The sequence below is a fragment of the Labrus bergylta genome, chromosome 14 (genome assembly GCF_963930695.1).
Source record: "Labrus bergylta chromosome 14, fLabBer1.1, whole genome shotgun sequence".
In the NCBI taxonomy this organism is placed as follows: domain Eukaryota; kingdom Metazoa; phylum Chordata; class Actinopteri; order Labriformes; family Labridae; genus Labrus; species Labrus bergylta.
This window is the reverse complement of record NC_089208.1, coordinates 25,655,063-25,927,562: the sequence shown is the minus strand read 5'-3', so window position 1 is coordinate 25,927,562 and position 272,500 is coordinate 25,655,063. Positions and strand designations below refer to the sequence as shown.

The 272,500-nt window shown below is 40.1% G+C and overlaps 10 protein-coding genes and 4 long non-coding RNA genes across 19 annotated transcripts; 11 read left to right on the top strand and 3 right to left on the bottom strand.

Moving 5' to 3' along the window:
• The first annotated feature begins 8,119 nt into the window (after nt 1-8,119).
• kptn (kaptin (actin binding protein)) lies at nt 8,120-19,398 on the top strand. Its single transcript, XM_020629265.3, has 12 exons — nt 8,120-8,572; nt 9,766-9,848; nt 9,949-10,033; nt 11,376-11,430; nt 11,775-11,853; nt 13,133-13,206; nt 13,381-13,487; nt 14,224-14,328; nt 14,447-14,510; nt 14,645-14,780; nt 17,022-17,195; nt 18,975-19,398. Exons 1-12 carry the CDS (start codon nt 8,371-8,373, stop codon nt 19,137-19,139), a joined length of 1,329 nt encoding a protein of 442 aa, XP_020484921.1. The 5' UTR covers nt 8,120-8,370; the 3' UTR covers nt 19,140-19,398.
• Nucleotides 19,399-19,536: 138 nt separating this feature from the next.
• On the top strand, nt 19,537-58,788 carry nova1 (NOVA alternative splicing regulator 1). Of its 2 annotated transcripts, none has more exons than XM_020629282.3 (4): nt 19,537-22,971; nt 32,172-32,315; nt 48,907-49,073; nt 50,148-58,788. In XM_020629282.3, the coding sequence occupies exons 1-4, from the start codon at nt 22,797-22,799 to the stop codon at nt 51,165-51,167; spliced, it is 1,506 nt and encodes a 501-aa protein (XP_020484938.1). In that variant the 5' UTR covers nt 19,537-22,796; the 3' UTR covers nt 51,168-58,788. The 2 variants fall into 2 exon arrangements, with proteins under 2 accessions (XP_020484938.1, XP_065818825.1); XM_065962753.1 differs by lacking the exon at nt 19,537-22,971 and adding an exon at nt 28,685-29,711.
• A 10,203-nt stretch (nt 58,789-68,991) lies between these two features.
• capns1a (calpain, small subunit 1 a) lies at nt 68,992-78,995 on the top strand. Of its 2 annotated transcripts, none has more exons than XM_029276503.2 (11): nt 68,992-69,312; nt 70,859-70,915; nt 71,014-71,050; nt 71,141-71,233; nt 71,641-71,698; nt 72,243-72,307; nt 73,291-73,359; nt 74,224-74,302; nt 75,050-75,166; nt 76,678-76,736; nt 76,874-78,995. In XM_029276503.2, the coding sequence occupies exons 2-11, from the start codon at nt 70,869-70,871 to the stop codon at nt 76,898-76,900; spliced, it is 651 nt and encodes a 216-aa protein (XP_029132336.1). In that variant the 5' UTR covers nt 68,992-69,312; nt 70,859-70,868; the 3' UTR covers nt 76,901-78,995. The 2 variants fall into 2 exon arrangements, with proteins under 2 accessions (XP_029132336.1, XP_020484942.1); XM_020629286.3 differs by having other exon boundaries at nt 68,994-69,233.
• A 2,020-nt stretch (nt 78,996-81,015) lies between these two features.
• zgc:153990 (uncharacterized protein LOC768125 homolog) lies at nt 81,016-87,316 on the top strand. The gene is made up of 5 exons (XM_020629290.3): nt 81,016-81,325; nt 81,984-82,198; nt 82,963-83,382; nt 83,663-83,716; nt 86,012-87,316. The coding sequence occupies exons 2-5, from the start codon at nt 82,072-82,074 to the stop codon at nt 86,446-86,448; spliced, it is 1,038 nt and encodes a 345-aa protein (XP_020484946.1). The 5' UTR covers nt 81,016-81,325; nt 81,984-82,071; the 3' UTR covers nt 86,449-87,316.
• Nucleotides 87,317-99,237: 11,921 nt separating this feature from the next.
• Nucleotides 99,238-104,192, top strand: dlb (deltaB). Its single transcript, XM_020629296.3, has 7 exons — nt 99,238-99,469; nt 99,559-99,798; nt 100,035-100,092; nt 100,193-100,450; nt 101,461-101,822; nt 102,336-102,552; nt 102,657-104,192. Exons 1-7 carry the CDS (start codon nt 99,419-99,421, stop codon nt 103,373-103,375), a joined length of 1,905 nt encoding a protein of 634 aa, XP_020484952.1. The 5' UTR covers nt 99,238-99,418; the 3' UTR covers nt 103,376-104,192.
• A 5,700-nt stretch (nt 104,193-109,892) lies between these two features.
• On the bottom strand, nt 109,893-114,926 carry LOC136182440 (uncharacterized). The gene is made up of 3 exons (XR_010668698.1): nt 113,866-114,926; nt 112,779-112,990; nt 109,893-110,376 (listed from the first exon to the last, which is right to left on the bottom strand). It is a non-coding gene; the product is annotated as an uncharacterized lncRNA (long non-coding RNA).
• A 1,029-nt stretch (nt 114,927-115,955) lies between these two features.
• LOC136182423 (uncharacterized) lies at nt 115,956-118,789 on the top strand. The gene is made up of 2 exons (XR_010668685.1): nt 115,956-117,602; nt 118,319-118,789. It is a non-coding gene; the product is annotated as an uncharacterized lncRNA (long non-coding RNA).
• A 6,124-nt stretch (nt 118,790-124,913) lies between these two features.
• Nucleotides 124,914-142,205, top strand: LOC136182443 (uncharacterized). 2 transcript variants are annotated; one of them, XR_010668704.1, is made up of 4 exons: nt 124,914-129,127; nt 130,006-130,217; nt 136,087-136,157; nt 141,930-142,205. It is a non-coding gene; the product is annotated as an uncharacterized lncRNA (long non-coding RNA). The 2 variants fall into 2 exon arrangements; XR_010668705.1 differs by lacking the exons at nt 136,087-136,157; nt 141,930-142,205 and adding an exon at nt 132,186-132,432 and having other exon boundaries at nt 125,236-129,127.
• Nucleotides 132,571-136,151, bottom strand: LOC136182444 (uncharacterized). The gene is made up of 2 exons (XR_010668706.1): nt 135,808-136,151; nt 132,571-135,091 (listed from the first exon to the last, which is right to left on the bottom strand). It is a non-coding gene; the product is annotated as an uncharacterized lncRNA (long non-coding RNA).
• Nucleotides 142,206-148,258: 6,053 nt separating the features above from the next.
• On the top strand, nt 148,259-160,084 carry ppp1r14aa (protein phosphatase 1, regulatory (inhibitor) subunit 14Aa). The gene is made up of 4 exons (XM_020629297.3): nt 148,259-148,503; nt 152,576-152,656; nt 153,433-153,465; nt 157,443-160,084. The coding sequence occupies exons 1-4, from the start codon at nt 148,285-148,287 to the stop codon at nt 157,617-157,619; spliced, it is 510 nt and encodes a 169-aa protein (XP_020484953.1). The 5' UTR covers nt 148,259-148,284; the 3' UTR covers nt 157,620-160,084.
• Nucleotides 160,085-162,419: 2,335 nt separating this feature from the next.
• exoc3l2a (exocyst complex component 3-like 2a) lies at nt 162,420-177,650 on the top strand. Its single transcript, XM_020629261.3, has 13 exons — nt 162,420-162,600; nt 165,586-166,155; nt 167,099-167,313; nt 168,590-169,340; nt 169,449-169,563; nt 170,233-170,343; nt 170,425-170,525; nt 170,741-170,851; nt 170,962-171,097; nt 171,389-171,511; nt 172,050-172,205; nt 174,076-174,197; nt 175,497-177,650. The coding sequence occupies exons 2-13, from the start codon at nt 165,611-165,613 to the stop codon at nt 175,816-175,818; spliced, it is 2,808 nt and encodes a 935-aa protein (XP_020484917.1). The 5' UTR covers nt 162,420-162,600; nt 165,586-165,610; the 3' UTR covers nt 175,819-177,650.
• A 19,038-nt stretch (nt 177,651-196,688) lies between these two features.
• mark4a (MAP/microtubule affinity-regulating kinase 4a) lies at nt 196,689-236,128 on the top strand. 3 transcript variants are annotated; one of them, XM_065962716.1, is made up of 18 exons: nt 196,689-198,440; nt 202,914-203,111; nt 204,708-204,761; nt 211,793-211,841; nt 212,029-212,094; nt 216,104-216,174; nt 216,272-216,328; nt 216,868-217,104; nt 219,695-219,814; nt 219,906-220,005; nt 220,408-220,517; nt 220,878-221,064; nt 221,355-221,566; nt 223,987-224,090; nt 225,301-225,585; nt 228,108-228,202; nt 229,835-229,879; nt 231,279-231,482. In XM_065962716.1, exons 1-18 carry the CDS (start codon nt 198,387-198,389, stop codon nt 231,341-231,343), a joined length of 2,109 nt encoding a protein of 702 aa, XP_065818788.1. In that variant the 5' UTR covers nt 196,689-198,386; the 3' UTR covers nt 231,344-231,482. The 3 variants fall into 3 exon arrangements, with proteins under 3 accessions (XP_065818788.1, XP_020484926.2, XP_020484923.2); XM_020629270.3 differs by having other exon boundaries at nt 196,693-198,440; nt 228,120-228,202; XM_020629267.3 differs by lacking the exon at nt 228,108-228,202 and having other exon boundaries at nt 196,695-198,440; nt 231,279-236,128.
• A 2,514-nt stretch (nt 236,129-238,642) lies between these two features.
• ckma (creatine kinase, muscle a) lies at nt 238,643-242,390 on the bottom strand. Its single transcript, XM_020629303.2, has 8 exons — nt 242,234-242,390; nt 240,813-241,020; nt 240,537-240,691; nt 239,876-240,008; nt 239,594-239,765; nt 239,374-239,497; nt 239,097-239,286; nt 238,643-239,002 (listed from the first exon to the last, which is right to left on the bottom strand). Exons 2-8 carry the CDS (start codon nt 241,003-241,005, stop codon nt 238,824-238,826), a joined length of 1,146 nt encoding a protein of 381 aa, XP_020484959.1. The 5' UTR covers nt 241,006-241,020; nt 242,234-242,390; the 3' UTR covers nt 238,643-238,823.
• A 24,195-nt stretch (nt 242,391-266,585) lies between these two features.
• Nucleotides 266,586-272,500, top strand: nccrp1 (P1, F-box associated domain containing; the record flags this gene model as incomplete). The annotated part of the gene is given in 6 exon segments (XM_020629262.3): nt 266,586-266,830; nt 267,884-267,964; nt 268,057-268,153; nt 269,017-269,112; nt 270,604-270,742; nt 272,294-272,500. Coding segments are annotated over 6 exon segments (771 nt in total). The 5' UTR covers nt 266,586-266,619.

Below are 272,500 nucleotides of genomic sequence, written 5' to 3'. Positions count from 1 at the left end.
TTTAAGAAAAAGCTAAAGACCCAGCTCTTTCATGAATACCTACTAACTTAATGATGATGGTCTCCATATTACTGATGATGATGATGGTAATGACGATGGTTTTTGTTTGATAACGACGACTTATAAGATGGTTTCTATACTGATTAGAGCTCTCAAGAACTGCCCTCAATGTTGTGCTTTGCCTCTGGTCACTTCCTGTCAGCACCTCATGTCACTTCCTGTCAGCACCTCATGTCACTTCCTGTCAGCACCTCTGGTCACTTCCTGTCAGCACCTGTGTGTCCAATCAGACTCAAAGCTGATCGTTTGCTCTTACTCACATTGTTCTCTTTTTTCTAGATCCTTACTTGTGTTGTTCTTACTCTCTGATGTACGACGCTTTGAATAAAAGCGTCTGCTAAGTGAACTGTAGAATTGTAGAATTGTAAAGTTACTTTAGGCTTATTCACAGCACAACGTTTGCTTTCTGCTAAAGTTCAATAAATCAACCCAAACAAGAATTATTGTTCCAAGGTTTAAACAACCCATCAAAGTGCAGTTTACATCCATCAGTGTTACCTGCACATGAACAAATTAACAACGGCTGAGAGAGGATAAGGTTATATATCAAAAATATTTAGAGAGTGTTTTAGAACACAAAACTCGGTCGATCGATTACAGGAGGAACAAAAAGCCGTAGAACTGAAAACAACAATCTGATAAAGATGTCAGCATGTTTAAACAGTTGTACTCAGCTTCAAACCTTTTTAATGATTCTTCTTATCATTTAACTTTTTTTTTCTTTATACTGAAGCTGTCTTCCCATGTTCGATGACTACATGGATACATCCCTCATGTCTGTTAAATCTAAAGCTACACAGGTCAACCTAATAAAGCAAATACAATAGTAAAATAAAACAGGTCAACTTGTTCAGTCCAAAGATAGAGAAATTCACCTAACATCACCTCCTAAGCTCACTTAGTAAAGCGTTATATCATGTTTGTTTAATCCGAGGAGCTATGAACAGGACGGCTTGTTTTCCTCCTGCTAACAGTCTTGATGTTGTCTTGATAAGGTAACTTGCTGCTCGCTATAAAATCTGTCTGATTTTCTCATTTAGTTCAGCACGTACATGTAAAGTCTTTCTTAAAATGTAAAACTATTCCTTTAAGGTTTTCGAAACATTTTCTAAGGGACAAAATAAATGATGTTTCTGATTTTTCACCGTAAAGTGAAGCAGATTTTGATGTAAGTCTCGACTGACAGCATCGCATGAAAAAAGACTCACAACGTTTATTTTGACCAGAGGATCGTTTTTAATTCAACCTCAACGAAATCAGTTCATTTAGACATTACATTTAATCCACTGCTGATATTTAACTTTAGAACCACAGGATTAATGTCCAACATAAGAGAGTTTCACTTCTAAGTGAAGGTTTAAACTTCAGTTAAATAGCTGTATTATTTCTTTCAACCTGTTTTTATTCATGTAAATATTCATTCTTCAGAATAAAGACAATATTCTCATAAACATTATACTTGAAATATCATATTTAGATTATTATCATCATGCTCTGTGTAGGTGGGTTTGTACATCAGATGGAATAAACTGTTTTAAATGACAGTCCACACAGAGTCAAACTTCAGAGATGCACCTTGATCTATTTATTAGGATGAGCCTTAAATAATGTAGTAGCATGATATTAAAGAGGAGAACGACTGTCATGGTCAGCGGAGTCCTAACTCTATATGATATAACTACACCAAGTTAAACAGCAGGGTAATGAATCGTAGGGGTAAAAGCTAGCGTCAGGTATATGTGTCAGTGTGCTGTTTTTTTCCCTCTATTTAGTCATGACTGTGGATGGAGCTGGGAATCAGAGAGAGAGAAAGAGAGAAAGAGGAATTCATGCAGGAAAGGAGCCACAGGCTGGACTTGAACCCAGGTCAGCACTTCGAGGACTCTAGGCTCTGTACATGGGGCGTGCAATATAACCACTAGGCCACCGGCACCCCAATTCATTTATTTCTTTTGTATTATTTGGATAAGTCAGACCTAATTTGTTTTCAGCTCCTCAGTTACGTAGTGAGGATTTAAGTTGGAGCAATAGGATGTCTGGTGTATCTTTGTGTTGATATCTGAAGGTTTCTGTGGCTCGTCGTTCAGGAGGCCCCTTTGAACATCTTTCTGTGAGTCACCAGAGGGTTCACCACTGTCTCTGCTGGATATCTGGATATATATATGTTATCCTCTCACCTGGATCTAGTTCTGCTACTCTTTACACTGCAGCCACGAGCCACATGAGCTAATTAGCTAACAGAAACAGGAAAGCAATCTGTCCATAAGGAACCTCCATAAAGCAGAGTGTTCATGCAGAGCCAATGAAGAAATGAAGACAATATTTAATCCATAAAATATAAACAGCGATCTTATGACAGTTTGTCTGCATGGCTCAGCGGAGCTTCACATCATTACTTACTTTTAGCAATAAGTTTGTGAACAATGAAGTTATTTGTCAACAACTGTTTGGTGAACAGTGTCCTAATCAACATCTTTAGGAAATGACTCATGAATATAAAATATTAAATAAAAGTTACATTTTTGTGGGGCCTTAACGCTGTCTAATTTACTTTAGTGTTTCCTACAGCAGCTGTTTCAAACAGTCAACAAACGTATTCAATTTGTTTGTTATGTTATCCCTTTTACCCCAACCTCATCATAGATGCAGCATCAAAACGCAGTCTTAAAACTCATTTATTCAGTCTGGCTTTTATATAGTGTTTTATCAATTCAAATCTTAACATTACTGTATTTTTTTTTATCCTACGACAATTTTAAATATTTTCCTCTCATGTATTTATTTTAATATCTTGTTGCTTTTATGTGTCGTATTTTCTTTTCTTTTCTTTTTATACATATTTTTTCATTCTTATTGGTGTGCATTAGTCTCTCAATGAGTTTATCAATGATTTTATAAACTACTTTTTGTCAACAACTTTTCTGCACTCTTGTTAAGCACTTTGAACTGCAATTTAATTTGTCTGTAATAAATGAAGTTTAATTGATTGATTGATAGGAATGTAAAAAGCTTTGTTTTTGTACATAAAGAGGACACAACGGTAAGTCTTGACAATCTTTAGGTTGATGTTTTCTGCAGATAATGCACACATTGGAGTATAAAAAAAGAATCTAATTGTGTTATAATCTGTGCTTTTGTGTTCCAGATTTGCACCATTTCAGTATCAGATCCTGTAAACACAAAGCTAAATGAATATCATGCGGGGTCACAAAAAAATGGCACATAAAATTTCAACAGAACACAAGAAAACATAAGTTTGACGATAAACAGGAAATGTTTTTCTTGATCTTTCTTTTTGTGTTTACAGCGATGTTTCAAATGTTGTCAGAACTCAAAAATCTGTGCATGAAGGTGATGCACAAATCAAATCTTTATTATTCTTGAATGATCATTCACCCGACTAACATCGCCACAGTTAACTTCTTTTGTTGTGTGTGTGTGTGTGTGTGTGTGTGTGTGTGTGTGTGTGTGTGTACTGAGTCAGGAGTGTGAGATGTGTCAGTCCTGAGGATGAGTGATTACAGTGGACAGTAATCCTGCAGATGGATTAGCAGGTGGTATTAGGAGAAGTGGGGGTGAAGCACACAGCCACCTCTGAAATGTCACAATATGGAGCAGCAGCTCGCTGGGCCTCACCTCCGTCTGCTCCACACCAGAGACACACACACACACACACACACACACACACACACACACACACACACACATCTGATGAACTGGTTATCCTAAAGTGTTTTTTTAAACATTCCCAGAGGAAACACTGACTGCTCATATCCTGCTCCTCTACACCTCCAGATGATCTCCACCAGGAGAAATAACTGAGACTGTAGAACAGGAGCCTCTTTAGTGACTTAGAGGAGCGGTATTGTCTCATTGTCTTCTCAAAAGGAGAAAACAATAATGAGACGCACAAAAAGAGAGAAACACCTCTGTGTATAATCACAACATCTAGCCTTCAAAGTAAACTTAATCAACAATGGATTCAAAAAGAAACTGACACTTCCAATGCAGACACAAAATAAACTGTAAGGTAAGTAAAACAGTGTTTAATATAAAACGCTGCATCATTTCAATATCAATGCGCTAATTGCCTTATTTGAAAACATCTACAGATTATTCAAGATTCAAAGATTTAAAGATTACATTTTTTTATTGTTTATCAAATAATGAGAATATTAGCTTTGATTGAGGTGCAGTAACATAAAAACATTCAGACCAATAACACTCACACAAAGTCAGACAATCATAAAGAAGTCCTATAAATATGTAAAAACACATGAACAGCACGTTTTTCTGGCCTTGTTTAAAATGTGTATTGCAGTTGGAATAAAAGAGTTGCTGTAAGTTTTCTTTGTAGCTAATGGTACTCTGAAACCTCTGCCTGAGGGGAGTAGATGAAGTGAGTGGTGAAGGGGGCTTGAAGGGTCCTCAGTGATGCAGACCGCTTTCCTTTCTGCTGCTCACATGTAAAGTTCTGACAGTTGGATCTGGGTGGTGCTGGTGATTATAGCTGCATGTTTAATGATTCCAGTGAGTTTGTTTTGCTTTTTTCTGTGAGAAATTTATTCGAGGATATGATGATATACGGAGCTTCAGGTGATCTCTTTTACTTAAAAAAAGTAACTTAAAATGAGACGAAGTTGAGACTCTGTGCTCCTTTTTTTCCCCTGGAGACACAAATGAAAAGCAGGAGAAATAAACCATAGCCTCATTTTGCTTTCACACAAATCTCAAAGTTGTCTCTTGAGAAACAAATAAAACATTTTGGTGATCTCTTTTCTAAATGTATTTTTCTCTGGGTTGTTTCTTCTTCTTCTGTATATATCCACAGAGTAAGTTCTTTAATTTAACTGAATAAGGACCAGGCTTTTTAGAGTTCATTGTCTAGTTTTTTTTTTTAGAAACCAGGGGTGACTTTAAAACATCACCATGTTCATACTGCAGCCATTTCTGATCTTGGTTCAAGGATTAAATGCTGTCATAATGTTGGACTGGTGTGTTTCTGATTCATACTCGAAAAAAAAGGGTGATTTTAGGTTCAGAACTTTAAAGTTGTTCAGCTCTTAATGAGATTGTTACATGAAGATCTGTTCAAGTGTTTAATGCTAAAACACTAATTTCACTGTAAAGCAAGAGATACTTTTCTTTATATATGATTATTGCTAACTACAATAAGAAACAAGTAATTTGTTTTTAGGAAAATATTAAATGGACTTTAGCTTGTATAACGCTTTTTTGGTCTTCTGACTTCTGAAAGTGTTTTACATCGCAGGTCACACCTACACATTCACACCCTGATAGTAGAGGCTTCTATAAGTGACCATCAGAGGTAACTAATCACATTCATATAGATTCATACGCCGGCAATGAAGCAGCAGGAGCAGTTTAGGGTCAAGTGTCTTACCAAAGGACACATCGGACATGTAGCTGCAGTAATAACTTGTAAAAAAACAAAACAACAACATTTCACTTAATTTAGTGTAACCATTTGATTATCGCTCTTCCTAATCATATCATGTAACTTATGATTAATCTGTTATGTTACCCGGGAGGTATTCAATCACATATGTTGTTTGGCTAAAACTTTATGCAATAGAATGTTAAAAATCAGTAAATAAAAGTAAAGGAAAAAGGTAAATAATAATAATGAAAAAATAATGAATGCAAGCAGAAAACAATGAGAGAGCTTGTGACTGCAGTAAAATATTCTCAGACACCTGCGTTGATAAGATAATGGGAAACACAATGATTATTTAAATAGTATTATATAACTTAAATTGAAACAAAGCTCTCCCACCGTATATCACACACACATCATTCCCTGTTTGAAATCTTTCTAAGAGAGTCTAAGAGAAAAAGTATAAAAAGAAATCAGACGTGTAATCTGCTGGGATGTCATTTACTGTCCTCTGTTGTAAACACATTGAGGGGAAAACAACGGGTTCAAAGTCTGTGATGAAACAAATGTTTATGGTGAAGGATTTTTGGGGAAGGACTGGGGCGTATTAAACCTCCAGTACTTTATTCCAACTTTGTTGTTAACCTCTTTGTTTCTATTTTCTTTTAAAGACGATTGTTTATTTTGTGACTATCAGATAAATTTGAATCCCCTCAGGGATCATCAATCCATGGCCCTCCTGTCGATGCTTCAGTGAAATATTATATTTCAGAGTATTGGATAGTTTTTAAAGTGTGTTTACTTACTTAGTAAAGTCTGAGAGAGCACACCAAATGTATTGATGACATTCAAATTCAAAGGAGTGACATATGAGCAATTAAATGTCTAACCAATCAAATGTTTTTTTAAGGAAGAGACAGTGTTTCTTTTTCCTGGTTTCCGGCTCTGAACACTGTCCTTAAAGTGTTTTTGTTGTTGTTTTTTTGGTGTCTCCGTCGGCTAATTCCATTAAAAGTGAGTGACGACAGTTCAGGGAGGAACAGGTTCACCATGTGCTCCTTTTTGCACTTTAAAACACACAGACTTTGGAGGTAGTGCTCCATGCTGTTTAAACACAACCACACAACCTGTTGTTCTACAGAGAACTCACAATGCATTGTGTTGACTCTGGTGTGACTGAGGATGTGAGAGCAGGTTTGTCACATTTCAGTAAAGGAGTGTGAACCACTGGCTGGTTAGGCGGCCATTGGGTCACGTTTAGGCTAAGCCAGGAACATACTGATCCCTATGTTGGCAAATGACCTGGTTAAAAAAACAACACCGGAAGAAAAGACATTTAGATGAACTCTCTTCTTTGTAATGAAAGGTGAAGGATTTGTTTTATCTCTCAGTTAAAGCCACCATATGAATACAAGTTTGTGATATTTGAGGTTAAGTAGAGTCAACATGTTGGGTTGAATCTATCCGCTGCTATGAACCAAATCATTTTAAGGTCAATTTTCTTTGGACCAGATATAAAATATTGTCTTTGATGTTAGCATCCTTATTCCTGGGTTGCTGTAGGCCCTCGGCCTTTGTGCAAGCCGTGGTCTTGTTTGATGTAAAACAGAACAGCTGGAGGGCAGCGTACAGCTTTCCTCCAGAATCACTTTTATAACTTGATGGTTGAGTTTTGCTGACATCTAGTGGACAAACAATAACTGGCCTTAATGTGTGTGGTTGAAGATGTACTGTAAATGTTTTGCCTAATATGGGGGAGCAATAAAAACAATCTCATCATATTCCTTCAAGTATATAGACTTTTAAAAGGGTTTTAGGATTATGTCAATCAAACACAAAAGTATTTGACTTAATTGAAATTAATAATTGAACACCAATACTGTTTTTTTTCGTTGAAAATTTCTGTACAATTATGTTTGACTCTTGTATCTGAAAGGTTTATCTTTGGTGTCTGCTAACTACATAAATATTTGACATCACCTTAGACATGTCACTTTTTTTATTGCATTGACTGCAGGGTAATAAAATGACTTTCTGATATTTAAAAAGTGCTAAAGAAAAAGAGCATAGATTAATTCCCCAAGTAAGAAGACGTTCAAAAATAATTTCGTTTCATGACAGAATCTCCTCATAAAAGAAAATAAAAAGTCAGTGCCTACTGCCTACTACATTTCAGCTGAAACTGATATAACCGCTAGATGGCAGCATAATAAATACCATGCGTCGAATCTGTCATTCATTTCCAACATGAAGTAGAGCAGTCAGGTGCTGCCTTTCAGAGCATCGGAGAAATTCTAACTAAGGCGACAAAAAAAGTCAAACTAAATGGACAAAGTAGGTGTATATTTTTACTTTTTAATTGTCCATAAAAGTCACTGTCTCATAGCGTGGATAACCTTTTATTTAAAAGGATATCTGTAGAGAGCTATGTTTCATCATCGGGATTTTTAAATGTACATTAAACAGAACATAATATATTTTAAACGATACAAATATAGAAACAGTACAGGAAATCAGAAATCGGCTTCATATAGAGGAATTGCCTGCCTCAGTTTTAAGTTTGACGTGAAAACCCTATATCCCTTCGCTTGATAGTTTAAGAGCATTCAGGGCTTAAAAGAAATCCGACAGACTTGAACGCATCTCGTCCCAAACCCGGATGTTTTGTTTCACAATAGTTTTCTCAAGCTTTTAACAATGAGCCAGAGGAACAGAGACCATTTTAAAGATTCCCCTTTTATCGTATAAATGACTGTTTCTAGTAATTGTCAGCTTTTTAAACCAATAACCTAAAATATATTGCTAATTGGAGCAAACATGTCGCTATAAATGGAGTTTGAAACGAAGCTTTAGCCGCATTATGAGCATTGTTAGTTAGTTTCTTCTCTGAGGTTAATTTAGTTTTCTTCAGGATGCTCAGAGAGTTGTATCCCTTCGTGGAGGACAGCTTCAGTCGCTTCCCGTCGCAGAGTAACATTTACGGCCTGTGTCAGGCGGGAGAGCAGCAGCTGTTAGCGGCCACTCTCAAAGGGAAGGTGGTGTGTTTCAGGTACCAGGAGCTGCAGCACAAAACCAGACCTGTAGCCAAAGAGGTCCAGTTCACCTACATACCAGGTACTGACCGGGACACCTGCTGCACACAGTCACAACGATTTAAAGGACATTACATTATAATACATTGTGTAAGGGTTAAAGGATACAGACTCAGGCAGTATGACTATAAAGTATCAGATTTATAATAATTACAGATTTTTTCCCTCAACTGTTTATATGTTCTTGTTTAAATGTCACATATGTTTTATCCCTGTACGGGTTATGGACATTTCTTGTATAAGTCTATTTTTAATTGCACAGTTTGATTCATCTAGAGGTATTCTTTAAATCTTTCTTCAGGTTATTATATATGTATGTGAGGGGGAGGTGTCAGTTTTGTGGTTTAATTTGTAACAAATGTTTCATGTCATGTCTTTGTAACCTGCTACTGGATGATTTGAATTTCCCTCGGGATCAATAAAGTATCTATCTATCTATCTATCTATCTATCTATCTATCTATCTATCTATCTATCTATCTATCTAATAAGACAAACGATTATAAAATAATTTCTAAACAATGTTTAAGAATTAAGAAGTGTCCATCATTTTACTAACTTGTACAACTGTGGTATCTAATCCAATCTGATTTAATCATATTTAGACCTCACATTTTAAATCATAACAGTACTAATAATTCATTTTAAACCTGCTCACAGCTCAGTGAGACTCCTTCTGACGCAGCACTAACATGAATATCTTCTGTCCTCCTTCTGAAGTATAACCCTGTTTACAACTGCAGCAGTCCCTAGTTTGTTAAAAAACTCAGAGATAATGTGTATGAAGGAATATGGAAGGTGAAGTTATCTAAATGTCATAATGGTTATTGAAAACAGTTTTATTTCTATTTAAATAAAGGGGTTTCAGTGTTTTAAAAATGTTCACATCCTGTTTTATTTACATTTAACACAGCGTTCAAACTTTTTGGGACATGAGATTGTACTTCATAGTCATTACAACATGTTTATTTTATACACACACACACACACACACACACACACACACACACACACACTGCTATTATTAAAAACAATTATCAATCAACTCTCTTTTAAATAATGGAAAAACAACTATTCATGGTGCTATAACTGTGTAGCATAGCAAAGTGTTCAATCAGAGTTTCTGTTTGTAATTGAGAGTTAATAAAAGTAACTGTGTTGTCTTCTGTATAAGTTGGTTGATGCTTTAAAAATTAATTGTGTCTTCTTTCTCTAGTTGATGCAGAAATAGTTTCAATTGATTCCTTCAACAAGTCACCGCCCAACAGAGGTCTGGTGGTGGGCATCACATTTGTAAAGGTATTTGTATTTAACCCCAGAGGTCATGTGTATACTTCTATGTAATGCTCTCTTTAATTCATTTATTGAAAGTTTGTTAAATATATCTAAACTCCTGCAGGACTCTGGTGACAAAGCAACACCGTTCCTGAATATCTACTGTGACTACGAGCCGGGGTCGGAGTTCAACCTGGAGTCCATCGCACGTGAGTGAACTAAGAGTCCTGTGGCCCGTTGAACCATCTGTGTGAGATCTGTCTACAGTTGGGGTAAAGCTGACACTGAACACTATGATGAAACAAGTTAGTTAAGTTGTGTCGTTGTTTAGTTACACGGCGGGGATGTAAGGTTCATCTTAACGATCTGGTGGAGTGTGACGTCCAAAACTCCAAACTTACCAAAATATCATCTTAGAAATGATGTTTGAACTTTTTGTGAGCAGTCAGTGAAAAACAATTAGTGCAGTATTTGTTACAGTGATTCGTCTTGTGCCTCCTTCAAATGATGACAATCTACAAACAGAAACAAAAATGTTTGAAAATATGACAAAGCATGAGGTGATAACCAAAGATACACAGGTAATCTACAGCCAGTGTAAAATAACAACAGTGACATCGGGCGGTGAACTCGTCAACTACAGATAAGGCAAGGCAAGTTTATTTCTATAGCACATTTCAACAACAAGGCAATTCAAAGTGCTTCACACAAGACATTAAAAAGCATCATGACAGAGGAAAGAAAAGAAACATTAAAATAGAACATTTAAAAATCACTGAAATTATTACACCTGAAAATATGTTCAAATAAAAATAATTCAAATGAAATTAATTTAAATAAAAAAAGAAAAGAAAAGAAATTAAAAGAATAAAAAAAAAACAATAATTACAGTGCAGAGTAAAAGTTTAAAATCTTTAAAACTGTTTAATGAAAGGCAGCTGTAAACAGATGTGTCTTCAACCTGGATTTAAAAGAGCTAAGAGTTTCAGCAGACCTGCAGTTTTCTGGGAGATAAGCTACATTTCATGGTGCTGTATTCAGACAAAATCATCTCCACTCATGAAAAACCAAAGTGAAACCAAAGTCATCCAACATTGTTAAAGGACCCCCCCCAATTAGAAATGATGTTCCAGTTTGGTTACATTTGAACTTATGCACAGCTGGTGCAACCCAGTGCTTATGTTTACAGTGCTCCCTCTAACACAGGGATGGGCAACTTTGGTCACAGCGAGGGCCACATTCATTTCATTCTGACTACCAGAGGGCCAAATTGTAGGATACAAAAATGATTCCTATCAATTATGTCTCAAATTTAACTCAACATATTCCAGTGATCAAATATTATTATGGACATATTTCTGGGTTTTATGATTTCATGGCAGATTTTGTCATGTTTTCTTCATGTTTCCAATTAATTGATGTGTAAAAATTGACCTGAGGGCCACGTTGAGGGTTGATGGGGGCCGCATGTGGCCCCCGGGCCGCCAGTTGCCCATCCCTGCTCTAACACACGTGTTTAAAATACTGATGTATGTTTTTGTTTCTGAACAGAGAGCTGCCTCAATCTGGAGCTGCAGTTCACACCCTTCCAGCTCTACCACACAGAGTGAGTGCTTTCATTAGTAAACTTCAGGGGTTCACCTTTTAGGTTTAGTGTCTGTTAGAGAAAGCTCCAGTTACCAACATGGACAGTGTGGAAGACATAAGCAGAGACACTGTGACATCAGCCATTGGTTTGTGATTTTATCTCACAGCAGGTATTTGTAATATGAGGTTCTCTTGTTTGATATGCTCCTCTAAATCTATGTTGAAGCTGTTTCTACTACTTAAGGCTTTATGGGAGTTTTTCCTGAATGTGTGTTAGTGTTTCAGATTCTCAGTCAGAAGCTTCTGTACGGACAGAAAACATAACACAGTGTGAATATGAGCGACCTGTTCTCTCTCTGTCAGAGTTCAGTGTGACGATGGAGGCAGGGAGACGGTGTTTCTGCTCAGTGGACACGACCAGAGGATCCACCTGTACAAGGAGGTCAGATTAGTGTGTGTGTCTGTGTGTGTCTGTGTGTGTCTGTGTGTGTCTGTGTGTGTCTGTCTGTCTGTGTGTGTGTCTGTGTGTCTGTGTGTGTGTCTGTGAATTTCATCCTTTCCCCTGTTCCTGGTTTGAATCCTCTGTGTAGAGTTTGCATGTTCTCCCTGTGGGTTCTCTCCGGGTGCTCTGGCTTCCTCCCACAGTCAAGGTTAACTGGTCACTCTAAATTGCTTGTAATGTGAGTGTGGCTGCTTGTCTGTCTCTATATGTCAGCCCTGTGATTAAATGGCGACTAGTACAGACCAATACCCCGCCTCTCGCCCAGCTGGGATCAGCTTCAGCCCCGCGACCCCGCACAGGAAAAGTGGTTTAGATAATGGATGGATGGATCCTTTCCCCTTATTTATCTGTATATGCAAATGGTAGCATATAAATTAATGAATAATCAACGAGTGTATGTGCATATTTATATTTTGTTTCCACTACATTTTCAGAGTTGTATTATGTATTTCATGCAAGTTACTCTTTCCATTATGTGTTTTAATTTCACCTATTCGTTTGTACTGTTTGAAAATATTTGCTCCTTAAATATGTCGTCTTTTTTCTGTTATAGAAATTGACAGTTAACAGTAAATATACCAACATGTAAAGTAAACTAGTAAATCTGTGTTTTCTTCTCTGTCATTTGTTGTTGAAGGATTTCTGTAAAAGTTTATTAAGAGGACAACACAAACCTGTTTTTATAACAAAAAACAATCTTAACTTAATTTAATCGATGTTCAGGAGCACTCCAAGATTCTTTCATTTTGTCAAATATTCATTTTGACCTTTTTAAAAAAAAAACAACAACAACATAGTGCTGACTCTGAGCAGGACTTCTGTCACTGATGGTTTAAAAGTTCAAAGCTATAAAGAGCGCCGGTAGTCTAGTGGTTAGTGCTTGTGGCCCATGTATGGAGGCTCTAGTTCTCCAAGTGGGCGACCCGGGTTCAAATCCAACCTGTGGCTCCTTTCCTGCATATCATCCACCACTCTCTCTCTCTCTCCCTGATTTCTCACTCTTCCCTCTGTCCTATCTCTAAAGAAAGGCATAAAAAGCCCCCCTAAAAAAACCTTTTAAAAAAAGTTCAAAGCTACAGGAAAGTTTTTTTTTTTTTTTTTTTTAGCAGGAGAGTTCAAATATGCTGGTAATAACTTTTTCATACCTGTGTTTGAAGGAGATTTTCTCTTTGATGTAACCTCAGAGCATTATTCAGCCTGACTCTCTTGTTTCTGACAGAACGCCTCCCTGCACCAGTTTGAAGAGCAGCCCGTGGAGAGACTCTTCCCTGAACTACAAGAGCTGCCCAGCAAGTTCGTCTGACTCCCTTTGACCTTGTTGTCTCTTTCCTATTCTATCTCATATAAGAAGTAAATGTGTGGTAAACAAGTCTCAGGACTCTTCTGCTTCTTATAATGTTCTTTATTGTCACATCTCGAGTCACACATTCAACCAGTAAATCTGGTACATGCCCTCCCTCTCTGCAGTGTGCTGTGGCTGGATGTGTTGAGTATACCTAGCGGTCGACGACTCTCTGCGTTCGGCTGTCAGAACGGCTGCGTTGGACTGGCGCTGGTCGACCAGACAGGACCAGGTGAGGGGAAAGAATAAACACAGAGCGGGTTGTCTCTTGGTGTTTTGATGCATAACATAATCTTAGAAATGTCATTAAAATAGAAAGAAAGTTTGCAGCAGGAATCCAACATTGAAGGAGCTTTTGTAATCTTGAAACATTAAAAAAGCAGAGAAATTATGGACGATACATTTACATATGCAGAAGTTAACAGTAAGAAATATAAAGAAATGTCAAATGTACAGGGTTGCACACTGGTGCTTGCTGTTGCCTCACAGGGAGAAGGTTCCTGGTTTGAATCCTTGGTTGAACAGAGGCCTGTCTGTGTGGAGTCTGTTTGTTCTCCCCTTGTAGCCTGTCTTCTCTCCAGGTACACTGGTTTCTTCCCACAGTCCAAAGTCATGCTCATTAGGTTAATTAGTGGCTCTAAATTTCCCATAGGTGTAATTGTGAGTGTGTAGGGTTGTTTGTCTATAAGTCAGCTCTGTGATGGACCGCCTGGCGTCCAGGGCTGACCCCACCTGTTACTCCATGACAGCTGGGGTTGGCTGCCCCCAGAATGAGATAAGCAGTATAGATAATTTATGGATACATGTACAATTTACAGAGATACAAATCCAGATTATGTGCATCAATGAATCACATAAAAGTCAGACTCAGCATCGATGTGATATTTCTAGGGCCTTATTGATGCTGGCAGAAAGGAAAATATGACTTCTGGTTGTGATTGAAGGATGTTTTGTGTTTTTGTTATCAGAGGTTCTGCAAAGCTGGAGGTTCCAGTTTGACAGTCCGATCTCTTCAGTGCTGCTGTTCCCTCTGAGCTGCCAAACTGAGCCAGGCCAGTCCAGCAGAGAGAACAGTAGGTTATTGGTATCTCTGTTAGATTTCATTTTGTCTTCTTTTGGATGTGCAGCATAGCTACTGTTTTGCCATGATTTGGATTTGGACTGATTGTCTGTTTCTTTTATTTTTTTAAGGTGTGGAGCTGAAGAGCTACAACCTTCTGGTAACAAGTGCTATCGAGATGGCCGTCGTCTACAGGTCAGAACCAGAGACAAGTCTATAAAGATAACGGTGAAATGATCCTTTGGTTTGGTGTATTTTCATTCAGACCTTCTCTCTGTGGTTGAGAAAATGCCTGCTCTCAGTGTGGTGTGTTTTTTGTGTTTGCTCAGAGACGTGCAGGATCGAGGTTTGTCGCGTCCCGTATGCCTCTCAGAGAGCGATCAGTGGGACGCCGTGCTCTGTGCTCTGGTCATCGATCTGGATTTTGATGGTCAGAAGGAGGTGCTGTTGGGAACATACGGGCAGGTCAGAGCTCCTCCTTACTGCAACACTTTATTCATATAAACCAAAACATACAGCTGCTGATCCTATACTTAGATAAATCTAGACAATATGTCATTATGCTCTCGATTCTCTGTTATTGGTCAAAATATCTCTCTCTCCCTCTCTCCCTCTCTCTCTCTCTCTTTCTCTCTCTCCCTCTCTCTCTCTTTCTCTCTCTCTCTTTCTCTCTCCCTCTCTTTCTCCCTCTCTCTCTCTCTTTCTTTCTTTCTCTCTCTCTCTCTCTCTCTCTCTCTGTCAATTCAAAAGAGCTTTATTGGCATGATAGATCAGCAATTCATGTTGCCAAAGCAGTAAAGAAAAATTATGATCAACAAATTATTACTCAAATATATACAATATGAAAATACAATAAACAACATTAACAATAACGATGGGTCATTTTTAGGGTGTAATTACTGAGAAACATTAAGTGTAGTTTGTCTTCATTTGTGACAAACATCAACGTGTTTTGCAGCTCGTACTGCACACAGACTTTTCTCCCCACATAGAGAGGGGAGCTCCTGTGGATCAAGGAGATGGCTAAACTCTGGATATATAGCATTAATCTGATCAAAGAAAGCCTCTCTCAAATATATATATCTGTTACAGTATAGTAGAGAGTGTGATTCTGTCTCGTCTTGTCCTTGACATCTCACTGATGTCATCAGGATGAGATTGATGACATCCTGATCTCTCTCTCTCTCTCTCTCTCTCTCTCTCTCTCTCTCTTTTTAAAGACTCAGTCATTTTCTTCTGGACATGAATGTTGTACTCTTTGTCACACCACTCAAACAGGAAGAAACAGCAGATTTGTAAAGAAGCTTCATATTGTTTTACTGATGAATATTTATTATAAAAGAGTCCCATGACAGGGGCTTGACAAATCAGGTTTAAACAAAGCATGTGTGTTCTTGTTTCTAAAAGTTTATAACGATTCAAACTGAAACAAGGTCTGCAGTGTTTTAATATTCTCAGGTTAATGGACTCTCAAAGGGGAGTGGTGCGGTTTCTGGGTGTAAACATACAGAAACTTATCTAATTCAAAACGTCCACCTATTGATTGATTGATTTTATTATTGTGTCATGCATAAAGAATATGCCCAGTCCAAAACAGACTTACAGGACACCATTATTAATACACAGAGACCAAAAGAAGAAACTTATTAATAATAATATTAACAGAAGAAAACATCCAGATGTTTCTTCCACGCTCCAGAGACAAACATGGCCAACTTATAAACATTGAGATCTTTGTCAATTACATCATCATCATTGATCCAGAACATTTCATTAATCAAATGAGTTCTTAAGTCATCATTAAAAACACAGTACAAAGAAAATGAGATGCATTCTCCACTTCTCCTAAACCACACAGTTCACACAGACTAAGTTCCTCCGGGATGTTTTTAAATCTGCCAACTTCAAGAGTGAGAGGAGGGATTCCTGTTCTTAACTGAGCGACCAAAGATGTCTGACTTCTTGATAAGTTCGCATTAACATAGGATGTAGTTTTAATCAAGCAGCCACACAGTGAGTGTGAGATTAAAGAAAACATAAAGTAGTGTTTATATCAACGGCAATAAACGGACAAGTCACACAGTTCAACAGTGTGGCTCAATTATGTGGTTTTAATAGTTTGGGGACAACAATGGAGCTCTGTGGCTCTGCACTGCATCACATCTGAGTCTTTAGATTGTGAACATTTAAGAATATCAGCAGACTTTATGAACTAAAACGTTGTTAACAAAGGTACAGAGCAAGAGAATATGATGAAACATAACAAAGACAAACACTGCATTTCAGATCTAAATGGTTTTTCAGTTCATTTTGGTACAGAAGGCACCGCTACAAACTTCTCTCTTTGCAGCCAATAAACATATTGGGAGGTACAACCTTGAAATGTAACCTCCTTACCGATACATCCATCAGAGTCTGTCAGAAAACATTTAAAAAAGCTTTCCTTAGAGATACAAAATACCATCCACCTGCGGCTCACTTCATGTGATGCATCTTCTGCTGCAGAGGATTGTGGGTCAGGATGAACACTAAAGCATGCAGGTTTACCAACTGCAAAATGTGACCAGGTGTTGAAGGGCATCCTGGTATTTCTGTTGTACTGCGTGTTACTGTAAAGAGATATAATGAGTATCTGAAACTGAACTGTGTAGAACTTAATGAAAGAATCTTAATGCTGATATTCTCGCCGTTGTTTCTGCCTTGCAGGAGCTTCTCTGTTATAAATTCCAGCCGGCAGGGAGCAGAGGAGACGGACAGTTTCAGCTGCAGTGGAGGCGGAGCTTCAAGAGTCCTCTGCTGTCCGTCATCTACTTAGACCTGACGGGGGACGGACTGAGGGAGCTGGCTGTCCTTACATTGAAGGGTCTGCACATCTTACAGGTACGTAGCAGGAAGCTATATACGACTGAATTACTATTTCTAATAATAATAAAAGAGAAATGACAGCTTTGTGAGTCAGTTCCGCTCTGCTGTTGATCTTACTGTTGTTCTGTATTTCAGTTCAATAGATGGCTCGTATGCTTTATAATTCAACTCAAAACATCCTCTTTAAGTGGTAAAGGTACTACTACAGAATTATGTTTGTACTGACCTCTACTGGCTACTGGAAAAAAAAAGCAGCAGGATGATTAAACAGATTTTAGAGGCCCTCTGCCTGCTCCCTCTGCTCCCTTTACTGCATCTGTAGTGGCCTGTAACTTTCAGAAACATTTAATTTCACACAAGGACAATATAAGTTTAAGAATTAAAAGAGATCTAGCATCAGATCTAATGACCACATCATGACATACTATAATATGTTTATTTGTTAGTGCAAGTGATTTGTCATTCAAATTCTTTCCACAAAGTTTTTTGGAGACATGTTTTTCAGGTCTAAGGAAGCTTTGACATCCTGGGAGAAAAAAGCATTCTGATGATGAGTTTTCCCGGTCTGATCTGGGTTCTTTTCTCTCCTGTGTTTTTGGCTCAAAACTGAAATGAAGAAATATTGTAGCTGTCAATAATGTGTTTAAGTTGATGCAATCCTCATTTAGACAGCTTAAGTTTAGCACCGCCACATGACAGAGATAGGGCTAAAAGAATTAAAGTTTTCTTCCTGGTGAGTATTTATTTATAAACTCTAAACCAGGGATGTTCTTTGATTACTAAAGTCCTTGTTGGTTAAACAGAAATTTGAATTAAACTAACCGACTAGTCTAAGAAAACACTCAGGAAACAGGGAACATTAAGCACAGTGTATTAACAGTTGTCTGCAGGTAAACAATGTAATTTAGTTTGCTGAGCGGGGCTAACGTTAGCAGTGCTAGCACCGCCAGCCTTCAGTCCTCCCTCAACATTCCCGTTCTTAATGTGGTCACACATTACTCCGGTCGATATGCCACTTTAACTTAACTTTAACTTAAACTTTCTATATCAAATACTGCCAAACCGCGCTGCTCCTATGAGATGTTACCTGTTCACTGTGCTTGTTTACATCCAGGTGATAGAGAGGGGAGAGAAGGCTCGTTAACTGGAGCTACAGGTAGTCTATGGCTACAGCCCTGGATAGCAGGGGGCGGGCAACATTTAAAAACATTAATAATTTGTTTAACAGACTAGTTATTATTCTGACTAGCGAGGGTGATGACGTAACACGTCCTTACTCTTAACACAAGGTATCTACATAATATATTGTGTGTTAGCATGTTATCTGACATTACTGTCATGTCTCTCTTTTTTGTATTCAGTCGAGTTTAAAAAGAAAAGACCTAATGGTAAAGTCATGATAGTATTTTTAGATAATGTGGAGTATATCTAGTATTTATAGGACGAAAAGAGAAACTTATAGGAATTATGAAGAGAAAATAAAGACTTTTTTCTTCCACCTGTTCAATAGACAAAAACAATAAAGTATATTTTAAATAATATGCTGGCAAAAACTTTTTTCTTCTTGTCTGCAAGTCATAAACACAGGAGAGAAAATAACTTGTATCAGACTCAGACAGTTGATCTCTAGATGTCTCCAGACTGAATTCATTATCTGATATTGAAGATTACATCACTTCAGCTTTGTCACCTTTTTTGTCCAATAACACCCCAAAAAAAGACCCAACGAAGACGCCTGCTAAATAATCTCTGAAGTGAAAAGATATGTTCATTTCTTTTGTTCTGACCTTTCAGCACTCGCTCACCATCACGGCTGATTTGGTCCTGGAGCGGCTCGCCTGCAGGTTGTCTGTGCTGACAGTCGGCTCTGAGCAGGACTCGACTAAAGCTGGAGACGCTGAGGAGAAGGACGCTGCAGCGGAGACAGAGACGTGTACAGATCCAACGACGTCTAATTAAGAACGTGATGTTTACATGAGGCGGTCCCAGTGGATCAGACTGAGCTGTTATATCTCCAGGTGTGATGTGAAGGATCGTCTCAGGATGAACACTTGAATGTGATCGTGATGACGGACACTAGTTTTTACACTGAATGTCAGATTGACCTTTGTCATCATGAACACGTGTTCTGTGAAGAGCTCACATGATCCTCTGATGAGCTGTAGATTGTGTTCAGACATTTCTAGAGAAAAACGATAAAAGTTGCTGACTATGCTTATTTTCTTGTTTGTTGTGTATTTACTGTGTTTAACTGAGCTCTTTGTATCATTAGATTTAAAATTGACCTCATATTTATATTCTCCATATAAACAATATTCACTTTATAAATCAACAACAAAAAGACACTAAACACAAAGAATAAAACAAAAAGAAAGATGAAAAAAAGCATGACTTTTAACCCACACACATCAAACCCACCATGCATCGCATATATACATTTTAAAAACTCTATCATGTACACCAAACTTTTCTCTTTCAGCGACTGAACCTCCCCCGACAAAGACATCAGTTAGTTTATTAGTAATGTTCTCTGTGACATTTCTTCCCATCTGTCTTTTCTGCTTGCAAACAAAAATAAGGAGAACAGGAAATATCAAAAGGAAACATGCTGACACAAATATTCTTCAGTATGAAGGGGTGAGGGGAATGTGTAGATTTCCAATGTTTCAAAGAAATGTCTTGATAGCCTCTGATCACCAGAGCTCTATTTCAAAACAAACGTTCTAAGTTTTAAAAGGGCTGCAAAATGTGTGAAAGAGAATCTGTAATTTCACATTTCAAACCATTCCCTCTAAATGATTTCATCGTACTTCTATTTTTCTCTAGAAATATATATTTTTTATATTTTTGTCTTTGATGAAAGTGATGTGTTTGACATCAAACAGTAGAGACTTGTTCACCAGAGTTGGAGGGATGAGCAACCATGGCAACAAGTTAGAGCTGGGGGCAACAGATGCTAATAGTCTTTTTTTTTTTAAGATTTAAAAAGCACTTATCAAACAAAAAGGCAGCACCAAAGAGCTTTAAAGACACACAGGCAAAAGTACAAGAATAAAAAAAGAATTAGAAAAAGCAAACAGGGAGGAGAACACCAACATCAAAACAATGACTTGAGCAATGTAAAGCACAAAGAATATCATGTTTACAATAGTTTATACCAAAGACTGTATATTCAGATGGATGGAGCAAGAGCCGCCTGGGAATTAAGCCAAATGATGTAGAGCTCCCCCTGCTGACTGGCTGCAGTACATGTCATAAACCCCGCCTCCTCCATGATGAGACAAAATGCACGTCAAAATGTTATTTTTCCAAACCCGATGCTGTCATTACAGTCAGTACATTTTATGATTATTTATGTCCAAGTGTTTATTTTTCAAGATTTTACAAACGCTTCTACTTGTATCTTTGCTTTAAGATTTTTAATTTTGGGTCTTTTTATGCATTTATTTGAAAGACAGGGCAGTGGATTGAGTCAATGAGAGAGAGAGTGGGGAATGCCCTGTGGGAAAGAAGCCACAGGTCTGATATGAAGACTACAGCCTCTGTACATGGGTTGCTCGAACTAACCACTAGGCCAATGCAACCCCTTCTAGCGTTTTTAGAACATACATACAGCAGCTCCACCAGTCTTTTATTTCTTAGACTCTCGCTTCTAATGAACAATATTATAGCCCCCACCTCGAGTTTATTTTGTCTTCACTTTTGTACAATGGCAGGAGATGGAAACATGTCGTCCATATCTATATACTTTCAATGGTTTTACCATAGACTCTATAAAACATGAGCGCAGTCTCAGTGACATCACTAACTGGTTTCTAAAGTGGTCAGTGGAGGTCGCCATTGGAAATGCTGTCTCAACCAAACTTTGGGTAAAAGGGAGCGAGATGGAGCTGAGGCGGGCTCTTCACCTGGCAAACAGCTACACCCACCTGTCTGTCAATCAAGCCACGCCCCTAATTATGCATGACTTATCCTACATCATCCAAACAGAGACATTTTTTAATCACCCCCCTCTGTACAGTGAGTGCCAATAAAGAAATAGAAAAATGCAACAACGACACAACCATTTATTTTGATGACTAATTATACATTTACATAAGAAGAACATGAAGTAGATACTGAACACAGGCTTTTCTCATAGCTTTACTCACAACACTTTTACCTGAGGTGTTGATTTGTTTTGCGCCAATTCATAACAGAGGTTATCTCAAGACACTTCACAAAAGAGCAGGTAAAAGATCTTAATCATTGTTATATTCATGAGTTATTTCTGGATGTATCAAACACTTTTGTAGCACACATAATCAGGTCTGTAGTTCTTGTTGAGTTTCCTCTGAATAGATAATGGATCATCAGGTAAAGTCAGGTTATTCTATCATTTATACATTGATGGATATGCATCAAATTAGCTGAATTACCGGGATATTAAACCTTTATCTCAGACCCACGTTAGCTCAGCCTCTCTGAAAGCAGGAGATTATCTTTTGTTATAAAAAAGAAAGAACAAAATGAAATAATAATCCTGTGACATAAATACTTTTCAATAGTGAGATCCAGCTGACTCTATTCATAAAATATTGTATAAAAAGTCAGTTAATGATTACTGAATGACTTACTGTTTTTGCTTTGAAACTTATGAAAGTATAATCACAAAAGTAATAATACAAGCACAATAATACTGTTATATAAATATACTTATATACAATCCTGCTCACTAGAATGATTTAAGTACCTTTCAGTTAATATTCCTCAAATGATGGTCTACAAATCAACTTAAGTCATTTAGAAAAGTGACATTTTCTTCTTCTGATTATTCAATGCTGTAGCCTATACTTCATTGTTTAAAAAAAAAACTTAAGTTAAGTATTGTTATTGGGATACTATTCATGTATTTTTTTAAGTGGAAAATTAAACTAAAACAGAAATGTAAGAAACATTGAGGGAAACGTTTGGGGGTAAAAAAAAAAAAAAAATAGGCAACAATTAAAAAATAAGCTGTTCTTTATTGAGATAATCCTCTTTCTTGTTAAAAGTGCCTCCTCATAGTTAGTTCTCATCAGGTGGATCTTGTCTTGGCCTCGTCTTCGGCCGGTCAGTGGCACTGTGGTCCTCCGTCAGATCTCCAACTATATTTCTGCCCTCTTCACTACAAAGGAACAATAACAACAGCTGCTCCGAGCACACTGAGGACTCTCTGAGACATGACGCGGAGATGACTTTAAAGAAAGCTGTCCTCCCTCTCCTTCCCCTCCGCTGAAGCTGTTGCACTTGTTTTTAATGGCTGATCCTCTCTTTTTTTGCGCGTCAACAATGAGGAGCATGCTGCTGCCGGAGCGACGCTGAAGCGCGTATCACCAGAGCGTTTCACTCAATGGGCTTTTTATATTTAGCTCTGTGAGTGAGCGGAAAGAGGAGACCCTGATCCCGGTGTTGTCTGACATTTTGATCCCTTTGAGACCGTCTCGAGCCCCCCAAAACTTGTCGTCCATCTCGCGGAGCGCGTTATCAGGCTATGTGGTGGTGAGGAGGGCGCTGTGTGTGTGTGTGAGTGTGTGAGTGTGTGTGTGAGAGAGAGGAGGAATAGCGCAAATCTATCTACACCTCCGTGGGAAAAAGATGATGATGGCCGGTGGTGGCGGAGCAGCCGTGGACCATAACGGGATCTACTCAAATCCGAACCTGCTAAACCTGCAGCAGCCCCTCATGGAGGCGGATAATCCAGAAACCCGCAAACGACCGCTGGAAACTCCGGCGGAGGAGGCCGGCTGTACCAAACGCACCAACATTGGAGGTAAGAGACACTCTGAAGACGCAGCACATGCACCCTGTCTCTTCTACATGAAGTCGAAGCTGTTGTTGGAGAAGCCTTTGCATGCGCTCGCTGGAGTATAAAAGCAAATTCACCGCCTTGAGTCCCCCCCCTCAGTTTAATGCAAAGAAAGTCCATGCGGCATGGAGGCAGATTTTGGCTGCACATTAGGCTGTAACACGCAGCACCTGTGCAGTTGGCACTTAGAAACACTGAACGTGTTTATAGCTGTTACTTCATATCCCAGCAGGGAAAGTGACTGAGTGTCTGAGTAAGTGAGAGAGTGGCCTCCTCCGCTCAGGTCAGCTCAGAATTTGACCCATATCACTCGTTTCATCTACATCTGGAGACGTACTATAGTAAGTCAAACGTGGTTTGTTTGCAGATGCTTCAATATAAAAAAAAGGAAAGTGTTCACAGGTCTTATCGGTGTTGTTGTGCTTTAAGTCTGACACAAAAGGATTCCCTGATGCTTCCCCGTGCAGAGGCCAAAGATATATCAGCATCTTTTCCTGAGAAACACTGTGCCAGGGGGGCTCGCTGACAGATAACAGGACAGGGAACCGCAGAAAGGGAGAATATATTATAGAAATATCATTGCGCATATTTTTTGTTAAAGATTGTATCAACATCTTGTGACGATGTTGTAAAAACCAAACATCCAGAGGCTCCTGTTAAGTATGGACCCTGTTGTTCAGGAATCACTGACCAACCCCAGTGACACCTTAATGACCTCATAACCTTAGATGTAAGAGGTGAATACTGACTCTGATTTTAGAGCAGATATATATTGAGCTTTTGGAAATACCTTCTCTATGAGTATTGTGCACAAATGTTTCAATCATTTTGCAAAGCTCATACTTAGTCTCAAATCTGCTTTTAAGGAAGAAACAAACTATATGGTGGCCACTATAGTGATTTAGAAAAATTGAATGAAAATAGACCATCCTTATTTGTATTTTGCTCTGATATGATTGGGCAAACTGTAAAACATGTGTAGTGCAGACTGCCATCTGCTCAGCTGTGATGCTTTGCTACATGTGCTGCAGACAGTGCTGAGAGTATCAACACTCTGCTCTGGACAAACAATGTGATGACATTATTTAATCACTCCAAACTTGCTGCATGTGTTCTGTAAAAGAAATAAAACGTAGACACACGTACCCATTTAACTATGATGGCTTTGTGTTTGCTTGTAATATCATCTTAACAACACATCAGTTAAATACCACCCAGACAAGAAATATCAGAAACATGTGTTTACTGCAGATATATGAAATTCAGTGTCAGGGGTTTAGGATACTTAAGTTAGACATTTCTTGTAATTTGGAGTTAGTACATGTTTTTTTTAAACACATATACAGAGGTGAACGAGTTAGAAATCATACAACTCTGTCTAACAAGTAGGGTACACACTGATCACCACTTGCAGCCTAGATTCCTATCAAAGTGATGTTATTTATAGAGTTCATGGTCAGCCAAATCTCAGCATCTGTTTGGTATTTTTATTTTTTTGTTAGGCGGTCAGGATACCCCCTGTAGCAGCATCTAGAAAGTAATACAATGCAAATTCAAAACACACAATTTCTCAACAGGCAGATCTAGGAGGCAGATGTTTAAATGTTATTATGTTTGATTTGAAAAGTGGTTGTTTCCATCCAGCCCTGCATTTAAACAAAAGTCTAAAGTAAGATTTCAATTGAAGGATTACATTTAGTCACAGACACAAAGCGGACGATCAGGAGGTAAAGAAATACAACTGTGAAACACTGCAGCGCCATTTTATAAATCCCACATTTCTTTGACTGTAAGAAGGATAAGTGGTATCCAGTGATCATGGGAGGTGTGTGAACATTTGCTTTATAGCTCATCAGTGTGCTGTCGGGGTGCAGCAGTGAGGATGACAGCTGATTCAGTGTATCAGCTTCTCTACATCTTATTTCCTGTCATTGTTACGGTCTGCAGCTCAGAGGGACCACTTATTTTGGAGCTTAATGTTAATTAGACGTCCGCAGAGAACACGCCGTTTTCTTCACCATATGCTACTGAAAATTGTCTGTCTTTGTGTCCCAGTCATTCGATGATAGCAGCATCCCATTTCTAATAGCACCAGCGTGTCTCTGCTGCAACTCAGAAAAGTAATTTCAGCAAGACTCATAAGGACCCTTGTGCCACAAGATGATATTTTAGTGCAGATTCAGCCCCCGTATGTCCTCCATTAGCACCCTGTAAACCTCTGAAGAACAGAGATGATGAGAGACCGTTCAGCTGTAGCACAGAGACTTAACTGTTATCATCCCATCCAGCATCCAGGCCATATGAAGGACTAGACAAGTGGAAAATTGCATTGAGAAATCTTAATGAATACTGGAAATCAGAATTTGAACTCAGCCTTTAAGAAAATGTCAATAACTGTTGAGGTCAGCAATTCATGTTTTGAGATCCTCTTTGGTTGTCAAAAACATTTTTGCATCATATTCTACATGCAAAGATTTTATTTTCTTACTCAATCTGATTTTTGTTTTCTATGTGAAAAGTAGTGCCAAGATAATGAGCTCAACAGGGACTGTGATAATCACACATCCAGATCCTGCTGCTCTGATTGAAAAAAAAAAAAAGATTACAAATCTTAATATATGGTTTTGCCTACAGTTGCAGAATTGATCATATATTGATGCTTTACTCTGTATCTGGAATGATATTGTACGTAGGATACTTGCTAATGCACAGCCTTAAATCATTTTACTGCTTGCATCACTGTAATGAATAACATTTTACAAGCTTGACTCCATGTTCTTCTAAGGATACTTCTCGACTACGGGGCCGCACAATTAAATGTGTCCTGATGATGGATTAACTCTGAAGTTCAGGCCTTTTTCTCTCAGAGGCTTCTTTAACAAGATCTTCTCTGTATAGAATACCTGATCACTTCATCACTAAAAATAAAACCCTATGGGCATTACCTGATCCCCTGATGCCTCTTTTATAGAAACTATGTTGTCATATGGAAGTCATGCTCCAGGTTAGGGCTGGGCGATATGACCTCATATCAATATCACGATTAATTGAACATTTTACCTCGATTACGATTAATGAACGATTATTTGTTTTTTGCCCTCATAATTCACTGACCTGATCTCTACTGTAAATATACTCAACTAAAGCTGGGATCTCTGAATGCATATCTGATTAACTATTTTGTGGTTATTTATTGAATATTTCAAACTGAAATCAAAGCATCGCTTGAAATGAAAACAACACATTTTAGTTTTAAAGTAGAAATCAATTTCTCTAAAACAGTAGAAAATAAAGTGTTTACATTCGACTCCTTTTTGTTCGGTGTCGTCTTCCCTAAAGACAAAATGTGTCCAAACGACGGACACTGCTTCCATGTCGCAGATTGGACGTGTTGTCATGTGACTGCCCTGAAAATAGAAACAATCGACATAGTAAACAGCATGTGATTTACTCAACAAACATGAGCATGTAAGGACAAATGTCACGTTAGGAATCATTCTAACGGGACATATACAAGAATATATTAGAATATTTTTGTAGGTTCCTCTTAGAGAAGATGTTTAATTGTTGATAATTTGCAAAGGGAGCAACGTGTTTTTTACTGCTGACCTGAAAGTGTCAAAATGTATGAAAATGCTGCCTCGAAATATCAGAGCAACTATTGCAATCCAAACTAAAGAGCCGACAGTAACTGTTGCTGAACTGATCCAGGCAGCTTCATTCAATTACTAAATTAGTGTTTTTAATGTGTAAACATAATTGAATGTGTAGTCTGACCTGAAGAATTGATCCCAGCAGCTAACATGTTCACTCCTGATGTGTAATTAAACTTTACAGCCGTTTATGTTTCTCCAAAATGACTAAAATGTGTTTAACTTTATGTGAACAGACCTCCGGCCTCCACATCTTTGTCTTATAATCCTGTTTAAAGTCAACTTAATACCACATCAGCTAGAAAACAATATTTAGGAAGTTAAAGTTTCAGGGAGTAAATAAACAGTTTGAAGATATTTTAACAAACTATATGAAATAATCAAAAAATACAAATGTAGGCATTTTATTTCTAATTTCAGATTCAAGTATCAAGACGCTTTTTTCACTCTGCTCGTAAAAATATCTCAAAATATTTTATGTTTCTATATCCGTAATTGTTTAACATATATCACAGATATCACCCATGTGTACAATACTGACACAAAGTGGATCAGATTGAGCCTAATGTGCAAAACTCCTCGAATATCTACACTGTTCAGCACTGCGCATCTATATTTGTAAATTATTCAATTCCCTGTGCTTGTACATAGCTTTTTATTTCTTAGTATACTCTGCGCTTTGGTAGATATTTCTGCTTATTCTATTTCTATTTTATTCAATATATATTTCCATATTTCCTACTTCTATATAAGAGCAAACATAACAACCACATTTTCCCCTCTGATTAATGAAGTATTTCTGATTCTGATAGAAACCTGATTTGTGATTTTAAATGTATGATACACTTTCAACACTTTCATTACATTAAAGCCACATTTATTTGGATTCTGGGTGTATAAAGACTCTTTGAAACTAGACATCCTAATAAGCACAGATACCACAGCATGCTCTGACAGACCCCCTTCTATTGCAGAATCCTAAGGGTTACCGCATTGTATTCCCCGTTCAATGTTACATTTCTATGGTGCGATGTAGCCTACAGCATTGCCTCTAATGTGTTAGCATATGCAGCAGTCATAGAGGTGACATGGCAGTAAACGTTCTGGTCATTCTGATAAGTTCATTGATTTCATAGAAAACGCTGGTTGTTGCAGTTCATTTGGAGCAAAGTCCCGCAGGCTGGGCTACACAAAACAGATGCCTCTGAAATATTGCTATCTCGGCGCTGTATGTAATATATTTTAGCATCACCCCACACCATGTAATCTGCATGCATTAATTGTAACGTTGCAAATTCACAGCCTGTCTAGCGGTGTTGGTAGACAGCCTGATAATCGTCAGCCATCCCTGTAATCAGCAGCCCTCCACCATGTCTGATATTGATCACGTTATTCCTCCAGAACTGATCATTAACGTGACTGGCAGTTACAACAAAGAGAAGAAAGCCTGTGCGCTCTCAAAGCTGAGCCCCCCTCGTTGTGCATTAAGAGCTGTGGACACTGAATGAGGAAAATTACTCTTCTTTTATCACCGCTGCCCCTTCTCTCCTCAAAATGAACATCTTTCATTCATTTTCTCTTTCTAATTACCCAAACTCTGAGCCCATGTTTTCTGGCAAGCATGTGCCTCCCAAAAGGTTGTGAGGCTGAGGGATTAGGTATGATCTCGTAATGTTGCTAATGGAAAGGTTGGCACAGGAATGTGAGCTGTATTTTTTTTTTTAATTTATTTATTTTTGGTGGGAAGGACACAGGTGCCCTTGCAGAGCGGTGTGACGTGAGTGGACTGTGAATTTGCCAGGTGGCAGTGAAAGAGAGAGAACGAGCGATAGAAAACGAAGACAGAGCAAAGCGGGGAGAAGAGGAGAGAGAGAGAGATAGACTGGGAGAGGGAGTGGAGTCTACAGGGAGGCTGTGTCTATAGACCAGAGCATCTCTCGCTGACTGAGACGGGAGAATTTTCTGGATGAAATTCACTCCCACAGACCAAACTGGCCATGATTTTAAGGGTTTGATTTGTGGATGAAACTGATCAGCAGCCAGGAAAGGAAAGTGTCTATTTTTTACAGCTCTATTTAATGATGCTGGACCCCCCTCCTGTCAACACACACAAACACACACACACACACACAATCAGTTTTTACACACACATTGAGTCACTTAAGATACCTCTCGGTGTAAGATTTATAGTCGTAGTGATTGGCTTCATCACCCCCCTCCACCATTCTGCGGCACTGCCATTTGCAATGGTTGATGAGCCCCTCCGCCCTCTCAAACATGGCCGTCTAAGGGATTGGGGGTGGGGGAAAGGAGTAAAAAGGAGGGTGGGTGGCGTAAGGCACGCTGTCTCGGATCACTCCACCTCCTCCATCATCTGCTCATGCTATCCCTACACCGCTTTCAGCCGCCGCTGAAGGTCACTCTTCAAGCTTCCTCGTTCACGTTCTGAATCCCGCTCCCCCAAAGCCTCTTCACCTATGTCACTTTCCGCTAAAAAAAGTGAGTGAATGGGCTCCCATACTTTATAGTGCTGCGTCAAAAGAGGCGGAGTGGAGGAAGAGGATTCAATTTTTTTGGGCCCGGCATCAGGGGGTGGGGACGTGACGCGGTGGAGGGAAGGAGGCCACCCATTGGCCGAGCGAGGCGTCAGTCCTGCGCGCTGCTGCAGACGGACAGGCCACTCGATGAATATGGATGAGAGCAGTGAAAAGGGTGATGCGGCAGGGAAGACCCCCCCCTTCCTTCAAACCGATGCAGGCTTGAACAATGCGTGCCGTCTTTCACTGAAAACACTGAGAGCCTGCATTAGCATTTTCTCAGACAATTGAGGCTCTGGCCAGCTGCAGGCATGGCTCGGATGCTGCGGTGAAATCTATTTCTCCTGCACCCACTGATGAATTAGACCTCGGTGAAAAAAGTCGACCGGCCGCATTCCTCAACACTACCACTGCACCTATGCCGAGGCTAATGTTAAGATCCCCTTTAGAGATTGTGCCCCGGCATTGATGGCGATCTGACAGAGGACTTGAGCAGCAGCAGATCTCAGAATGGGTAAGCCCTCGAAAACTCTTTTTTGTTCTGACTTGTTGAATTTATCCTTCATTCATTTTATCCTCACACACGTACATCTAATTTTTTTGCTCATTTTTTTTGTTCCATCGTCCTTGCCGCCTGTCAGCAGCAGGTTAGTCCATTGAAATGCAGGATGGGTACTCGCAGGGGTAGTGAGAAGGAGGGGAGGACGGTCACAAGGCATTTCTTCCTGACCCACCCCCCTCGAGTGACTTAACTAAACACATTTGGCTCAGCGTCCGTGTCTCTGCTCCAAAGCCATCCCTTCCAGTCTTGGAAGGCAGGGGTTTGAACTAGCACCCCACTGGCTCTGCTTCCCAACGTGCCCCACTGCTCCCGATCCCTGGCGGATTGCAGCAACAGATTGCCATGTTTACTCTACCACATGACGCCATTTAAACCTGTTACTGTGATCTCAGACACTAGGACGGAATTAATTATTGACTAATGACAGCAAACGTGGCTGCGAGGGCCATGAAAGGGATCTTCCTCTTCCCAGTTGGGTTTTTACTCCGGTTCAAGAACGAGCAGAAAGTTACGCAGTGGGTTTTGGCTTGTCCGTCAACAACAGGTCCTTGAATGTTTGGGATTGTGCGGTCATTCAAATTAAAGTCTCCGTGTGGGGCTACGATATCAGATGTTCCGCGATAGAAAACGTGGGCTGAAAAGCTTTTTCGACACTCATGTCAGACATGCATGATCTTTATTTTTCCACCAAGGTCATTTTATTCTGATTCGTTGTGTGGAAAGCAGAGATCTGACTGGGATAAAGCATAAAAATCTAAAGACGGGAGAAAGGTTTAGTGATGGAAAACAGTGGTTACAAGATATCTTTGTAAAGGATTATGTCCTATTGTCTGAAAAATGAGCAGCACCTGACGTATTTACTATCATTATAGTGCTTCCAGGTAAATATTGGTACAGTTCAGCAATATGGGTTTTCTCAATGGTTAATTAATCCAAATTAAAAGTGATTCTCAGTGAGAGTCATGTCATTGTTCATATATATTTGTCAGAGCCATTGCACGCCAAACAAGCATTGTGTCTGCATGGAACATGAGGGGCATATTAATGCAATAAGGAGAGGAGCAAACATCTGGGCTGTGAAATCCCTTAATGTCACAGTGCCATGTTCATTCACATCTGAGTCTAATGAGTGCATTACTGAGGCAACAGGTTGGTCTCAGTGCAGGGCGGTCCACCTCCATCCATCCATCCATACATCCATCCATCCGTCCAATTTTCCTCCACCACCAAACATGCCGGTCAAGCCCCCCCTGCATCGATACCCTCCAAGGACCACAAGATGCAGCAACACAGTGACAGAACATCTGCATCGTTCTCCACTTGTACTAGAAATCCACAAAGATGGACAGTGCTCTTTTTTACATCCCTGTCCGCTGTAGTGACGTCACCTTTTGAGGCAGCTGAAAAGAAATCGAACATGACGTCATTGCATCGATATCAGCATGCAGAGGAGAGCACTACGATTGCACCTGTACGGAGTGTTTACCATTACGTCATCGATACAATATTTGGCATTCAGTGGGGATCCACAGCTGCACCACATTTATAAATACCATATTTTAGTTATTTGATAGTATGCAGGTCCAAGCTCAATATGTGGTTGATTGCTTCTTACTCGATTAGTGCACTCAATGTAATTTACTTGGGCTGATACTTTACCTACTTCTGGACTTATTATAAATTAGCATTGTAGAAAAGGGGACATTTCCAACTCAATGAGGAAACATGTTCGGCTGCAAATTGTTCAAACTGATGTGCTGTCAATCACTTCTTGTTACAAGCCTCTGTAAGCCACAGAAGCCCCTTCCAAAATGGAGGAGATTTAGACTGCCTTGGCAGTGTGGTATCAAACAAATCTGCAGGATTGGTTCCCATATGTTCCCCTCACGGCTGTTCATTAAGAGGGATCAATCTGAAGGAGTGATCATGAACTGCATGTGTTTGCATAAAGTCCTGTGTGTTACTTTTCTTTCCCTGGAAATAAAGGCAGTGTCTTCTTCCAACATGACGGCTGGACCAGCCTTGGTATTCAGTCAGGGGTTTGCTAAAACTCCTTGAAAACAGTTAAAATTAGACCTCTGGAAACTGGAAAGGAGGTCATCATTTACTCTGCGAGAAATCTGGGACAGGACACAGAACATGTCACCAATCTCTGATAAAATGTGAATGCACTTGGAATTAGAAAGAAAGCAACAAAAAGACAAAAACCAAAGGAAATGGGCGCATTCACCACACGACCTTATGTAACTACCTTTCCCCATATATGTCACAGTAACGCATGTATCCCCATTGTGAATTTTTTGCTTGCTCAGGCTATAGGGGGGTGGGGCTCAAGTCTGGTGTATATGATTATGTTGCAGAGCTACTTTACGAGATGTGACCCTTTTCCCACTTTGTGTGTCTCTTCCCCAGAGGAGGGCGAGTACTTCTTGAAGGTGCTGATCCCCAGCTATGCAGCCGGCTCTATAATTGGCAAGGGCGGCCAGACCATCGTACAACTGCAGAAAGAGACGGGTGCCACCATTAAGCTGTCCAAATCCAAAGACTTCTACCCAGGTAAGAATGGACACTTGGTAATTAAAATCGATGCCCATAAAGGCTTATATATATATCTATATATACTGTACATCTATGAGAGGAGTCATATGACTCATAGCGCAGACTGAAGATGGATTCTTGGGTGAAGAGTGCAACTGATACGTTGTCTTCATTTAGCTTTCCTATGAGTTATTGCATCATAAACACTCTGATCTTGATTATCCTTTTGTCCTTGGGTGACTAACATGCATGTGGATGTTACAGACGTAGCATTCAAGGCTGCAGGAAATATCAGCTTCATTTAAGAAGGGATGTGTACTTGAGTATTGAATTCATTTGTACGTCAGCAGTTGTTGAATGAATAGAGCATTGGTATGAATTCATTGAGTCATCAAATGTCTTATTTTTTCGGTCATACGCATGAAATAGAAGATATATACGTACCAATATACCACATTTTTTCTTCCCAGTACAGATTTTGAGTCCTAGACTCAAGCATTTGCTGATACAGAGTCCTCCACTGACACCAGTGCGCCCAGGAGTTAGACCTAATGTTGGAGAACACACTTGTGCTAGAAGCGTACTGCTATTGTCTGTGATCTTCCCATCATGATTCACCAGACAACAGGTCGTTTATGGGGCTCAAGAATAATGCTATCTGTGCGTTGCATTGACTGACAAACTCCTCCCTACCAGGAACCTTATTTAAGGCTATATTCAAGACCAATACTGGTATTGGTATCATAACTACTATATACTGTAAGAGTGATAACTGGAAGTATTTCACAGTGTAAATGAAATGAGATGTGCAGTTAAAGCTATGTAGCATTAAACAGTGCGTATGAAAGAACTACTACCAGCATGTTATACCATTTTTGCGTACAAGCCCAAGGAGGAGAAAAACAGACCTTAGGCTATTTTTCTTCATCTAATTTTATAGCTTGGTTAGCACTTAGCACACCCTCTTTACGCTTATAGACCAAAGAAGATTAGCCACCATGAAACTACAATAGTGATGCAAGATATGCTGATGTTAAGATTTTCGGAACTAGGTGGTTTGGGGCTGGCCGATGGCGTTTGTTGGGCCAGGAAACAGGCTACAATTGTGGTAATAAAAAACTACAAGTGTGGAAAGACGTGTGAGGAAATAGAGGGCTGACATGTGAAGTCCAGATAAGGTAGCTAACTGTCATGACAAGAGCTCTTACTGCGGAGTCAAAAGTAATCATCACTTGCTATTTTTGTTTTGTGAGACCTTGTGTATTCTTTTATAATTTACTGTGAAGTGATGTTACAACCTTCATACCACGTCTGTCCTTTTCTTTTGCATGGATCTGCCGTTTTACCCCCCACCCCCCGCCTGCTCCCAAATGCGAGCAAAAAAATTCAGTGCCGCAGAGGAAACATTGCGTAGTACCTAAAGGGTATGTTTAATTGTGCTGGAGTCCCTCTAAAAAAAGGCAACAGGAGGAGGATGCTGGTGCAGCTCGCTGACCCTTATCACATGGAGGTGAAAGTCGAACCATCCTCTCCTCTAAACGCAAAAGCCGGAGTCGTAGAGGAGTCTCTGTGTTTGTCCTTCATGCCTCAGAGGAGGCTTCAACCTGCTGAAAAATAACAGGTGCTGAGCGTCTCGCTGCTTATTAGCTCCAGATGTTCTCTGTGACAACTGAAGCAAAAATCCCTGTGTAGTAGTAGTATTCCTTTTTACTGTACATAGAATAACGTCTTTAGATAGAAAACAGGTAGTAGTTCACATGGCCTCTGGGATATGGATAGCACAGAATATGTATATGAGAAATATTATAGGTGGGTTCACAGTCAGGTCTCTAGCTGCCTTAAACAACTCAAAGAAATAACTCTGATGCTCTACTCAAATTACTTCACAGTATGGGCTGAACCAAATGTCACAAAATTAGACGATTAAGTTGTCAGCCCTCAAAAATGAACATGTGATGATGCGCAGCAGCAGAAGAAGAAAACTGATGCTTTCAGGTTTAAGTGTGCGACTTCTTTGGTATCAGTCCGTAGCCTGTCGGTACTTTAATTACTTTAAGACTAGAAGTAATGCTAAGTTAAATCCTGGTTGTATATATTTTTTTTAAATATTTTTAGTGCTTATTTACTTTGCATTTAATATGATATTGTGTTTATTTGCTAATATTGTGTGTTTGGATAACCTGCTGCTGTAGCGCCACAATTTCCCAGTTTGGGATCAATAAAGTAATTCTATTCTATTCTATTCTTTTCTATTTTATTTTAAATAATAAAAATATTGCTAAAAAAATACAAGTCACGCAAACAATCTTGCTATAAGGATAATTACAGCATTCCTCAAAGTGGCAGTAAGCAACATATTCAAGAGGAATGCGGCTGACCGTTGTCACAGCAACCTGTCTGCAACCCAAACATTCTCTTCACACAGTGGCTGTGATTGGCTAGTTACACAAGCTAACCCTGATTGGTTGTTTCATTCAGACCTGATGAGAAAAAAAAAAGGAAATACAAAAGAGGGCTCACAGACACAGATCAGACAGTTTCAAGCAGTGGTTCCCAAACTTTTTTGGCTCGTGACCCCACTTAGAATTCACAAAACGCTGGCCATCCCAGACATCCAAAAAACATACAGCTGTTTGCTCGAATTGATTTATTTTCATCATGTTATAGTTTTTCTACTGTGTTGCTAGTGAACATTAATTTTAGAGCACATTTAGGCTTTTCTGTTTTCTGTGTGTTTTATTGTGGACAGAGGAAGAAAGGCTGGGATGACATTTCTGCACAATGGATGACAGACAGACAGAGACTCTGCAGGTTTCTTGTTTTGGCTTTGGCCCACAGTAGCATGTGTTCAAAATATTTTAATATATACGATATAATTTTTATTGATTTATAAATAAAAAATTCAGGCGACCCCGTTTAAATTCCATGTGACCACGAGGTTGGGAAAGCCTGGTTTAAAGGAACATTTCAATATATTTTTGTCAGTGGCATGCAATGATCCAAAAGTGAAAACATTCTGCACACTGCAGCTTTAAGCGACCACCAATATTAACACACAGAGAAACATTGTCCCCCGGATTTATTTCTCCATCATATTGCTGTGGCCTCTGATTAGGGCGAATTGATATGGACTGAAAATAAAATCTAAGATCTTTTTTAAACGACTCTAAATCCCCTGATTTTTATTTGATGGAGCTAACTTGCCTTTCACCACTTGTGTTGTGAAACTGGCAGTACCACACAAATCTCCCACTCGGCTGCATGCATGACTCTGATTTAGATACTGGAATAAATAAGTCGTGCAGTGTTTTTAAGTTGCCACAGACTTATGAGCATTTAAACAGTGCACAGTGGTTTATGAGAGGTCGGGTGCTGACAAACTGAACCCCCTCTCTGATAACTCAGGAGCCTTTTCTGGGGACAAACTCTTAAGTGAGCCCTACTGCATGCTGCCATTTTGCCATACTTACACGTGTAAAGAAGAACTCTCACATTGTCTATACTAGAGTTCATCATTATTACCCTAGTAAAAATAAAATAACTGTATTTCCAGTTTTGAATTCCCTCCCTTACCATAAACTTGAATTAATTGATGAAATTTAGATCTTCCCCAGCTCTTTCTTGACTTCTGCAATTTCAGCTGAAAAAGAGTCTTTGGATCTATTTAAGGCACAGCAGCAGAGTTCACCAGCGTCTTATGCACAGCATGGTTTGAATTTGACCTGTTCTGCTGGGAGTTACTTGTGATATATTGCACTGACTGAACCGTGGCAAAGAATTACAGAGCACTGGGGGGAGAGGAAAAAGAGGGATGTGCTTGCAAATATTTTTCCTGCCCTTTTTTTTTCTTCCACCATGTTTCTGTTAGGCCCGATGACATCACGTGTGTGAGATGTCTTCAAATCCTCCACACACAACTAGGTTTTTTGGGAATGAAATACAGCCACTTTAGGAATAAATGGGAGGAGTGATATGTGTTCTTATTTCTCTTTGTGAGTTGTGGATGTGTTCATGGGCCAGCACCTGCTCTGCCCATCCCCCCCCCCCCACTCATTATCGTGATGAGTGAGAAGAGGAGTTCAGGGAAAGGGTGCTGGCAGGGATTTGATTGGGCGGTTGTTCTGGCCCACACAAGTAAAATAAAACGGCTGCGCCTGCCACTGTACACTGCACAATAGCTAAGGAGTCAGAGGAGACTTCACTCGAGCTGTGTTCAGTTCAGGGAACTTTGTGAAGTTTGTAAGAGGGGCATGTTTCTGGTAATGGAGGATTCAAGCCTTTTTAAACCTTATTCCTATTTTTACTTATTTTGGGTCTAAATTACTTATTTATTCAGAAGATTTTGGAATTGCTGCAGGAGATTTCTTCAGCATGCAAGACCAAGTAATAATACAAGACCAAGTAATAATACAAGACAAAGCAGTAGTAGCTTCAATCTACTCCTGTGGGCCAAATGCAGCCTATAGTATGTGCTTCTTTTTGCAGCTGACAGGCTCAGATTATTATTGAAACTGTCTGACAACATTACAGATATTATCCCTGAAGTTAAATAATAAGATGACTTTTTTCACCAGACTCCATGAACAAAAACAGTGATTTTACATTGCAGAACATTGAGGTGGTCAGCTACCTTTGCCTCCGTTGTTTAATTTGTTATGTGTCATTATTGTAATTTGGTGGTGAAGAGTTACTTTGGATCCAGCACTGTATTTTTTTTAACACACTAATGGAGGCATTAGGAGACAATTAACTCCCATGTTCTGTGTGGGTAAAAATACTGTTTTTTGCCAATGGGGTCTGGTTGTACTGAAAACTCTGAAATACAGGATGTTCCTGGTTTAGTAATATGTCCTTACTGCTATGAAAAAAACATCAATAAAAGTGGGGATCCTTTCTGTGGTGTTGCTGTATTCCTATAATAACAATCTCAGCCTTTTAATTAAAAAAAGCACTTTCAGTGGACGTACTTTGATAAAGCGCATTTCCCCCACAGCATTAAATTACAGCCATCACTTCCTGTTTCCAGAAACTGGCTGAAGCAATGTACTTGAGAGTTTTTTTTTTTACATTTCATTAACTTACAACCCAAATTATACAAACAATTGGGTCCACATTTAAATATACAGAAAATGGTCTTTAATAGGAAATCTTGTCCTGAATTTTATAGGCCAGATATTTGACAAAATAGACTTATCAGCTAGACTATAGATAGCTTTAGCGTTAGCATTTTTCAATCAGCAGTTTAGGCTAATATAGCATGTTAATCCATTACACACAGTCCCTGCCCTCCTCTCCCTCCCCTGCAGCAGCCGCAAACCGCAGCACAATCGCACACTAGAGAATCCGAGGGACAGCAAGCGATGCAGCCATTTCATTCTGTAAGAAATCCTCCCTCCGATGTCTCAGTCTGAGACTCCCCTCCTTACATCTCACATCTGTCAGTGTAAGACATGAGGCCGTGGATTCAAAAGGTCTCGGATGAGGACTGCACAACTGGGCTGTGCTGTGGCGGCCTGAGATGGATGAGCGGAGATAGTGAAGGGTGTGGATGATGCATGATTGTATGTGAGCGTGGGGACAAGGGGGGGCAGGCCCAGAAATAGCCCGTTTCAATCTCTCTCTGTGGACATGACCCCTCTCCCAGCTGTACTCAAGCTGCTCAGACGCACGCCAACTTTCTTGTTCTCTCTGATTCAGTTCCTGGTAGTTGGGAGAGTTCAGTCCAAAGACGATGACCTCATACCTCTCTTAAAATCTTGTTTGCATGCTCTCCTCTTAACACATCAACACTGATAGTTTTTGTTTCTATTATCCAGTTTGAACCCATCTGAACTGTTGCAAGGCTGCATTACCCGAGCCCCCATAAACGCAGCACGCTTCTGCATTCACCCACACACGCACGCTCTCCTCCTCACACCTACTTACACACATCCGCATATTTAAGCAGCTGCAGAGAGAGAGCCGTGGGAGTTCATGATTTGAACACAAACTTAGAAACTAAACTTCAAACCCTTTTCTTGCAGCTGGCCCCCGGCCAACTTCATGTATTAAGTTTCTCTGTGCAGCACAAACACATAAAGCTGTTGTGATGTCATAGGAACAATGGGTGTATGTTTTCTATTATCTGATCATTAAAGTATCAATCACACCATCTGAGCTCATGGTGGAAAACAACGCTGTGAGGAGAACAAGGTGAGGTATTTCCTGCAAAAAGGAGCAGCCCGAGCTGCGACATAAAGACACTCTGTTGTTTTCCAGCCTGATCCAAACATGTAAAACATCTATTAAGCTTCAAATATGACAAAATAACTTATGACCAGGACTTAATCATGGGCAGGGTTTAAACTAATGGAGAGGGCAGCTTTTTCTTTCAAGAGATTTGTGTGTGTGTGTGTGTGTGTGTGTGTGTGTGTGTGTGTGTGTGTGTGTGTGTGTGTGTGTGTGTGTGTGTGTGTGTGTGTGTGTGTGTGTGTGTGTGTGTGTGTGTGTGTGTGTGTGTGTGTGTGTGTGTGTGTGTGTGTGTGTGTGTTCTAGTGTTCCTTTTTGAACAGTTGTTGTTACACTAATCCTGCTCTACACAGCAAAATATACTGAAGTGTCTAGAAAAGAGATTACCAACTCATAACAATATAGAAATCTCAATTCAAGACAATCAACATGTTAAATTTGCTCGCTGCATTAGCAGATATTTTCACCTTTTACAGACTTTATTTTTGCTTTTTAGATCTCAAAATAAGATATTAAACTGCACTTGTCGGTTAAATGAGGCTGATAATAACTCCAATGAGAAATTAGACAAATACACTTGCTAAGATTCGAGTCGTTGCAGGTTGTAGTATTTTGAAGGATGGTAATATGGTACTATAATGGATTTATGGATTTATAATGGATTTTTATGGATTTATAATGGATTTGTTTTTTGCAATATACAACATCCAAACAGCTATTGCAATTTTTTTTTATAATCAGAGGTTAATTGATGGTACGTCTTTGCACATGGATGTCATCCTAATGCAGAGTAGCACTCTATTGAAGGCCTATGCAAACAGCTGTTGATGTTATCAGGATGATCTGAGTTTTGGTCCTGATACTTCAAAGTATTCAGTAAACACCATCATGACAAACTGGAGGGTATTTATGGGCATTCATTAGAACTGGAGGGCCTAATGAAAATACACAGACGACTTACATTGTGGGGAATACATGATCTCAGGTATGGAGAGCTTGATTTCAGTGGAAACTCCCAAACTGGGACCCTTAAGAATACAAAATAGTTCATGCATTCATACATATTTTCTCATTGTAACTTTCAACACAGTGGACATTTTGGTTTCTTTTCAAAGGGTGCTTTATAAATGAAGAGTATCTCTGACAGCTAACCGTTAGCATTTCATCCAAAAGAGCTAGTAGTGTGTTAGCCATTGGCTAGCAGCAACAGCCTTGACAACGTATGGTTTATTGTTTACGTTGTGTTGAGTTAGGTAACGTTAATGGGAGAAAACATGATGTAAACACTAGAAACTAGCATCACTTTGTAAATATTGTAATTATGGTAAAAACTGGGACAAATGTTGTCTTATGTGTTTAAAACTGGGACATAACTGGGGCATGTATTTAGCTGTGATACCCAGCCTGAAACTGGGACAACCCTGAAAGGGGGTCGCCCGCTTACCGTAGCTTGACCGCAAACTAGGGACAAAAAAATAAAAATAAAATCAGCATGTCTGCTTCTAAATTTTGACCATCCTTTATTAAATCTGTCTCTTACACGTCACCAAACATTAAAGAAGTAGAACACTGGATTCTGAAATACTTATTTGAACACAGAAATGAGCATGCCGGCTAACAAGTCTCCTTCAGCAATACAATAGCAATTTTCACTGACAGACCTTATGAAATCAGAGCCTGCGGAAGTTAAAGATTGAAGTGCATTAGAGGCAGCTATGAGGATTTAATAGGTTGAAGTAAAGATGTGTTTTGATATCAGACATTTTCTTTGCAGGCCTTTTAGCAGATGTCAGTTGAGTTTTGTTGGTAGGCTACATACTAAATCACATTTCTGTTAACATGAAATATAACGTTCAGTCACCACTTTAAAAAACTTTGACTCTGGTACCTTAAAGTCAAGGTCACATTTATAAAGTTCATCATTTGAATGGTTTCTTTAATTGTCTACATGAGTAGCCGTTTCTTTTGAAAGTAAAGCTCCTTCATTCATGCTGTACATGACGTCATGCCGCATGGTGTCTGTCAATCAACACTGAACTCCAAAATAAATCCATTACAATCTGTCGACATTTGTCACAGAGAACATTTGTTTTCAGGATCACATTCAGCTGTCTTCTTTTCATAGTGACTGTCAAACCTCCGTTTGATTTATCATTTAATGTGTCTTTCTGATTCACATGTGCCTGATTTAATCGTCTGTTTTTGTTGTTTAAGTTTTGATCATGCAGAGGTCTGGAAAGTTCATTTAATCAGAAGTCAGAAAATGTCATGAAAAGATGAAAACTAATTATGAAATAATCTTATAGAAATGTCAGTGTTCATTTAATGATATTTCTTATACAGCTCCAAATTTGTCCAAATTTCACACAGAATTTGAATTTGTTGAACTATGCTCTCTATGTACAAAAGTACAACATTAAATATCAACAATAAAACACAGAATTAACAAAGACTAATTTGTACAATAGGGCAGTTAAAACTCAAATTATAATCCCATCACTATGCTGTTGCTCTGTTGACATGACCCTTCATTACACTCATAGGAATTTATTTAAAATCTTTTATTTAACCTTGATAATGTGATAATGTCACATTTAATCTTGCTGTAAATCAAACCAGAGCCTTTCAGCACATGACTGGTATCTCCAGTGATTTAGAAATTGACCTCACTTGTCTGTTTTATTTTCTTTGTTCTTTAATTTACCGACATAATCCCCGGATGAGATGTCAAGGCTGCGACTAACATCTGCTTCCTTATGTTATTTTTAATAATATACTGCATAATCATTTTTTGACTGTGTTAAACAATCAAAAAACATTCCTTATCGCATGCTGCCATGCATGTCATCCATCTCATTGTCTTTAAATGACATGGCGAGCCCTGTGTAATAAAGTTGTTATCCTTGAAGCAGGCGGCCGGGGTTCGAGTCCGACCTGTGGCTCGTTTCCTGCATGTCATCATTCCCCACTCTCTCTCTCTCTCCCTGGTTTCTGACTCTATCCTCTGTTTTATCAAATAAAGGCATAAAAGCCCAAAAATAAATCAAAGAAGAAAAAGAAAGACTCCACTCCTCTGATGGATTTGACCTCTCTCGCTCTGTGCTTTGTATTAATGTGATAAGCCTCCTGAATCTGCCACTAAAATTTCCCCTAAAACTTGACACATTATTTCCACTGCAGCCTTCTTACTTCTCATTTAGAAAAAAGAACAACTTCAACACGAGAGCAAAAAATATTGTTAAAAAGACTCCAAGTTTACAGAAATGGAGATTTGCACTGCACTAGAGACGACCTCTGCAGCTATCAGAATGTACCAGAGGAGAGCAGGTATATTTCTGTAGTGTGTTTAATGACACCAAGAGTGTATAAATCCTCTGCTAAAAATAATGAGTGCAAGGCTCTCTCTTTGAGTAAACATGTCATTACCAGTAACTGTATTAGCCTGTTTGGGGAAACAATCAAAACTACAAAATAAACATTAAAATATATATGATTTAGGGGCGCTGGTGGTGCAGTGGTTAGAGTGCGTGCCCCATGTATGGAGGCTGTAGTCCTCCAAACGGGCAGCCCAGGTTCAAATCCGACCTGTGGCCTGTGGCTCCTTTCCCGCACGTCATTCCCACTCTCTCTCTCTCTCTCCCTGATTTCCGATTCTATCCACTGTCCTATCTCTCCATTAAAAGCCCAAAAATAAATCTTTAAAAATATATAATTTAAGTAATTACCAAAAATAATACATTGTTATGTAAAAAAACAAACAACATGGTTGTATTTGTTCACTGTAAGACAGGAGACATCCAGCTACTGAAATTCAGAGAGAACATTTTCTAGATTTAAAGAAAATCAAAGTCTCAATCTTTTTAAATGAGGAGCATCTCTGTGGGACATTTATAATAGTTTTTGAAGAGACAAATGGACTTTGAGATGGGGGTGTTTTATAGAATTAATGAGTGATGGACCAATGTGTTGTTGATTTTTCATAATTTCATAAGAAGCGTTGACTTATATATTATTAAAAATACAGTGTATGGCCGGCCCAATCCTTAAACAACCGTGAAATGAAAGAGTTAGGGCAAAGATTTTCTATTTTGTCGAACAATTGCAAACTTAAGATTCTTTCTTTTTAGGTTGTGCAACGCAAAGATCTGAGAACAACACACACATCACTCTGAAACACTGCAGTCTTTTATTATTTGTTGAAAAGGTCCAACAGTTTGTGTTTCTGCCTAATGACAACTTTACTTCAACAATCTCTCCTTGTCATACGACGTGTAATGAACAAACTTATCTCTAATGAAACTTTTCATTTCAATACAAGAAAAAACTCCATAAATGATGTCTGCATTTTCTCTCTTTTTTTCAAGGATTGCAACAGTGTTTGTTGGGAGCTGGTTGGGCTGTGATGTAATGTCAAAGTTGTCCAGAAAGGCTGTTTCTGATTTGCTGGATGTTAATGGCTTGCTACAGAAATCCCCACATTAGTATTTAGTGTTTATGTTTCTACAAAAAGCTGCCATATGGCAACAACGTGACCACGTGGATTTATCCAACGATACCTTGCTGCTCAGTTGGGCGTGGGAATAGTTTCAAAATGTGCTGACGTGATGATAATAATTGACGGTGACAGTTTATGGGTGGCGTGCTCTGCATAAATCAGACTAAAGTTTGTGCTTGGGGAAAAAAAAAAAAGTCAACAAAACAGTGTAAAGTGTTCAAACTTTCTTGCCTCAGGATCGAGAAGACAGAAGACCTGAGAGTCTGTGGTGTTCTGGGGGGAGCTGAAGGCTGGGAAGTGTCGCTCTCTGGGGCTCTGACACATTTCTCTCTCTCCTCCTGCCAACAAGAGGATGAGATAACTTTTTTAATGCAAACCCAAAAGCAGTACAAGGTTTTTTTATTATGAAATTTTTCACCCTCAGACAAGGCTGGAGCTGATGCAATTTAGGAAGTGAGAGGGTGGAGAACAAAAGTGTAACATTCAGACGGTTTCATGTCCCCTTAATGACGTCCCATCAGATGTGTCTCCAGTGAAAACACACCTGGAAGCAGAGCCGTCGCTCCTCTATGACGAGATGAAGGAGTGTTCAGTTAAAGTTTGAATGTTTGACTCGTGAAAAACAAAAAAAAAAACAACGATCCCTAAAGGCAGACTGTCGGTTAAGGACTGTTGTGTCACTCAAGATGGTTCGGGGTAGAGCAGACTAAAGGGATTGCTCAATCCCCAAAATATTCCAGTAAGCCACACTTTGGGGAAATCTCTGTGTTCCCAGTTAACATCCAGTGCAAGTATGTTTTGCACATTTTTATTTTTATTTTACTTTTTTAAAATATGGTTGTATGATGCCCAAGGTAACAGTGATTGTGGTGAATTGGTAACTTCGATACTAAAGCAAAGGTTCCAGGTAATTGCAGCCATGCAGGTGTGATTTGAAGCATACATGTTCCCGACTGTGTTGGCTTGTCTTTGTGTTGTTTTTGAGTTTGTTGTCTTAGTTGATTTAGTGGCACATTGAGAAGAATCATTGGAGTCCTTATGTCACAGACTTTAAATAAATGGAGTGAGTTGTCCAGATTGAAAAGAACATTAATCACTGGTTTTATTGCTCTGATCAGAAACTAGTCCCAACTGACCCCTCAGTGATTTCTTGACATAATGTTTTTGTAGTCACTACACATTTATTCCAACTGGAGCTGACCAATATACTGGTTGGCTGATCTTATCATGGTGACGTAGGTCTGTCACAGATTATATTATATCGATTTCATTGTTTATGTTTTTCAGATATGCAATATGAACACTCTCAGCGATGTCTGCAGCAAATGTAGCAAAGCATTAAAGTGAATAGGATGGTGAACCCTGCTAGAATTGGTGGATGATGTAGAATTACTTTTTTCGACATGTTTTGTCCAAGAAAGTCTTAAGAGCAGCTTTACAGAGTCTGAAAAGCTGTATTTTTATTCACTTCAAAATAGTAACTATATCAACCACCATGTTGGTAATATGTGATTGTTTCCCCTCTGTTTAACCTTTGGATAGGACAGCTGAAGAGAGACAGGAATTGGGAGTAGAGAGTGGGGGATGACATGCAGTAAAGGTTGGATTCAAACCCACAGTTGCTGCGACGAGGACTCTTGTGAGAGAAAATTCTTCCAAAAATATGAGAATTTCTAGTTCTCTGAAGATGTACAAACATGTTATGAGTCAAAAACCTTTTTTACTACATGCAGCACCAATAGGAATGCAAATTCTTCAAATGCAGTAAGAATATGAAACAGTAGGAAGCCAGCAGGTGATAGGATATCAAAAGGACAGTCAGGAAGTCGTTGATTAAAAGACAGGATGTTTCAAACCTCTGCTCTCAGCTACTCCTGTTACAAAGATTAGTTTTGTCAAAATGCCCTTACACTCCAGCCTCTGTACATGGAGCAGGCATCATAACCACTAGGCTATCCAGCTCCCCATATTTGTTTATTTATATCCTGGCTGCATGTGCAAGAGCAGTTTATAGTATACAAGTGAACAGTCTTTAGAAAGTGCCCCTTCAGTTCCTTTATTATTTCTAACAATTGAAAAGTGTGATTCATGCTTTTATCCCTTCTGTGGATTGTAATGCTGTGTTTAGATGCTGGAGTTAAAACATGATATCAACATTCACCAAACCACTAGAGCAAAACTGTTTCTACCCAGATTTTGATTCTCCTCTACTAAGTTTAACATTTAAAGAGGACATATTATCACCCCTTTTCTACCTTTTCAAACAGTCCTCTGTGGTCTAAATGAAACATCTGTGCTGTGCTTTGGTCAAAATATAACGTGAATCAAGCACCAGAGGAGGTTTGTAACCCTGTATAAACCAGCTCTCTCAGAACGCTCCGTTTTGGTGTGTGTGTCTCTGTAAATGCAATGAGCATCACTCCTTTGCTAGCGAGAATAAAAATGTCGGACCTGCGTAAAAGTTTTGTTCTAGGCTGGGGGTGGAGTCCATGGGTGGAGATATCAGGGGAGGGGAGGGTATTTTTTTTTTTTTTTTTTACCAGAATCCCACTGTGACATCACAAGTTGAGCAAATTTGAAACGGAGCATTTTTCTCTGTGTTGTAAGACTTATGCAGACCACAAACAAAGGACTGGATGGATTTATTTCACATTTTGTGGGTCAGTAGACACTCAGGTTACTCAAATATATGTTCAAAAACATTTTTCATAATATGTCGCCTTTAAGTTTAGTAAAAATAACACTTCACGTTGTCTAATGTTATGTAATGTATGTCTTTTAAATTTACCTTTAATGTTGGAAACTTCAGAAATATACCGTCTTCAGCCAACACTTGAAAGCATGTCGCGTGTGTCGTTAATTTATCGAACTGTGTCTTTTGCCATTTTTAAATGTCTAGTAATGATTTTCAGTGATGAATGCAGGTGCCGACATAAAAATCTACAACAGGTCAAGTGCCTGCAGTCTGTCACTTTGTCACTTTAAGTATGACAGGCAGGTGCAGAGCAATGACACCAAGAGGCGCCAGCTATGCTTCAGTGTGAGGCTCACACACACACGTTTGCATTTCTTTCAGATTTCTATTTAAATTTGTATTATTCTTTGTTTTGGTATCTTGTTGAAATCAACAAATAATGCATTGTTCTGGACCTGTACAGTAGATTTTTCCTGTGCTTTATAAAGCTCTGTGCATCCATTGTAAAGAGCTTTTAACTATAGAAGTAAGGTCAATCAAAGGTCAGGTGCCTTTCCCCATTTTGTCCTATTAGAGTGCTTTTTCTGATTTGCATGAACTGACCTATTGACTTTTAAAATCAATTATTAGACATGTTTGTTGCACAAAGGCAATAGAGTCTGACTTTGACTGATTGTGTTCGTTTGAGCATTTCTGAATGCTGATTAATGGCTAAGAGCAAAGACGAAAATGTTTGTTACCTAATCCTGTAATTTAAGATTTGAGTCAATTAGCAATGGATCCAACGAAGGAGACTTTCTCTTTCACCCTGTTATTAGTCAGCCTGAGAGAAAGAGAGAAAAGAGCAAAAACAATTGGGGAATACTAACAGAAGCATTTATCTGCCAACAGGGCAGGAAACTGTAACGTGCCAACATTTTTAAGAACAAGTAAAAATATCTAGTGCCAAAGAGGCCTCAGATATTTTATCGAAGTGGTGAATCAAGACTGAAAACAAACACACTTCTCTAATAAAAAGACAGTATTAAAGAATGATTTATTAAATAGACTTATATTAGAGAAATATGCAGATATTGTGTTTAGAATAAGGAATCACGCATCACATGTACAATAAATGAGATTGGCCTATTTAAATAATTAATATTATGTAAATAAAGTTATTTGTTTATTTAACAGGGATCAATGCAATGAACATTCCTTATATTAAAAGTAGATACCATTTCATACAGGGTTCTAGCGGTGTCTAATTTGCAACCCCTGTCCCTGGCTGGGCTAGAAACTTTGGAAAATGCATTTCTTTGCTAAATAAAATGTATAAGTTAAATATGATCTTAGGGAAGTAACAGAACTGTCCTATAGTTTAAATAAGTCAGTTCAGCATACATGAAGAGTTTTTTTTCTGTAGGTCTATAGAGCACCACAGGAATGAGTCCTAAAACCCTGAAGTAAGTTAGCATTTGAGCGCCATGGGGTCTAACGTCTAAAAGTCAACGGGGATTTTGAATGGGTTTGTGGTTCGATGCCTGAAATAAGGTCTGTGGTTAACACAAGCTGAAGAGATGTTAGTGTTTTGTTAGACGACATAAACTACGTAAGGTAATACCCCCACTTGTGAATTTTGTAGTTTTTACGCGTCTTTAAAAAGGCGGTCGCTAACAAGTGGCTAAATGTGACTACAGTGGTTGTCGGGGACATTAAACGTCATCAGGCCGGACACAGAGAGCGGGAACTCTCTCACTAGTCGGAGATGTCTCCTGTAGGTTTAATCTTTAGGTTAAGGTGAATATTATGTTAATAAACTATTTATTAAACTACGTGGATTAGTTTATCAGAGATCGTCTGAAGCATAACGCTAGTGACGTCACAATCATCCGACCGTGGTGTAGTTAGCTTGTAGCATAACGTTAGCTTTTTACTTCTGTCAGCTTCATTAACGCTTCAAACATCATAGAAATGGAGTTCATCTGTGAAGATTATCCTGCTGAACAAAACGCCTACGCTTCAGAAACGTGCGTTTCATCAGCATCTTTAAACTTACACATTGCATCTGTAACGTCGTCATATTGGTGTCACATTGTGTGAGTTCACATTGCCTCCTCTCTGTGTGTGTGTGAGCTCCACATACACAAACACTTAGGAATGCACACACACATTGCATTCCTCCGCCCGCTAGCTTTACTCAGTGGCGGTCTGTAAGCGCCAAGTGAGACTTTATCTGTTCTTGATTTAAGGATAAGGATGAAATGCTTTCAATAACAAACTCTGACTTTGAACAGGCGATTCATTACATGTCAGTGTCGATCAAACATATTTATATTGCATTTAGCTACTCAGAAAGAAGAAATGTAATCTCACTGAGAGGCAAAAATCATGTTTGGATTGAAATGAGAAAAGCTTGAAACAAATAAAATGCACCAACAAACAAACTGCCTCGTAAGAAGAGACAGTTTCTTACCATGCCTGGGAAGAAGAATTTAGCATTTTGACTTTATTGTTGATACTTAATCTTGATTCGAGCTGCCCTTACCCATTTTTCTCATTTACTCAATGGGTGAAATATAACATTTATTTTCACAAAGGAATTTTCCTTATTTAGACTGTTGAATCATCTGAGGAAATCTGAAGCTGTTTCACTTTCACTTCATCCATAGATCAGTGGAACGTTAAAGAAAACGAGGCAGGAAGGTTGAGACTAAAGGGAGAGTGTTTTAAAAAAATCGTCTGAGCGAGTATAAAGGACTCGCTGTTGCATCACCTGTTTCCACGGCTCGGCCCCTTCACCATGGCAACGAAATGCCGGCTGGGTCGTCAATGTGGGTGTAGAAAGAAGCTTAGAGGAGGAACAAGTGTGTGTTTAGTCTCTTAGAGCTGCACGGCTCAGAGTTTCAGCAGTGAAAGAGTTACATCATTGAAGAGGAATCCTTCTCCCCTCATGTGGCTCTCTAACCGAGCACAGTTTCTTTCTTTCAGCTGTTTCTCTGTTGGTTGTGTAAATGGAGGAAGCGAGGAATGGCTTAGTAATTGGGTCTCTTTGTAGGATGTCAAGGAACGTTTTTCATTGCCAAGACATCGTAATATAAATGTAGATTTTTTAGTCCAGCCCCGAGCAAATCCCTCAAATCTGCTCGCCAAGTACCCACTCAGAGCACATTACAGGAGCTGATCACTTGTGTTTGTGCGTCTCATTACAGGAACAACAGAACGCGTCTGTCTGATACAGGGTACAGTCGAAGCACTCAATGGCGTCCACAACTTCATCGCAGAGAAAGTCCGGGAGATGCCCCAGAGCGCCCAGAAACCAGAACCAGTCAGCATACTGCAGCCACAGACCACAGTCAATCCCGACCGAGTCAAACAGGTAAGATGATCTGCTGTCGACTGTGCGGCAGGACCTCGATTGGGATCTTGTCTGTTAAAAATCAGAGATTCTAATTGAATTATTTTCTTTAGTTCAGCCTGAATGGGTCTCATGTTTTACAGACAGACAGCAAGTGAAAACCATAACGTTTTAGTTTTTCTTAAAAAGATGTCTGAAGGCTGGGAGACACTTTCCTCTCTGGACATTTTCTTAAAATCTATACATATATATATTTAAAAAAAAGATTTTGGGGCTTTCTCTTCCTTTATTTTAGAGACAGTGGATATAGTTGGAAATTGGGGAGAGAGTGGGGAATGACATGGGGGAAAGGGATTTGAAACAGCGCCACCCGCTTCAAGAGCTGCAGCATCTGCACATAGAGCGTGCAAACTAACCACTCTGCCACCAGTGCCCCATCTGTTAGTTTTTAAATGATTTTAGACCCTTGGCTCCACTTTATATACATTCAAGAATGAACACTGAAGCCCAACTTCAAAACAAGCTAAGCACTTACAAACAAGCATGTGGCAGCTCAGCTGGCAGCCCCTCCCTACATTTTGTGTTTGTCAAAGAAGAGCATTAAAAACATTTTTTTAACATGTCAAACATTAGAATTAATTTTGAGATGTTTAAAGTCGGTCATATAGTTGCTCCTGTATTGCTCTGTGTACAGCAACCCCCGTAAACAAAAAAAACAAAAGTCCATATTTTGGACTGATACAAAGAGTTGACTCAGGGGTGAGGTTAGTTTGTGGTAGGTAATAGTTCACTTCCAGGACACTTTGTTTATTAGTCAACAGTCTTGCTTGTTCTCTGGGCCATGACCCACAGTCTAGAAGGGTCAGGAAAATGTGAGGGTATGTGGTTATTTTTACCTCCAGTCTTTCATAGTGAGACAGAGCCGTGTGGCAGCTGCAGGCTAAACCCCTGGGATTAACAAACCGCTGAGTAAAGAGGGGGCTGGTGTAGTACTCTGACTCAGAGCGAGACATCCCTCTTTCTGTCCGCCATTTACGCTGTTAAATCTTCCTCTTGTTACCTCTCATTGCTACTTCATTTTGTATGTCTCCTCAGGCCAAATTGATCGTGCCCAATAGCACTGCTGGGCTTATCATTGGAAAAGGCGGAGCCACAGTAAAAGCAGTGATGGAGCAGTCAGGCGCGTGGGTGCAGCTCTCCCAGAAGCCAGAGGGCATCAACCTGCAGGAGCGAGTGGTGACCATCAGTGGGGAACCCGAACAGAACCGCAAAGCTGTGGAGATCATAGTACAAAAGATACAGGAGGACCCTCAGAGCAGCAGCTGCCTCAACATCAGCTACTCCAACGTCTCGGGCCCAGTGGCCAACTCAAACCCCACCGGCTCACCCTACGCTAACACGGCAGAGGTAATGCCCAACGCCGCTGCAGCCGCTGCTACTGCCTCCAGCCTCCTGGGCCAGGCCGGCTTGACGGGAATGGGGGCCTTCCCCGCCACCATGTCCAGCTTCTCCGGCAACGACCTGTTGGCCATCACCTCAGCTCTCAACACTCTGGCCAGCTACGGCTACAACACTAACACCCTGGGCCTCGGCCTCAACCCTGCAGCTGCATCTGGGGTCCTCGCTGCAGTAGCAGCTAGTGCTAACCCAGCCGCTGCTGCTGCAGCTAACCTGCTGGCCTCTTATGCTAGCGATGCCTCCAGCGGTGCAGGCCACCCTGCAGCAGGCCTGGGGGGCTTCTCCCTGGGTTCTCTTGCAGCTGCGACAGGGGCTTCCAATGGTTACTTAAATGCTTCTTCCCCACTGATGGCCTCCTCCCTGTTGGCGACAGAGAAGCTGGGAGACGGGGCCAAGGACGTGGTTGAGATCGCTGTGCCCGAGAATCTGGTCGGCGCCATTTTAGGGAAAGGAGGGAAAACGCTGGTAGAGTACCAGGAGCTAACAGGAGCCCGCATCCAGATCTCCAAAAAGGGAGAGTTCATTCCTGGTACTCGGAACCGTAAAGTTACCATAACAGGGTCGCCAGCCGCTACGCAAGCAGCACAGTATCTGATCAGCCAGCGGATCACCTACGAGCAGGGCGTGCGCGCTACCAACCCACAAAAGGTGGGCTAAAAAGAAAAAGAAGAGGAAAGGATGAAGACAGAGATAGAAGGGAATCGAGAGGGTCACGATGAATTGAAAAAAAAAAAAGAAAAGTCCAAATATCTGTTCAATATTTCAGTATCAAATGAGAGAATCACAAAGGAGGAGGTGGGGGAGACAACCAAGATAAGTGTGTGTGATATGTGAATGTGTTTTTAGGACTGATGTCCTGATGTTTTTTAAAAGTTTGTGTCGAGTCCTTTTGACGATGGCGATCAGAGTAAGCTGGACTGGTCCACTGCCAAGCTGCAGATTCAAGGGTGAGGCCGCAGGGCTTCACCCTCCTCCAAAACCTCATAGCTCTTTTGTTTTGTTTTTGATCTGATTGGGTTTTTCTTGGTTTGAATTTCAGTTTGCAAAGCCTCGGCTCCCGGTGAGTTGAGCGTGTCAGAAAAAGTTCCAGCCTGCTGTTTCACAAACCTTTGCTCTTTTTGTACAATGCAGAATGCATTGTTAACAGCAGAGGTTTTACGACAAGCACCTGAGGTCACCTCAGTCCATAAGGGAAGCAATCTTGAGTATAATTTCTTGAGACATCACGTCTATGTTGACATATGTTGAATTCTGGCTCATATCATAATTGACGTTTCTAAATTTGGGTATTTTATACTTCCATCCTTTATTTATTGACATGGTCTCATTTAAACACAAATAGATAATTTAAACCTGTGAATGCAGGTTGATCTGAATGTAAAAACAATATTAGCCTATTGCTATTTTTTATTTACAGGGATCAAATATTGTGTTGCAGTGAACGAATTGTATAACTCTGTAAACCCAGTCTGAACTTGACTGTTGCTGTTCTGCAAGTATAGTTCAGGGGTTAAATAATCAATGTGAGAGGACAGAGGAGACACACAGGAATGTATACATATATTTTACATGAGAACAAACATGCTCCCAGAAAAAAAAAAAACACAAACACTGAAAACATATTTGCATATTCAGTTCCAGCTACAAACACAAATACGATGTTGTTGAACCCTTTTCTTGGTGCTATAGAATTAGATGTAAATCTCCATTCAATCTGAATCTGTCTGGCGACCTTCCTTTTTATTTGAAGCGTCGTCCAGCCGTTAGTAGCCCATTGATTGTGACCCAGCCTCTCACCTAATGAAGCGGATTGATTTCAGCATCGCGAGATGAAAAGCAATCCAGTCTTAATATTTTAACTCCAAGTCCAGGTAACTTTTTTTTTTCTCCATAAAAATTGGCCGCACTCTAGATTTTTTACCTGACGATGATTTTTGCCTTATTCACACACTTTGAGAATCACAAGAACTACATCTAAAGCTACCTTGAAGCAGTGTCTCACCAGTTCAGTTTGCAAAAAGAACAAAGCACTACAAAAAGCATTTTGATAAGAGAAGCTGTATGAACCAATTTCTGTGAACAAAGAAACTATTGCCTTTACATTAAGGGTACCAAATAGTCTAGAGACAAACTCTAATGAAAGGGAAGTAGAATGACACTTGAAAAGAAGGTTTGGACTCACTTTTTTTTTGTCTGTGAGCCATCCTTCCCAATTTGCATCAAGACAAAGAAAAAAAAAAAGTCTGCAGTTCATCCAGGCAGCCTGTTATCGCTCCCAAAACACGTTAACGCTCACTAACTTCGAGTCGGAGCACATAATAAAACATTGTGAAATGTTTTCGGCATCGTTGTCTTTTATGGGCAATTGTTTGTCTAATGCAGGGAGGCTAATTGTCTCCAACATTTCCAAACACTCTGAAGATTACCTTGGCTTCCTTCTGTGCTGCTATCCATGGTGTTCATCCTGAGTACACTGGGTCTCTGAAGACTGCACTGTGAGACATTAAAAACACAACGTAAAGTGTCTGTCCCTGCCGGGGGATGTGAGTATATTTTAATGTGCACATCTATGTCACATAACCCACCAATACTGACAGAAGGGATAAATCTCCACAAGAGCATTTATACTCCCAGCATCTTGTGATGGTTTTGTTTTATCACTTCCTCCAATGCACTTGCGCCCAAAAATTAGCAGACATTTTCAGACCACAAAATTTATCCCTGCCATTTTTCTGTGCACTTATTACATCGCAGAGACATCTTTCAATTGTCCTCCTTCAACCCATGTTCTAAGATTAGCTTCCTGAATACAAGGCTGTGAGAGTTGCTGCTAGAGCTGCGTTAATTAATCAATTCATCATAGGGAAGGAATTTGATTGCCTAAATTGTTTATGTCCATTTTTTCTTTTTCTAAAAGTGTCAAATATTTGCAGGTTCCAGCTTTCTTTGGGTTTAAACTCTCGGTGTTGATGATAGAAAACAATTTGCAGACTTAGTTAAGCGCTCTGAGAAACTGGGATCAGCATCTTTTAAATTTGCATTCAAAGTGGTGAATTGATTTGTCCTGAAAAAATAATTTGCAGATTGATTTATGATATCAAGAAATGTTTTGAGCAGCTCTAGTTGTTGCAGCAAAGTGTCCAGGAAAAAATCAGAGTCACTCCCTCTTCCTGTTGTTTTGGGGACAGAATTGAATGACTACCCTTTTCTCATTCATAATTCATAGTCGAAAGAAACAACTCGTCGTGTGTGAACATTAAATCATGGCAACACTGAAATCTTTTCTTTCACTACGTGTCTGGAAGGCTTCACTGTCATCCATTAACGATAATCTGGCCCAGCATAAGAAAACCTTTTTACTGCCCAAAGTTTGAGCATTATAATAAGATACAAGCACAAAACCAGGGGGATGTATTACCAATGCAACTGGACTGCTCGCCTGCAGAGAGCTCTCCGTCAAAAGCTCTCGATCGCTACATTGTGCCAAATACTATTTCTCTCTCTGCCCCTTCATTAGCTTTCCTCTTTCTCTCGACATTTTGATTCCCCCTGTATGTTGCTGTTTCTCACCCTTCTGTCTCTTATCTCTGTCTGTGCTTCTTCTTCTTCTTCTTCTTCTTCTTCTACCTACACTGTGCTCTCCCCCTCTTTCTCCTTCCTCCTGTCTTGTCCTCTCATGGGCAGTGTGCTGGGTGTGCTGTTGCTGCTGCTGCTGCTGGTTTGTGGTGGTGGGAGTTATGCACTATAGGTCATGAGGGTATAAAAATGTTTTCCCAGGCCGTAGAGTTCACAAGGCTAAATTGCACAGAAAACACCTGCCTCCAAATACTGTGACACCCACAAGACCAGCCAGCAACATTAGCTCAAAGTATCAAATTCCCTCTACACGAAGAACACTTAGAAGAGTTTAGACCGTGAACTATGGCCTTTTTTTCATTCCAGAAGAAGAAGGCAAATCTTGGTTGAATAAATATTCATGTGTCAGCTGAACAAACTGAGCTCGAGTTTCAGCCTCTAAACGAAGCATAGTAAGGAAAAGAACGCATACGATAGCAAGAAGTAAGGTGGGAACTTGTTTGTGACCTCAAGCCGAAACAATGACATCCTTTATGCATATCCTCTTATCTGAAAAATGACTAGATTCATTTCTGTGGAATACAATATGTCATGTCATATGATCTATATGTACTTTATTGTAGCTATTCTAGTTTGTAGTCCAAATGCAGTCCAGCGTTGTCGATACAATGTGAACTATGTTATATTTGTGTGGATGATGAGAGTGCCAACTAAGCCTGATTAAGATTAGCTTCGCGATTTGTTTGTGCATTATGATGACTCATCATCAGCCGGTGGTGTCCATATTTCTGTCATTGATGATTTAGTTTGACAGTAAGAAAATGTAAAGAATATTGGAAGCAATATAGTAGCATGTTGTCCTGTTTTGTGTTTTATGTCTGTTGTATGAACCTTTGAAATTACTAAGATTTTGAATGAATAGGTTTACATGTACTTTTTGTAAGTTATGAAAATGCTGCTATTTGATAAGTAAACTATACAAAAATATTTTAGTTGAAAAGATGTCTGGTCTGTTGATTAGAGATGTGCTCCGAAAGGCCGGAGCATACGACGAGGTGTATAGAAATACTATACAGTATTGGTAAGATAGTAAAAAGTAATAATAGACTCCATAGTACAACCTGTGCCAAACTAGACCTCCGCAGCTTCTGAAATTGTAGATGTGCGATCAAATGTTAGATATCAATAACTTGTTTAGAAGTGCTGATCAAGTGCCAATCAAACACTGTCTTTTAAGTTAAGAAAAGATAATCAAATACATGACTTAAGAAAAACAAAGGACAAAGAACTTTTTGTGCATTGTTTTATCCCATAGGTACATAGATAAGAGTTAAAGATTGTGATTTTTATGGATCCATGTTGTTTTACACTCCATGCATCCCTTGTGTGTTTGTTTGACCTGTGGCTTAAAGTACTGCTGTCTCACAAATGTCTCTCTATAGGCCAGCATGGACTAAAGCATAACATGTTATAAGCATTCATAACATACCATTAACAATCAAAAATGTGTTTGTGGAGTTAGGTGTTATCTTTTTGCACGTCTTCTATTGCATGGTATCAAACGTTTAAAAAAAATTAAATATGGAGGAAAAAAATAAAATGACAAAAACTTTTGCGAGGGTGTCTCGCAACATTCAAAGACATTACGCTGCATGAAGTCAAATGTAAAAGCACTTAAGTTTACTCGCCTCATGTTGGAAAAAAAAAAGAGTTGTTTTTTTATGTCGTGAGTTGGGAGGGAGATCATTATTGTCATGTTGGCCCAAAACACACACCCACACACACACACACACACACACACACACACACACACACACACATACACACATATACACACACAGATCAAATTGTCATCTTCACGTCATCACAGATGGTTTGATTTTTAGGTACAGTGAGGAGTATTACAAATGTGAAACAAGCAAACGTGAAAATGTTACTCAGTGCATTGGCTCTTTGTGTTTCTTTTAAAAATAAAATCAAGCATGCATTTTTTTTTAAACAGGTTGAACCTCATGTAACCTGTCCCATGAAGTTACACGATTCTTTTTGTTTTAATGTCACAGCTTAAAAGCCCAGATCTAATCTATGAATGTACCCATATATTCTTTTTGTATCATTTTGAATTCTGTTGAATGTTACCAGTCTTTAATGTAAATTCAGGGCAGGAATGTCAGATACATGTAGAGTTAATATCTATGTCAATAACAGATTTCAGCTATAGTCAGGTAGGCCTCACACGGCCACAGTCATGAACCAGATATGTTTAAACACAACTTCCGATTCGCTGTCAACATTATCTTGTTTGTTTGGTGTTGCATAAATGCACTTTACTGATCAGTGGGTCATCTTGTGAAATGAAGCAAAACCATGTTGTTCATTTTGTTTCTGTTTGCTGTTGCTCTGATGTTACCATTATTTATTTATTCCCCCGATCCTGTTGGGTCTCATGAGTGATGGAAAGGGCTGGAGTCTCAAACTAAATAGAAAAAAGGTAGCACCTGTTTCCTCACATACCCTTCAGCAGAGGTTTGTGTCAGTCACTGAGTGCTTTGTTTTTTGGGTTTTTTTTACAAACATGTGAAAACCCAGAAGGATCCTAAGACATCGTGCATCCTCCTTTTGCTTAAATTACAAATTCAAAAAACCCTTTTTTATTTCTTCAACTTTGACGAAAGAACCAAGGGATGCAAGTTTAAAAAACTACAAGGTCACTTTTGTGTCTTTATTATGCTTTTATCAGATTTAAGGATTAGACATGCATAGCTGACAAAACTGCAGACTGAAATCAAATTCCGTTAAAGTGAACTTGTGATTAAAGAAACATTAACGCAGATGAAAAAAAGTTTCTTTGCACATCTAAAACTTTTGCTTTTGAATCCAAAATGTTTCAGTAGTTTTTATGGATGTTTTTTTATCATCGCTCAGATTGAGACGTTTCTCAACGTAGTCCTGCCCACAAGATCAGAGTCAATCATTTTTGTATTCAAAAGTAAAAAAAATATTTTGATTACATATCATTGAGAATGTATTTGACTTGCAGTTTAAACATTTTTGATTGCAGTGTGGACATGTTTGTCTCCTCTGTGGGTTAGTTTTGCTTCTGTTTGATTGCATATTAATGAAGACACTAAAAGTTACCTGTTGAAAAGAAGTGAAGGTAGATAACATAATTGGCACCAGCAACATGAAGATCCTCTCTGTAACCTCAACATGTTTTAAAACCAGTGAGGAAACCTTACCGACGTCGAGTGGCCTAGAGATACATGAATGATATTTCTCTCATTATTTTTGAGTTTTCAAACCCCTGTCGTTGCATTTTATCTCACCTCAATGTCAAACCTGTTACAGATTCATTCAAAAGAAGAAGTTTGTTTTGTTTCTCTTTTCACCTCAAACGTGTCCCGGATGTTCATCTGCGTCCATGAAAGCTCTTTCACAAAGAAGGACTGTTTTTTCTGGCTAAGGCTCTCTCACAACCTCTTCTCCTCGAGTCTCACTCTCTCAGCCTACACCACGATTTGTGTTTCATCACACAGTGTCCGCCCTTTGAAACGGATTAAAGTACCTCTGAGCCCCGGAGAAAATACAGGATTCTTTGCCAACCAGATATGAGGCCATTTCTGTTGGTGTCTCTGACCCTCTGAACCTCTCATGAACTTATTTGACCTTCTCCATCCCCCCGAGAACTCATGTATGTGTTGGATATTTTACACTCTGCGAGACTGTTCTGTTGTTTTCTTGTTTCTTTTTTTCTTTTCCTGGACAATTCTGCAGGGTTGCTTAAATGTAAACTGAAGAAAGCATGGCAACACCTTGCAACCATTCTCACATCATTACAGATTGACTTTTTTGGGGGGTATTTGGTTTGACTTTGTTTGACCTCTGTTCTTTACATCTCAGACTAAAATGGGCTGACAGCATAAGATCAAATATTGCAACCTCAGAAAAGTGATGTTTTTTTCTTTTTTAGTTGATTGACGACGGTTCTGTCTTTCATTTGTGACGAGAATAATCTGTGAAAGTCCACAGTGTTTAACTACCTTAAAGGGCTTTCCGGGACAGCATTTGTATGTCTTTAAAAAATGGAAAAAAAGTCCTCTTTGAGTTTATTGAGAAACAAAGAGGAGAAATGTCTTCTTGTGCCATTTGAGACAAGTGTGAAAGCTTTTCATGGCAAATATTATCTGCAACGAGTGCCAAATAATTCTATACTGAGCCAAAAGGCTGCCAGCCTACATGACTAAATGTTAGATCACTGGAATGGTTACGTCCCATTTCCACTCCCCTTGAAAAACATCACCCCTAATTGTACGACGTTCGAGCTCATGCACCATTATTGTTATGCTGCCAGTCTGTTTTCTGCTTTTGTCAGAGAAACATCTCAGAAGCAGGATCTTTTCTAAACGAAACACTGTTGATAAAATGACAACAGCTACTACGGTGAGGGAATGAGAGGATTTTAAAAGTGTCATTGTTTTTCTTCTTCGTTGATTTGAACATTATTCATTAATAGATTTAACGGTAATGACTATTTAATGTAACTGTAGTACTGTGTTTGTAAAAGAAATTCAGTGAGTTGTGTTTTATGACTCGTGGACTACCAGTGAAGTCAGCATTTCAGTGTTAATAAATTGAATTGTTTTTTAAAGATTATTTTTGCGACGGCAACAAAGAGTCATTATAAATGTTCATTTTAACATCACTCGCCTTGTGTTTCTTTTGTTCTGCACTCCAGAGAAAACGTCCAGTGTCTATATGACACGTTAACAGATCTTCAATACGAGCACACTTTAAAGGGAACAATGGCGCTTTATGAACACAAGGCTCACATATGATGAGGGATGAAGGTATGACAATTACATTTTAGAATGAGAATGAATTTACGTAATGTATCTGATGGTTAGTTTGAGTGTTAGATCATTATGTTGTCCACCTTAAAAAGCTAGTTTATTTTTTCTAACCTGATTAAAATTAAGAGGAAAAGTATTTTTTTGTTTTTGGCATGACGAGAATTATACATGGAAGAGGATTAGAGCAAGGCATGAGAAATAATGAGAGAAGGACGTTTTCTTTCATTATGCACTTTAAGAAAAAAGTCAAAGGGTTGAAAAAATATTGTTGGGAAAATAGCAGGGACGTGAAGGATTATTTTGAAAGTGTTGAGAAAAAGGTTGAAAAGTAAAAATGTCGACAAAAAAGGACTAAATCTGTTTCTCTAAATTAGAATTTAACTTTATTATCTGCATTTCGACTTTTTCCTTGAAAGTGCATCACTTCATTATTTATTCCTCATGTTCTCCTCTGTAACTTTTATGCCAAAATGTCAAGATGAAGGGAGTTTTTGATTTGACTTTCTTTCTTTTTATTTAATCACAATTTGACTTTATCCAAAAATGAAAGCAAAAATATGTCGCCAGTTTCTTTACTTTTTAGTTAAATAAGTCACTTTAACTGAAGTATCCACTTTATTCCCATAAATGAACTTCATTCCTCTTATGCAATCAGCATATTAGATTTAGTAAGGCATCCACCTTTAAAGTTTTTGAATCAGTTTTCAGTTAGATGCCTGAAATAAGGTGACACAAGCTAAAGAGATTTTAAAGATTTTTTCTACAACATAAAACATGGAAGTGTCCCACTTGTGGTTTTTGGACTGGGACTTAAGAGTTTGTGGGTAACATTAAACATCATCACACCGAACATGGAAACTCAACTTATTATAAACGTAGTGGTGACGTTGAAGTCAGTCATTGTAATTTCTTTTTAGCCTAACATTAGCTTTTCACTTTCTTTATGAAAGTAGTTTTTATTTGTGAACTTTATCTTGATGAACAAAACGTGAAAGTGTCACCAACTTTTTCTCAGACCTAATTTTTAACAATAATTAAAAAACCATTGTAGGGAAAAAAAAAACTTTTTGTGAAGGGATCCAGCGCGATGCGTCATACGTGCACCGCTCTATAATGACTGTACATAAGAAGTGGGCGTGGCCTCTTCAATCTAAAATATATATGTATTCAAAAATTTAACTCCAAGAAAACACACTTCCTTCTCACTTCTTCTATTCCTTGGTAATCATTATTCTGATGACTCTTTTGAGTCTTCTGCCATCCAGCTCAATGTTTATTTAGTAAATGATGATCCCATGTCGAGTAAAAGAGAAGATAACACAGGACATGCTGCAGGGCATGACTATTTGTGATGGACATGTCACTACCAAACCAACCATTGTTCATCCTCTTGTTATATACATATATTTTCACTTATGGAGATGTAAAACAAAGACAGGGACTGCTAAAAGAATATCACACTTGAGGCCTTTTTTAAAAAGTCTACAAACCTATAGTGATTTCATGGTGCCTTCATGGTCCACTTCTCAAACAGTCTAAAGTCTGAACAACTTTGATTAGCGATCCATCCAGCAGGTGTTGAGATGTTTGGATGTAAGTGGTTGACAATTCGACTCTGCCATCCAAATTCAGACTTTTTCTTCCCTGTAGGTTTTGTCTTTTTTTCCTCTGAATCCACTGAGTGAGCGTTTATTTAGCATGAGGGTAATGAAAACCTTTTTAGTGTTTCAGGCGGCTTATTGCAGGGTGACTCACTTCACTATTCAAAGCCCTGCATCTCTGGGACTGATTAGCCTGGTATTGCTTAATCTAGTTGAATAAATTAGATTTAATGTGAGTATTCTTTGCAGCTGTGGTCAGAGAGGGACCGTTTGTCATATCAAAGGTGGAGAGTACCTTTGACTAACATCTGAGATCAACTGGTACAATATATCTCTCCCAGCCATGCACAGCTGGGAAGTACAAACATTTATCATCCATTCAGTGTTAATTATAGGGGATAATTGGTGCACAAACTGATTAAAAAGTACTCCTAAATCATTTCAAATGTGTCACCATTGAATTCAAAGCATGAGCTCTGAGTTCAGTTATTTCTACACAGACCTGAAGCGAAGTCAGCGGAGAACAATTCAAAGTTCTGCCTCGACTGTCGGTGCCTTGACTTTTATGTAATGTCCTCTATGAGCCATCCGGCACGCAGTCATTCCTCCTACACTGTTTGACCTTGTTCGTTATCCAGCAAATACATCTCTAATCTTCTGAGCTCATCTACACCAGCGAGGAAGCTGACATCACACACTCAAACACAACAGGCTGCGGCAGCTGTACCGTCACATCACAGTGTTTTAAAATAGTTATTAGAAGTATTTCAGAGTGTTAAGAAGCATAATACATGTGAAGATTTAAACATAATATGCAGAGGGGTGTTTCGTCAAAGGTAGGTCAGACTATTTAGGATGGTGAATTTATTTATTAACACTCATAAAGGATGGCATAAAATCATATTATGAGAATATAAAAACATGTCAGGAGAGGTCAAGAAGCCAACAGGCTTATACAAGGGACCTCACCTTTCTTAATAAATAAATAAACACAATTATTAAAATCATTCAAATCTGACCCTCACAAGACTGGGACTGTTTTGAGTGTGAAGATGGCTTTAAGAAGACAACGTGTAGAACAGTGGTTCTCAACTGGTCTTGCCTCAGGACCCCCCAGCAACTCCTCAATGAGAAACTGCGACCCAAGTTTCTGATATTTTTCAAACAGTGAGATTAAGCTAATGACAAATTGTGCAGTTTGGACCTAGGATGGACCAGAACAAAAAGCGCTTCATTTACTTTTTCACAGTTTATTTTCCAGGTACAAATTCATGACCCACTGAAAACGGCTCCACGACCCACTTTTGGGTCCCGACCCACCAGTTGAGAACCACTGATGTAAACCATGCATGCAGGATAAATGCAAATAAATAAAAAATGGACCTTGATACCTCCAGTATGTACACTTCAGTGTTCTGAGATTGATTTGCTATATAAATAACACCCTACAAACACTAACTAACTGCATATATGATTTAATGTAGAAATAAAAACGGATTGATTGATTGATCAGCGTGTGACACAGCACAGCCGCAGTGTTGTCGAGAGGTTCTCATGTGTTTTTGACATGGCACAAAGAACTCAAAAGTCTTCTCTTTGCAAACAGAAGATGCTACATCCACTTCTTATATCCCTGTCTATGCTTCAATCCAAAAACATTTTCTTAATCAATTCAAAATGACTTGCTGCCATCTACGTGTATGACACCAAGAGACATTTTTTATTAGTCTTAAGCTTTTGTTTTTGCCGTCCGATTTCAAACATGAAGCCCAAACACTATGTGGGTGCTATGACGTCTCATAAAAGGATGCATTTCCCCTACTTGTGTGTGTGAAAGGTTTTGACACTTTGAGCACCTTTGCCTTCACTCATGCACAAATGCTTAACGTTGGGAAATACTAGGAAGAAATATAAAAAATGTAATAAAAAAGTAGAGAGGGAAAGAAAGAAAGAAAGAAAGAAAGAATGACAGAATAATCTTAATGGGGTCCTCTTGCTGGCCTGTGTATGGGCTCTTTAAATAATTAATTTGGTTAACAGCAGGTTGTTAAAAAGATCACATGTAAAGGGCCGAAAAAAACAATCTTTTTTAAGGTTTATTTTTGGACTTTTTATGCCTTTATTTTAGAGATGCTTACAGTGGATAGCATCATAAATCGGGAAGAGAGAGAGAGGGAAATATGATGCGGGATGGATCCACTGGTCGGATTCTAACCTGGGCCATCCGTAACATTAGCCTCCGTACATGAGGCGAGCCAACTAACCACTAAGCTACCAGCGCCCCCCATGAAATAAATATTCTCATATTCTGTAAATTTGGAAACAATGTTGCACTCAAGATCTCAGTCCTTCTGAAATCTTCAACCCCATCCTGTATTTATAACAAACAGGACGTCACTTCCACTTCCCCTGAATGCTCTGAGTTTCCTCATACAAAGTTTTATTTGTAATTGGACTGAGATACCTTTGGGAAAAACCATGAATTCCTTCCTTTGTGTTATGCAGTGAACGAGACACGGCAGCAGATGGACATGGCTCGGTGGAAAGCGTGCATGTAGTTTGCATAACAATTAAAAGAATGACTAACTAACTTTGAAATATGGCCAGACAATTAGGCTGTGTGAGGGATTGGAAATAGTAAGCAGCCTGAGGTCAGAGGTATTTAGGGAATAACATGTTGCCAATATGAATTTATGAGCTTCCCTCTGTAATCCCCCACAGTCTCAGTATTCCAATACAGATTTACAAGGAATATTTATATATCTATGAGAAACAACAGCTATTTCTGCTCCATTACCTTTTTATAGAACCACCCATCCGCTGCATTTATCCCACTTTAAAACCAGCCTTTTGTTAAGACTGATCCCTCCCTCCTAACATTGTGCAGACATGAAAATCATCTCATATTGTCCACTCTGCGAGGCGAAAAAAAAACATCATTCAAAATTTTCTGCACATACATCTCACCCCAACCCGAGTCTCATTTTCTATGTTGAATCGAGGTGTAAAAAACCCTGCAGCGGTATAGATTTAAGGCACATTTGGTTCCTGCTGTGAGAGAAGGTAGCAATGGGCTTGAATGATAAAATTGCGTTGTCAAGGTAACAGGTTGTTCTGAAGACTGCAAATATGTCGTATCGGGGATGCTCCCCGTACAATATTTCACTCTGCAGCCTCTGAAGCATTGTGTTTCACTCCCTCAAAGTCAGGCAGGTGCTGCAGATGTAATACGGTTTGCATTTATAATTTAGAGACGTTTAATAGGCGGTCTATCTCCATTAATGTTATTGAACTGATTCACCACAAATCTAATTTTTGCAAAGCAGAGCTGTCGGAAAACCTTGGGGTGGCACAGTGATTTTCTTCAAATGATGAATGAGGAGAAAGGTTCCAGAGAACAGAGATACTCCGAGGCACCCTTTAACATGGCTCCTGATGTAACCATGGATACCTCTATTTCATGGATGGAGTAATTTTAGCTGGAGTGGGATCTGAAGGATACATATCACTGTTTTCTGCACCACACATCATATATTATCACATCTTAGATATCAGCATACACTCCACAAACCTCCAAACACATGCATGCAGGTTTACATGTAGTTTACATGATGTGTGGTGATAATAGGAATCCCTGAGTGGAATGCAGTGCACCAAGAGACGATGACATGCAGGTCGTTTTCTGCACAAACAGTCGTGCATTCACAGAAATAAGGCTGTGATGCAACAGATGAAATTGTTTATAACTCAGTGACCTAATAACAATATCATAAACAACATATGTAAAAGAAAAAACAACAACCTTTTACATAACAACCCCACGTTATTGTTGTCACTAACACAATATAGAATGTGGGACACAATAACTCCAAATGTTATAGATGTTGTTTATGTCTGCATGTAAAAATAAAAGGCAATTAAATTGTAAATCATAAAAAAACCACCGTGTAATGTGACAGGTAATATATAATCCAGCAGGTGAGGAACAATCATAGGATAGGATAGGATAGGATAGTACTTTATTGATCCCCAGAGGGGAAATTCGGGCGTTACAGCAGCACAGACAAGAAAGCTCAAATACACATGAAACAGAATAGATAAGCTACTTAATAAAAGCAAAAAAATAGACGAAAAAAAGAGTCGGAGCTGCTGCAACAGGCTGCCGACTCTCAGCGCCCGTAAGAGGATATCAGTTTAAGGACATTAGCAGAGTAGAGGTTAGGAAGAAAATCTAAATTATAAAGAGATCTCTGTTAAAGCTGTAACTTTCCAGATCTTATATGATATACATTAAATACTTTACATAGCAGCTAAGCTTCCATCTACCTCTCCCAGCATAGTATGTTTATAATGTATAGCTTATTATGTATTATATTATATACGAGTGTAGAGTATAAAATATTATTCTAAGGATATTATACAGATATTTATGTCCCTATAAAAGGATGAGGATAAGTTTTTCTTATATTCTCATTGTTGTATCTTAATTGTTGAAAAATCAAAAAAGACACGCACATCCCTCCGGTGGTGCTGGATCCATTAAACACAAATAGGTAAAGAAAAGCAAACGAGGTTTGCACACCATGAAGCTCCCGTTTGAAGGATTGAGTGATCAGTGACGAGGTGTGAGGATCTTGTTTTGCTTTTCTTTACATATTTGTTTTATGATTGTGAGTAAGCATTCTCCTCTTTAGAATAAACATGACATTAAAAAGGGAAATGAACCCCCCCCCTTCCCCATTGTTATAAACTTTGATTTTTTTTTAGACAAGTGGGAGGATTGTGCACCTTCTCCTCAGCATTAACACCAACATTTATTTAAGTAGAAATGTCATAATGCCAATACAGGGAGTTGGCTCCATCACACTGTTTACAGTATTTTATTGGTAATTTATACATTTTCTGTCTTTTTTTATTGCCACGATTTGAATACTATACTGATACAGTACATTTACTATCTATCTATCTATCTATTTATCTATCTATCTATCTCTATCTATTTATCTATCTATCTATCTCTATCTATATATCTATCTATCTCTATCTATCTATCTATCTATCTATCTATCTATTTATCTATCTATTTATCTATCTATCTATCTATCTATCTATTTATCTATCTATTTATCTATCTATCTATCTATCTATCTATTTATCTATCTATCTATCTATCTCTATCTATCTATCTATCTATCTATCTATCTATCTATCTATCTATCTATCTATCTAAACATTGAGTCATATGTTTTTATTGTAGTGATAGTAGAAAGTGTTGAGGAGAGACTTTCTTCAGTGTCAAGGCAACCATGGGCGCTCCAACCACGGGGGATTACGAGGAGATGTAGCAATGATAAAAACTGAGCAGCACTGACATGACATTCAGCCAGTTTGAAACAAGAGTATACTTCACTGTCACAGGGTAAGATAGTCAGAACATTTTCTAGAAAAATCTACATCTTTGTTTTTGTGGCTTTGACAATCAGTGAAACAAAAATAACTGATTGATGCCGGTATAAGAGGTTAGTCTGTTAATTGTGGTTTATTTGGAGGATCCTCTTTTCCTATGGACTGATATGTGAAATAAGAGTAATTGTAATTCATCATTAGTAATCCTTTCATGCTTAAAATTGCAATTATGGACGCCAACCTCCACATCACGGAGTCAAAAAATAATAATGATTAAACGGACGGACAGCCTCTGAAGGCCTGGCAGTGCAGACAGTGTTTCACATCTTCATTTAGCAGATTGCAGACAGATCAACATTTATGCAAATGACTTGTACCTACAGTGTTTGCATGCTGAATACAGAACATACAGTAGTGTCTACTCTGTCAAATGCTCTCTGGCTCCACCTGCTGGTTTTATTCTGCACCTGCATGCAAACGCATTAAAATCTGCATTTGGGAAGACTTTCAAAAACACTTTTGGAAAAACTTTAGTGACACTTTAGAGACAGCATGTTGAAAAAAAGTTTGTGTCCTTCAGTTGCAGTTCAATGATGACACAGTTAGACCTGAGGGGGGCGCTGTCCTGTGGATGGCCTGTGTGGAGGTGTGGCAAAACAGGCAGCTGAATAAATAGGACATTTGTCTGGGAGCAAATATTCAAATGATTCATCTTTCTAACCCTTTCTATGTATTTAGGTTGTTTTGTAGAAAATCATCATGTAAGGAGTGTGACTGCTCAACTGTTCTGTTTCATCTCCCTGAAAGAGAAAGATGTCAAATGTGACCTTATCCACCTTAATGTCCTCCCTTTGATTTATGATGTGTTGCTATTGCCTCTGAGTTTGGCATTTTGGAAACAACAATGCTGTTATTTTTCAAGGGCCAGAAGTGACCAAATTCAGAGGCGAGAGAAAGAAGCCAGCTCACAAGGCAGCTAGCTTGGTTAGCAAGATGCATCTGTAGCATCCTAAAAATAACGTGAAATTATTTGGGATGCTTAGTTTGGCTGATGGAAATGCAGGCAAACCAAATTATATGACTTCTAAATGAACATTAAAATCCTGAAAACACAGAAAGACATTTTTCAGATAATATTGGGAACATCTTCTCGATCACATGGTGGCCACACCCTAAAACATGGGCTACCTTTCTTTGTAAATTTGACTTTAAATGGGACCATAATTTACTAAACTGACATTTTACTGTACTGAAGAGGACATGAAAGTATGTTTTAGACTTAAACTGTTTAGAATAAAAGTTCTTCTTCATCTCTGGAGAAACCCCAAACATCCTGAACCTGATGGACAAACTGTCACATTTGACAGTCATATATGTGACTACTGCTTTCTCTTCTCCATGTGCAGAAACAAAAGCATTTTTATATCATACTCAACAGTCCTGATCACAGAACAGTAAAAGTCCCGTTGGCAGTTTGGCACAATTCAACTCAAGTATGGAGAAATCACAGCTTTTATGATCCAATTATCTGAGAATAGGATTTTGTCAAAATAATTGAAAACACAATTTTCTCCCAGTTCTCATTAAGCGGTGTTTAATTATTCAAAATGTAGTGCTATCATTTTTAAACAGTCCATTGGCAAATCTTCAGAGGGCTTTACAACAACGCTCCAGTTCCTCTGTCCAATTTTTAAACCGCCACAGAAATATTCTTTTCCAAAGAGATCTTTCATAAAGCAAAGTAAAAGCTGATGTGTGGCAGGGAGGCCATCCTGCCGATGATAGTGGAGCTTTAGCTGTCACTCTGGGTTCAGGGACTGACCCGGGTCAAAGAGGTTGCTAAATGAAGACCAGTGTCATTTCTCTGTGGACGAATGCAGAAAGGGTTAACTGAGTGAGAAAGTAAGTGACCTTCCTGATCAGAGAGCTCATTCTCCCCTGTTGTAGAAACAGATAATGCAAGTCATATTTAAATACTTTCCGTAATGCAAAACCATAATAACATGTGAGAAGCACAGTGGGATGGCATATTGATCAAGATATTTTCAAAGAAAACATGTTGCAATTTACAATTGCCAATATATCAACTTAATTTGTAATGTTTTGTGTATCTCTTTGTTTGTACCTTCTCAGCATAAACTAAGGTTCACTGTTGCCAGTAGACTTTTAAAAAAGAAGACCCCTTAAAAGAGCAGTTTCACTTGTCGTGTGCAATAAATCTGGTTATAGTTTGTTTTTATTTTGTTATTGGTTTAGAGGGGTTAGTGCCCTAAACACATTTTATTATAGCACAGGTAATAACTATCCTTCTCTGTGAGATTATAAGACAACGCAAAGCAAGTTTATTTACAGCACATTTCACACATGAAAAACAGCATGACAAAGGGAAAAGAAACACAAAGCTTTTAAAAATTATAAAATTGTGTGGAATTCAGATAAATTAACGTGCACAGGTAGACATCTGTCACAATACATTGGTGTTTAGGCAGGCCTAAAATCTTTTACATGACTTTTCAATCTGTTTATGGTTTGAACACAAAGTAAAAAGCCTGCTTTGCATCTACTTCATAAGGGGAAAGGGGCAGAACCCCAAAGCATTTTACTGGAAGTTAACTATTTGTGTGGAGGAAATAGGAATAGTAAAATAGTCCTGTATACAAGGGCTACAGTTGAGGGGCTGCAGTTCCTTTTTTGACTAGTTCACACCAGGTGGTGGCAGGAACCAGCTTTACCTGAGTTCACACAAATCTATTAAAAAAGAAAAGATTCGATGATAGCATCGGAAAAGATGATATAGATATCAAGAGGTTGACTTCCTCATGGGACGGTACGTTGAGCTCCCCACTGCTGCATTAAATGTCCGTCGAAAATAAATGATGGAATTGTTTGATGAAATATATTGACTGAACAATACGTGTATACTTTAAACACGTGACGAAATGTTTAATTGTAAAATCTCAACTCCTTATGTTTAAAGTAACCCCGAGATGTGTAGTTTATCACACTGCGCATGCGCGGAACAAACTCTGAAAATTATCCACACACACTTCTTTAATCGCTGACAGAATAAACGCCTCGGCAGTTCCGTTATACAATTAACAACTTCATCATGCTGCATCCATAGACTGTAAAGGCTGCATCACATCGAGATAAACATTTTGTGTCTGAAACACGAAGCCGGAAACAGCAGTTCTTCTCTTGTATCCCCTCCCTCTCTGCAGACTCAGTCGTGTTGTTGACGGACCCTCCTGACAGCTGAACTCAACTTTACACAGCGCTGCGCCCCGACGGTAAATATATCCGTATGATACATGACACAGGGGATCGTTCACAGTAGAAAACAGCGAGGAACTAAACAGGGTTTATCAGGTAGATAATGAGTGTTGTTGAATTTAACTGAGCCTCCCTCACGACCCTTCTAAGTTACCTTACTGTTAGCCTAGCTTAAGCTAAAGTTAGTTAGCTACTCATGCTAACGCCATTGCGCTGCAGCGAAGCTACATCCGTACTGTTAAGTGAATATATTACTATATATATATTAATAATGTATTACATAAAGAAAACGTTTTACAAATATTGTGCAGCAGCAGCTAAAGAGATATATACCACAAACTTACTAGAAATGATGCTAATTATGGAGTTAACAGTCAGCCCTGTCTGATGCGGGTTTCAGGGCTTTTATCTCCTATAAAACTTTAATATGTATTTTACAAACCTTTGTGAACTTTTTACATTTCATCCATACAGATATTAACATATGACGCAGTAAGATAACCTTCTAAATGCGACCTCTTTGCTCTCTGGGTGTGGCATTAGGTTTCTTTCCCAGAACAGGAAATATTTTAAGGGGGGCTGGTTGGTGTGCTGATAATTACAACTGGAGAAGAAAACTGGAGAAGACGTGATTGACAAACCAGCTAAACCAGCGCTACGCTGAGGCTTAACTGGTTTACATTGCACAAACTTCAGCTAATAGTTAACAACGTTAAACCTAGTTATTTACGACAGTAATGGCTACATTCACACTGCTATTAGTTTGTGTGACATCTACTACTGAGGCTTTCCATTCTTACTGATGTTTTACCTATTCAAAATAATCCACTGGGAACTGAATCATACACCAATCAGCCAGAATATTATGGCCACCTATATAATCAATCACAATACAATACAATAGTTATTTCATAAATTCTACTTTAAAGAAGCTTCTACATGTTCACTTTATGTAAACATGGTCAGAAAAGTGATATGGGGGCGGCAGTAGCTCAGTCTGTAGGGACTGGGAACTGGAGGGTCGCCGGTTCAAGTCCCGGTGCGGACCAAATATGGAAGTTGGTCTGGTAGCTGGAGAGGTGCCAGATCGCTTTCTGAGCACTGCCGAGGTGCCCCTGAGCAAGGCACCAAACCCCCTACCCACCACTAGCTCAGCACACCTATGTGTGTGTTGCATGACTACAGAGTGTAAAAACAAAATTTCCCCTTGCGGGATCAATAAAATCCTTCAAAATGAAAATGAAAGTAGAGTTATCACATTTATGACCATGTCAACAAAAGCTGAAATGTATAAGCTTCGTAAAAGTATAATTAATGGTAGATCTAATGTGTATGATTGCTTTAGATGGCATAATGTTGTGTTCAGGCTCATGTCAGTTTGACTTTGACATTTTTGGACAGTTCCAAATAAATGACACGCGTAAGGGTTTGAGAGGAAAAACATTGAAAATCAGGTCAAATTACTTTCTTGAATGTAGTTTGCAACAAAATAATGTTCTACTAATTTTGCACCTGCAGCAGGTGGTCACAGCTCTTTCTACCAACTCCCTGGATGATCACAAATTGAGGAAGTCAACCTGAATTTCTGGACTTGAAATGGGGATTTGCTGTCAAACGTTTGTGCTTTATTTTGTGTTCACAGTTGACAGAAGATGTTTTTTGCCAAACAGTTCCTCAGTGGCGTCATTAATGTTGTCAGGTAAGAATCTGTATGAAGAATCTGTCGAGGCAAAGATAACGTTGTGTAGATAAAGTTGTGTGGTTTAACTTCTTCTTGTCATTGTTTGATCCTTACAGCAACATCGATCCAGCCCAGTTTGTGCCCTCTGAACCTGTGAGTAACCTTTACAGCAAGAGCTCTATATGAAAATAAGAAGTCTTCTTAACATAGGATTGTAATGTGTGTTTTGTGTCTGTCTGACAGCCTCCACCACGCAGACCAGCAGTGTTTGCCGAGGCACATGAGAGCGATGAGGAGAAGCAGTTCCGCAGAGTCTTCCAGCAGCTTGCTGGAGAGGTGAGTCCTAAAATAACATGGATATGGCTTTCATCTTTTTGTCGCTACCTATAATATCTATTTCAGCCAGGAACAGTCTTGTCATAAATGTAGGAAAGCCCCACGGGGGGTGGGGGGGGAAAGGAGGCTGCTGGGGTGGTGCAGGCAAAGTGTTGCCAGCAGCAGAGTGTGTGCAGCAGAGATCAGTGAGACAGAAGTTGTGTTTAAATGGACCGCCTTGATGTGGGAATGAGCTGTGATTGGTGTGTGTGTGATTAGATGCAATGATTCAAGCAGCTGTCTATAGTGAACAAATTCCCCCTTAACCATAAAAAAATAGATATCTACACCTTCTATTTGTCAATGCAGGTTTCCACCTACTGTATGATATTTAAATATTACATGTTTATTGTTTTTTTGTCATATAGGACATGGAAGTGAGCCCAAACGAGCTGATGAACATCCTAAACAGAATCGTCTCAAAGCGTGAGTGTCTGCCTTTTTCTGTTGTCATCAAGTCCTTTTGACAGTTGTACACGTTTCCATGTGTCATGAGAAGAGAGACTACATCTCGAGGACTCAATAAGATACCGTGAAGTCAAAATTATGGAACATGCATCTTTATTTACTTGATGATTTTTTGTCTTTTTCTACATACAAATTGAGACTGAGATTGAATGTCAGAAAGATTTGTAGTGAATAGTGAATTGTCCTGATTTTGTTATATTGTCTACACACTGTATGTCCTGTTTTGCTCTATTTTTATGTTTTCAATGTTTGTATGTCATTTTCAATTGTGTACATTTTCTTACTTTGTTATTTTTACTGTATTTTATTTTAACTTTGTTTAATCTCTTAAGGTGATGTTTTGAGATAAGCCCTCATGGGTTTCTACCTCACCTGCATGTGTTTTATTTTTTATTTGTTTTATTTTTCTGTTTGACTCTTCCTTCAGAAAATGTGTAAATAAACTAAACCAAACTAAGAGAGACTCGACATGATGATGGACTCTCTTCCTTTGTGATTAAAGGTGGAGACCTGAAGACGGATGGTTTCAGCATCGAGTCATGTAGGAGCATGGTGGCAGTCATGGATGTATCCTTTCTATCATGAGGAGACTTTATGGTTTGTGTTTTCTAGGTGACGGTGACCACACAAATACATCACCAGCTGTCTGTAAAGCAGCACTCACACCCACAGCTTATTAGGGCTGCTGACATAAATTAACACATTGAGACCGTATTAGAAAAGACTGTGGTATTGGATAATAGGGATGAATGAACTCTGAATTTGTGAGGCTTTAACCTTGAGACTATGCTAAGATTGTTGGAGAGGCCTGTTTATTCTCCACTGTAAATAACACAGCTGTGACGCACCAGTCCAGTTGTAAGTTTATTCAAACGTGTCGTTTCAGATATCTCTCCACCTGTTCTCTCTCTGCTGTCTTCATTGGTTTTAAGAGTCCCTAGGTCAAATCCAATATGTTGAAAAGGCGATAAAAAAAAAGTCTTTTGAAACGTATTTAGCTAGAAATGGGCAGAAATATTGACACAGCCCAACAAGGCTTGTGTAAGTGAAGACTCAATAATAATGTAATGTAAACTCTTTATTCTTCTTTATTAATCATCTGTTACATATTTAGTAGAAGCAGTAATAATATTGTAAACTGTGTACCTTTGGTAAACAGGAATGATGAGATCCCTGTAATCTGTCATGTAAACCACCACTACAGAGTTTATAACAAGTCCAACAAAAAGTGGATACCTGTTCCCTGCTGTGAATTCTGTACTCTTGAATGAGGAAGGCTCATAAAAACACACCTTGTGCAAACACAGCCTGCTCACAAGAAGCTCAAGCTAAAGCAGAAAAGGTGTTGTCTGTTCTGGAAGGAAGTAAAAAGCCTTTTTTTTTTTTAGATTGCTTTTTTTTAAGGGGGAAATGCTTAAGCATCAACAAACACATGGAACAGTAAAAATAAAATAACACGCCTTCTGTAGTGTTTAAAACTTGCTCAGGTGCACCTTCATCAAACGTAGTTAGAACGCTTCATGCTTTCTGTTTCCTTAATCACATCTCAGAGTGATAGCACTGGGAAACTCGGCTTTCATGAATTCAAACAACTCTGGAACAACATTAAGAAATGGCAGGTAAGTGTCTTTTATTTCCCTGTTTTTGTTTGTGTGCTGCACGGTTCCTTTACTCAGTGCTTATCATGTCTATTTACTGTCGGGACAGAAGACCCTGTATGTGGAATAAATAAACACTCTATCAGCTGTTTCAGGAGGACTTTGGTTTGAACTTCCTGTAGGCCAGAGTCTGATTTTTATCCTCAATGAGCTGCCATGTCTTACATTGACATTAATTATTGGTATAGTATTTATTAAAAGGCACTCATAACTCGGGCCTGACAGATATGGGATTTTTGGGGTCCGATACCGATATCGATATTCAGAGAAAAAAAATCAGATACTGATCTTTCTTGGATCTTTAGAGATAGATAGATTTAGATTTAAACATTTATTGTGTTGATCCTTTAAATGTAGTTATCAAACACTCGTGGAAAAGATATACAATGAAGAAAAGATGGTCACTCAAATCTAAAGTAACAGTGCATGTATGAGCCTCACCTCTTGACACTCTGGAGAGTGATGATGCTTGTTGTAATCCTTAAAGTGCACCCTGCTGGTGAAAAAGAAATGCTAGAGTAATCCAACGATACTCGAATGAAATGATATTTGACTGGTGAATAAAACTTGAAATATTGGCACATATCTGCGATAAAATAAGCCGAAACCGATTACCACTGGATATGCTAATATCAGCCGGCCTCTACTTTTAGTTAGCCAATATTCTTTTCAAATGTGAGTTATTCAACACACATTTGCTTCTGTTTAAATTCGATAGAACATTCAGTTTTTTTACTTTTGCTTGTTTTTCGGTTGTGAATCAGATTTTCTGTGAAGTATGACATTGATCTCAAACTAGAAACGTTTGTTCTTGTTATTGTTCAGGAAATTTACAAATCCTACGACGCTGATGGTTCTGGTGTCATCGGTGCAGATGAGCTTCCTAAGGCTTTCACAGCTGCTGGTGAGGTTTCTTTGTTTTTAATAATTCTCTTCAAACTTTTTCTCAGCTACTAAAAAGGTGCAGCCAAAACGAAAGTGTTAATACCACGACACAGTAAGTAAATAGTAAGTCATGTCTGTGCACGTTTACAACATACCGGTAGATATTATTGGTTTTGAACTGTGAGGCAGAAACCTTTATTTTAAATGGTATTAGTTTCTGTTATTAGTGAACCAAATGTTGAGTTGGTAAGGCAGTGATTTTCTTCTGCGGGGTATCCATAGAGCTCAGCTGGTAGAGCAGGTACCCCATGTAGAGAGGCTTCAGTGAACCAAAGACGCCTACATGAACCTCCCATTGGTCTGAATCCAGATCCTCTGTCGTTCATGTCTGTTCCTGCTCTCTCTCTCTCTCTCTCTCCACACATTTCCTGTCTCTCTACTTCTTTCCTGTCAAACAAAGCCCAAATAATCATCTTTAAAAAAAACAAATTAACTCTTCAGCTAACATCATTTTATTGGATCCAGCGAATACTAGTTAATTAATAAGCTGCTCGGTTAATATTTCAACTCCTTGCATAGATATTGGAGCAGCCAGTCAGATGTTCCTACAAAGAGCATTTTGTTTGGGCTGCTGTAGAAAGCGTTTAATGATTACACTATCTTACCAGTCTGTGAATATATTTATGATAAGCAGTGCAATGTGTCCTTTGTGTGAATGCTGTAAAATATTCATATAAAGTGATGATTTGGCTCCTCTCGTCCTCAGGCTTCCCCCTCAATGACCAGCTGTTCCACATGATCATCCGCAGATACAGCGATGAAGGTGGGAACATGGACTTTGACAACTACATTGGCTGCCTTGTCCGGCTGGATGCCATGTGCCGTAAGTTTTGAAAGATGTAAAATAATTACTAATTAAAGAAGAGAGGGGCGGGGGGGGGACCAAAGCTCTGTAAAGTTCAGTGTTTTGAACGAACACTGGCGTAAAGAAAATATCGCCTGAGGACATCAAAAGCTCCAAACATTGAGGGGCTCCATTCAGTTACACAGTTCAGAAATATTAACAGCTTAATGCTCCAATAAGTTCAACAAGAACAGAGAGAACCTGATGAGACAGTTCTACCTGATGCTATGTAACTATGTAGAAAATAAAGGACATTTAATAGATTTCTCTCTCTGGTAAAAGCTTAAAGAGTGGAAACCTATATGTGATACTTCTTACTTACCACACAACAACAAAATTGTTTCATAAACATTTATTATGCTTTTACAGAAAGTTCACTGAACACAACACGTTTGATACTGTTCATACTGTGCATTAAGATAAAGATTTCCTTAATAAATGATTCATTAGTTCATAAAAAGAAGATTTCCTGTAAAGTAACACTTATAACCCACTGAAAGTGTGTGGTGGGGTCTGGATCTGTTTCCCGTTATACCTAGGCACTTTGTGATAAAGTTCACTGAGATTGTTATTATTTTTTTAACACAGAATGAAGACTAGTATTTAAAGCTTTGATACTTTGATAACCCTTCAGCCAAATGTAGCTCAATGAAAACTTCAAATAAGAACATTTATATTACGTATCTATGTATTCAATTGATTTGGATTTCATCTCAACACACAGGCTTCTTAAAATTAAAGGCGACATATGCTAAATCCATGTTTCTCTAACACTATTATGTGTTCCTAGTCTGTCTAATAAACCCCCCAATTATTAGAAAAGTCCATCCTCTCTATCTTTTGCCTGCTCCACTTTTTAGAAAGTGTGTGCTCAAACAGGCCGTTTGGAGATTTTCCCTTCATGACATCACAAAGGGCAGTAACCCCTCCCCCAGGTGGGTGACACTCCCACAGCTAGGTGTTTGTTCTGCCCTCTGAGTCTGTCTTCTCACCGTAAACAAGGAGCGAGAAAGCCAGAGCCACCCGAGCCCTTCCAGCGTGGTCAGACACCGTTCATTTACATATTTAAAGGTACAGACACAGAAACAGCCTGTTCTGAGCAGGGCTGAAATAGAGGGGTTTATAGACATGATCAAATACAGGATCAGAGTGGATTTACAACAAGAATCTTCACAGATGTGTTTGGGGAGTTCTGAGACTTATTCAAATTGGATGAAAATGAGAATAATATGTGACCGTAAAATGTGCTGGCATTTGATACTTAATCTATAAATAGCAGCAGCTTTGGCTGTATTGTAGTCCCACCCAAAAGGGGTCGCTGTAGGATTCACAAGCCACCAGAAATCAGTCTGTTTGTTGAGTTTGAAGCCCCAAAACGTTTGGATCTTTGTCTGTACTTATAGAAGGAAAGCCCCAAAAGGTTAATCTCCCCATGGCTGTAATAATCTAGTGAAAATTGCTGTTGGCTAAACTGCTCTGCTCTGATTCAGGTGCCTTCAAAACCCTGGATAAAGACAACAATGGGACCATCAAAGTCAACGTTCAGGAGGTAAAGGGATCGCAGTTATTTGAATTTTTATCGGGGTTATACTAGATTGTTTTCTTTTTTCTTAAAAAAAAGCTTGCTTCAGATGAAAAGACATCTGTGTTTAAATAAATGTTTTCTCTGCTCTTGTTTCTCTTCAGTGGCTTCAGCTGACCATGTACTCTTGAGGCCTGACGATTTCTCTCCTGCTTGTCATAGGGAACTTCTTTGTTTGTCTGCACCGTGCCGAATATATTCTTATCCCTACAACTCCCCGTTACTTTGCCAACCGCTTTGTGAGCGCAGGTTTATTCTGAACGCAATGCAAGTCTGTTAGTATGTTCCATCACACTTGCAGGTAAAGTATGATACTGCATTGCTGACCCAGAAAAGCCCAAACCTGCACTTACACCACTTAGATGGATCAAAATGAAATGCCATTGAATACTCTTGAAAAGTATGTAGCCAACAAGATTCAACTTCAGAAAAGATAAAAGTATGTTTGAGTGGAGGGGCTTGTTTGGCTTTTTAAAAAAATCTGCTTAATTCTCACAGTTTAACATGTAATGATGACTATATATATTATAAGATACTTTGCACCTCTCCACAATTTGAGACATCTAAATGTGTGTCTAGTCATGAAACAGAAAAACTCAGATTCACCTGTATTTATGCTAAAATGCTGACATTGGACAGTATACAGTTCATTTGAAACAGTTAGCATAGTGCTCTATTACCTTTCAAATAGAAACGTAGGGAGGGACTTGTCATGAATATTGATTAGCCTTTATATCGCCCTATAGTGCTGAATGTGAGAACATTGAAACACAAAAACACTGTGTCGGGGGGGGGGGGGGGGGGGGGGCTTTTTGGTCATTGTTGGGTTAGATACTGGTGTATGGGTGACAATCAGCTATTAGTAATGTCTGTTTTGCTTTTATAGAAAATAAGGAAAGACCAACATCTGTACCCACCTTATCCTTAGGCTAGCTTAAGCCATTTTACAGTTCAGTGCCACCTCCTGACATAAACAGGAAAAGCCTGGTTCAGTTGTCACTGTCAACAGTCTCCTACTAGGCACAAGTTTTCTGTTAGAGTGAGCGGTGTGAAGCTGTCACTTGGGTTATACATTTTGCTTTGAATTTCCACCTATACTGTAATATCCTCCCACCTTTCTGATCATAGCCTTCACAGATCTGTCAGCATATGAAAACTGCTTCTTTGACATCTTCTCTCTTCTCTTGTTACACCTGTTGGGGTGGAAGTATGTACACCTTCAACGTCCATTGTAGAAGTTTAGTGATGTCCAAATTGCCATAATACCCTCTTATTAGCGTCTACCTAAGCAGAAAACTCCTTTGCAGTCACATGAGTCATTAACAGGTTGGTTGTCCCACCCTAACAGGTGCTACAAGCTAGCAGAACATTGCTTTGTCTTTACCTGCTTTTCCTAGGAAAAGGTTTAATTTGCACAACATGGGTAAAAATGTGTGGGTGGAGCATGTCCCTGCAGAGCCTTTCAGGTATTTGGGAGATTTAGTCTGCATTTTTTTTTTCCATACATCCGAGTTTTAATATTTGTTAAAATACTTTTGATGTGTTTGTGTAACCACGCACAATTCAACTGATTGGATTTTTCTTGTTCACTAAAACATCACAGTTACACAGCTCACCATTTTGGTTAAAAGTGAAATAAAATAAATGTTTATTTGATGTTTAAACTTTGGCACACCTGCAGATCATTGTTTAATAATTAGTACACTCCATTATTTTTGCATCCGAGTTGCACTGTTGTTGTTTATAGCAGTTAGGAATCCTGGTGCTTTCTGCAGCCACTGAATGATCTACACAATTAAGAAACAACATAAACATATTTTTAAAGTGACCTATTGTAAATGTTAGTGTATACTCAGTATATCCGGCTCTATGTCTTTTCCTTATGAGCGAAACTCACATCCCAGGAGAGACTGTGTTCTTGGGGCAGGCTTATATTTTGGGATTTTATGTTCAATGCTGGTTGTGCTGAAACAATCTATGTGTTTGAGTTCACTGATCACATATTAATGTGCACTCTCTGGAATGCCTGCACCAGATAGTGCCAGCACAAAGTGTGATATAATATATAACATATAAGTATGCCACTAATGCATGCAGCCAGTAGCAAAGAAGCAATTATGAAAGTTTTTAACAATGTAGTTGTAGCCAAGATCTTCAAACTGTTACTGAAAATTCTTGGTCAGATAAATTCCTGTGCCATATTTGGAATAAACATCGTATGTTCAATGTTTGACTCTTGTTCTTAATCCACTTGAAATGTTGTTGCTGCCTGCTTTGAGTCATGAGTGGTTTAATATTAGGTTCTCACTTAGAGGCTGAACTGGGATCTACTTTGGACCAAAGGTAAACTATACAAAAACAATTTGAAACATTTGAATCCTAAATAGTAGGTGCAAAATTAATATACATTTTTTGCTTATTTTTAGAAAAACCTTGCATTCAGTTGCTGCTCAAAACTGAGTATGAAGGTTTTCATGAAGGTGCAAAGCTAAGCAATCACAATCTGCTTGAAGGTGAAAATTGGGAAAATTTGTATAATTGCATGATAAGAAGGAATGTTTATTTTAATGAACATGAGGTTTGAACATATGAAATGGATAGTCCACTCTTGAAAATGTTGAACAAAGGTTATTTAAATGTCACATATTATGCAAAATACACTTCACCATGTTTTTCTAATACTAATGTGTCCACTAACCCCCCAATGATGAGAAAAGTTCATCCTCTCCGTCTTTTGCCTGTTCCACTTTTCAGAAAATGTGTGCTCAAACAGGCAGTTTGGAGATTTTACCTTCATGACATCACAAAGGGCAGTAACCCCTCCCCCAGGTGGGTGACACTCCCACAGCTAGGTTTTTGTTCTGCCCTCTGAGTCTGCCTCCTCAACGCAAAGAATTGGACATTGAGTGAGATAGTGTAAAAGCCCTTCCAGAGAGGTACCTCTGAGACTTATTTAAAAAGGAGGGTAATATATGACCTTTAATGACAGTTTGAATAATGGAATAAATAAAACCACTCACATCTATTGGTTAGTCAGATTGTAAACTTCGGTTCCTTTAATTATTCTAACATTCATTCAATATAGTCAAGTAACAGTCATGATTCCAAAGATTTATCTTCAATACTATTTACTTTATTCAGACTTGTTCCATATTCCAACATTTGGTTCTGATAAAGTCATGTGATTGTACAGGGGCAGCCATGAGTGCTGATATAAAGTACAACATCACTGTGACTTTTCACAGTATGTATCACCGTTGTGCTCTGATACCCTTTATTAACATTATACTGGACAAGCTGCTAACTATGACTCACAAAACAGAGTCTTGTGACTTGATGACTATGTCACTGGTGCCATGATACGGTTACTTAAAAACACATGAACATAAAACAAAGTAAAAGTCCAGTTTTGTCCCAGTCCAGTTCTTGGACTACTGGTCGTTGAGTTGGCAGAGCAAGTATTGTTTTTTATAAACATCTGAACATGAAATATATAGACACAGATAAATACACATAGAAAATTCAGAATCAATGTTATCAACAATATAATGAGATACATCTTTCCAAAATCTGTTGATATATAGGGCAGTGCCAGAACAGGTACACCATTGGTGGAGCAAGTAATAATAATCAGCTGTTACTACAAATGTGCTGCTAATAGGGCTGTTGTATAAAAGCAATATTACATTATAGGTCAAGATATTGTTCTGGAAATCAACCTGTTGTTTACCTTCAGCCTCATACCCACGACCGAATCACAGCAATGCCGAAATTCAGAACATCACTCCCTCTCGTGATATTTCTTAGCCTAAATTTTTAATGACTAATTGGTCTTGCCAAAGTTGCCAAGCATCACCTGAGTGGGCCCACGTATCTGATCCAGGTCATGCCAACACTTGGAAAAAAAAGGGGGCCTAATATTAATTCCTACCCTTTATTTACAGGCAGATGTAGTAATCTACTGAAGAACGCACTACAAAATGATAATTAATATTCTCTGATTTAATTGAAATACGTCAGGACAAGTCAGAATATATTGCAGATGTGTAGGATAGTATTGCAATTAATATTTATTACACAGTCCCATTTAATGAATAAGTGGATTCAAAATACACTGAGTGCACAGTGTGTGTGTGTGTGTGTGTGTGTGTGTGTGTGTGTGTGTGGTGTTGAATCAAGTCAGCCTCCATCACCGTCGTTGTGAGCCTTCAAAATAAAAGTTCATCGTCACAAACGGGAAATTTTAAGAAATAACACAATGCTATGTAAATTGTAAAACCAACAGAATAAATCTTGCTCATTGTTAGAAGTTACACGTGAAAACAAACTCTAAAATGTCCTGCAATATTGTCAAACATGTGCCGACATGTGTGTCCACAGCCGCCTCAGTTAGCTCTGGTTAGCATGGTAACCGGTTAGCTCTGGTTAGCATGGTAACCGGACATCTTGTTGTGTAGCATTAGCTTCAGGCAGGTTAGCTTGACGGTTGCTATTTTGTCGATAAGGAAGTTTATCATTACGATTGTGGACTAATTCCCAACTTCTTTGACACGGAGGTATATTCAACATCTATTCAACTGTATTTACCATTAGGATATACATTTTGCAGTGAGGTTAGATGATATAAATGCTTCGTTAGCCATTTCTGACTCTTGCATAGCAAAGCTAACAGCTAACCTAGCGTGTGATGTCGTGTAATGCTACAATAAAGAGCTAACTAGCTAACTGCACGTTTCACGTTATAAGTAAGAAATAAATAAACAAGCTACTCGTTAAAAAGAATGTATTGTAATGTCATTTTGACTGTAAACACTGCTTTGCATAAAGCTAACTAGGCTGTCATAGCATCGTCCATTGTTCATTCACTCTCTGCTCTGACATTATCACACAAACTTAACTCTGTTTTACTTCCACACTTTGTGATAAAACATAAAACTATCCATTCACCGCCTCAGTTAGACGTGTGTAATGTTTATGATTTATTTAGCATAATTAATGAAAAAGGCGTGCTCACACGGTGATTTCCTCAGCTGTCGAGCTTCAATGATTTCATCGATTTCTCTTCATTTGAGCTCTTATGAAGTCAACTTTCTGTGCATAGCCCTCAATCTAAGATTTATATATCAATTTCAATGTAACAAAACATGAGTGAACTGTGGGAGGATTTCACATAAACAATCATGTGCTTTTCTAACTGTGTTGTTTGTTTATCAGGGGACACATCTGACATCCAGCTGCAGAAGTTGAAGCAGATAATTGACAACAAGTTCACCTTGGTAACGACTGACTGTGTGTGTGGAGGATGTCTTCACCATTATACTACAACCCAGACAGTGGTACTCGCTTCAAGAAAAGGAAAGCTCGTTTCTCCTTCAGTGAAGTCCACATACTGCTGGATGAAGTGAGGAAGCATCGTATGATTATAGTTGGTAAGATTTACTTTATTGATCCCGCAAGGGGAAATTTCTGTTTTTTACACTCTGTAAGTCATGCAACACACACAGGCTGAAATATACACACACATGCAGAAACAGGATCCTATGTTCATGCACTAATGGAGAGATGTCAGAGTGATATCAGGGCACTCCTGAGCTGATGGTGGGGAGGGGGTTTGGTGCCTTGCTCAAGGCTACCTCGGCAGTGCTCAGGAAGTGATCTGGCACCTCTCCACTTACCAGCCCAACTTCAAGATTTTGTCCGCACCGGGACTTGAGCCGGCGACCCTCCGGTTCCCAACCCAAGTCCCTACAGACTGAGTTACTGCCGCCTCCCGCCCGTACAATAGAATGACTTAGTAGGCAACATAGGCCGAAATACACACAAACATGCACAAACAGGATCCTATGGAGATGCACTAATGGAGGGATGTCGGAGTGGGGGCACTGCCCACGGTGGGCGCTCCTGGGCTGGTGGGGGGGGTTGGGTGCCTTGCTCCTCAGGAGCTTGCTCGGGGGCGCCTCTGCGGTGCTCAGGGGGTGGAGTGGCACCTCTCCAGCTACCAGGCCAGTTTCCGGGCTTGGTCCGTGCCGGGACTTGAGCCGGGACTTGAGCCGGCGACCCAACCCAAGTCCCTACAGACTGAGCTACACCGCCGCCCGCCTGTATACTAGAATGACCTAACAAAATGTTGGTGGATCACTGTCAATGACATTTAATTTCATGTGCTGAAGTTAATTTTGTTTTCCCCTGACAGGTAAATTCAACCGTGGCGTGCCAACAGACGCAAAAAAGCGAGTGTGGGCAGAGATTACCGCACGAATCAATGAGATTGGGGAGTGCCAACGGGAGGTCATTGAGGTCATCAAGAAATGGTCCGATCTTAAGTGTGACACCAAGCGGAAAGTGGCTGCTATGAGGTCAGGGACAGTTCCCCACAGGGGCCTCAACTCACGTCTTTCCAGGGACCTTAACCAGACAGAGAAAATAGTGCTCCAGATTCTGGAGATGGACGACGAAGACCAGGGCCGGGGAGACTTTGGCCCATTGGGAGATGATGATGATCTTGCAGAGGAGGAAGAAGAAATAGATGAGGAGGATATGATTGGAATGCAGGGTTCTCCCAACGGCGGGTTGGAGATGGGGTCAATGCCCCCACCGACCTCCCACAGCATGAGTAAGAGCAATAGCAATAGTTTCTCCTATGTTTGTTTCTCAGTGTTTACTTACCTTTATATCAGGTAGAGAGATGTTTTTGTGTCTACATGTAACATAACAACTAATTGTGAGAAAATCCAAGTTGTGGTTTTCTCAAAGTATTGTGTTGCAACACAAATGTAAATGGGTGACTACTATGTGATAAGTCACAGTTGACTGTTTGATTAATGGCTTATTTAAAAAGTTCTTGGGGAGAAATGCATTTAAGTAATTACATTTGAATGCTTTGAATGTTGCAGGAGATTCGTCACAACCTTCCTATGATGTGCAGTACGAGATACCTGCGGCAGAAGGTGAGTGGTCACTAATCAGAAAGACCCTGCAGTAAGCTTTCAGTTGGTGTTTCTGATTGTAAAACCAGTATCTGGAATGATAATGAGTAGGCGAGTGCCTATCTGACAGCATAAATATTTGTCCAAAAAGGATTAAACTTGATCCATTGCTCCAAACAGAGTTTGCATGTTCTCCCCGTGTATGTGTTGGTTCTGTGTGGGTTCTCTCTGGCTTCCTCCCACAAAGACATGCTCGTTAGGTTCATTGGTTGTCCGTAGGTGTGAGTGTGGCTGCTTGTCTGTCTCGATATGTGAGCCCTGTGATTGACTGGTGAACAGTCCAGGGTTTAACCCCGCCTCTCGCCCAATGACAGCTGGGATCGGCTCCATTCCCTCACGACCCCAAAGTGGAAAAGCGGTCAAGATAATGGATGAATTACTTTGCTCCATACAGTAGCCTGTTTAGTTTCAAGAAAAGTTTTTTTTTTTTTTTTACTCCAACATTTCTGACTCTACAGAACTCCTGGTATTATCTCTGTTTGTATCTGGATGCTCAGCTTGTTTTAAGTTTAGGATTCCTTCCTGATAAAGTGGAGCTGAATTATCCACAGGCCCCAACCTTTCATAACAGCAGGTAATACAAACCAGTAAACATAGAATAGAGAAGTGTAACTTCATAAATAAACGTCTCTCCAACACGCTCCAACTAACAAGAGGGTGGTGTCAACAAATGTTTTCAATAGAGAATTGTTTTTTATTGCTAGGTTATTTTTTTGTTCTTTGGCTTTTGACAGACCTTCAAACTTGAATATAAAGAAATCTCTGTGGCTCTTATTATCAGTGTTCATCTCTCATGTATTATCAGGGGTTTAACCTGAGCTGGGCACATTGTAAAATGATAGCAATCATATCACATTCATACAAGATGACTAGTAAAGCGCTGTTATTTCAGTGATAAATGAAACCTGTAGTGCACAAGGGGAATTTGCTTAGGGCATAAAAACACAGTTGACAAGAGAAACCAACAACCATACGAGGCAGCACACATTAAACATGAACGAAAATCATTTTAAATAGGGCCTGACTGATACAGGATTTTTAAGGCTGTTACAGGATTTTTAAGGCCGATACCAATATCTCTATTGGAGAGGAAAACAATCAGATACAGATATATCGGCCGATCCCTTTCTTAGAACTGTTGGCTCTGTAGAGATAAATTAAGATGTACACATTTATTCTGTTGATCCCTCAAATGCATTTCAAACTCTTGTGGAAAAGATATACACTATAATGAAAACAAGATGGTCACTCAACAGGAAAAGTAACTGCATGTATGTGCGTCACCGCCGGATACTCTGGAGGTTGATAATGCTTGTTGTAATCCATATAGCGCCCTCTGCTGGTGAAAGAGAACTGCTGGTGTAAAACGATGAAATTAAAATGAAATGCTGTTCGACTGGTGAATAAATCGAGTAATATCGACACATAACTGTGATTAAAAAAAAGCAGATGCACATAGTTACTGGATATGCTAATATTGTCCGATATTATAGGCTGGCCGATTAATTGATCTGGCTCTAATTTTAAAAAGCACATAATTAAAGCATTGTGAAATCACCTGTGAGGGATATCAAGAATCAATTTCCATAAAACGCAGAGTGCCAAGTTCATCCTGTATTATCAGACCTTGTTAAGCAGTCTAAATCAAAAAATGTCACTTCAACTTACTGCACCGCTCACTTTGGGCTCCAGTAGTTCACATCCTCCCCCCTCTGCTCGTTTTCTTCCTACAGTGGCCCCAGGAATGTACCACCCAGCCACAAGTATTTTGCTGAAGTTGCTCTGCCTCATCTGTACCCTGAAACTGCATAGTGTTTTAAAGACAAGTTTACTTCTTGCACTTTAACACCTAAAGAGAAATCCATGTTACTGTATTAATCCTCAAAGGGAAATTCAATATGTCTTTGTTACATTTTGACAAAATAAAAGCAAAACATGATTTTAGTCATTTTATTATGATTTCAATTTTATTTTGAAGACATTTTTTTGGATTCAAATCGTGAATCTTGTCTGGTGTTAAAAAATAAGAGATGTAATATCATGACATATGTCCCAGCCCTATGTTGAATGCTGTCTGGGAGAAAGAATGTGTTCTGCATCCTGGGCACTTGCACTATGGCACTGATCGTGGATCAGCACTTAGTTTCAGCCAATTGAAAAATTCAGGTATCAGGAAACGTTTCAGGAATGGTTTTTAGAACATTTTTGTTTTTTAGCACATGATAAAACCATTTGTCCATTTTTTCTTCACCTAAGATGTTGAAGCTGCATTCAGAGACTCAGACGACGACCAAAGAGATGACACGCTTCCTCCTCCTCCAACGTCTAAACCCACAGATGATCACCAAGGAAACAACGGCATCCAGAAACAACCACAGACATCTTCAGGACCTTCGACATCGACCGCTACGCCTCCAACGCCTGGTCCGCCTTCGCAGAACACGAGAGAAAGCCTGCTGCACAACGCATCGCTGAGCCTCCAGGAGCAGCACGCCACCAACATCCTGCTGGAGACGGTTTCACGCTCCCTGGAGCTGCTGTCTGAGTCGGTGCAGCAGCTGGCAGAGACGCAGCAGGAGTTTGTGCGAGAGTCGCTGCAGCTCCAGCGGGAGACGGTGCAGGTTCTCAGAGACTTCACAGGCGGAGCCATCTCACTCATGCATGACAAACTGAACGGGCGGCCGGCGTTATAGCAACAGAGAGTCACACTGTTGAGTTGTACCACTGACTACATTCATGGCCTTCAGGTGCAGGAACCTTCCCGTTCCTTTGGACTCCACTGCTGGTTACTGTACTTTTTGACAGTACTCTCAGATTTTTTGTGGTTTTTATTTTCCAAATGTATTTGTAGAAACATTGTATTGATGGAATTTCTGTCCGTGAAGTTACATTAAAACAGAGAAAATAACCGAAGTTAGCCATGAGAAAGAACACAGAGGGTTTTTTTTACTACTGAAAGTGAGACTCCTACCACTTTGTTTTTTAAGCAGACACCACATTTAAAGCCTTTCCATTCTTTGATTATTGACTTGCAAAGACGCATTCTTTTATTTCCAAAAGTAAGTTTTTACAGTCTATGGTTTCAACCCATCTGTGTCTCCTTGTATAGGTTGTAGTTGCATCAGTTGTCTGGAGATTATCACGTGTACTGTAATGGTGAGTGGATTTCTGCACCTGACCATTATATGGTCTCTAAGTGTAAAAGCCGTGTTAGATACTTTGAAAATACCTGTACCTGAAAACTTTGTGATTGTCTCATTATAATGTTTTTTTTACATTGCAAATTTGAACCCTTGAAAATGACAGTTTGAATAGTTTCTTTTTAATACGGATAACGCCCTCACTACAGCGCTGACGTCACTCTCGTAGCTGTGACTCTGCGAAAGGTTTGACTCCTTGAAATGACATGAATTGTGTTAAGAGTTAAAACATGTATCCTCATTCATTTGGGAGGTCCAATTCCATCTTTTGACTTCAATTCTATGGCTGTTAATTTATTATAGGCATTCTTATGTATTTTGATTTTCATAAATGCTTAATAAAAAAATCTAATAGCTAGAATTATGGCTTTGCAGTAGTAAACAGTAAAGTTTTACTTAAGTTTACACCCCCCGGTGTTTCCCACCAAATGGCAATGATAAGTGTTGTCATACAGGAGAGGAACTTGTTAATTTAAAGAAGACATTACAGTTAAAAAAATTAGACTCCATTCAACAGAAGAGGTCACATGATCATTTAAAGTAGGGACATCAAATCAAAGACGGTCTCTTTGTGTTTCACTGCAGATCATTTGAGTCTGTAGACTCTTCTCATGACCGCAGGAAAAACCAGGAACATGGTGGGCAGTGAGAGGGGATCATGTAGATATTATAAATATAATATAACCAGAAAAATGATCAACTCTATCAACGACTCTTTATCTGCAACGAAGCAATACAAATTCACACCAGTTCAACATGTTTTGACTTTGTCAACAAATACGATGTGGGACCTAACATGCAAACATGTTTTATCTTTGAATACACACCCCAACATTGCACCAGGTGCTACATGCCTTCATAACAATGAGCAGTGTGGCTGAGACTCAGTACATGAACTCTTTGCAGTACTGGCACACTCACTCACACCAAACATGCTGTAATCTGCTGTTGAAAAAAGTCCCTAACCTTTGCTGGATTTTCTCTTTATTAAATAGCATTTTGTAAACTTAAAGTGCCATTGGGCCTAAGAGGCTATAGAGTCCTTCTAAACATTTAAGAACATTTATAAATCCAATTTTTAATGATTAAAATCTTCACTTGGAAAGAATTGGGTAAGGACCAAGTCCCTCAGTTTAGACAAAACAGCAAAATCAGAAAGCCTTTAGTAATGGACAAACATTGTTGGAAAAACAGAAAAATCAAGGACTTATAATAGTCTATTATAAAGTAAGAACATGCACTTCAATGGATGATCTCAGAAATATAATGACAGTATATTTACACAGAGACAAAGGTCCAACAGGCACAAACATCCAGCTGGTTCTGCACTTTAATTGATACTACAGTAGGGGGCCCTGCTGCACTGTCTGTCTCACTGTTCTGTAATGATCACAACATTAACATGTTCAGTGTCTGTGAACTATGGCCCTAACTCTCAGCTATTCAAAGAGGACTCCTATTTTGTCATTGCACTCCTTTTTGTTCAGCACGTTCTTTAAGAACAGCTTTCATTAGAAGTACGGGGGGAACAGCGTAGTATAGTTTTATTATGAGTGGAAATGTTGTATCCTTACATTCTTAATATACATTGTAACACTTCTAATGCAAATTTGTCTAAAATGTTTTTTATAATGGATTCATAAATACAGTTACTGTTTCAGGCCACTAGATGGCGCTGAGTTTGTTTCTCTGGTCAGTCAGCAGAGCTCTGAAGGTGAGTGGCATGTATTAGTTGAAGGTGGTTAAGTATCTGCCTTCATTTAGTAAAACAGGGTAATAAGAGTTTTTTTAAATAATAAGTTGCATTTTTTTTAAACTTAAATGGTAGGCTACAGTATTAAACCCACATAGACGCACAGTGTGTAGACTATAATACAAGTTCAGTTTGAGCAGTCAGTCTGTCAACTGATTCATACAAGTTTGCAGTTTTTAGATGAACCTCAGTTTGAACCAGCTGACAGATAAATATGATAAAACAGAAACAAAGTTTTCCTTTGAGGGAAAACATTTGCAGTTAATAAAAGGTTAAAAAAAATCCAAATATTTTAAACTGATTATTTAAAATAACACACAATGAGACAGACCATAACAGTGTTGTATTGTGACTGTCTTTATAATATATGTCATCCATCCACTGGTGATTCACACTGTATCTTTAAATCCACAGTTGTTACTCAATAACAACAGAGGCTTAATGTTTCCATCCAGTTTGAAGTTCTCCATTCATTGTAACATTGCTCTAAAAGCCAGAGAATCAGAATCAGAACCACTATACAGTATCTGCTTGAAATGAGATGTTTCCTTCTTTATTGCCTCATCTTTGTGTACAGATGTTTTTCATAATAACACACTCTTTTGATATCAGGGTGTCATCTCTACACATATGTTACTAGACTCAGTTTCTAACAGGCAGGCTCACTGTAGAATCACAGCGTCAATTCATTTCTGCTTAGTATATTTATGTTTTTTAAACCTAAAATATAGGTCTTTTTATGATATATATATATATATATATATATATATATATATATATATATATATATCATATATATTTATGATGAAAATATTGTGTTCTTAATTCATCCTAAAAGGGACAATGTGGAAGAATATATTACTTGTTTTTAGCCTCTCCTAATTGGTGTTACACAACCTGTTATTGTATTTAAATCAGCCATTCATTTTTCAATATGTTCTGTATTGTGTTCACAGTACAAGATAAATAATTTCTATAGATTTACTGAAATTCAACCTCAAAAGCAGCAAAAAGCTCTGAAACCCCATCAGAATTTGAAGTGTATTCAATAAGTTTAAATACTTTTATGAGCATCCAGAATGTTACAATCAGCAAATACAAAATCATCCACGTCATGCCTGTTGCCTGACAAAGTTACAGAACAACAAATGTCAGTGAAAGATATGTATACATTAAACAGGAAACATAATAAGCCCGTTTACTCGACTCAGGTCATTTCCACTTTGTGGATCTCTTTATAGATCTTCTATTATAAAAAAAACAGGGACTAAGTAATGGCCTCGTTTTGTTATTTTCGGTCTGAATCCATGTTCTACATGATTTTCTACAAACATGTTAGCAGCATTAACTCTTTGATGAACATATAAAAACAGACTCCTCTCTTTGCTATAAAGCTGAACACAAGGGCATGTTAGAAATAATGTCGATGTGAGCTTAAGAAGGTGAGCTTGTGACATTACAGGTAGCTGGTAAGGAGTTCATGTTTCATAACTAATGTTGAAAATGATTTAAAAATCAGAGCCAGATAATGTGTAGAGAAACAGACAGTAAATAAAACATGTGACAAAGAGGAACTCTAGTTTTGCACAATGTTTAAGGGGAGGTGGGGGTTCTGACATCTGCAGCAATCAGGGGTCACACTATGAGATAATAAGAGCTTGATCAACGCTCACTTGATTTGTTTTTTTAAATGCAGTATACCACTTAAAATACATAATTGCTGTGTTTTTCTTTCTATTGTTTTTCTTTTGCTGTAAAAAAAAAAGATTCCTAACGTTGGTTTTTTTTCATTGGTGTAACAGTGAAGGACAATGGGACTTGAGGATGGGGGCTGCCTGATTTATGAGGTACAATTCTTCATCTAACACTCGTAAAAAATACACACACACACACACACACACACACACACACACACACACACACACACACACACACACACACACACACACACACACACACACACACACACACACACACAACAGAAAGAGGTTGAGTTAAGTTAGATAGCATTGTTCCCCTTCTGCCTCAAACAGCTGCCGGGGGCCGGTCCCGCGTGCCGCAGCAGGGAGGGGAGGGGGTGAGGAGGGGGGACGATGCAGCAGGAGTTCAACAGTCTGCTGGGACTTCTTCCTCCATCTCAGGGAGGCAGAGGGCAGCATTAATGTCTGTCTGGGGGGGCTGGGGTTCTGAATAGGCAGCTGTATTCACATTATGAGCTGCTCTTATACCTCCACTTCTTTCAGAGCCCTTAAACCTGAGAGTTAAGCCTCTCTGAACGAGCATTATTCACTTTGAGAGCCTATACAACTTTATTGTCAACCCATTCAGAGTAAAATATGACCATAGAGAGCGAGTGTTTACTCTAAACCTGTGATCGAGGACATTTTATTATGACATTCCTTTATAGCTTTCATATTTCCAGATGAATTGTTGCTTTCATGTGTTTGAATCCAAGAGTTGAATTATTTATTTAAACAGCGTAATCTGAATCTAAACTGGTCGACCATTAACACAACTGTGCAATACTGGATAACATTGTTTTATTTTTAATTCATTGAGCCCTATGTGTAATACTGACCTTTACTCTGCAATGTCTGTACTTATTACTGTATTTCTTCTTATTTATATTTCTTATTTTCAAAATCATATCATTGTCATGTTTTATCTTTCTATCTATTGTGGTGCCATTTTCCCCCCAGAGATAAATAAAGTATTTCTGATTTCTCCAAGCCTAATCCTATAGACATTTTTCACGTTTCTGCAGAGTTGCTCGACATCTGGCCAAAGAGAGACGCAGATTTAGAGAGGCACAATGAAAAGGGGAAAAATCTATCCATCGATCGCTCCCTCTGTGAGTCTATATGTAAGTTTCCTCCCCTTTCTATGGCTCCAGTTGACCCCTGCGCCCTTTTTTCCTTTTCTTCAGTTTTCACCCCCACCTGTTCTCATTCCCTCGCTCCCCCCCCCTCGCTCACTCTTTCATCTCCCATCTGCCACTGAAGCTGCTGAGGGACAGAGCTGGTGGTAGGGGGGGAAAGGTAGGATTGAAGGAAGGCAGGTCCGACGCTGAGGTTTTTAGGGATTAAATAATGATTATTCCTCCAAACAAAAGAGTCATTCTGCATCTGCTGTTCAGTCAAAGCACTCTGTTTTATTTACCTCCTCGTATCTGTTGTTTCAGGGAGGATTTGTGATGTGAGCAGTGATTCACTCTGTCAGATTTGTTTGCTCCATATGTTCAGGAAATAATCAGATTGTGTCTAAAAAAAAAAGTGCACCTTCCTGAGAAAGTGTGAGTTTTAAACGTTCTGTTTTTTAGAGCATCTTTAAGAACAAAGAAATCCTGAGGACATGCTATCACTAGATGTTTCATTAACAACACCTACAGTAATTAAACTTTTGGGTAAATAAGTATGGTAAAAGAATAAAAGGAACATATTGAATTCATGTATTTCTACTCTTAATTCAAGTTTAGAAATCACATACAAATGTATTAAATGTTTTTAGTTAACTCTTCTGTCTGTAATGGTTGGAGATAAATGTGAGAGATTAACTTGTGACTAAATATTACAAAAAAAATAGAAGTTTTATCTACTGGTGTATGTGCAATTTAGAAAACAACACGTGTTAAGTCTCCTGAGAAGGATATTCTTTAAAGGTGCACTATGTAGATTTGGAAGTGAAATTTGAAAGTTGGAGAAGTGAAACAATTCTATGCTATATTTTCTGAGCTGAATACACAAATTGGTCCCCGGCTAAAAAGCTACCAGGAGAGTTACGGTTTCACTGTTGCGGGACCACCTCCATAACTTCTCTCTTTTATCTTCAAACAGTGTTACAGGGACCAAATGTTCCTCTGAGGACAGATTGTGTGTAGAGTTCTGAACATATACCACAAAATCTGTACATTTCTTCAACTTTCAAATTTCTTTACTAAAACTACACAGTGCACTTTTAACATAAGGGAGACATTATTAGCTGAATTATCACTGTAACACAAACATTAACAATTTAAAATAAATCAAAATACTATTTTACATTTTTATTTATAGATTAAAATGTTTCTAATGTGTCCTCCGTACCTGATAATTAGCCACTAGCTGAAAAGGTGGAGGCTCTTTTAAAATAAACAACTTTATTGGTTAATAACAATTTACAAATAATCACTGCTCAGGAAGCAGTACATGACGTAAAAAGAACAAGGTGGAAGTGGCTGATGAGGTAACAGTGTATGATGCTATCAGTGCTGATCTATAAAAGTGCTATGTGTATTTTATTTTGACCACAGACTGTAAATAAACGTCAACCATTGGTTTGCGAAGAGCTGTTTTTGTAGCCTAACCGTGGCAGTTGCCATATTGGAAATGCTGAGTACATGGACTGTAAATATTATCGGATGAAGCCTGAGTGACATCACCCGTCTGTTACTGCAGCGGGCTTTGGAGTCCTGTTGATGGCGGCCACCTTGCTGGACATCCTGTCTTCCCCCAACTTTCAGGTTTTTGACAAACCGAGGCATGATCTAATCAGGACTATTTCACTTCTGTAAAAATGTTTATTCCTGCTGTTTGAACTGACTTTTTGAACAGGTGTGTATGTGACTTAAGGTGCTTCTGCATCCAGCCTCAAGTGGACACTCGTGGAACTGCAGGATTTTGCACTTCCACATCGGCTTCATTTTCCAACACTGGATGTTGCCCCTTGGTCTATCAAGCTTTCAAAGATCTGGAGTTGAGGCGGGCATTAAGCCTCCTGTCAAACTGTTACAACATGGCTACTAGCAGTCAAATCGGTCATGCCCCAAATCAAGCAAATTACTCATATTGTTCACAAAATCAAAATGGGTGAATTATTAAAAAAAAAACACCCCTGTCAAGTGTGAGCAGGTGAACACAATAACTAACAATACCAGAACTGCTTTTGAACCAGGCTGTTAACATGTTTATTTCTGCTGTAAAAATGACGGACACTCGAGGAACTGATGTTTTTGGAACTTCAAAATTGGCTTCATTTTTCAACACCTGAGGTCACCTCATGATGTCATCAAAAAATCTGAGAACATATCGGTGAACAGAAAACATAACAGAGCAGTTTCATTACTCACCAGATGTGCTCATAGAGTCTGGTCATGCGCTGGTCACAGGATATTTAACATCATCACTATCTCCTGCTCACTGGTTGTGAATTTTCCTGCATATTTTCTGCTGCGTTCTTAATTTTACTAAGGGGCTGGCAGGAAAAATTACAGGAAGAGTTGAGTGTAAAATGTGTCTGTTTACGTCCACACATGCAGCTTTCAGACACTTTTCAGGAGTTTTGTGCAGTTAAGAAAGCACCATAAGCTGTCTTGTCATCATAGGAGGCCTATAGATTAAGGTACACAGTGCTCACAGATGGCCTGAAGAAAAAATAACAGCTGTAAATGTTTCAAATCACTGACTTTATAACCTGGATCAGACAGTAAGGAAACATTTAAAATACAGTTCTTGTATCTGTCTTATTGTTAGCCTGTAATTTGCCTGATAATGCTCCGCCAGACACCTCACCCCTCTTTGTCTCAACACATAAATTTACCTAATGGGAATGGGCTGTGTGCATTTTTTGGTTCTTTTCAGCATGCAGCATCTTAATTCGAAAGAGCAATCAACCAAATGACTTGCATATATATGAGGCTGTATGTACACACATGCACACAGATCAACACACCAAGCAGACAGCCCTCCACACCTCCTTTTGTCCCTCATTCAGACAGCAGCAGGCCCCGAGCTGCATAGGAGGACACAACAGGCCGACTTCTCCCCCGAGGGCCTGCATGGGTCAGGTCTGCAGCAGCGGCTCCCCCTCTCCTCTCTTCCTCCTCCTCGGGTCCTCGGGGAGAAGATCACCAAGCTGCTGCGGGGGCCGAGGAGGAGGCAGATGCCGAACACTCAAAGTAATGGGAGGTCTGGATGGGGGATGACATGACTCCTCTCTGGTTCCCATGCCCCGTGGCACACTCATGTCACGCTCCTACAAGTCATACAGATGAGGGTGCACTGTCCATCTGTTCTGGTGTCACAAAGACACACACACACAAACACTTGTGTCCAGATAGAGATAGTACTGTCGGTGGACATTTGAGTGTTTCCACCCTTCTTAGAGTGAAAGGAGATGATGTCGGGGCCATGTGTGTGTTTGACATGAGAGATGTAGGTGGTAAGAGATATGATGTACAGGAGCATGTGCCACACACACACACACACACACACACAGTTCAAAGTTACAAGTGTCAAAGTAGTTCCAGGTACTGTATATACAGGCAAAAAAATCCAGAAAAAATAATTTGATATCAGATTTAAAAACAAGCATGATCACCTAACAGCCATGTGAACAGGATCGTGGCTGAGGTGCATACTAAGTATTTGTTTCCTTTTTCAGGAGGGAGTGTAGTCATTTTTTTGAGAACACGAGAGGAGCCTTGACTTTTCACACACCTCATTCATATCTCATTTTATTTCTCCCTTTAATGACTCTTTGGAATCTGGAGTGAATGTATAAAACCATTTGACTGAGCATAAGATTGGACGCCATATCTCCACCTCCTCAAGCTGTGGAAAAGTAAAACAAAACTTCCCATGTGATGAAAGCTGAAATATAACACATTTAGAGTCAGAGTCTGTGAAGCACAGATCAGCCACTGGAGTCTCTGTATGGACATCCCGTCCAGTCCTCAGTCCAAAACACACATTTTACATACTGATGAAACGTCTCAGATCCCTCAGGTGGGCACAGTCCACAGCAGAGCAGATGCTTGTGTTTATGGAAAGTTCAATGACTGCATTGTTAGTTTTCATGAAGTTTTCTCTGGCCTTTCCCCGTCTTTGATAATCTGGTAAATATAAGCAATAAATAAAACTACTCTGTTTTGATTTTATGAAGGATAAGCTATATTCATAATAAGCAGCATAGCTGTATAGGTGGGCGCAATGTAACGGTACATCAAGAAGCTTAAAATCCGCCTCAGCTCCAGCTCTCAGACTGTTGTTAGGTTGACTGAAAGTTAAAGTTAAATGACATTTCTAGTATCTCGACAGCCTCCAGCCTCGATAGGACTCCAAAGCCCCCTGCAGTAACACATGTTATTCAACTATTAATATTTACAGTCTAAGAGTGTAAATGAATTTAAAGAGGACTGTAAACACTGTTGTGTTGTGTAGTGAGACAGTGACAGTAATCAGAATCAGAATCACATACATTTACACATACAAGGAATTTGTCTTGGTGTATTGGTGCAAAAATATGTAACACAAATCAAATATAAGAAGTAATTAAAAATATATATAATAGAGAATAAATATTAAGTTCATCCTGCAAAACAACTTGATGATAAAATGATTCGGATGATCTCACACACATATTTTCAAGCCTGTATGGTCAACTTGATCCGGCACTTAGAAATATTGAGTGAAATGTGAGCTACATATCAAATGTTTGAAAACATTTTAAAACTCCTCTTCACCATGACACTGACATCACACACATTACATCTGTGCAAACACACCAGTAAACTAAAAACCTGAGGTCATCTTTAAGTTGGAGTTAACTTTTTATGTGAATGCATAAAGAATGGGATGAGGCTGAAAACAAGTGATTGAAGGATTTTTCAATTGACTCTCAGTCGACCCAACTTCAACTCAAACTTTCAATATTTGTTTAAACTTTAAATGATTTAGAAAGTGAAATAAGTGTGGAGGTAATCATCTCAGTGTCCGGTGTGTGTGTGTGTGTGTGTGTGTGTGTGTGTGTGTGTGTGTGTGTGTGTGTGTGTGTGTGTGACTGATTGGTCCTGATTGGGTCCAGGTGTGTTCATCTTATATATTCCTTTGAGTTGCAGTTGTTTCTGTGCTGACTTGTTGTATCACCATTGGAGATAATGAGAGCGTCTCTCTTTGTTTCTTTAAAAAGTGTCTGATTCTGCAGAAGCACCACTTGTCTTCTTTACTGTTTCCAGCAGCTCTATGAATGTAATTTGTTGGTGCTTGGAATTTCTGACCCAGCTTATTTGTTTCTTTGTGAACACTGGCCTGGTGGCCTTTGTGTCTCAGCTGAAGAGAGTTTCTTATCAGCTTGGTTTTGTTTCTCCTCGTCTCACGGCTGTATAGAAAAGGGAGTCTATTTGTTTTGGTTGTAACTATTTAGGCCCCCCCCCCCCCCCCCGTTCGATCACTATCGATTTTAGTGGTTATACCTGATAACTTTAAGATACCCAGGGTCCACAATTGCGTCCCACTACCCTGCACCCTTACACATTTAGGACATCGTATTTGAAAAGGGAAGATTTCCTGGAAAACTTTTGCGTGGCTTGAAAGACTAAAGGTCATGAATAAGAAAAGTAGATGCTCACGTTTCCTAATATAGTGGAAATCTTAAGTGAAGTTTGCATTTTAAAACAAGTGAAAGGATGAATTTATGCTGAAGGTATATTTTTGAATAAAGAAACACACTTTCTTTGTAGAGAAGAACAATGTAAATGTTTGCAGCATTCCCAGAACTAGACAGAAAAAGGGCATGCATTCATTACAGAAATCTTTAGTTAAGTCCAACCCCTTAAAAATACAATCAAATGATCATTGATATAACAAAACAGATCATCTCCTCTACCTGTGCAACTCTTCATTAATCATTGAAAATAATACAGACACAGGCCTCATTAAAAAGTATTTGCCTTTTAGGGAGCAGGTTGAAAAAACTGTGGTAACCTTTTCGTCTTTAGGCTATAAGACCCCTTTAAATTCCTGTAGGACCCTGGTTCCAGTTTAACAAGAAGTGTCCTTGACTCAGCGGTTGACATGAAAGTAAACGAGCTGTCGTTCAGAAATCTGTCAACACTGCAGCCATTGTACTAACTTAACATACAACTGTGAAATAAGTTTCCTCCCTCGTTTGTTCTTGTTTTTCTGCAAGGAAGCGTGCCAGGGTGTAGGGGGGGCCACTGCAGGCACGCGTCCTCTCTCCTCATTACAATATGAATTACCCCTCCCCCCAACACACACACACACACACACACACACACACACACACACACACACACACACACAGCCCCGCCCACCTACAGCACCATAAACATGCAGATAAACCGAAGCTCATTTTGTTGAGGACAGTCATAATAATCAACTTCACTCAAGCTTCATACGGTTTCTTTGACTTTCTATGACTTTGAGTCAGTTTTAAAAAAAAGTTTTATCTAGTTTAGTTTTTTATGATCCGTTGATCTCGTTCAGTCTGACTCCAAACGACTTTTTGTGCAGACTTGATCAAGCAGCTGTTTTAATCTCTAAGCAGAGATCACCATAACGAACCCATCACAATCATTTTTTAATCTAGTTATTATTCTTTCATATGACGTCACCTACTTATCTGTGTTTATGTTTCGCGTCTGTGTTAGTGTGTAAATAAAAGTTTGGGTGTGTTTACTTTGCACCACATCCCTGCCTGCCAGCGACAGGTGTTGCAGGCAACCCAGGGTCCTCTGAATCAATAAAGGGGTTAGCAGTTTAGAGGAGCGCGCGCGCTGGGGGTGGACGCCTTGGGGAGACAATAGCCGGGGTGTGCAGCCCCGCACTGTCGACCATGTGCCGTTGATTACCATACAGCTGTTCGCATGAGGTCCAGACAAAGGCAACATGATAGCCCAAACTCTGCAATACCCCCGCCCCCCTCAAACACCACACACATACACACACGAGCGTCACCCCCCACCCCCTTCACGTCTTCTTTCCTCCCCCCGCGTCAGACTGAAGTGCGCACAGAAGAGGTCTGAATAGCAGCCAGACGCACATTGTGGAGCTGCCCTCTCTCATTGTCACCTCACACGCGTCAGAGCAATTACAACGTTGGGTGTAAAGAAAGAAAAGTTCTGCTGCTATTCTTCCCCGCTTCCTTCTGATCTTTGTTCAGTATGCAGGAAAGCTCTATAAGAAAAGAATAAAACTTTCTTAACAATGATCCACAGCCCCCAAGGTTGAAGTTTTTGAAGTCCATGTTTGTGAAAAAGTAGAAAGAGTCTGTCATGGCACGCGCTCATGGACCTCAATCCAAAAGCCTGAAGGCCTATACCATTAAAACCTTTTGAATATCAGGTTTTTAATAGCTAACTCATCATTTCTATCATTTCACCACACTGCTTGTTATAAAATAAATAATAATCCAATCTTGGCATCACTTGAACTTTCAGATTGGACTATATTGGAGATGGTGGTGTGTCACTCCTTTCTTGGTAATTGAGTTTTATCATCCACAGTTGTTTCCACTTTTCCGGTTGGTTTAGATTCATATAAACATATCTACCCTGCACAGATTCTAATGCATATTCCTCTAAGGAAAACAGACCAGGTGTAATGTGGGCAGTGTAAATCCCCAGACAGGCGCTCTGTGTCAGTTTGCTCCCCTGAGGTCAGCTCCGACTCCTCCTCTCGGCCTGTGACGCGCAGCATCAGAGGGTATAAAATCCCCCTCCGCGTCTTTAAGCACCAGAAACAAAACAAGAGGACTATAGGACGGAAGAGAACCCCATCGGGAGAAGAAGGGGACTTAAGGGACAATAACAGGAGCACGGGATCCTAAGTGATGAAACTTTTTTGACTTTTCTCTTCTGTCAACATTTTTTGGGAATATTTTACGCACGACGAATGCGGACATTCACTTAAAGCTGGAAAGCAAACTCTAAGAAAAATGGCACATCTACACCTGAGATACCTCCTGGCTATGGCCTTGGTGCATGTGGTGAGTTGGCTTCTGTTTGCCCTGAAACACAATCTTTAAACTGTTTTTACGCACAGCGGGTCTGATATCCATGTTCTCTGTCTTTTCAGGTTTTGTCCTCCGGAGTGTTTGAGCTGAAGATTCATTCCTTCCACTCGGCGCAGCGGATCTGCAGGAGACACAGGGACTGTCACATATTTTTCAGGATTTGCCTAAAACACCCGGAGGATGTGATCTCTGCTGAGCCTCCATGCACTTTTGGTACCGGACACACCAACGTGATCAGAGCCGATCACACGTCGATATCCAGCAGCGCTCCCATCAGGGTGCCATTTCACTTCAAGTGGCCGGTATGAAGACATTCGTATTTACACAAAAACGATTTGTTGCAGTGATTGAAAATAAAGAGATTTGGATTTCGAGTAAAGCAATTGCACAAATCTTGTCAGTTTCAACCACCATTGCTCAAAAACGTATGGCACCTTCTAGTCATTGTATCAGTGTGCGTAAAACTACCAGCATTGACTTTGTGCATCACTATTATCACATGTACCAGAGACTAAACGCGTCTTTCTTTCTGATCCAGGGAACATTTTCATTAATCATTGAAGCCTGGAACGCTGAATCTCCAACTGAATACACAGGTAGGTGGTCTAAACCTTTTTGTTCTAGATTAAACCTTAAGACGCACGGAGCTTCTTTGCCAGATGAAAGGTGTTTAACAAACTACATTTCCCTCTGCAGACAACCAAAACAACCTGGTGAGCCGCCTTGCAACCCGGAGGAGACTCGCCATCGGGGAGGACTGGTCCCAGGATGTGCACTTCGGCGAGCAGAGCGAGCTGCGTTACTCTTACCACGTCTTTTGTGACGAATACTACTTTGGAGACGGCTGTGCAGAATACTGCAGGCCGAGAGACGACACGCTGGGACACTACACCTGCGACGAGGAGGGGAACCGAATCTGCCTGGAAGGCTGGAAGGGAAACTACTGCTCTGAACGTAAGTATAGATTACTATGAACAATAACCTTAAGTAGAACCATTGACTATCGTGTGAGGCACTTAAATTCTGTTTTAGTGCTAAAGTTTCCGTTCAGTGATGAACCTATGGAGGGAGCAAGTGAGAGTTAACTTCTCTACAAAAAAAAAAGGTTTTGGATGGACTCAACCATCAAAAATGTCTACAGTGCAATATAAAATTGTCATCAGGTAATTAATGTCCTCTATAATATCATAAGTTAGAAATAAATGTATTCAGTGAAGAAGCAGAGCAAAGCTACACTTTTAGACAATAAAGCAATATCTAATCTGAGCCATATTTATGTCGCACCAAAAAAAAAGAGAAGAAATGAAACAATCCAACATTAATAACAACAAATCAGACAATATGTCAAAAATTATACATTTCCAGGAAAAACTGTAGAATTACCAAATATAACTGCAAACGTAGTATTCTTTCATAAAGCCAGTTAAGGACTCATAAGAACAACCTGCATCAGATTAAGAAAAAAAAGTGATAGAAATCATAAAGAAAATTTAGACTCGGATTTGTTTATTTATTTTAAGTATTTTTAAATTCAACCTGAGTTTGATCTCATGCACAGACACTTTGAACAGGAAAACTTTTCACAGCATCAAATAGTTTATTAATCTGAGTGATGTCCTCTCTAGTGTTGTTTTCCTTCATCAAGTCCATCTGTGCTTTTCCATCTGCCTTTTGTTCTTCTATTACAATGAGAGAAAGAGCTGTGGCCCCCCATTACACACACTCATTTTTCAAGGTGATGTGTGTGTGTGTGTGTGTGTGTGTGTGTTAGTGCCTGAAGATAAAAGAAAGCGTTTTCCTCCTGCAGTGTGCCTGCCAGCTGCTTGGCTTAATGCTTAACTAACAGTGAAGTCTGGAGCAGGTCTGGGTCAGACGAGGGGGGTCCTGTGTGTGTGTGCTTGAGTGTGTGATATGTGTTGAAGGCATGCCCATTGTAACCACACACCCTCCCTTCTCCTCCGCAGCCATCTGCTCAGCGGACTGCAGCGAGAAGCACGGTTACTGCGAGGCCCCCGGGGGCTGTACGTGTCGCATGGGCTGGCAGGGCCCCTCCTGCAAGGAATGCGTCCGCTACCCGGGCTGCCTCCACGGGACCTGCAGTCAGCCGTGGCAGTGTAACTGTCAGGAGGGCTGGGGGGGCCTCTTCTGTGACCAGGACCTCAACTACTGCACCAACCACAAACCCTGCGCCAACGGGGCCACCTGCACCAACACCGGGCAGGGCAGCTACACCTGCACCTGCAAGCCTGGCTTTGGAGGAACCAACTGTGAGCTGGAGACCAACGAGTGTGACAGCAACCCCTGCAAGAACGGAGGCAGCTGCAATGTGAGTATACAATGTTTTGTTTATAATTCTGCTGCAATAAAGCCAAAATCCCCTCCTGATGTTACACACAAAAGAACCTGTACAGTCAAAATGATGCATCATTCATCGTATATTATAATAGATGTATTGGGCAATATTTGAAAACTTGCAGATAACCATGCTTTGTATTATCTAGAAATAAACATCATTATATAGTTTGTCCAGCAGGGGGCACTCTGACCCCAAAGCTCACAATTGTGATCTACATTAGAACTGGTGCACAATCTTAATAATGCTAGATATAGTTTAATAAAGTTATTTGTAAAAGGAAGCAGCCTGTTTGAGCTCAATAGAAGCTCATCTTGTTTGCACTGTATGTACTACTGCTGGGTCATGCTGCAGCAGCCTGAGTTCAGTCCTGGCTCGGGCTGTTAGCTGCATGTCATCTTTTTTCTCTCATCCCATCTTCCATGTTTTACTTTGGATATTTCCTCCCTAACACCAGACTTTTTTTTTGCTCCTCTCTCTCTTCAGGACCTTGAGAACGACTACTCCTGCACCTGTCCTCAGGGATTCTACGGTAAAAACTGTGAGATCATCGCCATGACATGCGCAGATGGTCCCTGCTTCAACGGCGGCACCTGTGTGGAGACAATGACCGGAGGCTACACCTGCCGCTGCCCCCCCAGTTACACTGGCTCCAACTGTGAGAAGAAGCTGGACCGCTGCAGCAACAGGCCGTGTCTGAACGGTGAGTCAGAGGCCTCATCGTCACTCCGGTGACACTTTGTCCCTCTTTTAACAAATAGTCCTCCCTGATCTCTTTGATGCTGACCTGAGTTTTTCTCTCTGCAGGAGGCGAATGTTTGGATCTCGGCCAGAGTGTTCTGTGTCGCTGCCAGGCCGGCTTCACCGGCGCCAACTGTCAGGTGAACATCGACGACTGTGCATCCACCCCGTGCCAGAACGCAGGAACTTGCCAGGATGGTGTGAACGACTACACCTGTTCCTGCACCCTCGGCTACACCGGCAAGAACTGCAGCGTGCGCTCGGACGCCTGTGGGGCTCGTCCCTGCCAGAACGGTGGCACCTGCTTCACCCACTTCACCGGGCCTGTGTGCCAGTGTCCAAAAGGCTTTATGGGTCCCAGCTGTGAGTTTACTCTGCAGCCCAGCTTCAAACCAGCTCTACTTCAAACCTCCCAGCCCTCATCTGCCACACTCACTGTCTCCTGTGTCCTCTCCATCCTGGTGCTGGTTCTGGTGGCAGGTATCATCTTTCTGAGGAGGAGGAGGAGGCTGCAGGGGGGGAGGAAGCAGCTTAGTGAAACTGCGGTCTTCAACGACTTTGAGACGGTGAACAACCTGGGAGGAAACGAAAGAGACGCGTTCCTCGTTCCAAACGGCATGTTCAAGATCAGCAACAGCACTGCTCGCCTCAGCCTCTCGCTGTGCCCCGAAGCACACTCCGGGTTCAGACACAACCCGGTGGAGAGCAGTCTGGTCCGGGGGGAGCGTCAGGACTTTATGTGGAGGGACGAAGCAGGGCTGGGCTCCGCACCAGGACTGAGATGAAACAGAGGAAACACTGATCTGGAGGTAGAAGATTATTAGCACTTGATGCTCCTCTCTCTTCATGCACAGTGAAGAACGGAGCAAAAAACATGAACTGAGACCGCTCTGCTCATGCAAACCATTCAAAAAAGAAGACAAAAAATATTTCAAATGAACTATTCTGATGAAGATTTTTAACAAAGATTATTGAAACTGTATGCGGGGCAAAGCTCTTCCATGTTTAAGACCCAAAGAAACAAAAAGAGGATACACTTTTCATAGGACCTACAACACAAACCAAATACAGGACAGAACAAAACTCTGAAAAACTTTGGAAAAACTGCCCAAAAATGTCTTTAATTGTTTTTTTAATGCATTCACTTGGTTTAATGATGTCCCATTTTTTTTACACACAATTTTTGTTTTGCTTTTCAATCTTCCTTTGATCATTATTTCCTGATTGTGCGCACCATCATTTTTTATTATTTATATTATTTATTTATTGTAAAACTTGTGTTTATGGCTCCACTTTGATTGTGACAGATGAAGAGATTTATTTATATGATGCTGAATGAGACCGACCGATGATGTTTTGATAGGTGAAGGCTGCGTGAAATATCCAAAAGAGATTCAGTTCAGGGATATAAAGAAAACAAAAAGTGCTTTATCACAAAGTCAGCCAGTACTGTCATTTATATTTATACTTTATTCACCACTGCTCCTTCACCTGTCATTTTGGGTTCATGCCAAAGTTTGTGTTATGTTTCATTTATTTAATATCATCATGTTGTGCTTGTGTTCCAATAAAGATTTGCTCTGATGCAATTCTGAATGAAAACGTCTGAATCCTGTATCTTTATAGAGATAAAGTCGCTCACAATGAAGGTCTTATTTGAGAGTGAGCTCCCTTTAAGTAGTGCCAACTTATTAACTGTATATGGGATGGTAGAGGTGTTTGGGGGAGTCAACTGTCTTTAGGTCACATAGATTTGCACTTTTAAGGGCTGAGAGATTGTTTTTCTTCCTTTCTCTTCGTGAGCAAATTGTCCCGATCATCTGCGACTTCCCTCGCAGGGTCTCCTCTAGTCGCTCGACACACACACGCTGCAGGACGGACACTGCCGAAACAACTAAATACCCGCAGTATCTCACTCCTTGCCGTCTTTGCGTTTCTCTCGTTGCTTTGTTTTTGACCCTTGGCCGCTGATTGGACAATCAACAAACTGTAAATCAAATACAACAAAGATAAACAGGTGCCGGAAATCTGTCATATGTCACACCAAGGCAGAAAGTGAACTCTTCTAAAAGCATGCACACAACCAAGAGTATTAATCAAAACACAAGGGCAGAAGAATGTGCAATATATTAATATAAAATAAAATATAGAAATGGTAAGCAGACATGAGCTTATATAGCTTCGTGGTCTCAGCACTCAATGTCTGACTTACCCAACCTCACTTATTCATGCAGTAATTGTGTTTTCCCATTCACGCGGATTCACTCGGGCGATGCCGGGTTAAGTGTCTTGCCCAAGGACACAGCGAAGTTTGGCCGAGGTGGGACTCGAACTCTCAACCTTGCGATTGAGGGCCGAACGCCCTACCAGTTGTGCCACATTCGCCCCGGCATTCGATATTATGTCAAACTTATATTTATACCTTTTAATTTATACTTTTACGTTTCGTTTTTTTTTACGTTAAAACGCAAACATTTACATTTAAAGTCGCCAGAAAAAGCATATGTAGATTTAAAAAAACACTTCAGCTGTGAACAAATGCAAATAACCTCAGCATTCATTAGAAATAACTGGTTTTACGTTTCTATGGAAACAGCGATACATAGAGCTAGCATGGCCACAGTTACATTCTAGTTAGCGTTAGGCTACAGCTAACAGCAAGACAGAAGTATAGCTTACTTCAAAGTGAAAACGCTTACTTACGATATTAATTCAGCTCGTTCAGACAGTACTCTTCATCCTCCTCATATCTCCCATATGTATCTCCCACAATATCCACTACGTTAGCAACATCTTCATCGCATGAATGAGCATCAACATCCTCTCCCTCTGTTAACAACAGCCCAGCAGGACTAAAGGGATCCATCGTCCTTTAATTTAAAGAAAGCATTTATTGTGTTTCACAGAATCTACTGGACACTTGTTGTCCTATAAAGCTATTGTTGATTGTTCCATGTTTAATGTCATTTTCTTATCACTCAGAACATTGTTGGGAAAGTCTTTCTCATTATTACATGGAAGGTGGAGAGAATCAGCCGCCTCTAATTACTCAGGTGAAGTGCATCAATCTCTAAGCTGCTCCTTTATTACAATCTGCCACTGTCACAAAACACAATATCTCATATCATATGAAATGTGGAATTTCTAGCATGCCAGAGTTATTAATGCAGAATCTTTGCATGAACCACAACGGATGTGATGTGGGTTGTAAAATGCATGATGTAAAGTGTTTAAGAAAGGTAAGTAGGCTGTTAGAATTTTGGTGTCTGTATTGTTGTAGTTTTTTCAAGAGAAAGTGATTTCAGACACTTAAACCTGCAATTACATTTCAGCTTTCAATTAAAATCTGCTCATAATGAGGACAGTTTTTTGAAAATGTATGTTTGCTGAGATACCGTTCATGTAGTTTGCATCAACAAAAATGCATTTTGAATGGTAAGGGCGCCGTCTACTGGTATTAATTTGAACAGCAACAAAAACACATTTAGTCAAGTCAAGTTTATTTATCTAGCACGTTTAAAACAACTTCAGCTGACCAAAGTGCTTTAGGCTATAGGCAATGCATAAAAACAACACCAACGAAGAAAGACAGAAGGGAAAAGAATAATAGAAAACCATGCACACCGTTATTTTTTATATCTACAGAACAACAATAGAATTAATTAAGATGTGATTACATCAGGCATTATATTGGGGTCTAGAGTGGGGTACTTCTTTGTATAGGCTAGTGGTTGTTTACGAGTTCAACGCCCCCTAAAAAACAAACAATTGTATTATTTGCTGAACTTCTGATCATGATTTTAATTCATCTCACTGTCCTCAAACTGTCAGAGAAAATGTAAAACTTGTGCCCAAGCTGCATTTTTGTGTCCAAGCAGTTGTTCTAAAGTCCAATAGCCTAATATTCATACTATTTTGTGAAACAGAGAAGAGCCTCTTGTGGCTGAAAGTAGTATTACAACAAAAAAAATCCACCTGGTTAGCGGTTTTGATCACCTTCTTTAGCTTAATATTTTTTAACTTATTTAACTTATTTTCAATTTAAAAAAGGTTTACTAGAAGAAAACCAAGAAAATGTTTCTTCCAGCCTGGCAAAACTGTTTCAAAGATGACAAGGTAGGATTTAGGATCATAGTTCAGGCAAATACTTTTATTCCACCAGTGCTTGGTCATAAAACAAAAGAGATAAAAGAATAAAATGATTTAAAAAAAAACTTCATGCACAGTGAAGAACAGAGCAAAAACATGAACTGAGACCGCTCTGCTCATGCAAACCATTCAAAAAAGAAGACAAAAAATATTTCAAATGAACTATTCTGATGAAGATTTTTAACAAAGATTATTGAAACTGTATGCGGGGCAAAGCTCTTCCATGTTTAAGACCCAAAGAAACAAAAAGAGGATACACTTTTCATAGGACCTACAACACAAACCAAATACAGGACAGAACAAAACTCTGAAAAACTTTGGAAAAACTGCCCAAAAATGTCTATAATTGTTTTTTTAATGCATTCACTTGGTTTAATGATGTCCCATTTTTTTTACACACAATTTTTGTTTTGCTTTTCAATCTTCCTTTGATCATTATTTCCTGATCGTGCACACCATCATTTTTTTTTATTTGAAGAGCTCTTTTCCAAAACGCTATAAATCCATTTGAATTGTTTTTAGAAAAATGACATTTATCTACCCAGACCAACATATTTTTACAAATATTAATTTTATTCTGTTAAAACAGTTTATTGGCTCAGTCTAAACATGTTCAACAATAATTGTGAAATCTTACAACAATGTTGTTGATTATAAAACCAAAGTTTATTATATTTTTTTACAAAACGCTATAAATCCAGGCATTACAATTTTTCTCTTTTCTTTTTTAAAACAAAAGAACATGCAGTGGACCTGCAATATCAAAAGCTCATATTTGAAAATACAATAAATAATAAAATAAATCAAATAAATGCTAAATCGAATAAATAATAAGTTAAAATATTCAATGTGCATCTGTGACAGAGTGACCCGTCACTACGGTTGAGTATGCGCTCTGACTGCCACACCAAAGAGTCTGGCTCTTTGGCATGGCGGTAAAGTGGCACGTCTAGTGCTCTGGAGTCCTGGGTTCGAGGCAAAGGGGAACCTCTGGTCTCGAAAAATGAAGCCTATACGGAAGTACAAAAAACTGCAGTTCCTCGAGGTTCCGCTTGAGGCTGGCTGCAGAAGCGCCGGAAGCGCCGGAAGTGCCATAAGCCCACAGCCAAAAAAGCCCGCTTTTACCACAGGAATCAACATGTTTACAGCCTGGTTCAAAAAACGAGATATATCTGATAAGTTGACGGCCCCTTCTCCTCACACTGTGGGGGGGGGGGATTTTTTTTATAATTCATCGGATTTTATTCTATTAAGGAAAACGGCTATGCCCATATAAAGGTTGTGTCAGATTTGATTGACAGCTCTGCGCGCTGCATCTGTCTGTCAGGTCAGCAGGTCAGGAGGCTAACAGCTTGATCCGTCTGATTTCTCCTCTTTCTTACTTCGTTTGGAGAGTTTGTTTAACACATATCTGACAACATACATGGCTTGCTGTGCAGTTAACAGACCATCCAACAAGTTGATGCTTCAGTTTTCTTCGGTAAGTGATATAGTAGTGTTATATTTACTGCATACTCATGTGTCGGTATTTATATTTACGGACCTTTAGCTTGTTTAGCGTTAGCTTGTAAACCAGTCGGCTAACTGTACTCAGTGTAGCCCATTATTTACATTATTTACATTATTTACATTAATTACGGTCAATGGTTTAGAAATGTTTGTTGTTAAGATGTTGTTGTTGAAAATAGTGAGTTTGTGTGATGTTAGAAGCTAAAGGTTCAGCTCGGTGGTTAACCACAGACTGTAAATATGGTTATCTGACGTTATGGTGAATGTTATACTCCACCTAAATGTGGACATTAAAAAACAAACTTTGTGTAGTAATTATCTGTCAGTAACATAAACTGAACTGAACCTAATGTGCTGTGTATGTTATAGAGGATGAGATTAATGTTACATGGTTGATGTAGTGTCTTAAGATTTGTACAAACTGTTAAGAAATTAAAAAAAAAGAAATCACTTTGTAAGAGCATCTGTAACCATTAAGAACTATATTAATAACCATATTAATTTTCACTGAACTCATACACAGAATATAGCTGTAGAAATATAAAATATAAATAACATATGGAACAAAAATAAGATATAAAGCACATAGATATAAAGTATAACAAATAGTTTGAAGAATACAGCCATGTACTGAGCTCATGTTAATAATAAATGAGTTACTGTATGTTCTGTACTGAAGAACAGAGTGTTGGGACCTGTTAATGATTTAAATAATTCAGGTTGTATTTGTTCCATGTTAAGATGAAGTACTATCCACAATAAACTGCTTAATTTTTCCTCACACAAAATCTGAGACAATTTGATGTGGAATATCATTGTGTGAGTGAGAGAGCTGAAAATAGAATGATTACAATAATGTTTATCTTCTTAACTTTGAATAGATGTTGATTACCTGAATACTGTACCTTTGTTGTCTGGGTAGTACACTGTTGAATTTATAAATGTACTCTTACACACACATACAGAAAAATAGATGAGAACAAACAAAATGATTTAATGAATAACTGATATTTTCTCTCTTTCTTTGTCATCCTGAAGACCCCTCACTAAAAGTCCATGTTCTCCTGGATCCATGTCACATGCTCAAGCTTCTTCTGAATGACTTTTCAACAGTCAAAGTTTTGCTGAGAGAAGATGGCCAGCAGATAAGACAGCAGTACATGAAGGAGCTCCACAAGCTTCAGAAGAAGGAGGAGGGTTTGCACCTTAGAAGGCTGTATTCATGCTTCAGCTGTTCAAATAAAAATAGATCTCCTCCAAACAACTTGCAATCAAACTATTTTCTTCCCATTTTAAAACCCTTTGTCCAGTTTAGATGGGAGAAGTTGATATTATGTGAAGTTGATCAGGGAAGACTACATTTCTAAATCATTTTAACTGTTTTTATTCACAAGTTATTGATCTTATTTACTCTCGGTGTATCTTGATTTAAGAGTGGGACTGTGTTTAAGGTCATATTTTTGTAATGACTCTGTTCCATTCCATTTTCAGAAATGAACTACATTAGTATTTGGTTAAAAAAAATGTCAAAAGAATAAGAAGTTGTGTAAAAGTAGACTTCCTTCCCTTAGCTATTGAGTTGAGCATTAATGCACATTTTAGTCTTGTCATTTCAAATCTGAAATGTATACACATAAGTAGACATAAAGGAGTGCATTTATATAGAAATATTCATTTAATCTGAAAAACAACATTAAAAAAAATCTGTTTTTACAGCAGAGATGAACATGTTTACAGCTTGGTACAAAACAAACAAATAGGTGTGATTAGCTCATGTCTCGATGGACACACACTGTACGGGGGGGAATGTTTTGATGACTCATCAGTTTTGATTTGATGAAGAATAAGAGTTATTCACAATAAGGCGTGTAGCTGACCAGCTTGACAGGCGGGTGCGGTGTAACGGTTTGTCAAGAGGCTTAAAACACGCCTCAGCTCTCAGCCTGTGGGTGACATCACTCAGGCCATCCGGGGGAGACCTCCCTCGCAGGGAGTTGTTGAAGAGAAGCAACCGAAGTCCACCCCAGAAGAACCAACAAATGCAGATGTTGAGGCTCAGGTTTCTTCCTCTGTCTCTGCAGCTCTCTGGGCACCTCGACGGACCAGTCACCAATAATCCACACTGTGTCTATAGGAGAAATACAAAGGTGTTCAATTAATACCTCAGACAAGACAAAATGTACAGTTAACTACATGTGACAGCTCAGGCTGTTTTTTTGTTATGAGCCACATCTGCAGGAATAATATTGAACAAGGTAGCTGCAGCTCATCATAATAGATGCCAGTTTTAAACACTATTTTTTCTAATACTTAAAGTTGTTGGTGTGAAGCTGACACTGTCCACAGACTTCATGACTTCACAGGGTTCAATAGAAAACAAATATCTTATAATAAATACTAAATAATTATTTTTCAATTGTCATGTTCACCGTCATCGCTGTTGACATCAGTAAATATAAGACACAGACATTCCTCTTTTTGTCAGAACAGTAACATGAACTGTATGCTTTGTAATATTGATTTCTTCTGGATGTCTCATATTTATTTACAGTCTATGGATAAAACTTTGTTAATGTATTGCTCTGCTAACACTGACAAAGTCTAACTGCTCTGACAAATAACTAATAAACATAGTTGTATATTTAACAAAGTGTAGTTCTAAGACTTTAATTAAATATTTGGGTTGAATATAATTAGTTTTAACTGTGTTGTAGAAAAGTTAAATGTTAACTTGCTGTTTATAGAGTTTTCTCAGGACGAGCAGGAATAGGGGATGATAGCAGCCTAGCTGTTAGCTATGTTGTCAAGTGGACTGCTAACGTCGAGCTGAATGGGCGGAGTTAAGTCCCGCCGGTCCCGCCTTACTGCTGTGGCTAGGTTGATCTGAAGTTAGGTTGAGACTGCAAATCCAATATGGATGCGGCCGTCGATTGGACTCATTTTCTGCCTATGTAACAGACGGGTCAGGGTTCGTCCAGTAATATTTACAGTCTATGGTTCGAGGCCAACCTTGCCCTTCGCTACAAACCTTTGTAGAAAAGGGCAAGGGTGGTACTCTGGCGGCCTCTGGTCTCCAGAGTACTAAACGTGCCACTTGACCACAATGCCAAAGAGCCAGGCTCATACTCAACCATAGTAATGGGTCATTCTGTCACAGCAACCATTAAAAGTATGGCAAAAGGTAACCATTTAAAAGAAACACTGTTTACAATACATACAATAAAGTCATTCAGAGTGAGTGGGCCAGTAATGTTTGCTTTTTACATCAGCAACTGACCTGAAGATGAACATAGGAAGTCCTGAGGAACATGACTTTCCAAGTCAAGAAAACTGTAAACACCACCTGCCACTACAATTTTTTTTTAAATGTAATTCACCACACCACCCTCAAACTCTGAGAAATTTACTCTGGCTCTACATCACCCTGGCATACATTGTCATTAACCTCAGACAATGCATCATTATAAAACGCCCGCACCTCATCAGACACACACATTTCTGTCAAAAGTGCCAACACATCACGCTTCTTTGCATCCTTGACAGTGGTTTGCTTAGGGAGTATGGCAGGTTTCAGGTCAGCCCACAGCTTGCCCCGTTTCAGGGCACTATGGAAACAGTATTCCCCATTGTAAGCTGTTTTGAATCTAATCTTGTTGGTACTCAGTTCAAGCATGCGCGCTTCACTTATTTTAAAGCTTCTCTGAGCCTTCACACACTACTTAGTAGCAGATCGATAATCAAATGCCTCCCAATTTGTGCCATAGATGTACACATTTACAAATGTCTGCAGTAGTGAATGGTACTCGTGAGGTAGTAAGATTGTGTCTATTTTCCGAATCTTCTGCTCAATCCTCCCAAAGACACGGTCAGCCGGGAGATAACTATGTCCCCTTACTGGGAATGTGTACTCAATGGCAAGATTGGAGAAAAACTGGCGAAGTTCCATGAGCATGGATACCATGTTCATATTCTTGTTTTGTCCATAACAAGAGTCACTAAAAAGGCGAAGTGCCCAGGAGCGACGGATTTCCCCCTCAAGGCGAACCTTCAAGCAGTCACTTAGCGCAGATGCAATCATATTGCTGTCCTTACTATTTTCATTTTCCTGCCATACGTAAAGATGGACATCTTTTGTTTGATGACTGTTCTCTCCATGGTGTCGAACAACAGTTACATGTATAACTGGCGAGAGTAATAAGCCTGTAAGCCAATTGGTGTTTTAGGAAGGATCAGGTTTTGCATCATATCAAAACACAAAGTAAAACAATTTTTTAGTGACCCTACCTAGGAGGTCATAGAACACACGAGCTCTGCGACGATGCAAAATTAATGTAGCGGTTTCAATCTGCTTTTCTCTCTCTGTCAAGTCTGGATCTTTAATCCTGACCTTGTGCTTGGCACAAACAGAGCATGCATCAGTAGCTGGATGGCAAAGCCAAGATTAAAATCACTGGCAAACACAGAGTAATAGAGGGAGTAACTGACATGAGCATGGTTTAGAGCTTCAAAGAGCTCATGAATTTTGCGCACATTTAAGTCACTTGGAAGATACTTGCGGCCTGGGGCTCCCCTCCGCCCATAATGGCTGGCACGGCATGTGAAGGACTGTAAGTGCTGAATGATATTTTCTCTTCTCCCTTCGTTGTCCTCTATCTTTCGCGCACCACCTCTTCTCTCTGGACATGCCTCAGCAGTCTTGGCATATTATTGTGCAACCCGGGAGACACGGTCCTTGCTGATGCCTGAAAAATGTAATTATTGAGGTTGTCAGTCATCTACCTTAATTAGATAGGCTACTAACTTTGTTTAAACCAATGTGAGATAAACAGCATTAGGTTCACGTAATAAACTTCATTTACTCTGAACAAACTTAAAATGCCTCTCTTAATAAAAGAGATTACTGTAATAAAACCTTTTCCACCTCTCCAAATTGTACTGGCAGACATTTGTGAATTCATTATAATAAGCTTTAACACTAGGACCACCAACATTTTAGACCCCCCTCCAAGCACTGCAGCCGTCTTTCAGACGGCATATGCAAATGTAATTGTTTGTGCTCAGAAGCACACAAATAATGCATTTTTTTTGATGAAGTTAAATACAACTTACTTTTATCTACAAACGAAATAGGCTACCAGCATAAGGCAGGATCGGTAACCTTTGAAATATTGCATGTCAATTTACAATATCTGTCGGCTTTTTTAGTGCGCCGTTTTTTTCTGCTGCTCCACGTCTCCCGTTGTTAAAACACATTCTACAAAAATGAAACATACCTAACTTTTAGTCTATTTTATTGTTGGATATATTAGGCTACGCATTTTAATAAAAACACTGCAAAAAGAGATAAGAGAGAGATAAAGAGATAAACACCGATGCTCCTCCTCCTCTCTGCAACTGGGTTTGTTTCCCCGACATAGAAGAAATCATTGAACAACACACTCGCGCCAAAAACAACAACAACAACAACAAAAACACGGCTATCTATGGCCATGACAAACTATATAGCCTACAAAAATAACTGCAGAACTCCATAACAGATGCAGCGGCGAACAAACAAACAGATGAACAAATGAACGCTCAGCACCTTGGACAGCACCGCGGCACGTAATGCACATACCTGCGGCAAAAGTGCTCAACCTTTGCGGTGCACTTCCCACTCACAGGGCGCTTGCACCCCTTGCAGGATACAATGGTCATATTTTCCTTGCAGTGCGTGTTTGTCTGACACTGCCTCCTTCTCAGCTCTTGTGGATGCTGTGGATCAGTGGGCACCGACGTCAGACTGGCCTTGACACGCAGGTGTTCCTCTCTCTGTTCCTTTGCCGGCTCAAGAATGAGCATGTATCTATCTGTCTATGGTCTCTATCTATCTATTTGTATATCCTATTGTAGTGTTTCTTACCATATTAACACCAACGATACTGGACCGTTTTCATGCTGCTTTATTACACCTGCTTCCGGTAACATACAGGTTAGGCACTTACCACGTCATCACGTATAACGCCACATGTGACGTACACTACATCCCTCCCCTTCTTGGATGATGACTTACATCACAACTACATAAACAAAACTTAATTACTCAGGTACTCAATTCACTATTCCTGTTGTTGATAAAAACATATAAATCCTGAAGTAACAAATTAAACTTCCCATCTCTGAAAATTTTTCTGAGTATTCACTTACTGTGCCCTGTATATATTAATATTCAGTGCAACTGCATAGTTAACATAAAGCTGGGCTCAAATAGAAATGTAACAAGATAAATGTATACCCAGAAACACATCTGGAGCATTTCCTTCTAGATAATGATAACTACATTTCAATTTAAATAAACTCTCATGTTTTCTCTTCACTTTTGCTTTTAAACCAGAACATAACCTGAATGGCGAGGGGTGGACTACCCTGCCATTAAGACAAATGCCGGGGATTATTCTGCCCCATTATGGCAATGTCTATCTAAATGATAGTCCACAAGATGAGTTGGCACTCTCTTTGCTCTCTGAGGTCTAATGTCCTGTTGAGCAGTTTCAACTGGTGCTGTGCCTCTATCGGGCCACACAGATTGACACAACTGTCTCTAATTCAGGTTGGACCCACCGCTTCACCAGTGACACATGACGTATCATCTCCTTGCCATCTTTTTCAAGAATAACTGTGCATCCTTTTTCGGTTCACAACAGTGTAGGGGTCTGGTTTGAATGGTGTAGAAAGTTTGTTTCGTTTTTGTTGACGGAGCAGGACTTTGTCGCCCTGCTTCACAGTGCCATCTTTTGCTCTTCTAACTCTGTACGCATCTACACGTCCCTTCTCCTTCCTTGCAGCATCAGTCCTGCGAACAACAGCATCCTGGCTTGCAGGGGGCTGCTGGCAGTCCATCAACAGTTCAGGAAGCTTGGTTATGATCTGGCGATGGAATAAGAGCTCTGCTGGACTGCGTCCTGTGACACAGTGGGGGGTGCTGCGGTAAGCCATAAGGAAAACATCGAACTCACTGCGCCAGTCCCTGCCTTCAGCATGAGCTGTGCGTATGGCTTAACAGAGTGTCCTATTCTGTCTTTCAACTTCATTTGCCCGAGGCCAATATGAGATCCAACTTTGAAAACACTGTGGCACCTGTCATGTCCTCCAGTATCTCATCTATGATGGGGATAGGGTGCCTCTCTCGCACTATAGCCTCATTTGCTCTGCGCGTGTCGACACACAATCTCGGCTCTTTCTTACCGTGAACCACAACTAGCGGAGACACCCATGGTGTTGGTCCGCTCACTCTTTCAATGACATCCATCTTCTCAAGTTGTTTTGAGTTTCTCATCCACTTGTTTTCGTAAACTGAATTTTTTCTGCAAACCGGCTGGGCTACTGGCTTTACACTGTTATCCACGTGCAGCTCCAGCTGGAAATCCTTAAGTTTGCCTAAACCTTGAAAACAGTCTTTGTATTTCTCCTGTAGCTCAGCTGTAAAAACTACTGTATCTTTTGGTTCGACAGCGTACACCTGTTCGATAGAGCCAATATGAAGTAGTCCCAACTTAACAGCAGTCTTTCTCCCCAGCACACATATTCGTGCTTCTTTGATCACTTGTGACAGTTTTTGAATCCTCACTTGATTTCAAATCAGCAGAAAAAATCCCTCTTACATGGAGTGGTGTTGTTGAGCCAAATGGATAGACTTGTTTCTCTGGACGCATTTTATAGCTTTTTACAATGAACACAAACAACATGAATCCACAGTTCACTTTTTATGTAAAACTAATTTAACCGTGCCTACCTGGTGTATAATCAAACACACACAATCAGCATTGATATGCAACTGCAAGGACTCACATTTGTATAACACAAAAACACGCACACGTGTTAACTGGTAAGCTAACTAGCATTAGCTCGGCATGTAAACAAACTGAAACTCATAAAATAAAATAAACATTTCAACACATAAATGTCCGAAACTCTAACATTACATTCTAAATGGGTTAATGAACAAAATACATGTTACCTAAAGTTTTTGGAACAGTTTTAAAACATTAAACAGAGACATGTTGGTCGCAGCACTAAACACACACACCCACCTTCAGCTCAGGAGACATTCCTTTGCTGAGGTACGTACGGTGGCCAGCTAGGAGCCCTACAGTTGCGCTATTAGACCACCAGGCGGCAACAAAGTAACATAAATATGACAGACACATTCATTTTGTAGAAATTCAAAAGAGGTTCATTCTAACCCTGTTACACTCAATAAAATATCAAAATGGTTAGTGGACATGAGCTTATATGGTTCATGATTCTCAGTTCTCGATCTCGGTTCTTGGTGTCACACTTCCCCAACCTCACCCATTCATTCAGTGATTGGGACTCTCCCATTCATACTCATTCATTTGGGCGATGCCGGGTTAGGTGTCTGGCCCAAGGACACAGCGAGGTTTGGCCCCGGCATTCTGTCGACTTTATATTTATCATCTACCCTTTTAATTTATACTTTTATATTAAAACGCAAACATTTACATTTAAATCTCATTTAGCTGATAGAGGGTTAACATTCTCAGTCTTTCTATTGTATGTATGTGTCTAAGTGTGTGTGTATGTAGAGGTGTGTTTATACTTAATTTTCTTTTGAAATTGTGTAATTCGATTTAGTTGATTTATTTGTCTCTTAAGAGGTCAGGTCCCTTGTATAAGCTTGTTGGCTTCTTCTACAATTCTACAATTCTACAATTCACTTAGCAGACGCTTTTATCCAAAGCGTCGTACATCAGAGAGTAAATACAACACAAGTAAGGATCTAGAAAAAAGGGAACAATGTGAGTAAGAGCAAACGATCAGCTTTGAGTCTGATTGGACACACAGGTGCTGACAGGAAGTGACCAGAGACAAAGCACAACATTGATGGCAGTTCTTGAGAGCTGTTAATCCTATTTCGATGTATTCTTATATGTGTGCTAATAAATAAATGAAAATAATTGTTGTGGTCATTTTGTGTCTCCTGCACATTTTCTCATCATGTGAGAACATGAACTCTGATGTTTTCGTGCGCTATGATTTGATTGGTGGAGGTCTCCTGTCCGGTCAGACCCTAATCTGATTTCCGGGACAACATGAACACAATGCTACCCTTAAATGTTGTCAATGACTAACAACAAGTGTCCAGTAGATTCTGTGAAACACAATAAATGCTTTCTTTAAATTAAAGGACGATGGATCCCTTTAGTCCTGCTGGGCTGTTGTTAACAGAGGGAGAGGATGTTGATGCTCATTCATGCGATGAAGATGCTGCTAACGTAGTGGATATTGTGGGAGATACATATGGGAGATATGAGGAGGATGAAGAGTACTGTCTGAACGAGCTGAATTAATATCGTAAGTAAGCGTTTTCACTTTGAAGTAAGCTATACTTCTGTCTTGTTGTTAGCTGTAGCCTAACGCTAACTAGAATGTAACTGTGGCCATGCTAGCTCTATGTATCGCTGTTTCCATAGAAACGTAAAACCAGTTATTTCTAATGAATGCTGAGGTTATTTGCATTTGTTCACAGCTGAAGTGTCTTTTTAAATCTACATATGCTTTTTCTGGCGACTTTAAATGTAAATGTTTGCGTTTTAACGTAAAAAAAAACGAAACGTAAAAGTATAAATTAAAAGATATAAATATAAGTTTGACATATTATCGAATGCCGGGGCGAATGTGGCACAACTGGCAGGGCGTTCGGCCCTCAATCGCAAGGTTGAGAGTTCGAGTCCCACCTCGGCCAAACCTCGCTGTGTTCTTGGGCAAGACACTTAACCCGGCATCGCCCGAGTGAATGCGCGTGAATGGGAAAACACAATTACTGCATGAATGAGTGAGGTTGGGTAAGTCAGACATTGAGTGCTGAGACCACAAAGCTATATAAGCTCATGTCTGCTTACCATTTCTATATTTTATTTTATATTAATATATTGCACATTCTTCTGCCCTTGTGTTTTGATTAATACTCTTGGTTGTGTGCATGCTTTTAGAAGAGTTCACTTTCTGCCTTGGTGTGACATATGACAGATTTTCGGCACCTGTTTATCTTTGTTGTATTTGATTTACAGTTTGTTGATTGTCCAATCAGCGGCCAAGGGTCAAAAACAAAGCAACGAGAGAAACGCAAAGACGGCAAGGAGAACACCAGACCAGGAAGAGACGAGAGGCAGATTACGGAAACGAGAGAGCGCTCCACAGAAACGGAAACAATCTCTCAGCCCTTAAAAGTGCAAATCGTAAAAGTAAAAGTATAAATTAAAAGGTATAAATATAAGGTTGACATAATATCAAATGCCGGGGCGAATGTGGCACAACTGGCAGGGTGTTCGGCCCTCAATCGCAAGGTTGAGAGTTCGAGCCCCACCTCCTGCGGCCAAACCTCGCTGTGTCGTTGGGCAAGACACCTAACCCGGCATCGCCCGAGTGAATGAGCGTGAATGGGAGAGTCACAGTTACTGCATGAATGGGTGAGGTTGGGTAAGTCCGATATTGAGTACCGAGATTGAGAGCTGAGACCAAAAAGCTATATAAGCTCATGTCCGTTTACCATTTCTATATTTTATTGAGCATAGGGTTTTTTTTATTATTATTAATATATTGCACATTCTTCTGCCATTGTGTTTTGATTAATACTCTTGATTGTGTGCATGCGTCTAGAAGAGTTCATTTTCTGCCTTGATTTCCGACACCTGTTTGCGCGCAGGCCGGCGCGCATGAGTCGAGGTAAATTATCAGAAAAGGTGTGAAATACATGCTAAGATCTGTGGCTCGAATCCTGCGTCTTACTAACTCGGTGTGATTCTAATATAATGAATGCTGTATATTGATATTTCAAAATCAAATATCCAAACCCTTATGCAAATGAATGATTGCCTAGTGCATCATGAACACAACGACATGTGTTTAGTACCCCGAACTCATACATTTATTTAACAAGAACTAGCTCAGGATATAAATTACATTGTAGCCTTTCAGTTTATGTAACATAATTCTGCACAAACCAATTCACTGTAACAAATCTACAGGAAAAAAAGCAGTAGTAACAGTCGCAGCAATTATAATGGCTATAATAGGCCTTTATAAAAATCAATTAATTTGGGACATTAAACCAGGAAAAAAAGACAAATGTAGGCCTATTTGTATATTACATGTTAGAATGATATTTTTGGGGTTTAATAGGCCTTTCATCATAGTGTGCAACATCTACAACTATTATAATCAGTTATTTGTGAGATTTTTTAAACATTTTAATTGTTAATGCAGGCAAATTGGAAAAAAAGGGATAAAACTTCCCTGTATGCCGAAGAGTATGACATTTTGTTTCAATTATATATTTTCAAAAGTTTGTAGATGTCAGCAGATATGCATGTATGATTGTCTGTGTGCTACTGTTTAAGTGTAATAAAAAAAGAATGAGAAAAATGTGGATCATTTTCATTTATCTGCAGAGGATGAAGACAGAAATGTTTGATCCATTATCTATTTTCTAAAAAGTTCAATTAACAACACAATAATTACAAAAACAATAATCAAGTGTGATGTATAAATTAAAAAAAGACAATAATAATGGCAAACCCCATTAAAAATACAAACCCCAACATCACTCCCACCCTTATAAACACCCACAAACAAACAAAACACACTTAAGAAGCTGAAGGGTTGTCATTTCTTGGCTTTTTTCCCCCCATATCCATATTTTGCCAGCCCAGCCCTCCAACCCTCATACGATTGAGTCTCAGACTCAAAAAGGAAAAATCAGTCTCCTTCTGTCTTTAGTACATTCATTCTGCTGTCATGTGCACCCTCCACCATCATAGTTGGAGACCCATCAGATTCAAAATTTCATAAATTTCACCACCACCAGTGTCTGGAGTTCATGGGGGGATTTATCTTACACTGCTCAGGGCAGATGCCCCTCGATTTCTAAATCTCCATGTAGAGTGTCAAACCTTTATCATCAAATATAATCTGTTAATCTATTTACCTGTAATCAGTAATATAAAGTATTTTTACTTCACCCTTCTGTCTCTCCTGATTGAACTGAAATATGCTAAATGACTCACCATTGTGTGACTGTTGCAGCATTCACTACTGGGAGCTGGATGGTGGTGGCACTCATCGTCTTAGTGTGGCACTGTGCGTTTGAAAAGACTAAATAGTTGCCCTCCTTTAAATGTTTAACTGATTGAAATCTAAACTCTGAAAACATAAGCAAATTATTGTTCCACTTACCTGTATTATTATTTCATCACAGAGTATTTTAAGTGAATGTGCTTCGAATGGGTGATGGTATTCCTGCTAAACTCAGCTTCGTCAGCAGAGGGCGCTCTAAGCTGTACACTTGATTGAGCATCAGTAGCTGACGCCGAGAGAGCAGTAGTAGTAGTCAGGTGATGAATGAGTTTCAATGTGATACAGAGAGAGAGCTTCTGATCAAAACTGTATTTTTTATTTTTCTTACAGGTACGCTGACTGTAATTAACACCCTGGTGATCGACAACAGTAGTATGTTTTAGCAGAGCTTTAGTTCGTCATTGTGACATTAAGAGACAGAATTTGACCGAGGTTAAGAGTGTGTGTTATTGTGTATGTGTGTCTGAGGTGACGGCAGCCGATAGAAACAACTCCGGTTTCTAAATACAAAGCTAGTAACTTTACGAGCGTGAAATAACTGTTTAGAGCCATATGGTTAAGACATCAAGAGGGAGAACAAACTGTGTGAAGCATGAAAAAAACTGAGCAATTGTTTGAGAATGTGAATTAGCTGTTAGTAATGTGGAGCAGGCTAGGCTAATATGCTAGCGCCGCAGCGTTATGTCGTCTCAGTGTCATTTTATCCCGGTCAAGTTTAAAGGAGCATTTCTGTGTAGTTTGATAAAAACAGTGTTCAAGACTCAGTGTTGAAATATGTGAATTAAAAACAAGTTATGTTACATTGAAGTAGTTCATAAGCATAATTCAGAGGTTAAAAAAAACCAGTATAAACAGAGATAAAAAGATAGAGTAACAAGACAGTCATACAGTTTATTCTGAATTAATGTGGACTAATTACTGTTATTTTCATGGTTTTCATGGCATTTGTGTTCATGCAGTACTTACCTGTAATATACTAAAGGAGTACTTTGACAATGGAGTCATAGCTAGTCTTACCTGTATGCCCTGTGAAGGTGTGGTTTATATATGTATTTGAGTAATTAGTCTGGGTATTCTGACTAGGTAAACTGTGAAATGAGGAGCGAGTATGGTACAGTGTTTGACATGTCTATGTTCAGTGTTCATGTGTATTCTAAGATGCAGTATGGTATTAAAGTATTAAAGTAATAGTCAGTACGTGATGAATGAGTTTCAATGTGATACAGAGAGAGAGCTTCTGATCAAAACTGTATTTTTTATATTTCTACAGGAAATAAATGTGTTGCACCGAGAGTGAGTGTTGCTTCATTCTTAAACCTGGAACAGTTGCAGCAGGATCCAGTTGATCAGATTTGTTGAGGTTCCTCAGAGTCACTCAGCCACCGTTTTACATCCATTTAAATGCATTGCTGTGTGTCATGATACTTGCAAACCATTCATTTTGTTTATTTCGTTCATCATCCGGCAGTAAAGGAGTTAACATGTTACTTGTTGAGGTAGCGTCAGCACACCGTTTCAACAAACTTTCCAGATGAGGTATTTTTATTTTTTTTCACAAGTGCTTTTATTTCAGGTATGGGCACTTTTATTTTGTTCAGTGATTTTGGGTTCATGTTGAATCTTTTCGATTTGATTTGCCAAAGCCTTGGCTGAAAGTTTAATTTCTCTCTCTTTCACTCATTTCTTTCTTCAATTTCACGTTTGATTTTATTCCAGTTTTGTGTATTTAAAACACATCCACTTCAAGTTTGCGACAGATTTCCACACAATAAACGAATGAATCCAGCAAACATGATTGATCATTCCACACAGCGGCGGAGCAGAGAGACTTCGCGGAGATTCAGAGCAGTGATTCACAGAGCACTGATTCAGAGCAGTGATTCACAGAGCAGTGATTCACAGAGCACTGATTCAGAGCAGTGATTCACAGAGCACTGATTCACAGAGCACTGATTCAGAGCAGTGATTCACAGAGCACTGATTCACAGAGCACTGATTCACAGAGCGGAGATTCAGAGCAGTGATTCACAGAGCGGAGATTCAGAGCAGTGATTCACAGAGCAGAGATTCAGAGCAGTGATTCACAGAGCAGTGATTCACAGAGCACTGATTCAGAGCAGTGATTCACAGAGCAGAGATTCACAGAGCAGTGATTCACAGAGCAGAGATTCACAGAGCAGTGATTCACAGAGCAGAGATTCACAGAGCAGTGATTCACAGAGCAGTGATTCACAGAGCAGAGATTCACAGAGCAGTGATTCACAGAGCACTGATTCACAGAGCACTGATTCAGAGCAGAGATTCAGAGCACTGATTCACAGAGCACTGATTCACAGAGCAGAGATTCAGAGCACTGATTCACAGAGCAGTGATTCACAGAGCAGTGATTCAGAGCAGTGATTCACAGAGCAGAGATTCAGAGCAGTGATTCACAGAGCAGAGATTCACAGAGCAGTGATTCACAGAGCACTGATTCACAGAGCACTGATTCAGAGCAGTGATTCACAGAGCAGTGATTCACAGAGCAGTGATTCAGAGCAGAGATTCAGAGCAGTGATTCACAGAGCAGAGATTCAGAGCAGAGATTCACAGAGCAGTGATTCACAGAGCGGAGATTCAGAGCAGAGATTCACAGAGCAGAGATTCAGAGCAGAGATTCACAGAGCAGAGATTCACAGAGCAATGATTCAGAGCAGTGATTCACAGAGCAGTGATTCACAGAGCAATGATTCAGAGCAGAGATTCACAGAGCAGTGATTCACAGAGCAATGATTCAGCGCAGTGATTCACAGAGCAGAGATTCAGAGCAGTGATTCACAGAGCAGAGATTCAGAGCAGTGATTCACAGAGCAGAGATTCAGAGCAGTGATTCACAGAGCAGTGATTCACAGAGCAGAGATTCAGAGCAGTGATTCACAGAGCAGTGATTCGCGTTCATTTCACATTAACATCAAGATGATTTGTAACACTGATACAGCCGATGCATAGAGGGATCCAATCGTCAACCAACCATCCGTTCCCATCAATATGTAAACCGAATTCCTTCCAATAATCTTCAGCTCATGCGCACATCCACTCCATTCACAGGTGAGCTTACCTGGCTGTAGTTCGCTCTGACAGCGTCTCCTTTAATGTTACACAGCCAGCTCCTACCTCCGGGATCTATCTCCGATGACCGATTCCTCCGCTTCCTCTTTGTGTCCTCTTGATCCTTTGCGCTGTCTTTTTGTTTACTCTGATACCTTTTTTGTTGACAAAATGTAGCGGCTGTCCTGATGATGAAGCCGCTGAGAGGCTGAGGTTGGGCCTACGCATTAACTCCGACGCATTAACTCATAATCACAGTGAACTAGAAACAATAGCGGTCAACAAAAAATATGGCAACCCAGCTCACCCCTCTTCCATTGAGAATAAAAAGTGAACAGGTGACTTGAATCAACACATCTCCACCCACGTGACCTGATATCCCCTCACTCAACACAATCCTCATAAGTGATATACCGGTAATAATCAATTACCCAAAACAACAATATATAACAGACTACCTTAACTTTAAATAAATACCACAAAGACAATTATATCAATCCATGGCTCCAACACATTATTTATTTATTTATTGTAAAACTTGTGTTTATGGCTCCACTTTGATTGTGACAGATGAAGAGATTTATTTATATGATGCTGAATGAGACCGACCGATGATGTTTTGATAGGTGAAGGCTGCGTGAAATATCCAAAAGAGATTCAGTTCAGGGATATAAAGAAAACAAAAAGTGCTTTATCACAAAGTCAGCCAGTACTGTCATTTATATTTATACTTTATTCACCACTGCTCCTTCACCTGTCATTTTGGGTTCATGCCAAAGTTTGTGTTATGTTTCATTTATTTAATATCATCATGTTGTGCTTGTGTTCCAATAAAGATTTGCTCTGATGCAATTCTGAATGAAAACGTCTGAATCCTGTATCTTTATAGAGATAAAGTCGCTCACAATGAAGGTCTTATTTGAGAGTGAGCTCCCTTTAAGTAGTGCCAACTTATTAACTGTATATGGGATGGTAGAGGTGTTTGGGGGAGTCAACTGTCTTTAGGTCACATAGATTTTTACTTTTAAGGGCTGAGAGATTGTTTTTCTTCCTTTCTCTTCGTGAGCAAATTGTCCCGATCATCTGCGACTTCCCTCGCAGGGTCTCCTCTAGTCGCTCGACACACACACGCTGCAGGACGGACACTGCCGAAACAACTAAATACCCGCAGTATCTCACTCCTTGCCGTCTTTGCGTTTCTCTCGTTGCTTTGTTTTTGACCCTTGGCCGCTGATTGGACAATCAACAAACTGTAAATCAAATACAACAAAGATAAACAGGTGCCGAAAATCTGTCATATGTCACACCAAGGCAGAAAGTGAACTCTTCTAAAAGCATGCACACAACCAAGAGTATTAATCAAAACACAATGGCAGAAGAATGTGCAATATAATAATATATAATAAAAACCCTATGCTCAATAAAATATAGAAATGGTAAGCGGACATGAGCTTATATAGCTTTTTGGTCTTTCAATTTCGGTACTCAATGTCGGATTTACCCAACCTCACTCATTCATGCAGTAATTGTGTTTTCCCATTCACGCGCATTCACTCGGGCGATGCCGGGTTAAGTGTCTTGCCCAAGGACACAGCGAGGTTTGGCCGAGGTGGGACTCGAACTCTCAACCTTGCGATTGAGGGCCGAACGCCCTGCCAGTTGTGCCACATTCGCCCCGGCATTTGATATTATGTCAACCTTATATTTATACCTTTTAATATACTTTAACTTACTTTTATACTTTTACGTTTCGTTTTTTTTTACGTTAAAACGCAAACATTTACATTTAAAGTCGCCAGAAAAAGCATATGTAGATTTAAAAAAACACTTCAGCTGTGAACAAATGCAAATAACCTCAGCATTCATTAGAAATAACTGGTTTTACGTTTCTATGGAAACAGCGATACATAGAGCTAGCATGGCCACAGTTACATTCTAGTTAGCGTTAGGCTACAGCTAACAGCAAGACAGAAGTATAGCTTACTTCAGTACTCTTCATCCTCCTCATATCTCCCATATGTATCTCCCACAATATCCACTACGTTAGCAGCATCTTCATCGCATGAATGAGCATCAACATCCTCTCTCTCTGTTAACAACAGCCCAGCAGGACTAAAGGGATCCATCGTCCTTTAATTTAAAGAAAGCATTTATTGTGTTTCACAGAATCTACTGGACACTTGTTGTTAGTCATTGACAACATTTAAGGGTAGCATTGTGTTCATGTTGTCCCGGAAATCAGATTAGGGTCTGACCGGACAGGAGACCTCCACCAATCAAATCATAGCGCACGAAAACATCAGAGTTCATGTTCTCACATGATGAGAAAATGTGCAGGAGACACAAAATGACCACAACAATTATTTTCATTTATTTATTAGCACACATATAAGAATACATCGAAATAGGATTAACAGCTCTCAAGAACTGCCATCAATGTTGTGCTTTGTCTCTGGTCACTTCCTGTCAGCACCTGTGTGTCCAATCAGACTCAAAGCTGATCGTTTGCTCTTACTCACATTGTTCCCTTTTTTCTAGATCCTTACTTGTGTTGTATTTACTCTCTGATGTACGACGCTTTGGATAAAAGCGTCTGCTAAGTGAATTGTAGAATTGTAGAATTGTAGAAGAAGCCAACAAGCTTATACAAGGGACCTGACCTCTTAAGAGACAAATAAATCAACTAAATCGAATTACACAATTTCAAAAGAAAATTAAGTATAAACACACCTCTACATACACACACACTTAGACACATACATACAATAGAAAGACTGAGAATGTTAACCCTCTATCAGCTAAATGAGATTTAAATGTAAATGTTTGCGTTTTAATATAAAAGTATAAATTAAAAGGGTAGATGATAAATATAAAGTCGACAGAATGCCGGGGCCAAACCTCGCTGTGTCCTTGGGCCAGACACCTAACCCGGCATCGCCCAAATGAATGAGTATGAATGGGAGAGTCCCAATCACTGAATGAATGGGTGAGGTTGGGGAAGTGTGACACCAAGAACCGAGATCGAGAACTGAGAATCATGAACCATATAAGCTCATGTCCACTAACCATTTTGATATTTTATTGAGTGTAACAGGGTTAGAATGAACCTCTTTTGAATTTCTACAAAATGAATGTGTCTGTCATATTTATGTTACTTTGTTGCCGCCTGGTGGTCTAATAGCGCAACTGTAGGGCTCCTAGCTGGCCACCGTACGTACCTCAGCAAAGGAATGTCTCCTGAGCTGAAGGTGGGTGTGTGTGTTTAGTGCTGCGACCAACATGTCTCTGTTTAATGTTTTAAAACTGTTCCAAAAACTTTAGGTAACATGTATTTTGTTCATTAACCCATTTAGAATGTAATGTTAGAGTTTCGGACATTTATGTGTTGAAATGTTTATTTTATGAGTTTCAGTTTGTTTACATGCCGAGCTAATGCTAGTTAGCTTACCAGTTAACACGTGTGCGTGTTTTTGTGTTATACAAATGTGAGTCCTTGCAGTTGCATATCAATGCTGATTGTGTGTGTTTGATTATACACCAGGTAGGCACTGTTAAATTAGTTTTACATAAAAAGTGAACTGTGGATTCATGTTGTTTGTGTTCATTGTAAAAAGCTATAAAATGCGTCCAGAGAAACAAGTCTATCCATTTGGCTCAACAACACCACTCCATGTAAGAGGGATTTTTTCTGCTGATTTGAAATCAAGTGAGGATTCAAAAACTGTCACAAGTGATCAAAGAAGCACGAATATGTGTGCTGGGGAGAAAGACTGCTGTTAAGTTGGGACTACTTCATATTGGCTCTATCGAACAGGTGTACGCTGTCGAACCAAAAGATACAGTAGTTTTTACAGCTGAGCTACAGGAGAAATACAAAGACTGTTTTCAAGGTTTAGGCAAACTTAAGGATTTCCAGCTGGAGCTGCACGTGGATAACAGTGTAAAGCCAGTAGCCCAGCCGGTTCGCAGAAAAAATTCAGTTTACGAAAACAAGTGGATGAGAAACTCAAAACAACTTGAGAAGATGGATGTCATTGAAAGAGTGAGCGGACCAACACCATGGGTGTCTCCGCTAGTTGTGGTTCACGGTAAGAAAGAGCCGAGATTGTGTGTCGACACGCGCAGAGCAAATGAGGCTATAGTGCGAGAGAGGCACCCTATCCCCATCATAGATGAGATACTGGAGGACATGACAGGTGCCACAGTGTTTTCAAAGTTGGATCTCATATTGGCCTCGGGCAAATGAAGTTGAAAGACAGAATAGGACACTCTGTTAAGCCATACGCACAGCTCATGCTGAAGGCAGGGACTGGCGCAGTGAGTTCGATGTTTTCCTTATGGCTTACCGCAGCACCCCCCACTGTGTCACAGGACGCAGTCCAGCAGAGCTCTTATTCCATCGCCAGATCATAACCAAGCTTCCTGAACTGTTGATGGACTGCCAGCAGCCCCCTGCAAGCCAGGATGCTGTTGTTCGCAGGACTGATGCTGCAAGGAAGGAGAAGGGACGTGTAGATGCGGACAGAGTTAGAAGAGCAAAAGATGGCACTGTGAAGCAGGGCGACAAAGTCCTGCTCCGTCAACAAAAACGAAACAAACTTTCTACACCATTCAAACCAGACCCCTACACTGTTGTGAACCGAAAAAGGATGCTCAGTTATTCTTGAAAAAGATGGCAAGGAGATGATACGTCATGTGTCACTGGTGAAGCGGTGGGTCCAACCTGAATTAGAGACAGTTGTGTCAATCTGTGTGGCCCGATAGAGGCACAGCACCAGTTGAAACTGCTCAACAGGACATTAGACCTCAGAGAGCAAAGAGAGTGCCAACTCATCTTGTGGACTATCATTTAGATAGACATTGCCATAATGGGGCAGAATAATCCCCGGCATTTGTCTTAATGGCAGGGTAGTTCACCCCTCGCCATTCAGGTTATGTTCTGGTTTAAAAGCAAAAGTGAAGAGAAAACATGAGAGTTTATTTAAATTGAAATGTAGTTATCATTATCTAGAAGGAAATGCTCCAGATGTGTTTCTGCGTATAAATTTATCTTGTTATATTTCTATTTGAGCCCAGCTTTATGTTAACTATGCAGTTGCGCTGAATATTAATATATACAGGGCACAGTAAGTGAATACATATAATATTTATATGTTTTTATCAACAACAGGAATAGTGAATTGAGTACCTGAGTAATTAAGTTTTGTTTATGTAGTTGTGATGTAAGTCATCATCCAAGAAGGGGAGGGATGTAGTGTACGTCACGTGTGGCGTTATACGTGATGACGTGGTAAGTGCCTAACCTGTATGTTACCGGAAGCAGGTGTAATAAAGCAGCATGAAAACGGTCCAGTATCGTTGGTGTTAATATGGTAAGAAACACTACAATAGGATATACAAATAGATAGATAGAGACCATAGACAGATAGATACATGCTCATTCTTGAGCCGGCAAAGGAACAGAGAGAGGAACACCTGCGTGTCAAGGCCAGTCTGACGTCGGTGCCCACTGATCCACAGCATCCACAAGAGCTGAGAAGGAGGCAGTGTCAGACAAACACGCACTGCAAGGAAAATATGACCATTGTATCCTGCAAGGGGTGCAAGCGCCCTGTGAGTGGGAAGTGCACCGCAAAGGTTGAGCACTTTTGCCGCAGGTATGTGCATTACGTGCCGCGGTGCTGTCCAAGGTGCTGAGCGTTCATTTGTTCATCTGTTTGTTTGTTCGCCGCTGCATCTGTTATGGAGTTCTGCAGTTATTTTTGTAGGCTATATAGTTTGTCATGGCCATAGATAGCCGTGTTTTTGTTGTTGTTGTTGTTGTTGTTTTTGGCGCGAGTGTGTTGTTCAATGATTTCTTCTATGTCGGGGAAACAAACCCAGTTGCAGAGAGGAGGAGGAGCATCGGTGTTTATCTCTTTATCTCTCTCTTATCTCTTTTTGCAGTGTTTTTATTAAAATGCGTAGCCTAATATATCCAACAATAAAATAGACTAAAAGTTAGGTATGTTTCATTTTTGTAGAATGTGTTTTAACAACGGGAGACGTGGAGCAGCAGAAAAAAACGGCGCACTAAAAAAGCCGACAGATATTGTAAATTGACATGCAATATTTCAAAGGTTACCGATCCTGCCTTATGCTGGTAGCCTATTTCGTTTGTAGATAAAAGTAAGTTGTATTTAACTTCATCAAAAAAAATGCATTATTTGTGTGCTTCTGAGCACAAACAATTACATTTGCATATGCCGTCTGAAAGACGGCTGCAGTGCTTGGAGGGGGGTCTAAAATGTTGGTGGTCCTAGTGTTAAAGCTTATTATAATGAATTCACAAATGTCTGCCAGTACAATTTGGAGAGGTGGAAAAGGTTTTATTACAGTAATCTCTTTTATTAAGAGAGGCATTTTAAGTTTGTTCAGAGTAAATGAAGTTTATTACGTGAACCTAATGCTGTTTATCTCACATTGGTTTAAACAAAGTTAGTAGCCTATCTAATTAAGGTAGATGACTGACAACCTCAATAATTACATTTTTCAGGCATCAGCAAGGACCGTGTCTCCCGGGTTGCACAATAATATGCCAAGACTGCTGAGGCATGTCCAGAGAGAAGAGGTGGTGCGCGAAAGATAGAGGACAACGAAGGGAGAAGAGAAAATATCATTCAGCACTTACAGTCCTTCACATGCCGTGCCAGCCATTATGGGCGGAGGGGAGCCCCAGGCCGCAAGTATCTTCCAAGTGACTTAAATGTGCGCAAAATTCATGAGCTCTTTGAAGCTCTAAACCATGCTCATGTCAGTTACTCCCTCTATTACTCTGTGTTTGCCAGTGATTTTAATCTTGGCTTTGCCATCCAGCTACTGATGCATGCTCTGTTTGTGCCAAGCACAAGGTCAGGATTAAAGATCCAGACTTGACAGAGAGAGAAAAGCAGATTGAAACCGCTACATTAATTTTGCATCGTCGCAGAGCTCGTGTGTTCTATGACCTCCTAGGTAGGGTCACTAAAAAATTGTTTTACTTTGTGTTTTGATATGATGCAAAACCTGATCCTTCCTAAAACACCAATTGGCTTACAGGCTTATTACTCTCGCCAGTTATACATGTAACTGTTGTTCGACACCATGGAGAGAACAGTCATCAAACAAAAGATGTCCATCTTTACGTATGGCAGGAAAATGAAAATAGTAAGGACAGCAATATGATTGCATCTGCGCTAAGTGACTGCTTGAAGGTTCGCCTTGAGGGGGAAATCCGTCGCTCCTGGGCACTTCGCCTTTTTAGTGACTCTTGTTATGGACAAAACAAGAATATGAACATGGTATCCATGCTCATGGAACTTCGCCAGTTTTTCTCCAATCTTGCCATTGAGTACACATTCCCAGTAAGGGGACATAGTTATCTCCCGGCTGACCGTGTCTTTGGGAGGATTGAGCAGAAGATTCGGAAAATAGACACAATCTTACTACCTCACGAGTACCATTCACTACTGCAGACATTTGTAAATGTGTACATCTATGGCACAAATTGGGAGGCATTTGATTATCGATCTGCTACTAAGTAGTGTGTGAAGGCTCAGAGAAGCTTTAAAATAAGTGAAGCGCGCATGCTTGAACTGAGTACCAACAAGATTAGATTCAAAACAGCTTACAATGGGGAATACTGTTTCCATAGTGCCCTGAAACGGGGCAAGCTGTGGGCTGACCTGAAACCTGCCATACTCCCTAAGCAAACCACTGTCAAGGATGCAAAGAAGCGTGATGTGTTGGCACTTTTGACAGAAATGTGTGTGTCTGATGAGGTGCGGGCGTTTTATAATGATGCATTGTCTGAGGTTAATGACAATGTATGCCAGGGTGATGTAGAGCCAGAGTAAATTTCTCAGAGTTTGAGGGTGGTGTGGTGAATTACATTTAAAAAAAAATTGTAGTGGCAGGTGGTGTTTACAGTTTTCTTGACTTGGAAAGTCATGTTCCTCAGGACTTCCTATGTTCATCTTCAGTAAGTAAGCGTTTTCACTTTGAAGTAAGCTATACTTCTGTCTTGCTGTTAGCTGTAGCCTAACGCTAACTAGAATGTAACTGTGGCCATGCTAGCTCTATGTATCGCTGTTTCCATAGAAACGTAAAACCAGTTATTTCTAATGAATGCTGAGGTTATTTGCATTTGTTCACAGCTGAAGTGTTTTTTTAAATCTACATATGCTTTTTCTGGCGACTTTAAATGTAAATGTTTGCGTTTTAACGTAAAAAAAAACGAAACGTAAAAGTATAAATTAAAAGGTATAAATATAAGGTTGACATAATATCAAATGCCGGGGCGAATGTGGCACAACTGGCAGGGCGTTCGGCCCTCAATCGCAAGGTTGAGAGTTCGAGTCCCACCTTGGCCAAACCTCGCTGTGTCCTTGGGCAAGACACTTAACCCGGCATCGCCCGAGTGAATGCGCGTGAATGGGAAAACACAATTACTGCATGAATGAGTGAGGTTGGGTAAGTCAGACATTGAGTGCTGAGACCACAAAGCTATATAAGCTCATGTCTGCTTACCATTTCTATATTTTATTTTATATTATTATATTGCACATTCTTCTGCCCTTGTGTTTTGATTAATACTCTTGGTTGTGTGCATGCTTTTAGAAGAGTTCACTTTCTGCCTTGGTGTGACATATGACAGATTTCCGGCACCTGTTTATCTTTGTTGTATTTGATTTACAGTTTGTTGATTGTCCAATCAGCGGCCAAGGGTCAAAAACAAAGCAACGAGAGAAACGCAAAGACGGCAAGGAGTGAGATACTGCGGGTATTTAGTTGTTTCGGCAGTGTCCGTCCTGCAGCGTGTGTGTGTCGAGCGACTAGAGGAGACCCTGCGAGGGAAGTCGCAGATGATCGGGACAATTTGCTCACGAAGAGAAAGGAAGAAAAACAATCTCTCAGCCCTTAAAAGTAAAAATCTATGTGACCTAAAGACAGTTGACTCCCCCAAACACCTCTACCATCCCATATACAGTTAATAAGTTGGCACTACTTAAAGGGAGCTCACTCTCAAATAAGACCTTCATTGTGAGCGACTTTATCTCTATAAAGATACAGGATTCAGACGTTTTCATTCAGAATTGCATCAGAGCAAATCTTTATTGGAACACAAGCACAACATGATGATATTAAATAAATGAAACATAACACAAACTTTGGCATGAACCCAAAATGACAGGTGAAGGAGCAGTGGTGAATAAAGTATAAATATAAATGACAGTACTGGCTGACTTTGTGATAAAGCACTTTTTGTTTTCTTTATATCCCTGAACTGAATCTCTTTTGGATATTTCACGCAGCCTTCACCTATCAAAACATCATCGGTCGGTCTCATTCAGCATCATATAAATAAATCTCTTCATCTGTCACAATCAAAGTGGAGCCATAAACACAAGTTTTACAATAAATAAATAAATAATGTGTTGGAGCCATGGATTGATATAATTGTCTTTGTGGTATTTATTTAAAGTTAAGGTAGTCTGTTATATATTGTTGTTTTGGGTAATTGATTATTACCGGTATATCACTTATGAGGATTGTGTTGAGTGAGGGGATATCAGGTCACGTGGGTGGAGATGTGTTGATTCAAGTCACCTGTTCACTTTTTATTCTCAGTGGAAGAGGGGTGAGCTGGGTTGCCATATTTTTTGTTGACCGCTATTGTTTCTAGTTCACTGTGATTATGAGTTAATGCGTCAGAGTTAATGCGTAGGCCCAACCTCAGCCTCTCAGCGGCTTCATCATCAGGACAGCCGCTACATTTTGTCAACAAAAAAGGTATCAGAGTAAACAAAAAGACAGCGCAAAGGATCAAGAGGACACAAAGAGGAAGCGGAGGAATCGGTCATCGGAGATAGATCTCTGCTCTGTGAATCACTGCTCTGAATCACTGCTCTGTGAATCACTGCTCTGAATCTCCGCTCTGTGAATCACTGCTCTGAATCACTGCTCTGAATCTCTGCTCTGTGAATCTCTGCTCTGTGAATCACTGCTCTGTGAATCACTGCTCTGTGAATCACTGCTCTGAATCTCCGCGAGATTCACTTAAGTGTGTTTTGTTTGTTTGTGGGCATCTAGTTTATAAGGGTGGGAGTGATGTTGGGGTTTGTATTTTTAATGGGGTTTGCCATTATTATTGTCTTTTTTTAATTTATACATCACACTTGATTATTGTTTTTGTAATTATTGTGTTGTTAATTGAACTTTTTTAGAAAATAGATAATGGATCAAACATTTCTGTCTTCATCCTCTGCAGATAAATGAAAATGATCCACATTTTTCTCATTCTTTTTTTATTACACTTAAACAGTAGCACACAGACAATCATACATGCATATCTGCTGACATCTACAAACTTTTGAAAATATATAATTGAAACAAAATGTCATACTCTTTGGCATACAGGGAATGTTTTATCCCTTTTTTTCCAATTTGCCTGCATTAACAATTAAAATGTTTAAAAAATCTCACAAATAACTGATTATAATAGTTGTAGATGTTGCACACTATGATGAAAGGCCTATTAAACCCCAAAAATATCATTCTAACATGTAATATACAAATAGGCCTACATTTGTCTTTTTTTCCTGGTTTAATGTCCCAAATTAATTGATTTTTATAAAGGCCTATTATAGCCATTATAATTGCTGCGACTGTTACTACTGCTTTTTTTCCTGTAGATTTGTTACAGTGAATTGGTTTGTGCAGAATTATGTTACATAAACTGAAAGGCTACAATGTAATTTATATCCTGAGCTAGTTCTTGTTAAATAAATGTATGAGTTCGGGGTACTAAACACATGTCGTTGTGTTCATGATGCACTAGGCAATCATTCATTTGCATAAGGGTTTGGATATTTGATTTTGAAATATCAATATACAGCATTCATTATATTAGAATCACACCGAGTTAGTAAGACGCAGGATTCGAGCCACAGATCTTAGCATGTATTTCACACCTTTTCTGATAATTTACCTCGACTCATGCGCGCCGGCCTGCGCGCAAACAGGTGTCGGAAATCAAGGCAGAAAATGAACTCTTCTAGACGCATGCACACAACCAAGAGTATTAATCAAAACACAATGGCAGAAGAATGTGCAATATATTAATAATAAGAAAAACCCTATGCTCAATAAAATATAGAAATGGTAAACATGAGCTTATATAGTTTTTTGGTCTCAGCTCTCAATCTCGGTACTCAATATCGGAGTTACCCAACCTCACCCATTCATGCAGTAACTGTGACTCTCCCATTCACGCTCATTCACTCGGGCGATGCCGGGTTAGGTGTCTTGCCCAAGGACACAGCGAGGTTTGGCCGCAGGAGGTGGGGCTCGAACTCTCAACCTTGCGATTGAGGGCCGAACGCCCTGCCAGTTTTGCCACATTCGCCCCGGCATTTGATATTATGTCAACCTTATATTTTATATTTATAGGGCTGAGAGATTGTTTCCGTTTCTGTGGAGCGCTCTCTCGTTTCCGTAATCTGCCTCTCGTCTCTTCCTGGTCTGGTGTTCTCCTTGCCGTCTTTGCGTTTCTCTCGTTGCTTTGTTTTTGACCCTTGGCCGCTGATTGGACAATCAACAAACTGTAAATCAAATACAACAAAGATAAACAGGTGCCGGAAATCTGTCATATGTCACACCAAGGCAGAAAGTGAACTCTTCTAAAAGCATGCACACAACCAAGAGTATTAATCAAAACACAAGGGCAGAAGAATGTGCAATATATTAATATAAAATAAAATATAGAAATGGTAAGCAGACATGAGCTTATATAGCTTTGTGGTCTCAGCACTCAATGTCTGACTTACCCAACCTCACTCATTCATGCAGTAATTGTGTTTTCCCATTCACGCGCATTCACTCGGGCGATGCCGGGTTAAGTGTCTTGCCCAAGGACACAGCGAGGTTTGGCCAAGGTGGGACTCGAACTCTCAACCTTGCGATTGAGGGCCGAACGCCCTGCCAGTTGTGCCACATTCGCCCCGGCATTTGATATTATGTCAACCTTATATTTATACCTTTTAATTTATACTTTTACGTTTCGTTTTTTTTTACGTTAAAACGCAAACATTTACATTTAAAGTCGCCAGAAAAAGCATATGTAGATTTAAAAAAACACTTCAGCTGTGAACAAATGCAAATAACCTCAGCATTCATTAGAAATAACTGGTTTTACGTTTCTATGGAAACAGCGATACATAGAGCTAGCATGGCCACAGTTACATTCTAGTTAGCGTTAGGCTACAGCTAACAGCAAGACAGAAGTATAGCTTACTTCAAAGTGAAAACGCTTACTTACGATATTAATTCAGCTCGTTCAGACAGTACTCTTCATCCTCCTCATATCTCCCATATGTATCTCCCACAATATCCACTACGTTAGCAGCATCTTCATCGCATGAATGAGCATCAACATCCTCTCCCTCTGTTAACAACAGCCCAGCAGGACTAAAGGGATCCATCGTCCTTTAATTTAAAGAAAGCATTTATTGTGTTTCACAGAATCTACTGGACACTTGTTGTCCTATAAAGCTATTGTTGATTGTTCCATGTTTAATGTCATTTTCTTATCACTCAGAACATTGTTGGGAAAGTCTTTCTCATTATTACATGGAAGGTGGAGAGAATCAGCCGCCTCTAATTACTCAGGTGAAGTGCATCAATCTCTAAGCTGCTCCTTTATTACAATCTGCCACTGTCACAAAACACAATATCTCATATCATATGAAATGTGGAATTTCTAGCATGCCAGAGTTATTAATGCAGAATCTTTGCATGAACCACAACGGATGTGATGTGGGTTGTAAAATGCATGATGTAAAGTGTTTAAGAAAGGTAAGTAGGCTGTTAGAATTTTGGTGTCTGTATTGTTGTAGTTTTTTCAAGAGAAAGTGATTTCAGACACTTAAACCTGCAATTACATTTCAGCTTTCAATTAAAATCTGCTCATAATGAGGACAGTTTTTTGAAAATGTATGTTTGCTGAGATACCGTTCATGTAGTTTGCATCAACAAAAATGCATTTTGAATGGTAAGGGCGCCGTCTACTGGTATTAATTTGAACAGCAACAAAAACACATTTAGTCAAGTCAAGTTTATTTATCTAGCACGTTTAAAACAGCTTCAGCTGACCAAAGTGCTTTAGGCTATAGGCAATGCATAAAAACAACACCAACAAAGAAAGACAGAAGGGAAAAGAATAATAGAAAACCATGCACACTGTTATTTTTTATATCTACAGAACAACAATAGAATTAATTAAGATGTGATTACATCAGGCATTATATTGGGGTCTAGAGTGGGGTACTTCTTTGTATAGGCTAGTGGTTGTTTACGAGTTCAACGCCCCCTAAAAAACAAACAATTGTAATGGAGCTCAGCGTAAGTTCAGACAGGAAGACTTGTTATATTCTTCCACTCATTCATTCATCCTTTCACTTCAACCTAAACCACTCCCCCTACTACTTCCTCTGTCTCCCTTCTCTGGTGATCAGCGGATAATGGGCGTTTATTCCTTCAGTAATTAACCAACCAGATTCGGGCACATCATCTCTTGACCAATCATCCTGCTGCGGCAAAATGCTAAAACAGTTCTCTCTCTCCCACAGTCATTTCAGGGCAACCGCTGCAAACACACACTTACCGATACGTTTATTCGGGCAGTGGTAGCTATAGCTTAGCGCTGAGTCAGCTCAAAAAGGAGAAAGTCATCTCCACTCGTTCACGTTGTCAGCCTCACGGGCTCGCCAGGTCACGCCGGTGCAGGAAGTAGCCTGTTCATCTAGGCTATCTGCAGTCTCTGTTCATCTGCAAGCTGTCTGTCACAGTCTCCGCCCTCCAATTAATATCCTCGTCTCATCATCAGCATCCCTCACGAATCACGATTGCAGACAGGTTGCAGTCTGCGTCAGGTTCATTTTACAGTCAAGCCACATAGCTTCTAGTCTCCGCTGCTTGGCAGCACAGGTGAGCATACGTCATCGCTTGTTACCTGCGGTCTCAGGTAAATAAAAGGGGAAACTCCCCGATACCTTTACTTGCACGATAGAAAGGCTATCACTATGTTTGGCACTGACTAAGTAGGTTATTATTTCTAATGAACTAGGGGATTAGGATCAAAACATATATTTATAGCCTTTATCAGCGTTTTGTTTATCTCATCACCGTGGTTAAATAATTTAACTGTTTTGCATAATTGGTTTCAATCACTGCCTGGCTCGGAGGAGCAAATCACCTGTCCCTGCCATGACACACCTCGCAGGTGATCAGCTGCATACTCCGGAGAGTCAACCGGTTAACGAGCTGCAGCCGCGGCGCATGGCCTTCAGTCATAGGTTATCCTCCACAGTTTGAGAAAGACTCTGTTATTTTCATCTTACTTTTCACACTGTGTGTTCCGTCACATGATCCAGTATATCATGTTTAATACAAATCAGCTAGATGGGCTGATCATTCAATCTGAATCTTTCAGTCATTTTCTCAGCGTCACGTGCACGCGTCGGGGATCGTGGCGTCAATATCAATGCATTTTCTCTCTTCTTTTACCCGATTTACAAGAATTATTTAAATCAACAGGGGGAATAGTCAACAAGTGGCAATAAAGCGGTAGAAATCAGCATACCAGCTCTGCTAAATAATAATAACATGAATCAGACCGCTCAATTTCATGCTCCGATTTTTTAAAGGTAGCCTAGAGAAATTTATAACAACAAAAGTCCACTCTTCTTAATATCTCATGAGGAAGGTTTGAGTAATCCACATTTACTCGAGTACCAATAAATAAAGAACCTTAATTCAAAGCTTTAGTAAGTTACTTCGAATCATTGTACAACAGGCATAATTTGACTGTATCAGGAGTTTAAGACTTTCACGTTCACTCAGGGTAGTTCTATGTATTTTCTTCATTTTAACCAGGAAAACGTCAGCCAGTCATTCTAATAATAGTTATTTTCCAGCATGTACGGCTCATTAGCTAATTCCTCTGCTGGTTTCTTGCTCTACAAATGTGCCTTGCAATCTCTGTTCAACAGAGGGTAGTCATGTTAATGTTGCACAACTAATTGAACTGTTCCTAATATGAGGTTTGGCCATAATCATATTATGAAAGTCTGAAATTATTTAAAAATTAATTAATAAAAAGTAATATGTTGTTTAACAAACAGTATTCTTACTGGGCACGCTCACATGTTAACTTGATTGTCATTGAGTTAAAATCACCACTCTGTTATAAAATGTTCTTCAAATAGATAAGCTGAAGCCAGATCAAACTAAAAGCAGTGCTTGACAATTCATGCAAACAAGATCATCACTTAGAAATAGATTATTTTAAGTGATTAAATACCTGGAAACGTCAATGTAGACAAAGAACTTGACAGACTGGAAGTGATTTGCTCATTTTAAACCATGTAACAGCCAGAATATCACTGTAATTCAAAAGTTTTGGTTTTAATGACAGGACGTTGTTGCTCTCTGACAGCCATCTTGCAGGCATGTAAGACGGGAGAACACTCAAATTCAGCGATGAGTTTGTGCAAGGCAAGTCTTTATTTCTGCCAAAGTATAAGCAAATTTAGCACCCGGAAACCTGCCATGGCATTGAGCTGGGTATTGTCCACAACCTCACGATTCGATTTCGATTTCGATTCTTTGGGTCAAGATTCAATATTGATCATTATGCTTTGATATCGATTCAACATTACACATAGGTGTGAGAAATACTGAGATAACTACTCACAGTACCTTCTTGCATTCGTTAAATAATTAGGGCCCAAAGCACTGACAAGTGCGTAGGACCCTCTTGAAATCCAAGGATTATTATTTTTCTTCTTCCTCCACTTTAAACGTGATTTTGAGGGCCTAAACATGCGCAAAAACTTACCAAACTTTCCACGGTAATCAGGTCTCGTTATGTTTATATTTGTTTAAAACAAACTCACTCAAAAAATTGAATTTATATTTGCATTACTCTAGAATAAAACATGAAAGTACAGTATGATCTAAAGTGCAAAGATGTGCCTGACTTGAATTCACAGTGCCCCTGTGGAGGGGGTGGTATTACATTCACTGTACTCGCAGTGTCCCAAGTGGAGAGGGGTGTCATTATAATGAAAAGAAAAAACAAAACAAAAAAAACTGCAATGCATTGATGGATCAAGTTTCTTAACCAGCTCTACGTGGTATGGTGATGTTAATATTGTAGGTTAAAAAAAGCCATGTGGAATTCCCACTAGGTTGTCGATGCTAACCAGATATCTAGGACTTCTGCTTAATGCCCCTCAACCTGTACCAGCAACTCTACGTCCAACAGCATCACAGTTTTAATAAGAGTGCTAGTGAGAACTGTAGGTTACGGTTCTATCAAGTCAAATCACTATGCTGTAGATATGATCAGAAACCGATGATCAATCACAATACAGTTTCATTTAGGAGCTAAGATTTAAATTCCAGCAGTTGTAACAACAGTTTCATAAAGTTTCAATGCTAAGCCGATCATTATATTTTCTCAGGGATGTAGACATCCCTAGGTTTTGGGGGGAACTGCACTTCCAGATAGTCAGGGCAGACTACAATCCAAGCATTTAATGCGAAGCGGATAAGTGAAACATGACCAGATAAGTCTTCCGTAAAATGTAATTCTGCCGTCAGTGAATTCCTCCAGGCTACCGTATGGCCTGCTTATTGTACCCTGGCATTCATTCCAGGTAAATAACACCCAGTGATGAACTCGGCTTTGGTCAAGAGTCGGTATAAGACCAATTAATTTATATGCTTTTTAAACATCATCCAACTTGGTCATACATACGGGCAAGTGTCAAGGTTGAGACTTGCAGTTTAATGCAGCTTGTACTACACAATTGCTACATCACCAATGTGGTTACATTAATGCTCACGATCATTGTGTATGGCTGTAAGATTTTGCAGCAATTGCTTCACGCATGTCCCATGTTAAGTGCTTTGGAAAATAATTTTCTGTCCTATGCCGCCTTGATCAGGAAATCCTTGTCAGTGGGCACACATCAGTTGATTTATCCACAAAGGTCAATCAGACCCATGTCATGCTGGCGACATGACAGGCCAAGCCACAGCCGCAACTTCAGTCATACATGGGCCATTTGTCAGGTCACGGATCCTAGACAAGCCGAGGCATATGACATCATTCAGGGCATTCATTTAGTATAGGCGCTGCACAACGGCAGCGGTTCAAGGCATCACGTCCTCTTCTCTCAACAACTCGGGTGATGGTCTACCCTGCCTTCAAGTCCTTTATTTTCCAGATATCAGTATGAGTTTGTGAAACCAAAGATCCCTTAAACCCTAACTACTGGTAAGAAACTCATATAACTGGTGGTGGTGAATATCGCTGTCATTTAATAGGTGACTGGTCGTAGTTTTCTTCTAAAATCACTGGTGTCTCTATTCGGGTGCTTCAGTTGTCACAGTCAGGCTGGCCACGTGTCAGGTCAAACAGACCTCTGATACGCCGGGCCAGATGACTATATGTCAGTCTACAGACTAGTCATGCCGGGCCACACGTCAGAGGTCGACAGACCTCACGTGCCGGGCCACATGACTTTAGGGCAGCTTAGCGTCATGCATGCCACATGTCAAGCGGTCAACGGACCCCAACATGCCGGGCACATGACTTTAGGGCTTATCAATCGTCATGAGGAGCCACTTGTTAGGGCAGCAGACCCATACATGCAGGCCTCATGACTATAGCTCATTAGCAGTCGTGCCGGACCACACGTTAGGTGGTCGACGGACCGAAACGTGCCGGGCCACACGACTACAGGGCAGTTTAGCGGGTCATGCGAGCCATTGTCAGGTCAAATACCTAGACATACCGGGCATCATGACCCAGTAAATCACTATCTGCACAAAGTGTATGCCTATTCATGTCATATCAATAAATGATCATGGTTATATTACTCCATCTAACTGTAATTTCCCACACAGATATCCATACAGCCAATAAGGTAAGGCCTATGGGAATGGTGCTTTCTTTCTCACTTTTATTTTGGGGGGGTCTCCTAACCTGCTGTCGGCTTCATTACCTTCCGAGCGTGAAGTCGTCACGATGGAGTCTAATCCCCCAAAGACTTTGCACATTCAAAATTAAATTGTTGCACATTTATTTTAAATAAATAATTGTTCATTCTCAATTAAGTCTCTCCTGATTGAAATGGAGCTCAGCACAAGTTCAGACAGGAAGACTTGTTATATTCTTCCACTCATTCATTCATCCTTTCACTTCAACCTAAACCACTCCCCCTACTACTTCCTCTGTCTCCCTTCTCTGGTGATCAGCGGATAATGGGCGTTTAGTCCTTCAGTAATTAACCAACCAGATTCGGGCACATCATCTCTTGACCAATCATCCTGCTGCGGCAAAATGCTAAAACAGTTCTCTCTCTTCCACAGTCATTCTGTCATTTCAGGGCAACCGCTGCAACCCACCACCGCCCCAGTCACCTCCATTCCAGCTCAGCGGAGTCCAGATCCAGGCTCATCATAGCCTCCATCCTCTTCACCACCACCAGTGTCTAGACTCCATAGGGGGGTCTCCTAACCTGCTGTCGGCTTCATTACCTTCCGAGCGTGAAGTCATCACGATGGAGTCTAATCCCCCAAAGACTTTGCACATTCAAAATTAAATTGTTGCACATTTATTGTAAATAAATAATTGTTCATTCTCAATTAAGTCTCTCCTGATTGAATTATTTGCTGAACTTCTGATCATTATTTTAAATCATCTCACTGTCAGAGAAAATGTAAAACTTGTGCCCAAGCTGCATTTTTGTGTCCAAGCAGTTGTTCTAAAGTCCAATAGCCTAATATTCATACTATTTTGTGAAACAGAGAAAAACAGAAAATCTTCAAATCTGAGGGGCTTCAATAGATGAACTTTGACTTAAACTGTTTTAATAAGCTCAAGTTTCGCTGATATGAACAAACATTATTTTAGTTAAGACATGACATTATGTAGGCTAGTTGTTATTTTATCTTTCTTTAAGCCCTCATTGTCTGACTGTAACCATGGTATCATACAGGCAGGGCGGATCACTGTGAACACTGAAGAGATCAAAGCAGTTTTGTAATGTTTAAAATAATTCATAAATGTAAAAAATCTGAGTCAAATCATGATGAATTAGATTTAACACCCAGACAGATGTAAAAACCTTCTTTGGAATGGAAATTGATTTCTCTTCTGTCTAGTGACTTAGCTGATTTTTAAAGTAAAAAAAAAAAGAAGCTGAATAGGCCCTATCTGAATTTTTGAATGTAGGCCCATAGCTGACAGAGACAAAAACACAGCATACAGTATTTACACATAAATTGAATTAAATATCAGGTGGAAGAAAACGAAAATCAATCAATCAATTTTTATTTGTATAGCGTCAACTCATAACAAGTGTTATCTTGAGACACTTCACAAAAAACAGGTAAAATACCTTACTCTTTGTCTGTAAACATTACAAAAGAGCAGGTAAAAAGACCTTACTCATTGTTTTGTTACAAAAAGCAGGTAAAAGACCTTACTTCTTGTTATGTTACAAAGATCCGGCCTATCCATCATGAGCACTTCTAGCAAAGCAGCAAAAGTTACAGTGGTAAGAAAAAACTACCTTATTAAAAGGCAGAAATCTTCGGCCGAATCCCCGGCTCATGACGAAACAGCCTTCACAGGCCTAGACTGCGCCGGGTTTGGAAAGGGATAGGGGGAGAGATGGGATAAGATGCAGGAAGAGGGATAGGGAGCAAGGGGGTGGGGGGTGGGGGGAGGCAGACCGTTCATCAACAATCTGGTGGGGAGGGGGTGTGTGTGTGAGGGGGGGGCTGTTCTGGCAGGCCGTCAACCAACGATCCGGTGGGGAGGGGGTGGGGGTTGTTCTGGCAGGCCATCAACCAACGATCTCGAGGAGCCTAAGAGAGCTCAAGAGCTCCCAGGAAAGTAGGTGGTTAGTGACTGAGATTTACAGATAGATACATGCAGTAATATGATGTACTGTAAATGCACAGAGAGAGACAGAGAGAGAGAGAGAGGAGCTCAAGGTGCCAGTTCCCCCGGTAGTCTAAGCCTATAGCAGCATAACTAAGAGCTGGTCTACACCAGCACCAGCCCTAACTATAAGATTTATCAAAAAGGAAAGTTTTAAGTCTATTCTTAAAAATACAGACTGTGTCTGCTTCCCGGCCCCCGGCTGGAAGACGATTCCAGAGGAGAGGAGCCCGATAACTGAAGGCTTTACCTCCCATAGTACACTTAGAGACTGTAGGTACCACTAGCAGGCCTGCATTCTGGGACCGTAATGTTCTCGAGGGGCAGTACGGCACTAGTAGCTCCTTAAGATAAGATGGTGCCTGGCCATTTAGAGCTTTGTAAGTGAGAAGAAGGATCTTGAATTCTATTCTAGACTGTATAGGGAGCCAGTGCAGAGAAGCCAACACAGGAGTAATGTGGTCCCTTTTCCGAGTTCTAGTCAGTACACGAGCTGCAGCGTTCTGGACTAGTTGAAGAGTCTTTAGAGACTTACCAGAGCACCCTGACAAAAGAGAGTTACAATAATCCAATCTGGAGGTAACAAATGAATGAACTGTTTTTTCTGCATCATTTTGCAACAGGATATTCCTGATCTTGGATATATTACTAAGGTGAAAATAGGCTGTTCTTGAAATTTGCCTAATGTGAGAGCTAAAGGACATATCTTGATCAAATAGAACTCCTAGATTCCTAACAGTGGTGCTAGATGCCATGCTGATTTCATTAAGGACAGTCAAATCACTAGAAAAAGTCTCTCTGAGGTTTTTAGGGCCTAGCACAATAACTTTAGTCTTGTCTGAGTTAAGTAGCAAAAATGTTTTGGTCATCCAGGTCCTAACGTCCTTAAGGCACGTTTCTAGCTGACATAACTGACTGGTGCCATCAGGCTTCATTGATACATAAAGCTGAGTATCATCTGCATAACAATGAAACTGTATGGAGTGTTTTTTCATAATATTTCCCAGAGGAAGCATATATAATGTAAAAAGAATTGGTCCAAGCACTGAACCTTGTGGGACTCCATGGCAAACTTCGGTGTGCATATAGGACTCATCATTAACATGTACAAACTGAGATCGGTCTGATAAGTAGGATTCAAACCAACTTAAAGCAGTCCCTGTAATTCCAAGTAAATGTTCTAGTCTGTATAATAGGATCTGATGGTAAATGGTGTCAAAAGCAGCACTAAGATCTAACAAGACGAGCACAGAGAGAAGTCCCCTGTCTGAAGCTAGAAGTGAATCGTTTGTAACTTTAACTAGTGCAGTCTCAGTGCTATGGTGGACTCTAAATCCTGACTGAAACTCCTCAAATAAACTGTTGTCATGGAGGAAGTCACACAGCTGATTAGCTACCACTTTCTTCAGGATCTTCGAGATAAAGGGAAGGTTGGATATAGGCCTATAATTAGATAGAGTTCCTGAATCTAGAGTAGGCTTTTTAAGTAGAGGTTTGATTACCGCTACTTTAAATGCCTGTGGTACATAGCCTGCCAGTAAAGACAAATTGATCATATCTAATATGGAGTTGCTAACTAAGGGAAAGACTTCCTTAAACAGCTTGGTTGGGATTGGGTCTAAAAGACAGGTTGACGGCTTCGACGCAAAAAAAATGGAATATAGCTCTGAAAGGTCGATTGGAGAAAAACAGTCTAAACTAACATCTGGTCCTGGAACTGTCCCTGCCGTATCAGTCGTATCTGCACCAGGTAAGGGCAGGAGATTACTAATTTTGTCTCTGATGTCTAGAATTTTGTTGTTGAAAAAGCTCAGGAAATCATTACTGCTGAGGGCTAAAGGAATACAAGGCTCAATGGAGCCATGACTCTCTGTCAGCCTGGCTACAGTGCTGAAAAGGTATCTAGAATTGCCTTTGTTTTCCTCGATTAGAGAGGAGTAGTAGGCAGCTTGAGCGTAACGTAGAGCCTTCATATATTTTCTATGACTATCCTGCCAGAATAAACGGGATTCTACCGTTTTGGTCGAGCGCCATATTCTTTCAAAATTCTGCGATGATTGTTTTAGAGTACGGATTTCTGAGTTGAACCATAGAGCTCTTCTCCGCCGCTTGACAACCCTCCGTTCCAGGGGAGCAATCGAATCAAAAGTAACTCTCAGCAAATCCACTGCACTATCAACAATCTGATCTAGCTGAGAGGGACTAAAGCTATCATAAGAGTTTCCTACTGGGTTGAAACACGGTACTGAATCAAAAGCAGCTGAAATAGCTTCCTTAAATCTAGCTACAGCACTATCAGATAAACTTCTAGAGAGCACATTTTTATTAAGCAGAGATAATTCTGGTAGGACAAAATCGAAAGTAATAAGGAAATGGTCTGACAGAAGAGGATTTTCTAGAAAAACTGTAAGGTTATGGATTTCAATGCCATAAGCTAAAACAAGATCCAGGGTATGGTTGAAACGATGAGTAGGTTCATTTACACCCTGGGTGAAACCAATAGAGTCTAACAGTGACATGAAAGCTGTGCTAAGGCTATCATTATCAACATCCACATGGATATTGAAGTCACCTACAACAATTATTCTATCACTGCTAAGGACTAAATCTGATAAAAATTCTGCAAATTCAGATAGAAACTCAGTGTCTCGAGGTACATGAGTACTAAAATGACTGGGAGGAGTGGATTCATTCAAACTAACATATTCATCTTGACACAGCCAGGTTTCAGTCAAAAAAAGTAAATCAATATGCTGATCTGATATCAGATCATTCACTAAAAGAGACTTGGATGCTAAGGACCTAATGTTCAAAAGTCCGCAGTGAATCTTCTGATCTTTTAGCAAAATTGTATTCGTAGTTTTGATTCTAATGAGATTTCGACGATTTACGCCTTTTTTTTCTACGTTCGGATGACTTATAAAAATGGGTCTGGGCCGGGGGAAAGACACAGTACCTATAGTATAACTACAGTTAGTTTCAGAATTACAGCTGTAGTGACTGGGAGACAGATCTAAGGGAGGTGCAGAGAAGTGTGTAAGACTGCAGCTCTGCCTCCTGGTCTGAACTCTGAGTTGTTGTCAAGGTTTTGGACTAATAACCTCTGCTATTTTTCTAGATAATAGAGTCTTAAAGGCTTTCAGCTGTAGGCCTACTGTGATGCTCTGCTGGGATGATTCAGTTTTGGTTCACAGCAGCCTCTTATGGCTGAAAGTAGTATTACAACAAAAAAATCCACCTGGTCAGCGATTTTGATCACCTTCTTTAGCTTAATATTTTTTTTTAACTTATTTAACTTATTTTCAATTTAAAAAAGGTTTACTTGAAGAAAACCAAGAAACTTTTTCTTCCAGCCTGGCAAAACTGTTTCAAAGATGACAAGGTAGGATTTAGGATCATAGTTCAGGCAAATACTTTTATTCCACCAGTGCTTGATAATAAAACAAAAGAGATTAAAAAAAAGATCAGAGACAGAAACTTGATTCCCAGAACTTTTGCTCTGGACCTTAGTAAAATAAAAAATCAGGGATCTCCTAAAGAAGAGTTTTCCACCAGCAGAGATTAAGTTTTCTCAAACTGTTTCTACAGGACTAAAGCTGTTTACGTGATGTGAGGAGAATGTGGGACTGTTGATGGTTTGTCTTAAACAGTTTGTGGCTGTAACATCAGCAGTCGGACAGATCAAATGGAACCATCAGCAGACACACCCTTTGAATTATCCTCTGTTTCCTGTCTAACCTCAGTCTGTCTTATGTTTCCATATTTGGAGCAGCACAATCATTTTATTTTTGCTTGACTTCTAGTTAAATGCAGAAAATGGCACATAAACCTTCCAGTTTTTATTCTTCTGTAACTTCCTTGTTTCTATTTGATTTAAAGAAAATCTGTAACTATTGATATAGACTCTGTAGATATAATGATTCTGTTTCTCAAACTATGGAGTAACAAATGAGGGAGTGTCTGAAAATAAATTAAGAACATCTAACAGAACACATTTCTTTTGTATCTTTACAGACTATCTTTAAGGACTAACATGGTTAAAATAAGGACTTAGTTTCTCAAAAAAGAACCTTAACTTTTTTTGGTAATAAGTAAGTTACCCAAAGTAAAAAGAAAAGTAATCAAACTAAATATCTAAAGAAAAACACAAAACAAAGAGAGAAACTTTCTCAAACTAGTGAACTTTGTCAGAGTGACAGGGATAATGTTGTTTCTGAATATAAAATGTTTAGTTGTCAAAATCAAGATATCAGAAAAATCTAAACACCATAAAAACACGCCTCTTAAAATAAGTTAAAAACGTTGTCAGAATTAAATCTTAGTGTTAATGATAATTATACGTTTTTATCAAATACCCTAATGAGAATGAAGAATACCAAAATAATAAGAAACCATAAAAAATGCGAAAAATAGAAATACGAGAAACTTAGGTTTAAATGTTTTTAGAAATGACCCTTCAGATATTGAGTTGATATCTGAAGAAATCATCTAGTTTTGCATCTTTTTTAAGTTTGTCATTAAAATAATATATTCGCTGCGGGATGTTTTTATTTATCTCAATGTTTTACCCCCGAAGCTCCATGCGTCAAGTTTGAAGCTGTTATTGGAGGATGGTGATGTTTATTTATTTTCGAAAGGAACGAGCACTACCCCCGTGTACACAGCCTAGGAAGGACCCCGTCTCTCTCTCTCTCTCTCTCTCTCTCTCTCTCTCTCTCTCTCTCTCTCTCTCTGCGTAAAAAGACGCGGAACAAGTCAGACCAGTCAAGACTAAAAATGGCTGCAGACCGGACCGGGGCGACGACGCTCGAGGAAGACAACGAGGAGGTTCAGACATCATCAGACTGTGACCCAGAATTGTCTCTGGGTCAAAGGGGTAACATCCCTAAGAGACATGCACGAGTCACCGTGAAGTACAACCGGAAGGAGCTGCAAAAGCGGCTGGACGTGGAGAAGTGGATCGACGAGAGTCTGGACCGGCTGTACCAGGGTCAGGTCAGTCCAAACACCCAGAGATGAATGTTTTAAAGTCCTGACAAAGTAAGACAATAGCCTTTTTAAAAAAACTTTAAACGGCCTGAGGATGCAGCATCTATTAATAGAATACAGATATTAAGATAATAAAATTTGTATTATGTGATCAAGAATGTGATATTTTCTAGAGCAGAGGTCTGCTCTCCTTAGAAGGCCAAGCACCCAGGGGTCCACAGCTGTCCCCCTCTCTTCCAGATCCTGGTCTGTCTTTGGGGTTTTCTGCCTTACATGGGCAGTGTGGGACAAGGGTGAGTGATGAGAAAAGGGAAGAGGGGATGGATGATTACTGAGGAGGGAAAGTGCTGTTGTAGCTCCCAAGAGGTAAACACATCACATCTGGAGGGTAGGGTGTCTCAAGAGGAGGAGAGGAGAGGAGTGCAGGATTTGATTTGTTGTCGTAATATGGACCCTCATGATAACATGCGTCAACAAAGTGATGCCAGTCACACAAAAAGTCGTCTTTAGGTGAAAATGACCAAATATAATTCTGTGAGTTTGAAACGTCAGATACTCAGTTGAAGCTCCTGTGAGGAGGATTTAGCTGGTTATGAAAGAGTCTGAAATAATATTCATGCCTATTTATGAGTTATAAAAGCAAACAAGTCTATCAACACAAAGATTTATTATTACTTAGTTATTTGTAATGTTTGTTATCTAGGAGATTGAAAGCATGCTGCAGATACAGCCTGTTTTTACATTTTTATAGTGACTGATACATTGGAATGCTTAAAGAAAGGAGAGTTTGTGTAAAACACTACTATGTACAGTACAAAATCAGCAAACAGAGGTACCAATTTGCTTTAAAAATTGGAGAAGTGAAACAATTCGATGCTATATTTTCTGAACTGAATACACAAACTTTATTCAAAGGAAAATTGGGTCCCTGGACACTGTTTGGAGCTTAAAAAGCTACCAGGAGAGTTGAGGGCTAACCACCATAAGATTCTCTTGTAGCATTTTATCTCCAAACAGTGTTACAGGGAGCACATTTTCCTCTGAGGACAGATTGTGTATAGAGTTCTGAACATATACCACAGAATCTGTACATTTCTCAAACTTTCAAATTTCTCTACCAAAACTCCATAGTGCACCTTTAAGTTTGGTGAGGGGGACAAAAGCACAGAAGAAGAAAAGCCTTTAGACTTTGGTGACAGAAGTTTAAAGTTTACATAAATGACAAAGTGTTGGTCCAAAGATGGACGTAAAGCTCCACAGACAGGCGTTATTTAGTGTAATAGTCAAGTCTGTTTCTAAAGTGAGAATAACCTGTCTGTATAAGATGAAGTGTGTGCAAATAAAGAAGCTTGGTGACCTGTTTATGTCAGGGTCTGATTAATTACACAGGCATCTCCGAGCAGTGCAGTCTTGTGCGTTCGTGCATGGTGTGGATGTGCCGATGGGTCTCTCCCTTCATTTAGCTGGTACAAAGGCTGTTTGTTCAACCAGAGTAAGCCACTGTTGCAGTGTTTCATGAACATTGTTCCTTTTCTGCCTCCAAATGATGAACATGAAACGTGCACAGGCTGAATACAGACTCTCAAGATGCAGGTTATTAAAGGTCACAACTGATGTTATATCCTCAAGTAGAAATATTTTTGTTATTTTTCATCTCCACAAAGATGTCAACGTTTGCAGGAATTAAATGTGAGAACTCTTTCTGTCAGTTAGTTCAGTAGCTGTGGTTCAAAACATAAACTGCTCTGAATAAGACGTGGATATAACCAATGGGACATCACCCACTGGGTTGTGGACTTGTTTTTTAAGTCTTCAGCTGTCCAATCCAACAAAGACAAAAGTGGCCCACAAAATATCTTTAAAAAAAGGAGATTGTCAACCAAGCACATAAGCAAACCCTGATTAATTATGTTTACTCTAAATGTGACCAAAATGTACAAATGACCCTGGTGCTGAATTGAAGGTTTGTGATTAAGAGTATAAAGTCCTCAGGAAAATGTTTACTGAGCTAATAAACCAAATGAGAAGCAGGGTCTTATATAGTGGACTTACATAAGAGTCCCATTTATTTTTGATACCATTGGAGGATTTCATGAATGATATGAGTTCTTTATAAGGGGCGTGGCTGATCCGACTGACAGGCGTTTGTCAGGAGGCTTTAAGACCCTCCTCAGCTCAACCTCTTCACCTGTTACCATGTTGACAAAAACTAAGTTTGAGACAGGATTTGCAATATGGTGGATGCCACCGATGGGCTTCAAAAGTCCGCTTCAGAAACCAATAGGTGACGCCACTGAGACTGCATCTATGTTTATATAGAGTCTATATGAGGGGCCCTAATGGGGATTTTCTTTTGGAGCTTTTGGTCTCTAGTGGACACTCAAGGAACTGCAGTTTTTTTCAACAACCCTTAGTCAATGCTTTATGGGCTCAGGATGTGGTGTAGGTATCCATAGTGACCATAGGATGTATACTATTTAGTTTACTTATATATACTGTATGTTTGCTCAAAATATCACAACATTTATCAGACGGATTGCTGTTTAATTTGGTACACAAATCAATTGGGTGAGTGAATTTAACTTGATGATGATCACTTCCATCTTGAGACAAGATTTTGCCCAGGAACAGCCTCACAAATATGCCAGACTTTTTTTTCAAATCTCTAGTTAATGACTTTGTGCAGCTGCACTAATAAATCATGTACTCTAAATACAGAATGTATACAATTGGGAGATACTTCATCCTTACCCTGGTCCCCGAACGTTGACCCCGCTGCTCTTACATTCCTCTCAGTCTGTTGCACATCTGTCTGCAGCTGTACGTTTGAGGTATTTTCTGCTGAAGGGGAAAGCTGGCCTGCATAATGCAAAAATAAGACGGGCTGTTGTGCAACATCCTGGTATCTTTGGCGTCCTGTAAAAGGAATTAATGTATCATTGGAACAAATAAAATCTTTTCTGGCACACTAAATATTATAGAAATATGAGAATTGGAATGCAGCCGAGGTCTTTTTTATTCTGAGCATGGCTCAAATGAAAACTCAATGGTAAAACTTAGGTTTTAGTCTTTTTTTTTCTCAATTTTAGAAAATGAGAATATTCAAAAATCATGCAGTGTTAACATCTTAAACCTTTATTTAAAAAACAAACAAAAAAACAAACAAAAAAATCAGAAAACAGGTAGCAAAGGAAATAAATCACGGAAACAGAGAGAAATAGAATCAAGCAGGCAAATGTCTGAAAAAGAGGTGAGGAGAAGAAGGGAACACTTTGGAATTAACAAACTTTACATCATTTCTGTTCATTTTCGTACTGTCATCTATTTAACACAGGTCTGAAATCTGCTTATACTGATAGATTTAATCGTCACAGAAAAATCTAAATATTAATGTTAACATCCTTTATAGATTCAAAAATCTTTGTTAAGTCAGCAGGTAGAAATGTAAATGCGAAAAATATATTTCAACTTCTTATATTCTTAATCAAGTAATTGTTTAAAAAAAGTTATGTTTGCAGGTTGCTGGGCTTGAAATACTTGAAATCAAAGCTCAACCAAATGTTAATATTATTTACACACTACGTTACTCTGTGTGCGTCCTGCCTATAATCTCAACTGCTCGAACCACCACCAAATGCTTCATGACGAATCCCAAGTTGCTGATATTTTTAGCCAATCAGATTTATTTAATAAAAAATGGTGCAATTTGGGCCACAGACAGTACACAGCATGTGACAGAACAAACAAAAATGAACAATACAATCATGACTTGAAAAGTGCTTAATAGTCTCTTTGACACAATTATTTTCCAAGGCATATATTCACGACCCGCTGAAAACGGCTCCGAGGCCCACTTTTGGGTCCCGATCCACCACTTGAGAACCACTGTTTTAAGACTTATACACAGGCTGGGACTCAAGAGTTTCAAAAGTTGTACCAGGTGATAAATGTGTGTTCAGTGTGTGTGTGTGTGTGTGTGTGTGTGTGTGTGTGTGTGTGTGTGTGTGTGTGTGTGTGTGTGTGTGTATGATGACTCGTGTGTGTATTCATTGTGTGTGTCTTTATGTGTGTATTTCAGGAAGCTGATATGCCCGAAGAGGTGAACATAGACGGTTTGATTGATCTGCCTGATGACGAGGAGCGAGTCAAGAAGTTACAGGTGACATGACCTGCAGGATCATACTGATTAGAGGAAGCACCTCTTAGGAGCCTATAGGAAAAGGGATTTTATGGAGATGTATTTCTAAATTGTGCAGCATCATTAAAGATTTTGTAGTCAGTCGTTGCAGATTTACAATTTAGTTCAGTAAATTGTAAATATATTAGCTTTATATGCAATTTTTTTGATCCAGCAGATGTCGCCCTTGAGCACCAGCATGAAACCAAAACAACTTGCGCTGCATTTTTGTGTTAGCATGCTAATGCTAGCGATCTTTATTATGCTCGTATCTTCACACTGCATGTAAATTTACCTGAAATGAGCGTGATCTAGAAACACAGTTAAGCAGTGAGTACATTATGTTATTCTTCTTTTCTCTAGTCCCTCAATTAAACAACTTTTATACACGAGGGGAGGAGTCAGCCGGCTGTCCTGGCGATGTAAACAAACTGAAGATAGGACTCTGAAAACTCTGAAAACATCACAGACAGTGGGACTCGGGTGTTACACCCATTGTAGACAGTCATGACTCACAGAGTTATTTTCAGAGGATATATTTGATTTATATTATATTTAAGTGTGAAAAATCACATATAAAGACTTTAAATTGACGTTTTTGGGAGACTACACATTGTTGTGCAATTCTTATTACTATGTGAGATAAAAATATTTTTTTTTTAGGTTTGAATACTTTCAAATTTATGAAAGAATATTTAAAAAAGATTGTATAACTATGTTGGCCTGTTTGTTACAACATATTCCTCTTTTTCTAACAGGAGCTTCTTCAAAAGTGCAGAAACAACACAGAGGTATGTTTAAACTCATGTTAAGTTTCCAACCTGAGGTTAGGCCTATGGTGCACACTCTAAGCATGCAAATATACATGTAAACCTGAATGCACATACAAATAAACACACACACACACACACACACACACACACACACACACACACACACACATATGCACACACACACACACACACACACACACACACACACACACACACACAGGTCACGTGCAGCTAAAGTGTTGTTAAATCTTCTGACATCTCGTCCCAGAATCACTCCCCACACCACAACAATGTCTCTCTGTGCTCTCCTGCATGTCTCTCCACATTGTTGGGAGCTGGAACAAAGAGTCTTTCTGGACTGAGACGTCGTCCTCGCTGTGGTCTGCTCAGAGATGCAAACACAGGCAAAAGAGCAGGGAGAGTCAGAGTGGCTGCTGCTTTTCTTACTCACTCTTCACGTTCATTAGACTCTGATATCAAGTGTGTTTTGTTCCATTTAAAAAAAAAATTAATATGTTGAGTAGAAAGTCCTTAGCTCTTTTTACCCATGGACAGTCTGCCACTGAAATCTTCCACATGAGCTGCATGTGTGACCGCTAACAGCTACATTTTTCTCTCTGACTTAACCCAGACTTTTTCAAATGTTTCGGGTTGAGCTGATCTGTGAATGCAGCAGGAAATACTCAGAAAGATTCACCGTCAGTGAGGACGAGCAAACAGAAGGGGGGTGGTGATGGTGTTTATATCTCGCAAAAGGCCACACGGGTGTTAGTGTGGCTCTGTCTTATTTCCAAAAAATCCGCACACAAACTGCAGAGCTGGAAACATACGGCTGACGCGTGCTGCATAAAAAACTCCAGTCCAAGTTCTACGTTTCAATTCTTGACTGAAAGTTTTCTCCTGTTTTTTACGGATACCAAAAAATATACAAAAGTACAATCAAACAAAATGTAAAGACCAGTGTGCTACCTTAGCTCCACAGCTTCCCATAAAACAGTCAAGCCAGTACTGGCAGCATGCTGTGAGCTTCAACCAATCAGCAGCCAGAGTTGACTGGATCCTTAATTCCCTTCTATTAATCATGCAGCACTGGCCTGAGCTACTTAACACTGAAGCACACAAAATATATACTACACTTATGTATAAATGGCTCTAACACACTCTAATACACGGGCATAGCCTGTACAGAATGAAACTGCTCCATGATGTTTTCTGTTCGCATGTATGATCTTCTCCGCTCTTCTGTTGATACCCTGAATATGTCGAACTGCAGGCAGCAATGATACTAAGGAAAAACATTTTCATTACAGGTTTGTATAGCTGAATAGAATGACATACACCTGCTGGCTCACTCGTGGTGAATTTTCCTGAATATGTCCTGCTTGTTTACACATCAGCTTAGCCTGACTAAGGGTGTTCACTCATGCAGCTCCCCACGAACATTTCAGGAAGTTTTTCCAAAATGCATAATTCAAATGCAAAAATGTAATCTTGCTGTTTTTTCTTTTTGTTTGGTACGGTTTAAGTGCTTGACAGCTGTTGTTGTACTTAAAGACAATGACCTTGTAAGACTCTCACTTTGTCAATGCAAAGCAGCTGCCGCCTTATTTTATATCAGAATATATTTTTGCAAGATTTAAAAAAAAAGAAAGCTTGTATGCATTATTTCCAGAGAGATTTGAATTTTTTTTTTTTTAAAGCTTCTTACAGCTAACTGCGTTGGGTTTCTAAGAAATCATACCTACTGATGCTGCCAGAGTCCAGACTTCAGCAGCTCTCCTGTTACAAATAAATCTTTATTTTTTGTGAAATAGTGTGAACATGAACAGCCACAGCCAAGACCGGAATTAACTTAAACAACTCATTAGTTTGTGTAAAAGGAAAAGTACAACCCATGATTTCAGGCTACAGCACAAGCTCAGAGGCTGTCATTATTTATTAAAGAGTTGAGCTGGTTGTTTTTGCAACTTCTTCTTCTATTGTTACTACACATTTTTTTTTCTTAGAAGGTCAGACTCACAGTGTTACACAATATGATGTCTGGCATTCAGAGTGTCTGCTGTCTTGTTTTTTGGCACAATTACTGAAGTCAAATATTTCTAGCAGAAACTTAACAGCAGCACATTTACAAAAACAACAGCAGACCGTCGCCACAGTGGGAACTCGAGGACCCCTCTGCTCTCTGAGGTCTTTCTCAATTTATGGAAACACTTGATTGGCCAACAAAAAGAGCTGGAGAATGACTAAAACAACATTTAATGCAAATATTATTTCTACTTATGAGAGAAATTTCTTCCAAAAATATGACAATTTCTAGTTCTCTGAAGAAGTACAAACATGTTGTCATGAGTCAAAAACCTTTTAACTACACGCAGAAAAGAGAGAAGACATTACAGTAGTTCTGTGAAGACAGTCAGGCTCGTACTGCCTTTTAAATACAGAAACCACACCTCAGTATCAACACATCAAACAACAGCAGATCACTATACCAATAGGAATGCAAATTCTTCAAATGTAATCACATCGTAGGAAGCCAGCAGGTGATAGGGTATCAAAATGACAGTCAGGAAGTCATTGATTAAAAGACAGGATGTTTCAAACCTCTGCTCTCAGCTACTCCTGTTACAAAGATTAGTTAAGTCAAAATGCCCTTACAGACTTTACTCCTGATTGTTGTTTGTTTAAAGGTCAGATAAGGTCTGTGTGGAGGGTACTTCAATTATTTCACCTTGCAACATGATTGTAGAAATACAACCCAGCTGATTTTTTTTTGTTTTGTCTTTCTGCTTCATTCATTTCCCATAACATGTGGGGATATGCTTTATGTATAATGTATGTATTCTAAAAGCTCTAAGGTACAATATGCTACATCATAAACATTGAAAATATATCCTAACTAAATAAATTGGTGAGTAATGCCTTTCTAAAAAAAGAATGTACATACCTCTCTCTGGGCTTGTTGTTTATAATGGCTCTGTGTTCATACTTCATGGGATGGTGCTTCCTTTAGTTTGTTTATATTTAGAGGTTTAAACATGAACCCGTCCCTGTAAAGTGGGGGATAAGGGACGCTGTAAGAACAGGCATAATGGTAGAGTTTTGTCGCAAAAGTACAGTTCAAGACGAACCAAGAGAATTTCCAAACCCTAGAAAATACTTATTTTGTTGAAGTATAAAAAAAAAATATCAGTTTTACAAATGTCTGCACTAGGCTGCTACGAACATGGTGGGATGTGGGAGGAGGGGAAACGGTATGCTGAAGGGGACGGCTTTGTTTTGGTCTGAGAGACTGGTGCTGAAGTGCGACATCTACTGGGCATCTCTGAAAGTCGCATATAATTCTGAACAATATGACAACCTCCGGGGGCGTCTCCAAACTAATTTTCCTTATCATATCTACTTAAACTACGAACACTGAAGAAAACAAAAAGCAGACTGCTGAACACTGCCCAATAGTTCATTTTAATACAAGTCCCACCTCTGACAATGGACATAGCCAATCACAGTTCAGGATCCTGATTTGGCGTCAGTGGTGGCCAATCAGATTAAAAGGGACGCCTTTGCCATTTCTGGCCAACCCATCTGGACTAGCCCCTGTCAATCTGTGAAGCAATGGTTCTTAACTCGTCTAGCCTCAGGACCCACCACCAACTCCTCCATGAGAAATCACATCCCAAATCATTGGTATTTTTCAACCAATCAGATTTATTGTTTAGTTTGGACTTCAAATGGCACAAAACATGTGACAGAAGCAAGAAACTGAAAAAAAAAATCAAACAGATAATTACATTTTATATTAGATAATGTAATTAATGACAATAATTACAAATAATGATCCATCAGCTTCTGAAGTTTAGATACAAATAATAATAAGTAAAGGAATAGTATAAATGGTCTGTAATATATTTGATAAGATTTTACTGAAAGATGTAAAAGCTGTTTGAAAGACTCACCTCATACATCCCTGTGACTCTTGTGTTTCTCCTCTTCCTCAGCCCTTCATCAGAGAGCTGGTGGTGAGGCTCGAGGGAGTTCACAAACAGGAGGAGCTGCAGAGCGAGGGCATCGAGCATCCCGTCATCTGCCACAGCCACTACCGCCACGAGCCCTACCACTTTAACAACCCGCACCAACACACACACCAACGCCAAGGACAGAACCAGACCCTCTGACAGAACCCCAGAACAACACACAACAACACACACACACACGCACACGCACTCACAAACACACACACACACACACACACACACACACACACACACACACACACACACACACAATAGAAGGATAAAACACATCAAGGTCAAGAGCTAAACGACAGCTCTCCAGTATCAGGTCAGTACTCTTAACATGAAGCTACTAGCAGTGGGGTCATTTTGCTAGCTAAAGGAAAGAGGAAACAGCTAGCAGGACTGTATAGGAGAGAAACAAAATCAACATACCAGTATTTCTACATCTCAGTCTTTGCTAATTAATGCTCATCCTAATCAGGAATATGACTGCAGGAACATTTGAATGTGTTTGTGTTGGTTTAACGCAAATATAGATTATTTGCATTTCCAGACAAACCAGGATTAGGTGAAAAGAAGCACCTGAAGGTGAACACAGCCTCGATAAATGAAGCTCCTCCTCCAGAAACTGTGCATGGGTTCACTTGTTCTTGATCTGTTAGCAAGGTTAGGCAATGTTTTATTGGATGGACAGCGATTAGTGGCTTTCTGTTTCAGCTGCAGAACACCTGAGCGTGACAGTTTCACCTGATGCTAGCTGTCTGTAAACTGGATAACTACAACATGAAACCAAGATACAAAGATTTAGTTTTTTATCCAGAAGCGAAATATGGGATAAAAGGATGCTGAAATAACTCCATCATTATGCAGATTTGTAAAAATATAGTGCATTGTCAGGTCTGTCTGCAAGAACAGACATGTAAACAACTTTAAAATGTTTGTTTTTGAGTGAAGAGAACATTGATATAAAGAGAACTCAACCCTGAAAGGCTTTCATGAAACAGCATTTTGAAATATCTTGCAATCGTTGAAAATAGTCAAACGCTAAACGACGTGTATTAGCCTGATTCATATCAGATTAATTAGCTTCTTTTTGCATCTTCACATAGACTTTTCTTTATATCTGAGGCCACACTTTATTCACTCTACAGACCTTATAGCTCACTAGGTAACATGTGATGTCTCTGCCTGTTCTCTTGCAACCTCACCAAAATGTCAATAACCAGTAAGTCTTGCAAATGGTCTACAGTGGCCTTGCAGAAAACCTCAACATTTAATTATTTACACCCCCTTTTTTGTACAGATGATGCAAACATGATGACAAAATGTGAAAATAAGTTAGCGATGAAGAGTTGCTGGTATGTAGATTTTGTTTGGAACAGATTCCGGCTGGCTGAGCTCCTAACCCTGTCTCCAGTCATTATGATAAACGTAGCAGTTATTAGCCAACTATTTCTCTAACCACTTTTTAAACAGACACTTGTGTTTGATAACCAGACAAGAAAAACTTATCAAACAGCAAAGGCTTTATTCTCTGGTTTAACACAAATACCTTTTAATCATCAGCATCAAAACACAACTCTGTGTCACTCGATGGGAAAATGCCTGAGGACCCGGCTGGTGCTATAATCAAGCTATCCGGGTACACATCAGTTCTGCAACAATTTCCAAATGAAGTATGTGATGAAAACAGAGGAGTGCACATGATAGAAAAACATAATATACAGTTCATTATTTTAAATGAAAGTCTTGGTATTTATAATAAATCTTAAACGTGCAGACATAACTAGCTCTAAGCTAACTCAGCTGCACAGTGATGTTGTTACAGTACAGCTCACCTTCCACTGAACACATTTTAGCTGCACCACTCTGTAGTGTTGTAGTCAAGACCACACCAACCGAGACCAGGACATACCCGAGACTGGAGTGCTCTGAGACCAAGACAAGAGGGGTCGAGACTGAGTCAAAACCAAGACCAAGGAAGGGCGAGACCTAGATCGAGACAAGACCATAAATATCAATGAAAAATCATCAACTTGTTTGCAGCAGGCTTCCCCTTACTTAGACTGTAGCACAGCAAAGGTTGCAACAATTACCAGGGATAAAAATCTAATTATGTTCTTTTAGAAAGAGGCCGTTTTTCTTCTAATCACAGTGATGACTTGATAAAAAATAGCCTGTCAGTGGTGGTCTGGTCTTGACTGGTTTTGATTTAAAATCTGGAGTCCGCCCAGTCTGAGACCGAGACAAGACCGAGTAAAAATGCTTTCGATTCCGAGACCTTCAGAAAGCAGTCTTGACACCAAGACGGATTTTGAGTTCTACAACACTACCACTCTGTATAACACTGCTAGATTAGAGGCTCATGTAAAACATATTTAACATCTGTTCAACTGTAATGTCATGATGTTTATTTATTGTCATGGTTAAAGGAAATGGAGATTGATCCAATATAACAGCAGCACAATGTAACACTGGAAACTGCTGCATTAAATACACAATAGTGCTTTTTAATATTTCATGTGATGTGTCGTTAATACATTATGAGCTCTTTTCAGTTAGTTTATTTCTGCAAAGAGACACCAGTCCGTTTAACTGCTAATAAACTATTTCTTTCATGGTCAGTGCTTGTTTTGTTTACTGAAGCATGTGGAGGGTTCACAAGGCCAGAAGGATCTTACTTTATGTGGATTATCTGAAAGAGGGGTTGAATACGGTTTAAGAATTTTACATCAAGTCCTCTACATCAACTCAGACAAAAACCTTGAGGGAAGTTTTTCCCCCTGTGGTGTATTTTCTGTTGCAGCATTTTGTCTTTTATTTTGGGAACACGAGTCATTCAAATATCTTCCTTTTGTGTCTGAGCAGTTATAGTTACATGAATGATCCAACATATACAGTCTGCCTCCCGCGCCACTTACAGCTTGCAGCTGAAGAGGCATGCAGCTCAACACGCTGATAAGCGACACTTTTGACAACCGGTTTGGCTGCATGACATTAAAGGGTAGAGCTGACGGAGGAATTTACAGAGGACCCACGACTAGAGAAACAGATCCAGTTTCTAGGATCATTTTTTCTCCATCAGGTCATGTTAGCTTATTAAACATTTAATCAGCAGATCTTAAGAATGCATACTTACTACATACACATACATACTAAACAATTGCTTCATTGATAAAAATGAAACGAACCACAAACCATTTGATTTAGATATATATAGACTTGATTTCTCATTTGTCAAATTTTATTTCTGGACATGTTCATTGTGGATAACTTTACCTTTTATTTAATCTAATAAACCCTCAACACTGACATCAAGTCAAACTAATTTACAGATATCTATAATTTATTTACGACATGTTATCATTCAACATTCAAAACAACCATAAAGTCAGTGAGATTAGTTACTATTTGTATCTTTGATTTCTACGTCCCAGTAATCTTTATTAATATACACAATTCTTTAATCACTACTGGAAATGTCCTTATTATTTATTAATTTCTCACTAGTTTAAATAATCAAAGCATTTACATGTTTACTACAGAACATGTAGCCTATCTTAAATTCTAAATCAAACAAACTATATGTTTAGTAAGAATGTCATTATAATTACAGAATTAATCAGATATCTGCTATCACTACTAGTACAGATAAATTCACACTTTTTTTATACATTTAATATTCCAATGATTACCAATTTACACCACTCACAATTTTATTAAATAAAATGTTGACATGCAGTTTTAAAAATATGTTGTTTTTGTTCTCACTAGTGAAAAAGTAAATACTACATCTGTCTTTTTAAAAGGTTTATTTTCAGCCTTTTTATGCCTTTAGAGATAGTTCAGTGGATAGAGAAACTGGGGAGTGAGAGAGAGTTGGTTATGACATGCTGGATAGGAGCCACAAGTTGGAATGGAAACCCTGGGCCGTCTGCTCGGAGGACCACAGCCTCCGCACCCACGAGGCTACGCCCAACATCTATCATTTGAAATAAGATACTGAAGCTGTAAATCAGTTTTGAATTGTCAAATGTAATTTTTAATAGTCAATCCTACATTTTGATTTATGCAAATGTATTTTCAACTTGTTAATTCTGAACCACAACTAGTCTTCCCTCCTCTCTTCCCTTAGTCTTGCCGTACACTAGACTGTCCATTAGGGGGCAGGCAAAGTCAGACACAGAATACAGGGATGGTAAGAGGATGTTGAACCACAGGGCTCCTCATCTTTTTGACATGTTGCTTTGCTTGGTTAGTTTTTAAAAATTGCATACAGCTCAGAGGTATTTGCACACACACACACACACACACACACACACACACACACACACACACACACACACACACACACACACTCCTCTCATATATCCGTCAGTTGTTTTATTTGTTTGTGTGACATTAGAGTCTTGTCTCAGCTGCAGTGACCTTGACGCTGCTGTAAAGCAAAGACAATAATGCAGCAGCACCAGAGTTCATTGTCATTTTAGCTCTGGTCAAAGCACCTACATTCTTCCGCTGCGGAAAAATCCACTGCTGATGTGTCTGAATGGTATCTGGACCCAAGGCCACAGACACATGATTCATCCCTATAGTTCATTTTCATATGAAATCAGTCACACGCACACACACACACACACACACACACACACACACACACACACACACACACACACACATATGCAAACACAGTGAGGTTACGTAAAAATGATAAAGACATAAAACACAGCAGGGGAAATGCTCTGGTTCTCTCTGTCCTCATACTGTACAGTTATGGCAATTAGTGCAATGACCATGGTCCCCAGAGTGCGGGTGTGTGTGTGTGTGTGTGTGTGTGTTTGTGGGAGGTTTTTTTTGTCTTGGAGGGGGGGGGGGGGGGGGGGGGGTCTGTGGGGTAGGAGTGGGGAGAGAGGACGGGACGGGCCTTTCCTCAGGAAAACATATCACCTTCCACCACAATAGAGCCCGTCAGGAAACCACAGGCAGCCACATTGCTCTCTTGAGTCACCGAGTACTTTCAGACACGCTCTCACACTCATCAGTCACACACACATGCACACACTCTGCAGCCTGGCAGCCCGCACAGACAGCACACTCCAGGATGACATTGTACTGACACACTGCAAGGAAAGCTCATCAGGTAAGTCTCTCTCGTCTGCAGGCACAGAAAGTGTTGGATTAGGATGCTTGAATCTACACCACTCTTAGCCTGACGATGAATGTCTTTAATTTACTCTGCAGAAGTTTCTGTGTTTGGACTTTTTTACCCCCATAAGTGTTCCTTAATTAGCCACACAGAAATTAATGTCTCAACATTATTTTTTTTTTGCTCCTGACATTAGATTTTAAAAAGTTATTGTCATTTAAATACTTTGGAAAAACCTGTTCTATCGTTATATCCAGGGATGTTAGAGTGAAATCAGACTAAAGGTACTGAAGGACATCCTCACCATCCTGTTTTGTAAAAAACCTCTTAATGATGTCTGCTCCCTTCATATCACCCATTGTTTGCTCAAGAAGATGTTTGGCTTTGGAGGGGTCGTAAACTCCTTCTCAGCTGTTTGCAAATGTTTTCCTGTCGTGCACTTTTCTCAGATATTTGATCAACAGTAAAAGTGTTAACAAGTCATTTTCTGCACACAAAGTCTGAGCCCAATGTTCAAACAGAGGGACTGGGAGAAAAGTGAAATATGCAAGACAGCATACAGTACAATATGCTTTCAATATACAGTCTAGAACTGTAAACACTAAGAGATACAATGGGTACATTTCATTGATGCATCTTGCATGAACAAACGACAATAATTGAAGTTTTCTGACGTCCAGTTTTGAAGGGTTTGCTCTTTAATTTACTGCTAAAAAGATGTGAACTTAAACATAAATAGAATCTGTAGAATCAACAAACAATTCAAAGAGAACTTTATGAACTTGGTTCCTTATTATAGATATCAGGGGTCTGGGTCTTACTTTTTTTTTCTACATATGATAATCAGTTTGAATACATTTTCTCTTTTCTAGACATTTCTAGAGACATTCATTTTTTTGCAGGATGTTGAGGCAAGTAGAGTTCACGTTTTCAATCCAGTTTCTTACTTTAAACCAGCGATTGTAATGATCAGGATCTGCTCAGTGGGCAGCAGCAGTCAGAGCACTGTGCTTCAACAAGGAGACACTGAGCTGTTTAAAGGAAACCACAGAAAGAGGAGAACACAACTCTTACTTAAATAAACAAGGAGAAATAGTCCAATTTTAGGAAGGTGAAAAATATATGTTTTTTTGCTTTCAGGAGGCAAAGATGAACAACAGTTTTACATTTTCTTAAATTGGGTTAGTTACTAAAAGAGATTAGATTCTTTCAAACAAATGTACAAAAGTTATATCAATTCAAGATTCAACATCCTTTATATTGTTTTTAATATTAAATGTTTTCTGGTTTGAGAGTGAAGATGTTTTAAAATAAAATCAAAGTAGAAATAATCTGTGGATCGTATACAAGTGTACACACCTTTTATATGAAAAAGACCCTTCACTGCATTTGGCGTGACGTTTCATTTTGAACACTTGGCACTGTTCTCTTTTTGAGCACTCCTGCATATGGTCAGAGCCCACACATACGGAGACCTCGGAGGCAGTGATAGAAAAAAAATGTAAAGACTGCTCTCCAAACAAAGGCATTTGATTCGTCACATAGCTACTTGTGGGAGAAGATAATATCTTTACAAATAATCATAGCAAAATATAAATTATGTTGTAATACTTTAGTTTAATGACACACATTCACATTATCAGGAGATTTTCCTGTTAACAACAATATGTGAGGGGCATTTTGGAATATTATGTCACTGGTCGTGTCCAGTTTTATAGGTAAACATTTCAACTCCTTCTCCTCTGTGTCTCTTTAAGAAGGCTCCCTAACAGTCACATTTAACCCTTAAACAGAGACAGAGATTAAGCCCCAAATATCAGAGACTAATGTGACGCTAGGTTCCCATTGATCAATCCATCCTTGACATTCCCATGTTTCCATCCATACTTGTCACAAAGACATTATTTCTAGCCCAATTAGTTCTTAAATACTTCTTGTGCTTGATTTGGAGTTAATTTTGAGACTCAAGCAGTCCGTGACTTAGTGTAAAACGGCCTCTCCTTGTGTTTCCAGAGGTGTGTTTCCTTTATGAGCTGCAGGGAAGGAAAAGTAACACAACGTTCTTGTTGTCATACACATTAGGAAAACATCTCTGCACACACAGCACTGACAATTACAGCAGATTTTGTTAGAGCAGGAAAAGTTTTACTGCATTTTTGTGCACTTGATTTTTTTTCAAATTCAAATAAATCAGAACCTTTCATTTAAGTTGTAAACTCCAGATTAGAGGATGAATTCCCGATGCGTAGAAGACAATCTAAATCAGCTCTGTCCTGATATGATTACCTTATATTACCAACAACAGGATGAGATTAACTGTGATTCATTGTCATCAAGCCAAAAAGGAAACAAGGCAGCTCTTCTCATCTTTGTGATTGTGAAATATCCACTGGTTTCTTTTACCTGTAAGTCCTTATAGAAAAAAAAGACAAAAAGGGTGACACATCTGGCATGATATGTGGGGGACAATGACAAAATACCCAGAGCTTATTTGATGTGCATTTCTTCTATTTTTGTCTAAAAAAAGATAATTTTACCTTAAAAGTGTCTCACCAGTACATATCTTGTTTCCCTTTTAAATAATTATTCTATATGAAATACATTATTCTACAGCTGTAGCTGTAGCATGTACACACAGCAATATTTTGAATACTCACTTCCTATTTGCTCAGTGAGGTGCGTTGCATAACCATGTGAAAGGATGTTTTAGACTCTGGTTATATAAACTGTCTGGCATGATGTGCCACCAAAAAGAAAACAACCTCTTCCAGATGTCATAAGTTCAGTTTTCAGTCAGACATTGTGGACCCCATGCACACTAGGACTGACTCTTGTATTCTTACATGAGGATTTAACATTTGTTTTCTAAGAAGTCATTCAAAAAAATGCCCTGATAATCATTGGCCCATGATTTTGAAATTCTAAAAACTGTTGTTGGTTGAATTATTTTCTAAAACAGACTTTATCTCTGTATTGCAGTTTGTTAAAAAAATCAATTGCAACCATGCCCATCCTGAAGAAGCTCCCAGGAAGGTCCAAGAGCTGTCACGAGTTCCCCCGAGTCAACGGAGAGCTGATCCTGCCCCGGCTGGACTTGGACCTCAGGGACCTGAATGATCTGAACGATCTGAATGAGCTGAATGACCTGAAGGACCTGAACAAGAGCCTGAACCCGTTTGATGACGTGGATCTGGACGAGGACGAGAGGAACGGAGGGGACATGGGCCTCATCATGGGGGAGGTCAGGGGACACCTCCAGCTCAGGTCCTCGCGTGATGACGAAGAGGAGGAGAACGAGGTGAACGCAGAGAGGCACGGTGCCGGCAATCCTAAAGGGAAGCCTCTCAGGGGGACTCTGGAGCGGCTCTGTGGATCGTCACCCCTAAAAACCCTCGGAAAACTGGGGAAAGGGCTCCGCATATCCGGACGCAATGTGTGGGGGCACAACTCTCCACACTACAGCCCGGGGGACTCGAACACTCTCCCACCCGAGAGGGAGAAAAAGAAAGGACTACGCAGGGGCTCCGAAGGAATTATGACCCTACTGCGGTGAGGACTGGGGAGGTTGAAGAGTTAAAATCTTAAAGCTCCTATGGGGAGTTTTTAACAGGTTATGAAACAGACTAAAATTAATATTGAGGCCTCTTTATGAGGTTTAAACACAAATAATACTATCTGCATAAAGATAAATTCTTAGTATCAAGTTATTTGTAATGCTGTTACCACTGAAGGGGGTAGTGACTAACAGCACTCTCCAGAAACATCCTGTTTGTGCCAAAATCAACACAAACCAAAAGTTCCTCACAGGAGCTTTAAGTAAGCATGGTTGGTTCAAATGCTTTTCTTAATTTCTCTGTTATAATCCATCAACCCAGAAGTAGTACAATGAAATAAAATGGAAGAAAACACTTGAAATAAAAATACAAATAAATCTTCCCAATTTCAAAAAAGCATGTTCTAAGCAGTCATTGTCCAGTGTATGTCTTAAATATGACTACAAACATCCATTATAAACAATTGAAATCAAAAGTTCCCCGATAGGAAACACCAATGGTGTAAGAGTCACAGAAAGATTATTACTCAATTGAGAGAGTGCAGTCTCTGCAGAACAGCTGGGCTCTACAAATGTGAGGAGTTATTTACCAGGTCCCAGAGGGGAACCGACTATAGCGTGTATATTTCCTGCAGAGTTATGTAATAAGCTATAGCAACTTGTTGATGCACGGAACCTCTTTTGTTTGTCGTTGACGTGTTGTGTACTTGTTGAATGGGACTATATTTAACCGAGGCTTGCAGCAGCACAGTTTAACAGATGTGTGAATGTGTGGCATTCCAATGTAGCGGCTAACAAGCCAAACTGTCCAGTACAATACAAACATCATGTCCTATTGTGAGCTATGGACTGTATGCATATCATACATTCTACGTCCATAGTGGATCTTACAGGCTGCAGCCATTCATGCTCTTTCTTTCTTCTCTGGATGCTGTGCAGGTTTACAGGGCGACGTAAGGAGGAGCGCAGAGAGAGCCTGCCCTGCGGGAACCTGAGCACTGACAGCGAGGTGGAGGCATCCAGGCAGCCCTCCTTCCTCAGGATGGTCAATCTGCTGAAGAGGGAGTCAATGTCAGACAAGGCGTCCTCCCAGGAGGCTGAGGAGGATACGATGGAGGAGGAGCCGATAGTGAAAACCAGAGAGCCCCTCTCAGGTAAACGTCACGATGACACCAGTTGTTTAAAGCTCCTGTGAGGAGTTTCTGACAGGTTATTAAACAGACTGAAATTAATATGCCTCTATATGATCTAAAAGAGATAACCAGAGCATCAAAGAGACGGTTGATAATATCTATAAAGTTATATTTAATGCATATCATATAAGTGTCAGACAAGGTGATTTGCAGCAGCAACAGTCTTTTTAAATAATTCCCAAGCCCAATTATCTTCTCCTGTTAAAGTAAAACATCTCTTCCTCTTTTAACTGTCGGATGTACCTCACTTGTTAACCATGGGAAATTTAAATACAGGCTGTTACCTCAGCATGCTGTATAGTTGTCTTGTCAGACACATCCCCCTTTGCAGCAGTTGCAAGCACTAAAGATTACAATAAATGAAAAGTCAATCTAGTCTTGTATGGTTTGGTTTGAATTTTTAGGTTATAAAGAAGCATCACTATTAATTACAGTCTGTTTCAAAAACTAGTTTAAGACTCCACTCAGGGGCTTTAAAGATCAACGAAGGGACAATTGGTCAATTTTAATGACTCTGCTTTTTTTGCAGCGGCCACAAAATTGATACAAGTCAGAAGTTCCTCAAAGGAGCCCTAAAAAGTTATTATCGATCAGACTCATTAATGTTAGAAATCCCTTTTTCTTCAGCTAAATCCTCTTTCTTTGACGGCAGATTTTCTTTGCAACATATGCAACCAATTCTCAAAATTTGATCAGAAAAAGGTGGTTCAGAAAAACCTTAGTTTATAGTGTAAAACGTCCTAATTGTGATTTTAACATTTTTTGTATTTTACAAGAACTTTGAAATACAGTAGATAACTTTGCACGTCCTGGTTAAGCTTCAGCAGTACTTCCTCCCAATCCTAGACAACTCTCTGATGAGGCTAAGAGGTCCCCAGATCCCTGAGTCACTGGGTTCAATCACCACCAGACTGTGAAATCAGGAAATGACTGCACTTCCTCCAGCCCCAGGTTCCTCTAGATAGACGTTCAACCAAGCTACTGTTCACAGACTCCACGGGGAACCTCGCTAGGAATAGAAGAATGAGCAACAATAAACCAGTTTTGGCAAACGCATAATAACTTAATAAGCCTGAGAACAGACACTTCTTTACAGAGCTTCAAGGGGGACAGGGGACATGGACTAAAATTATTTTTAAGGCCGGTCTTTCTTTTGAGCCGGTCTTGTAGTAAAATCATCACTTTTGTGACTGTTGTAAATAAACATTCAGCCCTTTTCTTTACTTGCCCCTAACAGTACTCGAGATCCTGCAGCTGGTCAATAACAGGGACCTTCTTCTGGCCGACACACACATTCAAGAGCTGGAGCGAGAGTGTGAGCTGCTGTCTCTCCTGCCAACCACCTCTTCTCCATGCCTCACTCCCACCCTTTGTCCCAGCCCCACTCCTGGCATGATCCCCTTATCGTCCTTATCCTTAGATGAATCCCTCAGCTCCAATGCAACACTGGATTCAGGCAGGCGGAAAGCTAAAGACGTGGAGCTCCTTTATGAGGCCCTGCAGAGAGAGATGTGGGATGTAGTAAGAGAATCCCTTCGCCAACCAAGTGCTGGTCCCAATCTTGGGCTGGTGGTGCTAGTGATCCAACAGGAGGAACATGCTGATTCCGCCTGGGCTTTTAGAGAGGAGACCAAGCCAGAGCGAGAGGTGCCGCAGATCCAGCCCAGCCAGCGTCCCAGGCGGCTGAAGACGAAGTGGAGGCTGGCTGTGGCAGAGGCCGCAGACTGGAGCTTGCCGCACCAGGTGGACACCCAGGCGGGTCAGCTGGCCTCGTACCTGGAGCGCCTCAGGAGTCGGATGGTGGATGACTTGGATGCAGCGAGGAGGAATGCTGTGTCAATTTACCCAGAGGAGTTTGCTGCCTTCCAGGTGTATGTGGAAAGTTACCATCGAGCCGTGGCCAAACGTCTTCAGACCATTACAAGTGGCCCGCTGCAGATCTCAGACGTCTACTCACTGCTTGACTGGTTCTACAACATCTACAACAGGTGGGGTTTATTATCAGACCAGGATGTGTCCATCCAACTATGATATACCAAATTATACAACAAACTTGGAAGTTAAACTTCTAATGATCTGCATTTTTTTTTTACTAGGGATGTCCTTGGAACGATTGGCGCAACTACCCCTATCACATATTCTCCTCTGGAGCCTATTCTGCCCCAAGACACAGTGGACCGGCTGGAACAAGACTGCATCAGTATAGTCAGGGTGAGAAATCTAATTTCTGCAAGACTGCTCTCTAAGAAATATGCACAATGGACCATAGATTGTATAAAACATAGCCACAGTTCTGTTTGTTTCGTGGATCAAATTTTAAGCCAAAAGTTTGGCATTTTGACTGCGCCATAGGAATTTCTTTTGGATACAGAAGTGAACATATTTGGACAATTGGATGACTGTGCATTGCTATGCATCTATCTCGATTGACAAGTCAATCACAAACTACTTTTCTAGAAGTTAAAAGCCTACTCTAGCCTGTAGTTGTCTGTGTTTTCACTGAAGTATAAAGACCTAGGAAAATTAGCTTGCTAGCATGCAGAGTTTGCACATGAAAATTATTAATGACGCATCAAAGTCCCTAAATTTTCAGAAAGTACTGCCTTCTTTATCAGGACGTTTTGGTTGGCAAATGCTAGTTCTTGGGATTACACCATGTGATAATATGCACTTGGTAGCTTGGTAGCTTAAGTCCTTAGTCCTTAGTCTGAGGGATGTTTCCGTGAAATCAGATGTTTTTTGGCGAGAGCTGCTGGCCATGAGGAGGAATGCAGGTTCAAGGGATTTCTGCAGGTTACATTTTAAAACCAAGAGGTTATGTCAACTTCTTAATACAGCTCATGTAATGGACAGAATATAATTGTATGCTTTGATTTTCAGGAGAAGGTGACAGGAGAGCTGATTCAGGTTCTGGATGAGGAGGAGAGGCGATGGGCCCAGACTCTGCACATAGAAGAGTTTCAATCCCATCTGGCACGCTCAGTCATCCAGGTATGATGTCATTTTCACATTGAAATACTCTGAAACTGGCTTATAAATTAAATTATACACATTTTGTATATATGATTCCAGAGATTAAAGGTGGACTTGGACAGATCTACATCTGTGAACCAGTTTCTCGGGGCAAGAGTGGCTCGCTGTAGCCTCATTGGACTGGCAGACTTTCTCTACAAGTGAGTGGATGCTGATTGTAAGAGGCTTGCAAACAATTTGAAAAAATAAATTGGCTATTAAACAAACAAAATGCACAAAAAAATCTAATCAATTAAATAAATTATGGGATTTGCATGAGGTAAAATCTACTTCAGAGTACTACTGATTGAGGGATACACTTCTGGTCCATGTAGAGGCTGTATTAGCATACAGTCTAATAAACCTCTGTGTCCAGTTTCCAGAGGAAGGCGGAGATGTTTCATGAGACTCAGGCTGAGTTTGGAGATCGAGGGGACGGATATGTTTCCAGGACCATCGCTCTGGTCAACTGTTGCCCTCCTCTCAGGTTGACAAACAATTGATTTTTCCACTGAATAATTCAACATTTCATTTTTTTTTAAAGGATTGCAGTTATTTGTTGAAAGGTTAGCTCAATAACTCATGGGTATCCTATAGATCCTTGGTGGAGCGCTGCAGGCAGTGTGACCCACAGGGCAGCGACGAGACGGCCCAGAGAGCCAACTCGTCCCTGGACAGGATCATCAACCAGTCTGTGAGGGTGCTGTCGGACAGACTGTTTGAGCACATCAGGGTGAGTTCTAGGTCTGATCTCGGTTCATAATGCTGGATTGCTCTAAAGCAATGAGTTTGCTTGGATTGCACATGCCCAGACTGAAAGACCTCAGGCAGTTAATCTTCTTTTCTTTGTTCAGACATGAACTTGCTGTGGATTGTTTTTTTTTATCTCAGCCATGATGTAGATTCAAACAATTAGCTTAGTGTGTCACTTGTGTAATTCTGATGAAGAACAAAGAACAGGTTACTCAACATTACACATACTTATGGTACTTAAATGAATGTACAATGTCCGTTATTGTTGCAGCCTTTCTTTGATAAGCTGATCAAGAGAAAATGGTTGAACAACACAGAGGCGTTTGAGGCCATTGAAGCCAGCATCAAACAACACTTCAAGAAGTTCAGAAGGATGGACGCTCCACCTTATCAGGTACTCCTTACTTGATTTCACACTTGTACTCCTTACCTGATTTCACACTTGTACTCCTTACCTGATTTCACACTTGTACTCTTGAAAATGTGTAGAAGATTTCAGGACAGGCTGCCCCTGAGATGCTTATTTACACAAAGCCCTCACGGAGGTCTCAGGGGCCAGGTCATGACATGAAAACTATGGCGCAGTAATCCAAGATGGCAGACAAAGGGACAGAGTCAGTCTGTAAAGTGACAGTTTTGGCCTTTATATCAAGGTTTCTTGTAATTGGACAACAAACAGGTAAAAAAAGAACGTACTGGCGAGCAGGAAAAAGTATGACGCAGTTTCATTATGCGAACATGCAAGTCATGCGTCTTATGATATTAAAGTCATCACCGTCGGCTCACACACATTTCCTGAATGTTTCCTGCTGCATTCTCAAAACTTCACAGGGAAATTTTACCAGCGGGCTGGTAGAAATAAGTCAGAGATGGTGATTCACATGTCTAAGTATGGGATTTACTGAGTGATTTATTTTGTGATTGGCTGACAGACGCTGGTGGGTGAGGTGCACCGGAGGGTCCTGGTGGAGTACGTCCGAGCTGTCATGCGTGGACGGGTCATCTGCACATCCTCAAAGATGAGGAAGAGGATGGCTATCCGTCTGCAAGATGAGGCCAAACAGCTGAAAGGACTCTTTAAGGATCTGGTAAGTCTCCACTTCTACCAGGCTATGACATTAAAGAAGAAAGCTGCAATCAGACTTTAACATCATAACGTTTTTTATACTAATTACTAATTGCTGATTCTTAAAATCTGGTACAGGGAATGCAGAGTGTGAAGGCTGTGAATAAAGCCTGACCTTCTAACTTCCTAGGTCAGGAATAACTCTGACAGTGTTGATACAGGAGTGAGATCTGAAAAATGGCTGCTGTCAGTGAGATGGAGATGGATGGGCCAAGCTTACGTTAGCACTTGCAGGACGAGGGGATGAGTTTGTTGACCAAAAAAAAAAAAAAAAAAAAACCAGGGCTGACAGTATGGCATTTGCCCCCTTTTTTGTGCTGGAGTTCAAACAAGTGTCCGTCACCTAAGCTGACAACAGGAAGCCGCTGTGTTCAGAAGGATCTTCCTGTTCCTGTCAGCTGGCTGGCTTCGATGTGGCTCTGGGATGGCCTTGATGGCCTCCGCTTTTTTTGCAGAGGAGTGGGAAGAAGTATCTGTGGAAACTGAGGAACTTGTGGGAGGGAGGTGGGTTTGAGGTTTTAATGGCTGTCTAAAAAAGACGTTTATTTTTAGAGAATGCCAGGCCAAAGAATTCAGCTTTCTTATCCGGAGTGTTTGAAGGAACAACAGGACCTAGAAAAACAGAGGTGGGGTTTTGTTTTTCACGGAGTAAATCACCTAAATGTTCGGCCTCTGGCCTTTAGAGGCATTAATCTGTGCTTCCTCTTTGATTGTTTACTGCTCTACTTGGATCATCTTCAAAAGACTCCTTATATCAGAAGACAAAATGATTTGGATGGAGGATGACAGTATCAGTTAAACCAGAGCTTGTTTGTTGTTGGACTTAGCCTCTTGGTTTCAGAAGTGAAGCTTGAGTGTCTTTAATGTGCATTCTTTCTAATGGTCAGCAGGGGGCGACTTGACTGGTTGTATAAAGATATCAGATTACAAATCTACTTCTCAACTGACTTGTTACCTCAGTAGGCATTTTCTTAATGCGTTTATGGTTTCAATCACTACTTTTAAGTCTCAGTCAGACAGTATGAATACAATTTTTTAGGCTTTAAAGTTTATTCACAGGTCAGGTATAGAGAGACAGGTAATCTGGGGAGAGAGAGAGGGGGTTGACTCCACCAAACATCAGGATTGGGAGCCAAACCTGTGACCAATGCAACGAGGACTATAGCCTCAGTACATGATGTTCATTTTTTTTATTGTCCAATCTGGCTGAAATACATCTGATTATAAATATTAATGTTTTTGGACACAGATACATGTCATTGACGTGATGTTACTCAATTGATCCAGCAACCAGGATAACAATGGAGTTGAACCAATGGGTATCTACTCTATGTACAAAACATGGAAACCTCTGGCTCTGAAAGGCAAAAATAGTGATGGTTAGCATGCCAAACATTGGGCCACGGAACAGTCGTGGATTTATTGTTCAGGTACAATGAGGTGCTACTCCATTTCATTGGTAATGTTTTTCTCAGCAGTTACTTTCTGACAGAAGTGTGTCCTTGAACATCTTGAACTGCTAACCAAAAATATGATTACTCTTTCTTTCATGATTTTTTGATCCCTGGAAGTTTCATATTTATAAAAACTGCACTTGGGAACAATAAAATGAAGAAATTCGAGATGTCATCACAATGTACAGCCTTTAGGCTGGGCAAAACAACAGTGGTTTTCAGTGGGCTGTATATCCTCAAAGTTAACTGATATCCAGTTCTTAGTAATACATCCATTGAAGGCCTCATCCATCAATTGTGCAATTTTCCAGAGAAAGACAAATTTGAACAATGATTATTTTTTGCGTCATTTGGATGTTTTTTGTCTTCTTTCTTCAGGAATCCAGTTCATCCTGGTTGGACAGTGTCATCAGCCACCTGGCTGACATCATCCTGCTGGAGGACACTCCCTCCATCCAGATGGAGGTGGCTGTTCTGGTGAAAGAGTTTCCAGATATTCGGTGAGGGCTTTAATAAATTAACTGTGTTTGAACATATTTATTGCGAACAGGAAGTGTCTATGAAAACAGATATTCGCTGCACTGTACCCCCGAAGGTCCCATATTCTTTTTTGCTTACTGCTACACATTCACAGTGCTGTTTTTGGCTGTTAGCCAGAGTGAAGAAAAATGTAAGACATGTTTTTTTTTGTCACAATGGATCAAAACAAGGAAAAAGAAGCACGGAAACATATCTACATTAACTTTGCTATTTTTGGAGAGGAGTGCGGGTCTGTTTTGAGAATGGATGAGGCTGAGAGGCCTCAGGGGGGGAGTCCCAGCCGCTTAGGCTGTTTGTGAACAGATTAAGACTCAGGTGACGGCCGGCAACCTACGACCGCATGTGACGCATTACCCTCAGAGGAGCAGACAGGAAGCTGCTGCCGAGTACTTCCTGATCCTGCCACCCTGCAGGAGACAGACTGGTGCCACACTCTGAATCAAAGGGGGAGAGGTGTAGAGAGGAGAGCAAAACATAGTAGTTCAGACCTGCAGACCTGCTAACTCACTGCTTGGCTCACCCCTTTTGTTTACTGTATGGCATCCCCTGCTGGTATTTTAGGAGATCAAAGGCTGCGGCCCTTCCTTGAGTCCATTCATGCACACTTGACCGCGACAACACACGGACATTCAATCAATCCTTCAAACATGCAGCTCGACCAGTTCTTTGTTTATAAGTATTAAGTCATTTATGGGTGAAAAAAATCAGGTCATGGGAGCCATGTGGAGGGAGTTTTATTCGATCTAGACTTTGTCTCCTGAGGTAGCACTTATTCATCAAGACTAACATCCTCAAATTTAACTCTTGTCTTTCCTACTGGGCCACCAGATTTACACTTTTTGTCCATTATTATATTACCTATTCTGCTGTAGTTTATAATTTCCAAGACTTTTTTCTGAAGACTTCCATGATTTTTACCAACATTTAAAAAAACAAACTCAATTCAAAGAGTTACTTGTCATAATTACAAATTAAAAGTTTAGTCAGATGACCAGAGAAATAAGTAACAAGGAATTTGAATATATTGTTCTTAAAGGCATAAGTACTTTTTATTGACTATTAATACAGAAAATGATAACGAGTTCTGCTTTTTGAGAAATGGAACCAAAATTTCTACCCCTTCCCAGAAAAATATGCAATGACTCAAAGAGCTATGACTCTTACTCGGAGTCATGGCAGCCTTTGACGACACCAAACAGACCTGATTTCCATTAACACCAGTCTGCCCCTCTTCCTCTCTGTATCCTTCCTCCTCACAGGAAAAAGCACATCTCCACCCTGCTCAACATTCGGGGGATGATGCGGCAGGCAGAGCGCCAAGAGATCCTCAACATTGTCAAAGACTTTGAGTGCCGCAATGCCCTCATGTGCCGAGACCACGCCCTCTTTTCTGAGATCCCCATCACCTCGGAGGTTCACTGCATTAGCCTGGGTCTCCTCCGTCTCGCCATGACTGTCTCCAACTGGTTCTCAGAGCACCGCCTGAGGAGAAACCGCAGGAGCAGCGCCAGGAATGCAACAGCTCACCCTGCAGAGGACCAGAATATGGAGGACATGAATAAACTGCACAGAGAAGACTAGCTGTTGGTATTTGGAGTGAAGATACTGATGAAATGTACATGCACCTTGACCAAAGACTGATTGTACCAAATGTTGTTACCAGCCACTTAAAGAGACTTGACCTCAGGTACTGCACGTACTGTACACACTCACTGACTTACAGATAGTTCTCCATCTCCAGATGTGCATTGTTAATGGAAATGTGAAACAGGCTGTGTATTGTATTAGCTCCCCATTAGCTTTAGGATGTTCATGTTGGAAACCTGACATAAACAAGTGGTATCAAATAGGGTTAGGTCAACTGTGCTGTCAATATACCTGGTTTGACTGTCATCGGCTTTGTGACCTGTGCCATCCTGACATATCGGTTCAAAAGCCCAACCCCAGTCCATGGCCTGTTACTGTTCCTTTAATTTTCATGAACCCGTGATTCGCATTTAAAAGTCAAATTATGGCTTATGCTTATCTAGCATGCACAACAATCAGTGCAAATAGATGTTTAAAAAATGTGATTAAAAAACAATTCATTTTGAATTTATGTGTGGTTCCAGTAGATTGTTTGGGCGTGGCAGATCAAGCTTTGATTCACATCTGCTTGTTTCAGCATACACAACAATGGCATAGTGTGGTGCAGCCGAGTGCTACGTTAAGCTGGGATGTTTCCAGAGCTAAAAATGCTAAGCTAAAAGATGGCTTTATAGGGTTAGATGGTTTTATATAATTTTGGCCCAACCTGAACTTCTCAGTTGAAAAGTCAAAACTCTACACATCCAACAATCACAGACAAAGCTTAGCGTTCAGTGTAAACCACTTCTGCTGTGTGACGTTCATACGGAATTAAACACGTAATATCAAACAATTATCACAATTTATGAGGAAAGTTACTAGAAACTTAAGTGTCAGTATTTCATTTTGGATTGACAATAATTAACAATAGTTTTAGATGCTCACTATTATGAAGATAAAACCCTAGAGAACATAGTTAGAAGGCTTTTTTAATTTGGGTTTCCAAACCCAATGTTTAAAAAGTGCTCATGCTTAGTCATAAATTCCCAGTTAATTTTTTGTTTTTCAGATGGCTGGATAGCAGGTTGTATTGTTATTTTTGGGGAGCTTTTTATGCAAGAGAGAGACAGTAAAGTGGACAGAGTAGGAATTGGGGGGAGAGAGAGAGAGAGAGAGAGAGAGAGAGAGAGAGAGAGAGAGTCAGTGTAATAACATGTAGAACAGGAGCTACAGGTCTTGGGTTGCTCGCTTTGAGGACTGTAGCATCAGTACATTGGGCATGCACACTAATTACTAGGCCACTGGTGCCCCATTGCGTTGTAAAGTTACCACCATCTTATTCAAAAAAGTCCTGCCATCTTGACTGAATTGCCATGAGAGTATGACATTGATTGTATTGCACTGCCCTGCCTTGCTGCCCTCCTTCTCCGCGTCCATTTGTGGTCACTTTGAGAAGTGGTTGGCCAACTTTAAAGCCTATCATGTTGATTCTCCTGCCCCGTCCAAAACAATAATATCATCAACCATTGCAAATTAAAAAGCACATTTGGAAGATGTCCCCTAACCCTAGCATCAACTATCCCCAAATGTAACTTTTCAACCTTTATCTCATTCCCTTCATCTTTGCAGAAACGACTGCTCTCACACACAGCTCAATAGGATTTAGGACTTTTTGCATTTTAGAGTGTATTTACCCAATCATATATGCCCATTCTCTGGTATATAGTCTATATGTATGTGAGGATATAATGTCTGGAAATGTAAACGTGTTGAACTGTTACTGTGAATGAAATGGATCTGTTGCTGGAAACGTAATAAAAACCCATTGACTGGGTAGACTGAAAAGATTCAGCCGCTCTGTTATTCTTGTAATAAACACAGTGTTGTGTTTTCTCAGGGTAAAAACTAAATACAGTCACAGGTTATGTCAACTTAGAATATGTTATTGTACAATTGTTGGATGGGTCCTACTTCTAACTTGAGATATTTTGACCTCTGAACCTGGGCGTGTCAGTTAAACAATACATACCTAAAGGCACTTTGACAAACAGACGAAGGCCTGAGGGTCTGACGCAGAACTAATGCTGCAGCTACATATACACACATACATTATGAAGTGGTTGTTTATCTTAAGGATACGGCTGCTTTGTTCAGTAAACTCAGAGCATGAAACATGGGGCTCCAACAGGGCTCCTGTGTGACGCTCTGCAGCCACTCAGCGTGAGGGGTCATACAACCCGAGGCCAACAACGGGATGTTTTTCAGTAAACAAAGATTTCCTGTTGTCCAGCAAGGTGCCAACGGATGCTTTTATTGGAGCCAAGTTTACGTTATGCGGTAGGAGGGAACTTCCCCTTTGCTGTTCACAGTGAAGGTGCAGCAGAAGCGGAGCCTTTTCATGTCCGAGCTACTCGTTGGCTTCCTAAATTAAAGTCAGCCAGCCTCAGCGGGGGTTCATTCTGCCCCCTGAGCTCTCAGAGGCCGTGGATCTGTGTTTGAATGACCAGCTGGCTGCTTCCAAATGCAGAAATAACTTAGAAAAAGCTGTTGTCTTGCCTTGGACTCCAGGGCTGCACAAATGTAGTTGATTCTAGGTCGAAGCAAAGAATAAATACATTTAACAAATCACATATAAACAGAGAATCAGGTAATCTCACACAAGCTCTATTACACGAGATCCTCATAAAGAAAAAGAACACAATATAAGAGAAAATGATAAGAACATATAATCCCTCATCTGAAACCCAACCTGCATCACAAATACAAACAATCTTGTTGGTCAAAACTCATACCCTTCATTTTGTGTTGTGGATACAGATATATAAAACATTAAACAGTGAAACAGAAACTTTCATGCAAAACTGGGAGACGCAAAACAAATCCATATTCTTGTTCATACCAAATATAAGAATTTTAAATTAAAAATGGCCTCCACGTAGAGTATGTTCCATGTCAGTGTTTACCCTATTTTCTAATAAATGCATCCAAACTTTCATGCCAGTTATAGGACATCTGTCCTAATGCTGCTCCTGTCGGCTCTCACTTGTCTCAAGGATCCGTGTTCACAGTTCTTTAACTTTGTAAAAGGATAAAAGAACACTAGTTAAGAGATCTTCCCCTGACCAGCATCATCAAGAGTTTGTCTCTTTACCACGTTTAAGGAAAGGTTATGTTAAATGTCATCGTCACCACACTCATTTCTAAAAGATTTTTGCACCAAGATTCAGTTTTAAATGTATTGATCTTTAGGTCTTGTTACACAAGTTGCAGCCAAAACAATAGAAATAGTACAACCAATAGAATGTTAGTGTGGCTTCTTGGTTGCAAATATCAAGCAAACAAAGAAGTACCTTGAAACTGTTTTTGGTTCTAATGGCCATCAGTTACCTCTTTATTACATTTCTGAATGAGATTGTTCAAAAGAAACAGGATTTCATGTAGTTAATTATGGTTCATAAATGGTCACTGATATAGCTCCAAAAATTCAAGATGGCGACGGTCAAAAGGCTAAATTGAGACCACTTCTTACTTAAGTCTCCAAGGATTCCTTTTGTTTTGGTCTAATTTCCATTTATACAGCTCGATCATAACAAGTTGAATTACCACCTATAGTCTTGTTTCTCTGCCAGTTGTGTATCCAGTCTTCATTGGCTCTCGCTTCATTGCCATTTTCTACCCGTCCACTAGATGCTCTTAGACTGTTCGACCAGCTATTACCCCTTGCCCTGAAGTTACCCCTTTCTCTTCATTCCAATCACCTGACCTTCTCACCTGGACCTCCTTCTCCAATCACCCAATCAGTCCTTCTACCAGCCTCTTTTCTCCACTCAGTGCCAGAATGTCTCGTTTACATCCGCTCCGGCTTTCCAGCCTTTGTTTGCCTGCCTGACCTCCTGCTTGATTCACAGACGTATGATTCTACGCCTGACCTCCTTTGGATATGTTTCAATGGCTTCCTGGTTTTGACCCTTGCATGCCTTTTGATCAGTAAATCAAAACTTGTTTCTTAATGAAACTGCCTTTGTGTTAAAAGGTAAATGGAATGCACTCATGTAGCACCTGGCTAGTGTTTTTACCGCTCAAAGTGCTTTGTACAACATGTAAATGTCACGCTGACCCTTCAGTGATTATCTGATCAGATAAATCTACATTCACACACTAATTGCTATGTTTACTACAGCATTTTTGGGTTCAGTATCTTGTGCAAGGACAAAATACTGAAGGAGCCAAAGCAGACAGCAGCCCTAGCCATAAAAATACCACAAAGTTGTACATCGGATCCTGATTGGCTGCACACAACAAGTAGTATGGTAAGTATACCATTTCCCAGTTGGGGTGGCTTTGGCTCAGTAGTTGAGTGGCATGTCTTTTAATCAAAAAGTTGGTTGTTCTATCTTCAGCTCCTGCAGTTTAAATATCCAAGTATCCTTGGGAAAGAAACTGAACCCCAAGTTGCCTCAAAAAAATTACAGCTGTTAGTGTATGACTGTGTATGAATGTGTTTAGCACTGATGGGCAGTTGGGCACTTTATGTACCATTTTTCCATTTAGCAGTCAGATGAAGCCCCAGCCAACCATCGGCATCTCTCAGACCAATTTGTGTCAGTTACTGCAATGTTAGCCAGTATGAAGGCGAGAAGAGTGAGGAAAATGTGGTTTATGAAAACATACTGAACAGCAGGAAGATACAGTAGTGGAAGTCAGAGCCAATGGGGCAGCTGTGGCTCAGTTGGTAGTCTGATGTGCATCTCTTTGGATAAAAGCATCTGCTAAGTGAATTGTAGAATTGTAGATTTGGTCGTCTCTCAACCGGGAGGTCGTGGGTTGAATCCCCAGCTCCTGCAGCCACATGTCTGATGTGTCCTTGGGCAAGACCCTTAACCTCACGTTGCTTTGTCAGTAGCTTCTGATGGTCACTTTATATTGCAGCCTCTGCCATGTGTGAATGGGTGTAAATGTGTAGGTGTGACCAGCAGTGTAAAAGTGCTTTGAGTAGTTAGAAGACTATAAAAGTGCGATACAAGCTCATGTCCAGGTCATTCTATTTATGCAGTATTGAACAATGTTAATTGCACTTGCAGTTTTTTCTCTAACGATACATGTCTACAGTCCATTTTGAATGAAACATTTTGAATTCAGCAAAAAAAAGACAATATTAGAACTGGAATTCTTGCAATACAATGCAAAGGAAAGGGCCATTTATGTCTGAAAAAAACATCCTAACATTCTTTAGTAATTCTTCGAGCTGTTTATCTGTTGCCAACAATAGATATCTCTGACCCTTGGACTGCACCTTGTTTTTATTTTTAAATTCCAAGAATTTGTGGGACAGAACATGAAGAACATGCGGTGAAGTTGGCATCAGCTGAATCTTAAATGTGGGGAACTTCTGAGTCATATGTATCTGAGTGCACTATGAGACATCCTTTCATAAGTCAGACTGAAGGCGGATGCTGGACCGTTGTTTTCCAGGTAAGCCGGGGGGGGGATTACCATCAGTGACTGAGGAGGCCAGGTAGAAACTAGGGCCAAACTCTTGGAGGTTTCCCTCGATCAAGTTGTTCAAGGTGGAACGGTCTGCAGTATCACAATACAATCCCTGGGAAGCCCTCCCCTGCTTCCTCTCATTAACACAGTGCTGCAATGGAAAATCCATCAGGCTGCATTCGCTGTTTGTTTTCGGAAGCTCGCCGTGCCCTGTCTTTGTTCACACTGACATGCACTTTTCATGATTCTCTCTTTAATGTTTTTGTGCTTCTCATGCAGAGCCCCTTTATATCTGATGGATCTCAATTAAGTGAGAGAGGGTTGTGGAGAGAGGGCACATGTGTCAGGTTACATCTGGGCACTAGGGCTTGTTTAGTCTGGATCGGGCTTCCCATCTGTTTTTTCGTTTTGCTTCAAGTCAAATCATCTAATGTTCCTAACGTGCTCTTCGAGACTCAAAGTACTATGGTACCTAAATCAACCATCAGAAGTCCCTAAAGTCAGGTTGCATGGTGGTGCAGTGATTAGCGCTGTAGCCTCAGATGTTCTGTTCCTTTCTGTGTGGTGTTTGCATGTTTTTTCCCTGTGCATGTGTAGGTTCCCTCTGGGTGCTACGGCTTCCTTCCACTGTCCAAAGACATGCTCGTTAGCTTAATTGGTGACTCTACATCGCCCATATGTGACTCCAGATTTCCACATACTCTGTGCTTGCAGTGGTCTGAGAGCGCCACTCACTAAGCCACCGTTTGCTCCCACTTTAGTCCATGATAGTGTTTTCCACAGCTAGCGTTGCAGTCTGTCCGCCTGACAACAGAAAGCGACCTGAAAGCGACCTGTACAGGAAGTCAGACAAAGAAACAGAGTGTCAATTTCTTAAATAAAAGGGCGGCTGTGGCTCAGTTGGTAGAGTTGTCGCCTCTCTACCAGAAGGTCAAGGGTTCAGTCCCCATCTGAGCAACATGTCCAATGTGTACTTGGACAACACACTTAACCCTGCATTACTCCCACTACTTCAGTTGCGGTGTCTGAATGGATTAGTTTGGTACTTACTCTCTGATGTATGTCACTTTGGGTAAAAGCATCTGCTAAATGAATTGTAACATTGTAAAGTGAAATACACAGACTCAAGATCATATTTTCCATCACTTTATCAATGTCTTTATCAAGGCACCGATTGAACAAAAAAATCCAACACAGAAAGACAAAGCAAAATGTTTGCACGTTTTTTCTCTTTATTCCCAAGTGATCTTGTAGTTCTCAGTTCTCTCGGGAGTGTGTACAGCTGCTCATGGATGCACTCTGCTGCCCTCATGTTCCAGAAACAGAGCCAGTGGGGCAGGGCAAACGCCGGCAGACGGAACGAAATCGTGGCGCTGATGGCGCACGCTGATTGGACGTGAGTGTGAGTGTCGCTGGTTGTCGGCCCTATCAGTTAAAGCTGTAAGGATAATGGATGGATGGAAGTGTAAAAAAACCAGACAGAGATATAACAATACAACAGGTTACTTCATTTTTAGACTTTATATGTGATTTTTCACACTTAAATGTAATAGAAATCAAGTATATCCTCTGAAAATAACTCTGTGAGTCATGACTGTCTATACTCTTGTATAAAAGTTGTTTAATTGAGGGACTAGAGAAAAGAAGAATAACATACTGTACTCACTGCTTAACTGTGTTTCTAGATCACGCTCATTTCAGGTAAATTTACATGCAGTGTGAAGATACCAGCATAATAAAGATCGCTAGCACTAGCATGCTAACACAACAATGCAGCGCAAGTTGTTTTGGTTTCATGCTCGTGCTCAAGGGCGGATCAAAAAATCACATATAAAGCCTTTAACCAAGTTTAACATTTAGACGTTATATTACTGTGGTGCTTGATGCCTAAACGTCTGTAGGCTTTTCTCAGTTTAGATGGCATTGGTCTTCAAGTTTACAATTTGCTCACTATACTTAGTCTCAAACACTCATGAATTCTGAATTCAGTGGAGGGAGTTAAGATATAAAAATACAGACGAGTGAGCTTGGATGTGGTATTTATTATTTTTGTCTTGTTTTGGAGCACATGATGCAAGTTACACACCCCAACAGAAGAGTCCTCGAATTGTTGCCCTTTCAACTCATTATTACACTATATGTGCCTGACTTTGAGACTATTTTATAATTTTAATGTTTCTTCTAGTTGCTAGCAGCATTGCAAGAGATGCATGCTGAAATAATTGGAAATCAACTGTGACTTGGAAGGTGGGAAATGAGTAAAAGCTTTTGCACTTTGGAAAAAGGCAACTTGCAATTAATCTGCTGCTGATACCAAAATGCAGTCCAGTACGCTTCCTTGGTTTTCTCTGGTTAGAGATAAAGGACTTCTGGCTAGGACTTTCTATTTCATGTGTGACCTTTATTTACAACCTGACGAGCAACTTTAAAAGTGAGAGTGAATGAAGTTAGTGTTGAGAAATGAAATCTCAGAAGGGATAGTTAGCTGGTCTAGATCAATCTCCATTGTCCCCAAAGCCACCAAGTTTGTTGTCTGTAAAAAGGAACTGTTTGACTTGTTTGACCATAAAAGGTCCTGTCGGAGGAGTACGTGAAAGCCGAGTTAGTTTAGGGGCTTTTTTTGTTCAAGGTGTGTCCCTGTCAGCCATCACATTGCATAACCACTTATGGACAACCTGTTCTGACATGACCCATCAGGACAGAATAAATAGAGAACCTCCTGTCCTCTCCCATGCCGAGCGTACACCGTCTGTCAGGATGGCTGCCCACTTGGACCGAAACAATGGTGCACTTCGTCACTCCTGATGGGATATCCTGATTTATGTTATCCCCGTTTATCCATCAAGTGGCTCTTTATTTAGCTGAGAGGAGGTGCGTGGCCCTGCATGCCGCTGCCCGCTCCAGACCCGGCCAAGCAGACATGCCAACATGTTTGTTTCGTTATCAACAGTCACATTAAATCATCCTCCCTCAGGCTGCAGTGCAGGAAGTCCACCTTTGTTTAAAGCAGGGACTATTATATCAAATAAACTTTTACACATTCTTAAATCATTAGTCTGTCTTCAGATTCATCAGAAAAACATGCATCCTGAGGCTTTTTTTTAATTGAATGTTATTCTGGGTGGATACACAGATATAAATATTTTTGCTCAGGTCTGTGCTGGCCTGATGCCACTGAGACTGTAAACATCCCAACCTGTGGAGTTATTTGTTTTCCTTTGTTTAAAATATTTTGACGTTTGTATAATAGTGAGAAAAAAACCAGGAGCGGTCTCGTCTGTCCTGAATGTCTGTATTTATGCGAATACATCCCCCTGGCCTCTTCGACCTGGCCACATTACAGCAGAACGCTCAGCATCACCGCCAATCAACCAATGATACAGCTGCAAAGAACAAGATGGAAAATTACTGACCCTCAGGCCTGATCCTGATCATAATGAAAATATAATTTCTGTCTTAAAACTATAGTCAGGTAGCAATAAAAACTTGATCAATGTCATCAAAAAACAATGATTATTTATTTTTTAAAACTCAGGCGATAAACTCATTTATCCTTTTGTTTTCATAGTTTCATTCCACCCTCCCCAGAGAGCACCTGTTTGCTGTTCAGCTTGATCGAGGACCTACGCAGCGCTCCTAACCATTGATGTTTTCTAAGTGTCTAACTGTGTCGTAACACGCTGACAGCAGCACTCTCCTTCATGTTTACAGCCTTTCAGGTTTCCTCACTTCCTGTTTGCTGCAGGAGAAAAAACATCTATTGGTTCAAACTTCACAGTTTGCATCAGCCAAAACTACAACTGTATAATATGACATTTGATTCCATTTAAAAATTTAAAAAAAATAAAAAATATGACATACTATTATCCCCTTTGAAGTCGTTCCTGCAGAACTACACAACAAAGATCATAAAAACCACACAGCTATTATAACATTTCCATACATATACTGTACATAAACACTGTCTGACAGCAGCAACATATTAGCGTATTGCACGACCCCTTGGCACATCCTACATAACCTTCAAAATCTTTTGGAAACAGGCAGAAATAAATGTTTAAAGCAGTTCAGCCTGGTCTGAGGGAGCCTGATTCTTCTCCCAGAGGGAAAAAAGAAAGCAGATCAGATTTATCAACTGAGCAGTGGGCGCCGTAACTCCAGCTAAACAAGACATTGGAAGATTGTTTCCCACAGTAAAACTTCCTGCAAAGCTTTTGGTTTGGAACCAGTATTGCAGTGACACAACATCTAGACAGTGGGTAGTTCATGATGTGTTATCATTCAGTCTTTCCCTTCAGTATTCCCTGTGGATGTAACATTAAGTTCATAATAGCCGAACAAAAGTTAGCATATATTCAGTCTAGCTCAGTCTAAGAAGTGCTTGCTCATTTTGTATTTGTCGATAATATTTTTTAGCTTTTACAGCAGTATTTCTCACACTGACCCCATGCAGAACTCATCCCAATCTTTACATCGTAATGACATCTATACTTCTCAAATCAATGTTTTGTTAGAGGAAATTCTCTCCAGTAAAAAAATAAAATGGATGACATTTTTTACTGATGAGATAGAATCGTCTTTTTATTGTTTGTTTGGAGTTTGAGGCAACCTGTCGACGGGTTTGTCCTTTTTTCCTTGTGTTTTCTTCTGTGTTTCTCCCCTCCTTTCTGTCCCTGTTGTCTCCCTCTGTCTCTCGGCATGGTCATCCTCAGCTCTCACCTGCTCTACCCCTGCCATGCTTCATCCAGCTCAGCTCTCATCAAGTCATCAACCTGCATATATACCCTGGTTCTTCACTCGTTCATAGCCAGATTGTTCAGACTACTTCTGTGCTACAACATTTAGACCAGCTTCTTGTGTAAAAGCGATGCATTTTCCCTGTGTGACATCCTCCTAACCTGTTAGTCTTGTGCTCCAGGATCACCTCTGCTCTGCCACCAACCTGCCAACTTTAGCTCAATGGATCATAGGATCATTGATTCAAGCACTTACCGCCTGCCCACCTCACATTTCTCCACTCAAACCCCAACTAGAAATCAGCAAACTGTGGCTATAATCTATTAATAATGAATTCATTAAACCACTTCAACTGGTTTTGCTGCATCTATATCCTGCATCCTGTATCGTAGAAATGGCACAACAGTCAATCGTTCTACAGACATTTCTTTTCATAAGACTTTTGGATTTGAGTCTTTAAAGAACCACAGCTTGGCTGTTTTGAAAGCCAGGCCGAGAGGCAGCACGGTATCCATGTCTTAATAATGGATTGATGGTATTTCCTCAGCATCCTTTGGGGGGCCTTAAAACTGGTTATATTCCTCAGTTCCTTAAATCTGCACTTAAATCATTCTTCCTCATAAAAGGAGCTCCATCCTTTATATGAATTTGTGCATTGACATTATTCACCATTTAAAATATTGTTATATATGTTTTTTTTCCACCTTAAAGGTGTGACAACAGACCTCACTGCCTCACAAACGAACTTGATGAATGTTGAGAAAAAAGTGTGACTCTTCATTTTGTTGGTGACGCAGGGCTCCCACAGAAAATTCACAAAAACAAGCGTTTAAAAATAGATGAGAGGCAAACAAAAGAGGAGAGAGTGAGTGACTGTGCTGTCAGAACGTTGCATGGAAAAAACAGGGTGGACAAACGGACATCCTTAGAGGCTGTGTATTTGTGAGGGAAGTCCACGGCCTGTCCGCCTGAGAGGCCTCACCTTTACTCTGCGCTGAAGGAAATTCTGTTGTTGTAACCTCAAACACAAACACGGTCACAGCAGCCGCTAACAGACAAAGTGTCAGGAGCTCATCCATGTTATCAATATGGAAAGTGAAAGAGTTTGGATGAGGATGTCGGTCAGTTTGTGATGCGCTCTTCTTTGTTTGGGGGGGGGGGCTGCTGTGTCGGGGACTCAAGAACAAATAGAAGACAAAAGTTTGTTCAATCTTAAAGTGAAGTGAATTTCTAAATCGGGCTGTCTCCCAATTGGAAGGTTGGAGGTTTGATCCCCAGCTCCTGCAGCCACATGTCAGTTGTGTCCTTGGGCAAGACACTTAACCCCAAGTTGCTCCTGCTGCTTCATCAGCAGAGTTTCAATGTGTATGAATGGGAATAATTAATACTGAGGTGACCTGCGGTGTGAAAAGCACTTTGAGTAGTCAGAAGACTAAAAAGCACCATTTATATATCAGCTTACTTACCTGAAAATATATGAATATGGGTGATGCTGTGTTGTGATAGCCTATCAGAGATGTGTCATGGTCCATTTTTGTTTAGTTAGTTTATTCCTTGTTGTTGCTTTGTTGTGATTTCCTGATTTATTTTGTAATTTCTTATTCTTGTGTTTCTCTATGTTCTAGTGTGTGCTGTTGTTCTCTGTGTCTTTAGTGTTTCCTGTTTTATTTTATAGTTCTTGTACCCAGTGTCTCTTGTCTTCCTGCCTCTGTGAGTTTCTCTCATTGTGTCACCTGTGTCGTTTGTCTCACCTATGTTTGATTACCTCTGTGTGTTTAGTCTCTGGGTGTCGACACAATCTGACAGACAGTCCCTTCTATCTGTGCTGTATACTGTTTACTGTTCAGTAGGCAAATATTTGTTCCTACTTCGTCTGATTCATTCAGGGTGGAAGTGGCGTCATTTGAAAGGTGCGTTACCCGAAACCGGCCGCATCCATCCTTGTTTTTTTTGTTTGTTTGTCTTGATTGAAGAAGAGTAATGCACATATACAGCCAGGTAAACAAAAAACAGTATCACAATGTAAATCAAGTAAAACACAGATTAAATAATAAATACAGGAAAGTACAAATGAAAGTAATTATATAAAGTAAATGAAACCAACAAAGACACATACATAAATAAGGAATTCATTATTTAAATAGAGGGGGAAAGCTTTTATAAAAATTAATTCATTTGTTAAATTTTTTGTTATTTAAAAGGAGCTATTTCAGTAGGGACTTTAACTCTAGATTAAAATTTATCCAATTAATCCATGCTCATTTGTTTTAATTTGGAGGCGCAGGTGAAGTGATGTTTTGCATTTAATTTCGCACAGCATTGTGGGTGTTAAAATACAATTCATTTCCTGAATGAATTGTATATGTTTTAGTTTGCCTTTTTGTTTAAATAAATAATTATTTTTATTTTCTGCACATGGTCCTCTTCTTTGTTTATTGATAAACCATGACAGATATGAGTCTATTCTAACTTTTTATTACAAATATAAATAAAGTTCAAAGTCAAAGTCAACTTTATTGTCAATTTCAAAATATGCCAGACATACAGTGGAATCGAAATTTCGTTTGTCTCCGTCCCATCGTGCAATACAACCAAAATAAGGTAAAATAAGATAAGGTAAAAATAGATAAATAAAATGAGGTAAAAATAAGATAAATAATATTTACAGTAATAAATTCTAAATTGTGCAAAGGTATAGTAAAGTTGTTTGCTCCCCCCCATTTATTACAACAAAATAACCAAAAATAAAAAAGTGCTGCAAAAAGCCCAAACAACTGCATTTATAAAAAACACAAAATACAAAAAACCTCAGAAAATAATTGCAAAAGAAAAACCATTCAAACGCAGCCATCTAACCAGGAGTGTCAGTGGAAACATCGTGTTTGCTATTCTGTGAACTCCCTCTGTCTTTTGTGAATGAGCTTTTAATGTTTTTACTCCATCGTCTGGGTCTGAGTTACAGGGTCACCTTATGGTGGGTTATTTGACCACTGTATTCTCGTCTTTTACTGCTAAATGCTGATTTCACACTCTGCTAATTTTTTTTGCCTAATTTTTGCTTGTTTTTTTGTTTTCTGCTTTGTTCTTTGTGGGGAAACTTTGAGTGTTGTTGTCTTTGCTGGGACTCCCTTGTAAAAGAGATGTTTGTATCTCAATGGGAATATTCCTGGTTAAATATTGATTGTTTCATTTATTATTGATGGGAGGAAAGGAGACAGTGAATTTGCGTTCAGACAACATAACAAAATAAAACACTTGAGTGGAGTAGCTTTGAGGACAGTGTAAAAACACAACTTTGCAATTTTGGGGGCTTTTGCACGTTTTTGAATTTGCATTGTTTCTTAATTTAGCCGCGTTCTTCTGAATATAAATCATTTCAGTTGTTGCAGGTCAGTTGTCCTTGTTGGCCATCGTAGAAAACATGTTTGATCGGACTGGGAGAATGGATTCACAGAGATTTTTCTCAGTTGCCTCACAGGGCTCCAATATAATCACACCTCTCTCCACTTAAAAATGTTTAACTTAAACAATGAATTCATGATTCTCTCAATCAAAATGATAAACAAACACTCCTTGTTAATTCCACTTGTACAATGCCCTGAATATTTTCCAGATGACAACATGTTTGTTTTGCCTGTGAACAAAGGTAATGCTCTGTTTGTTCAGCTCCCGTGCTCGTGAAGAAGACTCCCCCACGTTGTTTTGTCACAATCTCTGCAGTGAGTTGACCGTTCCTACCGCTAACAACAAATTTATTGGCTCGGGCCATTTACAAGAACGGAAACTACTTTGCATGGCAAGGAATAAGTCTGCAGCTAAACAATGGTTCCTCTTGTGAAATATGGCAACAGGGTCTCACCTTTGGCTCCTTGTGCCTTCTCCCCCGGCTTATTTACGTAAGCAGGTTGAGTTCTGTACCCCCATCAGGAAGAGGTGTTGCAGGAAACCCAAATCTGAGGTGGGATTTAGAGTAAACTCACCACATTAGACCCCAAAAGAAAGCGTATCTGATCTCTCAGGGAGGTGAAAGAAAGGGTAAACACAAGAGTGACCTGTGCTCCAGAACACACAGGGAGCCAGAGATCCACTGGATGTAAACTCTTGTGTTGTTTTACTTACCTTCAATACAAAACTGCCCATTGCATTTAATGCCAAGAAAAGTTCCAAGAACTATATTTCAGCACCCACAGTTGAGAAAGTGAGTTAAACCATGCAAAGATTATATATATATATATATATTTGGAGAGATCATTGACACCATGTTGGACAATGTGTTTGTACTTTAGAGACTGAAAGTCACAGAGTAAGGTAATAACTGAAAAACTAGAATCTGATCCTTATTGTCGTACATGATGATCAGACACCTGAAGAGGTGTATGAGGGCTTGTGCAGACAGGGGGTCTCATCTCATCTTCTCTTCAGGGACGAGCCAACAACAGTTAACACAACAATCAACACTCAGTATGTTTACATGCAGTTAGAAATAGTTGGTTTATTGTGATAGTCAGACTAAAACTGGACTTTTAAAATGCATACAAACATGTTAGTCTGATTGAAGCGTACAAAATCTAATTTCTCCCAGTCAGACTAGCACACCTAGATGATGCATTTGGGGATCGATGAACTCCTGCATATATATGACTCATATGAACCCACAGCTCCTGCACCAGGCTTTGACCTAGAAGTCGATCAGCATTCGTTTATTTCTGCCTTCAGATTTCAGGGGGTGGGGGGGTGGGCTTTTATATTTTGGTGAAGTGCATCATGTGATAATCTTTGTAAATATATTGATAGTAAGAAAAAAAGGAAACATATTCTTTGTTTATGAACATTTTCTTGTCCCATTAAGCCCATTTGGTTCTGATGATTAGATGGAAAAGATTTTAAAGGTTTTAAACCAATAAGTCATACCTGTTTTTTTAGAAACACGCATTGGAATAGGGAGAGAAATCTTTAATTGCCGACTCTTTGCATGCAAAAGGCAGAAAATGTTCTTTGACTTGCAAACATATAAAGCATTAAAAACACAAGGTGGCACATTAGAAACTATCAAACACACTTAAAACTAAAGAAAATCATAATGGATATAAGCACAGATACAATCGGGCTACATTAGTAAAGGGTACCAGGTTCTTCATTACTGGTCTTCTTCTATTGGACAGTTCAACATTTGATCCTTGTGTCTGATTGGCTCTTAGTGATCATCGCAACATTGAGAGCGGCTTTCTGTGAGCATGAACTAGTTGCCTGATGTGATAAATTCTTTGCTCTAAATAACTCTTTGAGACGAACTTACAGTAAGAATCATTCTTGCCCAGATCTTCTGTGAGATCTTGAGTTTTAAATAAACCTGTGATTCTAAATATAAGGCACAAGTGAAAGACAAAAGGTGGTGATTTAGTACAACAGAAACCCTGCCACCTTCTCCTTACACACCTAATGAGTTAAAATGATTTATTGATGGGAACACAAGATAAAAGGGTTTGTGACTGTATCATGAGGTCTCAGCAGCTTCCCTCACCCCCCCATGAACCCCTATCCATCTTTCATCAGCTCAGACTTGAAGTTTGAGCCTAATGACTCCACATCCTCCCTGCCCTCCTGCTGACGCTGCGCTGCAAACTCGCCCTCTTTGCACTTAACAATCGGTCTGTTTGACCTTTGGCACGCGAAGCTACTCATCATCTTCTTCACGAGCATCAGTTCATCAGTGTGAGCCCCTCACTCTCTGCCCCCTGTTTGTGTTAAAGAACAAGTCACAAACTTTGACTGACAGGGAGCATGAGACCAGCTGAGGGACAGCGGGGACTCCCAAACCAAACCTAGGAGGATTTTTCTGTTCAAAGTTGAGGCTTGTTGGTGACACCTAGTGGGTGAAGAAACATGAGATAGCGACATGATACTGTCTTTATGACACTGTCTATAGGTATTATTCTTACATTGTATTCTGTGCTGCAGCAGCAGAGGGAAACATTTCTCAAATTTGCACTTTAGATAAAAGAAATGTCAAAAAATTAATTAATTAATTTGTGCAATGGCACACCTGGTCCATCAGAAATGTTGTATTTTGTGTGTTTTGAAGATGTTTCCTGTCTGGATTGTGATTGCTAAATGTCTCCAAGTTATATTGAACAAATACAACAATTCAGGCCTCAACATCATGAGAATGAAAAATGTTACATTTGATCTATTCTTTAATTCCTATGTTTATAGATATCTAATAAAATATATCCAGTAGATATCATATTATTAATATGTGTAATTAAGATCTTAATTTAATATTATATGATTACTTTTGTAATATTAGATATAGTGTATATAATTTATTTTAAATCTATCCCTTAAAGCTTCAGATACACTGGACATGATACCAAATTAACCGACTGTGTAATTGATTCCACTTCATGAATGTAAAGTCAATCGATCATTATTATTTGTAAAGTATGTTTAAAGAGTGTTTTTAGCAATAAAATAATGTCCATATTGTTGTATTAACCAAAGTGAATGTATAGTACTCTTGCTCCCTCTTCTAGGACTCATGCCATTCCAACACTAATGCTCTGGGACAAATGTTGCACTCTGCCGCCCTCTAGTGGCTCATGTTGGTGTTTACAAGACAAATAGCTCACCCCTTTACAGACAATGGCTCAGAACTAACCAAGATACAGTAAAAGGCTATTCAAATTCATAGCGATGAAACATTACATGAAGTCCATACTTTAGGTCTAAAAGTACATTTAAAAGAAAAAATGAATAAATAAAAATACAATACAATGGTGTACATTATTTTCCGGGCCACAGCTTCCTGTTTAATGCTCAGGTCGTTGGCCCATTCCCAAATTCAAGCCCGAGGCCTAAGCACTAAACCCGTATTGACCTAATTGACGTCCGGAGTGAAGTGCTTGAGTGTGTGAATCTGTGGCCTGATCCCAACCTCCACACACTCTCTCTCACACACACACACTTACACGCACAGACTGTGTGTTGTTCATTGAGATATAGTGGTGAGGGGAGTAGGTTGTCCAGTCACCCTATGAGATGTAAATCAAGAAAAATGAAAATATATCTATCTGTAAGTAAGTCCCTGTTGTGGTAGTTATGGCACACTTATTGACTAGTTTTTTATTTTTAGCAAAATAATCTGCTTTATTCACAATCATTGCTGTCCTGGCTTTGTTAGTTTGTGGAAATATATAAACACTAGTTAAAAAAAACCATTTAAACAAAATGGGTGTGTGGCTTTCTTTCTTTTTATGTCATGGTGAAGCTGGTTTCCAGATAACATGTGATTCAGTTAGAACGTGTCCAGCTCCTAATTTTACTCCATCAGCCATCATAGACTGAAACATTTACACCTGCACTCGTGACATCAGAAAAGTCTCTGAGGGTTTTCTGCTCGGGCTTCAGGGTGGAGGGATTGGGCGTGAAAAAAAAAAGTTGGAATGGGACACATCAATGTGACATCACATGTTGTTTTGAGAAAGAAAGATAGACAGATATAAATCCAAATCTTATATGGACATCCAGTGTTAATGCATGTGTGTAAGCAAACCATACACAGTCAGGAGAGTGATGTTTGAATTGTTGGACTGAATCAGAAATAAAGTTCAAAAGTGCATCTGGTAACAACAGTAAGAGTCCCTCTCGGGAGATACTTTTCCTCATAGAAAACCTAAAATAAGGTGGTAATTATGCCAACTAATTAATACTAAATCATTCTAGACTTTCACTGGGGCCAAGACTTCATGGACATGTCTTTCAGTATAAGAACTCCTCACTCCACAGTCCTCCACACGAACCCCCCCCAGAACTAAAATCCACACCATGGGAGGCCGGGCCTTCTGCTCCACTGCTTGCAGTCTGTGGAGTGCTCTCCCTGACCACCTGAGGGCACCACAGTCTGCGGACGCTTTTAAAAGGGCCCTTAAAACCAAAACCCACCTCTTTAACAGAGCCTTTTGCTAGTGTTTTTTAGTTCTCAGCTGTTTTTATGAACCATGGTTTTTTATTGATGTAATTGGGCTTTTTTCCAACTCTGTAGCACTTGCCAAAAATGTAAAGTGTGTTATAAATAAAATGTATTATTATTATTACTATTAACCAAACAGCAAGACACTTTTCTGTTGGATATGTGCATGAATGTTTATGTTACATCAAAAGGCACCAGAAAAATAACCACAGCTGTGAGATTAAATGCAGTTAAGCATCACTCTAAGCCTTGTGGTGAAAATGTACACAATGGGTTTGATAAAGATTTAGCCTTACCGTAAAGTTATTCTGCTTTTCTGTACCAAAAAAATCAGGTCCAAAGCTTTTTTGGTAACAATCTGTAAACATGTTTAATGATGTTGTAAAGTTGGACATTTTAACATAGAGCTCTATGGGCATTGACTCGCTTTTGGAGACAGCCTCTAGTGTCCATTCAGAGACGTGCAGGTTTAGGCACCTCTTCTTTTGAACCAGAGGTGACTGCTCTGTTGGCATAGCAATCAGCTTGAAATTAATCTGCATTATGAGATGAATGAAAACTGTTTCATAGGCTCCATATGGTCATATGGTCCCCGGTGGATTAACCCAGCCACTAATCCTAACTCCTGACCAGTATTGTGTTCACAGTCTGTGTGTTACGGACAGCAGAGAAGTTTGGGGAATGTTGTAAAATCAGAAGACACCTCTGATTGTATCTCTCCTCTGTTGATCAGGAAATCCCATAATCTGTTGGGATGTTTCCAGAGGTCATCGTAGAGGTCATCATCGTAGGGACACTTTGATTTTAAGACAACAGAAGTCACCAGTTGAACGCGGTGTACACTGAATAAACTGAAAACATGCAGATCACAGACTCGGCTGCCTCTTGAACTAACGGAAGTCAGAGAGACAGGGGTGAGGAGATCTGCCTGAACTTGTCCACCATTATCAAGATCACAGCAGAGCCATGAGACAGTCAGTGGAAATGAGAGACTCTGGTTTCTTGGGAATGGGTGGAGAGTGTAGGTGGAGGACTGCTGAGAAAAAGTAGGCCAGGCAGCATATAATGTCTGGGTGTCTTTTTCAACAGAGGCCCTGTGCATTCTGTTCAAACACGGAGGAACAGTCAGTTTTAAAGCCTATGAAGCAGACTGAGACTCGTCATACACCTCTTCAACGACAACAAATAAACATCAAGAGAAAGCAGGGTTCAAATGCACACATATGTACCGCTATACAGCTATAATTCTGTAAAAAAAAAAAAATCATAAGTAGGCCTACATCTGAGTCTGTGTAAATGTAGAAGGTAAAATTCAGGGAAATTCACGATGAAAGAGGGAGCGGGGTCGATGGCGTTTAATTTACACAACCAGCGTGCCACCGTCGCTATCTTCTAATATGTAAGGAAGCTGCTTCATACTCTGTTCTGCTAGCGTGTAGTTTCTTTGCTACTCGTTCCAGTCAATGAACCCAACTATACATAGCATTGAAATAAAGGCAACGGTCATCATAGCTCCTCCATCTTTGATTCGACATTATGAACAGGAAGAACGACTACAACAAGCAGTACCTGGGATTCTAGCACAATGCCTCTGCATAGATCTCCATTCATGATCTTACTACACAAAGTGACTGTGATGAGCCATAACAAAGCTATTTGGGACCAAACCATGCTTGATTACATCAACTGTGATGATGGCATCCTTTGTCTCTCAACATGTTCACAGAAAACCTCTGGAAGTCAAAAAAGCTCCTTATATTTGTGCACAACAGGGAGCATGTGGTACACAGAGAGAAGTGCAAAGTATCCATGAAAATATTCTGATTTTAGAGGCTGAAGAAGAGTGAACGAGAAGCAGTAATGCTCTTATAAAAGATCCCCCAAATGTTTGTGTACAAGCTATTTAAAGTGTGCAGAGAAGGTGACAGGGTTAATATAAAAGCTACTGATCAAGTTTTTCTTATTTGTTCACATCATTTGCCCTCCTTCAGCCCAGCCCAGTTGTGTGTAAACCCCATAAACAAAGGGTTTAGAGGTTTATCATGGAGTGATACCTCTATGTTTTCAGTGATTTTAGAAACTTAGGAAAAACCTTTATTGCCTCCTATAGAAGCCATTTCTCCTCTCCTCTCCCTGTGTAGACTATCATTTAGAGATGATCACATAAAAGGAGAAAACAATCACAGATTTGCAGGATGAGACTTAACATCGGCCATCTTTGGAGACTTTATGCAAATTTACGCACAAATCTACGCCGGCAAAACCGGCAGTGGGTTGTGATATGTGTGGACCTGTGAACATCTCTGATGTGGCGCATCTCAGCTGCGTCAAGACCACTGTGGTCAGATAGATCAGACAGGAAGAGAAAAAAAATTGTTTTCTAAATAAAAGTAGAAAAGTTTCCACTGAACAGGCTAACTGGGGCACTGACTCATTCATCCATCCTGCCTGCTGATTTCTTCTCATAAGGGCAGTGATAAGTTAACGCATTGACCAAAGGACGTAATCATGAAATAATTTGTGTATTTTTATTGTAATATTGCTTTTGACTTTTTGCTTTTCTTTCTGAAGTAGCCTATTATCTTTTCAATTCACACATTTATAAAGATTGCTTAACTCTTTGTTCTTTTCAGTTTTGTATCGTTCGTTATCTATCTACTGGAACATATCTTCATCTTTCTTTGTATGTATTTTGGAGGAGCGAAAAGCTTCTGTGTTTATTTGCCTTTGTTTTTTTTTCTTCATACTTAAAGTATTTTCTGTCACCCTGTTCTGTGAATCGTACCTGATTTAAATAGAGGTTTGTTTCTGTAGGTCTCTTTGAAATGAGATTATTTATTAAACGTACACTCATATGAGTCAGGTAACAAAATACAATTAAACACCTGTCAGTATCATTTCAGTTTAGAAAGTTCATCTGCATCCTCTATCCAAGTGGAATAGGAACATAATTGCCTGAACTTTTTTTTTTTTTTTTTTCCTGTTAGGCCTATATTAGACTTAATCTTATCCATGTTTTGTATTTGTTGAGTGAACAGCAGTCACATAATGTCAGCAACAATCCTCCTGTAGTTACCCAGAAACAGAAACAACCACGGATTCTGCAAATAATGTTATTCATTCAAATATTGTGATACCTGTTTTAAATACAGACCTACACCATCACTGCCAAACACAAATCTCTGCTATATAAAAGCATATCACCTACGGTTACCTGCTGAAACGGTTGTCATTTATTCATGAAAGTTTTACTGCTGTAATCATGTCTCTCTGTCTTCAAATGTTACTATTGATGTTGCATATTGGCTAGACTTAAAATTATGTTTCATGTTTTCAGCAATTAAAATAACATACAGTAATACATACAAAAGCATTCACAAACATCCCCATCTCCCTACACTCTGAACATTAGATAGACCATAGACTTATTAAGAAACAAATTAAAAAACAAAAAACAAAAAAACAAAAACAATTCAAGATTAAAAAAACGAATTATTATAGGTTAGTTATATAACTTAATCAATTACATTAAAACCGTTTTCATATAGGCTTAAAGATTAACAACTAATAAAAATGGAGTGTAGACATTGCCTGCCTGTATGTTTAATTATGATGTTAATGTAACCTTAATGTGAGATTCTTGTTTTTGTTTGATTCTGCTTGTCTTTTTACTTCTTCATCCACACAGAGAGAAATATATAAATATAGAGAATCAGGCACTATGTTCATTATAGTAGAATTATTAATCAAACGCGTGCTTTTACTTTGAAATCAAAGACCGGAACTCCTTTCCGTGTGCTCTCGTGCTCACTTGACGTTGGTGCGCATCTCACCGACCGGGAATACCGATTTGTGAACATCTCGGCCTGTTTCCCGCTGCACCGTGAAGCCGTGTTAATGCAGGCGGAGCGGGGAGGTGGTGGTGGCGGGGTTCATGTGACAGATCCTCGGTCAGTGTGATGACAGACGGAGATGGAGATCATCCAGGAGGAGCCGTGTTTGTTTGGTATGGCGATATGAAGCAGGGGGTGGAGAGCCGCCACAGAGACGCTGGGCTCCGGCCAAACATCACCGCATTTTAGCACCTATTCGATGCTCGGGATTTGCATTGAATTGCATTTACTGCATCGCTGATCGGCCTCTTGTTTTCTGCAAGGTGCATGGTGGAAAATGCAGCCCGTTTGAGGACACCCTCCCACCAGATATTCACTGCTGCCATGACAGGCAGAGGTCTCCTCTCGACCGCGGCTCGGCCGGCTGGGGAAGAGGCGGATTGATTCGGAACGGTGGGCTCTCATCTGCGGATGTTATTGTGTCTGTGGAGCCTGAAAACATCATCCGCGCGAACGCACCGTGAATCTTACTCAGGGAAAAAAGGCAAGAAAACAACATGTCCTCTCGATCTGCATTACCGTCTGGAAACGACAGGAGTACTGGAGACCATGTAAGTGCAATTACAGCCTATAGCCTATGTGTGTTTGTGTGCATGCAGAAGGTACATCGTGCATCCCTTATAATAAAACATCCCTCATACGTGTGTGGCCTTCTGCATCCTCCATCCATGTTCACGGTGCATGATGAGGGTGTTTATTTTTCCTCACGGGGTGAAAGGACTCTGGAGGTGATATTGGATGGATGTTTAAGCAGAACAGGCGCTGTCAAAATGGGCTAACCTTGAGTGTCTGCGCAGGGAAAGAGCTGATGGCAGGCAAACAGCCCCGGAATGAGTCCATCCGCATACGATAACACTCGGCGGATATGCGCAGAAAGCCCTGAAAACCAGCCGTCACCTCTGATTATAAGGGCTGTGGAGAGATAGTGATGTCACATTATGCTCCCTGCTGCTGCTGCTGCTGCTGCCGCCGCTGCCGCCTATGTAAATGTGCATGTTTGTGTGCGTGCATTCCACTCACAATTGCATGGGTGGGACGCGCGCAAGGAAGGCCAAAATAAATGTATAGAGAATATCTGGGTTGTCGGTATGAAACGAGGGGGGATTACTGCGTAAAATGATGTGCAGTCCGTTGCTGCGCAGCCTACAAAGCGCCCAACCCCACAGCCAGTGGGTGTCAGACAGCAGCGCCATACATTCAGTACAGAGGCCTGCTGCTGTACAGAGAGGATTCATTCATGTGAGACAGACTGAGAAAAAACACATCTATCTATCGATATCTATATCTATCTATCTATCTATCTATCTATCTCTAGCTAGCTATATATCTATATCTATCTATCTACCTCTATATCTATGTCTATATCTATATCTATATCTATCTATCTATCTATCTATCTATCTATCTAATTAATTATTGCACTGATTGACGTTGCATTATGTCATTTTTCTCCCCTAAACACTTCTGGCAATAGTCCCCCCCCCCCCTCCCTTCCCATCTGTTTGTTAGCAGAGCTTTGAGCACAGAGGGATGGTTAAGCCAGTGCATGTGTGTGTGTTTTGTGTGTTTTGTGTGTGTGTGTGTGTGTGTGTTTAAGAGCTGCACGATTGATTATGAATGCAGATCTTCCATCAGAATGAGTCCGATTGGCTGTCATCACTCCACAATTAAGCGATGGTGACAGACGAGGTGAATTGAGCGGATGAGATGTTGTGTTGCCATGTTGGCACAGGTGAGTCCTTACAGTGTGAGTGTACTTCTCTCCCTCACTGTGGGGAGAGTCGTCTTGGAGGTGTAAGGGGAGGGGAGGGGGGGGGGGGTCTTAACTGTCTCTAGGTGGGGTGTGAGAACAGGGATGGAGGCATGCGACGGAGGGAGTGTCTGAAGGTGGGGCTTTATAGGCTGCGTGGTGTGTGTTTGTATGTGTGTTTGTGAGAGCAGGATGACATGCTGGGGGGATGGAAGTGTGACGCCTCGGGGCCTGAAACCGGCCAGGGACCACTGTGCCGGCATCTGCTCCCTTTTTTTTTTCTTCTTTACTCTTCCTCCTACATCTCTCTCCACTAGTCATCCCTTCTTGTGTTTTTCTGACCCTTTTTCTACCTAACATCATTGGTCCTCCATCTTCTGGTTTTCCCTTTTGTTCCCCCCTCATACCCACCATCTTTCTGTTTCCTCCTGTGCGTGTTTCTTTGGTTTTCACATGACAAGAAGCAGCTTTGGATCAGGGCTGCAATGAACTATACATGTAGTCATCAATTCATCTGCAGATCATTTAGACCAGTAATCAGGTTTCTTTTTTCTATAATGTAGTGAAGAAATGTCATAAAGATGTGTTCAAATCCATAATGCTTCTTCAAACCATTAGTTCAAAACCCAAATATTTACTCTTTCCAAAAAAATGAAAGCAGCACATTTGGAACCAGCTAATGACATTTTATCTTGAATGATCAACAATAGAAACATTGATTGTTGAAGTATTTGGTGATTCATTTGTTACCCTTGATAAATCAGTGCAGCTCTACATATACTCCTGCTTTGTTTGTAATTATCATTTTGGGGATTTTTTTCAAACAAATAGGTCAAACGTTTAGATTCCTGCTTCTATGAAGTGAGGATTTACTGTTTCTAAAGTTTGGAGGAGCAAATTGAAATTGAAATTGAAGATGTCACTGTGGGCTTTTGGATAAAGGAGGTAGTTATACACACATCAGGTAGGAGCAGGGCCGGGGAAAACCAGCAGACTGAGGAAGAAGACAGGCCCGCACACTTGTCCAAACGCCATAAAAAGTTTCAATTCATCACAAACACACTGTCTGGACCCGGGGTCTTCTTAATTATCACCTGAAGAAGACCACTGGTCCAGACGTTGTGGTTGTGAGGAATTTTGTGTTGTTTGGACAAATTTGCGGGCCTTTCTTCTTCCTCAACTGTGGGCTCTTGGAAAATGTAAGAAGCAATAAGATGAATTAAATGATTCATCGATAATCTTAAAATGATCACATTGATGGATAACACAAATGACAGTACCAGACCGGGCTTATTATTTTCATCCAGCAGCAGCACAGCAGCTGGGAAAGCTTTAATGCTCAGTCAGATTGCAGAAACAGAATCATCTTTATGCTGCTGTTATTCTGCATTAGAGATATCTTACAGCAGTCAGGTTCTTCACCTCTAAAGAACAACAATGTGGACCCAACCCAAAATGGAAACAATACGTTCAAGTGTTCTTGTGCTGGACAGCAGCTGTTAACACAGAAACGAGGGGCAGGTACACACATGTAGCTCGAGCCCAGCATCATGACTTTTTGAGTTTATAATACAAACATCTGGCGGTTGGATTATGGTGATGTGGCACTTTCTCTCATTTCACCAAAAGATTAGATATTAAGCTGGGCTGCTTGTTGTTTTGCAAGTTTACCTGTGCAGCTCAATGATAGCATAAATATTGCAAACAGTCAGAACCTTAAAACAGTTTGTTGTTGCCTAAATATCATAGACTGCACATAAGATTTCAAAAAGAGAAGAAAATGTGAAGACGCCTCAAACCTGCCTTCCTTTTAAGGACCTATTATTTATTACATTTACCTGAGTTTATGAGCTTATGGTCTCAATTAGCCCTGACTGTTATGAGGAAACTATGTGATGTGCAAAAACATTTTTCAGTATATTGATATGAATAGTGATAAATAAACAAAATGAAGAGTGCATAAAGCTGTAACTCAGTTTATTTGACTATCTGCTGTTCTTAATATTTTAAATCATACCTGTGTTTGCAACATGCAGCTCCTGAATCCAAAATAAATCCCCAAATGGTTAATTTTCCTCCACTTACCTGGCACTAAAAAAAACAGGCTAACTCTAGCTTCATCTGACTGCATCAAAAACCATTTGAAACCATGAACATTATCCATCCAATAGGTGCAATATACACACACTGAGGGAGAAAGCTACATTAAAGTTTTTATTTATTTATTGCGATAATGTTTGACTTCTGCGATGTTTTTATTGTGAAGGGTCATATCACGATTAATTGCACAGCCTTAGTCTCAATCTTATGTTTTAAGTCTTGTTTAGTTTAGTGTAAAGACAATGAAACCAAACAGGGTGGAAGCCAAAGGAGAGAGAAAAGTCGAGTGACTGTCACTAGTTTATTTATATGGCAGACAGTGAGGTGAGGCAAGTCCAGTCTCAAAACAACCTGACTCCGCCCACCAGGCTACTGTATATGGAGGCCTGCAACAAGACTTATACAGGATGCCCTAAAATATTGGCAAAGACTACAACATCATCCGACATTAGCCGATGAGTTCAAAGAAGGTCAACCAACCAAACACTGCAGTTCTTCCAGTGTCCACTTGAGGCTGGCTGCAAAAAAAACAATGAATCCTCCAAGCTCATTGTTTTGGTAAATTTGTATGTAGTTGATTTTCTTTCTAACTTGTATGTTTTTATTATATTAAAGCTTAGAGTTTTGCATGAACTTCAACAATTCGGGGCGTGGCTCAGTTAACTGACAGGTGGGCGTGTAGTATCTGTTTGCTGGGAGGCTTAAGGCTCACCTTATCTCCGCGGTGTGACTGAAAGTAAGCTAGAGACAGCGTTTCCAATATGGCGACTGCCATCGCTGGGCTTTGTATTGACATGGGGTGACAACACTGAGACTATGTCCATGTTTGATACCGTGAAGGTGTCAACCCATTTTAAAAATATGGTGACTACTGGCTCCAAAGAAATCCACAATGGTGCAACAAAATACGAATACTTGAGGCTGACATCATGTTGGGTTATATCCACTCTACAGTATTCAAGTCAATGCTAAAATCATGATTTTATCAAAGTTTGTTTTGATCCACATATCAAAACATACCAGATTTGATCCCTTTTAAGACTTTCACTAGACCAGACAGTATGCAGTCCTGAAGGTCTTGCACCCTCCTGCTGGTTCACTATATGATATTGGTGTTTGCACAGTTAGTGACCACTCTCCTCTCTTTAACCCCCCCCACCCTTCTTCCTTCCAGCATGTGTCACTGGGGTCCAGCCGGGCAGACAAGGCCACCAGCCAGTCCAGCCGCTCGCTGGGGGCCCGGTGCAGAAACTCCATCGCCTCCTGCTCCGACGAGCAGCCGCACATCGGCAACTACCGCCTGCTCAAGACCATCGGGAAGGGAAACTTCGCCAAGGTCAAGCTGGCCCGCCACGTCCTGACGGGCAAGGAGGTGAGACGTAGGGCAGCAGAATTCCAGGGGGGAGATAGGATGGTTAGGTGGTGAGGTTAAAGGAAAAGTGATATTTGAAGGGTGAGGAGAGGCAGTTCATGTTGCTGGTGTCCTGAAGATAGGACCAGCACATACTTAACAGATTTCCATCTTTTTTTAAGAAACCAATCCTATCCTCACGTGAAGCCTTTCACTTTCCTCTGATGTACATCTCTCAGCTAGTTTCAAATAAGGCTAACAGACTAACTAAAGGGCGGCTGTGGCTAAGTTGGTAGAGTCGTCACCGGAAGGTCGTGGGTTCGATCCCCAGCTGAGCAACATGTCCGATATGTCCTTGGGCAAGACACTTAACCCTGAATTGCTCCCGCTGCTTCAGTGGTGGTGTATGAATGGGATTAGTTACTTCTGATGGATGATACTACATCAGTGTGTGAAAGGGTGTGAATGGGTGGGTGTGACATGCAGTATAAAAGCGCTTTGAGTAGTCGGAAGACTAGAAAAGCGCTATATAAGCTCAAGTCCATTTACCATTTACCATTTACTAATTACAGACCAGATGTAGGGACATCTATGAGGAACCAGGAAGACTGTAAATATCAGAGAAATGATTTCAGTACATTAAGTAAAACACTGATATGTCTCTTAATAAAGCTTTATGGATCCATCAGAAACCATTAAGAACAACCTACAGGATTATAGGTTGTTTTATTGATTGGACAGCATGACCACTTAATGTCTTCTGAATGGATTTTTACAATTTAAAACTCTGTTATTACCAAATGAAAAGAATGAACAATGGAGAAATAAACCTTGCAAATCCTGGCAAACCAAAATGTGTAATTTAAATTAGCGTAGGGAAGAAGAGATATGGATTCTAAAGAGTTGATTTTATAAGGGGAAAAATAAACCAACAACATGGATACTGCAGTGCATTTTTGAGCTAATAGCTAACCTTTATTATCTTGTAGCAATTGTGTAACAGTTTTGCTTCAAAAAGTTAACCCAAGTCAGTCTGCTAGCTACAGCTAGCTAACTTTCTGCCTCTAGCTGGGCTCTTTTCACAAAACATGTAATCACTGGCCAGAGAAGGTAGGCGGTTTTAAGGCAACCCCACACGGCCGTTTTGGATGCCCCTCTGTTTGCCAGATATGAGAGCAGTTATCACAGCAAACAGGTGTTGCAGAGATGGATTTTCTAATAAAACAAGCAGAAGCGTAATCAAACTAGGATGAATACTGGAGATGCTTTTTTTTTTTAAATGTAGAGAGGTTAGAACACAGAAAGGTTTCAAGACAGATGCAGAGCTGGATAAAGACTGAAGCTTTCAAGTCTGTGACATGGCAACCTGTGTGAGCATCGCCTCTAGGGAGGAGGGGGGCGGGGGGAGACTGCAGTACCCATTTTAAACATTACATGTTAGAGTTACACATTGCTCCTTTAAATTGCTATGTAAAAACCCTCATAGGAGATTGAAAGTGCTTTACAACAGAGATGTAGGGTATTAGAAGGCTTCTAAACATCATGTATGATGAACGTAAGAAAGGGTCTTTGGATGATGCTTTTACTCATCAAAAACTTTCTTTTTGTTTCTTCCAGGTTGCAATAAAAATCATTGACAAAACTCAGTTGAACCCAACCAGCCTACAAAAGGTGAGTCTAACCTCTTTATTCTGATGGATTATTCATTGTTCAGCATATCCTCTGGTTCAGCAATCTGAAATATGCAACACCTTTAGATACCATCTACTTCCATAAACAGCAGCAGGGCACCAGAAACGTGGATTATTTGGTCACATTCAACAAAAAGCTGAAATGTTGTTGTGTTGGAGAGGTTCAGGTTCATCCTCAGAGACGTTCAGGACTGAGAGAGAGAGAGAGAGAGAGAGAGAGAGAGAGAGAGAGAGAGAGCAGCTGAGAAAATGAGAGAGAGAGAGAGTTCAGAACTGAGAGAGAGAGAGAGAGAAGAGAGAGCAGCTGATATAATGAGAGAGAGAGGGCTCGTAGGATGTGATGCTGTTTGGCAGGTGCTACAGACTGGATGGGCGAGAGAGGAGACCTCTGCTCCACAGATCATCTCTCGTCTCTCTCTGAGCTAATCTCCGCCCTGAGAGGAGGGTGACTCATCAAACAAACCCAGCTCTAACCAACCCATCGGTTTCTCTCTGTTTGTGTTCTTAATTTATCTTTCCTGAACACACGTTACTGAGCACTACAGGGGGAAAACACAATGATTGTGTGGTCGGTTCCGTTGGGTTTGGTGCCTTTAGGGAAACTCAGGTGTATGTTTGAAGGAGGACGTTTTATGGACTGTCCTTTTCCTGAATGGTGGAGGGTTCTTGCGCATGAAGGTCAGCAGCAGAGTAGGGGAGCAGTACAGATGCTGCCCGTTGACTCAGGAGCTGGAATAGTTCACATCTGGACGTGTAGACACTGAACATGTCTCAACTTGACATCAGGCAGGAGCTTCTTCTGCCCCGTCGCGTGTTTCAGTCTCTCAGTGAAGAAAGAGCAAAAAGACAGACAAAGGACGCAGACAAGCATTCAACCAAGACATATTTTCCCATAATGCTCGTCATGTGCACATGTAGGCCAAAGTGTCTCCCTCATTTAGCACTAATTCTTCCTGCTCCTCCCTCTTTTTATCGCTTTGTACCTCCCTCAGCCTGCGTTAGCTGCTCTGCCTGTGGGCAAGAAGTGAACAGAGCAGAAGGATCAAATCAGGGATGAAATAATTCTTCTTTGTGTGGTGTTTTTTGTGCGATTTAGTTTGCCTGGAAGATGTCTGTATGTCTTGCTACATGAGTTGGGAAGACCAGTGTGTCTTCATGAGATGTAGCAGAGTTTAATTCCTGAGCACCTTTTAAAAGAGGACTCCCCTGAGATATGTCACACATCCTACTGGAAAAATAGTGTGTGACCAGAATCAGCACTATCTGTCAGGCCCAGTTTTTTGCTTCTGTGCTCAATCTCTTCCATGAGTAAGGTGTGTGAATCCTTAAACCTGACATGCAAGTCATCAGTGCAACGACAAGGCCTGACGATGAAACTGTGAAAACTGTGATTTGTTGGCTCTGTAGCATTTCATGAAAACAACAGAGGAATCTGTGCTTGATGCTGTTTTACCAGGATGTTTGTTTCCATACAGTAAGTCTGAGAACAAAACTTCAGACCCTTAGCAGAATAAATGCGATTTGGCAATGCAAGGCAGATTTGTTAGTATAGAACATGTGATACACGGATGCAATTTAAAGTGCTTTGTGGATGAATATTAGAAATGAAAATACACACTTACAATAAAAAAAGAGCAGAAATGAAAGATTATACCATAAAAATGATTTATTAAAATTCATGAAAAGGAAGTGGATAGTTTAAAAAATAATTACGATTTCATTCAATGATGAAGTTGGCATGTAAAAAATCTATATTTTTGCTTCAAGGGGAACCTTTTTTTCCACTTAACCTTTGTGCTCTTTCTAAACTTTTTGCACATTTTTTTTTATATTTCCTTGTAATTCTTCCTGATGCTTGTTTATTTATTTGATGCAAGCTTTGTCACTGAAAAAAATGACCCGTGTCCAAGAGCTACTGTACGTGCGTCACATCATTTATGTTTAGACACATAATATATCAAAACTAATAAACCGGCCGAATGAAGTTACTGACAAACATTTATACCCAAATCTTACAACGCTCACACACACTCTGTTAGCACCAAACTCTACATCGGCAACAGCAGACATTATTTCAGTCAAACTTTTTTTTGGTCCCTCAGTCGTCATGGTCATTGTGTCCTTCACCATGCTGGTGTGGGTGAATGGCTTCTTGTGCTTTGTTAGGATTCACGCCTTTAAAAAAAAAAAAAATCTGGCTTTTTTTGCCTTGATTGGAGAGACAGGACAGTGGATAGAGTCAGAAATCAAGGAGAGAGAGAGAGAGTTTGGAATGACAGGAGCCACGGGTCGGATTTGAACCTGGGCCGCCCGCTTAGAGGACGAGAGCTTCCACATATGGGGGCGCGTGCTCTAATCACTAGGCGCCCCGGGATTTTGCCACTTTTTATTAGGCCTCCATGTTGGCCTTGTTAGTCCGCTGGCAGAACAGTAATTGTGCAAAGAAACTGTGACTTCAGGTGGCGCAGCGCTCCACGTTACTCCTTTAGCTGACTGTAACGCTGGTCCTGCAGATCGAGCACGTACACATGTCCCTCCCTTTTGTAACATAAACTCGCTTTCCTTCTTCCTGTGTAAATAATTAAGTATGTTTTCTGCTTTTTCTTGGCATGGCCACTCCAACATGAATGTGTCTTAACAGGCTTACTAACAGCACTGAACTCATTTTAGCTCAGCTAGCGTGCAGCGTATAACCTGACATGTTGATGGAGGTTGCTGCTAAATTGCTGTGTTTAGATGTCATGAGTATCACCTTGTAATTGGCAGGTGATTGGCCTATCATTATATTTTGTATTTGAGGGGGTGGGACGTCTGTGTACTTGGTCACAAGGCCGTGATCATGAGCCCTATACAAGATGGACCAACCATTCTGACATTGACCCAAAATGTCAGATAATCAGTTTTAGCCATAGACTGTACATATCTGAAACTTGATCGGCTCAGTTTCAGTCACTAGTGGCAAAGAAATGTCTCTAAAAAAACAAGTTTAATTTCCAAACAAAGCAGACACACCAGCGCAACAATGTAAGGCCACTTGTGCGACTGCATCATAGGAAGCACAATCAAAGCGATGACCTTGGATTGTTGCGCTACTATCAAGACTTTCAAACACAAAATCTCATTGTTTTCTTTTCACGTAGCCTACTCTCGCACCTTGTGATCACTGACTTCCTGAAATCCCCGGTACTTTGATTCATCACATTTCTGTTGCTTTTATCAAGACAGAAATGTTCTGTTTCCTTACCTGGCTGGAATATTAGCCTCTGAAGAAAACAAAACAAAACATAATCCCAGTTTGTGTTTTATCCCGTCTTTTTGGCTGCTTTCTTTTCCTGGACCTGACCAGCTTTCTGTTAGAAACAATGGTGCAACATTGAGGACAGGACTGAGGAGAGAGGAGAAGGATTGGCCGCTGATTGGAGAGAATACTCTACAATTGGCCGGGGATGATAGCGAGCTTCTTTACATACCCGTGGGCAAGAGAAAATCCTTAGTATTGAAGACATGAAAGAGCCCATATTAGCATAATCTGGACCGTAATGTATGTAGAGGGGAGAGGGGAGAGAGGGAGATGTATTGTATAGGGTAGGTATAAGAGGGGGAAGTGAAATCACGCATTGAGAACATCAAGCCAAGAGGAGGGATTACTTTATGAGGAAATAACAGATTACACAAGAAGAAGATTTTCAAATAGCTAGACACCTAAAAACCAAAGCAGAGAATATCTGTGTGGATTTTTGTTACCATCTGCTCGGTTTGTTATAAAACCCAGCTGCCCTTTAGCCACAGAGCTTGTGCGTCCATCGGCTTTATCGCAGGATTACTATTCATTCACCACCGATGACCCGGGCGTTAGCTCGTGGGGATTGTTTATTGTTTTGACGGATCTGTTGAGCAGAGAATTAAACGGGACGCCTGCGTGATGAGACGCTCCGGCAGCAGCACTACGTATCCCAAGATTCCCCCCTCTCTCTCTCTCTCGCACAGCTGGAGAAGCTGGGAAAAGAGCCCGGTTCTTAATACCTGGGTCACTATGGCAACAGTGACGTGGTTGAACAGCTCGAGGAGGAATGAATGAAGGAGGAGGGAGGGAGACACACACATCATGAGGAAATGGAAGAGGGGGAGGATGGAGAAAAGAGGATAGAAAGCTTATCGCTCCATCTTTTTTTTTTTTTTTTTTACCAGTTTGAGTTGTTGATGAGGAGGAGGGTCACTGGTTTTCAGCGATGGTGATTTTTTTTTTTTTTTAAAGCAAGTATATGAATGTTATAATATGAAATCAGGGGATCTGGCTCAAACGTAATCCCCTGCTCTGCTCTGACAAAGTGTACAAATATATCCTCCACATGCAGACAGGAGTCAAACGCAGAGAGAGGAAGTTGGCCTGTTTTTGGCTTGTCAAATTTTTGTGTTGGTTTTTGTTTAGTTTTTTCAATGGTGAGGTTTTTTTTTTCTGTTTGTTGGTTGTTTTCTCTTCCACAAATGATTTTATGAAAGACCTAAAAGGGACACATTTGTTAAAGGACACAAGTGTCTGCTCGCACTGCTCCACCCTGATCTCTGACAGCTGTCTAGTTCCATTTTAGTGCTCATTAAAATGCTATAAAGACGAAGCAGCAGGACAGTGAATGTAGCTTTTACACTCACAGAGAGGACTCCTGATGCTGAGCATTAGAACTCTATTGCATTCAAAATATGAAATGTACAATTTAATTGAAAGGGAGGAATTACAAGCCAAACCAACGGTATCAACTCATAAACACTTTGTCTTTCCTTAGTGGGCATGATCTCTTTATTCTCCTCTGAAGATGGTTAAATGATAATGATTACAATAATATTTATTAAGTATAGACAAGGCTTTTATGTGAGTTGTACGTTCAAATTAAGGTTTCATCTTTTATTCCTTTTTTAATTAATTTTTTCTTATCTTTTCAAACATATTTTTAAGCAATGTTGAGGAAAGAGCCGACCCTCAGCCTTTCACTCTGATGTGAAAAATGTTTGCATGTTAAACATTAAGTCAAGTTTATTTGTATAGCACATTTAAAACAGCATCAGCTGACCAAAGTGTCTTACAGACGAGGAATAAGAAAACGAAGTACAAAGACATCTTCAAATGATCGAGATGACACTGAATGAAGTAAACACATGGTTAATGGTAAATATGGAGTATGGACTTGAGCTTGTTTAGTGCTTGTATAGTCTTCCGACTACTCAAAGTGCTTTTACACCGCAGGTCACACCTACACATTCACACACTGATGGTAGAGGCTGCTGTGTGAAGTGACCATCAGAAGTAACTCATCCATTCATACACATTCATACGCCGCCGATGAAGCAGCGGGAGAAATTCACTGTTAGGTGTCTTGCCCAAGGACACATCGGATGTGTTGTTTATGGAGCTGGGGATCGAACCCTCGGCCTCAAGATTGAGAGACGACGACTCCCTGCTGTTTGGTTTTGAAACATGGAGATTGAGGCAGCTGGTTCCACAAAATGGGGGGACTGGAACTGGAACTGGAAAAGCATGGTGACTCTGAATCGTGTGTCGGTGTGGACGTGAGTGTGATGTGAGTGATTGACTGATGAACAGTTCAGGGTGTACCACGCCTCACACCCAATGAAAGCTGGGATCAGATACTGTACATTTATGCTTTATTATAAGTACAAACGGTGTGATTTATCCTGACTGGTTATATCTATTTGACTGTTCATTGAATGGTGTAGACACTGTGAACATACAGACAAGTTCTCCTCTTGTTTTGTCCTCTAGCTTTACATTTTCTGAAAGTAGGAGATGTAGATTTGGGGTCACATCTGTACATGAGGAGTTTGTATTTTTTTCTGTTTCAGAGATTGATTGTTTTCAGATGTTCATCAAAATGAACGGTGTGGATGTTCACCACAGAGCTTGTCTGTGCTGGTGTTGGATCAACAGCTTGGTGTGTCTCGGATTTTTGGCACCGTCTAACTGTGGAGGTGTTGACTTGTTTCATAGGTGCTTTTTCATGACCTCGCACCTACGTGATATACGCTTCAGTGTACTTCAGTTGATCTGCTCATTCATAATATAGAAAATAACCTGCAGGATTCACAAGAAATAAACCTGAACCAAGCAGCAAACTGTGGTGTTGATAAACAAAGCCAAGGAAGGAAGTGCAAATAACTGCAGTTCCTCGAGTGTCCACTTGAAGCTGGCTCCAAAAGGCCCAGAAGTCACATACACACCCTGAATCAAATGAAAGAAATGAACATTTTTACAGCCTGGTTCAAAAAACAACTTTGGTCTTATTATTTAATGTCTTTATCGGCACACACTGATTTTATAACTCACCCATTCTGGTTTCATGAAGGATACAAGTTATGCATAGTTAGGGACTCGACTACAAGCTGTTGCATTGTAGCGGTTTATCAGGGCTAGGTAAGGCTGGGACCGCCTCAGCTCCACCTCTTTGCCTGTTGTTAGGTCGACCAAAAGTTTGATAGAGTAAAGATTTCCAATATGGCAACCACCATGGAAGGGCTTCCAAAACAGCAGTTTAGAAACCAACGGGTGACGTCCCTCAAGCGTCATCCATTTATATTTACAGTCTATGTTCTGAACAAAGAAATCCAGGGCCGCTGCTTTAGCTCAGTTGGTTGTGCAGGCGTCCCATGTACAGAGGCTTCAGTCCTCGTCTCACTGGTTGGACTCCTGATCCTGATGCTGCTCGGTGCATGTCATCCAACACTCCCTCTCCTCATGTCTCTCTGCAGCTTTCCTCTCTAATAAAGACATAAAGGACCTGATCAGGGCTTAGAGAAGAGAAGAAATCCCCCATCTCACTTCCAAAGATGTAAACTGTTCTCAAAAATGTGAATGTATTTCTTTACATGAACGTGTTGTTATCAAAGGGCAGACTTAAGGTTATTCAAAGAGACGCTGGTCAACACTCAGAAGATGAACAGAAGATTTTTATTTTAGTCTGAAATCATCAAAATATTATGTTGTTTTTTTCTTCTGTGCAGCTCTTTCGGGAGGTGAGAATAATGAAAGGCTTGAATCACCCTAACATAGGTAAGACACACACTGTGTGTGTGTGTGTGTGTGTGTGTGTGTGTGTGTGTGTGTGTGTGTGTGTAAGCAGCAGGTTACCTGTATTAAAACAGGCAGGCAGACGGATGTGCAATAATTGATCATGTGAAGAGGATTTGTTGTTCTGTATATCTATTGGATTTTAATCTGCTTGTGTGTTGGCCTACAGTGCAGCTGTTCGAGGTGATTGAGACTGATAAGACCCTTTACCTAATCATGGAGTACGCCAGTGGGGGTGAGTACATTCTCCTGCACATCCAGGGACATCTTTATGTGTGTGTGTGTGTGTGTGTGTGTGTGTGTGTGTGTGTGTGTGTGTGTGTGTGTGTGTGTGTGTGTGTGTGTGTGTGTGTGTGTGTGTGTGTGTGTGTGTGTGTGTGTGTGTGTGTGATCGAAGGATGACAAAATGTTTGGTACTGTGACGCTTCTCAATACCAAGTGTTTTAAACTCAGTTATTTTAATCATAGATAGTAGCCTATGGCTAAAACACGTAATTGTTTGTATTTTAACCCAAAGTTGCCTCGAGCGAAAGACAGAGAACATTGTAAAAACTGCTCAAATACGTTGGCAAACTTTTTGTGTTTGGCAACATATGTGTGCAACTTAGAAAGTGTGTAGGAGTTTGCCTGCAGATTTATTGTAATTTATTGTAAAGACATTACCCAACATTGGGTGCTTAAGACTTCTATTTTTGTTGCTGTGGCAATTGTTGCTGTGGTAACAGGTATCAATATTGTCTGATTTTTGCTGGTATCATGTCCAAGTAAAACAAATGTGGTATCGTAACAACTGAACTTGATCAGTATTTTGATCATTTATTGTATTATGTTCTGTGGTGGATGGACCGGTATGTAAATCTTAGCTTGTTAGTTTGATGTTAACACATCATGGAAATTGCCATTAATGGGTTAACAGAATTAGCATCATGAGCTCAATAATTTAGACGTATCAAATTATCTTTTTTTTTTTTTTTTAAACAATTTCATCTTAGATGGAGTGTTTCTTAAATTAAGAAATGTTAAGTTAGGTTCTTTTCATCTTTGCAGTCTGTACGGCTACAGTTCTGCGATTGGTCAAAAGTCTAAGCTGAATTAATTTAGCTCAAATGGTCAGCAAATGAAGGAGGCGTGCCGTGACACTTGTCACTCATTTACACTCCAGAAGTGAATAGAAGACGGTGCTACAGAGCTACTAGTCTATTTGAGGACTTTTTAAAATCTGAAACATTTATAGAACTAGTTCAGCATTTATTTATTTCTTGCTCAGAGTGACTCGTAAGGATTGATACCACTCTCATGTCAGTGTGCAAAATATTCTGAGAGAGCAGTGAGCTTAGCTAAGCAGAAAAAAATGGAAATAGGGAAAACAGCAGGCCTGGCTTTTTTGACAATATTGAAAGAACAGAATGTACATACTGGACATTGACACATATTGTACAAAATTGGCACATTTTGGGCGTCTGCTTTGGTTTAAAGTTTGTGAGCCCTCAGGAGCCCCCTACTGGTCTCAGGTCCCAAGCAGTTGCCTGTCTTGCTTGTTGACGAGCAGCACCTCTGCTAACAGTTACCAACAGGAAAAGGAAATATAAGATAAGATTTTAGACAAAAACAGAAACAATCTGGATGCAAACAGTAATGTTGAAAACTGTAATGTTATAACATTTGGCTTTGATGATAAGAAAGATAAGCCTGCTCCAAAACAAGAGTAGCAAAGCTGTCAAGAAATAGATAATAGATAAGTAAATACATTTTTGAGATGGATACCAAAGCCCTTTTAAATTGTATAAAATCCCTGATTACAATCATGACATATTGAGCTTTAATGTGAATGATGTTTTGCAGGAGTGTTGCTATTTAACTAAACTCTGAATGCTGCCGTCTTTAATATATAACAGTTAAAGAATAATTATTATTAAAATATTAAACATAATCAACCTGTTTAACTGCAGACTGTAATGGCTGCAGAACAAATAAACCTGATCACACTTTGCTCAGCTCACACTTTGTCTTTAAACAAGCTTCTTCTTTTTGTCACTGCAGACTTAGTTTGTTATTAAGCTGTATGCAATATAGAGAGGGTTGCCATGGAGATGGACTTTTTTTGTCAAGGGAAAACCTTTTTTTTTTTTAAAGAATAATTATGACTTGAAATGGAAACTGCTCTCTTTAAAGTCTCAATGACAACGCCAGCAACTTTTACTTTTACTTTGGGAGAACACATGTTTACATGGGTACCACCGCCTGGTTGGGTGCTTTGTTTCTTTTGGTTTCTGACAAACGATCAGTTTGTATCCTTCCCTAAAAGACAACAACCTGCACAAACACAGCAGAGGTGGTGGTGGACTCGTGGTCTGAATGGTAAACTTTCTCTTACGCTTGTCTTTGGAGTCTTGAGGCTTTGACGAGAGCAGGGTAACCAATGTTTTTGTTTTCAGAATAATTCTCAGGCATCTCGGTCTAAATTTAAAGACTTATTTTAGTAGAGAATCTTCTGTTACGTTGTACTTTTAGCATATCTTACCTTATAAGGAATATGTTTCAGCCTTTATGGTCTGTCGAAAGCTAGTTGTCTACTAGAGTAGTTATAAAGTGTTTATAGTCTATGAGCCTCCAAAATATGAACCCAAAATACATAAATGGAACCAGGTTTCAAAAATATAGGAATTCCCCTTTTTAAAAGTAGGAAAAGCCAATTGAGATGTTTTTATAATCTAAAGAAAGAGTTTAAGTGTGATAGTTCTTCAGTGATCTATTTGCTTTGTTGGCTTTATTTTCCTTTTTACCCATTCACACTTTGAAATAGATGAACTCTGTCATCACCAGGAGATGACTGTAAACTCCTGTATTGTCTGGTTCTACATTCAAACTTAATAGAGCATAGAACCACAACATAAATAACTGAGCGGCCTCAGAGCAGTAATGATGCTGCAGTGCCAGACCTCGATGCATCTAATGCTGCTCTGTGTTCTTTATGTTTCTATTTGTGTCCATTTCATGTCATCAGCCTCTTTTTTTCTGTTTCCAATCTTAAAGTCCCCTTGAAATAAAAAAATACATTTTCCTGGTTTTAATCCAGCGTTCCTGTGTTAACAGTTCTGCCAAATATATTTCAAAAAGGCATTGTCTGAGTATTTTTACATCAAAATAACTTTATGTTCTCTTCCTGTAAAACATTTTAAAGGTCTGGTGACTCATCCTGCACTCAGGGGCGTTTACTTATTTTTGACCAATTAAAAAGCTTTGTCGAAGCTTCAACGATCCAATCAAAATCAACCAAACCGCATTCTATCTTGTGATTAGTTTTATCCCATTTCAGAAGGAAATAGGTCACTCTGAAAGTTCTGTTTCATGGGGACTTTGAACCAAATGACCTCCTGTCAGCTGTGACCTTCAGAGACAGATTTTTAATTCAAGTCTGTACAACTTGAAGTTCGAGGGGGGGGGGTATTAGGAGGTTAAGAACGTGAACGCCTGGGAAAAGCTGTGAGCTGTGTTTAAATGTGCATAGTATGATATCTAAAAGCATGTAATGTTGTAACATTTCTCATCTTGACCACCACTGCTCAGTTCTTGTTTTTATGATCATGTTTTTGACATGTTTCATCACAATTTGTAGCACTTTGAGATTTGTTCAAATTTAAAGTGCATTATAAATTAATTCTAAATAAATGTTATCTCAATGTACGTAGGTTATTAGAGCAAAAATATTGGCTTCACATTTGTTCAACAGAAGAAGACATGATGAGTCAGAGGATTGATGACAGATTTAGCATAAGCTAATATAAGACAGTATAAGATAGTAATAAACTGAGAGAAACAGACTTTTGGAGGTGCCTGTGGTTGGATTTTGTTTCCTTTGTACGAGCCGGGCAAGCTCTTTCTGTCTTCATGCCAAGAGAAATTAACTGACTGCAGCTTTAATCTAAAAGGACAGAAAGAAGAGTGGTGTAATAATCTTCTTAAATAAATCTTAGCAAGACAGGAAATAAGTGTGTTTCCGAAAATATCCAAATATTCCCTAAAGCTGGGATGTACCTGCAGTGTTGCGTTCAATGGCTACAGGACAAATTAGCTCTCTAGGACAGTAAAGCTGAAGAACACACCTTAACAGCATTTGTACTCTAAAAATATGAATAACTGTGATGTGAATGGAAATCATTTGTATGTCAGCACTTTATAATAAAGTAATAACATCCATATAATATATTATTTTCTGACTCATCTGTTTCTGAACACGCTTGCAGGTGAAGTGTTCGACTACCTCGTGTCTCATGGGAGAATGAAGGAGGTGGAAGCCAGAGCCAAATTTCGACAGGTGCGTCAAAAACAACACCTCCTGATACCCACATGCACTCAATCCTCACATTTAATTGTCACTTCTTGAACTGTTATTTGTCTCCTGTCGTTCACAGATTGTTTCCGCTGTCCACTACTGCCACACAAAGAACATTGTTCACAGAGATCTGAAGGTGAGAGAGTCAGCAGGATGTTTTGGGGCTGCTTTCAGATACACTCCGGATTAAGGCTAGTCCAAGACTAGGACTTTTCTTTCACTGGCAGATTACTCTGAAAGAGAAAATGATAATCTGGGACTAGTCTTAATCTGTGTCCTTTAGCATCTTAATGGCAGTGATGAGTGGAGAGGCTGTTTTTTACCCAGTGGGAGCCTGCTCCTGTTTTAATAGATTATTACATTCCTAAACACACACAGTGAGATATATACAGTATGAGTCATGTCCAGGATCTGTTCTGTTGGACAACACACCAGCTCCAACCCCCTCCCCATCTGTCGCTCACTCACACTCCTGTTTTTTTTTTCTTCACCACAACTCACATTCTTCTGCCGCCCACTTTCTCATTCCTCTTTTCCCTCCACGTCCAACTACTCTGCTCCCCCTTCCCCTCCACAAACCTCCTGTTCTTTGAACATGTCGCTTTATCTGACATCCTCCCCCCGCCCCCCTCCTCTTCCTCTTCTGTCTCTGCTTCCACGTACGGTATGACTCAGGCGGAGAACCTTCTGCTGGACGCCGACGCCAACATCAAGATCGCCGACTTCGGCTTCAGCAACGAATTCACGCTGGGCAACAAGCTGGACACGTTCTGTGGCTCGCCGCCCTACGCTGCCCCCGAGCTCTTCCAGGGCAAGAAGTACGACGGGCCCGAGGTGGACGTCTGGAGCCTGGGAGTGATTCTCTACACGCTGGTCAGCGGCTCGCTGCCGTTTGATGGACAAAACCTGAAGGCAAGTGGGCCAATAAGATCTCATGGAAAGCCTACACTTCACAACAACGTGCACACTGCGTAGAAAGAGACCTCAGTACCTTGAACAGTGAACAGCAATCATGGCATTTTGGAACCCACCACCACAAATAACAATATAGTTAATAAATGACATCATTAGATCATCACAGTTATTAAATATACTGTGTGTTAAGATTGATTTATAAAAACGGACATTACGCAGAGTTCCAGTGAATAACGATCCCTGATTGGTTCATTTGAACTCAGTCTCTCATTGGCTTACGTTTACTAGGCCCTCTGTCATTTTATAGCAAGACCACCAATCACAGAGCAGCGAGTGAAGCATGTTCTGCCTAGCATCAGCAGAGACAGAAAACTCTGATAGGATGAAATTGTGGCCTCTTTTATTTAACCCTTTACATGCCAACACAAACCCAGACGGTGTGTTTAAAGGGTTAATTTTTCTCAGGAACATTTTGTTTGTATCATTGTCAAATTAAGACTTGGTATAATAAAATTACTAAAATAAAACGTCTTACTTTGCAAGGTTCCCCTCATGGTGTGTGGTCACAGTCAGAGGGTTTCTGTATGAGGGTCGGGTGAAGAGTAAAGGTTTGACATGCTGTATTTGTTTAAGTAAGAAAAGACACTGAGGCCTGCATTACAATACAGGAAAGCTAACCTCAGTCTTTACATGAAACCTCTTGAATGTACCAAAGCCCTGGGAAAAATAAGATTCTGGTGATTCATTTCTGAGAGGAAATAAAAGATTTAGGAAGAACAACATTTCTGAATTCGTTAATGTTTTTTGTGACAGATTTTTCAGTTTTATTTTTCTGATTTCTGCTAAGTATTCTGTAGTTAGGTGGATTCTTTTTTTACACTTAAATGCATGGTGACTTTAAATCCTCGAAGATCACAGACTGAGTCAGAGTTACTTTCTAAATAGTGAACTGAAGAGTATTAATTGTATGGAAACATGCTCTCAAATGTAAGTCAGGTCACCAGAGGATATAAATACATGCATGTGTTGGGCATTGAAGCATGTTAGTGATTTAATGTACTGTGTGATTTATCTGTTTGTGTGTACAGTAGGCAGTGAAGTGGATTTTAGGTTAGTCGTCTGAGTGTGGTCATTTTTAAACCTGATGATACATGTCCTCTTCACGTTTTGCTTGGTGAAAAGAGGCGCAGTATGGAGCAGCATGGGGTTTCACTTCTCTCGGTCCTTGTGTCAAAATCAGACCGTTATCATGAGGAGAAAATCTTAATTCTATATAAATGAATGTGAAGCCATCACAGTATGTACAGCATGTTCTGTGTGTGTTTATATAATATAATTGAATTTCATGGATCCCTCCTGTGTTTATGTGTTCTGACATGAGAGAAGAGGTCTCTGTTCATGTGGATTCATCCTTTGCATACATTTTCTTCTTGGTGTGTTTGCAGGCCTAACCACCTTGAAACACTTTTTTTTTTCTAGAAGTTAGAGTCTGATTACCAGAGAACACTGATATGTGTGGCAACATGTTTTTCCTTGTCAGGTTTTCATACTGTAAATAGTTTTTTGTATTTACCTCTGCAGATATTGAGAGGGGAGAAGGGAGAGAGACAGACAATGTCGTACAAAAGTTATTATCAGCCAGTGAGGCCCGTCACAAACAGATCTGGGAGGGTGAAAATGTTTTTTGTTTTTTTAAACTTTTAGCACTGAAAGCAATTCTTGAGATGATTTAAAAATAGAGTTATCACTTTTAACAAAGCACTTTCCAACTCCAAAGTTTACAACACTCCCCGCACTGTCTGTAGCACAACATGTAGCACAACATGTAGCATGGTATCAGGGCTGAGTGACAGTAGTATGAAGTTGAAATGGTTAATAATGTACAATACTGGTGAACACTTTAATCAAGTTGTTTGTTTTAGAAATGCATTTGTTCATAATCGGCAAAAAAGTCCATGTACAATCCTGCTAGAAAACTGGATCTATACCCCAACATATGGGTAATTTAAAGATCAATCCTGAGACAAAGATCTGATGCACATTGAACCTTATTTTCATCATTTATTCTCCATTGCAAAGTGTTAATAAATACTAGTGTATGCACCCCTCTGTCTGCTTTGGTTCCCCTGCTGTACTGTTGTTCTCTAGAGTAAAAACCTGCTGCCAAAACAAAAAGTTCAAATAATATCTTTATCCAAAATCCAGCAGATGGCAATGAATGCCCCCCAGAGCTCCTCCAGAGGGAGGGGTCTAATGTGTGTTTAACCCCTCTCATCTGTGTGAGTACAGCACTGCAGACTGCGTGCAGAGAGAGAGAGAGAGAAAAGTGAGATGTTTAAATGAAACAGATACCGTTACATCAGACCGGTCGTATCAGAGAACCTCCCTCCTGTTGACCTGCGAAAACCAACGTTTGTCAATGGTAGTGAAAAAAAAAGAGAGAAAGAGGAAGACAAGGCTTTGAATGCTTGTTGGAGGGGCCCCCAAATGATTTTTTCTGAGCTGACCAGTGTGCGGACCTTTTTCCCTTTTTTTCCTTGATTGTTGTCTTTAAACTGTTTCTGTTTGTGCGTCGTGTTGCCAACAGGAGCTTAGGGAGCGCGTGCTGAGGGGAAAGTACCGCGTCCCCTTCTACATGTCCACAGACTGTGAGGGGATCCTCCGCAGGTTCCTGGTGCTCAACCCCTCCAAACGCTGCACCCTGGAGGTAAATGAGTGCCGAACAAACGACACACACAGATTTATTTACTTGGTGAAAAAATCGAACTGAAGCTCGTTTTGTCTTCTTGTTTCTACAGCAAGTGATGAAGGATAAGTGGATCAACGCAGGATACGAGGGGGAGGATCTGAAGCCCCACATAGAACCTGTGGAGGACTTCAGCGATCCAGCTCGTATAGGTGAGACACCTGTGTCACCTGTCTTATTCACCATGTCTCTATTTGTCTTGATGCTTTTGACGTCTTGTGTGAAGCACTTTGAATTCCCATTTGTCTGAAGTGTGTTATATAAATAAACTTGACTTGACTCTATCAGTGGAAGAAATATAAAAGATCCTTAAACAAGTCAAAGCCAGTCAAGGGAGCAGATCATAATTCCAAATCACATTATGTCACCAATGAAACATGGGCTGGTTGGTAAAAACCCTATTAACATTCAAATCAGCACCAAGCCTTCATTTGTTTTTTTCACTCGTATTTAATCAGGAGATACAAAATCTTCTCAACAAGGGAGTCAAAACACCAAAATATATCTGTCTGTCTCCTCTCTCACCTTCACACCTGTCTGCTCGTGCTCCTCAGAGGTGATGGTGGGGATGGGCTTCACTTCAGAGGAAATCAAGGACGCTCTGCTCAATCAGAAGTACAACGAAGTCACAGCCACATACTTACTGCTGGGCCGCAAAGGAGACGTGAGTTATACACAAACACAATCTCCAATTTGTGTTTTGAATCTTTTAGAAAGCACTTCTTGTTGTTATTTATTCTTATCACATGTGTTATACTCCATTTTTTGTGTGTATTTATATATTTTTACAAGACATATTTTGTTATCTTATTTTTGATTTGATCTACAAGTTGAAACTAAGGTTAAAAAATCTGACCTGATTCAGTTCTGTCTTTAACTGCCTGACAGGTTCAGGTGCTCTGTTCACATCTCAAACTACTCTGGTCCATTACTACACAACTATTATCAGAATTTTCCAAACATACCAATTCTCTGATCAGAAGTTTTCTACTCTCCCTCTATCATATTCACTGTCACATTACAGGAGGGCAGCGAGGCTCGCTCAGCTAGTAGCCTGTCCCTGGCGAGGGTCCGACCCAGCCCCATCACCAACGGGACCAACAAGCACTCCTCCGCCACGGGCTCCTCGTCCTCCTCCACCTCCTCCTCTCATAGCAAGACGCAGCGCAGTGCCTCCACCTACCACAGGCAGCGACGGCACAGCGACTTCTGTGAGCCTCTTTTCTGACCTCATGGTTCTTTTACTCTTTTTGAGCCTTACATTGACGCAGCTCTACACTTTTTAAATCAAATTAAAAGGATTTTATAACTCAACCAGTTAGTTTAGAGTTTAAACTTAGAGTAAATGTGTTACCATGCAGTGGATGATGAAATGATTCCTCACCAGTTGTGGGTTAATGCAGAGAAAGCTGCAAGGTTTATCTTCCATGTCCCCCAGTATACAGAATATTCCTTATATGAGTCCCTGTGTGTCTGTGCTCTGCTGTCCTCCACAACAAAGGCGGGCCCTCCATGCCCGTCATGCACCCCAAGAGGAGCCCGACCAGCACAGGCGACCAGGAGCTGCGGGAGGGTCGGATGCCTTCGCGTAAGGCCAGCTGCAGCGTGATGGGGAGCCACAGCCTCCCCCCCTCCAGCCCCATGGTCAGCAGTGCCAACAACCCCAACAAGTCCGAGATCCCAGATCGCCGCAAAGACATGACTGCCACCACGGTAAGAGACGGACGTTCTCCTCAAGCTGGGAGCAGACTGTGGATCTCTACCCAAAGTACCAGGATCTTTTAGTACCAGGGACTTCAAGGATCCTTTAGCTTCATGTTGTCTCTGTTTTGATGTAACCTTTAACACCTGTGTGTTAGTGTTTGTATTACTGGAGTATGTCTGTCTCCTCCTCTTTGCTACACGTGAGGTGGTTCAAGAGTCTGTGGGCTTTAGTCCAGCAGAGTTAAGTGTTGCTCTCAAACTTCTACAGGAGAAGTGGCTGGGTGAGAGTAAATCGCAGAATTTGTGTAACTATGTCCGTAACTTTGGTTTCAAACTCCATCGAGCTTGTGAATTGACCAAAACAAAAAATGTCTGTTGCTCAAGAAAAAATGAAGCGGTGGTAAAGATAAAGACCCAGGTGACAAAGTCTTAATGTTGTTGCCCATTCCCGGTTCCCGCACGTAAAAGTCCTGAACTGACCGACATGCACAAAAAAACAACAAAGCATCATGGGCAGAACTGATGATCTATAACCCCCTGCAGAAGAAGAAAAAGTACCATCTTTTAGGGTAACCATGGTAACTTCAGGGTTGACTTTTTATTTTTTATGGACTATGAAGGTAATTAATTTCTTATCGGGGTAGATCACCATGGTAACTCGTGATGAACACCTTAACTGATCCGGAGCAGGTTACTGTATGTTCAGGAGAAGAGACCAACCTGTATGAAACTCCGTCTACTGACCAATCAGAGCTCTCGATCACAGAGCTCTCGATCACAGAGCTCTGTGAGCGGATGTTGAGAGGGGAGGAGGGAGAGAGACAGACAAACACTTTGGATTTTCTTTCATATCAAGCATATCATCTTTCATCATTAATATTAATGCTTTAAAAGGTAATCATCCGACGACTGAATAAAGCAACAAAGCCTTTTTACTTTTTGTACATATAGGATATGAAGATGAGCGCACTTCCTGCTTTCCATGATGTTTTCACATTTGTTTTTTTATAAGCCACAGGCTGCTCCGTATATGTCGAAGCTACAGCTGAAATATAATGTTTTAAATCGTCAGAAACACCACGTATGAAAAGCGAGTTAATTTAAGGAAGAAATGGGAGTAATTATATTCAGACCTGTTGTGCATTGATGATGAATCAGAGATATAAAAAGCATTAATGTGCGCATTAACACTGATTTTCTTTTCTGCCAGTTCTTCTTCCTACAGTCGTTGCTGCAGCGTGACAAACTCATAGCAAACTCTGATACTAGAAAAAAGGGAAGCCTGGGTATGTTGAACTCGGTTCGTAGACCCCGCCCCCTGACCGTCCTTTCAATGCAGAGCTGAGACGAGTGACGTCACAGCTACATTCATTCAGACCTGGCTGCTCAGCCTGAGGTCGCATTGCAAAAGATCCGACTTGTATCCGATTTAAGACGACATGTGAATGTGACTCTGTCCACACTGTCGCACAGAAATCTGATCTGGGTCACATTGGAGCAAAAAGAATCGTTGGGTAACATTTGCCTGCAGTGTGAACGTAACCATGGAGACCTGTTCCTCTGACATCATGCTCAGGATGAGAACATCAGACCAATGCTGATCTTCTTAATTGATCAGCAACTTCAAAAGTGACATATTGTGCCATTGCTCAAGTTAAAACACAGAAAACAGTGATACATATGATCATTTATTTGCTCCCTTTTGGGATGCAAATGTTAGCGATTTACCATCTTGGAGGTGCATGCAAAATAGCCAGGAGAGTTTGATATGAACTTTCCTGTGTCCTTTTCTAGACACTTAATTATTTATCTGGATCTCCTCGTATTAGATGCACATCCTGCATTTGAATCCCTCCATGCTGGGGACAGCTATTGCAATGCTTATGTTTTCACATTGTCAGCCCAACCATCATATCCCAAAATCTCAGAAATGCCAGGAGGGAATGTCTTTAGATTTGGCGCCCTTGTCCTCTTGGATTTAAAGATAAACTGATTTCGATTTTGTAGTCAAATGTGTGACCCAACACTCAGCCTTCTTTTTGTATGTGATACGTGATATCGCAGCAAATTTGCCCTGCGGGAATTTAATTTCATCTGTTGTACGTCAGAGAAACCCAGAGAGAGAGATTTCTTCTATGTACGTTCTTTAAATGATTATGCCTTAACCTCTCCTGGTTTATGGAGGTCTTAAAGTGAAAGTAAGTGTAATGTAATCTTTGAAGTGGCCGCACAGCTACAGTGTCATCTGAAGGAAACAGTGATGGATGTGAACTGATATCTGTGTGCAGAGTGCAAAGAGTTTATTCGAGTAAACATGTGTGATATAGTTTGGTGAGATTTTATGGCCAAAACTGTCAATTATTTATTATTATTAATCATGAATACAAGTTATACAACATCTGCCTCTTCCTTCATCTCTCTGTCTGTAGAATAACATCCCTGGAAGCGCCATGACGCGCAGGAATACGTATGTATGCACAGACCGCTCAGGCGCTGACAGACACTCTCTCCTGCAGAACGGCAAAGACAACAGGTACCATGTGTTGATGTTTTATTGTTTACATGTGTACAGTACAGATCTTTGTAATAGGTAGTTTCAGCAGGTACCAACTATTGACTATTTAATGCAGCCACATCAGTGTCATGTCACAGGGATTATTTGTCAGAGCAATGACACAAAGGCTCGATTTATACATGAACTTTAAAAGATGGACGCTCCTTTTGTCTGAGTAAATCACCTCAAAGAGGAGTCCGATTTTTCACCCTCACTTCCTCTCTTGTTTGGAGGATGTGTGAAAATCTGAAATAGAATTCCCCGGTACATTTTGTTTTCTTGGAAGTTTGCCTGCTGAGTTTCTACAGTTTTTACTCAGATTAAACACTCTCAGTCTTCAGAATCAACAAGGACAGAACGACACATATTCCCTCCCTCGTTTTAGCTCGGAAGATCTGAGGAGCTTACATAAATGAAAGACGTTATGTTCTGTCCACTGGTGTGAATGTGAAAGGAGTCAAAGGAACGCCATCAAAAAGAAACAAAAACAAGAAGAACAAAAAACATGGAAATATGAAAATCTGTTAAATAAAAAAATGCGTGGCAATAAAAGAAACAGTAGCAGCTCACGCTTCCTTATGTAGCGGTCTTTAAAGTAACATGCAGTGTTTCTATGGCAACGATAAACATGTTGTTATAGTTACAACTATAAAATAAATGATTTATCTGGTTTACATAACTGTTAGAAATATCTGAGGTAATATAAGTACTCAACAATCAAAATATGTAACAGGTTTAGTCAATTTTTAGTAAATTAAGATGTTCTTTTTTGTAAACATTTTACATAATATGACTTTAATACACGTACAACAACAGAAATAATTGAACAATTAACGGGAATATAAAGGAACAGATGTTTGATCTTTTTTATTTTTAAAAGAGAAAGGAAATACATGTTTGCCCTGTTTCTCTTGATATGTCTACTAACATGTTGCTCTTCAGTTTAAATGTCTTTTGTTTTATTAGATTTTATGTTAAGAGATTAGATGTGTGACAGTGGTATAACTCTACAAATGAGTATGAACAAATGAAGCTTAAAACAAAAAAAATCCATGATTTAATTTGAATGTTTTTTATCAAATATTATTGAGAACAGGGTCTTTCTTTTGGCGTTTTTATACATCAAAGATGTGATTTTAGGAGAACAAGCACCGCTCAAAAGACGTTTAAAGACGTTTCCTCTCTGCAGCTCTCTGGGTCACCGCATACCTGCAGCGTCTCCCTCCACGCTCAGCATCTCCGGGGCCGGAGCCGCCTCCTCCTCCTCCTCTTCAGACCGATGCCGTCTGACCAGAGGATCCACAATCCGCAGCACCTTTCACGGGGGACAGCTGAGGGACCGCGGGGCCCCGGTCTACTCGGCCCCCCCTACTTCACCCACCCTGTCCCACCATGAAGCCAGCCCTCTGCCCCACGCCCGCACCAGGGCCACCTCCAACCTCTTCGCCAAGCTGACCTCCAAACTCACTCGCAGGTAGATAAACGAAACACGACGCACACCCCATCAGACCTAAAGATCAACTCAGTTTATAAACTTCTGGATTTGAAAAGCAATCTCCTCAAAGACTGGAAACATGTCTGTCAAATAACTTTACTGCTTTCTTCTGTTTGCAGTTTGTATGCTAAGCTAACCATCTCTTTGCTAGTTTTTTTTATTTAACTCTGCAGGGAAGCTAATACATGAATCTCACAGATCTTTAACTCTGCCTTTCACTGCAGATGATTTATGTTTGACTAATAATGTCATGGCCAGAGGGTTTCTATTTGATATTTTTTGCTATCTTTTGTGCTACTTCTGAATTATTAACATGATTTCTTTCCATCTCTTATTTTTTTTTACTGGGAATATTTGTACAATAAGATTATAACCACTCATAAGTCTCTATAATAAGTATCAAACTGCAGCCAGATGCTTAGCTTAAAGAAGCGTATCTTATTTTAGCTTAGTTCAGCTTAGCTTAGCTTAGTTTAGCATAGCCTAAAATCTGAAAGTAAGGGTAGTCTGGTGATACTCAGAACCCAGCACCTTTGAAACGTATCTGTATTTTACATATTAAAGAAGCATACACCATTACTCAACACCCTTCAACAGGTGCAGGTGGAGGTGTATTTTTCTTTTTTACTTTGAACAGAGCTAGGCTAACTATGTGTGTGCTATGCTAAGATAAACATCACCTGGCTGTAGTTTTATTTTAACCAATATTGAACCTTAAACTGCAGGTGATATCAAGTCGACTCATATTTTAAGTCGGAAATTTGTTTCAATTAGACAACGTTGATTATTTATTTTCTTCAACTGAGGAACCTCAGTCATTAGATCTTTAGCTTAGCTTAGCATGAAGTCTGGATTCAGCTGCCACTCACCTAGTGCGACCATATTTTCAAAATCGGGACACTTTCATTTTACCGAACATGTATCCACAGATCGATGACCTGCACTGAAGATGGTAGGTAAAGGTTTCCTCCTGAGTAGCCCCTTTTAAGTTCCACAGACACTTGTAGTGTGACTGAAATGCAGCATATTCACTGCCTGGTATTCATTGAAGGAAGCTGTAACTCTCCTGGATCTCTTTGGAGAATGCTGACTAAAAGAGCTGGGTGGGGCGAGAAGACGAGAAGATTGGACAGAAGGGGAAACAGCTAGTTAGAGAAAAAAGGCACTCCATAACATTTAACACTTTGGTTTATGTACGTAAAGCACCGACATAAAGGAAGGTGCTGAAGACAAACTGGGGGTTAAAACAAGGCAGGATTACTTTTTTTTGTTAGAAACACGACCTGCACAGGTACAGGACAAGATTGACAAGTTTGCAAGTAAAAATCATCAACTAACCTCTGTAAGTAACAAAACCATCAGCCGTACGTTTTTGACTTGGACAATGAAGGACAAAGTTACATGAGATATTAACCTGCTAAATTCAACCTCTAACAAACCCATTACCTTATTTATTTTTTATTTTACTGGGAATATTCCAACTGAGATACAAAGTTTCTTTAACAGGCGAGTGCTGGACAAGACGGCAGCACAAAGATATAAAGACAAAATAAAAACAGACAATAAGAATCAGAAATGACATCAATCAATACAGCAGCAGCCGTCTGACGAGACTAAAGAAGGATGGAGACAAACAGAGCAACAATGAATAAGATAGATTTAAAGCTACAATGTCATTAATAATGGTAAAAGTCTGTGTAGTATTAGCAGTAACAGGTTAGTGTGATAATAGACTGATGAGTCTAATCACATGTGACAAATGATCCTTAATCCTGTTTTTAAAATCTTCAGACTAATAAAAAAAGATTCTAATTTAAGGTGAACCTGTAGCTCAGAGCAAGATGAGGAAGAAGACATAAACAAAACCTTAACCTCCCTCTGCAACATTGTTCTTTATTTGACCTGAAGTAAACAAGGACGATCCTTCCTGACTAAATGAAAAATCAAGATCTTAAATAATGAAGCTAATCATATATTATGAGTTGCTGCCATCCGTCTAACCTGACTTCTAGTTAACATTTATTTTTATTCTGGTTCCCACGTGTTCTTGCATGAGGCGGGTTCTGCTGCTGTGACAGTTATTTAAAAATCATGACCTCGTGTTTAAAACGGTGTCTTTAGAAAACAAAAATTCAAGATGCATGATAGGAAACCATGTAGCATTGTTGTGCAGTTCCTCTCTCAGCCTGAGCACAGCCTGGTATGGATCCCTGCTTATCAGAACATTTTATTCACCCAGGCCTTTTGGCAAGCCCTACTGCGGCCTCTGGATAATCCTCTGCTCCCCTCTCCCTCCCGGTCGTCATAATCACACATGTCTAATCTTATCAAACCTCAGCTTTATCCCTGCCAATCAGCTCCCGCGCTGCGCTCTTTTCCTCCACTTGCTCTCCTGTGATCCAGTTTTATTCTCTCTTACCCCTCCCCCACCCCCCCTGCTCCCTCTTACCCCAAATATCCTCTTTTTTCTCCATCTTTATCTTGTTGTGCTTTCCCTTCTGTCATGGCAATAGGGTCAACCTTGACCCGTCCAAGCGCCAGGGCTCAAACAAATCAGTGTCGGGTTGTACTCTTCCACAAGGATCAAAAACAGTTAGTAAGTTCCCATGTCTCTCGCTTCTTTCTCGTCTGCCTGTGCTGCCTCGTCTGTCTGCCTGCTCACAGGACTGTGTCGTCCACACTGCCTGACTGACTTCTTCATCCCTCTATGAATTATTGTCTGCATGACTTGTTAATTCATACTACCAACGTCCCACACACTTGGTTTTAAGCATGGTCGCCATCAAGACTTTCATTCGATTCTTTTTTTTTACCTTCAAGTTTGAGGATAAATGTCTTTGTCATAAAAAAAAACAACAAGTGATCCAGTATGACTCGTATGCATAGAGGACCCTTAGAAGTGGTGTTTTCATTTTGTTTTTAATGGTTTCAAAGTCATTAAATGTTTATTCTATGTGTTGTTTTGGTAAGAATGTATATAAACCCTGAGAGGAAAGTGAGATTAAAATATTTTTAATCCCTCTTTTAAGTCTGATCTAAACAGTTTTCTCTCCTATGTTTATGAACAATGAACAGGTGAAACAGATCCTCCTCTAAAAGTATCCTGGAATTATATAAGTGTTTATACAGCCAGAAAAAAAAAACAGAAAATTGTATATACATTTTTTTTAAAACGCCACAGAAATTTTAACCACCAAAACTTTTTTTTCTACCTTTTTTTTTTAAACCAAAAAAGTATCAGAAATGTTTTCTTTGCAAACTTTTCCCCCATCTGGTAAACCCTTTTCCCCCCACAGTTCTTGCATGCTAAAAACAAAGTGTTTCCCACCCGTGTTGAAATAAAAAGATTGTTTCTAATAGTGCTTTCACACTTGCAGAAAACTCCTGAAATACTCCTGATAGGAGCTGTATGTGTGAACGCAAACAGACAACATTTTACTCTCAGGCTTAACCCAGAGTTTCTCCTGTTATACCTCGAGTATTGTTTCAGCTGGTGTGAGAACGCAGCAGGATATTCTCTGAAGAATTCACCTCCAGCCAATAAGAGGGGGAGTGAAGTTTATATCCTGTGACTGCTGCACGGTGCATAGAGTGTATACACAACAAGTAGCATTGATATAAAGGCATCATGTCCTGAAATGATCTAGATATTTTTCAGGAGTTTATATCAGAGTATATCTCCACTGTAAGACTCCTAAGTTTATAAAATGGTAACTTAAGTCACAGGAATCCCCCCCAAAAGCTCTAAATCAGTGCTTTGTTGCAGCAGTCCTCCTGAAATGATCTAGATATTTCAGGAGTGCAAATTTGAAAATGGCTCTAGTAAGTTAATACCGGCAAAGAAAAAACCCTTTTTTCTCACTTGAAAACCCTTTTCCTCCCTCTTGTTACACAGCTGTAAGCAACAACAGATTATACTAGAAAAACGATCTCTTGGGTCATTACTTTAGAAGAGAAACAAAATCGATAAGACTTAGAAAATGGAGTACGTCTTGTTTTTTTCTCACTTTTCTCCTTCTGTTATAATGAATGTCAATGTTTAAAAAGTGATTGTAAAGAGATTGAAGTGCTCTGTGCATGTTTGAAGTGTAGTGAATGAGTTAACAGGTGAGTAACATCAAGACCCTGTTCTGTACATGAATGCCGTCTCATCTGAGAGTTTCTGCTGCTCAAAGGGCTCGTGTTGCTCTCGTGGATTACCTCTCACCCTGCCTCTTTTATCCCGCAGGGTCACAAATGAATCTGAGGGAATCAGGAGATTTGCGGTCACAAGGTCAGTACATGTGTGGCAGCTGCAATGACAACAGTAACACAACAGATACAAGTTTATTTCTCCTGATAAAAAAAAGAGGTTGTATGATGAAGCATCTTAAATCATAAAATATTTGTTGGTAGACATGTTATTTCTATGTTGTAGTATTTTTTCTGTGTTAATAAGATACAACAACTTCTACTATTTTATTAAATTTTCATTCTTTGTGCCGGCTTTTATTACCAGCTCTTTATGATCTAATTAGTCAGTGTGTGTGTGTTTGTGTGTGTGCCTGCTGTATTGGACACGTGTAATATTAGACTTAGACTTAGACTTAGACTTTCTTTATTGTCATTCAAACTTGTACTTTACAGTGCAGATAAGAACGAAATTTTGTTTCATTTGGCTCGTTGTAGTGGTTAATATCGTTAATATGGTTAGAAGGTCACATTTTATTCCAAGATTAGAAGACAAATACTTTAATGATGTGGTTAAACTAAAATGGAAATGTGACTCAATGAGGCAAAATCTAACAAATCAGGTTCGACTTTGTAAATCCTTAGTCGGGGACTGGCCTAAACCAAACCTTTTAAATGTTTTCTCTTGCTAAGATAAGATGATGCCCCCTGAAAATCTACTGTTGCATTGTCTATTTCTTTTTTCAAAGTCTTTATATGTGATTTTTCACACTTAAATGTTAAAAGTATAAAGTATATCCTCTGAAAATAACTCTGTGAGTCATGACTGTCTACAATGGGTGTAACACCTGAGTCCCACTGTCTGTGATGTTTTCAGAGTTTTCAGAGTCCTATCTTCAGTTTGTTTACATCGGCGGGACAGCTGGCTGACTCCTCCCCTCACATATAAAAGTTGTTTAATTGAGGGACTAGAGAAAAGAAGAATAACATACTGTACTCACTGCTTAACTGTGTTTCTAGATCACGCTCATTTCAGGTAAATTTACATGCAGTGTGAAGATACCAGCATAATAAAGATCGCTAGCATTAGCATGCTAACACAACAATGCAGTGCAAGTTGTTTTGGTTTCATGCTGGTGCTCAAGGGCGACATCTACTGGATCAAAAAATCACATATAAAGCCTTTAACCCATCATGTCTTATTGGTTACTACAGGCACATTTTGAGGCTTTGTTTATTTTAGGCACAAACTGCATTTTTTTCTGTGAATTCCAGGTTTTTTAACTTTATTTGAAACGCACTGGTTCTAAATCAAGCACAGTTTTCATAACACTGTAAAAAATAATTCTTAAATATTTTCTTTGAACCAGATGTGCTACGTTTATGACATGAATAGTGACATTTTCTACATCTGTTAATTGATAGTTTTCAGATTTTTTTGTCTCATTTTGCCCCCCTGAGCTAGCCTCTGTATTTCTGATTTGTGTCCCTCTTGTCCGTAGTTGCCATCTACCTGGGAATCAAAAAGCGTCCGAGCCCCGGGCCGTCGGACGTGGCTGGGATCTGAGAAGCGGTGGGCGGCGGGACCCTGCGGAGGTGGTTCTGGCTCTGCGGGAGGCGGCGCTCGGATGCGGCTGCCAGGTCCACCTTGCCGGCCCCTTTCTGCTGTCCTGCACCCACGGCGTGGCGGGGGGCCGCGTGGCTTTCGAGGCCGAGGTGTGCCATCTTTCAACAGGCTCCTCCGAGACTTCTAACGGGGTGCGCTACACGAGACTCTGGGGGGCGCCGCTAGCTTTTCGGGACATTGCCACCCAAATCTCTAAAGACCTTGAACTCTGAAGCGGAGGGGGTTGTTTGCGTACACAGTGTGTGTTTTTGTGTGAGTGAGTGTTGATGTGTGTGCAAAGGGAGGGGGGTGGAAACAATCCAAGAAAAAAAAAATATATATATATATCGGAGAAGGGGCGAGGGGCTGGACCCGAGTGAAAAGACTTCTCCTTCTGTCTCTTTCATGACTTACCCCCCTCCCCCACACACACACAAACACACACAAACACACACAGATCTGACCCATAAGTCACACAGACTGAAGCACCCCCCTCCACCCAAATCACCCCACCCAGCTCAGCCAACTTCTTCACTGAGCGTCTGCACCCACTGGACCTGGATCAGACAGAATCTAGTTGAATATTTTTTATTGCTACTCTAGCCATAATGACTCTTTATTTTGTTATTTATTGCTCCGATCATCGTTTTCACCCACTGTCACCTTCACAGCGACAGAAAAAACACCATCTCTTTGTGTATCAGCCCCCTTTTTCAAACTGTTCTTTTTATATGTCACCTTTGCGCAAAACCGTTCATTTTATTCCCCTTTTTACGGATGACCTGAATATCTGCTGACTCTTCATCACCTGGGGACAATCACATGCACACTAACGCGGGGATGGTGCGACTCAGTGATCAGATACAGCAGCCGCAGAGAGTTGCATTGCTTTGATTCCTGTACATACAGCAGAGACGACTGCACTGGATTAAGGTCAGTGTGAGCAGCGTTGACAGGGCTCAGAAGCAGCCAATCAGAGGCAGACCTGGAGTTAAAATCAGTGAAATCTTCCACTTTGTGAGCTAATAGAGTAGTCACCTCTCAGACTTCAGTTTACCTGCATGACACGAGCAGGAATTAGAAAGTACCTCTGATGCAGTACTTTCATATTCCGTCTATAAGAAATGGATGTAGCCATGGTGACACAAACTATTCATGTGTGACGACCACTCTGAAGCCTTATATTTGGCATCTTGGCTCTTTGCCATCTTGTTGTTCTTGGCCAGAATTGACCATGTTGCTGGGTTATCAGCTAATGCTAGCACTTTCTTGGTTAGCAAGGTGCATCCTTAAATCCCAGTAACTGTCATGCAACTTGGATGCTAATGACAGCTAGTGGAAAAAATGGCTTTATGCTAAATGTGCGAACCAAAAAAAGATGGCTACTAAAAATACAATAAAACACGAAACAAGACGCCACCGAGGCAGCTTCACCCTTAAGCATGCTCTTCTTTATTTACTCAATTGGACCATTGTTTACAAAATGAACATTGAGCTGTTCTGGAGAAGATTTGAACTTTGTGATTGAGACCAGAATCTGATAAGGAAAATGTTTACAGTCTCGTAGACCCGATCGAATCAAACTCCTCGCCCCCTCCTGGCCATTAGAAATAATGCAGGCTCTACTGAGACTGGCTTTTATTTTTAGATTTAAGCCTATGGAATATAGTTTTTTCTTTCAGGCTCTCTTAAAGAATAAATAATAAGGCCTGAAAGGATTACATGCACACACCCTGCACTCTGATTGGCTGGGGTCAGCGTCTGTCAGCGCTGGTCATTGTCGTTAAAGATTTTCCAAGTATTTTGGATCTTTGAACCCCCACCCCATCCCCCCCACCTCTATATCTCTCATCCAAACAATGTACTGAAGATGAGATCAGTTAAAAAAGTCGTTCTTACTCCAAGTTCTCTTAAAACAGATTTACTGTGAAGCCGTGTTGCACAGGATCATAAACCTGGGGATCTGATGAAGTTTAAAAACTGACCTACCAAGTTGGACTTTTGTGCTGCACAATTCACAAGAATTGACTTTTGTTGTCGTCCTGGCCAGATAACGAGTCAGTCTTAAGGTCAAAGGTCAAAGGTCAAATCCTCTTTCTGATTTTGCTTTTAATTGGCTTCCATAAAATAAATAATTTCAGTGATTTGTACAGAAGCCCTAAGAGGACAGGCATCCACGTTTTCTCGAGATCTTGACTCTTTCATGCCGTTGTCTCTGAATAACAAAACAGGTTTTCCATTAATAGCGAGTTCATTACAGTCGTTTTCTCCAAATCTCAAAAACAAACATTGATAAGATAAGAATAGTAAAGTAAAAAATAGTCAAATAAAATGGATGGATGCATTTCCGCTTAGGGCAAAATCTTGTCTCAGTGTTTTGTAGCAAGATGTCAAACAGTTCTGTTTTACCTGCACAGTCCTGAAATCTTTACTGGGACAGAGGATGTTAAAAAAATGTTCAAGAAAACAATGTCATCTTGCACTAAAGAAAACAAAAGATGTCTGCAGAGGACTAACATTGAGCAGGACTGTTTAGTTTATTCTTGCATACTGTGTGATGGAATTATAACCAACAAAATTTACCATCCTGTTAGATTTGCATGGAGATTAGATTACAGACGACCTCCTCATTTATTTAAAATGACTTGAGGTGCCCAGGTGATTCTTGTCCTGTGCACATACGGCTCATGTCGGCTTTATTTTCAGTGCAATGCAATTCTTTGGTTATCTTTTCTGTGCCATGCTATCTCACCTCAGCCGTCATCTCAGCAGATCAGACAAACAGGGAAACAAACCTCTCAGATTGCACTCTTACCTTCACACACACACACACACACACACACACACACACACACACACACACACACACACACACTCACACTCACTTCCAAATGTCCACCCTGTCCTTATCTGTGGGGAGTTGGGGAGGTGTTCTGACTCTGGAAAAGGCCAGATGAAGGCAGTGTGCATAGTGTTTTCTTTTTTGTTAGTCCAGTTGCCTTTAAAGTGAACGACCCCCAGCGCCTTCATTCAGAACATGTTTCATGTATTCAAAAAAAGAGAGAGACGTAAGAAAAAGTGCAAAAGCTTTCTATTCTCCCTCCCTGTTTTTAGTGAATAACGTACTGTGATATTTACGTAGGCTACAGAGATCATGTTGTTTGGCTGCTGATTTACTGTTAATACTATCTCTCAGTTGTGGCTTTGCTCATGGTGACCCAAAAACACCCCCCCCCCCATTTCCTTCCCCACCCATCCCTTCATTAACAGGAACCTTAGCTGTCCACCACCTTCGTATGCTACACCCACTTTTTTCTATCGTCACAATGAGCGTTTCCTCGGCTCCTCGTTTAAGACCCCTGTTTTCTCACAGGGAGACACTCAGCCATCGTCCACTCTCTCACATTGTAGACCCCATGTTTCACATCTTCTCGCTCCTTTTTGGTTTGTGCTGTTTCATGGAGCAGACACCAACATGGACGCCAGGAGTCTGTCCTCGTCCTCCCCCCCTGGACGTTTCTCATTGTGGTGTATATTAGCATTAGGTAATATAGACCTCAATGCACTTTGCTTTGACTTGAATCAGCTCCTTCCAGTGTACCTGTACAGGTAATACCCAGAACTAGCCACTGGAGGGCGCCAATGTCTTAAATGTGAAACACTTCAATTTGTGGATATTTGCACAGGTACTTTATTTATTTTTTAGAATAATATCATTTAAAAAACAGGATTTATATCAGTCAGTTGATGGCTGTATATAAAATATATGAATATAGTATATATCTTAGAGCTCAAGGTTTATTTATAGCTAGAGCAAGGGAAGTACTTCTAGTTTAAAAGCAGTTTCTGTCAGTGACAATGGGGAACAAAACCAACCTGCAATCCTGCATGACTTCAGAGTTTGGGGTTTTAGGAGAAAAAAAAGAATAAGAAACATGATGCACACCCAGGATTGGAAGTTTCATGAAATACAGTTTTTAGACATGAATTAAAACAAAGAATTTGGTCAAATGTAGCACCAGGTTCTTTCCCCTCTCACAGAAACAAACAGGTGAAACACACAGTGGCTCCAGGATTGCTTTGGTACGCTAAAAAGGGCTCCTGAAGTTCCTTCAAGTATTTAAAAAAAAAATGCCATGAAATGACCCACAACGTACAGTGTGTAAGAAGAATTGTTCAGTTTTAACGTCCTGTGAGGACACTTATTGAGAATAAATTGTGTTGTTTGGTTCTTTATTAACTTGAATTCACTCTAATAAGTCCCTGTTCATGTTGGAAACCCTGGGTTGCATTCAAGCCATAGAAACGTTTTGTCACTGACTTCTGATCGAAGATATGAATCAGGTTGTTTGCAAACACGGGCTTCAAAGCTAATAAGTTAGTGTGCGACAACTCACTCTTAGTATACGACGGATAACATTGTCTTAAGGTGGAATCTACTGTGAAAAATTCTTGAGAAGAGTTGTGTTGAGTACCTGAGTGTGTTACTGGTCTGCTTTAGATGGTGGATGGTTCAGTGTTAGGAGCCCAGAGGGCACAGTATTTAACAAACACTGTCGGCTCTGGAAACAGTCGATGTTGTTAAGGAGACCGAAGAACACACACAGTTTGACCTGTATGAGTAATTTTACATCCTCGACTGTTGAATTCCTCCCCTCAGAAACAAACTGTAACCTGAGACGGAGAGGTTGTGGTATATAAGGAGAACATGGAGCTGAAGATTAATAAAATTCACTGATGTTGGCATTTTTTCCTTTCATTTCTGTGTCTTTGTTTAAATACCAATGACTGATACTGAACAGTTCAAACCTCTGCAACCAAACCTCTTTGAAACCAAAGCATTTCCTCAAATTGTACAAATTTAGCAACGACAGTGGGGAGTGCTGTCAGATGCCTTGCAAAGTATCACAGCATGATACCTGTGAAAACCAAAATTTGTCAATGAAGGAAAATGAAGAGGAGTTATCCATCTGGGGGCGGAAAAAGAAAGAGGAAAATTCTTTGAGAGGGGCCCCCAGTGAACCTTTGCCTAGGGCCCCAACAGACCCTAGAATCGCCCCCCCTAAACCTGTTACAGAGTATTATGTAAAAAACAATATATTTATATTAATATATTAGAAAATGTTGTGTAATAACGTATAGTCTCCATAAAACAGAACTTTGTGAGTATCTAACTGCTGTGTCTCGTTATGTCCAACTAACACGAGATGGAACCAATCACAAGATAGAAGGCGGGACATAACAGTGAGAGTGATAACCCAGCCCCGTTAGCTTCAACAAAGCTTTTTCATTGGTCCAAATATTTGTAAATGCCCCGCAGGGCAGTATGAGTTATCAGACATTTGAAATGTTTGACAGGCAGAGAAAATACAGTAATTTGAATGTACAAACACTCAGATAATTATTTAAAAACATTTGGAAGATAAATGAACATCTATCACAGGAACGCTGGATTAAAACCAGAAAATGTATTTTTTAGTTCCCTTTAGGTACCTATTTAGAAAATTCATTGCTATATTACTATATGGGATAAGATGCAGGAAGGATTGGGAAAAACGGGGGGAGGGGGGCCTCTTTCAGGCAGGCCATCCGCCAACGATACCGAGGAATCTACGAGACAGTTGTAGCCTAAGGTAAGAATGATAGTTTTGAGCTCTAAGCCTACGGTAAGGTCGACAGTTGTGAAGTAGAATGCGAGTCAAACCAGCACCCCACAATGAATCTGTCTTGCACCAAGAGAATCAAACATAAAAAGAAGAATTACAAAGACGGCAACAACCGTAGAAGACAACACATTCAAAGGTGAAAGTAAAATCATTAAAGCACCCCATGATTACATGTAAGGGATATCAGTTTTACAAGTTTAGTAAAGTGCAGAGTGCAAAGGAAGAGAGGCCTCTATTGGTCACCATCACTGGCATGTGTCTGCGCCCTAAAGTCAAGAGTACATGCACAGACCAGAGGGGGCGCTGTTGGTCTGCTATAATCTTAGCTACATTTGTTTTAGGAGGTTTATTTACCTTAAAGGTTCTATATGTAAATTTTTAAATGTATAAATCGTTTTTTATCGCCCATTAATAAGCGAACGGTTAGCTGATGTGAAAAAGTAGATGTTCACTTTCTATCTGTGTTGCCTGTATACATTTTTTACCCGGGTCGTATTTTCTGTGAAAGCTCCAGGAAGTGACATTTTATGCACGTTCTCAACGTCCTCCTCACTCCGCTCCGCTTACAGAGATCAACAGTACAAACTCATCACACACTCCCGGTCTTCACCTGCACAGCCAGAGGCCGTCTTCCACACACTTCTATCCACTCTAAGAGAAAGGTGGACAAACTCATCACACACTCCCGGTCTCAGCCAGTGCCTGCAGAGACTGTCGTTTGTAGGATGGAGAATGAATACAGACACACAGACTCCTTCACAGACTTTCACATGTGTATGACCACTTACCTCCTCTGTAAACATTATGCTGGTAAATATCCAGTGTTTCACGGCCGATGATGATGCTCCTTTGTGTACGTAGGAGCACGTATGACGAACACACGAGGGAGAACAAGAAACAAGTTACTGGTGCAGTTCGCCTAACGGCCATGCAGGATCCCTACTAACGCAGTATTTTTGAAAGTTACAAATAGCCCCTTTAAAGTATACTACAGTTTACTGCTTATGATCAAATTAGGGAGAAAGTTGTGCCACCAGCCTGGTCTACGTCGCTATGTATCCCAGTAAATTCTGTAAAGCGATCGCTTGCCATGCTTAACAAAGGGGGCACATTTTCAGGTCACATGCTGTGGGTGATGGGAGCGGCTGATACTTGCAGTCACGGAGGCGCATGTCTCAGCATTGTATACTGGTATTTTGTCGCACAGGTGTATAAAATCCAGCCCAGTCTTTAGATCAAATAAAAGGTATTTAAATTGCATCTTATACACCAAATTTGATCGTACTTATATTTCTGCGATATCAGCCCAATAATAAAATCGTCTGAGAAGGTTTTAATGAACGTGTGAAGTTTATATATGTCGAGCTATGGTTCTTCATGTTCTTGTTAAAATGAATATTTCCATTTTCTCATGCAGTCACAAAAAGACCAAAAATGATTTGTTTAAATGGGGCATGTTTTTATTGAACAGTATGAACAGCTTCAATCACTTTCACTTTTATTAACTAAAAAGTTAGGTGACGCCACGTCTGCCTGGCAAGCCCGGCTCAGTGGAGGCTGTTCCTGGGATGTTACCAACCAACACTGGAGAATGTGGAAAAAAAAAAAAAAAAAAAGGTCATGGGACGGAGAAAGGAAAAAAAAGTTGGAAGGAAGAAAAAGAGGTGAGCAGAGTGAAGAGTCTCTGTGGGGGAGCAGCTGTTTCCTCTGCACGCCATGTCAGCTGGCTCGATTGCACATGAATGGTCACGAGAAAAACATCACATTGTCCTCTTTTACTTCTGGGCGGGGATCATGCTGTCGATGGCCTCTCCCTTCTCCAGCTTCTTCTCCATCTCCACCATGAGCTTGACACCATCAACCACCAGCTGGACCTGGGCCACCTCGGAGGAGCCCAGACGGTCAGCGTTGGAGATGTCGAACACGCCACCGACGGAGGCGGTGTCCACACCACCTTGAGGGGGACAAGAGTAAGAGTTAGTCATACATCATCGCACATACGTCATCTAAATGAACCCGTCCGGTTATAGACTGAATACATTATGTACCTGTGCCGCGCTTCTGCAGACGCAGCCTGGTGAGGATCTCCTCGAACTTGGCGTGTGTGCTCAGTTTGGGCAGCTTGACGTGGACGCCGCCGCGCAGGCCGGTACCGAGGTTGGAGGGGCAGGTCAGGATGTAGCCGAGATGCTCGTTCCACATGAAGCCGTGGTTGTGCTTCTTGAAGATCTCCTCAATCTAAGCAGATAAAAAAAAAAACAACAGGAGAGTCAGAGAAACTTCCATCACTCAGTCAAACCTCAGCTTGGTTTTTGACTCGTGTACCTTGTTGAGTCCGACGCAGAAACGCCTGAAGACCTCCCTCATGTTGCCGCCCTGCTGCATGGAGATGACACGCAGGTGATCCTCCTCATTCACCCAGACCAGGAAGCTCTTGTTGTCGTTGTGCCTGGATGTAGAAGGGTATGCCAAGTATGAACCTACTGAGATTTTTTTTAAAGTCTCCTTTACAACTCTCCTGCTGACAGTTGTTGATCACACTCACCAGATGCCTCTAGCGTCGGGCCAGTCACGAGCCATACCAGCGCAGGTCAGCAGGGGAGAGACGGGCTTGTCAAACAGGAAGTGATCATTGATCAGCTGATCCTGCTCGGCATCAGTCATGGACTTCAGGGGGTAGTACTTTCCTTTGAACTCGCCATCCAGGCTGGTCAGAGCTGGAGACAACACATTAGGACACAATCAGGAAACTGAATGTTTTCCCTGTGGTAGCACCTTAACAACCTACTGCTCGACTTTTTGCTTTTCCAAACGTTTCATAACTCACCCTCGACGGACAGTTTCTCAATGCCTCTGCGCTCTCCGCGGCTGTTGTGGGGAGGCAGGGTGAATCCCTTGATGCTGCGTCCAGTACGGACACGGCTGGACAGGACGTAGTTGGGGTCCAGGTCATCACCTCCCTGGTGGAATAAAGTTTGATGACAAAGTGAAACAGACGGCAACAAACAAAGAGTGCTGATCATCACATGCTGATGCTTTTAGTGTTAGTACTGCAAACTCCTGGAACATTTTACAACAGGACCTGAATTTGAGCACTTTTATCCCATATGGACACTAACCACCCAATACCTGACTGTAACTGTTTCATTTGATTTTAACTACTGACTTATCACTGTAGTAATTTCAAGCTTTTAAATTACTTTAGTGTATATATTTTATTGTTCTTATTACTCTTTTATTGATTTTATTTTCTGTAGTAGCTTTATCTCATTTCTCGTTGTTCATCATTTATGTATGTTTTCTCGGCATCATTGTAAATGGGGGTCGCCCTCAATGATCTCTCCGAGAACTTAAATAAAGGTTGATGATGATGATGACATCAGAGGTGGCTTAAACAATAAAGTAATCCAGTTTAGACTTTGGTTAAACATAATGGAGTCTCCTACAGTAAACCTGCATGTGTTTTTACTTTAATAGCGGTACTGCACCTTCAGGTTCTCGAAGTTCAGGTCAGTCTTGTGCTTGTCAGTGGGCTTGTATCCACTATGACGGTCGGAGATGATGGGGTCCAGCAGATCCTTGAAGATCTCGTAAGACTCCTCATCACCAGCGACGCAGCCAACAGTCATAATGAAGGGGTGACCTATAGGAGAAGGGCATGAATATTTAGATGTTGCGATGCACGCTCACATGTATGTCAGCCATGTGTTTAAAAATATTTATTTTGATTCATACAAATGTTGTCTAAATGTTGGAGGTCTTACCGGGGTTGTCCACACCAGTCTGGATGACGTCATCCAGGGTGTAGCCACTGGGTGTCTGCTTGTCCCTCAACTTGCCATAGATTTCCTTGGTCAGCACCTTGGCCATGTGGTTGTTGTGCTTGGACAGGTCGGGGAACTCATCCTCAACTTTGTAGTTGAGCTTGAAGTTGTTGTGGGTGTTACCGAAAGGCATGATTGCTTTCTGACACTGCGATGGAAGGGACACACAGGACAGTCACATTTAACAAAGGGTTCTATCTGAACAGTTCATGCTCATTTAAACCCTATGAGAATCTTTCACTTTTGAAGATATGGGATATTCTGCAGGACAGCTGCAGAGTTTGAGGGGTGTCGGCAGAGGAATCCTGGTAACAAGTGTCACTCCATTCTCGGAGGCTCAGGTTTCTGATTGAAATAGAATTGAGGGTGTTGGCTGGGTATTTTTAGCAGCTGCACATCTGACCGTATACCCTATACCCTCTTTAACGTGTCTCCAGCTTATGTAAGTAGCTTTTTTTTATTTCTCTAGACACATGCAATGCCCTATTTCTAAAGTTTAAATGATGCCACACAACTATCAACAATCAATAAAACAATCAATGGCTTTGCTGGTCGTTTTGCACATATTTACTGCTTCAACTTGCCCCTACTCATAACAGGACTCCAACAAGCTATAGATTCTTTGCACAAGCACACTCTACCATGATCCAACAAGCTATATTAATTTGTAATGGGCTATGAGCATATACATGTAACTTTTAATCATTTGCTGCATCTTGCCTCCTAAGGTTAATCACATGAATAATAAAAGACTGACACCCACCTGACCTCACATGTGGTGAGATCACATATCTGTGATCTGCAGGGGAAATAAGTCAATGAAATTCACATTTTGTTTCAGTTAACACTTTGCTAAGGCTAATTGTTTTGCTTAAGCCCCAAAAAAGCCACCTTAAGAGCGTGACACTTAAATGGATGAGCTTAATTACCGAGCACAAAGGCCCTTAGGCCGTCTCTTACATGTCTCCAACTGTGAAGCACCTGTCCACATGAATTACTCTCTACATGACAGATCCTCTTGAAGGGAGCAGACATACAATTAGAGACACAAAAGCGAGCGTAGCCCCTGCTACGCTCAGTATCATCTTCATGCATATATTAACTTGTGATTGAAAATATTATGACGAAATGGAAAGTTCCCTAATATGAAGCAGATACTGTACTTTTCTCCAAAAACACCATATGGATTGACACATCACAGAACTGTTGTGTGTGTATTATCTACTTTTTGTTGAACAAAAGAAAGTCATCAGCAAGTTAAGTTTTGTCATACTCAATGTTTGGATGGTCCTTCAAATCTGCACACCACTCAAATATCTTCTCTTTCTCTACTTAAAGAATCATCTGTGATATTTCTTTACCTGCACACGAGACAAGAAACAGAGGTAACAGTCCTTGGGATCAGATCCTGTTCACCGCAGCCAAAATAGGGTCACCCAACTCGTGGGGTCTTCGCTCCCTGCTTATATACTGGGCACACACTCAGTCATTGGCTTTGCCATTTTAGTGCCTGCTGCATCCTCATTGGTCAGATCGCCTGCAGTGATACTCTGAACAGTTTATGAAAGGGACGCATTTACATCCCAGTCATCCAAGATGGGTACTGCAGCTGTACCCACACCCCCTGTCATCCCCCCCCCCCCCACTCTCCCTTGGCCCATACATAGTGCCAGTTGGACAGTGGGAGTATCTGAGAGGGGAGGGGGGGTCAGAAGGATTGTGTGGGGGAGTTGAAGAAACTGTTGAGAGCTAAGCTTCACTTTTGCCAAGCATGTTGAGGAGATCAGGGGTCCTTGTGTCAGGTGTGAAGGTTGTTATTATCTTTACTTAATACATGGTTTCCATGTCCAGAGAAGCATTTAGTTAATGAACTGTCACTCAGGGTTAGCTGAGTAGATGGATGCCACTAATATTAAATGGTTCATATATGAATGGAACATATTAATGGCAATCTGAAGCTGGTTGGGTTGGTTTTTGAGAGAAGGATGCATGTTCAACAACAACAGCTCATAATCGTATTTTCATAATCGTATCCATGAATATGGAAATGCAATCATGAATGCTGCTTAAGAAATAAATAAACAAAGAAAGAAGATAAGCAATTAGCAGATGAGGGGGGGAAGGAATACACATGCACACATACTATTTACAGTACCAGAAAAATACTTAGTAAGTCCAAATAGATGTATGAATACGGAGGGAATCATGTAGAGGACAAATGGTCCAACATGCTTTGTGGGTCTGTGCAGTGGAGGACACATCTCATCAACAGAGCTGCTGGAAAAAGCAACCAAACAGAAATTCTGTGGAGTGCAATAAACCTGAGGGTTAAAGTCCAGGACACATTTCTATGAAAAAGTAAAAAATATCCTCACTGTGAACATACTGCATGAAAATGACGTACTCTATAAGGGCAGCTACATGTTTCACAGTAAACACACACAGAGACTCTGCAGGTCAAAGCAAGCAGCTTGTCACTATCATACCTTTCTTGAGCTCATTCTGAGTCAGTGAAGACAATTACCTTGACAAATCCAACATGGAGTCCATTTTGTCAAAGAAATTACGAACATGGTTTATTTTGAAAGATCAAATCTCAGGATGCAGAATGTGAAATATTTGTTCATAGCTAATATGCTCATCATTTCAAATTATTTTGGCTGACGCTGCTGATGCTGATAAATACTAGTTTGTTTTTCATCTTATTGCAGAGACCATGACGTTTCTGCCGTGGTAGAATTAAAGAACATATTACGCAGTACTTTTTTTTTTTGTTTACATCTCGTGCTATGATGATGGGCAACAGGCAAATGTAGACATCAAATACAAGGCTTTAAAAAGTCTTAAACATTTAGAGAGTGCAAAGTCCAACTCTCAAGTTTGTGAACTGACTAGCAGGAGATCATCTGTCATAAGAGCCAACAGCTTGTGTTAATTTTGTTTTGTCATAATCAGCCCAGTTTAAGGTGATGTCAATATTTAATCTTGAAGCCTTTAAAGGCCCGTTCATTTCAAATACCACGAGTCCAAATATTGTCTGTACTGTGACACATTGGTGTGGACAAAGATTATCAACAACTTACACTTAAAGAATAGTTTCTAATCATGAGAGGCTGATTCATGTGCTGTAAAAATATCACACAGATTAAGCCAGTCATCACTGACTCAAAGATATAGAATAAAATAATCTTTGAGTTTTTATTCAGTACATGATGGAGACATAAGTACAAAACAAAGCAGTTCAGTTATATTTCACAAGACTAAGTTCTTAGCCAGCACTATGTGTTCTTGTTTGGAGTTGAATTTTGTTTATTTTTAGTGTTTCTTCATTTCCTGTTTCATTTTGTCTCTTTCTTCCTTCATGTTGCTTGTTTCCCTTTGTGTGTATTTTTTACTGCTTTAGTTCCAAGTTAAGTCTTTAGTGTTTCCTGTTTTATTTTGTAATTTCTTATCCTCACCTTTAAGGGATAGGACAGCTGAAAAAGAGACAGGACATATTGGGAGGAGAGAGTGGGGGATGACATGCAGCAAAGGGCTGAGGTACAGCCTCTGTACATGGAGCGTGCAACATAACCGCTAGGCCATCCAGCGACCCCTATTTTGTAGTTCTTGTCCCCGGTGTTTCAGGTCTTGTCTTACTTCCTTGTTTCAGGTCTTGTCTTACTTCCTCCCTTTGTCTGGTTTCCCTCCATGTTGTTTGCCCTGATTGCCTTCACCTGTGTCTGATTACCGCAGTAAATGAAATTCACTCTGATACACATGCGTGTTCAGAGAGAATTCAAACATTTAGTTTCCGCTCTTCCTCTGACTTGCAGAGGAAGCCAGCCATGCATCAGTAGCCTTTCATTGATATACCAATTATCAGACATTAAAGCTTGTTTGGGGATACAAACTGTCGGAGGGAATTTAGTTTATGAAAGCTGATGCCGACTTTGACGTTAGCTTCATTAGCTCTTGATTCTGTATTCTCTCACATGTCTAACACTATTTAACCAACGCACCATGTGCAGCTGCTGCAGACATGACTCCAATACTGGATCACAGTGCTTTTTGTCACCTCTTCTGAGTGTTTGTTTGTTTTACTGTGCTTATAATCTCGATGGCATTGGAAATGAGGGAAACCTCAGTGTCCTTTCAATAATAAGTAAAGGTTTGAAATAAAATGAAATACAGAAAAATTAAAAGTAGTTTTTTATTACATCCAGCAGTTTAAAATATAAATGTAGACAAATGCAGCCCACCTACCACCACAAAACCTTCTGCTCTCTCTATTAAATCGAGTCATGGTGCACATTCAAATTTGCCTTATTTTATTATGATTTTATTTGGGAAGCCATCTTCTTTTTTTTCTTTTCTCTTTTTTCTAGCATCATAGTGCCATACATGATCATACAGAATGCTTTATGTGTACAGATGTGTTTGTATGGTCAATGGATACGATGATACAAAAAATAAACTGTTCAGGTGATTAGTAACAACTCGTCAGGTGAGATTTATAATTGTTGGATTCATGTTGCTTGGAGTTTTAAAAAACTGGATCAAAAGCAACTATAAAAAAAAATGTGTCAAATACAAACAGTCTTTAAGTCTTCAAACAGGGTTGTTCTTTCAGTATGTTTATTTGACAGCAATCTGTACCTGCTTCTTATTCTAGACAGGCTACATGGTCCCTGTCCTTTTCAGGAAGTGAAGACTTATCACCAAGAGGCATCGACATGTGCTTTTTGGGGTATTGAGATTACTTTATGAGCCGTCCCCAACTTTGTTAAATGGAGAAGTGACTGTATGATTACAAGAAGGGGACACTCATTGTAACATCATGATCCTGATTGACAGGTTGCCTTGTAGCCAAACAATCATGCCTACAAACCGAATCGAACTGAACCGCTTGGTTGTGACGGGACTCTTGCTCTAAACGGGACATGATTCACAAAATGAACAACACGCTGAGTTGAAGTTGACTTACAAACAAGAAGACCAATAACATGACAGGGGTAATAATCAAACAGGAAGTAGGGACATTTTCTCGTGACTTGATTACAATCGGATTTTGCAACCAGTGGAGTCGCCCCCTGCAGGCCATTAGAAGAACTTCAGTTTGAATGCACTTTCCCAGTGTCTTCACTTTTGAAACCAAGAGGCTTCGTCACTTCCTGTTTACAGTCTATGAACTTCACACTCATTGGCCTAAAAGTAAAACACAATAAATGATCTTATTAGTCCAGGTGTGAAATACTGCAGGTACATGAGAAATTCTGATTTGGTTCTATGAGAGTGTTATCACGGGCACATCTCCAACAGGGGGATCCCATCATAAAGTGTCTCTGGGACAGGACGTCCCAGCTGTCTCTGACGGGCATCTAACCGGCTCACACCTGCTTCTTCAACCCCCCCCAGCCCAGCCCCCTTTCTCTTCAACCAGCTCCCTCCCTAACCCAGCCCTGCAACTCAATTCAAGCCTGAACCTGACACCGCCTGACCTTCTACTCTTGCATTCTGTAACTTTTCTCCGTCCAACTTTGCCGGTCTCTGGACTCCTTTTTTTGCTTTCCACTCCACAGCGTGCAGAGACGTTGGTGAGCTGCAGAGTGTTTGCCGTTCACACCGCCTTTGGCCTGAATTGAATCCTCGTCTCCTGTTACACAGCTGTCTGCTGCCTGTTCTCCAACAAATGGGAGGTCCTAAAGTTTGGATATGTTGCACCATTAAGGATTAATATTTAAACCTGATAAAACCCGGATTAATTTTGAATTATGGTGTATCAAGCGTGAATACAGGTTTAAGATAGAGAGATTTAAGATGCACCTTACTTTAAACATTTCATTTAGGAAATATGTGCATATTCAGATGCACAGAAGTTTATATGCATCTGAATCAAATTCAATTTAACTTCGTTCTCCAATTTCAAGATGTGATTCGGTATTTATTTTAATCCTAAACTCAAATATTAAAATTCCTAAAAGAAGGTTAACTGAACCCAACTGATATTTGTAATACTGTAGAAGAAATGTATCTGTACTGAGACAGTGGATATAATTTATAAACATATTTATATTCAGAGAGGGAAATCTGGCAGAGAGAGAGAATGGGGAATGAGATGCTTGAAAGTTCTCACAGGTCAGACCTGAACCCCGTAGGGCCCCGAGCAGAACTGCCCCCGCACACAGGGCGTGCGAACAAACCACTTTTTTTTTTAACCTTTATTTAGTCAGGTTAGTCCCATGGAGGTCAAAGATCTCGTTTTCAAGGGAGACCTGGCCACGGCGCCCTCAGTACACAGTTATTTTTAGTTGCTAACATTGAATCTTTCATCAGACATACCTCATAACAAATAAGAAATAACGTTGATAAAAACAATGTCAGTGTTCATTTTTACGCTGACAACACTGTGATGTACTGCTCAGCACCCCCACTCCAGACAAACTAATGCTTTTCAAATTCAAAATATAACCCATCAAACCTGCTTTAATCCCCTCTTCTCAGGGTACACAGATTGAGTCTGTTTGCTCATATCTTAGTATTTCAATTGATGGATCTCTTTATTTTACACCTCACATTCAGCAGCTGGAAAAAAATATTAAAACTGAAACTGGGCTTTTATTTTAGAATCAAATCCTGCATCTCTTTTAAATCTAAGATGAGACTGGTTTCTGACACTTTTATGTCTCTGCTGGACTATAGTAATGTTTTATACATGTACGCCTCATCTCAAGCTCTGCACACCGTGTATCATGGAGCTCTGAGGGTTTTCACTTATTTTAAAGCCCTCACTCATCATTGTTTTTTGTATGCACTAGTTGGATGACCATTGTCCGCATGCAGACTTAAATATTTGCATATTTTTATCTACAAGTCTATTTTAGGTCTGCTTCCTTTACACCTTCTTACTTACATCAGTCAGAAGATTTTTGGGGTTTATCATTTTTGGTCCAAGGAACTTTTCTTTGCTTTCGGTTTCAAAAGTCAGAAAATAACTCTGAAGTTTGCTGCTCCATTTAGATCCAAATACAAAAAGACCTGAACGACAAAAAGACTTAACAGGCTGGATTCACTGAATGATTTTAAGAGGATGTTAAATGACTTGAAAAAGAGATTTTTAATCTCAACGATTTTTGGAAGGAGTGATGGAAAGATGGACGGATGCATGGATATATGGATGGATGGATAGATGGATGTAGGGGTGGATGGATAGATGGATGGATGGATGTAGGGGTGAATGGATAGATGGATAGATGGATATAGGGGTGGATGGATAGATGGATAGATGGATGTAGGGGTGGATGGATAGATGGATAGATGGATGTAGGGGTGGCTGATAGATGGATGTAGGGGTGGATGGATAGATGGATGGATGGGTGGATGGATGGATGGATAGATGGATGGATGGATGGATGGGCGGATAGATGGATAGATGGATGGATGGGTGGATGGATGGATGGATAGATGGATGGATGGATGGATGGATGGGCGGATGGGCGGATAGATGGATAGATGGATGTAGGGGTGGATGGATAGATGGATGGGTGGATGGATGGATGGATGGATGGATGGATGGATAGATGGATGTAGGGGTGGATGGATAGATGGATGGATGGAAGGATGGATGAGTGGATAGATGGATGGATAGATGGATGGATGGATGGATGGATGGTTGGATGGATGGATGGATGGATGGATGGATGGATGGATGGATAGGTGGATGGATGGATGGATAGGTGGATGGATGGATAGGTGGATGGATGGATGGATGGATGGATTGGCGGATGGATGGATAGATAGATGGATTGATGGATTGATGGATTGAAAGATGGATGGGTGGATAGGTGGATATATAGATGGATGGTAAGATGGATGGATGGATGGATGGATGGATGCGTATATTTCTTATAGGATTTGCAATCTTCAACACAGCAGTACAAAAAATGTTGTTTTTCTGTAATAACGTCCTTTGAGCCGTCCACCCTGAGTGTGACATTAGAGGACAACAGCTCTCATGTTGAAAGGAGCTGGAGGCTTTCTGAAAGGTTTGACAACAAATCTAAAAACCTTTCTAAATGATGGACCAATGTCTTAGTTAGTGCTCACAACCATCATCTTCAAAACACAAAGTGAGGACGTATCATTTTGAAGAGTTCAGAAACCTGTACACTCAATGTGGAGCTGTTCAGAGGACCTTTAATACTTTATTTGTTTCATCCATTTTATAGCTATGGAGTTAATGCTGTACATCTAAGTAGTGCTCACAAAACGTTCTTTAAACCTGTAAACTGCAGAAGGCAGAAGTGTCACCTGCAAATGAGACTCCAGATTGAGTGTCTAGCTGCTGACATTTTACCCGGAGCCATTGACTGATGCCCGTCTAGAACAGTTATGCAACAGGGCGGTGATACCATGATGTTCCTTCTCCGCATATCAGCCAGGGAATTCCTCCAACTTCACAAGATGCTGAAACAACCATCAACCCACTCAAGTTTTCACTCATTACAGCTCCAAAGATTTAGACTCCCTAAAGGACAACTTGATATAATGATTCAGTTATGGGAGTATTTAGAAAAGGTGCTTCGCTGGTGGTGGATTTTTTTGTTGCAGCGTGCACGGTTTCATTCAAAGAATAGATATCTTTTGGAACCTTATATAGTTGACCTTAAACACTTTCGGTGGTCTTATCCCACAGAGCGTGTCAAAGGAAGTGAGCATTAGTTTATGGCCTTGCTGGACACTTACTTGAAACATATACAGCTTGACCCCTGCAAAGGAATCCATGTCAACTGCACTGACCTGCATCAGAATAACTCAGTGTCAGGCTGCAGCTGCGTCCTGTGAAACACTAAGAGAACAAGGTGAGAGCAAACTGTGTCACACTGGAGGACAGGAACTAGGAACTGGGAGAAAAAAAAAAGGATCATTAAGATTTCTGTCATGAAGAATCAGAGTCGTCAGCAGTTCCTCCTTTATGAAACATGATTGAGAAAGTGATGTTACGTGCTTGGCAGCTAAATACAATGACAGAGAGAGTGTCTATAAATAACACCTTTATGGCCGGGTATATTTAAAGCTTTACTCCCACATTAAATTCAGCACCTGTCTGTAGAGAGAGGTTGCCTGGAGCTACAGATAACACACAGTCACATTTAAGGGATTTATTTTTCTGTTATAGAGAGTCAAATGTCTCTGTGTTTCATGCAATTAAAATAATGTGTGTTATCTTCTGTCTGAAAATGGCCTAAAACCTCCAAATAAGAAATAAAAATGTCAGCTTTAAATGATGCATGTTCTGATTAAAAAGTTGTTAGATTGGATGTTATGCAAGCTGATGTTTTTCCACAGGTAGAGGGGTGGGATACTTGTTGCAGGGTTGGTGGTTGGTCAGGCTCCTTTGAAACTAAAAACCACCAGGGTCACGTGTTCATAGTGTGGTCAGGGGGAGGCTATAATTAAACCAGGTTCTCTGGCCCATCTGCACCCTGTCAAACTGGAGGCCCCGCCCACACTGGCACCCTGATTCAATTTCACACAGTCAGTTCTCTTCCCGTCTAAAACTTCAACAGACATCTCTTAGCTTTGATGAAACCAGTTTTCTAAAATCTTTCAAAGACATAACAGTAGAGGAACTTGTGCCCCTAAAAGCTGAGATATATATATATATATTTTAAATCAACACAATTTAACACCAAGTCAGTTTAATGGATTCAGGAGAGTCAGGGATCTGCAGTGGGCCTTCTGATAAGATGCTGTTGATGCATTCATGAATCAATAATGAAACTGAAGAAAAACATAAAATAATAAATAAGGTAGCTTTAGTTTACCACTTCAAACTTCAAACATAATCCAATACAATATGAGGTAACATAACACAAACAAATGAACATGTGATGCTTTTATGCATGTATGAAAACAGCCTTATAGATCAATTATAAATCAAGTATCAATTAATTATTCTATTACCATTTTGATTCTTGCTCTAACAGACCAACCATGAACTTTTTTTAATTAAAATTCCTGCCCATCAAAAAATTATAATTTTCCCGTTTTTTTTCCATATGATGCTTTTTTTGCATAAAATCCTCAAAACTTGCTGAAGTGTTCTAGGTGAGCTGCATCATGTGTGAGAGCAAACAGCTTCTGACTTCAGCCAGACTTTCTAATGCCAGCCCCCTAGTTCCTTTTCTCGCATGAAGTCAGGGTTTACCACGAGCTCCACAAGGGGGGGGGAGGGGCGTGGAAGTTTGTACACTCTCATCGACATACAACCATAAACTGTTTGGTCTCGGGCAAACAAACAGTCAACATAATAAAACTGCTTCATCATGGAAATTGTGATTTTGTCGAAGTACAGGCAGTACTGATATAAAGGCCAAAATGATCAGGATGTCATATAGCGTACTCTGTTGATTCATCCGTTACTTCAACTTTATTCTCTTTACATCATGGGCCATTTGCCTCCTGAGCCCCCCTCCAACCCCCCCTGCCTGCTGTCTGTCAAGGATAGTCTCCTGCAGTCAGGGACAGGGGTGGACAACTGACTCAGAACGTTTTCAGGGGCAGTCTGCCTGACATCTTGTCGACATTTTCAGGAGTGCATATGTTAAAACAACTATGTATAAAGCAAACATTTTCAAGACTGCAGTCCAACTTAAAACACAGTCGACTCCTCTGAGGAGCGTCAGGTAAAAAAACAGATTACAGCGTGCAGAGTGTGTCCTCCATCTCATCCCTTTACTGCAGTATTAACATGAGTCACTCAGGTGATGTTGCCTAGTCAATACAAGAACTCTTCTCAGAAGGATTAACTGCACCAAACAACTGAACACCATGTGCTCTATCTAGAGAGAAGGTTTATTTAAGCATACCTAACATGTGGCAGGGCATCTGAGTGAATAAAGGGTTGACATTCCCGAGCTGGGAGTACAGTATGTGACCACGGATCGTTGCACATGTAAAGTGACCACATTACATGCATGTACGCACGGTGCCAAAAACCCCTGTGGAAAATGTATTTATATATGCTGAGCATGTGTGCATGTTTCACCTTGATAGGTTTGTTTTTAGTTTGTGTCACACATGGGTTGTATTTGACCTTTAATGTCAACATTCAGGACTCTGCATTGAAAGTGAAAGAAATAGTGTTGGATAAACACTGGATCATTAAAAAACAGCAAAGATTCATTGTGAATATTTTTAACCTGGTTTCTTTTAACTGCATGAACCCGATGTTTCTGTAGACAGACCAAACCAATTAACTCCAGTTATTCTTAGTCAAAACATATAATGGTCTTTATTGACTTATCGTGAATAAACCATTTGAGATCCTGGTTTCCGCGAGGACTCAAACTCTTGATCCTCTCTGACCCGCTCCCTAAGTGGACTTTGTTACTCTTTAAAGTTCATCACCCGAGGGCATACTGAAGGTGCATATGTACACGCCTGAGGGCTACAAATAGCTATGTCATACTTCTACATTTTTTTTTTTTAAATAATATGATGTTGCCTGCACTATTCAGCTGAGTGGTATATACAGTTTTCATAATAACTCCCTTTTGTCCATGTCTCAAAAAATGTGGGCAATCAAATCAATGGCATCTGCTGTGTGTGTAAGTGTGTAAGTGAAGTGAGTTCAGACATCTCCATCTGCACTGATTTCATACTTTACATCCGTCATTCTCACTAACACGTATCAATGTTTCCTCCCAATCTGGCGCTCTGTTGATGCTGCAAACGAGATTGGGGGTGGGGGGGGGTTGAGATAATATTATCTCATTAACCCTGAAATGTCTGAATGTAAAATAAATCTGCGAGGAGTAGTAGTATCTGTGAGGCTGGATGTCAAACATAAATAATGTTCTCCTGCAATCAACAATGTTATGAACTGAAGTCATGATGTACAAAACTACTTTCATAAAAAATAATCAGTTTGGTCAGTGAACAATGAACATAATACTTTTTTTTTTACATTTTTGGCTTTATTTCGACTCCATGTGTCTAAAATGACTGTGCATTAAGGATAGACTCTTAATATTGACTCTATGAGAGACATTACCACTCAGCCATCCTTTTGCACCTGATACTGTGTCATCACTTTCTTATTTATTCATTTATTTTTTAATGAAATTCATTGACAGTATTAGCACTGCTGTTTAATAGCTTCCTGCGTTTTATTTTATCTCTATCTTCTTCATTTTTTACATCAATATTACCAAGACAAATTCCCTGTATGAATGACTTTATAGTCCAACAGCTTTCTGTTTTTTTAACAATATGTTTATTGAGTTTTAAAAAAAATTCCAAGAAACACAATTACAATTAAATGAATATTAAGAAGAAAAATATAGGCTATATATATATATATATATATATATATATATATATACATGCACATATATACACATTTATAAAATAAGGGGGGAAGTAAAATATGATAAAACTAAAATAAAAAAAACTTTAATTGCAAAATGTTGCAACATTATTACTGTCCGTATTAAATAAAAATAACCAAAGGGAGTACATTGCCATAGATGATTTGTTAATAAGAGCAGTTTTCTTTTGCTTTTTTCCCCCATTATGATAAAGTTGGTTTTTTTTTATCAGCACTTTAACTTGTCCTTTACCCGAAAGTGGTTGTAAAGTTATTTATATTTATACTTCAGAAAGCTGGAGAGCTTGAAAGAAAAAGATTTTTAGAAGGAATGCTTGAACTCAAAACAGAAAATGCCAAAATATGTAATTTTTCATTGTGTGTGACTCAAGCTTTAAAATATTTACTTTAATCCTCCAAAAGAAAAGAGTTACAGATGGTATAAGACAGCTGCTTCCACAGGCTGTTCTCCCTGTGGTAAGTAAATTGACATTTATGTGTATAATTGGAGGCCTGGCCCTTTAACCCGGGTTAAAGCCGTAATATTGTTAATTTATTAAAAGGGATTTGTCTACATCCAGTAAGAGCAAATGTTTGCATCGCCTCTCCTGTAAATCTGTTTGTTTAACTGCTTCACTACTTGAGTTGATTAACCAGAGTTCACCTCTAACACACAGATGTCGTTTTACCCACAATGCACAGGAGCACAAGGGTAAGCAACAGGTGTGGCTTTGATACGGACATGACCAGGTGCAGGAGTTTATACAGCCGACATGTGTCTGTGTCTACAGGGGTAACTGTAGGTTTAAGTGCAGAGCTAAAGAACAACCCGTCAAGACCACCACTGATAGAATATTCATCCATGTCATTACCGTAATTAGAAGGAAAATTCTCCTTTCTAACAGAACAAGTAACTCCAATTTATTTAGATTTTTATCCCCCAGTTACGGCTACAAACTTCCCGGTGTCACGGTCTAAGTGAGTGAAACACCCCAGCACTCAAGATGAAGATTTTTAATTTATATTTCTGGTCTTGTCTCAGTCTCGCCCATGCCTTGTTCTTGGTCTTGACTCGGTCTCGACCCCTTAAATGTCTCGGTCTCGGAGCACTCCGGTCTCAGATATGTTGTGGTCTCGGTCAGTGTGGTCTTGATGACAACACTACAGTCCATCAATTGGCAGCTGAAGATCTTATTACTGAATGTCTGTTACATCATCATACAATATGCTGTCCCACTAATACAATTTGATCTACAGCCTCAGACAAAGAAGTCAAACTTCATCTGCAAGACTTATCACACCCTCTACTTTTTACTGTTGTGAGCATTTATTTAAACTGTATGACGTCAGTGTAATGTGTAACCCTGTAGTCTGCTGCCCCCTGTTGACTCTCTGGTTCCCTGCCAAACTCAAACTGTGCTGGCTCTGTGTCCCTCTTATCTGGAGCTGATCTTTAAATAAACCTCTCATCAAAAAGACAAGTTCAACCTCTGCTGTGTTTCATTGTCATACAGCACCACTCTGCGTATTTTAAAAACAATATACAACATGCCTCATATCTGACTCAGCACATAGACAAATAAAAGAGCAGGTTAAATGACGATTATGCTAAGCCTCAAAGAATCCCTTCTTCAAATTGTAAAACTTGAATCTGTTCACGCACTGTGTAAGTGCTGAGAAGTTTAACTTCCTGTTGATGCACTGTTGAACATCCAGCTAGAGTCCACAAGGAGGAGACATTTGTCAAGTAATTAGTCTGTATGTTCACTCAGCCCTCTTTTCTCTGCTGCTCTGAGTGGCTGCTAAATTGAACATGACTAAAATAAATATGTAGCCTATGTGGCTGGTCTAAAATATCAAAGCCGATGAAGGTGGTCTTTCTTCTTTTGAATCCTTAAAGGAAAAAAAACTACTCACTGAACACCGCAGTGGATTTGGTTTGAAGTTCTCGAGAGATTAATTTGAACTGGAGCCAGATACATAGTTCTCACTCTGTCTCTGAGAGATGGTCTGAGGAGGAGGGTTACCATCAAACAGAGTATAACTAAGGGACTGTCAATAAATGACTGTTTCCTGGTGTGAGAAAGCCTGACGAGATATAACGAGCCTGCTCAGACACGTAACGAGCTCGGACCGTATAAAGCACGTGGCTTACATGCTGCAGAGCAGAGTATAGGAGAAGCAGAGCAGCTGCAGGAGCAGCCTGGACATTTAAGTTATATGTTTGTGCGTTAATGCAGAAAAGAGTAAGTTTGTTCATATTTAGTTGATCTAGTTTCATATATGTACTTACTAAAGTTATTATCTTCATTCTACTCCAGATAAATTGCATCAAGTTTTTCTTTGATACATTTTCAAGACTGGTTGTTATTGCAAAAGGGACATCATATATTGTATATGTTATGATGCACATTTGTGTTACCTACATATATATTTTTTTTCTTCTTTCCTTTAGAACCACAGACACATACATATACACACGAAGATACGTAGATTGATCCTCATAACTACACGGAACCACGAATGAGACACGAGACACAAGATATGCCGATCTCCTTTGTTCGAAGTGGCCTCTGTAAATCTACGTGTCTGTCACGGAATAAAACCCTTGAGCTGCGAATCCTCTCTCCTGTCCTGATTCTCTAACCGGAATCATTTTCCATAGCTGCCAACCCAAACTAAAGAACTTTCCAAAGGTTCAGCCTTTATTTCATGGTCCTTCGAGCCAGATTTGGGTTCACCAGACGATATGGATACAGCTGCAGATGTACCGGAGAACGCAGGGCGTCCACGCAGGACTCATCGTCTTCCTTCCCACCTTGCTGATTATGAAGTTGAATATCGCCACAATGAGGATCAGCCTGTTCAGCCTCCTACTTGCCCACAGAGCCATAGTAGTGGTAAAGCAAGGATATCTTCATCTACCAGTGAAAGCCATTTCAGCAGTCGATCAAGCAGGAGTCACACTGCATCATCTGTTGTAAACCACCCTGTACCATCTCTTTCCAACGTACAAGCAGCTCAATTAGAAGAGAGGATGAAAGCTTTGCAGCTTGAGGAAACAAGATTTCAAATAGAGGACGATATCAATGCAGATATACAATGCCGAGAGCTGGATGCTAAGGCCAGAGAGGCCCAATGTATTCAGGAGGAAGCAGCACGGGCTCGTGAGGCTCTGGTCAAACGGCTAGACAGAAACCGTCGCCTCATTAAAGCTGAGAATAAATGGAAGCTCGCAAAACTAGTTTCTTCAATGGTATTAGAGGACAACCTTTAGGCCCCTGATGTGACAAACACCGCAGGCGATAATCCTTCGCCACATGTTTTACCAGCGGATGGAGCAGCTGTTTTCCCCTCAACTCATGACCAGTCAACCAGACCACCAGCTCTTGGTCTGACATCTACTCCTGTCTTTGGACCATTGATTGCACCTCAGACAAAGGCTGCAGCATCTGCAACCTCTCAATCCAACACGCCAGTTACTGGCCAACCCACGGATTTTCAAACCATTGCATTGCCAACGTCAGAATCTATTGAAGACAGAGCCCTTGAAGACAGAGCCTTATCCAGTCATTGCCCCCTACGGAGAAAGACAGACTTTTCCCTCAGCAGGTTCTCAGTCTACAACAGCTCCCACCTCTGATGTTCGGCAATGCCCTAAACTACCTCCTCCAGCACCGGTCCCAGGTCTCTTCCAGCATTCGTCTGTGCTGCCACCTGCAAAGCGTGATCCGGGTGCAGCATATGACCAGCCAGTCCAGCCTTCGCCTGACCATCCTCCTTCGAGGTCTTCGCAGGTACTCCTCATGCTGTACCTCCCCCGAGCATGCCTTACCAACCTGTACCAGTTCACTATGGTTCTCCGCCTATCTTAGCAAATCCACCAGCTTACGCCACGCTTCCAGGGATGGAACTTTTTATAGCTTCTAGCTATGGCATCCCAAGACCCTCTTTGCCAGTGTTTGACAGCGGCCGGGAGAGTGACTTCGCCCTACTCAAGATGGCACTGGACAATCTACTGAGCCCTCATCAACATCTGAGTGAACAGTACAGCTGGTCAGCTACACGCCTTATTGTGAATAACTCTTTATCAAATACTCTCTTCATCAAATCAAAACTGATGAGTCATCAAAACATTCACCCCCCCCCCCCCCCCCCGTACAGTGTGTGTCCATCGAGACATGAGCTAATCACACCTATTTGTTTGTTTTGTACCAAGCTGTAAACATGTTCATCTCTGCTGTAAAAACAGATTTTTTTTAATGTTGTTTTTCAGATTAAATAAATATTTCTATATAAATGCACTCCTTTATGTCTACTTATGTGTATACATTTCAGATTTGAAATGACAAGACTAAAATGTGCATTAATGCTCAACTCAATAGCTTAGGGAAGGACGTCTACTTTTACACAACTTCCTATTCTTTTAACATTTTTTTTTACCAAATACTAATGTAGTTCATTTCTGAAAGTGGGATGGAACAGAGTCATTACAAAAATATGCCCTTAAACACAGCCCCACTCTTAAATCAAGATACACCGAGAGTAAATAAGATAAATAACTTGTGAATAAAAACACAGTTAAAAATGATTTAGAAATGTAGTCTTCCCTGATCAACTTCACATAATATCAACTTCTCCCATCTAAACTGGACAAAGGGTTTTAAAATGGGAAGAAAATGGTTTGATTGCAAGTTGTTTGGAGGAGATCTATTTTTATTTGAACAGCTGAAGCATGAATACAGTCTTCTAAGGTGCAAACCCTCCTCCTTCTTCTGAAGCTTGTGGAGCTCCTTCATGTACTGCTGTCTTATCTGCTGGCCATCTTCTCTCAGCAAAACTTTGACTGTTGAAAAGTCATTCAGAAGAAGCTTGAGCATGTGACATGGATCCAGGAGAACATGGACTTTTAGTGAGAGGTCTTCAGGATGGCAAAGAAAGAGAGAAAATATCAGTTATTCATTAAATCATTTTTTTTGTTCTCATCTATTTTTCTGTATTCATCTGTGTGTAAGAGCACATTTATAAATTCAACAGTGTACTACCCAGACAACAAAGGTACAGTATTCAGGTAATCAACATCTATTTAAAGTTAAGAAGATAAACATTATTGTAATCATGCTGTGTTCAGCTCTCTCACTCACTCACACAATGATATTCCACATCAAATTGTCTCAGATTTTGTGAGGAAAAATTAAGCAGTTTATTGTGGATAGTACTTCATCCATATGTTATTTATATTTTATATTTCTACAGCTATATTCTGTGAATGAGTTCAGTGAAAATTAATATGGTTATTAATATAGTTCTTAATGGTTACAGATGCTCTTACAAAGTGCATTTTTTTTTTAAATTTGTTAACAGTTTGCTCAAATCTTAAGACACTACATCAACCATGTAACGTTAATGTCATCCTCTATAACCTACACAGCAGATTAGGTTCAGTTCAGTTTATGTTACTGACGGACAATTACTACACAAAGTTTGTTTTTTAATGTCCACATTTATGTGGAGTATAACATTCATCATAACATCAGATAACCACCGAGCTGAACCTTTAGCTTCTAACATCACACAAACTCATTATTTTCAACAACAACATCTTAACAACAAACATTTCTAAACCACCGACCGTAAATAATGAGCTACACAGTTAGTCGACAAGCTAATGCTAAACAAGCTAGGTCCGTAAATATAAATACCGACACACAAGTATACAGTAAATATAACACTACTATATCACTTACCGAAGAAAACTGAAGCATCAACTTCTTGGATGGTCTGTTAACCGCACAGCAAGCCATGTATGTTGTCAGATATGTGTTAAACAAACTCTCCAAACGAAGTAAGAAAGAGGAGAAATCAGACGGATCAAGCTGCTAGCCTCCTGACCTGACAGACAGATGCAGCGCGCAGAGCTGTCAATCAAATCTGACACAACCAAATATGGGCATAGCCGTTTTCCTTAATAGAATAAAATCCGATGAGTTATAAAAAAATTCACCCCCCCTCCCCACAGTGTGAGGAGAAGGGGCCGTCAACTTATCAGATATATCTCGTTTTTTGAACCAGGCTGTAAACATGTTGATTCCTGTGGTAAATACGGGCTTTTTTGGCTGTGGGCTTATGGCACTTCCGGCGCTTCTGCAGCCAGCCTCAAGCGGAACCTCGAGGAACTGCAGTTTTTTGTACTTCCGCATAGGCTTCATTTTTCGAGACCGGAGGTTGCCCCTTGGGCAGAACGGCTATGAACTCTGCTGCGGTTCACATGTTGACCGGCTTCTGAGCAAATTACCACCAAGCTACAGAGACGGATTCGTTGAGTATTGCATCAATCGTGGCATTCTTCGGACTGGAACTGACCTAACATACACTCTGCCTGATTTAACGAATTGGCTTAATCTAAAATCCCAAGCAAAGCGGATAGCCAGTCGGGCTGCAGCCTTGTATCAGGTTGAAACACCTAAAGGGCTAAAGAGGAAGCAAGGGCCCACACGTTCCAAAGAAAAACCAACGTCCTTTTTCCAGCAGCTGAACCTCAAGTGGAGGTCAAGATGTGGAGATTCTCCAGGGAGCTTCAGTCTCCTTTGACATATCCCCGTTGTTCAAGCCAGAAAAGGTCACAAGGTTACAAGGTCACAAATGCATTCACTGCTGAGGGTCTGTGTCTCGTTGATCACTCATACCCTATTGGAGCCTTACAGAAGCGGTATCCACACTTGAAGGGTCTGCCACTCCCTCCAATAGAAAAGGCTAAGCCACTCCTTCTCATCGGCTCGGACCTGCCTCATCTGCTCACCTCGATCCGACCAGTGAAGGTAGGACCTATTGGTGGGCCCACTGCTGTCTGCACCAGACTTGGTTGGGCGCTTCAGGGCCCAACTACTAATATACCAGCACAACTCCAAGTGTCTCAGTGTTTCCACATCTCCACCATGCCACAACTACATGAGCTTCATCATCATGTAGAACGCCTCTGGCAGGTGGACACCCTTCCATTCATAAGTGAGAAGACTGTTGAATGCTCAAAACAGGATCAACAGGCCATTGTCCAGCTCCAGGCCTCCACAATCAGAGTACAGGTTGAGGGCATTCAGCGATATGCTACACCTCTGATACGACGCACGCCATCATTCCTACTGAAGGCACCCAAGGAGGCCGTGGTACCCAGCTTGCGAAACATGGAGCGCAAACTGTTGAAGGACCCTGTCCGTGCTGACAAGTACTGCAAGGAGATCAAGAAACTCCAGCAAGCTGGATATATGGCAAGGATTTCTCCAGAAGAAGCAATTCACACTGAATCCTGGTTTGTTCCCCACCATATGGTGAGACACAATGGAAAGGACAGGATAGTGTTTAACTGCTCCTTTCAGCATCAGGGACAGTCCTTGAATGATTTGCTCCTCCCAGGGCCCCAACTTGGACCATCATTGCTCGGAGTCCTTTTGAGATTCAGGGAGCATCCAGTGGCAATCAGTGGAGACATCAAAGGCATGTTCCACCAGATCCGCCTACTACCAGCTGATAAGCATGTGCTGAGATTTATCTGGAGGGATATGCAGCGAGATTCAGAGCCAGAAATATATGAGTGGCAGGTGTTGCCCTTTGGGACAACTTGCAGCCCCTGTTGCGCCATATATGCCATGCAGCGCCACTCCCAGGATAACGGAAGCAACAGTCCTGAACTGGTAGGGGCAGTAGAGCAATCATTCTATGTAGACAACTGCCTTCACAGCACACGCAGCAAAAAGGAAGCAAAGGCTATATTGGATGGACTCCGCCAGCTTCTGCGTTCAGGTGGCTTCGAGATCCGCCAGTGGGCGAGTAATGACCCAGCAGTCATCGAACATCTCCCCTCTGATGCTCGTTCTGAAAGCAGTGAGCTGTGGCTCTCCAAATGCAGCACAGACATACAGGAGCCCACTCTTGGTCTGCAGTGGAACTGCACCATTGGCTACAAACACAGATCCCTACAAACTGCTGAGCCTACACTGAGATACATCTACAAGGTTCTCGCCTCTCAGTTTGACCCACTCGGAATGATAATACCATTCACAACCCGAGCCAAGGTCCTCATTCAGGATCTGTGGAAGGAGAACCTTGGATGGGATGACCACTTTGAACAACCAATTCTGCAAGAACGATGGTTATCTTGGGAGCGAGAGCTTCCTGCTCTTTCTCATCTTGAGATCCCACGCACCTACATTCCTCCATCATCTGACACGGCTGAAGTTTGTCCTGGCAAGATCCAGAGTTGCACCCAGGAAGCAGCTGTCCATGGCTCGTTTGGAGCTGTGTGCTGGGCTTACTGGAGCTCAGCTTGCCCATCTTCTCCAGAAAGAGCTCACAGTGCCAATTCAACGAGTAATACTGTGGTCAGATTCAACCGCTGTCCTCCATTGGCTCCATTCAGAATCCTGCAGGTACAAGGTGTTTGTGGGAACACGTGTCTCAGAAATACAAACCTTGACCAATGTTAACTGTTGGAGATACGTCGAGTCAGTCAAGAATTCGGCAGATGAGATCACCCATGGGTTGACCTTGGAGACCATCGCCAGACCACACAGGTGGCTGCGCGGCCCTGACTTCCTCTATGAGTCAACTGACAAATGGCCTGTCATGCCATCTGGAGACTTAGAGCCTGAGAAAGCTGAGTTCAAGAAGGCCACCATAGTTGCCACTGTGTCAGTCAATCCAGGACCTTCCATTCCCTCGGCGAGCAAGTTCACTACTTGGAAGGAGCTTGTTCATGCTACAGCTGAGGTCCTTCACGGGGCGGCCCATCCCACAAGTGACATTGTTGTCAATGCTGGGGATTACATCACTGCAGAGAAATTGGTACTGGTCCAGGCACAATTGGAATCTTTCCCTGATGAGGTGCAGGCCCTCAAAGACAACAAATCTACACCAACCGACAGTCGGCTTGTTTCACTTGCACCTGAATAAAATGGAGCTACAGGTCTCTTACGTGTAGGTGGCCGACTGAGACGAGCAGAGAATTTGGAGTTGGGTAGCATTCATCCTATCGTTTTGGATTCTAAGCACCCAATAACCAAGCTACTGATAGCTGACTATGACCAGAAGCTTGCCCATGCTGGACCAGAGAGGGTCCTGGCAGAACTTCGCCGTAAGTATTGGATCTTACGTGGTAGAGAAGCAATTCGTAAGCACCAACATTCCTACCAAGAGTGTCGTCGGTGGCGGACTAAACCTGAAATTCCAAAAATGGCAGACCTCCCCCCTCTCGTCTTCGCCTCTTCAAGCCACCGTTCTACTTAACGGGAGTGGACTGCTTTGGGCCATTCACTGTGAGAATAGGGAGGCGACACAAGAAGCGGTGGGGGATTGTCTACAAATGTATGACAACCCGTTGTATACATTTGGACCTCCTGGAGAGCTTGGACAGTGATGCCTTTCTGATGTCTCTACATAGATTTATTTCTCGTCGCGGTAAGCCCTACGAAATCCTGTGTGATAATGGCACAAACTTTGTGGGTGGTGCAAGAGAAATCAAGGAGGCTTTCACATCCATGGAGCCTAACCTCCAGCAACAGCTTGCTGAGCAACAGATACTTTTCCGATTCAATCCTCCAAGTGCCCCTCATTTTGGTGGTACTTGGAAGAGAGAAGTGAAGTTGGTAAAGACAGCCCCCCAAGCAATCCTCAAAGAGCAGGTGGTACCAGAATCTGTACTACTCACTGCCTTGATCGAAGTGGAAGGAATGCTAAATGCTAAGCCTCTAGGCTACCTATCCTCTGACGTATCTGATCCAGATCCGATTACCCCTCGTCTCTTTCTCATGGGCAGACACGACTCCTCCCTTCCTCAAGCTCTCTACGACACCAGCAATCTTCTGACCAGAAGACGGTGGAGACATAGCCAAGTGTTAGCAGACCACTTCTGGTCAGCCTTCATCCGCTACTACTTGCCCACTCTGCAAGAGCAACAAAAAAGGAACCGACAAGAAGGGACTGGCCATCAATCAGATAGTACTGATAGTGGATCCTCAGCTTCCACGAGCCCTTTGGCCCGTGGGGAAAGTGACTCACACTTATCCGGGAGTGGATGGACGCATTTGATCTGCATCAGTACAAGTGAAGGATCGGAGTTATGTGCGACCAGTTGCTAGGTTGGTACCTCTGCCTGAACTTACAGACGATAGCCAGCAAGGGTAAGAGTCTTTCTCGACATGTTCAAATGTCCAGTTACGACATTTGGGGGCGGCTGTGTGAGAAAGCCTGACTAGAGTTAACGAGCCTGCTCAGACACGTAACGAGCTTGGACCGTATAAAGCACGTGGCTTACATGCTGCAGAGCAGAGTATAGGAGGAGCAGAGCAGCTGCAGGAGCAGCCTGGACATTTAAGTTATATGTTTGTGCGTTAATGCAGAAAAGAGTAAGTTTGTTCATATTTACTTGATCTAGTTACATATATGTACTTACTAAAGTTATTATCTTCATTCTACTCCAGATAAATTGCATCAAGTTTTTCTTTGATACATTTTCAAGACTGGTTGTTATTGCAAAAGGGACATCATATATTGTATATGTTATGATGCACATTTGTGTTACCTACATATATATTTTCCTTCTTTCCTTTAGAACCACAAACACATACATATACACACGAAGATACATAGATTGATCCTCATAACTACACGGCACCACGAATGAGACACGAGACACAAGATATGCCAATCTCCTTTGTTCGAAGTGGCCTATGTAAATCTACGTGCCTGTCATGGAATAAAACCCTTGAGCTGTGAATCCTCTCTCCTGTCCTGATTCTCTGACCGGAATCATTTTCCATAGCTGCCGACCCAAACTAAAGAACTTTACAAAAGTTCAACCTTTATTTCACCTGGAGACAAAACTGTCTTGGAGTATCTTCATGATACTTACCTGTCAGGTGACTTTGTGTCCTCACATCACTCTTAATATACTCACAACAAGAAAAGAGGCAGACATCATTACATGACACATTTGTGTTTGTTTTCTGTTTTTATCTAATATTTATTATTAATAATTCATGTTATATGAGACGCATCCTGAAATATTACAAATGTGTGCTTTTAAAAAAAATCTATTTATTATAAATAATCAGCATTATTTTATTAATACCCGTCGTGTTAATTGACCTAGTGTCCTCAAGATAGATTAGATATTATTACTCACTGAAAAAAAGAGACACACCTCACTAAATTACACACTTGGGCTTTTTTCTTCTTCTTGTATTGTTATTTATCATGAAATAATACTTTTATGAATATATGATTGAGATTAACGTTTTGAGAAATATTATGTATGAATTCACATGTAGATTAATAGATTCAGAAAACTCACTCAGCTCACACTAAGTGACACAAGGTATACACAGAAGATGTCTCTTTGAATTCTAATTACTGAAAGATTGTGAACCGTAGTGATTTTATCTCTTATTTGTTGATGTCCTGTATCTATATTTCTTCTGCTTTTTTATGATGACATGGACCTATGGGTCTGAAATAAAGTAATACCTTTCAATTTATGTGACCTATTGTCGTTAAATGAATAGAGAGAGCAAGAAATGAGAACATTACATGAGCAGGAAGTCTGTTTACTAAGTCTACATAAACAGTAGAGCTGAGGTGGGTGACAGTTTAGTGCTCAAATAGCAGAGAGAAAGTAAATGCACTGAGGGAAATAAAGTGAAATAGCACACTAGAGAGGTCTTGAGCACAATTTGTTAGCATTATAAATTACATACAGACAGTGAATTAATCCTGCAGGAGAACATTGTTTACTTTACTGCTGCACTCTCCAAACTACGGCATGAGGTACGAGGGAGCAACAACTCTGCAGAGAATCAAATGAAGCAATGCTGCTTATACTGTATTCACCATCATTTACATTTAAATCCATACCAGTGCCTTATATTGCATCTCTTAACAGTACAAAGGTCAGAGCAGTAATGTCTCCTGTAGATATGAAGTGATCGTATAGGGGCAAAGTGCTTCTGGCAGAAACACCAGCAGACAGACCAACGGCTCCTTCTGTAGATGATATATTATAAAGGTGTGTTGAATAGGGACAAACAGGTCTTTTAATCACATGCAGGTTCTCTGTTTGGGGTTTGCTTGATTCATCTTGTGAAGGGGTACTGCCTGGCATGGGTAAAAATTAATTCAATTAAAAAATGTCCTTCAAAAAACACTCCAAAAGCACACTGCAGTCGTGTAGAAATAAAATGCCTTCACTGTGCTCTGCTATATATATTTAATAACCGCATAAGTGATGTGACAAACTCAGGACCGTTGTAAGCAGTGTAAGGAGTCTGCATGTGATAGGATATATACCTTATCTATAAAAGTGGTGAATTGTTTCTAATTTAAACAATTAAAAACATATGCAAATAATAACGATTTAAAAATAATCACAACCTCTATAAAATAGTTATTTATTTTCATACATTTTATATATTTTTTTAAATATAAATAATAAAAATTGCATATTTTCGGAGTGCAGATGACCCAGTGGTTAGGTTGCTCCCCATATACAGTAAGGAAGATGTCATTCCTCACTCTCTCTCTCTCCCTGGTTTTCTACTCTATCCGTTGTCCTATCCGATAAATGTAAATAGCTCAAAAATAACTCTTTATAAAAATGTTTTATATTTTCTAACTTGTATCTTTTTCTGGTAAACAAACAAACAATCCTTGTAAATGGACAAAAAAATTTACTTGTTTTCTTTGACAAAAAAAAGTGATTTGAGAATTATCCCGGGAAAAACATTTTCACTACCTGGCAAAAGATTCCTCTTCTTCATCTGTTACACATTGTGAAGTAATTTATTGAGTTCAATGATTATGCAGACAACACCATTTTAAACCTGTTTTACCATCATATCATAACAGCATCAACAGCAGCAGATAAATAACTCTGGAAAAGGATCAACTGATTTATTTTTCATTTTTATTTTTATTCCGCATACACTGTAAATATGAGTGACGTCAGCCATCTGTGATGGCAGGGGGCTCTGCAGGCTCATCGGCAGCAGCCACCATGCTTGAAATCTCTCAGGCTGAGAGCTGGAGCTGAGGCGGTTTTCAGCCTCTTGACAAACCGTTACATCTGACAGGTCAATCAGGTCAGGTACACGCCTAACTATAGATAACATATTGCTCGTAAAAACAAAATGGAGTTGTTTGGAAAAGATCCAACCTGTCTTTTTTTGGCTGTGGTGTGTATGTGGCTTCAGGGGCTTTTGCGTTCAGCCTCAAGCGGACATTCAACGAACTGCAGGACTTTGCACTTCCGCATTGGCTTTATTTGTCAACAACGGAGGTTCCCGCTTCAGCTTCCGTACACACATGAGTCTACTGTAACTTTAAGAGTCGAGGGAGCAGCACACTGACATGCACACACTACATCTGGGTGTGACGCAGTTCATAGTAGTTCTTTCCTACTCCGCGTTTGTTCGCACCATGTCTGCCTCTGAGTGGAAGACGAGATGTGAGGAAGAGTGGGGTCTGCAGGGAGCTCCACTGCCCGACACTGTGGACTGGAAGTCCACGTTTGAAGCCAAACCGCTGGGGAGGAATTTACTGAAGAATCATTCACCTCACGGTACCGAAGGAGTGCTTTTAAAGTGATAGAACTATCAGAGTTTCTTCAAACTGGTGTAGAGTGGGCGTGGAGTTTGATACAGATGTTACATTACATGTCAGCTGCTGCATTATCATGGGAACATATGGCTCTCTTTAAACTTAGGTGAACTTTGAAATATCCGTTAAAGTGTTTCTACAGTTTCTACAGCTTCTTAAACTGTGGACAATGTTGCACAACTTCCTTGTGTTTATTTCTACATATAATTGAGTAACTGTGATCTGTAATCTGATTAATGGTTTAAGGAAGTTTGTTGTAAGACTACACCCTGCTGTTGCTGAAATAATCCTGACTGAGTCTGTTGCTGTTTGTTGGATGTTCAGTTATCTCAGTGGGTGTCAGACTCCATGCACCCTTATCTGCCTAAATGAACTGTACTGCTAAATATGGCTGCATTATTAATGGCTGCAGATTGCAATTTTGATTTTCTGTCAAGGTAAAATTTTAGATTATTAAAAAAAGCAGCCTACTGTAGTTGGCCAGAGATGTCATGGTGGCCTATTGATTTAGTTTTCCTGATAATTTTTGTTCCATAAAAAATTGATTGAAATTAGGTTTTTAAATTTACCATAATTACATGAAATCAGCAGCTGTCAATAACTTTTTTTTTTCATGCAGTCCTGGTGCTCAGACGCCCACACACCAGGTGAACTTCAGATAGTTGCCTGTCTGCAGTATTATCTTTATAATTATTAGGCACAGTATAACATTAACGCAGGTAGTTTACATTACTTTATTCATGCAGGATGTAAAGCTTTGAACAGATGCCTCCTGGGTGAAAGAAATGTATTACAGTACAGTACAGTGGTAGTTAATGAGAGTCCCAGAGTGCAGTGTGAGCTGTTTTGAGCTGCTGACTCATACGTTAAGAGTGTGTTCCTCTCACAGAGACACACCCGGCGACCCTGTCAGGAAGACAGATTCTTTGGCTTTGTGGTATTTACAGAGGGATTTCACAGGTTTCAGTAGGTGTGGTACTTTTGTTCAGCTTGCCCTTTGTTTTATTTCTCTCAGGCGTGAGTAAGGATGGGCCTCCCCCTGAGCCGGAACTGCCTGACAGGCCGGACCGAGGGCCTCCTCGATTTGAGCCCGAAGGTGAGTGACAGCGCGTTTGACAGATAATAAAGAAACAAAGGACACAAAGGGAGTTTTGTAAAGGTCAGGTCTACATTTCTCTTCATTTGAAGGCAATTACACCGGATGGACCACGAGTACAGAAACCCTCCCCTACGACTCCAGTGGCATCCCAGCAGGTGCTGTTATCTGTCAGCTGGGGCGTTACAGGTGGGTGTTACAGGTGTTTACCATACAGCTGGAGCATATTCTCCTTCACACTATATGTAAGGTGGAAACCAAGCTGCAACCTCTTGGGTTTAGAAGTGAAGGCAACATGAAGTGCCACAAACTGCAGTTCCTCGAATGTCCACTTGAGGCCAGCTCAAAAAGCGAGTCAATCTCCCTATAGAGCCCTATGTTAAAATGTCCAACTTTACAGCAGAAATATACACGTTTACATCCTGGTACAAAATTTCAGCATTTGTCTCTATAGCTTTTGTATCTGTCCCTTTTAATATTAATATAACTCAACCCTTTAAATTATATTAAAAGTTTGTAAAATGAGGGCAGCTAGCTGTCTGCCTTTGTTTCTTGCTGTGCAGTTTATTTAAAATACTATCCAAGAATTCTATGCTCCATGGTTTTGTGTCTCTCACCATCAGCTTTCTCATCCAAGATGTTTGAGAGCGATCTCTGAGTTCACTAGGTTCTTCCTGCTCTCTTTGCTTCTTATGTTTATTAAATAAATTTGTCCTGACAGCAAGCAGACATGCATTCTGCAGTAAACACCATGATTACCTAGCTAATTCACTAGCTAATAAATTAGCCCTTAGCATGGGCTGTTAAACCTTGATAACCTGTGTTCTGCTCGACAGCTCCAAAAAACAAGATGTCAAACTTGAAGCTTTAAAGGAAGTCAATTAACAATTGGTGACATCAGAGTGGCTAAGTCCATTATTAAAACAGTCTTAAGGGAAATAGTTGAACATTAATACTTGTATATTTAGTACAAAGCTTGTACTTTTTTTCTTTCGTAAAGATAATAGCCATGTGTTACATGTGAGATCTCTTGTGTTCTCTCTTGTGTTCAGCTGGTTCTCCATGGAGCAGGTTGTGGATCTGAAGGCTGAGGGACTGTGGGAGGAGCTACTGGATGAGTTTCAGCCTGAAATAGTCATCCAGGACTGGTGGGTTAATGAGCACCTCTGCCCACCTCCTACCTTTATTACAGACTGTGTGTGATTACTTATCACTGTGGCCTTATCAGCTCAGCTTGTGCACACGAAGAAGACACTGTGTGCTGAACATTTTTCACAGTCTACACATTCACTGTGTGTGTGTGTGTGTGTGTGTGTGTGTGTGTGTGTGTGTGTGTGTGTGTGTGTGTGTGTGTGTGTGTGTGTGTGTGTGTGTGTGTGTGTGTGTGTGTGTGTGTGTGTGTGTGTGTGTGTGTGTGTGTGTGTGTGTGTGTGTGTGTGTGTAACACTTTTATTAAGGTACATTTTTAACCGATATGTAGCTCTTTATAAGTATATTAGTAAACATATCGGCCCTTTATAATTTATTAAATTTTCCTTTTTAAAGCCATTTTCTGAGTATTATAGAACTAACCATCTATTAGAAGTTCTCCCTCAATAACCTTCTTTATTTACTGACAGTAGGTAGGGAAGTTGTTGCACATGACTTACCCTCATAAACTTATTTTTTTCCCCCTGTATGGGTCTATACATGGTGGCCAAACCCAGATACTGAGCTATGTTTATTCAGGTCATATTTCATGCTGCTTTACTTGCTATCGGCTCGCAGTATTGAGGAGGTAATTGAGCTGAATCTTAAAGTTTGTAGTTTACAATTTGTAAAATATTGTCATGCAGAATAAGTGTTTTAAATGACTCATTAAGAGCTCATTTTCAGCTCATATGAATGACAGTAAGCCATCATTAAATTTGGTATAATGTGTACCTTCTTATAAAGTCTCAGTGGTTTGTAGTTTATAACAAAAAAAGGATTGGAGCATCAGATTGGGAATTGCTTTTGCCAACAAGTTGAGGTAACAAATCACATTTCATTGCTGCTGCTTATGATGTAATAAGAATACTTAGAAGGCCAAGGAGAGAATATAAATCAACACAATTATATTAAGTTATTTAAAATGTGTGTTTAAATTTCTGTCCATTCATCTTTAGCTCATTCTGGTGATGTTTATCTAAGAACAGAGTATGTACAGAAAGTAACATGAAGAATATAGTATGATTTGTAAATGTGAAGATCAACTTTATTAACAAATTAGACCGACACGTTTTGGCTTGCAGCCTTCATCATGGTCGTAGGATACCTGTCGAAGGCCACAGGCTGAAGTACATTAATAAAGTTGATCTTCATAGTACAAGTTTTGCTGGAGCATTTTGACCTCTTCAAGCCTTCACTCTTCATGCGCCTCGGTAGTTGTTAAGGTTGTGATTTGTAAATGTGACACATTTGGCCATACAGGCTAGAATCTCAAACTCTTATAAAATACTCATCAAGATGTTTTACATATAAGCACTGTCCTTATGTTTCCTGCTTTTATTAAAGTAAAAGCCAAAGCTCACAGTTATTAGGAAACATAAAATAACATTTGGAGAAATTCACTGTGCTGGCTTCTCACCAACATGCTTCTTTGAATGATTCTTCTTCAGGTATGAGGAGAGTCAGCTGCATAAGAACATCTACGAGCTGCACGTGAAGTTACTCGCTGCAGACAAAAGCACGGTGATCTCAGAGCACTCTGTCCAGCCAATCGAGGACCGCAGCGCTTACTCACACAACTGGAAGGAGGTGAGTCGCTGAGTCCTAACAGGGACATGTGTATGCTGTGTGACGGCAGCTACTTTTAAAAGCTACCAAATGCTTTTTAGTAGCTACTGAGAGATGTTGAACTGCAGCAGAAGCTACCTGAGGGTCGGATATATTCACAAATAAAACTAGACAACAAAAAGTTTAAACTACCATGTCATAAAATGATCTGTTTGAAATGTAAAGGCGATAGAAAAGCATGGAAAGACATAAAAATCATGTGCAAGATTCAATTAAGTAATTATTAACACAAAATAAAACTCCAGATGTACAAAAGCACAAAGATAATGTGCAAAAGGATGTGCATTCAAAACAACAGCAACAACAAATGTGCATGGACTTGAACTAAATAGGAGTATTTATAAGGCACACACTTAGAGAAGAAGTAATTTAGTTTTACCTCAGTCACTATGTTGAGAAGTGAACGTAACATCAGCTCTGATTTAGTATGTAATGTCCACGAGTCAGACACCTGCCTTGAGAAACCCAGAGTCCAGTCTGAGGTATTGCATGTGATCCAGGTAACATCTAAAACTGACCGCAACAACGTCTGTGAACATGAGTTAACTATAGACATGATCAAAAACTATAACAGACACCTGATGATTATGAACTTACAAAATACTCAACTTTACAGATGATAGTCCAGCTCCCTTTAAAAACACCTAAGACCAGTGGTGTAGTGCAGGGTGTATGCAGGTGTACAGAGTATACCCACTTCTCAATCCCCTCTGATTACCACCATTGATTGATTGGCAATATTCAGAATGCAGCAATTTTTGTTCCTCGGATGGTGAAGGGATTATCCTCCCTACTCTGTCTCTATTGGCTAGTACGCACACACTGACTTAATATGCAAGAGTAATCTTACATGTCACTGTTTACAGCAGAGGACATTTTTTGATCTGCTAGAAGGGCCACTTTTACAAATACAAACAAATTAAGAGTATACCCACGTCTTTAGGCACTACTACACCACTGCCTAAGACCTAAACCTGTCCTAACAAAAATCAAGAAACCAAATCATTTTGTTCTTTAAAAATCTATGTTCAAAACCAACTTGCACCTACCTTTCTTCTTGTATCAGTTTCAGAAGGTAAATCACAAAAGAACAGCGTAACGTCATTTAACTCCCTCAGTCACCTTTTTCTCCTTCTTCATCTACATCCCTGTCATACAATTGACAAGTTTTGCTAAAGATTTGAATATTCTTTGATGTCCCTCATTGTTGGAATGAAAAGTTGGCTTCTTAAAGTTTGTAAATTGTAAATCAAGGCTGTGAATGTGGTACATTTAGTCAGCACATTATTTAAAATGCTGACCAGGCGGTTTCAGTTAAACGTATCAACAGGTGTTCACTTCTCAGGAGAGTTAGAAGCCCTTAGCATGAAATGTAGTTGCAGTACTAGCAAGCTACAGCTTAATCAAGTTAAACCATTTTTTTTTTGTTTTTACAAGTGGTAATCTTTACTCTTAACTTCTTCCTGTCCTGGTTTCTGGTTCCTCATTGTGTGTCTCTCTGTTGGCCTGCAGGTGTCACACGTGTTCTCTGGTTATGGACCCGGAGTGAGATATGTTCACTTCCTGCACCGGCTGAAGAACATGTTCCTGAATGGGTTCCACCAAACTCTGTTCACCAGCAGCTCAGTGATTGTCAAGCCAACAAAAACCAGTTCCTAGACTGGATCTTCCTGAAAACCTGCAGAGCACATACATGTAAACAAGCTAACACATTCAGTA

Excerpts from the sequence above, each read along its gene's own strand:
- nova1 (XM_020629282.3), top strand. The coding sequence starts at position 22,797 with ATGATGATGGCCGGTGGTGGCGGAGCAGCCGTGGACCATAACGGGATC. Across the intron at positions 22,972-32,171 it reads CAAACGCACCAACATTGGAG|AGGAGGGCGAGTACTTCTTG; the intron begins GTAAGAGACACT and ends TCTCTTCCCCAG. Across the intron at positions 49,074-50,147 it reads ATCCCGACCGAGTCAAACAG|GCCAAATTGATCGTGCCCAA; the intron begins GTAAGATGATCT and ends ATGTCTCCTCAG.
- ppp1r14aa (XM_020629297.3), top strand. The coding sequence starts at position 148,285 with ATGGCTGCAGACCGGACCGGGGCGACGACGCTCGAGGAAGACAACGAG. Across the intron at positions 148,504-152,575 it reads ACCGGCTGTACCAGGGTCAG|GAAGCTGATATGCCCGAAGA; the intron begins GTCAGTCCAAAC and ends TGTGTATTTCAG. Across the intron at positions 153,466-157,442 it reads AGTGCAGAAACAACACAGAG|CCCTTCATCAGAGAGCTGGT; the intron begins GTATGTTTAAAC and ends CCTCTTCCTCAG.
- ckma (XM_020629303.2), bottom strand. The coding sequence starts at position 241,005 with ATGCCTTTCGGTAACACCCACAACAACTTCAAGCTCAACTACAAAGTT. Across the intron at positions 240,692-240,812 it reads GACTGGTGTGGACAACCCCG|GTCACCCCTTCATTATGACT; the intron begins GTAAGACCTCCA and ends CTTCTCCTATAG. Across the intron at positions 239,287-239,373 it reads TCTGCGTCGGACTCAACAAG|ATTGAGGAGATCTTCAAGAA; the intron begins GTACACGAGTCA and ends TTATCTGCTTAG.
- exoc3l2a (XM_020629261.3), top strand. The coding sequence starts at position 165,611 with ATGCCCATCCTGAAGAAGCTCCCAGGAAGGTCCAAGAGCTGTCACGAG. Across the intron at positions 170,344-170,424 it reads TGGCACGCTCAGTCATCCAG|AGATTAAAGGTGGACTTGGA; the intron begins GTATGATGTCAT and ends ATATGATTCCAG. Across the intron at positions 171,512-172,049 it reads TGGACGCTCCACCTTATCAG|ACGCTGGTGGGTGAGGTGCA; the intron begins GTACTCCTTACT and ends ATTGGCTGACAG.
- zgc:153990 (XM_020629290.3), top strand. The coding sequence starts at position 82,072 with ATGTCTTCACCATTATACTACAACCCAGACAGTGGTACTCGCTTCAAG. Across the intron at positions 82,199-82,962 it reads GCATCGTATGATTATAGTTG|GTAAATTCAACCGTGGCGTG; the intron begins GTAAGATTTACT and ends TTCCCCTGACAG. Across the intron at positions 83,383-83,662 it reads ACCGACCTCCCACAGCATGA|GAGATTCGTCACAACCTTCC; the intron begins GTAAGAGCAATA and ends TGAATGTTGCAG.
- kptn (XM_020629265.3), top strand. The coding sequence starts at position 8,371 with ATGCTCAGAGAGTTGTATCCCTTCGTGGAGGACAGCTTCAGTCGCTTC. Across the intron at positions 11,854-13,132 it reads GGATCCACCTGTACAAGGAG|AACGCCTCCCTGCACCAGTT; the intron begins GTCAGATTAGTG and ends TGTTTCTGACAG. Across the intron at positions 14,781-17,021 it reads TGTTGGGAACATACGGGCAG|GAGCTTCTCTGTTATAAATT; the intron begins GTCAGAGCTCCT and ends TCTGCCTTGCAG.
- dlb (XM_020629296.3), top strand. The coding sequence starts at position 99,419 with ATGGCACATCTACACCTGAGATACCTCCTGGCTATGGCCTTGGTGCAT. Across the intron at positions 100,093-100,192 it reads ATCTCCAACTGAATACACAG|ACAACCAAAACAACCTGGTG; the intron begins GTAGGTGGTCTA and ends TTCCCTCTGCAG. Across the intron at positions 102,553-102,656 it reads CAACAGGCCGTGTCTGAACG|GAGGCGAATGTTTGGATCTC; the intron begins GTGAGTCAGAGG and ends TTCTCTCTGCAG.
- mark4a (XM_020629267.3), top strand. The coding sequence starts at position 198,387 with ATGTCCTCTCGATCTGCATTACCGTCTGGAAACGACAGGAGTACTGGA. Across the intron at positions 212,095-216,103 it reads CATGGAGTACGCCAGTGGGG|GTGAAGTGTTCGACTACCTC; the intron begins GTGAGTACATTC and ends ACACGCTTGCAG. Across the intron at positions 219,815-219,905 it reads CCAAACGCTGCACCCTGGAG|CAAGTGATGAAGGATAAGTG; the intron begins GTAAATGAGTGC and ends TTGTTTCTACAG.
- capns1a (XM_029276503.2), top strand. The coding sequence starts at position 70,869 with ATGTTTTTTGCCAAACAGTTCCTCAGTGGCGTCATTAATGTTGTCAG. Across the intron at positions 70,916-71,013 it reads GGCGTCATTAATGTTGTCAG|CAACATCGATCCAGCCCAGT; the intron begins GTAAGAATCTGT and ends TGATCCTTACAG. Across the intron at positions 75,167-76,677 it reads CCGGCTGGATGCCATGTGCC|GTGCCTTCAAAACCCTGGAT; the intron begins GTAAGTTTTGAA and ends GCTCTGATTCAG.